The 288,358-nt window shown below is 44.0% G+C and overlaps 1 protein-coding gene and 1 pseudogene across 1 annotated transcript; one reads left to right on the top strand and one right to left on the bottom strand.

The window, feature by feature from the left end:
* Positions 1-3,251: 3,251 nt before the first annotated feature.
* On the bottom strand, positions 3,252-3,851 carry LOC147703756 (large ribosomal subunit protein eL15 pseudogene; annotated as a pseudogene).
* A 68,615-nt stretch (positions 3,852-72,466) lies between these two features.
* SEZ6L2 (seizure related 6 homolog like 2) lies at positions 72,467-274,411 on the top strand. The gene is made up of 18 exons (XM_086928968.1): positions 72,467-72,706; positions 159,160-159,321; positions 199,540-199,929; positions 200,969-201,102; positions 209,052-209,244; positions 209,562-209,747; positions 220,061-220,229; positions 221,500-221,663; positions 232,466-232,660; positions 240,641-240,779; positions 252,039-252,235; positions 253,518-253,712; positions 255,764-255,955; positions 256,098-256,289; positions 264,845-264,883; positions 271,673-271,790; positions 272,505-272,607; positions 274,304-274,411. The coding sequence occupies exons 1-18, from the start codon at positions 72,610-72,612 to the stop codon at positions 274,331-274,333; spliced, it is 2,895 nt and encodes a 964-aa protein (XP_086785094.1). The 5' UTR covers positions 72,467-72,609; the 3' UTR covers positions 274,334-274,411.
* The last annotated feature ends 13,947 nt before the right edge of the window (positions 274,412-288,358 follow it).

The following is a 288,358-nucleotide window of genomic DNA, read 5'->3' as shown; positions in this document are numbered from 1 at the left end:
GGACTCCAGCCCGTGGATCTGGGGACCGGAGCAGGAGAAAGCCTTCCAAGACATCAAGGCCTCCCTCTCCAGCGACGCCATGCTGGCGTTTTTTGACCCCCGTCATGTCACACTCATAGCAGTGGATGCTGGACCGGCAGGATTGGGCGCTGTGCTGATGCAGAGGCCGAAAGATGAAATAGACTGGGCCCCAGTCGCTTTCGCTAGTCGATCTCTCACGGATACCGAACAGAGATACTCACAAATTGAGAAGGAAGCAATTGCAATACATTGGGGGTGCCGACACTTTCACTTGTATGTCTACGGCAAGCCATTCACAGTGGTAACTGACCACAAACCGCTGGTGGCTCTATTTTCAGGAACTTCATCGAAGCCACCCCCGCGAATTGAGAAGTGGCTATTACAACTGCAGGAATATAACTGCAATATCGAGTATCAACCTGGAGCGAAAAACCCGGCAGACTATCTCTCGCGCCATCCCAGGCCTGCCACTCCAGAGGAAATGGAGGAAGCGGAAGAAACGGAAGCATATGTAAAGTGGGTAGTTGCGCGATCATGCCCGCGCCCCATATCTCTCGAGGATGTTGTGAGTGCCACAGTTCAAGATGCCTGCATACAGAGAGCTAAGGAAATCCTTCTAACGGCGAACTGGCACAAAGCCGAAGAGAGCTGGAAGGCGCTCACCCCAGAGGCTCAGAAGATCATGGAGAGCCTGTACCATGTCAGGGAAGAGCTCAATGAAGACGATGCGGGTTGTCTGCTGCGAGGGCATCGTCTAGTGATACCCTCGGCCCTCACGGGTCAGGTAATACAACTAGCACACGTGGGCCACCAGGGGATGGTCAAGACCAAAGCCCGGCTGCGAACCAAGGTATGGTTCCCCCTAATGGACGACATGGTGGAAAACATAGTAAGGTCGTGCGCTGCCTGCCAAGTTACGGGGGATGCTCCCCGGGAGGCGCCTATCATAGTGGAGCCCCGACCCCAGAGGCCATGGGAGCGGGCCAGCATGGACTTTGGCAGTCTCCCGGATGGAAGACACACACTGGTGATGATAGACGGCCACTCAAAGTACCCGGAAGTAGAGATCGTGGCAAGCACAAGTGCAGAGTGCGTAATACCAAAAATGGAGAAAATTGTTGCCACTCATGGAGCCATGAGGGAGCTCCGAACGGACAATGGACCCCCATTCCAAGGGCAGGATCTGGCTGCATATCTGTCCGCTCTCGGAACACGTCACCGACGCATAACACCCAGGTGGCCCCAAGCCAATGGAGAAGCTGAGAGGTTCATGAGGACATTAAACAAGGTCATCCGCATTGCCCATGATAAAGGACAGTCAGTGGAGATGGCCATCTTCACGTTCCTCCGAAGCTATCGCCAGACCCCGCACTCCACCACAGGGGTGGCCCCGGCCCATCTCCTCCTAGGGCGAGTGGTGACTGATTCTATTCCCCATCATCCTCAATGGTTACCCGAGGTGGTGAATGAGGAGGTCATTGCAAGGAAAAGAAAAGCCACCTTCGCCAAGATCAGCCAGAAACGAAGAGCGGCGACACCCCGATTTAACCAAGGAGATGTGGTGCTTCTTCGCAACCGAACAACCAGTGGCAAGTTCAGGCTCAACTACGAAAAAGGACCGTGGTGAGTGATTGGAGTGAAAGGCACCCGTCTCACTGTGATCCGAGGACGAGAGACAGTAACCCGCAATGTATCTCATTTCAAACATTTTCATTCGGCAACCATCGAATCTGGCCCTCTGCGGAGTGCTGGCAGAACTGAAACTGCAACTAACGCATCCGGAGTTGAATCAACACCCAGTCACGAGGTCACTCCAAGCAACGATCTGAGAGCAGTGAGTGAAGAGGTGGGAGGAGACGCTGAGGCCCTCGAGGAGACACCAGGTCCGGAGGGGGCCAACAGAGAGGCGCCAAGTCCTGCCTCAGGGGCAGGAGCGGAAATGCTGAGTCAGAGAGGGTTGCAGCACCGGCTGAGAAATAACCCGACCCCCTCCTGCCGTCTACGCGATCATTTCACGTAAGACTGTTCCTAATAAACATTTTGTGTTGAAACAGTGTTTGTAAGGTTGCCACCACATGGCAACGCTGAAGGCAGCTGCAGATAAATGTTATATGAGACTGTCTGAGGACGTTGGAGTTGGGTTTTTGCTATGTTTGGTTTTTCCTTGTTTTAGGAGGAATGTTATGTTCGTGGGGGCACGCCCCTGACGCCCAGAGCGTCCAGCGTTGAAGTCATGTGACTCCTGATAATAAAAAGAGGTCTCGCACGCACGCACGTATTGAGAAGCGCGCAGACCGAGCAACCAAGTTATTCCCAGTGTCCGACTCTGTTATTTATAAGGCCACGTGGTAGGCCTAGCCAATCCCAGATGCCCCGGAGTGTAGGTCCCAGAGCACAACCCCTAGGGCAGTCACCTCCTCACCACAGGACACAACAAAGGGTTCCAAAGGGCAGGCCATGAACAGTAGCTTATATCCCTGGCTGCCCACAAAATGTCTGTGCTGAAAATATGTAGTAAACGTTGAGATGGTAATGATTTGAATAAGTGCTGTGTGTGACAGCGGTAATCTTTGCTCTCATTCCTGTATGTAGTAATTAGCTTCAACCCTTATTAATGATTTGCGCAGTATATTTTCTATCTTGCACTCCACCAACCTTACTTATTTAAACCTGAAATGAAATGCTATTTTATATAGCAATAACCAGGGCACACACAAAAAAAACTGCCAACGAAAACGACAGAGAGTTGTTTAAAAATTACGAAACTAAAATAAAACCGATCGGCGAAGAAATGCGCGGAAAGGTAACCGGGAGGTCGCTCTTTGTTCCAGGAAATGCGAGCTAAGACAATGCAACCATACAAGACTGACTATGCCCAGGGCCACTGGAATTATGTGATTGTGCGGCTGCAATGATGTTCGCATAATTATAGATTTGCCGCAATTACCTTAATCTGCTGAATAATCTGCAGATTTTAACAAGAAAAATTGTTTCTAGCTCAAACGGTTCAAAAGTTACTAAAAACTCAGTGAGACATGTTGCAGCATAGTTGAAGGCACTTTGCAAACATTGACTGGTCACCTTTCTGTAGCTTATTGCTATATTTTTGGGAGTTAAACTGGTACTAAATGGGTGCAAATAATGCCCGGACAAGTGTTAAGAAGTTTAAAAAATGACAAAAAAATGAAGTACCAATTGTATTTGAAATATCTTTAGAAGCACAATAGGGTTTAACAGTAACGATGGAGCTGAAGTGTGTTATCTCCTCCAGGCAGCACGACACAAGCCTCCAATGGTAAGGTGGAACTTGTGTCCCTTGCCCAAGCCACGGCTCTTCTTGCCAGCTGAAGTGAGCCCACGCAGCTCCCTGTGCTTGTGGACTGCTTTGGTGATCCATTGGATCTCTGGGTTGCGTCTGATGGCATTGTGGAAGGTATCAATCAGAACTACTTGGAAGAACTTGTAGGTGGAGTCTTCTCCGACCCAGTATGAGCTCAGCACTCTGAGACCTCCACAATGGCGACCAGCACGCTCCTCAGCAACAGACTGAAGTCTGCGGGCAAACTTGATCTGGTTAACACCAGGGTGCACAGGTTTGCCATAGGTAGCTCCTTTGGGGACAAGACGTTTACGACCACCACGGCGACACGGACACAATAGATCACATAACCTTGTTTGGCCTTGTAGCCTGCCCTGCGAGCCTTGTCTGGGCTGGTGGAACGGGGTGCTCGGTGGAGAGCAGACAGCTGGCACCGAACATGCAGGAGGAACCGCATGACGTCCGGCTGCTTCTTCCTCCATAACTCCTGCATATATTTGTAAGCACCCATCCTGGATTATTCTGAGGCTCACCAGCCGGAAATGAAGTAATACTATCACAAAATGATTCTACTGCATAGTTTTTATTTTCTTGTTCCATAATGTACTAAATCCTGACGCAAAATATGGCCCTCTCCTGCCGCAAAATTCCAGTGTCCCTGATATGCCTCGGAACACCCACATCTCACCACTTGTGTGGGTTACGCCTGCCAGAAATCATATTTTTGAGTCCTTCCAGGCATAATTGGATGTATTTCCGGCAGAAAAAAATATTTGTGCATCAGGCCCCCAGTGTGTAACGTCTATAACTCTGCCTTCAAAAAGTTCCAAAACTGGCACCTTTGTGGGGTTCGGGAAAAGAGACCATCAAGCGAAAACGAACAGGAGAAAAAATTGCGGATAAAATATACAAAAAAATACAAGGCTGGAATAGCAGTGGATTTTTATCCATACCTAAGCCCATTATTAATAATAATTATGATTATGAATAACCTTTGATGTTACTTTTTTTTACATTTATGACACACTTGCAGAATGCTCACGGTGTAAAAAACATGTAAATGGAGTTGGCAGAGAAATGTAAATGCCCTCTTCCAATTTGTCAGCGCTCGATAAAAACAATTGAGTCTTATTTAAAAAGAGTTATGAGCCTCCCGGTGGGGGAGGGGTAATAGCCCTGCTGTTCTTAATTAAACCACTGCACTCTGCCATTTTCGCTGTCAGGCTGATTTATGTGTCTGTTCGGTGTGAAAATATGTATTTCCTCCAGGAGCGAATGCTCTGGACAACACCAGAATTGTCTACACTTCACACGACAGCAAATTAGGAAAATATTATGTATTGCTTCTTTCGCTTCGGTTATTGCTGAACAAGCGCTACAATACCTCCCAGACTCACTGAAAACCCTTAAACATTGAGCAAAGTAAATGAATGTATGAATAATTAAAGAGGGATATGCTTTATCCTCGCTCCCAGGAGGTTGGACCATTAGGGTGACCAACTGGCATGGGTGCAAATTCAGGACGGCGAGTGTAAAAATTCAGGACAAAGGGTGAAAATTCAGGACAGAAATTAAGGACCGTAGGTCAAAATTCAGGACAAATTTTTTTTGACAAAAAGTACGTGTTACAGACACACCAGAGGAAGTCGCGCAATAGTAAATAATTCAGATGAGGATGAACTCCAGAATGGCATTATCAGCCCATGGATTTCGCCTGAGGGAAAGAAAAGCTGTGTGAGCTAGTGTGAATTTCTGTCTGGACAAGCACTGACTATACCAGGGAAGGGATACAAAAGAGGACATACGAGGTAAAGGCCAGAGAGTGCTGCGAGACCATAGCAGCCTTTCAGGATGAGTGCCACCCTAAGTCAGCAGCAATGCACTGCAAGGGGCTAGGATGTGTGTGCGTCTTATGACCCTTCAACAAAAAGGACATATCGCCCCTCAACACAGAGGGGATATCATTAAATATGAGATTGTATTTCATTGTATGTAATATACATGAACTCTCTTTAAAGGTTCAGGGAAGACATGGCTTGGCAGTTCGGGCTGGACTGTTCCCATTAGGCACAGGGTCAGACTGATTTGCATATAGCCATGTCTGAACTGGGGTGGCAGAGTTGGCTAAAGAACGGTGATGGATTAAACCCAGATCTTTTGACTGGGTGTGAGTGTTTGATTGATTCAGATGCTCCGTCCATCACCACCCCCTTTTGTACCACACAATGTGGCAACCAGCCATTATTAAATTATAGCAATATGCATTCAACAATAAATGCTACCGGGAAACAATCTCGCTGTTGAATTTTCATCATCCCCACAATATCTTCATTGAGCATTTTGTATATGATAATCCAAAGTTATTTAATTTGGGATCCCCATCTGGTCCAGGGGTTCCATATAAATCTTTCAACTCCTACTACCTTCAGGTCAAAAGTGCCTCGACATAACATTAGCACATACCTCTGATACATGGTGTGAGGTCCGACACAAAACAAAAATAAATGGTCACAAAAGGCAAAATGGGTTAGGGATTCTTTGCTGTATTCGATCATCACGCCCACTTATTCCGCTTTTTGGTGACTTACATTCTAAACATTTTTGCAACTACTTCAAGAAAGACCCATTGGTCTATGTTTTAAGTACTGGAATCTTATTACAGGAGGCCAGGCAAGATGCAGATAAAATTAGTAGAAGAGTTGCTTAGGACAAGCAAACAGCTGATCAGAGCCCGCATGCCAACAGGTGAGGGGTGGGCTACATCTGGAAGTATCACCCACCCCGGTGTTATAGAGAGCAGAGGAGTAGCACGCAATATCAAAACAAATCCTGTCCCTGATGAAGTCTATTCTGTAGCCGAAATGCATTGGACAATGAAACCTCGGATATACGGCTGGAAGCCATTGATTGTTTTTTCCGAATTTATTTGAAGATGAGATAATGAAACAAAGATAAAGAATAAAGAAACTTGGAATATGAAACTTTGGATTTGTTTTTGAAAGATTTGCATTTCTAAACAGAAACTAACTCTACAACCCATTTAGTGGGACCTAGCTGTGACTAGGGGACGTCACCCAATTTAGGGTCACGCTCTTTTCCCATATATGTAAATGCCATGAAGTTGTTATCGTCTTCTTTTCTTGGGCGGAAAGAAACATTAGCATCAAGCCAAGTGTTTCTCTATCAACGGTGTGGATGAAGACAGAAGAACATATAACAAGAATAACTTCCTATTTACATGGTTTATTTAAGCCCCACTGAGTTGTAATCAGTTTATCAGCAACGGGAATTTGACTCACTGAGTGATCTTATTTATTTATTTGAAGGTTTTATATAGCGCAAACAAGACCCTTGCAGGTATCAGAGCGCTTTACATGGAAGATGTTGGAAACAGGTACAAGCATATTAAAATAAAAATATAGTTGATCAGATACAAGGTGATCACGAATACAGACTAGTCATTATATTTCAGTAATAAGTAAGTAATTCAAGTGAATTTAGCCATGAGAATCGCTTTCACTTTTTTGAAGAGTCAGGGAATCATCAATCCTTTTTAATATACCAACCTAGTGTACTGATTTTATTTTTTTTTGGCAGTAGCTCCCTCCATGTTAGGACCTAGCTTTCGCTTAGACATCCAGCAATGCTAGCAGGCAGAAAACAAGATAAGTTAGGGTGCTTTTAATAGACAATTACATCTGATTAAAGTTGCAGGTCACGCTCATTACAGGCTTGTAGTCCGAAATTACAATTCCCCTAGCTGCAAAACCAAGGGCGATGGCCCAGCCCAGCCTCTTTCAGGTGCAAACTGGCCCGCTTTTGGCCCGGGCTTTGCCCGGGAGTATCCTGCGCAGCGGGTGAAAGATCCTTTGTTTATGCGCCTGACTGGTGCAAATTTCAGGACCCTGCTTTCTAGCCTCAAGTGTGCTGGTGCCGGCTGAAGCTTGCAGCCCTGCTCCCACAAAATCTGGCATGTCAACCACTTCAGCAACAAAGAAAACACATGAGAACACAACTAAAACAAATGTGAGGTCTAAGTAATAGCGCAGAACAGGATGGACAAGGTGGCTCCTCAGGTTTGAGGGAAAAAAAGTCTAATACTTCTGCTTTCAGGTGGCACTATTACGAGATGACCAAAATTAAAAGGGAGTGTGGTACATAAATGAAAATGTACACCTTCATGTCAAAGGGTGGCAATGCCAGATATATGAATCAGATCAGATACAAAAAAGCAGGTAAAAAAAACTGCAGAAGAAAGTTTACGTTTCTAAAGAAATTGTTGAAAATCCTAATCAAACAAAGGTAAACATCAGAATATCCAAGAAATAATGTACGCTAAAGTGACACAAAACTGTCATCACTCAAACCTGTATGGTGCTATTGCACACTTCTGCATACCGTGCCATAATATACACTTCGAGGACTATGTGCTCTTTGCCAAACTTCTAAGTGGCTATCCAACGCTTGCCATACAGTAGTTGAAAATAAATTAAACATCACCTAATATTAAGGTGTTCGATCTCTGTGCCCTTTTCTTTCTCAAAGTTTACAGTATACGTCTCTGTGTGCCCTGAAACCCCCTTCCAGCTTGCTTTGCCCTAATCTCCTGATCGTTCAATAGTTTTCAAGTTCATGAACCCTGTAAATATCCTGTCATCAGGAAGCTCCAAGTATTCCAGCAATTAACGCCGCCAAGCCAAGCGGCCTTTACTTGCCACTTAACCATTTACTCCCATTTGCATTTCTTTGGGGAAGCAGACACCCTGGGCTTATTTCTTTTCACCGTCTGCCCCTCCCTCCGGAATGCAGCAGAGGAGACTCCCTTGCAGGTCAGCTGGGGAATCTGAATTGTGGGTATCAACTTGTGTTATTTATCTGAGAAGCTAAAATTATGGACAAATGCCGTCCGTTAAGACATTCATCACGGACAACGGACAGAAGCCCTAATTTACGGACTGTCCGTGAAATTTACGGACGGTTGGTCACCCTATGGACCATGGGAGGCAGCTGACATGGAGAGGGCTCTGAATGGAGGGTTGACTACTGTAGAAGAGCATACGATGGTCGACCACTCTAGTGCAATGTGCTTTTCCTAAAAAAAATGAAATGATAGAAAAATCCAAGACCCTTAATCATTTGATTAGTGAGCACTTGGATACCGAAACAAATGAACCAGGTTCCTATGTAAGTTCCAAGTAATCCAAGACCCTTAATCATTTGATTAGGGAGTACTTGGATACCGAAACAAATGAACCAGGTTCCTATGTAAGTTCCAAGTAACTCCCAAGCATAGCATAATAGAAATGTGTTGGTGGAGGTATACCCTGACATAAGCAGCAAATAATCTAAGCTGTTCCACTACTAGTACACAATTAGCAGGGCTGTGCAGTGTCTTCATTGTTAAAGTGATCTGGGCGTGGCCTTCACGTCAATCAAAATGGCAGCACTTTCTTGAGCGCCATTGCGTCGCAAAGCATTTTACTACTTAAAACCGAAATAATGCTATATAGTTGGCCAAAACACTATTGGGCTAGGGCAGGAGAAGCTGGTGATATTCCTGAGTCAATCTACCTCTTGTAGTTTGGAAACTGATCCCTGCCTTAATTTAAGGCACTGCGTGCATCTGCTTCAGGCCTGCAATACTTAATTCTGATAGATGAGCTGCTTGGGGGATTTGTCCTAATATCTAAGGCCACTAGGTCATCTACCATCCTAGCATCTTTTAGTGTAAGGCCTATCTCATCAAAAACATAGTTCTGACGAGCGATTCTTTCAGCGCAGCCAATGTTGTCTCTGATAACTGAGCGACACCCTTTATCCAATGAATAACTTTAATGATCAAGGAGTCTTCAGATTCATATTTAATATAAGACTGTAATTTTGGTACCTCGATCATAACAACTTGATTTTTTTTGCTAGTCGGCCTATTTCTGGGTCAAGGAGTGGGACTACAATTCCGCTCTCTACTAATTAAATCGTATTGAGAGTTAAAAATCTGTGTTAAGCTTGATCAATGCAGCTATCAAGAATTGGATTAGCTAGGGTTAGTCGGAGTATTATTATTCCATTGCTGGAAAGAATTAACTCTTGTATTTCGCCGGGGGTAAAGGGGACGCTGGAAAAGTGGTCGGGGGCATCGGGGGTCCACTGTTTCTGCTAGCTATCTCAAATGGGTAATGGGGCCCCTGTGGGTGGTAAACCTGCTGCGCTTCAGGGGCCTTATTTATGAAGGACATGCGCTGCCGGTGCGTCACTTTTAACATGGGAAAAAGTGACGCACCGGTGGCGCAAGCCCTTCATAAATAAGGCCCCTGGTAGTTTGGTCTGGATAGTCTGAATGGTCTGGGTGGACTGGCTATACTGGATAATTGATTTAGCACTATTGTTCGAGCATTTGAGTTTACTTAATGTAGAGGTCAGTCTAAGTATGGCACTTTTCAGTTCTCACACTTCGGTTCTCAATTTATTAATCAAGACGGTGCACTCCGTACTTGTATGTGCTAGTGATCCTGGCAACAGCGTTTTCTCAGGGAGACTAGGAGGGGGATTGGGGACACTAACATCATCATCACCTAAATTAGACAATGGTAAAAAACGATTGCTACAATGGACAATGTCAGTTATAGCACATGAAGGAGATAAGTCTGGCACAGCCAGACTAGGGGGCTCCCCCTGGGTATTAGTCGTGATCATAGCTTGTGCATCTGTCTTTCCAAACATGCTAGGTTTGTGCAGCTGAACAATTGATGTACCTACTGGAGTAGGGTGCGGAGTAATTACGGGCTCTCGCTGTACTGGTGCATCCGACAGTAACAGTTCTTTGCATTCAACGATTACGTTGTCAATTTGGTCAATCACACAGTTCCCTCCAGTAGATTTTACCATCCTTTTAGTTTTCTTAGTTTTTGTGGCAACAGAGGACCCCTTAACTGCCTTTCCCTTCCCCATGATGAAAATTTGGTTTTGGCTGAGGTGCAGTTATACAGCACACAAGTGCTGGACTTATTGAAGAACCAATATAAGTAGTACAAGTAGTGTTCCTAATCTTGCCCGTAGCTCCCCTGATCCGACTGTCCCAAACACTTTGGTACACAAGTAGCCGAACGAACAGTCCAAACAACTTAGAGTGAAGGCCCAGTCACAATATAAGGTAAAATAACAATAACAGATGAAAGCTCAGCAGCTCACCTCCTAGAGAACAGTTGTTAGGGGGCTGGCCCAGCCCAGCCTCCTCCGGACTCTGATGGGCAAGGATGGGCCCACCCCTGGCTAGGCTTTGCCCGGGCTTGTCCCGTGCACCGGGAGTACAGCGCTGTTTAAGGCGCCTCTGGCGCGTGAGAGTGACGTGGGCTGAACGTGGCCGTTGCCCTTTGGAGTCTGGGGGCTGTATTCCTGCCCGGTCCTGGCTTGTGCTGTCGGTGCTGGCAGAGTCCCGCGCTGCGGGAGTATAGCGCTGCTTATTGTGTCTCCTGGCGTGGGAGAGTGACGTGGGTCGAGCGCGGCCGGTTCCCGTTGGAACCTGGGGGCTGTAGTCCTGCCCTGTCCTGGCTCGTGCAGTCAGTGCTGGCGATGCTGGCAGAGTCCCGCGCAGCAGGAGTATAGCGCTTCTGAAGGTGCCTCCTGGCGTAGTAGAGTGACGTAGGCCGAGCGCGGCCAGTCCCTGTTGGAGCGTGGGGTCTGTAGTCCTGCCCTGCTCTGGCTCGTGCTGTCGGTGCTGGCGATGCTGGCAGAGACCCGGGGGACTTCTTCTCTCAGTTCTAAGATGGCCCTCAAGAGAAACTTCACACAGTTTAAATTGACTTCTCTTCTATCTTGGACTTCTCTGGGTTCCCTGACAGATATCTTCCACCTGAGGAAGGATTCATGTAAAGCATAGCAGAATCTCAATGAGATTCAACCAGCACCGGCTAGGTATCTATTTATATAATTTAGAATCTGGACTCAGCCACTGCACTCATTTACTGCCAGTATGGCCCACCCCACAAGAATAGCATAGCGGGCTTGCACATCCTGTGGAACGTTGCCTGAATCAATAGCACATATCCTTTCCATCTGTCCAGCGTACAAGGCCAGGACTAAATGATTCGTTTTTGTTTGTCACAATTTAAGAACCAGGCAGCATCTGGGAGCTTATAGGACCTGATATAAGCCAACATATAGTTTTTGCTGCCTCTAGGTACCTCTACTCTATGTAGTGAATTAGGCATAAATTTAGTTCAGCATCAACCAACTCCGGTGACACAGAGGCTGAGCCAGTATATTGTTAATTTTATTGTTCATAAGGCATTGGGCTGCAATTGATGCCCCCTTTTTTCTTGTTAATATTGCACTTTGTGAATGTGGGGTTAACTGGGCACTTTGTCTACATTAGCACAGCTTTTTGTTGATGTATAAAGTCTAGACTATAAAATATCTCCACTTGATCGGTGATATGTAAATATTGAACCATGAAATGCTATTATTCTCCTTTCTTTCCCCTTTTTAAGATATCTTAGCCCACTTTTTTATTGATCGTGCTTACTATGTATTTATCCAATGTTTTTTGCATTTGAACTGTTTTTTTACCTGTTCTTTATTGTTTGTTTGCCGAAAAAAAGATTTTTGACTGTCTAAATGAATGTTCAGAAATCTTTAAATATTGTTGGATTGCACATCTTCTTTTTCTCTCCTGAACTTTCTTGAATACGTGTCTTTCTTCTTCATATCTACATTTATCTTCTTTTTGCTGCTGTTCTTCATATGGGGTCGACATGTCTGGTGTTACTTTTACATTCGTTTTCTTTCAGATCTAAATTATTATCCTTGATCTGACTACTGTTCTACTTTCTATATCATCAAATGTACTTTTCCTCTATCTCCTTCTACTTTTTGAATGCTTACATGTCATTTAATATGGCTCTGCCAAAAGGTAGCTTCTCATTTGTCTGAGCTTGACTCCCAAATTGCCTTTTTGCAAGAAACTCACTGTAATGATGTGGGATCGGTTAAATTGCAACGACAATGGGTTGGCCAGATTTTTTTTCCCTCATGCTATTAATCGTAAGAGTAGTGTTGCTATTTTCTGTCATAAAGCATTGCAAATCCAAGTCTTGTCCTCTGAATGTGATAATAGTCGATGGGTTTTGAGTGATGCCATAATTCACAATAAACCTGTTTCCTTGTTCAATATTTATGGCCCCGTTAAACCTGATCCAGATTTCTGGTGCAATATTAAAGTAAAACTTGCCACTTTTGGTACTCCTAATATTATTGTGGCATGTGACTTTAAACAATTGTTAGATCCTTCTCAGATAGGAAGTTTAAATGCAAATTTAACCCAGATACATTTTATAAAGTATTCCAATCGGCCATTATGTCTACACCATTGCATGCTGTTTGGAAAACATGTAATCCTTCTAAGATTGAATTCAGTTTTTTTCTAATGTACACTGCACAATGCCAAGAAATAGATATTTTTTAGTTACTAAACCCTTAGCCCCCTTCTATAAAATCATCTGATATTGGTTCTATTTTCATCTCTGAACATGCACCAATAATGACGTCCTTGGATTTATATCATGCTGACTCCAAAACTGGCAGATGGGGATTTAATAATTCCCTATTATCTGATATACATTTTATAACTAAGGTGAATACTTTTATTCGAGAATGTTTTGATTCAACCAATCTAGCAATACCTCAATTTCTAATAATTGGAAGGTTTCCAAGCCTCATTACATGCTTTCACTATATCTTATTCTGCCAAAAAGAAGAAAATGTTACATTCTCTATATCTAACCTTACTTCGACTAATTAAAACACTTGAACATATTTACTTTATTTCCAAATCTTACCTTACTACATTGCTTGAGCAAAGGCAAATCTACTCTCAACAAACTTGCTACTTAAGATGCATGTAACATCTTGCTCAAGGTTACATCTAAATTCCATGGTGGTCAACATAAAGCTGGCAAAATGCTTGCTAACTGTTTAAAAATAAAGACAGATTGTAAGAATATAGGTCTCATTCTTGATTAATCAAATTCTGACTCTGACATTTCCAGCACCTTCCAATCCTATTATAAAACACTTTATACAGAAGATGCTATCCCAACTGACCCTAATATACAACAATTTTTAATGGTCTCCCTAAACCTCCCTCTGTTTCACATTTACTTGAGGAATCAAAAGCAATTACCGTTCCAGAGATTCTGAATGCAATAAAATTCCTTAAGAGAGTTAAGGCGCCTGGTCCGGTTGGAGTCTCCATTGAACTCATTTCCCCTTTTCTGCATTTTTTTGCCCCCAAATGATTAGAACTTTTTAACTAATTTCTTTTGAGTTCAAAAGCTAGTGGCTCTTTTAGGGACTCATTGATTGTTGTTATCCCCAAATCTGATAAAGACCCCACCCTTTGCAAGAATTCTCGACCTATTTCCTTGATCAAGTATGATTGCTAAATTTATGCCAAGATCCTTGCCACCAAGCTGTTCCACCACTTCTTTTCAAATCTTATCAATCAGGTTTTATGAAGGGCAGACTTGCTGCAGACAATGCCTGGATGTTCTCTAACATTCTTTGGTTAGAAAGAGCACTATACCTTTTGCAGGTCCGATCCCTAGATGCTGAAAAGGCTTTTGAATGCATTGGTTTGGTTTTACCCCAAAATGTATCTTTTTTTATAAAATTACTATATTTTTATCCCCTTGCTAGTATTTTTGTCAATGGTCGTTTTTCTCCTTACTTTACTTTACATAGAGGTACTATACCAGGTTGCCCCCTTTCCCCTTAATTGTTTGTACTTTGCCTAGAACCATTTCTTGAACAAATACATTGTAATACACTCATCTCAGGATTCAAACACAATTCCCTTGAAATTAAGTTATCTGTCTAAGCAGTTGATGTGCTAATATATGTGTCCGACCCCTTTTCCCCCCAGGAGATCCCATTATACTCTATTGTTTCTGAATAAAAAAATATTTTTTCCAAAACTGAAATGTTACCTTTGAACTCTTCTTGTTATTAATATTTGTTCACTAATACCAATTTTACAAGGTATCCCTAAAAAATGTAATATATTGCTGTCTGGTTCGCTTCTAACATATCTCATAAACTTTTTTTTTTTTAAACTTTATTTACCATTTTAGCACATTACTGCGATACAAACATGAGTGCTCGCTGCCATTGTTGTATTAACTGGATAACACAAGGATGCAAACCTTATTAAAGCCATATTGTCAAGAAACAAAAAGTAATAGAAGCAAAGGTTAGTGTTTGCAAACATAGCCCAGGAGTCTAGGTTGCAATATTCAGTGGTCGCCTCTATCAGCCCACAATACAGCCCTTCCGCCAAGAGAACAAATTAAAACATCCTCATACAATCAAGAAAACCAACTGCAGAAGTTTGCCTGTAGGCATTTGTAGACATGTAATTGTGATGCATAAGGCGGCTATCCCACCCCAGTCGGAACAATGCCCTGTTCAAGTTGGGATTCGACCAGCCTCTGTATAAGCCCTGAATGGTCCCCATATGTCTTTGGGACGGGAGGATCGAAGTAGCGTGGTGGAATATATTTCACTACTGATATTACAGAATGCTAGGCTGTTTAGCCAACCTTGTAATGTGGGAACTGTTTTGCGGCCCCAGTGTAATGCGATTTCCCTTTTGGACAGTAGCAAACTAAAAGCAGCAAATCCCTAAATGTTTTGGGGAAGTTTACCACAAGCCTAATAATGCGATCTCGGGAGTGGGAACGAGGGTCAGTTCAGTCATATCACCTAGTGTCTTGTGCACGGCCTCCAAATATGGCTGTAATTTTGAACATATCCACAAGAGTGGGCAAAGTCTGCGTATGGAGCATTGCATTTACAACAATTGTGTGGTCTGAAAGGATCAAGCCTATGGGATCTGGCCGGAGTGATGTATGTTCAACGCAGAAATTTAAAATGTAGCAGCGTATGCCAGCTATTTAGGGAGACTTCCTTCGCTACTGTGCATCATTTGACCCATTGGTCGTCTGTGATGGGGTGTCCTGAGTCGACTTTGCGAATCCTGTTGCCATTGACTGGGATGATATCCGAGCATGCCTTTTATAGCTTAGATATGAGATGTATCCCTCCCGGGCTCTCGATGACCGTGTACAGTGGTGCGAACAAATTTGGTTCAATGGGCAAACCGGGCAAAGAGGCCCGTAGCGCTGAACGGATTTGCCCCAGAATGAAGAAATCCATGAAGGTGGTGCCACGGCAGAGCACCTTGTCCACTACAAAGAAAATATGCCCACCAGGGAACAGGTCCCCTGTTTTAGTGATGGCAAATTTGCCCAAGGTGCGCTGCACCTGTCTCTCCCTCGTGATTGGTAGCCAAAGGGCATTGGGAAGGGGTAGTGCTGATGAGTAGAGCGCGGACGTGCCAGTGAACCATTTCAGTTTTTCCCACACCCAGCTGGTGGTAGAGACCATCTGTATGTCGTTGGGGTCTCTAGGTACACCCCTGGGTAATACCGTGGATAGCTTTCCAGGCAGTACAAAATCTGCCTCGGGATGGAGATATGGGATCCTAGCGTCTGGGTGGAACAAAGCAAAGGCATAGCTGCATTGGGCCACTAAGTAGTACAGCTGAAAGTCGGGCACCCCAAACCCTCTTCTTTCATACTTAAGGGTCAGTATTTGCCAGCGCACCCGGGGCTGCCTGCCTCCCCAGTCCAATCTGATAAGGTGTGAGCGCAGTGTTAGAAAGAAACTGTTGGGGAGGGGAATGGTAATGTTGTTAAAGAGGTAACATATCTCATACACTTAGCCACAATTTTATGACATTAATATCCATATTCCAAACAATATTTTCAAATTGGTCTCCTTTGCATTTATCATGGTGGGGAAGACTTGATACCATTAAAATGATGATTGTGGCACATTTTCTCTATACAATCTCTATGCTAACTTTCAGGATCCAAAAGTACTACTTTGCACAAATTGATTCCATTTGTACAAAATTCTTATGGAATAATACACATCCCAGTATTGCCCTTTTTAAACTTCAGCATCCAAAAATTAAAGGTGGTGTAGGCTTTCCTGATTTTAAGCTTTACCACTCTGCCTTTTCAATTCGGCAATTTTTTGCCCTAATTAATGACTTTCACGAATTGCCTGAACCATGATGGATCACATTCAAACTATCCTTAATGAATGGTTTATCATTCAAATATATCATTCATATGTCTATTTGTATTTTTATTTCCAAAAATCCCATTTACAACATTCACACCATCATTTCATATATTATTTTATACTACTCTTCATTTTTGCCATTGTTTTTATCCTCGTCAATGTGGTATAATAAATTTAATCATAACTCTTTTTACTACTACAAGCACTATGAAGAAAAGGGTATTAGGTCTGAAACTGTATTTGTAATTGAAGCAAAGGTATAAGAGAAATGTCATTTTCAAATTAGTGAACAAACATAACACATTTTCAAAGGAATTTGAATTATTTTACTCTGCTCTCCATTCTTTTTTCTCATTCACCAACTTCCTCCTTCCCCAGTTGCACCCATTCCTCTGACACCTCTTGATTTGATTCCTGATGTCTCTATTCCCAAGCTGCACATATATATATATATATATATATATATATATATATATATATATATATATATATATATATATATATATATATATATATATATATTACCTACTGGCGGTCGCCAGTAGGTAGTTATAGTTAGGATTTTTTTCAATGTTAAATCTCAAAATTCTATTTGGAATAACTTTGGCGCCGGTTGACGATTCTGCCTGAAAATTACCTCAAAATGGCCTCGCGGCGCCCCGGTCCTTCTCTGCAAGTTTGGGGGGGATTTGTCAAGCGGGGGCTGAGATAAAAGGGGGGTCCCAAAACGCGTTTTCCCCATGTTAATTTCTATAGGGTGGTCGATCTCACTTTTAGCCCGAACGGCTGAATGGATTTCCACCAAACTTGGCAAAATTGTAGGGACTGGTAGCCCGATGTGCCTTTACTATGTCTCAAGATATGTGCTCCAGTGGATTTTGAGTAATTTAGGTTCAAAAAAATATATATATATCTATGGCAGCGCCCCGGTACGCGCTCCGGGCGCGCCACGCGACTTGCGCACGGAAAGCTGATTGGCTCTCGGGTGTCTGTAAACATTAGAAACAGTCCGGAGCGGCCGCCATCGTGTGTCTCGGTAAAATCGAGACATAAGAGGTGGAAAAATCAAAGGGGGAAATGACCATAAGGGGGCAGGGATAGACCCCCCCTGACCCCCTAGGTTTGATGTGGGGGCCATAAAAGGGCCCAGCGGGGCAAAAAAAATAAATATTTTTTTTTTGATTTGCGCTGGGGGAGCGCCCAGTACGCGCACCGGGGAGCGGACCGGGGAGCGTCCCATGGGGAAAAATGAATAATAGAGTTTTTAAAAAATGTAGCCTTTTTTTAGAAATTGGAGGTAGTTCTAAAAAGAACTGTTTTTTTCTTCTTTTTGTTGTTTTATATTTTTTTTATTGTTTTTTTTAACATTTTGTACTTTTTTGGGGTTTTCTGAACAGTTTTATAATTTTTTTGTATTTTTCATGGGGAGAAACGAAAAAACAGGGAATTGAAAATGGCTCAACTGGAAAATTAGGGTTGATGGGGGCATTTATGGTTGTCCCCAGCAAGGACGATGAGCTTTACGGTCTGTTCTCCGTAGGAGATGGTCTTCCCACAATATTTACAGATAATTCTGAAATCGGCAAATCGTGGCTGAATGCAAGGCATTGTCTCACTTTCCTCTGGTGCCGACGGAGTGAGTTGCTTCCTTTTTGAGGTGATCCTTGTGGATTGGGGAGGGTTACTGGCCAGTTCCCTCATCTCTGCAGCAGAATAATTTATTGGATGCTTGCGCTGCATGTGGCGTATCATCGTGTTGTTCCCAAATGAATATTTTTTATTTGGATTTCCCCTGGAAAGTTCCATGCCACAGATTTTGCAACTCACCTTGGCTGCATTTACTTTTTTCTTCCCCTCTGGGATAGAAAAAAACTCCCAAATAATGTGCGGTCTTGGCTGGTATGGGATATTGTGTTCTTCCAGCCATCTTGAACTCCCCTCCTCCTCCTCCTCCTCTTCCTCTTCTTGTTGACCACCAATGATATCTTGAGGTGGTCCTCTTGGTGGTTGTGGTGGTGGTGGTGGTGCAGATGCACCAGCTGCTGCTACTACTGAAGCCATTATATTGAGCAAAAAGGTAGAGAGAGCTACAAACAGGTCTTCCTAAGTCAAAGGACAAAGTCAGAATAACGAAAAAAGGTGGGGTCTTTCATCCTTTTGCAAAAAAAAATGTATTGAACCAATGAAAAGTGTTATTTTTAGGTCACATGACCAGGGGCTTCATCATTATGAAACCAAAACTGTTATGAACCAATGAAAAGTGTTATTTTCAGGTCACATGACCCGACGTGCTTACGCTACGTGCCCCTGGGGGGGGGGGCGCGTCGCGTAATCGCGTCGGACGCCTACGTTGCGCGATCGTATTCGCTCGAGTGCTTCCGGGTGCGCTTACGCCGTGCTTATCACGCGGACGCGGCTACGCGATACGTCACGATCATGTTTTCGTTCGCGATATTGGCGCTTACGGGACGCTCCCCGGTGTGCGCCCCGGGGCGCTTTATAAAAGTACGCTTTTCGGGGCGCTCCCCGGGGCGCGCACCGGGAGCGCTCCAAAGCAAAAAAAAAAATTTAAAAAAAATAAATAAAAATGGCAAAATTGTAGGGACTGGTAGCCCGATGTGCCTTTGCTATTTCTCAAGATATATGCTCAAGTGGTTTTTAAGAAAATTAACTTTGAAGATATATATATTGGGCTACATTGGGCTACATTGGGAAGCCACCGCCGGCCCGGATGATGCAGATTCATCGCCGCGGCCACAGGAAACACCCACCGCCAGATTAGGATGGCGGTGGGATGGTCGTGGGAACAGCGGCGGACGGTAGGTCCATCCGCTGTTGATCCGTGGGTTGTGGTGTGCTATTTCGTGGCGGTGTCTGCAAGACACCGTCAGCCGAATTAGGATGTGTGTAGGAACATGCTTTTCCGCAACGGCTTTACCACAGTGGAAAAGCATGTGGAACTTTGCTTCTGGGGGCCCCTTGCGGGCCCCCAGGGTGAAGGGGGGTTGGGGGTGCAAATGGGGGGTACCTATGGTACCTCCCTGCATTTAAATGCACAAAGCCGCAGGTACAGCGCGGTGCCTGCCGCTTTGTGCATGTAAATGCAAATCATGCATTTTTAACTTTGCGGTGGATGCTGCTTCAAACAGCACCCGTCGCAAGGTTAAATATACGGGATGTGACCACCAGGGTGACGGTCACATCCTAATTGCAACGGAGGGACCGCCGCTGCCCCTGCGGACGGTCCCTCCACCTCGGGGGTGGCGGACGGACGCAGGTCCGTCCGCCATCCTAGTGAGGCCCTAAGTTAGGTACATAATTGCATGCATGCTTGTTTGTTGTCAAAAATAAGAGACGGCTGGGTTATCTATACTTACAGCGTGCATGGACTATCTATCCGTATTCCCACCAGAGTTGCCAGTATTAATGCCCGCAATCTGATAAAAGAAATCAAATATAAAATGCTTGTTGTAAATCTAAATGAAACGACCCTAAGTGAAAAAATCACTTGCAAGTATCGTATGGTTAAACCCCACGTTTAACAAACATACCTCTCGAACATGATTGACTGTCCGGGCCCCCTAAAATATATAGGGAGCACAATCTGTCAACTCCAAAAACGGATTCTGGAACACATCTGTGCTGCAATTCATTAAGATCTAGGAAACGTAGTAGCAAAACACATAGAATTACATCACGGTAGTGCTTAGAAAATGCTGCAGCTCTATACATTGGAGACAGTAGCGGAAGTGATTGTGGTGGAAAAGGGGAGAGAAATTTACATCAAAAGGGAATCACGACAAATTCTCAATTTGAGAACATATACTCTATATGGATTGAACCAAAGTGAAGAACTGTACATACATCTATAAACTTAGAAATTTGCTTCCCTTTACTTTTATATCATTTTAAGAAAAGAAATCATGAATTACTTTTTTTTCCACACAATAGACATTAAAACTGATCCTCCCAAATGGGTATGAAAATTAGAAAGAAAAACTATATGACACATCTACCAAAAAAAGCCCACTGGAGGGCTAAAGTGTTGTCAAAAGTCATATTGATGAATATTATAAATGAATGGGAATATAAAATAGTGTTAAGAATCAAGACAAACAAAGTAATCAGTGTCTATTTCACTTTTTGCACACCATCATATTATTTAATTTAATTTAGTTAATTTGGTTACTTTCAATATTATTTTGTTTTATTTGGCAATGACCAAAAGCGGAAGAAAATCAAGTGTTGTAAAGGATAACTACATCCCCCAAAATGCTTTGCGATGTTTGTGGTAAACAGGACATGATCGAATTTCAGCTACAATGTATTTAATTGGCTGTTTTATACATCATAGTTAGTATCGTGATCAAGGTCTATGTAGACCGAAACGCATCGATTTGCCTTTCACCCTGTTAAGAGAAATAAGAAAATAATATATATTAAAAAAAACATAGGTTTCAGGGATGTTATAGTTGGTTGAACATTTGACTCATATAAAACCAGAGAAATTCGCCTGTTATGAGCTAACTATAACTCGCGCGCCCGCAATGCACTGGTGATGGCGTCACATATTACATCACTCATGACATGGTCAGTGGCATCACTGATGACATCAGTGATACTCTGGTATCCGACGGGTACGCAGTACCAAGCCACGTGTTATGTCATGTACATATGGGGTCACGGCGCTGCGCGGTGCGTATGCAGCGAGTGCACACCACCAGGCCCTATATTACTTTACAGACGTATGGTGTCGCGCCGGGTACGCCATTCCCTCTATAAATAACTTTAAACAGTATATGACAGCAAGCGATAATCTAAAATATTTCAAACATTTATATATTTCTAACTGTAATAAACTTATATTATGATAAATATATTTTCTCAAAAACGCGTTGGGTGTGGCCTCCGTACACGCTCGGTACGCAATTGCCATGTGACCTTAAAAAAAAGGATTTGATTGCTTCTTTAAAATTTCCCATTGTAACAGTTGGACGACCCCACCCATTTTAGTCATTCTCTCTACAGCTTTTGATGAGAGACACCTCTTCACCTTAAACAGCTTTTTTGAAAAGTTTTTTGCCGTATGCACATATATTTTATACTACACACAAAATGCAACGATCATCTTGATCAATATTCATGGCCTGTACATTAGCCTTCCATGTGCGATGGCCGTGCATCTCAAACGTTACAGCAAAAAACAAATGTGTGTTACACAATGCCACTGGTGTGTGTGTGTGTGCACATTATTGTGCTGCCTTTCGGCCTGGGTATTGGTGGCTCTAAGAAGTATCTTCAGCCACAGGCAGAGTGCACAACCTAGATCACATGTGACAAACAGTAAACAGTAATGTGTTACCAATATAGTAGTGTGTTATATGTGAGACTTTCAGATTCACGTTTGACATACATTGCTTGACTGTAATGAGCGTTATTACACTGTATGACATAGCCTCACTGCTGATCCTCCCTCCATCCGAGCACATTCACATGTGTCCGCTTCGCGATAGCAACACTTTCAATAATACCGCACACCATTGACATGCATGTCTGCGCATATCCACAACCTTGACAACGACATGTGATGTTCGCCATTCAATCTTTTTGAACAGCATCTTATTAGCGTTAGTTGCCGCCCTCCCGATGCATGTTACATTAATGTAAATTGCACATTCTGCGGCATCAAAACTGCAAAAGAAACACACATAAGTACACTTCCCGGCCATGCAGGAACTAAACAACGCCCAGATCCCTGGAACAATTATTCACACCCCTATGCTGCCCTTCCGTATGCAAGCCCAGCCCACTTTGTGTACGTATAAGTAGGATAACGACGCCGCCACATGTCCCACTTCTTCCACACTGCCTCAGGTGATATGCCCGCATCCACCTCACATATTACAATGCACAGTAAAAAGAAGGGATCCGTGAGGTGTACACCATCCTGGCAATCAACACTGGTACTAAATTGTGAACGCTTCTGCCTGTCGTGTTTCCAAAGGGATCCATGAGGTGAACACCATCCTGCAATCAACACTGCAACTGAATTGTGAACATTGCTGCCCGTAGTGTTTGCACACACAACAGTGACAGCAGGTGAGCAGAGGGGCCTGGGTGCACAGGGGCTCCAATTCAGCACGGTGCTGCTGGAGGGGTGGGCTACATCAGCCTGAGTGTGTAGGTGCGAACAAGCGAAGTTGCCCTGCGTAATGATGTGGTCTCTGACCTCATTCAGTCACATCTCTGTCTCATTTTAAAAACCTGCTGGACCGTACTGTAGGTCTGAGCCAGCGGGCAGCGCTGCTCTACAGACACGTGTTAAGCACAGTGCTGCGGGAGGGGTGCGCTGCATCAGGCTGGGTGAGCAGGTGCGAAAAAGTGATATTGCTGTGCGTAATGATGTGATCTCTGACCTCATTCAGTCACATGTCTGTCTCATTTTAAAGACCTGCTGGACCGTACTGTAGGCCTGAGCCAGCGGGCAGCGCTGCTCTACGGACATGTGGCGTTGGCTTTTAGGGCACTGTAGTGAGCTCATTACTAAGTGTACATGCTCACAGGTTTGCAACACTGCATTACACGTGCACAGTATGCTTCTAGCATGCGCTCTGTTCCTTTGCATGTGAACATTGGTATAACATATTATTATTTAACCTTGTATATTATTGTGCACTCCAACTCCTCTTTGAACCACGATTACCACTAACACTTGGTAGATTGTACTTCAAAAACGAAGGATGCACTCAACTGGTGTTTTCTATTAAACTTGAAATAAACCTTCATTTACCTCCAGACGTTTCCACCATTTAATTATTTCTCCCTTTTTAGACACTGAATTATTTGACCGAAAATGGGCTGAGGGGGTGCTCATCCCGTAATGATGCCCTGGGCATTTTGACGCCTTCCATCGTGGTATCAAGACATCGTCCCCGACCAGAGACCTGCTCTCCCACCCTACAAAAGTACCCCGGACTCGGAGCTTGCACCGGCACGTCGTTGGACACACCGATGGTGGCAGGTGAGCAGTGAAGCCTCGGTCCACAGCACCTACAATTGAGAACAGTACAGAGGAAGGGTCTGTGGTGCTGCAGCCCTTGTGCACAGGTGCAGGCGAGCAATGTTCCCGTAGCTAATAATCTAATCTCTGGCCATACTGCGGGAGGGGTTAGGTGCTCTCTGACCTCATTCATTCAGTCACATGTCTGTCTCATTTTAAAGACCTGCTGGACAGTACTGTAGGCCTGAGCCAACAGGCAGCGCTGCCCTACAGACATGTGGCGTTGGCTTTTAGGGCACTGTAGTGAGCTCATTACTAAGTGTACATGCACACAGGCTTGCGCCACTGCATTACATACGCACATTATGCTTCTAGCATGCCCTTTGTACCTTTGTATGTGAACCTTGGTATATTCATTCATTCATTCAAAATAGCTTTATTCGATTTTCAAATCAAAAAATCATAAAATCATAAAAGCACAATGATAAAAACAATTAAAAAAAGACACAGAGAAATCAATTCATGTGAACAAGCAACAATACATTATTTAAAAAAAAACTATGTTTTTATAAAAAGACAAAAACACCAAATCTTTACAATAGTATCACATGGTGTTACGAAACCTTATAACGAGCTTTAAGAAGGCGGGCACAGCCAGGATAATATATTCATTTTCCAGCATTTGTAGTTTAAAAAAAGCTATTTTGCATTGCTTTAAATTCCAACTTTTTAGAATGGGCAACAGAAACTTTTTCCTAGGAATAACATAATATTTACAAAATAAAGTGCAGTGCATCGTGGTTAATCTGGAATTGTCATCACATGGGCATAACGGATGAAGTGTTGACCAGTCATTAATATCAGGAAATGTAACCATTCTGTAGAAAGAGCCGTTGCAAAAACGGGCCAAGAGCATGCGTGTAAAACTGCTCTCTACCAATATTAAATGGGGTTGTAAGCCTAGACAAGTAGACCTCAGCTGGTTTGCCATGACCGATTTTTTTTCTTTCTCGATGAGCCACCGCTTGTTTTCCAAATAGTTCATACAATGTGTCTTAAGGGATTTTCTATGGACATTTTCCAGACTACTAGGATGATATAAATATTCTGGGTGTCCAATCTCACATGACAGGCTTTTTATATAGTCAATCCAAGGCAGATTGGCCACCCCATCCAGTTTAAGGCCATCCCTGATTATGTCCCTGTTGAAGCCCGTCTCTAACGGCACCCATATCTTGTGCCATAAAAGCAAGTGAGTGATCTTTATGATGTCAGAAATATAAGCCATACCAAGTTCCCTATGGCAACAATAGGTTGAGGTCGAACAAGGGACTGCCAATAAGTAGCGCAGTCAGGTGTTTTTGTGACGTTGACTTTGGTCCGTGGATTTTATGCCCCATATACCAGCCCCATATGTCACTGTGGAAATACATTTAGCCTTATAGATTGCCATTAACTCCGGGACAGGTCTTCTGCCTAATTTATTTGAAAAATTAATTTCAGCACCTATGGCTCTCGAGAAGATCAGGCATCTGCTATTCATAGCCGCTTTCCACGAGCCCTTCCTCTCAAAGGTTATGCCCAGGTAGGAAAATGTATCCGTGCTAGCAACTTTCTTATTTTCAATACAAATATCACAAGTCTTTCTAGATTTTGTCCCTCAGCTTATAGTAAAGGTCTTAGTGATGTTCACCTTTAAATCTCGCTCTGACATAAAGGCAACGAAATTTGCAGCAGACCTTTGCAAACCCAACTGGGTCCGCAGCATTATGGATGCATCATCTGCTTACAATAGAATAGGGGCTGGGGAATCCTTAATAATTGGGTAGTCATGCTGTTTCCCAGCCAGAAAATGTCCTAGGTTGTTGATATGTTGTTTATAATTTCAATGCTACTACCTCTAGTCCTTCATGCCGGCTGTCACAAGCGCGGAGATACTCCTTCGGGAGTCTATTCCTAGCGCTATACAAACCTGCAAATAAATAAATAAATAAATAAATAAATATGGAGTGAGAAAAGCAGGGGGGCGAGGATGTACCCCTGCCTCACCCCCCTTTTTATGGGAAATCTGGCTGAGCAGTCTCCCTGTTTCCCATACCGTACTCTTGCTTCTGCCCCCTATATAATTCCATTATAAATGTTATCAGGGATGGATCCAGTTCTAGGTCTTTGGGGTATCCCACAGCATGAGATATTTACCACAATCAAAAGCAGAACTTAAATCTACAAAAGTAAGAAAAAGGTTGCCCTTCTTGGCTTTGGTGTATTTATCAATGATCAAAGACAGGTTAAGTCCCTGTTCAATAGTGCCTACACCGGATCGAAAGTCATATTGAAACGTTGATAATACACCAGTCTCCTCAGCCCATGACTCAAGCTTATTTAAAATAACCCTACCCGCTATTTTCATATAGGCATCTAACAATGATATCGGACAATAACAACTGGGTTAATTTCTATCCCCTTTCTTAAATAATGGTATCACGATCGCATTTGTCCAAGTGGGAATTAACCCCTAGCGAGTACAACACATAAGAACGTTGGTTAAAAGGGGAGCCCATAACCAGGGGTTGGCCATCTGGCCCAGGGGCTTTCCTTGAAGCACTATCATTAATTGCCCTTGTAACTTCCTCCATGGTGATAATAATCTCTAGAGGAAAAGAACCTGGGACAGCCTTTTTAGCTATACTAATTGCAACTGTCTCTGACGTGTTAACACCACTCAACTCATCCATATAAAGCCTGGCAAAAAAGTTCACCCATTTTTCGCCGCTAATGGCCATATAAATAGTATTTATCTCTCTATCATTCAGAAATGGGGCATTAACCACCCTCCAAAAGCCAGTATTATCTTTGCGTACACATGCCTCATGTAGGGCATCCCACGCTTCCCTTTTTAACGGAGTCCTACGTTTTCTTAATGCCAACCGATACAAGGATCTAGCCTGCCTGACTTCGTCCCTACATCTAGGTACATTATTCAATGCCTTCTTTAGGATAGTGTGAGCCTTTGTACAATCATTGCCAAACCATCCCTGAGAGGATCGGCAACCATTGCGTTTTTCCCTTGTTAATAATTTTCTAGCCTCATCTGAGATCCAAAGAAAAGCATTGAAAACATCTTTGTTCCTCCCTGTCCTGTGAAAGGCATATCTCTATTTCCTTTATAGAATTGGTAACCAAGCTTACCAGGAATGCTTCAGGGTCGACTTTTTCCCACTTTAACGTGTATCAATTAGTACTGTCAAGCCGAATATCAGAGGCATATTGTGTGCTCCTAGCAAGTTTTTTCTCTGAACCTGTTAGCAAAAGGACTAGACATATAGGATAGTGGTCACTCATTAAACTATCAAGTGTCTTACAGGAGAGAATGTTACGGGAATTTCTACTAGATATTAAGACAAAGTCGATGATAGAGTTACATCTCCTTCCATTACAAGTTGGTTGGAAACGGGTAGGAGGTGAACTCAGTTCATTCGCATAGCCAAGGTCGAATTGGAAGGCTACATCGTTCAACAATTCTCCTAAAGGTGTATGTGAGAAATGTGTGGGTGTATTTTCCTTTTCCTTCCCCAGACCACAAATACCTTGATTGCTAAATTGACACAAAGTGCAATTAAAATCACCCACCCAGGTGATAAACACGTCTCCCTTCGCTGTTCCTTGAAGGTTTTTCAAGGAAGAGGCTAGATTAGGTAAGAACTTCACTATCTGGAGTTTGGGGATGTTGTTATATAAATTTATCAGAACAGTGTCCTTCTGCCCACCTAGGTTCATGGTCAGGATCTGATAGCAATCACTGCCATATCTAATTCTCACATGTGAGAACCCTGCCACATTGGAAACATAGTTGCAGAGACCTCCTTTATTACGACCATATGTACTAACATGTGCTGCGGTGTTGAATGTTTGGAAGCCGATTATATGCTGTGCCTCAATGACCCATCTCTCCTGGAGGCAAATAATATTGCAGTCCTTTATGTACGTTATCCATTGAGGGTCTTTTACATTAGTGTGTAACCATGCGATATTCCATGTTAGTATTTTACCGTATTTACTCGATTTTGAGGTAATCTCTTCTCCCTCATTGGCCCTACAGATCTCAGTTAATGTAGAATCCAGTTGACCGTCTCCACTTGACAATTTTTCTATGTCTATACAACTAACAGCCCCCATCCTACTTATATCTTTGACCATAAATGAGTCTGGGGTCCACTTACTTTTGGTATAGTAATCTAGTCCCCCATTACTCCCCACAGTCACAGTTTGTCTCCTCCATCTTTGGTTCTCCTCCCGCCCTATGGGTCTAATGGGTCAATCTACTTTTTCCAATCCCCTTAATAGGTCAAAGCGATTGGAGAGTAAAACACCCTCACCTCCTGGGAATCCCCCAGTTGTGCCCCTCATAGTTTTTCTGGCACAGAGGCCCTGGGCAGAGTGTTTTTCGTTGGGCCTATATATACCCACATGTGGCGGATAGAAAGCTCCTAATGGCAGTACATTTATTGAGTTGTTGTTAAAGGCAACATTTCCCAGCCTGTTTAGAATTTCATGCAATAGTCTGGGCTCACTAAACGTTATTACTATGCAATCACCCTGCAACACTTTGCTTTCCCTTCCCACCCAAGAAACCCGCCTGGCCATTTTGAAGTGGTCAAATAACACACCCGTAGAGACGCCTTGCCTACCCAGACAGTGTAGTGACTTGTTACGAAGATTTATCCAAGTTTCAAATTAAGGAGACTCAAGTGCTGGAGCGTTTGCCAAGATCACCACATATGGTGTGGCTTCTGGTGGCAAGTCCAGGGATGTGAGCCTTTGAGCCTCCTGAGAGCACCTAGGGCCCAGGGTATTTGTCCTTAAGCTGCTTGGATGTCTGTTGTTCTCCCCCACCAACCTAGTTGTCTCGACATATGCGTGCTGTTCTCTCCTAGCTATATTTTGCCCTTGCATTTGAGATCCTAAAGTGAGGTCCCTAACTGGTAGGTTTGGGGTAGCTGGATGTGTGGTACAATTTGGGCCCCATAGCAGGTTTTTAGCCTGAAAAACTGTGGAACTCTCCTGGTTATTTCTACAAGTTTTTCCCATTAGGATCCCCTCCATATTTCCAACTCTCTCCATTAGTTTCCCCAGAGCAGGTTCAATAAACATATGCAATTATCTATACTTTTAGTTATTTTTTCCAGTGCCAAGGAGTGTGCCACTAGCTGTGCCTGCATGGTAGGTTTTCGTGTTGCCACTATGGTGTTACCGGAGGAGTGAGCTTGAACTGACACTTTACCCTGTATTATCCTTTTCTTCACCTGGGAACTCTTTTTACCCCTTACAAGACCTTGTTCTCTAGATTTCTCTACTGGTCTATCCCCCCACCTTTCAGGGTTTTTACTGCGCTTCAGAGGTGGTTGAATATCCTCCACTACGTTGCTGAGGTCACTTTGGGTTATGTGTTCAGAGATTTCTGTATCGAACCATTTTGTTGACCCTGGGTAGGATGATTCTGAACAAGGGGTAATAGGCTATTTGGGCTACAGCCTCCCTCCTCCCTTTCTGGATACCCTCTTTCCTTCACTAGCGACTCCTCCACTGTACTAATTTGCTCCTCGATGGCCCCCATAGCCCCGGTGAGGTATGACAGTAGTGAAGTTTGGCCCCCAACCTTTGCTTCAACATTTATAGTGCCCGTAACATGTTTCATCTTCTTTTTGGGCATGATCACGAATATTTAAACAGTAATTAGTCAATTTAAATACACAATTAATAAGGTCACTGCCATACGCTTACTTCTGTAAAGAGGTAGTCCAGTGTCCAAAAAGGTGCATCCAGGTGAAAGGGGTTAGGGGGGGCCCAGCCCAGCCCTTAACGGCCCTGACATGCACAGATGGGCCTGCCCTTGGCCCGGGCTTCGCCCGCGTGCGTGCCTCGAAGCGGGGCCCGCAAGGCGCTATATGGCGTCCCAGCAGGCTAACACAGGTGCGGGCGGTTGTACACAGGGTCCCTGGGACTTGCAGTCCCGTGAAGGTGTTGGTGTGCTTCTTTTCTCCGTTCGCGATGCGGCTCCCACAGAGCGGGGGCCAAGAGGTGCTATATGGCGCCAGCAGGCCAACACAGGTGCGGGCGGTTATACACGGGGTCCCTGGGACTTGCAGTCCTGTGAGGGTTCTGGCGTGCTTCTTTTCTCCGCTCGCAATGCGGCTCCCGTGAAACAGGAGCCGCGAGGTGCTATATGGCATCCCAGGAGGCAGACACAGGTGCAGGCGGTTGTATATAGGGTCTCTGGGACTTGCAGTCCCGTGAAGGTGCTGGCGTGCTTCTTTTCTCCGCTCGCGATGCAGCTCCCCGACCTTGGTATACCATATTATTATTTAACCTTGTGTATTATCGTGCACCCCAACTCCTCTTTGAACCACGATTACCAGGATGCACCCAACTGGTGTTTTCTATTAAGCTTGAAATAAACCTTCATTTACGTCCAGATGTTTTCACCATAAGACACTGAATGAATTGACCGAAAATGGGCGGAGTGGGTGCTCACCCCGTAATGATGCACTGGGCATTTTGACGCCTTCCATTGTGGTATCAAGACACCGTCCCCGGCCAGAGACCTGCTCTCCCACCCTACAAATGTACCCCGGGCTCGGAGCTTGCACAGGCACGTTGTTGGACACACCGATGGTGGCAGGTGAGCAGTGAAGCCTCGGTGCGCCAGACCTACAATTGAGCACAGTGCGGTGGAAGGTGCTGGGGTGCAGCCAAGCTATGTTTTCATACCTAATAATGTAATCTCTGGCTCATTCATATGTTTAATTTTAAGGACTTGCTGGACCACACTCCTTCTCGAGGACCCCAGCTTCTTAGACAAACGGGTGACGGGACGTAAACATGAAGGGCTGGGTGCAGTAGGCCGATGCTCTGTCTCCTCCTCCCTCTCTTCTTTTGACTCTCCCTCCCCTTCTCCCTTCCACCCACTCCCTCTCCCTCTCCCTCCCATTCTCACTATCTTCCTTTCATTCGGACTACCTTAGTTTTCCTCTTCCACATGGCAAACATACTTTTGATTCTTTTTTGTCTTTCAGGTTTTCTATGCTGCTTCCGGAGGAGTCCCACCCACATATTTCATGTTATACTGTTTATTTGTGTTGTTTTAATAAAGGTTATTTTTTTCCAATAAATAATTGAGTACATAGGTCTTCTTTTTCTGACTATACTTGTCAGTAGTTTATTGTAAAAATCGTCTGTTTATAGGAGGTTATGACGGAAAACATTTGTAATTTTGCGGTGCACCTACCAAATATAAACCAACAGACTATTACATAAATGAAGCTTGCGTAATTCTACAACTGCAAGGGTTCTATAGTGTATCACTTCATAACACCATGAGTACTGACCATGTGATTACAGAACCAATAAGGCACTGCTTAGGACCACCAAGGCTTCAGAGACTGCCGAGGCCCACCCTGCATATTTAAGTAAACCCCCGGAGGGCGGTGATGCCCGGACTTCAGTTGCCCTCAAAGCTCCCCGAACAATTAGTAAACAATACCCGGGAAGGTGGCGATCCCCTAGGCTGCGAAACGTCTCTGTGCCCTTCGGTGCCTAATATACATGTGACATTAAGATCCCCAATCCTACAGAGACCCCACAATATATTAATAGGATTGGCCACAGAACATTACCCACCAGGAGCCTCATTTAAATCAACGAGTGAACCCCCGCTTTTTTTTGTGTCCATTTTTACCATCCAGATCCGCTCTATTAAAGCGATACAAGATTTTCCTCCTCTCGTTTCAACTAGTCAAACAAGGATTTGCTATCACAGGGTGGAAACCATGCACCCGTCCTCTAATAGCAAACATAAATGTCCTGCGGATGCACACCCCGGGACATTGTATGAGCTGCACCTGGGAGGTCGCGCTCCCTAGGACCATGATGCATTGGTTAGTATAAACGCATACTAACACTACTTACACACGTGTAGTACAGCAACCAGAGTGTAGTGAAGAAGCAGGGGAAGCGCAAAATCTAAAAATATAAATCCTACCAGAGGTTGGATGACATACTTCAATGATCCGACAAACCCTGGGATGTGGAGAAACAGCTACATGAAGAAAACATTTCTTTAGCACAACGCAAGCAACTTTGAAATATTGGTGAGTGCTGCCTTCTTTTTACCTTCTCCAGCACGTCGCCAAATGTATGTAGTGAAGAGGCAGTCAGCAGTTGATCCGATAATTAGATTTATTGCAGGAAAACAAGACACCTTAAACATCCACCAACAGGAGCAGACAGCAAGGAAACCGTCTTCTCCAGCACCGTGTACAAACTCCCCAAGGTTCCCCTCATGACAGCCCTACATTCTAACGTTACATACTTACATTCTAGTACAATTACATACTAACATTGTACTATGACTTACATTGGAATACTACACAGAGCACATGACTTCACAGCAATGAGCTCATGGTTTCATCCAGGAGTCTTGAGACCAGTAGGGGTGAGTAGTTCACTTCCCACTCCCGGTATTATATAAATGCAAACTAACACTACTTCCACAGGTATACTACAGCGCCCAGAGCACATCACTTTACAGCAATGAGCTCCCGATTTAGGCTCACGGTTTATTCCCCGAGTCTTCAGAACAGTAGAAGAAAGTCGTTTGCTACCCACTCCCTACATACTATAAATGCATACTAACACTACTTACACTATTATACTACAGCGGCTAGTATCCTATAGCACCCAGAGCCCATCAATTTACAGCAATCAGCTCGGTTTGATCCCTTAGTCTTCACACCGGTAGGCGTGAGTACTTTGCTTCTGGTATTGTATAAACACACTGTAGCGGTCAGTAGTTCGCTTCCCACTCCCTGTATGGTATAAATGCATAGTAACACTACTTGCACATGTATACTAATGCGCCCAGAGCCCATCCCTTTACAGCAATCACCTCGGTTTGTTCCCCAAGTCTTCACACCGGTAGGCGTGAGTACTTCACTTCTCGCTTCCGATATAGTATAAACGCATTATAGCAGTCAGTAGTTTGCTTTCCACTCCCTGTATGGTATAAACGCCTACTAACGCTACTTGCACACGTATGATACAAAGACCAGAGCACATCACTTTACAGCAATGAGCACACGGTTTAGTCTCTCAGTTTCATACCCAAGTGTAGCAGCATATCATCTCAGCACCATGTCACTCTGAGCAACACCGCACTTTCAGACCGATAGGAGTGACTACTTTGCTTCGCACTCCCCCACAGAGCGTACAGTGCTCCTACCATCATTTCCTACTTTTTTCACCCTTTTATCCCCTTACTCGCTTCAACAGAATCACAAAATGGCAGCCAACACTTCCTAGTTGCAATCACTCGCAGCGCTTGCAACCAATAAGCAGCAAGCTCTTGCTCATAACGCATCAGCCAATCAGATGGCAGAATTCTCAAATATTGATATCTGTAAATTTCGATATTTCTCCACAACTACTGAACTGATTTACACCAAATAAACAAAAGCGTGCTTTCTAGACCAAGACCCTTCTCCCTGCCAAATTTGGGGTATTCCGTTCACCCGTTCTACCTGTAACCTTGTCTAAAGTTTCCTATGGAAATTAATATTAAGAAAACACGTTTTGGGACCCCCTTTTATCTTGGCCCCCCTGGACCAATCACCCCCAAACTTTAAGCATAGGAGCTGATATGAACAAAAAATTGGTTTGTAAAATTTCATGAAGATTCATCAAACGACGCCAAAGTTATAAGCAAAGCAATAAATGTTCTTCCTATGGAAACTAGGTCCTAACTATAACTACCTACTGGGAACCGCCAGTAGGTAATATATATATATATCGATAACGATCGCAATGCAAACCAACTCACTGTAGTAACACTTCGAGCACTACCGATACCGGCAGGCTGTTCGTCAGTCAACGCCCACATAGGCGGGTGTCAGGAGTTTAAAGGCAAGTGCCCGAACTGCTTTGCACTATTGATTAATAGCCTTTGATAAAGTGCGAGGACGCACGAAATGCGTCAGGCTTGAATATCTTTTGTGAGATGTCGTGACCACTTGCTTCAGCTTCCACAATAAAACGAGAAAGAAATTCACCTGTGTGCGGCTCTTCCGAGGGGGCAACTCTTTTGGTGTATGGTTATTTAACAGCAATGCTCAGCCGTGGAAGAAGCCTCACCGCATGGCAGCCGACCAATGTTGACGCCAACCGGCGGTCGGCAGTTTTCGGACAGGTGTTCGTGTGAGAAGTCATAATGTGCAGCTTGGTGAGAGTGGGACATTACACAGACCAACTGGGGTGTCTAATATATTTGGAACGATCGCAATGCAAACCAACTCACTGTAGTAACACTTCGAGCACTACTGATACCAGCAGGCTGTTCGTCAGTCAACGCCCACATATGCGGGTGTCAGGAGTTTAAAGACAAGTGCCCGAACTGCTTTGCACTGTTGATTAATAGCCTTTGATAAAGTGCGAGGATGCACAAAATGCGTCAGGCTTGAATATCTTTTGGGAGATGTTGTGACCACCTTGCTTCAGCTTCCACAATAAAACGAGAAAGAAACTCACCTGTGTGCGGCTCTTCCGAGGGGGCTACTCTTTTGGTGTATGGATATTTAATGGCAATACTCAGCCGTGGAAAAAGCCCCACCGCATGGCAGCTGACCGATGTTGATGCCAATCGGCGGTCTGCAGTTTTTCGGACAGGTGTTCATGTGAGAAGTCAAAACGTGCAGCTTGGTAAGATTGTAATCGAATCTAGGCCCCTAGTGTAATTTTCCCGATTCATGCCCTTATATAGGTATACTTTATCATATCCTTATATAGGCATAGAAATCACTACCCTATTTGGTCTAAGCCACACAGCCCAAATACGGCATGGCTACTTCCACTAGGTTCCGAGAATTAACAACGATTTCTTGGAAAAACCCGCCTTCAGCAGCTAGGAACTTCCCCCTGCTTGAATATTAAGTTCTCCAAGAACACCTGGCGTTTTCCAATAATTTAGCCTTTGAGTGATAATATTAAGTCCAAACATGCGTCGAACTCAGCACCTTCAAAGTATAAATATGCCCAGGTTTGCCCAGTCAAACACACAGTGGTTTGGAGCAGATCGACTATCTACCTGCCCGACACCCTGCAGCAGCAAATGCCGAAGGAAGCCGACCCTCCAGCTGACGCACTGAGAGAGACGCTGTCTTTTTTCTTGCCGAGAAATCCAGCTCCAGTGTTTCCGGCTTACCCTTGCGGGTATCTGGGAAATCGAGTTCTGAGAGAGCGATACAAGGTACGGAGCTGATTAGACCACTTAGAGAATTCTTGGAATAGATTCCTGGCAGAGAACTACTAAACTAAAACTACTCCCACTTACTACTTTCCCTCGTACTAGACTTAGGTTAGGTACACCGGGGTAGGCGTATTTTAAAAGCACCAGTTGAGTACTTTTAGTCATTATTTATTACTGTATGTATTTTATAAATTTTATGCACTTTTATGGCTTAGAAACCATAGCATGCTTTTACAGTACTACTTTATAATACTGTGTGTATTATATGCCTTGTACTTTATTACCAGTATTACGATTGTAGCAGTTCATTTCCAATGCTTGAGAAAGAAGACTGTTCAATAAATACTTTTATTGAAAACGCCGTCTCTCTATTTCTCTGCATCTCTGTTGAAACGAAGCATGCACAATTGACTGAGTAAAATAGTTATCTATTGTTTCCGCGACTCTAGAGATTTGTTTCTTATTCTTGGGAAACAAAGATGTCATGTTTATGCGGTTGTCAGAAACTAATCCCTTCTTGTGAATTCGAGAAAGTTTCTAGTGACCTCTGAGCTAGCTGGCACTCACTATTAAGTTTAATATATTTGGTAGAGACCTAGTAGACCTCAGTCCTACGTCTAAACTACAGTATATATTGTTCCAATGCGCAGAGCCTATTGGGAATATAGGAACTACACTACATGGCGCCCAACGTTTGGTAAGGCGATAATTTAACTCTAGATACTAGAGTAACTCAGTCGTGCTTTTCACACAGACCCCTTTTTTTCCGTAACAACTCCAAAAGACGTCTGGAGTGGGTAAAAGGATAATATCCGCCAAAACTGAGTAGGACGAAAATCCTATGTATTAGTTTTTGGTTTATTCAACGTTGAAGGATACAGTGTTCCAAAATGTTGTGCACCTAATCTTTGTTTCCTTGAAACTTGTTCTGCAAACTTTCATTAAACAATGTCGGTTAACGGCGACAACAACGCAACCGGTGGAGCTGCAGTAAATGCGAACCAACCGGGTTTAGACGTTACAGGGTTTAATGAAAACGACGATGATGCTGTAATCATCCCGGCAAATATAAGGAAAACCATAACTATAAAACTTATAGAAAATGGGGTATCATCGAGAGGTGGTAAAGTTATATTTGTAATAGAGGCACATGAATATCGGCAGACAGAGGTATTCTATTCATGGATTGCTTTTCCACAAGCAAATCCAGTAACACAGGAGTTCCACTACTACAAAGCAGAGGAACCTCCAGCGGAATACGTTCCTTTCGAGGACATTGAAATTCCACTAACTTACCAAGAGCATCAGCTCTGGTTTAATGGCGCCCTACAACATCAAAATCACATTACCAGGCTCGGTCCACTAGGTAGACCAGGAGCTGCATGGCCGGTACTAGCCAGCTATACACCACATCCTGACATTAACGGAATGACAGGTCCAGAACTGTTAGCTCAGCTGAAACAGTTAATTAAAATACACAGACAATTGGTTCAATATGTCATGAGGACTTTAACAGTCCAACCTGCTATAAGGAATCCACAGCACACCCCTCACCAGGTGAACACAAACAAAATTACACCACAGACTATTCAATCGGTCATTGGTAAATTGCCCGCAAAAAGGGAACAAATTCCGTTCTGGTTAGCTCAAAAAATTACTCAGATAGAGGCAGTATTCCCTGATAGTACACCTCATGAAAAACACAGAATTCTGACAATCTGTTTACCAATGGGGATAGCACCACATGTGGAGGACTGTGACACTTGGGGTACAGTCTTTTCTTCAATCTACACAAAAACACATGGTGTACCGTCCATGGCGGTGATACCAGACGTTCTGAGGCAGATTCAATACGGTCCAGAACCGGCCTTAAATCTAGGTATGAAATTAATGAAAGATTTCAAACAGGTCTCAGCTATATTATTAGCTAACATTAAAGGTGAAGCAGCATTTGTGGCAATCCGCCAAAAGTTAAAAGAAACAGATATAACAGATCAACCATATGAGCTTGCTAGAATTATTGAATATCTTATGAAGTATTAGGAAGAGATAGTTTGGGTGGGAAACCAGTAAAACCTGAATTAACAGAAAATCCTGAAAAGGTGTTTATTAAAAATAGTCTCACTACTCCTAAAAAGAAGTGGGAAAACACTAAACAGACTCTTTCTTGAGAGAAACGTTCTCAGTCCAGAGGAAGATCTACCCAAAGGGGAGGTAGGTCTCCCCAACGGGAGCCCTCTGAAAAAAGGTATAACCTTAGGAATAGGGATAGTTTGAAAAAACCTGACAGATATCAAGATAATGATACACGTCCCTCTCGACCTTTTCAGACTTCCTCGCAGAAATCGGAAAGAAGAGGACGGTCAGAACACAAGGAGGAACGCGTCAAGTCCAAAGACAAAGAACCCGTTCACCAAAGTAAAAAAGCTCAATTTCCTAAAAAGAAGGTAGCAAGCATAAAGATCAGACATGCAGAGGATCTTGAGGACACAACTCAAGAACGGAGAGTGGGCTCAAACAATGCTAGACAGCGCAGCAGAAGTCACCATAGTTCGCAGGATCCTGAAGGAACATCTGGAGACAGTGGACTTGAATGAATGCATTCAAGTTGAAACTGCTGACACCAGGGTTAGTGTACCCCACAAGTTATATGAAGTAACACTCCAGATGGAGGGGAACATAACTCGAAAAATAGGAGCACTCTTTTGGGAAAAGCTCTCTAAGGGCTATGACATTCTTCTAGCTGAACAAGACTAGCCACCTGAATTTGTCAGGGAGTGCCCACATGGTGAAGAGATAATTATGCCGGCCTTCTCAAATCATATTCCAATTCATAAAAAATGCACTTAGGCCAGAAAATGTGCAGTAGCTCAGGCTCCAGCATTTTATAAAAATCATGTGGGATGGGATGAGGATTCCACTCACCATAAAATCCAGTTAAAAAATCAACCTGCTGCACAAAGGCAGTACCCAGTTAAGCAAGAAGCTAAAAAACAAGTCAGGGAGATTTTAAATCAACTTGAATACCAAGGGGTGATTGAAACATGCACCTCGTCAATGAACAATCCTTTGTTTCCTGTCTCCAAACCAGACAATTCATATTGTCTAGTATTGGATTACAGACACTTAAACTCTTGTTGCCAAACTTTTGCAGTGCAAAATGCACACAGTGCAGCATTGATGAATAACATCGTGCGCAAACAATATAAAACCACATTAGATATTTCAAATGGGTTTTTCTGTCAAAACATTGCACCTGAAAGCAGGCATCTGACCGCTTTCTCAATAATGGGGATGCAACGACAATGTTGCCGTCTCCCCCAAGGATTCAAGAATAGTCCATGGTTATTTTCAGCCAGGGTAACAGAGTTACTACAAACGTACGATGATGAGGCATTATCTTATGTCGATGACATCTTTCTTAGAGATGACGACTTGGACAGGCACTTGGAAAGAGTGAACACCATAATACTTGGGTTCGCCGCTGAATGGTATAAATTCAATTTTAAGAAATCATGAATTGCCCACGTCAATGTCCTATTTCTAGGATAGGAATTATCAAGTGAAGGCAAGAGCCTGGCAGAAACCTTTCTAGAAAAATGTGCGCTGCTCCAAACTCCAAGAACGCTGAAAAACTTACAGTCCATTCTAGGTTTCCTGAATTTTGGAAGAACTTACGTTCTAAATTACACAGAAAGGGTTAAACCTCTCTACGAACTAATCAAACCTGATTTCAAACCAACTAATTGGACTCAAGAACACACAGGAATTCTGCGTTCAGTCCAAACAGACATGTTAGCTAAAAAACAATAACAGACACGCGAAAACCTTCGCAACCTTGTGATCCGAGTCATCCCAGGAAGATACAGATTCACATACCTGAACTTAGTCAGGTACGTGGTTGAGGAAGAAACTGTACCAATAGCATACAAATCACACTTGTATGCACAGGCTGAAATGAAGTTCACTTCTACTGAGAAAATTCTGACAGCGGTTCAAACTGCAGTAGCAAAAGAGAGAGCTCTCGCACAGGGTAAACGCATAATGATCGTTACACCTGTACCTGCCTTAGAGGCAGTGACAAAAGCAAGCATCCCAAATGCTAAAGCTTTACATCCGAGATGGATACAATGGGTTAACTCTCTTGCTGCAACAGATGTTGAACACAAGAATTTCTCCAATACGAACATGAATGTCCTCTGCCGACCGAAATTCTGCCTCTGGAACATTACGGATGTATAATATATACAGACGGATCAGCACAGCCCGCAATTGGGGGTAAACAAGCCTATAGTGCTGCGTGCGCAATTGTTAAAGGTCTCTGGCGCAAAGGTAAATTCAGACCTATGGTAAAAAAACTCAGTCACTCGGAGACTGTACAGCTCAGCAAGCTGAACTACAGGCTTTCAAGATGGCGCTTGAAAATATCGATCGCGAATTCCCCACACTCATAGTGTGCGATTCGTATTTCTGCGTTGAATCTTACAACGAAAATTTGCAAACCTGGGTTAAAAATTGGTTCAAAAATTCAAAAGGTGGCACAATCAAGCATAAAATGCTTTGGGAACAAGTAGTTCTTTTACAGAAAAAACTACAAAAGACTCACGTGATCCATACACTGAGTCATCAGCGTGATGGCGTTCACGTTGCAGGGAATTCATTGGCTGATGAAGCAGCGAAGGCAGCTGTGCAAAGGGCTTCCGTAGCTACAATCGCTCGCGCAAAAATAGTTATAGATGGTGAAACGCTATTAGCAGTAAAAGCCTCAATGGATGGCAATCATGCAGCGTTACCTCTAAACTATCCACTCAGGTATACATACATAATTGATGCAAACTCCGTACCTTTTGCTCGAATCCCTGGAGTGGGGGACAGAGTAATTCCAAACAGGAAGCGGAGAGCTTACTTGGTTCAAGAAGCACATATGGGAGAGGGTCTGACACATCAAGGGATCTTGAAATCTCTAATAGAATTAGAAGAGATGTACTGGTGGCCAGGAATGAGCATTCAAGTTTACGAATTTTGGAATAAACTGTGATACCCGTTACAGATATCATAGCTTTGAGGACCACCAGATACCTGACTACAATGTAGCCAGCCCAGTTCAGATACCACTGTTAGACAGCATTCGGCTATCTACCCGTAGGCGTCCCTACAGACAGATGCCTTCCCACAACTACTAGGACAAGATTTATTTGGTTATGGCCCCAGCGCTTGGCTGACGCCAGAACTGTTATAAAGGATTTGCGAGTCTTTATCGGCACATACGCAATCGGCACGCTACATTCTGACCAGGGTCCTGCATTTAGCTCTCGAGCTTACAAGGAGGCTATGGTTAGCTTGGGCGTTGCATTGCGGTATTCTAGTCCCTTCCATCCTGAGGGTAATGCGGTAGTGGAAGAAAAAACCGTGACATAAAGCAATCCATAACAGCTAAGGTATTAGGTTTGGGTGATGGGTGGGTCAAACACTTAATAAGTGTCCAACGTAGTCTTAACAATCTGCCAAGAAATTCTCTGGGGGGGGAATCACTCCTTATGAATTACTGTTTGGTACTAGAATGATAATCAAAGTCCTTGATTGTCAAACTTCAGTGGTGGAACAAAAACCCATTAATGTCAAAGATCGTTTGGCTGTTTTACAGGACTTAAATGAAACAAGAAGAAGTCTGAGTAACACAACAAAAAAGCCAACAGCCACTGAAGAAAAACCACCTGTCCCAGCGAGACCTGTCTGTATTCCAAAGATTGAGGATCTAGTCAGGGAAAGGATAGCGGTGAAGAAGGAATTTGGGCCTTCTTACAGAAAAGCAGTACCTGTCTTAGCAGTCCAAGGAACAAGATCAGTAGTACTACAGCCCCCTGCTGGTAAAAAGGAGAACCGAGTTGTGTCCATCGACCTGGTCAAACCACAACATGTGGCCGATAATAAGTAGTAGGCCCAGTGGACTCCCAAGAAGTAGCAGACGACCAAATCTTGCTACTATCCAAGAGGTTCAGACTGAAAGACTTATCACGTTTGATAAACCTGCAGTAAGAAAAGAAGGACTATGCAACGAAGCCATGGAACTCGTACCTCTTGAGACCCAAATAACAGTTCGTCAAGAAACACCTGTCTACAATGATGTAGCATCTGACTATACCAATATGACAAAGGAAGAAGCAACTCCAAAGATTAATAAAAATTTGGATGCAATTCCAACAATTGACAGAACTGCCTCTGGCTATTTTATCAACTTTGATACGTTCTCTGAGGATCCCAGTGAACCAGAAGAAAGGCCAGCAAAGAAAACTCTCAAAGAAAAAACAACAGAACTCTTTCATCAACTTGAGAAAATATATCTGGTTTCACCATGGATCGAATTTTGGATTGGTTTGGGTGTATTTTTTCTCCTGCTCTGGCTGATTTTAGTTTTAAGCTTGGGACAAATGATAGATGGAAAATACAGTACAATGGACACAGCAAGTCAGAAAATCAACTTGGTCCTAAAACCTCACAAATCATCCCCTCGTGAAAAGAGAGACCTGTCATCAGTGAACATCACAGCCGTTTCTATACCTGGTGGTATAGCATGGGATAGAACTGACTATGACATCTATGGCCCGGTGGAGCTGCTGAAGATTCTACACCAGTTCAAGGTTTCTTTAAGTGACTTTGTATCACCCAGCACATTCTCTGATGATTGGGACTTTGAGACTATTAATAATATGATGTCAGATTTAGAAATGTCTGCAAAATTTACTGAACATGACTATTTAGAAGGGTCATCAGACTATGAACAAATGTATTGTTCCAATCACTACGGTCACCACTATTTGCACAAATCTGCAAGTCCTAGGAATGTCTTTACATATAATCAATGGAAACATTGTCCCACACCACCAAAAGGTAGCTCAAAAACATTTCATGAAAAGTTTTCATACTTCTCAGGGTTTAATATTACAAATCCAGAAACGTTTTATTTTAAAAATGTAAATAAGACAGGAATGAAAACAATGTTGACCAACACTAAACAAATGTATTCTGCAAACTTTTTTTTTTTTTGAAAAGACCTTTATTGAAAGCAAAGCCATTGACATCACCAAGTCTCTACAGTTTCACATCGCACTGTTTCACACAACACAAGGAACTTGTGAGCAATAATCAAGAAGTACCGTACACAGCCTTATTGCCGGCATTCCGGAGGCCCGGCGGCGTGGTGAAGTGACGTTATTCCAGTATAACCAAGAGCGATGCTCTTTCGTGTGCAGCTATTAGAACAGTGTGTCAACTGGCAATCCCCAACTGCAATCGCGGCAAGAAGGTCTTGTATCGAAATAAGGTCAATGGAACTACCCCAACTACATCCCAACTCCCTCCCCCCTTGAGTGTGGCTGTAGAACTACTAACACCATTCAGTCATGAGTACCTCAAGGTGTGCCTGCCATGTGTCCCGCGCCATCCCACCGTAAGTGAATTGCCCCCCCCAGAGCCACCCCCAATCGTACCCAAGAGTCAAGAACCTCAGTGCAGCCCCCTCCCGCCCCGTCACTCGCCCCATCCCACTCCCCTCGGGGAAAGAGTCACATGCACTCAAACCACTATTCCAACACCCGATCTTGGAGATCAACTACTTCGGAGGTGTCAGAGTCGCCATCCTCCCCCTTTTGCAGGTGTTCCTTGTAAAGGTCCCAGAAATTCTTTGGCCTACTCCTGGGCGGTAACAATTCGCTGTACAGTTCTGTTTGAGTGCAGCAGTATTGTAGGTCCCTCAACCATCTCGTTTTGGCAGGTAGTGGGCCACGCATCCAACAGGCTGCAACCACCCTCCTGGCCAATAGCAGGGCCATATCGACCAGCCGGCGCAGAGAAGGGGCCAACGGCTTAGAGTAACCAAGGAGCGCAAGCGCCGGAGTGCGCGGCAGGGTCTCCCCCAAAATCTGGTCGGGTTCCGTAAACAACTCCCCCCAGAAAGCTTGTACACCGGGGCAAAGCCACGCCAAATGGAAGAAGTCAGCCACCAATGTTCGGCAGCGCTCACACTCCGCAGAGGGGCGAAGGCCATAGCGGTGCAGTCGTTCGGGGGTATAGTACACCCGCTGGAGGAATTTGAAATGCACCAGCCTGTGCCTGCCATTCAGGGAGATCTTGCGCGTGCTGGAGCAGCAGTATCGCCACATGACGTCGTCTATGGGGGTTTGCAAATCGTCCTGCCAGGCCGCTCTAGCTTTAGAGGGTTGTGGGCGCTGATGCGCCACTTCCAACCTGTTGACCTGTGAAATCAGTTTTGCAGGTGATTTGGATTTAATGATATGGGTCAGTTCAGGGATCTCCTCCGGCTCCTCCATGGAAGAGCCCAGGACCTCCCGGAATGCAGAGCGGAGTCTGTGAAATTGGAATTTCTGCAGCAAGGAGGGGCCCGATTCTGTGGGAGTAAGCTGATCCCAGGTTTTCAAAGTGCCTTCGGAGAACAAATCTTCCATTTTCACTATGCCGAGAGCACGCAAGGCCTCGAACAAACCCCTCTTGCCCAATTGGTCCAGCCAGAGGGCCCATTCTACAGGCATCAATGGGGAGTACAGAAGATCACAGCCGCGAGATCGCATCAGGGAGTGCCAGGCATGATTGGTCGCTTTAAGAGAGTCCATCCAGCCGATTGATCGATCTGTCGGGAGGCAGATCGTGGCAGGCAGGGGGAGCAGGTCTGCAAACAACCGTTCCAGAATGAGGTGCGGCGTGCGTGCGTCACCGTGAATCCACGAGTGCAGGTGAGAAGCCTGCGCAACTCGGTAGTAGCGCTCTAGATCCGGAGCCCCCAAGCCCCCCATCTCACAGGGGAGAGTCAGAGTCGCCCACCGTACTCTTGGTTGCTTGTCGCCCCAGGCCAGTCGGATCATGACTTGCGTAAGTTGTCTAAAAAACGATCTCGACAGAACCACTGGTAAGTTAAGGAAAAGGAACAGGAATCGGGGTAGCACTATCATTTTCATAATAGCGATCCTGCCCAAAAGGGAGAGCGGGAGTCTGACCCAGGCATCGACATCGTCAACCAATTTATTGTATGCAACTCCGTAGTTATCCCTAACCAGGACCTCGGGATCAGTATGCAGGCGGATACCCGAATACCGGACCGAGTCGGTGGACCACTGTAGTGGGTACTCCATATCAAAGGGTTGTGTCACCGGGGTGAGAGGGAAAGCGATGGACTTGTCCCAATTCACCCTCAAGCCCGAGAGTGATCCAAAACGGACCACCTCCCGAAGAACCGCAGACAGGTTAGACTCCGGGTTCCGGACGTACAGCAAGGTGTCATCAGCGTACGTCGAGATCCCTATTTTATAGGTGGGAAAGCTTATACCCTCCAAACTGTGGTACTCCCGTATAGCACAAGCAAGGGGTTCCGCGACCAGTGCATAGAGTAAGGGCGACAGAGGGCAGCCCTGCCGAGTGCCCCAGCCAATGTATATCGGCTCCGACACTCTGTCTCCCAACCGCAGTCTGGCAGATGGTCGATGGTACAGCGCCCCAATTCTCTGCAGAAACGGTTCGCCCAGGCCCAGCTTTCGTAGCACTCTAACCATGAAAGGCCACTCAACCAAGTCGAACGCCTTTTCCATGTCAAGGAATATTGCCAGCGCACTGTTCTCCTGCTTGACATGTTGCATCGTGCCCAGCACCGTGCGTATATTGTAGGTTAAATTTCTGCATGGGACAAATCCTGACTGCTCCGGGGCGACAAGCTCTGGCACCAACAAAGCCAGCCGGTTGGCGAGGACTTTGGCATAGATCTTTGCATCTACGTTCAGCAGACTTAGTGGCCTGTACGAGCCGCAAAGGTCCGGAGGTTTCCCTGGTTTTGGTATAGTGATCAGCAACGCCTCACGCATGGTGAGTGGCATCTCACCATCCTCGCAGATAGCATCAAAGAGGGCAACCAAGTGCGGGAGCAAAATATCTTTGAAGGCTTTATAAAAGCCAACCGTGAGTCTGTCGGAACCCGGCGCACTCCCCGATTTCATGCTCGCAAGAGCCTCCAGGATTTCGTCCTCATGGAAGGGGGCCATCAAAAACTCCCTATCCGAGTTCTTGAGGAATGGCATAGCAATGTGGTCCAAATAATCGTCCATTTCGCTCTCCACACCCTGCGTCTTGGACTAATACAGTTCAGAATAATAGCGTCTAAAGGTCCCTAGTATCTGCTCCTCTTCCATGACTGTATCACCCTCCGGGGTCCTTAGCTCCTCAACAACCAGAGGCTTCCGACAGCCCCGAACCATGCGAGCCAACAAGGCTCCTGGCCTATCCCCCTCACCATACACTTGGGCAGTGGCATATTTGCCCATATAGAGAATCTCTCTATCCGCCAGAGTCTGAAACTCCGACAGGAGCTGGGTGAGCGCCAGGCCAGCTGCAGTACTAAGAGTCAATAATTGTCGATTCTCCAGTTCCGCTATCCTAGTCTCTAAAGCGGTGAGTTCCCGTCTGATGGAGCGTAGCACACTGGAGTGTTTAGACATAGCCATTCCTCTGATGAACACTTTGAAAGCCTCCCAGACCGTAAAAAAGTCTTCAACCGAGCCTAGGTTAGCAGTGAAATATTGTTCTATATCTTCCGCAAGTTCCCCCCGGAAGGCATCATCTAGCAGAGCGAAAGGAGGGAACCTCCAGGTGAAGGCCGGTATCCCCTTCCTGGCAGTGGAGAGGTGTAATAGAATGGGGGAGTGGTCCGAGAGTGTGCGCGGGAGAACCTCGCACGCGCTGATACCACTAAGGACCGGAGGAGATGCTAACCAATAATCTATCCTAGTGTGCACGTTGTGAAAGGCCGAGTAGTGCGTGAAGCCGCCCTTCGTGGGGTGTTTGTCTCTCCAGACATCCACCAGGTCTAATTTGGTCAACTCGGCTTTCATATATGTGGCAGAAGCCACCGGACGCCGAGCAGGGCCCGCGGAGCGGTCCCTGGAGGGGTCAAACACGAAATTAAAATACCCTCCCCACAACATCCCAGGCTGAGCGTGTGACCTGCAATGGGCGGACAGAGTCGCATAGAATTCAGGGTGATCATAATTGGGGCCATAAACATTGACTACCAGTAGGTCAAGCCCCTTGCCCACACATCTAGCTAGGACGTATCTGCCCTCCGGGTCTGCGTGTACCGGGATCAATTTCAGTTGTGATGTAGGATTGGCCCAGGTTAACACCCCCCGGGCGTGCGTCGTGAAGCCTGCTGCCACTATATTCCCCGCCAACCCCCTAGATTGCAACATCCTGCTATTAAGTGGCAAGTGTGTTTCCTGCAAACAAGGCCAGATCGACATGATGTCTGTGTGGGTAGCCGAGGACCTTCCTCAACTTACGAAAGTCGTTCAGGCCCCGAACATTCCAGGTTATCAGTTTCAGCTTATGCGGGGCACATGTGGGAACATTCAGTGCAGCATTAGACATTGCATGCGCCTATGTACCATTTTAGCAACAGGGATGGGCAAAACAGAACACAGCAGAACACTTGCCCCCATATTCGCCAGCCGGCATTCCCAAACAGGTACAGTTCCGCAAAGCAGTCCACACTCATTACGCACAAACCCCTCAAACACCCCAAGGCAAAAAACCCCCCCAACGGCCCAGTCCCCAAACCCCACCCCCCATTCCCCCGCCCACCCACAGCCGACCACCCCCAACCAGGTCAGACAGGTCCCAAAAACTCCCCTCATCAACCCCAAAATAGCAGAGTGTTCGTCAGTTCGATACTCAACTCCCTGGAGAGTCGCACAACCAAAGGCACCGGGGCAAAGCGCGCCAGAATAGTACAACACCACAAACTGTCCCAATGAATTGTTCAGATCGGCACTCCGTCCCTGCCCCACTTGTGATCCAGTGCCCATCGGGAAGCAAGTATAACAGCCCCCCCAACCCTACCAACCCCCCAACAATGCAACAGTGTCCAGATCCCCCCCTATCTGTGCTTAACGATCCCCTCACCAGTAATCCATAAAGCACATGTCCGAACAGTGTGGCCGCCGCCCCTCCAAATAGTACTGGCAGCTCTCATGTAATCCCGACTTACCGCCCCTTGGGGGGTGGTGTAGCGTTACCAGATTGCAGTAACGTGTCCTACCCTCGGTAGGAAGAGCCAAATGTTCCGGCAGAGCCCCTCTAGTCTTGTTCTTCCAGGTTTGATGCTGAGCCAGCGTCATCTTCCTGACTCTGCCGAGCCTCCTTTCGCTCCCGTGTCCATACCTTCAGGGATTTTTGGAGTTCTTTGGGATCCGTGAAGAAATATGATCGCCCACCTGTGTTAATGCGAAGCTTGGCAGGGTACAGCATCGCGTAGTCAAGGCCCAGAGTAGCAGTTGTTTTTTATACGGCGCGAACTGCCGTCTCTCCTCCTGTACTTTGGCCATAAAGTCCGGGTAGAGGGAGATGTCCATACCCTCATGTTGGAGCTTACCCTTCTCCCTCGCCAAGCGCAAAGCAATGTCCGTGTCACGGTAATTAAGGAGCTTCGCGATGATGGGGCGAGGCGGCGCGCCTGGCTGCGGCTGTGGGCCCAACGTACGATGAGCCCGTTCCACGATGAATATGGGGGAAAAAGCCTCCTCCCCGAGTAGTAGTTTCCGCAATTTTTCGACGTAGAGCTCCATCTTCCCAGTTTGTGTCGTTTCCGCCACACCTGTTATACGGATGTTGGACCTGCGTGAGCGCGCCTCCAAATCCTCCGTTTTATCACGGATAACTTGCAGAAGTCTACCAAACTGCTTCCTATCTTTGTCCCACTCGGTCTGGGCTTCCTCAGCTTCGGTGAGTCGACGTTCCGCCATGTCCAGGCGCTCCGCATGTTTGTCCACTCGCTCCGCCATGCGGTCCATGCGGTACGACAGAGCGTCTATTTTAGAGCCCACAGACGCAATGCTGTCCTGGATGCCCTTTTCCATGGCGGCCAGCATGTCCCGGAGCTCTGTGGACGCTGGGGCAGTCACAGTGGCCCCCTTCGGGGATGTCTCCGGGGCCGTCGCATCAGGTCCCTTCGTTCGAAGCCGTTCAAAGGAGAGCTTCGCCTGAGTGGCGTCGTTTTCCCCATTTTCTGCTCCTGCCGCAGTGGGACCCAGAACCAAGAGGTGCCTCGCTGTCTGCAGGCCGCAAGGGTAGTACGGGAGACACACCAGCCAGCGATCCACTGCCACTAGATACTAGGTCTGTGCCAGAGGCACGATGCAGCCAAGATGGCGTCCGTTATGGCGGACGAACAGTCTCCAAGCACTCCGGCGATACCCACATTCACTAGACACTGGGTAATATTAGTTCAACAATGTCAGCACCGGGCATCGTCGTGCAGCTGTGGCGTGGGGACACGGGGACAGCAGGGCGCCGCAGGGTGAATCCGCTCCCGTGATCGCTCCGAAATGGCGACTGCTCCGCCTCGTGGTTCGGGTGCACAGTGTCCGCTCTGCTGGTGGCCCCCCGCTTGGGAAGACAAGTCGTTCTGATGTGGGGCGATAGCAGACAAGAGGGGGACACTCCGGTGAAGGAAAAATCCAAGTGTTAGTCCGGCCGGAGACCAGTCCGCCCACGCCCGACTCTGAGGCCGCACGTCAGGCGACGTCGCCCGGCCTTCTCTCCAGGATAGCACGCGGCGTCAGGCCCAGTCCTCCGCCGTCGAGTCGCCAAGGAGCCGTGCTTCAAACCACTCGGAGAGGCTCGCCAGCCAATGTCCAAAAGGCACCCAACAGAATCTAGGGGTGTCGGAGGGTGCAGGAGAGCCCGCTATGGTAGATTGGACACTTCTTAGGATGAATTAAGAGGATTATTCCGGGGCTAAGGCGAGGAGCCGAAAGCTCACGCGTCCGCCATCGACGCCGGCTAGCTCCGCCCCCCGTATTCTGCAAACTTTTATGCTCAGCTGTCTAGATTAGGTTTTGACTTTTGGAGAGACAACATTGAGACAAAAACTGTCTGGGGCACGAAAGAATGGCAAGTACAAGATTTAGAGGCCTTGTTCAGAGCCTGCATTATACCGGAACAAATAATGTTTTTAAACGATAATGTTCAACAGACTTCTTGTCTTGGCCTGGCTAAGACAAAAGATTTGAATAAACCGTCTTTACCTAACCCCACTTCTGAAAGTAATGACACTACAGAAAACGAGGTAGACGTACCATTTATTTTAACACAAAACAGAACTAATCCTGATTGGAAAAAATGGTTAATCTGGCCCACAGACACCAATAACTGTCATGATAGATTCCTGAACAAAACACAGGGGTTAAAACTGAACAGGCCAGATCTAAGATACTCCCAGAGACAACATTCAGGGATAGTAACAACATATAGTGTAGGACAGCTATGCCTTGAGTGGCTAAAGACATCCACACTTCCGGAAATCAAACAACACTTATCTTTACTTAAAGAAAGCAATGATTTGAGAGATTTATTAATTTGGCCTCGCAAACTACGGCAAAAACGTTTTATATAAGTCGGTATATATGCTGCGTACCACGAAGCTTGGAAAATAACGCAAATGGAAACTGAAGAAAGAATACGAGAAATTGATTGTATTAATTTAGAGAAAGCTCTCTCTGTAGTGGACAATGGGTTAAGGACGCTGTCCTCCAGAATGTATTCTTTGGACAGCATTGTACCCTCTGCAATTGACATAACGGAACAGGACTTGCTAATGTTACAACATGGCCAGTCTCAATTCCGTTCTATAATGCAGTTAGGCCTGACGTTGCAAAATCTTCGTTCAGGCTACGTGCCATGGCGTCTAATCAACACAACGTCATTGTTTGCTGTATTTAACCTTACAGATAAACAAATCTCTTTGGCACAAAGAGGAGCAGACTATACGGTGCTGAGTATTGAAAAACTGGAAAGATTACCATTGACAGTTTCTGAGAAGCCTGTCATTGAATGGATAATTCATGGCACCATCATGATACCAGTGACGATTTTCCAATGTTAGTATTGTCTACAGCATATGCCAGCAGGCCTGTATGAAAGGTTGGGTAAAGAATACATTAAGTCGACATGGACTTTACCTTACACACACAAATGTTGGAACAAGGGAAAAGAGGTATTCCTTAGTTGAAAAAATTGTAAAAACTCACTAAGTGGTACACTTTTGTGCAAAGGTATTAATTTACACGGAGCCTGCGACGGTTCTGCAAATAACCTCTCTTGCCACCTGCACGGTACTCCCTCCACTGTGATAGAACCCATTTTCAGGCAGCTATCCAAATGCAATTACATTATGTTGAATGATCACAGCTGCTGTGGCATGATGCCAGGAAAACTTTATCTCGTTAGTGTGTCGTCCATGGTCACTTGTTGTGTGCAAGTATTGTATCCAACTCAAAAGACAGACAGTGGGACTACATTATGGCCTTCACTTAATATTTCTTCTATACAAATTGATACTTTAAGCACAATAAAAGCCATTCTTTTGCAAAAGTCTGTGCCACTGACCTCGTCTAAAGAAACGTATGATCTGCAAGTTGCGAGGACATCTGCAGAGATACATGCATTATTATCAACAAACTGTCCAGTACATTTCGCAGAAATGTTAAGTCAAATCTTAAACATGTCTGGTACCAGTGGCATCGCACATGTATTATAGATGATTTTTTCGGGACTGTTAACACCATTTGAAGCAGTCCTCTGCATTTTTCCAACTTTCGTGCACTCTGTGTTCGGCGGCCTGCCTCTCATCTCGGGACTCGTAGCAGGAATTCTATTTCTATTCCTTCTGCTCTGATATGGCAAGTCCAGCAACCAATGATACCCAGACCAACGTGGAAGGGACCCTCCTTGCCATGAGGTAAGGATTTCACAGATTCTTGGCTTGGTTCGTTTAAGAGATCTGAACACAACCTGGTTTCTATCGTTCAGACCAATCTGGCAATATTGCATCTTACCTGTTCTACGATGCCTGCTTTGCGGAGAGGAATGCGTGTTGGACATCTGTCTTACACTTCCATCAGTCCTTCCATTGGATGTCGACGCCTTGCTAGGTCCTGTAACGGCTCATGTATCGTGTTGTCCCCAATGGCTACCAATCCTGATGACGGCATTCATTGAGGTCTCACCAGTAAGTCTAACTGAGGGTGAGATACAAGGATCAATAGGCACACAGGTACTATCTGATTTGAACACTGCTAATGCGGCACCTGGCGCTGACGGCAATGCTTCTCATCTGTGCACATTTGATCTGCTTGATCAAATGGTTCCACTTTCACCTACTGTGGTAGACGATTTCATTGCCAGCCTTGATGATCTAATGTTTTCTCCTAACACCGAGAATAACTTTTGATTCATGCACACAGCGTTCCCTGAACTCTGAAATTCCGCCTTCAATTTTTCAAAACAAAGAAATTTAACTTTGGGGACTCTGTTTTTCACAATCATTTACATTTTTTTTCTCTCCAAAATTTTTGAACTAATCTGCTTAAAGTAGAACTATTCTTAGAGAATAAGAAATTATTTTCTTTTTTGAAACACTGCCTAGAAAATATATTTGGCCTTGTACTCATATAACCATTGACATGATATGTTATGTTATGAAATGGTCTTGACCTTTCTTTCTGTATTTAAGAGCCATTTTCATAAATGTAAATTCATGATACATTCAGTTTGCATATTCAGATACAATACTATATGCTTAGAATGTCATCACTTCCTTAAAATGCGTACTGTAGAAATACTCAATATTTTTATCATGTACAAACCATTTCGAAGTGCATTTTTTGTATTTTGGGGTGGGATTGTAAATACTAGCTTTAGATATGTTCAGTGCTTATTAGGGTAGCTTAATTGAACTTAAGATCGTGGAGTGGGTGTTGTAATCGAATCTAGGCCCCTAGTGTAATTTTCCCGATTCATGCCCTTATATAGGTATACTTTGTCATATCCTTATATAGGCATAGAAATCACTACCCTATTTGGTCTAAGCCACACAGACCAAATAAGGCATGGCTACTTCCACTAGGTTCCGAGAATTAACAACGATTTCTTGGAAAAACCTGCCTTCAGCAGCTAGGAACTTTGTTTTTGTTTTTTTAATTTAGTTATGTTTTATATTATTCATGAAACAAAAAACAGAGAGAAATAAAATGACAAAAGTACAGATCATCAATTTCCATCAAATAAAGCAATCAAGATGTTATGAATCAACAGGCATACTACAGTATTACAGTACATATAAGTAGTCAGTGCATCAGAGATATATTATGCATCTCAGTCCAGGAACGTTGCATATAACAACAGCAGGGTGTCTTCACAAAATACATTTATACCATATCAAGTCACCAGGGCAGCGAGACATCAACATTATACAGTCATTGAACATTGCGTCCGTGATTTGCATTGGACTTGCCTCCCCCTAGGAAAGGTAAGAGCGCATTATGTACCTGCACATAGCACATCAGGAGTCACCAGTGCTAGTATCCACGTTCCAGAATCTCAACAGTTACCTCGGTACACTATCTGTCTCAGCCTGCAAATCCCTCTCAACCGACGACCCCCTCGAGGTCGAGTCTGCAGTATTCAGGAGATAGCTCTGTAAGGGCCCCCATATGTCTTTGGGTTTACACGCCAGGGGCTGCATTTCCGCGTACACCGCATTTTGTTCCTGACAATACAGGACATCATTCAGCCAGTCCTTAAACTTTGGGGCTCTCCCCCTGCCCCAACGGCATGCCAACCTTCTTTTCACCAACAATATTGCAATATCCAGAAATTTCCTGCACTCTTTGGCTATCGGCAGTGTATACCCCATTAACATAGTTAACGGATGTCTGTTCAGAGTCGTGCCTATCATATTCTGAAGTGCTTCATGTACCTGAGTCCAATACTCCCCTACCCCCGGACATTCCCATGCCAGATGTATAAACCCAGCGCCGCTTGTCTGACATCTGTCACATCTATCATTATCAGCCAACTGGAATCTAAGTTTCCTAGCAGGTGTGTAATATAATCTTTGCAATATCTTATAATGAATAATCTTAAGCCTGCAGCTAGCGGATATATCAGCTGTCATACCGCAGCAATAGTCCCATTGATCATCAGGTATCTCCGCACTGATGCCTACCCCCCAATGCATTCAGGCCGTCCCCTCAACTGTCCGTCGCTGCACCCTGATGCTTCCATAGATACCAGAGACCAAGTGTCTTCCGTCCATGGAGCCCAGCATAGCATGTAACGGTGCCAGATTCTCTGGTTCCAGGGCATACTCCGGCAGCACCTCCTTCAGTCCCTGCCACAGCCTTATATAGTAGAAGACCTCCAGTGGCGTAGGTGGAATAGTACCAAAGAAGAGGTCCTGGGAACGGAATCGCCCTGCCTGAAACAGGTCCCCCCAAGTTTTCACTCCAAGACGACTACACATAGCTTGGAACCCCTTTTCCTGGAATAAAACAATGCTGGGGTGACATGAGAGAGGCATTTTCTGCGAGTACAACAGGGTAACCTCTAGTACCTTCGCTACTCGCCTCCAAGCGTCCACAGTGCATGAGACCGTTGTGGGCGGCATGTCCAAAACAATAACCGGACCATGTATAAGCCCTTTCAGGGGGAGAGGGTGAGCTATCCAATCCTCAGCCGCTATCTGAGGCATGCAAGGCGTGGGCGACATCCAATGGTAAGCATAATGCGCCTGCGCACTCATGTAGTATATCTCAAAGTCTGGGATGTCAAAACCACCTTTCTCATATGGCTGCGCCATTATGGACCATGTGAGCCTTGGCTGTCTTCCACTCCACATCAATCAAATTAGTTTGGTTTTCAATGTTTTAAAGAAGAAAGCACCTGGATAATAGGGTGTGTTTATGAATAGGTATAAAAAACGCGGTAGTATCACCATCTTTATAAGTGATGCTCTACCTGCCATGGACAAAGGTAGAGATATCCAGCGTGTAACACTGGAAGTCAAATTGTTAATTGCTGTACCATAGTTGTACCAGAGTGTCACCCGGATCCCAAGGTAGCGCAGGTCTGTGTGACACCCTTCAAGGGGATAATCTAGTGAGAACTCCTGGACTGCAGGCGTGAGTGGGAAAAGTTGTGATTTTCCCCAGTTGATTTGCACCCCTGACAGTCTTCCAAAGACTATAAATTCTCATAGAATGGGGTTCAAATTGTGTTGCGGGTCGGTGACATAGATCGTTATATCGTCTGCGTATAATACATGTGAAAGCACTATCTTTATGCAGCTGTCTTATTCGGCACGCCAGTGACTCTATTGCTATGGCAAAAAGGAGGGGGGAGAGCGGACACCCCTGTCTGGTGCCTCGTGTTATGAGGAGCGGATTGGATAAGCGACCGTTGATAAGAACCCAGGCAGTGGGTTGGGTATAAAGCAGTTGAATCCAGGAGATAAATAATTGAGGAAACCCCATGCGTTGCAGAATTGCACGTAGGTAAGGCCATTTGACCGAATCGAAGGCCTTAGTGGCGTCAAGAAAGATCGCAGCTACCGGAAAATCTGGGGCAATAGTCTGCATGAGAGAGAACAGTGTGCGTAGATTGTGGCTAGTAGATCTGCCAGGGACGAATCTGGCCTGATCCGGGAGTATAATCTTCGTCATTAGCAAGGATAGTCTGGTCGCCAGTACCTTGGCCAATATTTTTGCGTCACAGTTAATGCGTGACAGGGGGCGATAAGAATCACAGGCCGCCGGGTTTTTCCCAGGTTTCAGTAATGATGTTATTACAACCTCACGCATCGATCGGGGCAGCATTCCTACCTCAAGCGATTCCTCAAATACCTCTCGCAGCACCAGGGCCATTATGTCTATGTAACATTTGTAAAATTCTGCAGGCAACCCGTCGAGCCCCGGCGCTTTCCCATTTTGAGTGACATTATTGCCTCCCTGATTTCCTCCAATTCCAGTGGGGAGCTGAGGAATGTTCTATGTACGTCGCTCAGCCAGCACAGCGCAATATCGTTTAAGAAGTTGTCCAGCCCCTCCACCCCCGTGTTCTGTGTGGCATATAAATGGGTACAGTGTTCTACAAACAGCTCTAGTATGCCCTCAGTGTCCCGACAGAGCCCCTCGCTTATGCAGTCGATTTCTAAGATGTTAGTGCCAAACCGTGGATTACTGGTAAGTTCTGCCAGCGCCTTTCCAGGCCGCTCTCCCTCGCAATATCGCCGCGCAGTCCAATGTCGCCCACAAAATTTAGTCTCTCTCGCAGCTTCTATTCAATTCAATTCAAAATTCTTTATTTCGGCTTTGTTGCCATAAAAGAACAATCCATATACATTACAGATAAAAAAAGACGAGATAAAACAATACAGCATGAAACTTAAAAACCATTAACTAAAAACAGGTCATTTCATGTTAGAGGCAGTCAATGCGCAAGCAGCAATAAAATTCTGTAATGGGCCCCCTGCTGGTAGTTAAAAAATTTGTCAATTCTATCTCTGGACTTGATCCTATTTACAGTTGATATCCCAGTTTTTTCCTTTGGAAAAAAATACAATGTAAAAATCTACTAACACTAAATATTATAGGTTGAGTTGTGTTAGTTGAGAGAATTCTCAAAGCCTGTGTACATGATCTCAAGCCTAACACTAGGCATATTGGTTTTATCCATCTTTTCCTGGCCTGTGCATATGCTGGGCAGAAAAAGAGGATATGTTGCTCATTCTCTATCTGGAAGCTTCCACACATGGGGCAAAGTTCATCTAACACTGGGGTTGAAGTATTTGAGCCAGTAGCCCAACGTGCCAAAGTTGACCTTCTGCTTCATACTCCGATAATTTAGCCCTAAAATCAGCACTAACTGTTCCGCCTTCCACTTGTACCATGCGTGCCTCCAAATCCCTCAAGTCTCGCTCCAGAGCCCGAATCGTACGTTGGATATCACGTAACACCCAAAAGCTTTTAGAGATGCTGTATCCTCGTACCGTGACTTTGAATGCCTCCCACACCACCTCAACACTATCTACGGACCCTTTATTAAGTGGGAAAAAAGCTGCAATCTCATCTCCTAGTTCTGTCTTGAACACTGCATCCAACAGTGCATTAGGTTGGAATCGCCACGTCGGCCTGGGCATATCACATCCGGGGACGCGCAGCCGTAGCAGGACAGGGCAGTGATCAGGATACATTCTAGCTAGGTGCGCAGTTTTTAGGATATTCGGGCTAATCCCTCTAGAAACAAGAAAGTAATCTAGGCGTGCCCAAGTGCCCGTGTAGGAAGCAAAATGTGTGCCCTCCTTCTGTATAGGGTGGAGAAAGCGCCAGGCATCAATCAGCCCTCCTTCTTGCGTAATGCCCTGTAGAGCCTCCCTTGAGCGTCTATTATACTGTGCATGACCATCAGCTCTATCCAAGCTAGGTACCATAGCCACATTAAAATCCCCCCCACACACAATATGCATAGAACCAATATTTACAACATGGCCCACAAGGACATAAAAAACTCTGGTGTATCAATGTTAGGGGCATAGCAGTTCACAATAGTAATAGTTTCAGTGCCTAGCCTACCCCACACTATAGCATATTTTCCTGCATTATCCGTCATATCACCCAAGACCTGGAACTGTACAGTTTTCTTAATAAGTATAGCAGTGCCCCTGGCATAAGTAGAGTACGATGAGAATAGTCGTATATTTGCCCATCTATTAGCGAAGGTGGCTTGAGCATATGGAGGCAAGTGCATCTCCGGCAGTAAAGCAATATGTACTTGGTGACGCTCCAGATATGCTAATATCTTCCGACCCTTTCTAGCATCTGTCAAACCTCTGATGTTCCAGGACAACATCGTAACAGATGAGTTATTCCCAGTCATTGCCATCTTACACCGCTCACAGTATTCACCCACCCTGTAGCATTATCAAGCCTGTCTTTGCCTTCCCTCAGTAACTTAAACATCTGGATCTCAATGTGTACCTTAGACATCAGACAATAGCAACCATCTCCAAACATCCCACCCCTCTCCCACTGAAGCATGCCAGTCATTCTCCGCCCCACCTCCCACCCACCCATCAACACACCCAAACCACGAAGTATTAGGGGAACGTCCAATGGGGTCCGTTCTCTAAATGGCGCACCTGAACCTTGCTATAAGTCAAGGGCCTGTCCACTCTCAACAGTCCCCAGGACAGCAAGGGTGTCCGGTATAAGATATCCGTTGCTGTACTTTCTACTTACTCTAAGCTTTGCAAATATTATAGTGGTAAAATACTGAACAAACCCAATGCAGTAATCAATGGTAAACATTACAGTGGTTCGCATGTCCCCTTCACATAGTTCCAGTGAATGCCCCCGCTCCATCAGCGACGCCTCTTTCCATTTGTCTCTACGAAACAGCACCAGATCATTCCACGTCCGATAGCGGCATCTGCTCAGTTTCATCTTGGTCTACCAGGGCAGCTTTCCGCTTTTTCATCTCTTTAAGGAACTTTTCCGACGATTGTGGTGTCATGTGAAAGCTTTGTTTACCCTGATGAGTAATCCTTAGTCGCGCTGGATATAGGAGGGCATAATCCACTTGCTCCTGGCCTAGTTTCTGCTTCACCCCATTGAATTTTTTGCGTTCCTCCTGCACCCGAGCTGTAAAATCCGGAAAGATGGTGAATGACACTCCAGAGTAGTTAAGTTCCCTCTTGTCCCTTGCCACCTTCAAGACAACGTCACGATCCCGGTAGTTTAGCAGTTGGGCTATGATGGGGCGGGGGTTTGCCCCAGGAGGTGGACGTGGTCCCAGCGATCTGTGTGCCCTTTCCACTATGAACTGGGCAGATAGAGGACCCTCCTCAGTGACCGCCATGAGCATTTTCTCCACATACTGCTCAAGCCGCCCCGTGTTTGTACTTTCGGGTATCCCTAAAATACGGATGTTGTTGCGGCGGCTTCTGGCTTCAATGTCCTCATTCTTTTTTTTAAAACAGATTTAATTTGATAGATTGCACATATATCGCAACCCCCCGCATGTCGGAGGCAGCCGCCAAGCAATACAAAGCATCATTGTCATAGCAATCTGTGCATCATTTTATACGGCTACAATATCAAACTGAACACAGTGAAATTCCCCCTTTTCCCACCCCTCACCCCAACCCCCCTTCCCTGGAACCCCCCTCCCCTCTGGTCACACAACCCCGTCCCCCTTGGTCAGCTCTTGGTGTCTCAGGCCAGTATCATCTATAAATCCGCAAATATGGCTCAGCACACATTCCCCACTGTAACCTCTCGCTCTACTGGAGGGTCCAGCCACAAGCCCCTGTAGTCGCCCACCTCTTCCAAATCCGATAGTGTTTACGCGGGCAGCCGCGGGACTCAAAAATAGGCTGCTCCAAACCCATGCAGAAGTCCAACCCCTTCTTCCACACTGGAACAGAAGGTGCTCGGGGATCCTTCCATGCTTTTGCAATATCCCACTTAGCGAGGGTCAAGCCTAAGACCAATAAATGCCTCTTGTACCTATTCCCCCCAATCCCCTCCATCACATGTAGCAAGCCCAGTCGTGCCGTACGCAGGAGTTCCCACCCCAGAACCTCTGCCAGACAACCCCACACTCCTCTCCAGAATCTGGCCAGTGAGGTGCAGTCCCGAACCGTGTGAAGCAGTGTCCCCACCTCCCCACCACATCTCAGACAGTTCTGGCTCGCAATAAGACCTGCCTTCCACAACCGCTCCCTAGTATAGTAAATTCTGTGGAGATATTTAAATTGAATAAGCCTCAATCTCATTGCTATTGCCGCACCTCCAGGGGCCTCCAGTGCCTCCCGCCAATCCTCCTCCTCTAGTGCCCCAACATCCCCTTCCAACGACTCCCTAAGCTTCTGTAGTGTTGAGCAGCAATGTGTGGTGAGAGTCTGATAGATGTGTGATATCCTTTTTTCACTTAAGTCTCCCATGAAGACCTTGGCCTCCACGGGACTAAACTCTGGGAGGGAATCCAAACCCACAAGACTCGGTGTAATAGCGTGACGGAATTGCAAATATTGGAAAAATTGGAACCGGGCATACCGTATTCCGTTTGGAGGTCCTGAAAGGATTTAAGCGTAGTACCCGACATGACATTCCCTAATCTCGAGATCCCGATGTCGTCCCAACCCCTGAACCCCCGAATGGACTCCAGAGCCGGAAAGTGTCCATTCTGCCACAACGGGGTTTCCGCAGTCAGTTTGCCCCACCATCCCATACGACGCAATGCCTGCCTCCAAATCTGGAATACCTGCTGAGTTGCGGCAGCCCCCTGCGAAGGTGTGCTGCATATAGTATATGATGTAAAGAGTTGTCCCCATCTGATGGTGTTCCAGGGCGTATGCTGGGTCACCCCTGTCCCCGTACCACCAGTCATTTAGAACAAGGAGATGAGAGGCCTGATAGTACGACAGGACATCCGTGGACGCTAGACCCCCACAGTACGTTGAAAGAAAACAGGTCCGCAACGCCACCCACACCACACCTCCCTCCCAAAGGAATTATCTTAGCGCTGAATTAACTCAATGTCCTCATTCTTGGCGTTTATTATTCGCATGAGTTTGTCCATTTGGGTCACCGCCACTTTGAGTTGCTCCGTGACATCTTCAGAGTCTGATATTCGTTGCTCTGCCGCCTTTATCCTTGTCTCATGACTGTCCAGCTTGTGGGTGATGCCTTCTATACGGGTCGTAAGGGTGTCCACTTTTGACACTATAGTCGCAAAGCCCTGCCTCATTTCTGTAAGAATGGCCTGCAAGTCGCTGCCAGCGCCCGGGCCCGCACCAGGCAATGTCTCCTCCTCAACAGGCCCCTCTTCTGCTGGTGTCTTCTTGGGAGTTCTTTCGGCCTCGAACGTGAGGCGTGATTGGCGGGAATCTAGGCGGCGTTCCCATAACGTCAGTCCACTGCAATATATCTCTACGTCGCAGGCCAAACGCCCTGTAGGATATCCCGGGATTAATTCTCCTCCGAATATGCAATGACCCGTTGCTGAGGCACCTCCAGTTATGGCAGCGCGGAATTCAGACAGAGATGTCACCCCAGGTATCTCTGCCGCCCGACAGTCTTGAGCTCTCGCCTAACCCTCCCGTATTACTGGCGAAGGGTGTAGCGCGTCCAAATTGGGAGCTCAAATAAGGAATATCTCTACACGGTATATCACCCCTCTCAGCCAGTCATTGGGACAACTGTAGTGGTCTGCTGGTTTGTCTCTCCACCTGACCCAGCTTTATCTCACCAGTTTCAGGACTTCAGGCAGGGCACAGCATTAGGAGCAGCTAGGCCTCCCACTCTCGCCCAGCTACAAAATCCACATCTATTCGGTTTATGCAACTGCCATATCCCTCATAGGGCCCTTTTTGCTGCTGTGTGGTGTGTCACAGAAGCAAGGTCCCAAAGTCTGTGCCCTTCCTAGATCCGCAGTCTGCGCTCAGCAGCCGTCCGTATGTTCAATATGCTGCGTCATGTGCACGGGCAGTATACTGCCTTCCATTCCATGCTTCACTCACTTTCCAGGGCAGCGTGCCAAATATGTGCTTTCCCCTTGTGCACAGCGCACCCAGGACAGCAAATGTCTCTCTCTCCCAGCGCTCCGCCCGTGTGTCGGTGGCGTGGGAGTATGCACAATGGCCGCCGCCAAATGATCTCGCTTCTGCATATGCGCAGGTCTAATAGTCTTTCCCGAACTACGAGCCTCTGAGGTGTCCGCCACGCAGTCAATGTGCCCGTACCTTTTGCAAGTTTCCGCCGCCGCCTGTTGCCGCCAAGATTTCCCCAACAGTGCCGGCGATGCGCAGCTCTCTCTGCGGCCTATTCACCACGTGGAGACCACGGTGCTCTCGTAGCAGCCGTCTCCCGCACAGGCACCAGGTCTGCTCCGAGCCGTCACCGTCGCATCAGCTTCCATCCTGCAAGCGATCGTCAGCAGTATCCTCCGCCAGCTAGACTTTCCCGACAGCAGCACCAGTCTTTCCGCCGTTGTTGCCCACTTTTTACAGCTAAAAACAGGAACGTAACTTCAGGATAAATGCCTTATAGGCGACAGGACTGCAGGAGCCTCACGAAGCTTCGGCCATTCCGCTACTGCGTCACCTAGCGCCCTCCAAGCAGCTAGGAACTTCCCCCTGCTTGAATATTAAGTTCTCGAAGAACTCCTGGCGTTTTTCAAGAATTTAGCCTTTGAGTGACGATATTAAGTCCAAACATGCGTCACACTTGGCACCTTCAAAGTATAAATATGCCCAGGTTTGCCCAGTCAAACACACTGTGGTTTGGAGCAGATCGACTATCTACTTGCCCGACGCCCTGCAGCAGCAAGTGCCGAAGGAAGCCGACCCTCCAGCTGACGCACTGAGAGAGACGCTGTCTTTTCTCTTGCCGAGAAATCCAGCTCCAGTGTTTCCGGCTTACCCTTGCGGGTATCTGGGAAATCGAGTTCTGAGAGAGAGATACAAGACCTCCTTCATTCTAAAACCAAGGTACGGAGCTGATTAGACCTCTTAGAGAATTCTTGAAATAGATTCCTGGCAGAGAACTACTAAACTTATACTACTCCTCACTTACTTCTTCCCTCGTGCTAGACTTAGGTTAGGTACACCGGGGTAGGCGTATTTTAGAAGCACCAGTTGAGTACTTTTAGTCATTATTTATTACTGTATGTATTTTATACATTTTATGCACTTTTATGGCTTAGAAACCATATCATGCTTTTACAGTACTACTTTATAATACTGTGTGTATTATATGCCTTGTACTTTAAAACCAGTATTACGATTGTAGCAGTTCATTTCCAATGCTTGAGAAAGAAGACTGTTCAATAAATACTTTTATTGAAAACGCCTGTCTCTCTATTTTTCTGCATCTCTGTTGAAACAAAGTATGCACGATTGACTGAGTAAAATAGTTATCTATTGTTTCCGCGACTCTAGAGATTTGATTTCTTATTCTTGGGAAACAAAGTTGTCAGAAACGAATCCCTTCTTGTGAATTCGAGAAAGTTTCTAGTGACCTCTGAGCTAGCTGGCACTCACTATTAAGTTTAATATATTCGGTAGAGACCTAGTAGACCTCAGTCCTACGTCTAAACTACAGTAGATATTATTCCAATGCGCAGAGCCTATTGGGAATATAGGAACTACACTACATGATTAATAGCCTTTGATAAAGTGCGAGGATGCACGAAACGCGTCAGGCTTGAATATCTTTTGTGAGATGTTGTGACCACCTTGCTTCAGCTTCCACAATAAAACGAGAAAGAAACTCACCTGTGTGCGGCTCTTCTGAGGGGGCAACTCTTTTGGTGTATGGATATTTAATGGCAATGGTCAGCCGTGGAAGAAGCCCCACCACATGGCAGCGGACCGATGTTGATGCCAACCGGCGGTCTGCAGTTTTTCTTACAGGTGTTCGTGTGAGAAGTGATAACGTGCAGCTTGGTGAGAGTGGGACATTATACAGACCCACTGCGGTGTCAAATATATTTGGAACGATCGCAATGCAAACCAACTCACTGTAGTAACACTTCGAGCACTACCGATACCAGCAGGCTGTTCATCAGTCAACGCCCACATAGGCGGGTGTCAGAAGTTTAAAGACAAGATCCTGCACTGCTTTGCACTGTTGATTAATAGCCATTGAAAAAGTGCAAGGATGCACAAAACGCGTCAGGCTTGAATATCTATTGTGAGATGTTGTGACCACCTTGCTTCAGCTTCCACAATAAAACGAGAAAGCAACTCACCTGTGTGCGGCTCTTCCGAGGGGGCAACTCTTTTGGTGTATGGATATTTAACTGCAATGCTCATTCGTGGAAGAAGCCCCACCGCATGGCAGCGGACCGATGTTGATACCAACTGGCGGTCTGCAGTTTTTCTGACAGGTGTTTGTGTGAGAAGTCATAACGTGCAGCTTGGTGAGAGTGGGACATTACACAGACCCACTGGGGTGTCTAATATATTTGGAACGATCGCAATGCAAACCAACTCACTGTAGTAACACTTCGAGCACTACCTATACCAGCAGGCTGTTCATCAGTCAACGCCCACATAGGCGGTGTCAGGAGTTTAAAGACAAGTGCCCGAACTGCTTTGCACTGTTGATTAATAGCCTTTGATAAAGTGCGAGAACGCACTAAACGCGTCCGGCTTGAATATCTTTTGTGAGATGTCGTGACCACCTTGCTTCAGTTTCCACAATAAAACGAGAAAGCAACTCACCTCTGTGCTGCTCTTCCGAGGGGGCAACTCTTTTGGTGTGTGGATATATATATATATATCGGGGATTTACGAACCGGTGACAGAGCGTTCCGATTTCCGGCATAAGGAACCGAGGTGGACGAATATATATATATATATATATCCCGAGCACTCGAACCACTTCCAACTGCCACACGCACGGGCGGCTTCGGCGAGGAAAGAGACGCAGACCTCGTAGTTTTCTGGGCAATGTTCTTTCTTTATTCAAAGAGACCCCACACACAACGCGTTTCGAGCTCTGAAGCCCTTGATCATGTGTATCCCAGTGAAAATGCCATCTACCATTTTAAAATGCACGTAACCACACCCATTGCAGGACATCACAGGTCACATGATGGTATCTATGGAAAACAGACTCAATTGTATAACATGCCACATAGCATTTGGGGGTAAAGAAATAGCACCGTTTGATAACATCTATGTATCATAAAACAAGTCACTGCTAGATATTATATATATTATAAATATGAAATCTATACAAAAATATATCATATTTTTTTTAAACACTTTTTTTGGCCATTTCATAGAAAAAAGGGATTTCTTTAAATATATCACATCTTTTGCATTAATTGGATTTTTAGTAAAAATCACATCTTATTGGGTAAATCCAATTGCCCCCTGCAATTTCTATATCATGCAGTCTGTAAAAAAATAACTGGATAAATCCATGTTGCCAACATGTGCTAAACGAGACATCCTATATACCTATTATTTTTGTGCAAAAACCAATTTTTACATATTTTTTTCTGTTTTTTATAGAAAGTGCAAACTAAGTGCGTACTTTGCAATATAGTGCATATAAATATAAAGTGTCAAAGATAGATGATATATAAAAAGATCGAGATCTGTCATTATTATTCTCCAAGTACTAGTGTCCCCTCCTCATTTCAAAGGTCCAAAACGGACTCTGATTATGCGGACTACCAGTGTCAAAAAGAGGAAATTCATGACTCTACTAAAAACCACAAAAAACAATTAAAATCAGATCAAAAGAGGGAAAAGAGAACTGCCTACATTTCTGCTAGGCGGAAATCGAATGTCTGACATAATATCGACAGACAAAATATCGACATGCAAAAATATCGGAGCAAAAATATCGACAGCAAAAATATCGGAATCCTATCTTCATTAAGGTAAGTACAAAAATATCGAAAAAATAATATCGTAATACAAAATATCGGAATCAAAAATATCGTTTTTTAAAATGTATTAATAATAATGTAAAAATAACTTTAAAATACATATAATTTCACAAATATTAAATAAAAATATTAAAACAAAATTAAAACTAATACATATAAATTTAAAATAAATAAAACACTTAATAATTGAATGTAATTTTAATTTTTTTCATGTAATTTATTTGATTTAATGTAATATTTTTTTGTTTTTACCCTGTACGCCTGTACCCCAAAAACCCAAAACTGACCCTGAACCCTAAAAATATCCCTGTACCCCAAAAAACCAAAACTGACCCTGAAACCTAAAAATACCCCTTTACCCAAAAACTGAAAACTGACCCTTATCCCTAAAAATACCCCTTTACCCAAAAAATGAAAACTGACCCTGAACCCTAAAAATACCCCTTTACCCAAAAACTGAAAACTGACCCTAAACCCTAAAAATACCCCTTTACCCAAAAACTGAAAACTGACCCTGAACCCTAAAAATACCCCTTTACCCATGAACTGAAAACTGACCCAGAACCCTAAAAATACCCCTTTACCCAAAAACTGAAAACTGACCCTAAACCCTAAAAATACCCCTTTACCCAAAAACTGAAAACTGACCCTGAACCCTAAAAATACCCCTTTACCCATGAACTGAAAACTGACCCAGAACCCTAAAAATACCCCTTTACCCAAAAACTGAAAACTGACCCTGAACCCTAAAAATACCCCTTTACCCATGAACTGAAAACTGACCCTGAACCCTAAAAATACCCCTTTACCCAAAAACTGAAAACTGACCCAGAACCCTAAAAATACCCCTTTACCCAAAAACTGAAAACTGACCCTGAACCCTAAAAATACTCCTTTACCCAAAATGAATTAATATTATTTAATTACCAATTAATTATTAATTAACAATAACAATAAAGTAAATATATTAGCACATTTGCTGTAATTAATTTAATTTAATAATTAATATTATTTTCCCCAATTAATTAATTAAGAATAACAATAAATTATATATAAAAAATTACTATAATTAATGTAATTAAATATTTAATATTAATTAATTACCAACTCATTAATAATTATAAATATGTACAAAATGATATTAATTAATTAACTAATTAATAGAAATTATTTACCAATTAATTATTAGTTAAAATATGTACAAACATATATCAATTAATTAATTATTATTAAATTACTTCCCACCCTATTCCCCTATAAACCAATAACCCGCTACAGAACATATTTATCAATTAATCAATTAATTAAAAATAATTAAAAATTATTTCTCAATTAATTAATTAATAATTCCTACTAATTAATAATTATTTAACATAATTAAATTACTTCCCACCCTATTCCCCTATAAACCCACAACCCGCTACAGTAGTAAAAGACAATATTTAATTAAATTACATTACAAATAAATAATAAAACATAATAAATACAATATAATATACACTAAATTTATTTAAAAATTGATATTAGTAACATCGAAGTTATTAATTTCGATATTATTGACATCGATATTTACAACTTCGATATTACTGATATCATACTAATATCGATATTAAGACTGTCGATATTACTTACCTTCGATATTTTGTCCCATCGATATTTAAACTTCGATATTTTTGTATATCGATATTTAAAAATCGATATTTTGTCTGTGTACCGCGGAAATCATACAAATAATTCAAGCCTATCCACATCACTGCATAAATATGTCATAATACAGAAAACATGAAAAGAATACATGAAAAATTATAGGAACCCTGCGCCAAATCATACTATATATATATATATATATATATATATATATATATATATATATATATATATATGAATATATCTTTGGGCCTGACTACGATTATGGTGGTGCTGCGCCGGCACAGTACTGCCAAAGCCGTGCATGGTCTGACCGTCAGATTAGGAGTGCAACTTGTTTCTGGCTGTCTTTTCTTTGCCGTTCCCACAGTAGTGCCCTAAAAATAGGCACTGCAATGGGAACGCAAAAGAAGTTCCAGGACGGCATGGACTGTCAAGTCCATGCAGTGCTGGAACTTGGGGTGCATGCAAACATGGGGGCACATTTTGTGTCCCCCTGAATGCATCTCCATGGCTGTGGGGGCATGGGGGCCCTGTAGGGGCCCCTTTGATTCCCCACCACCAGCCTTTTTATCAGGAGCTCACCGTCTTGAAAAGGCTGGTGATGAAGAAACTCGAAATATGCTCAACGGACTGCAGCAGTCCGGCCTTGCATATTGGATACCCCTGGTTTGCTACTCCAGGGAATGGTAGTTCCCTGATGCATCCATCTCAGCGGCGGCGATCCAAATCGCCTCTTTGGAATAGGGGGACTGCAGGACCCCACCACTGCGCCACTGTGAGTCTGGCAGTCAAAGATAGCCAGATTCGTAATCTGACCCTTTGTTGTCACCTATTTCTGTAAGAACTAAAAGCAAATCCATCCGTATTTCGTTCCCTGTCCAATTCCGGATACACTTTGGCTTAAGATATTCAGTACCTTCAGAGTTGCTCGCATTACTCAATCCTTCTTTTTTTAATTTATTTATAATCAAGCTGTTATTACCCCAGAACTTATTTCTAAATTTGAAACTTCAGTTTCTCCCTTGTGTTGGTCACATGCAATGGTTCTTTAAAGCAGTTGCTATATTATTGCTCTCATGTTCATTAATTTTGGAACTCTATTTGTTCTAAAAGATTGAACATTTTTAAAGATTTTCAAATGTACTATACCAATAACTTTCCAAAACTTTTTCTTAGATTTCTTCGCACCTAGTTTAAAACACCTATCTCCTAAACCTTTGTTATTTGATCTTTTTATTGCTCTTGCTTTTAAAGTTATACTTTCTTGTTGGAAAGACGTTTCTTAACTAGTCATGGGGAACTTTATCTGTGATGAGCATTGAATTCATACTGTCTCCTCGTTGATGTTACACCAGAAGATTTAATCTGATTTATACTGGCTACTTTTCACTACCTTTGCCTCCTTGAATTCATAAATACCTTAATTGAATCTTTCTCTCCACTTCTCCCTCCCTCGTCTCTTTTCTATTTCCCACTCCCTTTTCTCCCCTTTTTGTTCTTCTTTCCCTTTCATCTCCTCTTTCTTTTTAGGTTTCGCCACGTCGAAAGCTGCGCACTGCGCAGCTTTTCGGCGCAGGCGAAATCTAATGTTGGAGGAGTGTGGCCTTCGTTCCGCATCTCTCTTCCATTGGCTAGCTCCATAAATGGAGGATAGCCATTGGAAGAGAGAACTGTCCGTCATTTCCCGAGGTGATTGGTGGGCGTTCCTCCGATTCTTTCCCTCTCCGCAGCGTCATGAAGACGTGGCCACTGTGGGAGTGTACTTTTTTTTTTTTTTACACCGATATTTGTGTTCATTGATCGTCTTGTCCCTGTCCCGCTGGCTGTTTCCTGACCACCCTCCTGCTGTCCGTGTGCCTACCCGCACCCCCTCCCGCTGTCCGTGTGCCCGTTAACCCGCCCCCCCTCCTGCTGTCCGTGAGCCCGTTCACCCACCCCCCTCCCGCTGTCCGTGAGCCCGTTCACCCGCCCCCCTCCCGCTGTCCGTGTGCCTGCCCCCCCTCCCACTGTTCGTGTGATATTTTAGTAAACGGTTTCTAGGAGACGACATTCATGTCAGTTGATATTCTGACAATGTATTCTAGTGCTACCATGCCTGCGTGTCTAAGCACTAACTTTTAGGCGCATGCTTGGTTGTGCTCTGTTTATGCCGGAATATTGCTCCCGCTGTCCGTGTGCCCGCCCCCCTCCCGCTGTCCGTGTGCCCGTCCCCCCTCCCGCTGTCCGTGTGCCCATCCCCCCTCCCGCTGTCCGTGTGGGCCCATCTGTGCAATGTTGCGTTAATGTGCAATAGTTGTCTTCACCTTTAACTTTAGGATGTTCTGAAAGTGGCGAGTGTGGGAGATGCGAGTTTCTAGTAACACACAATAGCCATCCATGAGGACCATGTGGGATCTGTTGGCATGTTAAGGGTTCGGTCTAATGAATTCCCTTGTTTGTTTATGTGTGGTGATGGAGAACGCTATTGTCAGCACAGTGGTAACTATTGGAATATCTGTGCTTTGTTGAGAGCGCACAAAGTACTGTCTCAGTTGCACTGTTGGGAATTAAAAGGACAGCGAGAAAGATCTCTTGCCTGTTTTTTAGGCAACGGATATAAGGAACTCCACCATTCATTGAGTGCAAGGGCTTAATGTACAGCTTACTCTTTTTGCTATCAGCCTTATCAGTTGATTTTTTTTTTTTACTGTGGTCCAAGACTTCAGCCTCATGGGATTTCATCCAATAAAATCTTGCAGACGTTCGGAAGAGAAGCCCATGCATGCAGTTTCTCCTTAAAAAGAAGCAGCTTTTAGCACAAGCTCGGAACAGCTGCAGCATCCCTCCCCCACTGAGTTGAAAATACACTTGGAGCCAGCCCATGGAACAAGTTGAGCATGGCAGTCCTTTGTGGTACAGGCGTTTGCTCACCGCCCGACTGCATCAGACAGCGGGCCAAGAGTAAGCTTTCACGGGAACACTCACCAGAAGAATTGCATCTTGCTTCACATAGCCCGCATTCTTAATCACGATAATCATTATGCACAAATTAATTTTCTTTGAAATGGAGTGCAGGCTTTTGAGCAGGGAAACTGCACGTGAAGTGTCCCAATCACTGCATCAAACCACTGTTCGGTTGCACTAATTGATTACAGCGCTGCCCCAAAAAAAATTTAAATACACAAAACAACGGAAACATTTTCAACATAAGATGACAAGATGGCTGCCTTGCTGCCATCAAAGTTCCAGGTGTCCTCCGTGCATTCCTTTAAGTGCGTTGAATGACGCACACGACTCCCACTGTAGTGACACGCTATGACAGAACGCTGAGGCGGCGATTATTCACGCACGGGCCCTGCACTTAATGTCCGTCATCATTTTCCTACTGCCACTGCTCCTGTCCCTTTGTCGTCACTCCCAGAGCAAGGTGAGACTTTTCATTAAAAATTGGTCAAAAGGCCGGGGGGGTCTCTGAAAGCTGCCTACAATATAGCACTGCAGTAGTCTAACCTTAAAATAAACGTGCACAACTGAATTCCATGTAGTGAATTTATGTATCTCATGCAGTGTAGCAAGTTCCCAGTGCTAAGCGTTTCAGCTGTCAATGTCTGAAATGTCATTATATTTAGCTTCCTGTAATTTTGCCATTTAATATGAGGTTACAGGAGGGAGCACTAGCTTCTTGGAGTTTCTTGTTGCTCAAATGGCTGTAATATCTGATATTTTGAAGTTTCCCTCGTCCTCATTGCATGATTTTTGTTCGTGAGAAAGTGTCACTCATAGTCGCTGAAATGTCACTCATAAATTTGCTGAAATTATGAAAATGTCACACATGGCAATCTGAAACCTTGGCAGCTATGCGTCCCCCCCTCCCGCTGTCCGTGTCATTATTTTTAGCTTCCTGTAATTTTGCCATTTAATATGAGGTTACAGGAGGGAGCACTAGCTTCTTGGAGTTTCTTGTTGCTCAAATGGCTGTAATTTCTGATATTTTGAAGTTTCCCTCGTCTTCATTGCATGATTTTTGTTCGTGAGTAATTGCTGTCTGCTGAGCTCGTCCGTAGGGTACAATAGGTCTCACATTTGCGAGAGATTAAGCTAATGGCAATGTAAATGACAATGCCATTTATTTATCTGTTTTTAAAACCAACACATAAATACAAATGTTGTCATTTAAAATGCCAATAGCTCTAACTTTTCCAAAGGCGAAACCATTGCATTGTAAATGCTTGTTATATAAACTGGTCAAATAGTATTTTTTATTATAATTTTGTCTCTTAAGATTGCAATACTTGTTACTGTATACATTTCCTAACCATTTTTATTTATTGTTGGTATTGCTCTTTCAATCTTCACTAAAAATAATGTTACTAAACAACAATTGTAAGAGTGATTGCTACTGTAGACGCCCAAAGTGTGCAGCTTACAGAGGACAAGATCTGCATGAATCACATGTTGACCTCTGAGTGAGACCCTCCCATTCTCTTCTATTATTCCCACCATATATACAGCTCATCTACTGGATCAGATTAAATATTTGTTTGTTAGCTGAAGTTCAGTAGTTCAGTGTGCTACTCCCACAACCACTATCTAGATAACAAACTTTCTAAAGCTGGTAGAGCCAGAACTCCAAGATGCTCCAACTCACCGTTTCTCATACCTCCCCTACTGAAAAAGAAATCCTCCCAAACACACTCATTTTCTGATAATGCACCTACGATGTGGAACTCACTCCCTAGAGATCTCTGCTGCAACCCCTCCTTTTCCTGCTTGAAACAGGACCTTAAATACCTTCTCCTCAACAAATACTTCAACACACTTACACAAACTGAGCTGTGTTCCTATAGCTCACAGTGCTTAATTTGTAAAACATTAAGTGCAAGGGGGCCTCATAATGTCGGTGGAAACTTTCTGACCGACACCGTCTCGGATTCGGGAACCGACCGACTTGCGGTTGGTGGTTCCGCCTGACCAATTACAACGCGACCAAACACTGTTCCGTCGGAGTCCAATTGTTCCCTATGGGAGCCCATTTTCTGCCTGACAACACAGGCTCCTGTGGGGAAATGGTGTGTGTGTAAAACCATGCACCCTGTCCCAGGTACCCAACAGTGCCAGCCACACAGTGTATGGTTTTACAGGAGGCTCCCTTAGGTACCCCCTCGGCCCCCAACCGGAGGCCGCAGGATGAAGGGGGCCCTGCTAGGGGCTCCCAAAGTCACTTTCTGACAGCCTTTTCGTGTTGGACCGGTTGAACCGTAAAGGCTGTTGGAAATCGACATCATAATCGGTTGGTCGAAACGCTGGTTGTAGAGGTGCACAATGCAGTTCCAACCGACACGGATGCTCCAAGAGCCAGTCGGAACTGATTCGGAGTAAGTGAGCGGTTTACTTTCCGACAGCAAACATCATAATCGGTCGGGTGAATTGAAAACCGGCCGAGTCGGTCAGAAGGGTTCCGACAGGGTCTAGGAAATTCCGACTGTCGGGCGGAGGCTTTCTGCCTGACATTGTAATGAGGCCCTTAATGCGAGGCCATTTGAATTAATGCATATGCATACATACAGACAAAGAGGATCGTTAGGCAGTTAAGGTTGTGACATTATGTGCAGTAGAACAGCATGAGCTAATGGAGTAAATTACATATTAGATGGCTGAAAATATTCCATTGACTATCGCAAGGGGTCTAATCAGATTGGGTGTGAAGCACTGTGATAACTTCGGGTCTAGCTAGTGATATTTAAAACTTATAAATAATACATAAATAAACCTGAAGGACCACATCCCTTCCAAATGATCTAAGAGCCTTTAATGCTCCCAGACTTACGAGACCCATCCCACCACGTTATTCGACCTGGACACAGGCCCCTACCACATACAGAAGACCAGGGTCTGCATTCATCACATACACATCCTCCAGAGCTCACTAGCCTCTTCCAGCTCACCAGGATGTGCGCACTTTAAGTGCTCACTCAAAGGCAACGTCTAGGTGTTTTAGGTGCAAGCATGTGCAAACACGTGCACCGCCCTCTGTTCTATCTCAAAGGATGAAGGTCTTAATTCATCTATAGAGAAGATGGAGGATGTCCCATTCTTCAAAGTGCACAGCCTATGATCTGGCGCAGCGCCCTTGCCAACCGGGCGCGCATCCTCTACTCCTTCCGCCTCCAAATCCAGGTTCACTAAGGGCCTGCATCTACCTACAGGCAGCCCGCCCCCGACACCGGCGTCCTCCGCCACCAGCGTCCCCAGAATCTCTTCTTCCCCAGCGCGCGCACAGTACATATATATTGCTCCAGGAACTGACGTAGTGCAGCTCCGCATCTTCAACCCAAACAGGGGAAGGTGGGGGGCGGTCTGTGTGTTTTATTTTTCGGGGCTCAATGTCGCTGCCTGTAGCACCTAAGACGTCGACATAGCTTTGGTAGCTTTTTGGCGCTAATAAATTGCCGGCAATAGATGGGCTCGTTGAAGCTGGTGCCGAAGGGACATCGCGGAGCTGGTGACAGCGCCTCCCCAGTCTAGGTTACAGTGGAGACCCTCTCCCCGAGCCCGTTGTTTCTCTCTCTCTATGCATGATTTTTTTTTATATGAGAAAAGGCTTTTTCTCTATATTTTTATGACGGCCTCAGTTGTGGGTTTATTATAATTCCGTTATTTATGTCATTTTGCCTGGCGCGCACGAGGAAGAGGCGTCGCCCCAGCTGCCGTGAGAGAGAGGGGGAGGGCTGTAGGCACCGGTGAGTAATAGACCACGCCGCCGCTGCTGAGGAGAACGCTTTTGTTTCCACCCGCTCTCGGTTATTCGTCATTTTATATATTTTTTTTGTCGGCCATACGATTTTTCTACAGGGATCTTTTATTCCGCATCCTCCCGCTTCACCTGCTCCGGCTGCCATGGGACGGGCCCCCCTCTCCGAGGGGACGGGGGTGCTGAAAGCGATGGCGTGGCCGCGGCTGGCTGCTGTCCTCTGCGCCCTGGCATCTGTGCGAGGTAAGGAACCACAATTTGGGGGTCACCATAATTATGTATGTTGTCAGATTGCGTATATGTTATTGCATCGGCTGCATGAGCACGAAAAATGGGACAGTCCGTCGATAAACAACAGTAACGCAGCTCCCCGCCGGTGGCGTAGCAGGAATGCCATAGGGCTCAGGCAAGCCAGGGAAATGCCCCCCTCCCAGAACCTTGTTAGGTGGCATAGGACAGCGTGCCCCTCATAACCGTGAGACCTGGTGCCACTGCACCTGCTGGACTAATGATATCAGTGCCCCTAACCGCCAGCACACGTCGTGTGCTGGAGGTGATCCGGGCTGCGGTATTGGGCGATGCGCATGCTATATTATTGCACGTCAGCCGAAATGCGCAAGAAACCTTGGGATGTCTAATAGAATATATCGCGTTTATAGATGCCTTTATGGTAGGTCAGCTCGTTTCCTCCTTCTTTTCATTGGTTGGTAACGTTTTTTCCCCTCCGGCCATGTAAAGGAAAAATACAAGGTTGATGGTGCCTATAAAATCACTATAAATACTTGTCAGAGTTCTGACTGACTGGCGCGTTCCTCGCAGCGGGGGAGGGGTGTCAGGCATTCCTTTCCTTCATTATTCTATTATGTGGGCCAAAACGTTAACGTTTATATTTTTGGAAGCACTGTGTTTTATTGACAGCAGCAACACCCCCTTCCCCAGTTGTTTAATATGAAAGTATTTTTCAGAAGCAGGCAATGAGCGGAGAACGATACATTTCTGTAGGGCTGGCAAAATGGCTCAATTTGTTATTCTCTTGCTTCCAGACTCTGTTCACTTACCTGCGGGTTGCAAGGCCCAATTTTAACATAGCTTAATGGGTGGATGGGTCGGAGATATGTCAGCTATCTACAGACCTCATAATACAAACCTCAGTTGGTTAAGCCGCCTCCTGTGGCCCCCTAAGGGCTGCCTCTATGCCACATAAACCAATGCTAGTATCTAGGTAGATGCAAGACGTGCGTTCACGGTTTGATTGTGTCAAGTTGTGAAGACTGCAGCTTGAGTATTATTGTGTCAGATCTCAAGGCATCACCTGGAGTATCGTGTCATGTTGTGATACCTCACCTGGAGTATTGTATCCGGTTCTGAAGGCCTCGCCTGGAGTATGTGCCCAATTCTGAAGACCTTATCTGGAGTACCATGTCCAGTTCTGAAGGCCTCACCTGGAGTATCGTGTCATGATGTGATACCTCACCTGGAGTACCATGTTCAGGTCAGAAGGCCTCACCTGGAGTATTGTGTCATGTTGTTATACCTCACCTGGAGTATTTTAACCAGTTCTGAAGGCCTCATCTTGAGTACCATTTCCAGTTCTGAAGGCCTCATCTTGAGTACCATTTCCAAGCCTGAAGGCCTCATCTTGAGTACCATTTCCAGTTCTGAAGGCCTCACCTGGAGTATTGTATCCAGTTCTGAAGGCCTCGCCTGGAGTATGTGCCCAGTTCTGAAGACCTCACCTGGATTATCGTGTCATGATGTGATACCTCACCTGGAGTACCATGTCCAGGTCAGAAGGCCTCACCTGGAGTATTGTGTCATTTTATACCTCATCTGGAGTACTGTGTCCAGTTCTGAAGGCCTCACCTGGAGTACCATGTCCAGTTCTGAAGGCCTCACCTGGAGTACCATTTCCAGTTCTGAAGGCCTCACTTGGAGTATGTGCCCAGTTCTAAAGGCCTCATCTCGAGTACCATTTCCAGGCCTGAAGGCCTCACCTAGAGTACCATGTCCAGTTCTGAAGGCCTCACCTGGAGTACCATGTCCCGTTCTGAAGGCTTCAGCTGGAGTATGTGCCCAGTTCTAAAGGCCTCATCTCGAGTAGCATTTTCAGGCCTGAAGGCCTCACCTAGAGTACCATGTCCAGTTCTGAAGGCCTCACCTGGAGTATGTGTCCAGTTCTGAAGGCCTCACCTGGAGTATGTGTCCAGTTCTTAAGGCCTCACTTGGAGTATGTGTCCAGTTCTTAAGGCCTCATCTCGAGTACCATTTCCAGGCCTGAAGGCCTCACCTAGAGTACCATGTCCCGTTTCTGAAGGCCTCACCTGGAGTATCGTGTCAAGTTGTGATACCTCAACTGGAATATTGTATCCAGCTCTGTAGGTCTCACCTGCTCTCCTGCAGTATCACATCTGTTCTGAAGGCCTCACTGCAAGTATCGTGTCCAGTTCTGAAGACCTTACCAGGAATATTATGTCAAGCTGTGAATTCCTCACCTGGAGTACCATGTCCCGTTCTGAAGGCCTCACCTGGAGTACGGTGTCAAAATGTGATACCTCACCTGGAGTATTGTATCCAGTTCTGAAGGCCTCGCATGGAGTACCATGCCCAGGTCTGAAGGCCTCACCTGCTCTCCTGCAGTATCACATTTGTTCTGAAGGCCTCACCTGGAGTATGTGTCCAGTTCTTAAGGCCTCACTTGGAGTATGTGCCCAGTTCTGAAGGCCTCACCTAGAGTACCATGTCCCGTTTCTGAAGGCCTCAGCTGGAGTATCGTGTCAAGTTGTGATACCTCAACTGGAGTATTGTATCCGGTTCTGAAGGTCTCACCTGCTCTCCTGCAGTATCACATCTGTTCTGAAGGCCTCACTACAAGTATCGTGTCCAGTTCTGAAGACCTTACCAGGAATATTATGTCTAACTGTGAATTCCTCACCTGGAGTACCTGTCCCATTCAGAAGGCCTCACCTGGAGTATGGTGTCAAAATGTGATACCTCACCTGGAGTATTGTATCCAGTCCTGAAGGCCTCACTAGGAGTACCATGCCCAGGTCTGAAGGCCTCACCAGGAGTACCATGCCCAGGTCTGAAGGCCTCACCAGGAGTACCATGCCCAGGTCTGAAGGCCTCACCTGCTCTCCTGCAGTATCACATTTGTTCTGAAGGACTCACCTCAAGTATCGTGTCCAGTTCTTGGGGGTACTGTGCCCAGCAGTGTCGTTCCCATAAGGAGTTTAGTGTGAGGTACTAGAGCCCACACCTGGCATCTTGTGTCTGAGTCAAGAACCAACCTTTGTAGAAGGATTAAACTCTTCCAAGGGAGTCAGCTTCGGAAGTCTCGTGGTCAGAAATGGGAAAGAGTGAAAGGTGCATGTGAACGGTGGCAGCAGAGGGCCTGTAAATACGGTATGATTGAGAACTTGTTTTTGATAGCTATGGGCACCACTCTTATTCCAGCTCTCAGGTAGTCGATGTACCGACCTCGAGGGAAGGCTACCATGGCCCGGCTTTTCTGAACTTGTGTTACATATGCAGCAGCAGTAGGTGCATTACTCACTGAGATGTTTCCCAGTAGAAACGTTTAGTAAATGCACAGAGTCTAGCGTAATCATTTCTACATGTGTGTGTGTGATGGTGAGTTTTTCATATCTTGTGTGTGCGCAAAGGGGGTGGGGGGTTACTCCTGTCTATGACATCTAAGAAGTGAATATCGAAGAAGTTCTGCCTGTTAGCCTGTACGCAGCTCAGTAACAGACCCTGATTACAACAAACAGCTCCACCTTCAATGCACCTCCCCCACCCTTACTGGGGGCACTACCACTCTCTCAAAGCACTCTGACCTAAACGTCCCAGTGCATCCCACTAAAAGTCCCTCCGTGCACTAAAGAACACGCCCACGTGTCACCTTTATCAAAATTCCCATGGCTGCTCTGCCAAAGGACATTCAGTACAGCAGAGCGCCTTCGTTCATTCACTCCACCTCCCGAAAAGCACCATAATCCGTTTCGGGGTATCACAGCTCCCCAAACGCACCAGGGACGCACGAGGTTTAAAAGCCACTAGAAGCTCCTCAAACCCACCTAAGCCAGTAGGAATAAGGCGCCATCTTTGAAGCGCCTCTGCACAGTGCGCCTTACCCGGCTCCCTGATGCATTTCAGTCACCTGCTCCTTAAAGCAGATGTGCTAATGCGCCTCAATCCTAGGCACCCTGCGCAGGTCACTGCATGCAGCTTAATCCGGTAGAAAGGGTATGGCTCCTCACGTGCACGTCTGTCCCCTCGAACAAAGATCTTTTCATGCACCTCAGTTCACTAAGCATAGCACAGCTCTTCTAGAGCTACTCACTGCTGGGCTTCGCTGACTCAGCTCCTTCAGTGCACATCAAACCTCCAGGCCCAGCTAACCCTCTTAGTGCACTAGGCTCTTCCAATGCACCTCGACCTATATATCCCTGTTTGCGTTTTATATGTACACCTCACTCAGCTCCTCCCGTACGCATAAACCCTCCAGGCCTTGCTAACAATCGTCACTTTATTCCTCTCAGTGCACTAGGCCTTAAACAGCTCTTCCAATGCATCTCGACCTATCTATGCCTATTTGCCTTTTACCAGTAGACCTCAATCAGCTCCTTCAGTACAGAAAACCCTCCAGGCCTAGCTAACAAAGGTTGCTGAATTCCTCCTAGTGCACTAGACCTAAAGCAGCTCTTCCAAAGCACCTTGACCTATCTATCCCTGTTTGCCTTTTTACCAGTAGACCTCAATCAGCTCCTTCAGTACACAAAAACCCTCCAGGCCTAGCTAACAAAGGTTGCTGAATTCCTCCTAGTGTACTAGACCTAAAGCAGCTCTTCCAAAGCACCTTGACCTATCTATCCCTGTTTGCCTTTTACCAGTAGACCTCAATCAGCTCCTTCAGTACACACAAACCCTCCAGGTCTAGCTAACAAATGTCATTGAACTCCTCCTAGTGTACTAGACCTAAAGCAGCTCTTCCAATGCATCTCGACCTATCTATGCCTATTTGCCTTTTACCAGTAGACCTACATCAGCTCCTCAGTACACATCAACCGTCCAGGCCTAGCTAACAAAGGGCACTGAATTCCTCTCAGTGCACCAGGCCTAAAACAACTCTTCCAAAGCACCTCGACCTATCTATGCCTGTTAGACATTTATCAGTACACCTCAATCCTGTAAACTCAAAACGGTGCCTTCAAAGAACCTAAATCCCCTAGGCGAAGCAATGGTGCCATGAAGGAAAAGGGGCCCTCAAACTGCTCCCTCTTACGCCAGAGTACCTCACCACTGCATACAAGCAGTTTATCATACTACCCCGCCAACACCTGTGGCACAGCGTGTTTTGTGGCATGAACAATTGTGAGCGCTTTTCAAGATTATTTCAGTAATCTGCATCAACAGATATACAGCGGCGGGTCATATGATGTTTTCAAGATCGAGAGAGCGTTCTCTGATTTTATCATTAGATGGGAGGAGGTGTCACGTTATTACATCAGCAGTGAAGCAGCCTGGTTTATGATTGTATCCACTCTGATTTCGACAAGGAGACTATTTCACCAGAATTATAAGCGGTAAAGAAAGGACATCACAGCTCACTTGACCCCTGAACAAAGTGACATCACATGACACTTAAAGAGGATGACATCACAGTTCACATCCAACCCTACAACTTTCCTCGCCCAGATTGGAACCCAGTGTCTGCTCCTGCCTAGGACAGAAGTACTTTCGCCCTACAAGGAAAATGTAAGAAAGGGGGGCCGTTCTAGTCTCACAGAAAGCTCTATAAGTGGTGACCAGCGTGGAGACAAATCCGTGTCTTTCTGCTGGGAGCCGAATCTCTCTACTTGGAATGCATAGATGATGAGGTTGTAGTTTATCATATTAATGGTTGCCATAGATATGTGGCTAGCCAAAAGGAAAATGAACTTCGCTGTGATTCGCTCCCTCATAGTCTGGGGCAGGCGCGCAACGCTCATTGGGCTGGAACGGCTTTAGCCCCGCCCCCGTCTTGTCTCTTTGCCCGGGCTACTCAGCTTCTAGGAGACACGCGCAGTTCTTCACCCGCTGTGGGCTCGGCTGGGCAGGGGCTGAAATCTCAGCCTCGTCCACGTACATAGGTAGTCAAAAAGCGATTTACTGTTAAGGAGGCTTTGTTTGTGTTGTTCCCTATCTCATTGCACTCTGCGGTGCCGCTAGGCCTATTCCTTTCATTTTTACAGTTTATTGCAGGATCCGTGAATATGAGGGGGCTAAGAAAAAATTTCGAGGGGGGAGGGGCTGAACCTTTAATCAGTAGGCAGCAGAGTGGGGCTGCAGGGGCTCTTAGAAGGGGGTGAAACAACTACAAGGCCTAATTAACATTCAAATGGTCTTTTAAAGACCTGTGAATCGTTCGGGTGCGGCTCTGTGTGTGCCCGGGATCTGTCCCATCCCAGGCTGCCACACACGACGGGAGGGGGGGGGGGGGGGGGGTGTTGGTGGGGGGGGGCTGAAGCCCGGTGAGTCCAATGGGTGTTGAGCGCCTGATACTCACTCCTCTAACCCTGCACTCACATGAGCACACTGCTCACCATGCATTCACATGGGCACTACCTTCTTTTTCACTCACAGAGATCACCCTTCAAGCTCCCTGCTCACTCTGCACTGGCCCACGGCAATCTTCACACAAACGTACACCTTACCCTGCACTCGAAAGGGCACATGGCTTACACTATTCACCCGGCACTCATAAGGACAGTCCACTCACCTGTCACTCATACAGCTCACCTTTCACTCTCACTGATCACCCAGCACTCACATGGGCAACATTGTCTCCCATCACATGCACAGACACACTGCACTTGTGCTACCCATTCTGCACGCAAATGGGTGCAAATATAGGCCGGAACTAAACTAAGACATGTTGTTTACTCTGCACACTTTCTGCTCAACCTGCTCTTTTATTGCTCACCATGCACTCAATCTTATATGGGCACCTCACTAACCCTGCACTCACCGACTCAATCTGCACTCACGTAGGCACAAAGATCTGCTTGAACTAGCAGGCACACACCACTCACCCTGCACTCTTGCTGCTCACACAGCTCTCTTATCGCTCACCCTGCAATCAGTCTTTTTAGGGCACATCACTAACCCTGCACTCACACAACTCATTCTGCACTAATGTAGGCACAAAGATCGGTTGGAACTAACATAGGCACACTGTTCACCTAGCACGCTTTCTGCTCACCCTGCTGTTTTATTGCTCACCCGGCACTCAATCGTATATGCGCACTTCGCTAACTCTGCACTCACACTACTGATTCTGCACTCACATGGGCACACAGATCTGATGTAATTAACAGGGACACAGCGCTCACCCTGCACTCTTGCTGCTCACTCTGCTCTATTACTACTCGCCCTGCACTCAATTTTATATGGACACATCACTAACCCTGCACTCACACCACTCATCATGGTCTGTGGGATTTCACAAGGACATGTAGCTCTCCCTGCATTTATGCAGGGCACCCTGTAATTTTACCTCTCACCTTGCACTCAAATGGGGATTTCGCTCACCCTGTACTGACATCACTTACCTTGCACTCATTTGTCTCACCTACACTCACTGGTCACCAGGCACTCACATGGTCACACAGACCACCTTGCACTCACATGGGATTTTCTCTCACTCTGTAATGATGAAACGCAACCTGCACTGACATGGGACCATCTCTCACTCGTCCCTTGTGCAACTCAACCTCTACTCACATGGTCCCTCCTGTCACTCTGCACTCATGCAACTCAACCTGCAGTCTAAACTCACAAAAGGTAACCATCTGGTGTACCAAAACTACTCACCAGAAAATCAAAGGGAGGGAGGGACAGATGCACACAGGTGTTAAGACGAGAACCCTCACTCACCCTAAGGTGACATGCTTCATCATTGGGTTCCCTCTTGCACACTGGGACCGCACGGTACCAAGTGTGGGCTACAACTCCCCCATAGGAGAGGCGTGTGAGGTGTTTTATATCATCCAATGTAGGACAGAGTGTAAAAATGATAATTAAATATGAGTTAAAACTATCTCCTGGTGGACAAGATTAATCTTTTATTAGTGTTCCCAGTGGATTTATTAAAATAAGCTCAGTAAGAATAGGGATATGGATGTTCCCTATTAGGATCAGGTCAACATGTTACTGCCTTAATAGACTGAAAAGATTCTTGTCATTCCTCAGGACCGTTCACTATGTCACTCTGCTTAGTTAGTGTGAAAATGATAATATTAAAAAGTTGCCATACTTTTACTGGTATGGAAATAGTCAGTGGTACCAGCTTGTAGTCCGGTCCCCATTCAATTGGAGTATAGAAGTCAACATCCACCTTCATAAGTCCTTTTGTAGCAGGTCTCGGGACTCTTATGTCCTGCCTCCTGCAGCATACACATAAGGCTGAATGGGGCTCTTTCTGCTCACTCTGCTCTATTACTACTCACCCTGTGCTCAATTGTACATGGACACATCACTAACCCTGAACTCACACCACTCATCCCGCACTCACTCCGCATAATGCACTCACACAGGCACTCCATTTACTCATCACTCACGCAGCACATCTTTCACTCTCAAGGCTCACCCTGTACTCACACGGGCACAATGGTTTGTTGGGTTTCACAAGGTCATGTTATGTTATGTTATGTTACAGTCATTTGTATAGCGCAACAGCTTCCCCATCAAAGGGGCGTCCCGGTGCTGTCAGCAGAGCCACAAGCATAGAGAGAAGGCAGAAACTACACAGTGGTAAAAATATGTGTTTTTATGGCCTTCCTAAATGTCAGATAGTGAGTATGGCTTTGAATGTGACTGGGCAGTGAATTCCAAAGAAGGGATGCCCTACTGCGGAAGGAACAACCTCCTTCCTGCACTCTTTGAAACCTTGGGACCCTCATCAAGTGCTGGCCCAGCGAGCAAAGCTCGCAGGTGGGGAGGTAGGGGATGACTAGGTTAGCCAAAATCCCTGGAGTGTTAAACTTCAGGGCTTTAAAAGTGATGCAAAGTGCCTTAAATTTAATTCTCCTAGCCACCGGTAGCCAGTGTAGCCAATGGATGGTGGCTGACACCGAGCAAGACCTGCGCAAGCCAATCATCGATCTGGCTGCTGCGTTCTGTACCCGTTGGAGAGGAGCAATCCCGATCTTATTAGCCCCCAGATACAGAGAGCAGGCATAATCCAGTCTGGACATTATGGCTGCCTGAACAACAGTCTGGTGCAGTAGGGGTCTAAGTCCCCGTAGGAGCCCAAAGCAGGTCCCTGCTACCTTTTTTGTTTGGACTAGATAGCTGAGCGAAGAGTCCAGCCACACCCCCAAGTTTTTGATGGCTAGCATAGGAGGGGGGGTGCTACCCAGGCTTTTTGGCCACCAATGTTCACTCCATAGACCATGGTCCTTTCCCACCAACAACACTTCTGATTTACTGGCATTCAGCTGGAGGCAGTTGGCGGTCATCCATTCAGCGACCACCACCAAATCGCCCTGAAATTTCAGGGCGTCCCTCTTGGTGTTGCTAGAGAGTGCCACCACCAGCTGAGTGTCGTCGGCATAGGAGACCATGGCCAGTCCTCTGTTTCTAGCCACTGCAGCCAGCGGTTGGACATAGAGATTGAATAAGAGGGCACTGAGGGAGGAATCTTGTGGCACACCTTGTTTAATAGGGTGGATCCCTGAGACAAATGGGGAAACACTAACCATAATAGACCTCTCGCTGAGGAATGAAGTGAACCACTTCAAGGCTGAGCCGACAATCCCCGCCTCCGTCAGACGTTGAAGCAAAATGGCGTGGGACACTGTGTCAAACGCCGCACTGAGATCCAGAAGGATCAGCGCCTACGTTTGCCCAGCGTCCAGAGCAGACCAGAGGTGTTCTGTCACAGCCAGGAGAGCTCTCCCTGCATTGATGCAGGCACCCTGTAATCTTACCTCTCACCTTGCACTCAAACTCAAATGGGGACGTCGCTCACCCTGTACTGACATCACTCACCTTGCACTCAACCTGCACTGACATACGCCCACCTCTCCCTCTTCACTCGTGCACCTCATTCTGCACTGACAAGGGCCTACCTCTCACTTTGCACTTGTGCAACTCAACCTGAACTCACATGGGCCCTCCGTTCACTCTGCACTTGTGCAATTCAACCTATATTCACCTGAGCCCACCTCTCAGTCTTCACTCATACAACTCAAGCTGCACTGACATGGGCCCACCTCTCGCTCTGCCCTCAAGTAATTCAACCTGAACTCACATGGGCCCTTCTGTCACTCTGCACTCATGCAACTCAACCTGCACTCACATGGGCTTACCTCTCTAATTGCACTCATGCAACTCAACCTGTATGGGCCCACCTCTCACTTTGAGCTTGTGCAACTCAACAACAAAAGAGGGAATCAAAGCACAAATTCCCGCACTGATCTAACGTCCCCTACAGGTCCTGAGCAACAAAAAGAAGGTGCTGATAGCTTGAGACACAATCCCCTATGTCCCATAAAGAGTAAGATAATGAAATCCCCTTCTCTCTTCAAATTTAATATACACAAAGTAGCTCAACACCCTTCTAGTGAATCAAATACAAGTATGCTTCTCAATGTTAATCCTTATACATGGATTTATAAAGATGCAAATATGAACATTCATTTTCCCAAAGTGAAGTCAGTCACAGGCTCTTGAAGTTAAAACTTATTCATTATTCAATTTTCTTGTCAATGAAATAGCCACTTGTGCAACTGAACCTGCACTCACATGGGCCCACCTCTCACTCTGCATTTGTGCAACTCAACCTGCACTCACATGGGCCCTACTTTCACTCTGCCCTCATGCAACTCAACCTGCACTCACATGGGCCCTACTTTCACTCTGCCCTCATGCAACTCAAACTGGACTCACATGGGCACACCTTTGATTCTGCGCTCAGACCTCTCACTACTCACCATCACCCAGCACTTACATGAACATAGCGCTTACACTGAGCACACAAAATCACCAAATACCTGTAAACATCTGCTTATTTTTGCAAACCTACAAATAACTGCTCTTTCCTTTTTCTATGAAGTCGGTCAAAGAGTGGAAAGTAGATTGAGCTGTGGGGTGTTGTGAGAAGTTAGCTCAGGCTGAAGCTTTGAGATGTGGTTCGTAACTGGGGATAGGTCTGAGGCTGTGGGGATGAGCTTGGAGGCTGAAGAGAAAGCAGGCAGATGCTGCAGGGGGGAGAATCAAATGAAAACTCCTAAGGGTGAAGTGATGCAACTGAGGCTGTGGGCTGGAGTGGGGATCGACTGCGGAATGTAGGCTGAGGGTGCAGTGTGGGTGGGGGTAATGGGTACCATCTCCAGAGGTACTTTTAAATCCTGCACCTGGCCATATTGCCCTACACAAAGGCCTGCTGTTTTCACTGCTGTTGAAGCCAAGAAATACATCAGCGTGGGGGCCTTATAAGCCTACAAGGAGTTAGTGATGTGCAGAGGGTGGTACTATAGTGTGCAGCAGGTTGGGACTGTTGGCACAGATGCCAACTTCTGTAGGACACTGGGATTCAAGACCCAACAACATTTCAGCTTCAGGGCTGAGGCCTGAGAAAGCACACCTAAGCCTAGGCTTGGCATTGGAACACAGGTGCCTGCAGTGGGTATTTATGTTTTTCTTCACAGTTCAGACACACTGCATTGCTGCTGGTGCACAGGGACCAGAGTACGGGTGTGGTTTGCAGGCCTTGCTATGACATTGGTATAACAGCTCCTGGGGGGTGTTACTGTGGGGGGCAGTCACGTTTTTAGGAAGCTCCATTATTTTAGCTGGCCTTAGCATACTGGAGGTAATATTAGACATATCTGGGGAACCCATGGCAAAGTTTGAAAAAAGGGATTCTCCCCCTAGCTCATGATGAAAGTACTGGAATATTTCTTGAGAGTTATTTCATGGTCTATGGCTTTTTAGCAAATTTATGTGAAAAATGTGCTTTGAAATTCACAATTTGATCCCATACCTTTTCTTTAGTAAAACCATTTTATTGATTTTCATGTTGTAATGTATCTGTTCTTGTAAAGCGCACTGCTGCCCTGAGGCGTCGTGGTGCTGTAGACCGCTGGGGAAACCGTCCTGGCTATCCCTGTGAGATGGTCCCTACAGGGTATCTCCAAGGTGAAACCAGGCATCCCTGGCGAATGTGGGGGGCCGTTGTAGAGATGAGGCAAGCTAAAGGCCAGAGTTGCCGAGTGTGATCCCTGGTTAGAGTAGGCACCGAGGTGAGAATTATCGAGTCCGCTGACCCTGGTCCACGACCCTGCCGCGTTGGGAATTGAAACCTGGTCCCGGGCCGCTCTCTGATTCCGGGTCTGCTGCCTCTAACCAGTGAGCCACACCACTCCACATTGGAAAAACAAACAAGGAACAAACAGGTCTGACTCACCTTGGACAATATAACATAATTGTTATGACAGAATTTACTAGAATTACAGAAACCCCACACATTCATCATCAGGGACGCAAATACCATCACCATTTAATGTGCCCCTCTATCCTATGGCTGCATCATCTAGTGACCTATGCCCCTATTCCTGTGAAATCAGTAAAACCCCTCTGTATTGGGCCCAGTCTTTCCAGGTTTTATGTTTCTGTGGGCCCCTACCTGCCTGGAATATGTTTCTCCAAAAGTGTGCACCTATCTATACTTTTTGTTCCAACCCTCTAGAGAGGGAGGATTTGACTGGTCAAGTCATGGCCTTCTTCGCAACAAGTAGCCCGGACTATGAGTACTATTTTATATATGTTCAAGTTCAATTCTATGTTTATATGAAGGATGGTTGTCTTGGGGTCAGTGGGTAAATTCCATGAACTCTTAGTTAAAAAACAAATCAGGGGGAAATCTCAGGGGAGAGCCCCGACTCCTCCCAAATCTGCAAAGAAAAAGTCTATTTATTGCCTTTGCTTGCTGCAATTAAGGGAAAGTATCACAGTGAGCATGTCATGAGGCCTCTGCCGCTTATATAGCTGTTGACTCATGGAGCAATATTCTTGGGCAATTCTATTACAGAATGGCAGAAGGGTCATTCCCTTGCAAATTGATGAATCATTTTTAGGTCGAGCCTAGACAGCTTGCATGCGCTGCCTGGAAGACCTGGTGTAAATACTATACAGAGTGTAATCCTGCCTGCTGCTTGGGATTGGTTTACTACTGTGCCCCTCTTGCTTGCTGGCTCCTCTTTGGTAGATGCTCCGGAGACATCACTTCCATTTATCGGGTAGCAGCACCGCCCAACTACAGTTTCCCTACACTGTGAGTGTTTATATGTTATTTTGGGGACTACTTTTTTCTGTTTTTGTCACACTATGGGTGCTTATTTCTCGTACTGTATGCCGCCCTTCATTTCATCATTACAGCCACTTCACCGGCCAACCGCACATAACTTTTATCTGCACATGCGCAGTGCTTCATGTTACAGCACGGCACCCGTGTTTATATTTCTTTTTTTAATGCATCCACTTTTATTTACACAGAGACAGGCTGCGCATCATGTTTCAGCACGGGCCCATGATTATATTTCTTTTTTTTATGCATCCACTTCACTCCAACAAATCCCATCTCCCCACCCCCTTCCAAATAAATTACAAGTTTTCCTTCATTGCGGTGCCACAGGCCATTTACATCAGCCCGCTGCTGAAACTGAAAGTGCTTCGGCCGATCAGATCTGCCTGAGGCTCCACCCCTTAGTGGGAGGGGTTTTTCCTGCAGTGTGTGCCTCCTCCAGTAATGATGTAGTGACAGGCATCGAAGGAGAGACAGGCAAGGTGCTTTTGTGTTTACATGCACATGTATTTGTATGTATAAATATCTAGAGATATTCATTCGTTGCTGCCATGTACACATTGTTTTAAAACATGTTTTTACTGACGCTACATAAACTGTGGAGTTGAAGAAAGGCAGCAATCGCATGAGAGACTGTCTTGGGGGTAACCAAATTCTTCGACAGCTGCTGCTTCCTGTCCTAGGCACAATAGTAGTGATAGTGCCCTGCTTGTTTCTAGTTAGCCGGAGCTAACTGCAGTAGTACAAGCATGCCCCTTAACTCCACATGTGATAATATTCACCCGCAGCAGGGCTCTCTACAACTCACACAGACGGTTAACCCTCCCTGTTCATCCCCATCTATTTCCCCTTCTTTCACACGCCACTAGGCAGTCAAGGGCTCCACAAGCGTCTAGAGGAAGAGAACAGCCCATGAAAAGAAAGGCACGCAGTGCACCTAAAGGCAGCCATTAGAATTCGAAACAGGCTAGGAATAAAAATCCTGCTTAGGGGCTGGGGGCACAAATGGAAATAGCGGCGGACACGGAAAATAACAATTGGGTTAGGGGTGGAAATAATCCTTCTGTACCCACATCAGGTCACAGTTCCCCAAGCGACAATCTCGATTTGATAAAACTGCTGGAGGAAAGGCTTCAAGTATTAATTAATCCAGTCTTGGTGAAACTTGAAGCAATTGACCTTAGATTAAGTAAATTTGAAAAGCAACTACTTAAAGAATACCCCATCCCTACTGGGATTCAACCTGCTGTTGAACAAACTGTTAGTGAGCGGAGCACTGGTGTTTCTAGAATATCTACCTTGTTTCTACACACCCATTATTGATACCAACGGCAATCCAACCGGATCACCAAACATGTGCTGACTCTAGAGCCAGGTTAGGGCCACAGGGCCCTACGGGGAGATTACAGGGAGTGGGTAATTATATGCCCCCGGAGTGTCTCTTCATCTTCCTCCGGAGGCAAGTCCCTATACTATCATCCTAGCAAATGTCCCGAAACTCCCAGATCGTGAAGAGGAGGAGCATTGGTCTTCCCTCAAAAATAAGGCACTCCACTTCCTGAATGGGAAGACAGGGCTTGGAGATCACCTTTTCAAGGAGTTTAAAATGGTGAGAAGGGTCGCATGGGTTGGTCAATCCCGAAAGGGTATGGTGGGTGACTGTGTTGTGCTAAGTTTTAGGTCCCCTGATATGTTGGCTCGTATTCTGGAGCAGGCGGGTATGCTCAGGATTAGTAGTGAGGGCATTAATGTACTGATGGACTTTGTATTGTTTCAGGAGATGTGGTTGACTGATTCAGAGTATAGACTGGGCTATTTAAACTTTTTTAACCCAGCTGTTCCCAGCGTGCGGGGCAGACGGAAGGGGGCCTAACAATATGGGTTAGACAGGACAATAGATATATAGCCAAACAATTGGACTCCAAACGTAATGATATTTTATTAATACAAATCCAAAGTGCGGAATCCAAGGATCGTTACATTTTTAACATTTATTCAAGGGGCATGCCGGGGGGGTAAAGCCTCGGATACTATTGTTCAGCTAGAATCGCTCCATGCTCTTTATAATGGGAAGGGGAACATTCTAGTTGCAGGAGATTTTAATTGCTGCTTCGAACCCCTTGATAGTAATGATATAGAAGAAGACCATTCTTGGAATATCCCACAGCTGTCCCTACCGCCCATTAAAAAGTGGACTGAAGCTGCACTTCAGCTCAAAGTGTTATGCCTTGAACAAGATTTAAGGGCGGTGAATGGTAGAACGGTTTCAGACAAAAAGGGGGCCCCTATTTTTAATAACGGATTACGTAGGAGCCGCATAGATTATATCCTTATCAACAAAGGTAATTGGTCTTCTGTTAAGGACATGGCAGTGGTCAAAAGAGTAGAAAGTGATCATTATCCGCTAGTTTTATCGTTCCAGCTTTTTGCATTTAATCATCTAGAGGCTTGCCCAGATGGGGCTGATACTTTTCTCTCTAATAAATACAAGGCGAATTAAATGGGCAAACTGCCTTCTGAACGAGGATAACTTAGCGGCAATGAGGGAGTTGACAGCAGAAGCAACAATTGACCTCCAGAAATGTATTACACAGGAGGATGTGGTAGTCAACGTTATTCCTATCCACACAAAACTTTTTAATCAACTCAGGGTCTATTTTACTAAGAAAGTATCTAATTTGCAGAAAAGGCCTGTAAATAGGGAATAACAATGGTATGGTAAATCATGCAGGGATGCATATAAAGCCTTGTCAAAGGCAATAAAATTCAAAGATAGGGGCGTAATTAAGATTGCCCACACGTCTTATAAGAAAGCTCAATATGACGCTAAACGGGCTTGGGATGAAGAGTATTGGAGGGAGCTGTATTGTGCCAGTAGAGAAAGGACTATGGGTACATTCTGGGATCTGGTTAAATGGGGTCGGGGGAATTCAATGGGAGAACCCTGTAACTACGTCCCACCTGATCTCTGGGTCTCGCATTTTGCGACACAGTTTGCCCTCCCAGATTTCGATATCGAGACGGATGTAGTCCCCGTAATTATTCCAAATGATACTACTCCGCTACACTTTAGTAGAATCGAGGTCGATAGAATACTGAAAGTCATCCCTAAGGGTAGAGCGCCCGGGCTGGATCAAGTTCCAGCCAATCTATTTTTGAATGACAAGGATGTATGGGTGCCGTATATTCAGTCACTTGTTAATGGTATTGCCATTGGCTCACCCATACCTGACACCTGGAAAGGCGCTGAGATCATTCCGATCTTTAAGAAGGGTGAGCGTTCTGACCCAGGAAATTATAGGCCGATAAGCTTATTAGACTGTATACAGAAGGTGATAGCAAGGCTTCTTTTGCAGAGAATCCAAGGATGGATAGAGGAGGAAGGAATATTGTCACCTCTCCAGGCAGGGTTCCGTAGCCACACAAGCACAATAGATCAGCTTTTTAGATTTGTCTTAATATATTGGCGGGTAGTATTATTAGGTGGAGGCACTCTCTTTGCGGCATTTGTCGATCTCAAGTCAGCCTTTGACCTGGTGCCACAGGCCAAAATGTGGAATGTTTTTGCAGGTCAGGGCATGTCACTAGATATATTGGCTTTTTAAATTAAATTACATAACGATAATTTTGCCCAAGTTTGGTGGAATCAGCAAGTGAAGGTAACAGACAGGTTTTCGATCTCAAGGGGGGTACGACATGGATGCGTACTAGCACCGACTCTCTTCTCGCTTTACATTAACAGGCTGATTCAGTATTTTGAGAACCATCCTACTGATGCCCCAAAGTTGGATGGTAAACTGATCCCACTGCTAATGTTCGCAGATGATACCTTGTGAATCTCAAAAACACAGCAAGGCCTCCAGAAGGCCATTGAACGTTTCGAGGTATTCTGCAGGGACTATGGCCTCTCCATTAATGTGAGTAAGACCAAGTTCATGGTCCTTCACAAGAATAAGCATGTAAGAGGGAGGGTGGTTATGAATAGTGCCCAGTTAGAACAGACCCAAGTCTTCTCCTACCTGGGCATAACTTTGGGTTCGAAACTTGACTGGAAACCACACACTAACCAGCTGGTTATCAAACATGCTCAATTAGCAGGTGCCCTAAACAAGGAGCTCCACCTCTCCCAAACACATCCAATTACCCCAGGGCTAAAAATCTATGATGCCGAAGTCAGTGCGGCAGTCCTATATGGGGCAGAGTTATGGGGGTATAGTAATCTTGCCTTATTAACTAGTGCCCAACTTCAAGTTGGTGGTAATTTGCGATTTGTTTGAAAAATTCACTTTTTTGCATTTTGCAAAGTGCCATGTGGCGCACATGTATGTGTACACACAGGCACATTTCATGGGTGCAACAGGATGTCCTTTTGGCACCCTGGCACCCTTGAAATTTCATTCTCAATTTGAGATTCTCTAATTGAGAATCACAACTGGAGAATGTCTTCCTATTCATTCCTATGGGCCTCTAGGCCCATAGGAATGAATGGGGAGGTATTCCTTAATTGCAAATTTCAATTTGCGATTCACAATTAAGGAATATGTAGGATTCGCAAAATTATTTGCAAATCCTACATACATAGCGTTTGCGATTCTCAAATAGCGATTCTCTAAAAATCATACATATGGCTGTTACACCTGGCACCATTGGCATGGGTCTCCCTTCCATTTTTGCTGTTGCCTCAAGTATTTTTGCTGGTGTTAGATGCTTTGGGCACTGTGCCACTGCTGCAGTGTGAGTACTCCCTATTGTAAATTGATGTATTAAATCAGTGGTTACATGTTTGGCTATTTGGTTTACCTGTCAGACCCTAGTCTAGTGCACTGAGTGTTCGCAGGGTGTGTAAATCCAAATGCTGCTGATGGGCTTGCAGCACTGGTTGTGCTACCCACAGAAGCAGCCCTGTAAAATGTGTCTAAGGTCTGCCATTGCAGAGCCTGCGTGCACTCTGGTACTGTCATGCTGACTGGGTAAGTGCACCCACTTGTCAGTCCCTAAACCTTCCTTTTTCTTCATATCAGTCACCCCTATGGTAGGCCCAAGGGCAGGGTGCATTGTAAGTATAAGGTAGGACACGCCCTGGTGTGTGTGGCATGTCCTAATAGTGAATTACAGCCATCTTCGGTTTTCACTATTGCAAGGCTACCTGTTCTCCATAGGCCAGAATGGGATATTAGAGTTATTACATTTTATAATCCTAACTGTCTCAGAGAACATGGTAGAAATTCGAGTTTAGTATGCCTGGACTCAGAATAATAAAATACATCTTTTAGTGAAGTTGGTTTTAATATTCTGTGTTTGCAAATACCACTTTTAGAAAGTAGGTATTTGCTTGTCTAACCATTCAAACTTGCCTCTGCTAGGTTGTGTATTCCTATGTCTGGTTTTGGGAGTGACATTGCTGGGGAATTCCAGGAGACAGGCTGAGTCACCCAGTGGTGAATAGAGAGATCTGCATCTAGATGGGAGGGAGGAGTTGCACCTGAACCTTGAATAGGGCTGTGCCTGCCTTTCACAATGCTGGCTCCACCCTCTGGGGAGTGGCCGATGTCTCTGCCCTGCACACTGAAAGAAGAGAACGAGTCCTGTAAACAAAGTGTTACAGGACTGTACTTGCCTACCACAATGCTGTCTCCACCTCCTGTAGGCGTCTGATGTGCATGCCCTGCACTGTGAAAGGAAAGGAGAAGTCTGGTAAACAGAGTGCTTCAGAACTGGTTTGGACTGGGCAAAGGCCCCTCTCCCCTCATAGAGAAAAAGATTTTGGGGTATAAATATTGGGATCGTAACAACAAGGAGTGGGGTTGGGGTCCCAGGGAATCAAGTTTATAGACCAGCGAGGAGAAATTTCCCCTAAACAGAATGAAAAACAGACTATCTCCTCGGGTCTTATCAATGCACCATAGGCCTGAGCAGGATCAAAATGTGGCGTATCTTGAGGTCTGTTCATCCTTACATGTTTAGTCGAACCCTGTTTTTTTTTGTTTGAATTTGTTTATTGGGTTTTTACATTTGTATTACTTCTTGCCTTTGTACAATATAGTAATGCACGAAAAACACAGTTGCACGTGGGTGTGAAGTACTTATGATCAGCAACATACATTTAGTTATTTCACCATGGTAGACCTGTCGAGTCTGTGGTAAAGGACTGTTAGGAGTCTGCTCGCCGTTCTGAGCTCATCAGCGGCTCTGTCTCATGTTCGGATGGAACTCGTCGCCTATGGGCGAGTATGGGTGTTTCGCTGTGGCGAATACTTCCCAATGTTGTCATGCCTATGCTTGTCTAAATGTGTGCCCAACAATCCGTTGGCTAAATTATCCGCCAACGCAAACTTGCTAACTGTCAACAATTGTGGTAAACTGTGGGGGGGAAAAAGGGGTGGGGAGCTATAGGACCCAACATCTATGGAGTCAATAGTGGCACTGGCAATTTTCCTTTTGCAATGTGTGCAGACGAGGTAATGTGTGTGTGGAGGGGAGGGTTGGGATGGGAGTCTCATTCATGCGGTGTTCCGGTGAAAGCTGTGGGGGGACGCCATGTGTTTCATCTACCCAGGGCTGGTTCTGGGGTGGTGGGTTCTTTTGCGGTGTCGTTGTGTCGGAGCAAGCAGGAGGGGTCGGTGGGGCCTGGGGTTGGGAGTCTGCAGGTGTCCCCGGTGGGTTCGTTTCTTGAGTGAATGAATGTAATAATTGCGCCCATTCTAAGGAGATAGGATGCTTACGGGCCCCTTTTATCTCTTCCTCCCTGAGTGTCTCTTCCTCTGCCTTCCCTCATTTTTTAGCTGCTCCTATCTAGGCTGCTTCTGGAGGTCCCGTCGAGGATCACCAGTGCATAGCTATTCCCCGTTTCGCTAGTAGGATGGCCAGAGACATAAATCGGTATTTTACTTTTTCGGTCTTCCGCCTGCAGAAGATCCCGAGAGCACATGCTTCCCACATGAACATAGTCGCGATGCCAGTTGTGGTACTGAGTACCCGATGGATCCTGTCCCAATAATTGTGGATAATATGACAGTCCCAGAACATGTGTTTGAAGTCCTCATCGGGGGTTTGACATCGGGGGCATGCAAAGGGCGTTTCTGGGTAGAACTGATGGAGACGGTGTGGTGCGAGATACACTCTGTGGAGGATATTGAACTGTATATTCCGGAACCGTGCATTCCTGGAAACCTTTTTGGGGTATTCTAAGGCCGCATTCCATTCTTTGTCATTGACTACTCTTCCTATGTCCATTTCCCATTTTTGACCAGGGGCTGCAGGGAGTGTAGAATTATCTCCCGCACTGCTTTGTACAGCCATGTGACCAGATGTCGTCCCACTCCCATGTGTAGAATAGTGTGTATCACTGGGTGTGTAGGGGGTTCTCCTTCGTTCGGGTTCCAGTACCGGCGGCTACTGTCTATGAGTTGTCTGTGGGTTAAAAATTGTCCAAATTGTCCGGGCAGGAGACCGTATTGCTCGGTCATCTGGGCATATATTTTGAGTTGGCCTTCCTCAATCAGGGACTCTACCTCTGTGACTGCTAGGCCAGACCATACTTGGAGTGCGCTTGCTGTGTAGCATTTCTCTGCTCTGGGGAAACCCACCAGTGGGAGTAGGGGTGAGTATGAAGGTCTACCCTTAGACATGCGATGAATTCTTAGCATACAAGTGCGGGCTATAGACATCTGTAGCGGTCGAGTACGCATGGGCTTAGAGCCCGGTAGCAACAATCTATGAATTGCTGGCAATGGGGTATGGCCCCTCTATGGTGGTGGTTTCCCCAGTATGGTGCCCTGCCGTACAGTATGACAGCCACTGTAGCTGTGCCGCTAGGAAGTATGCCTTGAATGATGGTGCTCCCAATCCTCCTTCTGTCGTGGGCAAATATAATGTTGATAGTGCTACCCTGTGCCGGCTTCCTCCCCAGATCAGCTTAGTCAGAAGGGTATCTAGTTCCTTAAAGAAGGAACGTGGTGGTATAACCGGGAGGTTAGTGAACTGGTATAATAGTTGAGGGACCATTATCATTTTCGCCAGTGCCACTCATCCTATAGGGGCTAAGGGCAATGTTTTCCAGAATCCCACCGCCATCCTAATCCCTGCCATCGCCTTACGATGGTTCCCTTCATATAGGTCCTCGGGTATGGTACAACCTCACTCCCAGATATCTAGGCGCCTCCGCGCTCCACGCAAGCGACTGAGGCCCGATCTGCACTTGGAATGGGGCTAAGTGAGGGCTCAGCGGGTGTATTGTGGATTACACCCAGTTCACTTTGAGGCCTGAGGCATCTGCATAGTCTCCAAGCACCTTCCATATAGATGCCAGATCTTGGGTGGCATCATGAACATAGATTAATATGTCATCTGCGAATAGAGACACGCAGTGCATTGTGTCCGCTAGTGGAGTTCCCCAATCATCACCCTCCTGCCTCACGCGTATCGCCAGGGGCTTCTCCGCCAGGGCGAACAGAAGAGGAGACAGCAGGCAACCCTGTCTGGTTCCTCTTTCTACTGCAAACTTCGGACAAATGAATTTGCCTATTCTGACTTGGGAGGTGAGGCTTGTGTATAGGAGTTTTGTGTATGCTAGCAGGACCGGTCCGATGTTAATTTTCTGAGGACCTCGAATAAATACGGCCAAAGTAGTGTATCGAATGCCTTTTCAAGATCTAATATTAAACAAGCCGCGTTGGAGAACTGCATACCAGTCCTGTCTTGTATGTGAAAAAGCCTACGTAAGTTTTGCGATGTGTTGCGCAGCGGGATGATACCACATTGGTACGGGTGGATCAATGGTATCAGAATTTGGGTGAATCTTTCTGCCAATATTTTGCCTAGTATCTTACAGTCTGAGCTGAGAAGGGTAATCGGTCTGTAGGAAGAGGGGACCGTCGGATCTCTATGAGGTTTTAGGAATGTGGCTATGATCGATTTCCTAAGGGACCCTGGGAGTTCACCTCTGTCCAGTGCGTCATTGTACATAGTGACCATATGCTGGGTCAATTGGGCTGAGAACGTGCTATAATATTCAAGTGGAAAGCCATCCATTCCAGGGACTTTGTTCCGCGCCAGCGCTCGGATCGCTTGCGTTACATCCGCAGATTTAATCTTCTTTTCCAATTCTTTTTTGTCCACTTGTGGGACCTGAGGAAGAGGTAATTGGTGCAGAAATCCAGCAGCAGCTTGAGGATCGCTCTGTCTTGGAGCTTGGTAGACGTTAGAATAGTAAGTGTGGAAGATGTGCAGGATGTCGGGTTGTGAGTGCCGGAGTGTGCCTGTCTGGTCTCTTAACTCTGTGATTGGTTGTACCTCTGGGTCCTGTTTGGCTAACAAGGCCAGGAGTGTTCCTCCCCTATTGCCCTCCCGATGAACCCTGGTGGCATAATCCCTAAAATTGTACTTGCCGAGGTCTCACAACGGTTCTACGTAAGCTGTCTTGGCCATGGCCTCTTGTACGGAGGTAGCCCCGCCCCTGTCTGCTTTTTTCGAGAGGTCTGCCAAGGTGTGCTCCGCCCCATGTAGCGCCTTTTCTAGTATTCTGAGCACTCCTACTATTTGCTGTATACAATGCCCCACGCTACAACTTTGCATACATCCCATTCGACTAACCGAGATGTTTCTGTTCCCGTGTTCAATGTGAAGTGTTCCTGAATATGTTCTCCGTGTTTCTGCCTGAATACCGGATCTGTGAGGCATTCTGGCGGTAATTTACAGGTGGGTATGGGGGGGGTGAGGTGGTCTCCATTGGAGAGTCAGTGTGTGCGCGTCATGATCCGATAGCACCCTTCCTAGATTCCGAGTGTTGTTCTTTGGGGAGTAGGGCAGTAGAACATAAGAATCCGTCAAGGCGCATTCTTAGATTATGTGGAATGGAGTGAAAAGAGTAAAGTTTGGTGGTGGGGTTTCGTGCTCTCCATGCGTCTGTCAGTGCCCAGTGTTTCAACCATACATTAAAGAGTTCGGTTTGCTTGTATGCTGGTGAATGTGCTGGTGGGGGGTGGGATATGTCCAGGTTAGTCTCTAGGGTACAATTGTATTCGCCCCGAGTATCCACGGGATGAGCGTGTGATGGGATAACAGTCCTGTGAGGCGACTCCAAAAAGTGGCCTGCTCTACGTTAGGAGCATATATGCTCCCTATCTATATGGGTTGCCCTTCTAATAATCCCTCTATTAGTGCATATCGTCCTTCTTTATCTAGTGTTCGTGTCTGTTCTTTTAAGGGGGTTCCTGGTCGGAGCCAGATTAGAGTACCCCTGGCGAATGCCGAATACGTTGTGGCGCAAATGGTGCCCCTCCATTTTTTACGCAGTCGTTCTACCTCAGTCGCTGTTAAATGGGTCTCCTGCAGGAGAGCTATGTGTGCTTGCTGCCTCTTTATGTAGGCGTAAACTGCGTAGCGTTTGCTCGCTGTATGCATGCCCGAACATTAATGTAATAAGCTTATGCGCTGTGCCGGACCGCCCTCGAGGCCCCTCCTGGTAGTAAAGTCGCCCTACATGCAACTTGTATCGTCTCGTCCTTCCGCTCCTTTCGGGGTTTTAGGGAAATGAACTAAAAGGGGAACCTGAAACCAAACTTCGGGGAACATTCCCAACTAAAGGGACCTATTGCTCGAAGCAACAAGTCCAAACTGTACATCTCCTACTGTCTCTAGTTCGTTACATGAGGGGGGTGACTAGGTTTTGTCTTTGGGGGCAGTGCTGTAGCTGCCCACCCCATGGTGTAGAAATATGAATGCCTAATGATGTCTGTTCTTCTGTGCCACCCAGCTGGTCGCTCGGTGGCAGCTGCCGCTGTGGGGTGTCGTGATGTGTCCTCTCGCATCTTGCGTCTGATTGCGGACAGGATGGTGTGTACCGGGGGCCCCCCTCCCACTCCCCCATCCCCTTTGTATTGTCCTAGTTCATCATGATCGTCATATCAGTGTATCGGCTGTTTGTGGGGTCACAAGTGGTGGTTTGACCGAGCTGTCACTGGAGGTTTGCACATCGCTGATTTCCTCTTCTGATGTAAAGAGGTGTGGACCATGTTCTCCATCTGAACTTCCTCCTGTCCACCGTGTCGCTGATGCTGCTTGTAAGGCTCTCCTATGCTCCGCTATGATCTGCTCCAGGTTGGGGGAGCTCCTGGTTTTGGGGACCGATTTCTGACCCAGCTGCGTGAGCGTGATTCGTTTCTGCTGTCGCCGTCGCCCATTGTGGGGTCGTTGGTTTTGTGTGGTTCTGTACTCAGCCAGTTCTCCTATGTGCTGTTCTACCCAGTGTCTTGCCTCTGCCGATCCACGAAGAAATGTGTGGCCCTCGTGGATGATCTTGAGTCGAGTGCATATTGTATGATTTTTTGGCGTAAGGTGCGTTTCACCACGAGAAATGTGGCTCGTTGTCTCTGAACTGCTTGGGAGTAATCTTGGAACAGCATCACTTATTTGTCCTCAACTCTAAGTGTTCCGACCTGTCTGGCTGCTCGCAGAACTGTATCTCTATCTTGATAGTGAAGCAGTTTTAGCAGAAACTGTCTGGGTTGAGAACCTGGAGGTGGCTTTTGGGCCGGAACCCTGTGCGCTCTCTCTACTGAGAAAAATTGTGTTATTTAGTCGAACCCTGTTACTATGACACTGAGTGGATACTAAACTATTGTACATTTGTGTTTGAATTTATAATCATTGGACTAAATATATATTCTTCCCAATCACTGCCCATGTCTATACAGAGCATGCCTCCAGGAACAGCCACTGTTCACCCTTTAAATGGTGACCAATATGGATGTTTTATTTTATTTTCTTCTGAAGAAAACCCCAGAGAAGGTATCAAGGAATGTTGATTGGAGCCAGGAGACCTTATGCCTGCCATAGTCCAGAGAGACCTGCCCTATATTTTGAAGAACTTCTCTGCGTCTAAAGAACTGACCATGCGTCCTAGAGAACTGACCATTAGCCTGAAGAGTAGACAATGGTCAGGAAACAGGAGATTTGAATGTGGAGAGCTAACGAGGGTCTTCGAAATCACAAACAACAGAAGAGTTCACAGGATAAAGTCAGTGTCATCCAACCAAAGCACCTGAAGTGGTAATACCTCGGGGCATATTAATGCCTTGGCAGCCCAGCAGAAGGCCTCACCACTGGCCCTTGATGTGTGCATGGCACATTTGCGTAACATTTAACCCTCTAGACTGTTTCAGAAATCCTGCAGTGCAGTTCACTAGAAAAGAAAACATGAAAACATCCAGTTACTCAATTTAAACTTGTGACCACACAGGAATTCATCAAAGCTGTAAGAGCTTGTGGGCCAGCACGATCTCCGCGAGGCCCGTATCTTGCTCATATATTCAAGAACATCCTCATGAATAGCTCTGCAGCTATTTTGGTCAGAACTACCTACAACTCTTTGGATAAAGGTAACTTCCCAAAAGAATTCTAAATGCCTTACATAACCCTCCTTAAAACAAACAGGCCTTCAACCAAAGGCACCTTCTACGTTTTGGCCAGTAACCAACTGTTTCCATGCAAAAAGATTGGAAGATCTTCATTCATCAAAGAAAATAACCTTCTCTTAGATTACCATACAGATTCAGTTATGGCTGTGGTGCTGAACCAGCACTGGTTTCCACAGCAGATGATTTTAAAACTATAATGGGCTGTGGCTCTCCATTTGGCACAGGAATACAGTCCCCCTCACGCAAAATTGAATAACAACTATTTTAAAATCAGACAATTACAGCAGGATTAGGTGGCTAAAGTATGTGGAGTCGGAATTAACTGCAGTTGGTTAAGTCGCCTTTTTAAAGATCAATCTACCTGCAAGTCCCAAAGCGGAAATTGGCTGAGATATTCAATTTGAGAGCCCAATATTTAAGAAGGGAAAAAAACTTCCACATGCAGACAGCTCATCTGTATGAACTATCTCCAGTGCTGAAGGAGGGAAGGTATTTTTAGCTGGCTGAGTTCGCATTGCCACACCACAAATATATTTTATTAAGATTTCGTCTAAATCTGATTCCACTGATGGTAGGATATCCAGGGAAATAATACAAACATTCTGATCTTTCTGTGTGCCTGTGCGACAATCTATCCCTACAAAATGATCTTCATGTTTTATTATTTTGTGTTTTTTACCGTCAGGAAAGACATTATTTTATTGTACCGATTTGTAAGCATATCCATTGGTCTCCTGTCGGAACCTATACATCAGGTTTGAGCAAGAGAAGGGCCTGGATTCATGCCGGTCTTGTTTCTGAGCTTGTAAGGACCATCCCCTGCTGCTGAGAAGAAACTCTGCTGCTACAGTTGTCAAAGCCCCGAGGACATGTACATGTACATGTATTTATATAGCGCAAACCACCCACATCGCAGGCATCTAAGAGCTTGCTTAGGGAACCCGTCCTGGTATTCCCCTGTGAGATAACCCCGGCAGGGTATCCACAAGGTGAAAGCCAGGCATCCCGCTGCGAGGGGCCGTTGTGGAGATTAAGCAAGCTATTGCCCACAGTCGCAGAGTGTGAACCCGTGAGTCGAGTAGGCACCGGAGCGAGAATTATCGAGTCCGTGGAATTATTGAGCCCAAGCCCCGTCGAGGCAGGGAATTGAACCCTGGTCCAGGGCCGATCTCAGCTTCCGGGTCTGCCGCCTCTAACCCCTGAGCCACACTTCTCCATTGGCTGCCAGATGTGGAGAGGACCTGCCTCTGAGTGAGTGCCTACTCATGAGAGGTCAGAGATGGCGAGTCTATCAAGACTAGGAGAGGCAAACTGTTACTCGGCCTGAGTAATGCTCTTTCCTGTGTGTGGTCCCTCACCAATTTAAAATTTTGTCGTGTAGCATTGATTTTCCTCAAATCCTTGCAGAATTATTTTGTGTGTTTTTCGCTACCATAATTTTTATGGGCATGTTTGAAAAAGAGGATGCAGGTCGGTCCATAAGACGCATCAGGACTGTCTTTTACACATTTTATTGTATCCAGCTTATATATATATATAGATTAAATGGATTTTATGATAAATTGGCTGAGAGCACCTTTTTAATGATCAGGATTCATGCTAATTTTTATCCACGTCTCTTTTTAAATAGTGATTGTAAGTACTTTTATGATCTTATGTGTAAGATCGAATAAAGGATTTGAATTGAATTGATTCATATGGAGCAGCCACATGCCTATCCCTTGAAGTCTTCCTTGTATTTGGCTCTTATCAACATTGCAGACTTATACAGAGGCTTGGAATTGAAATACATCTTCCAAAAAACTTAGCATTTCTAGACCAGCTGGATCTCTACAACACTCTAGGCTGGCACATCTGCTGATAATATCCCATACAAAGATATGTCATGGCAACTATTCTTTTGCCCTCTCTTCAATAGCAGCCTGACACATTCATGTCTGGATGTGGCTCAATTATGCTAAATATGTGGGAACTGCATAATGTGCAGTGCTAGCAATAACTGTGTCATTTTAATTTAGTGTAGCACAGATGTGTGGCAGTGCAATTACAGGCAGCAACACGTAGTCTCAGGAGGTAGGAATGGTATTTCAGGAAATGTACTTGTGACTTGCTAGTCACACATCCCTAGATTACCGTGTGGTAACTCACTCAGCCTAATATTTTGACACTTGTAAATAAGGGCAGCCTCAAACAGGAATATTTGTCGGTGGCTCAATGGGTAAACTACAATTTTGCATTTAGTCAACAACTGGTCAGGAGAGTTCTCCTTGGCTTGCACTTATATTTTTTTCACAAGCAAATTGTCCAGTTATAGAAGTAGTCTGCTAAGTGACAAAAAGGGTTGATGTCTTAAAGTAACTTAGTGAAAACTCATCTACCATGCTTCGGATTACAATCTATAAAAGCTGTTTTAAATTTTTTTTTTTTATTGAACAGTCATATTTTGTTCCACTTATTCGGGCAGCCCCTACCCACATACACTACACTTTCCGCCAACATGCACCAGTCCATAACTTTCTTCCAGTCTCTTACGCTTGGACCCAATGCAGCCCTCCACATGCGAGCTATATTTCGTTTGGTGACCATTAGTCCCAAGGTGACCCAAAGCCAGCTCCTGCAGGTAAGGTCCGAGTGCCTACTCATGAGAGGTCAGAGATGGCGAGTCCGTCACGACTAGGATAGGCACACTGTTACTCGGCCCGAGGAATGCTCTCTCCTGTGTCTGGTCCCTCACCATCCCCGTAACTCACCCTGCCCCTGATAGTGGTCAAGGGCCCGGGAACCTGTACCCTGCTTCATCATGAGATGCCTGTGTGCCTGCACCCTGCTTCGGGTACTTCTCGTACTTTATCAACACCATAGAGAGTTGGACCACAGAAACTGTCAGCTGTAACACTGTTCATATCGATCACTAACAGCAGTTACTGCACATTTCGCAATTAACCGGGCCACTCATAATGAGAGCTTTGGTTTACTGTGTGCTATTTATAGATCATGCTGTATAGAGTACGCACTGTCGGCTTGTCTTTGCTATCCCTGGAGAGACCTATTATCCTAAAAGCAGTAACTTGATAATTATCCAAAAGCCAACTCATTTATTTGCAGTGGAGTCGTTTGGGAGTGGTTCACTAGTTAAGATTGATGTTATAAAATGTTTTAGTTCAAACGGATCTAAAGGTACTTAAAATCGTAGCACACATGGTGCCACGGCATCGCACACCTTTTGTAAAGGTTTGGTCCCCTTTTAGTTGCTGACTGCTACATTTAGGTGTTACTCTAGCACCAACAAGTTTAATGGGGGGGACACCAAGAGGGCCGCCACGCACCTCTACTCCGTGTTGCAGAGCCGGCCAATGGCGGAACATGCGTGGTTACAGGATTGGTGGAAATTGGTGCTTAGGAATGATATCACAGACAAACAGTGGGACAGATGCTTGTACTCGGTCAAACAGGGGACATGAAACGGGTGGTTTCAACTTATACAGTTTCCCTTCCTGCTCCGTGCCTATCTCACCCCACACAGAATTGGCAAAATGTTTCCTGGTACTTCTAACATAATTTCGAGGTGTATAGTCAATGATGCTGACTTCCTTCACATGGTGTGGTCTGTACCCTTATTCATCCCTTTTAGGAGCAGGTGTCATGGGTGGTATCAGCGAGGACGAATAATTTGTTTCCGCTGGACCCCCTTAGGTACATACTGGATACAGGGTGTTTTACCAAAAAAACAAAGGCCTGTTAAGATTTCAAAATTTAGAGCTCATCATAGCTAAACAATGTATTACTATGGCCTGGAAGTCTACCCCGGCACCCCCATTTGCAACGTTGGTGCGCAGACATGCTACGCTGGGTGCCTGCCAAGCTAATGGTACACAAGCGATTACGCGTAAGGGGCAAGGGATTAGACCCATTGGACTGCTGAGATACCTATCTTGAACTACTTGGATCTGATGCAGATGCTCTCCCCCCTTGAGCGCTTAACCCATTATTCTGGACAGTAATGGGAGGGCACACTTTCCCCTCTAGGCAGTCTCCGCTGGAACCCTCAGCTTGGTTGATATATTGGTTGCTATGGTGTTGAACCTGCCTCCACAGTTTATTTTGAGGGTATGATAAGGGAGACTTTGACATATGTTGCGAAACATTGTACTGAGTACTCATGTAGCCGCTGGTGTATCTTATGATCTCTATATCTCTCTCTCTCACACACACACACACACACAAACACACTGGAGTGGGGGTATTGTTTCCTTCATATGGTTGCTTGATGAAACACCCATTGAACTCACCGGGCTTCAGCCCCCCCCCCCCCCCCCCCCCCTTGTGTGTGTCAGCCCGGGCTGAGACAACTTTGTGGGCTGGTGACTCTCTAATTGCATCTGCACCCGAGTACTTCATAGGTCTTTAAAAGACCATTTACTTGGTAATGAGACTTTTGTCGTGTTTTTACCCCTTCTTGGAGCCACTCTGCCTATGGCTGGAAGAATTACCCCCCACCCTCCACCCCCCCCCACTCCGAAATTTTTTTCAACTCCCGCCCCAAATTAATTTTTTTGCTCTAGTTGCCCGCCTGAATGCATTTGCGGCCTTTGTTGCACTGTACATAAATAGTCACAAAACAAGGCCACTGTTAGCGAGAATTTTGTCCTTACTAGACCGAGCACGTTGGCCCATACGACCTTGTGATTTTGACGAATGTGGGGAAATCCTCACAGTGCATGTATCAGGTGGCTGATAGGTCGCATGTTATTGTGCTGTCTATTACTTCCTTCCTCTACAAAAAACGTGATAGTACTGTACACCATATATGTTCTCTTAGTAACAACGTATAAAATGGAAGAAAAATATTTACAAAAACTAACCTATCACCAATGAGTTGAAACGTTTGCCCAGAAAGCATTAATATTACATTCACTGGGAAGAGGTGTGTTCTAATAGCCAGTTGACAACTTTGGAACTGGTGACCAGGTTCGCGCCCTGGCTTTAGCTCAACAACCTGTGACTCTGGGCATAATGCTTAATTTCCCTGAGCCAAAAAAAAACGTCAAGTAATCTAGTGCTCATTTAAAGCAGACAAATGCACTGGGGTGTAGTTCACGCTATATAAGACTACAGAAAAAAACATATATAAATTAATGCGTCAATCTAAAACGCCAAAAAATAAAATAATACTGGCACAGAATGTGATACACTGTGGCCCATAATATGCCTTTCTTGACACATAATTTATAGAAACCCGAAGCTGAAGTTTGACTCCATTGCTGCATAGTTCCCGTAGCCCTGTTAAAGCCCAAGGTATCTTAACTTCAATTCTCTCGTGTGCTGGGAGCCAGTGGGGTTTTTTCAGCCTGTGGTCAGATTTCCTCATTGCTTCATTTTGGATCCTGTGAAGTGTCTGAAATTATTTCTTTGGGCTGCTGACATCTACTAAAGTGCAATAGTCTAGCTGGGCTTAGAACAGACGGTCTCATTAGTTCAAGCTGATGCTTTAAAGGACTGTGATGAACCTCCCTCAGATCATCAGCATGAAGTTGGGACTTTTGTGTTGGCTTTCATCTGTAGTGAAAAGGAGGAGTCCATGTCAAACCTGACTCTTAGGTTTTTAGATATCGAGATGTTTTCAGTTCCTGGGGCCTTTATAAAGAGATTTATGTTGGAAAACTCAGCCCTAGTAATCAGACTCCGTGAAAACACAGAAAATGATTCTTTTTGAAGCTTTTTGAAGTGGGTGATGTAGTTCATGCAGAAAGAAATTTATTTTTATTTTTATCCAATTTGATGTGGATCTGCGTGCGGTCCATGCACATTTGGAACTGGAATTGACGCAGTTGGATTGTCTCCATCGAGACTACATATAGATATTGAAGAGGGTAAGCCTGTTGATCCTCAGAACTTCACAGAACACAGGTTTAGCCATCACGAAGAAGAAATTAATAACTTACCTGTAACTGCAGTTATCCAACATTGGTATCTTTCATAGATTCACATGGATGAATCATTCCCCGTCGTCGAGCTGGGAGTCACTGGTGTATTTATAATGGTAATGTCACATTAGTCAAAGAAGAAAGCAGGCCTAAGGCCTTATATTTAGTAGCATATCTGAGTCCTTATTTAAAAAAGGACCAAACTTACGAGAGCAACCAATCAGTTGACACCACTCTCTAGAACCTTCCTGGAAGGAGCTCCAGTCCCTCAGATTTTCATAAGCACTCTGCGTAACCAAAGGTACAACTTAGAGTATTAAGTGAGCCCTTCCAAGGGAGGAGGGCGGGTCGCATGTGAATCTATGAAAGATATAGATACTGGATAACTTCAGTTACAGGTAAGTAACTAATTTCTTATCCAGTATTAGGGTATATTTCATGGATTCACATGCTTGAATCTGAATAAATAGCAGTAATGAGCACATTTCATCATATACATAAGCCATACATAACCGAATAGTCATAAACTATTTCTTGAGAATGAAATACAAAAACATGCATACAAATAATTGAATTATGCATATAATTATGAAATAGCCAAAACATAGTTTCTAATATTGGCATAACGAATAGAAAAAAGAGAGAAATGGGCATGAGAAAGGTTGGTGGAAAGGGATGTACGACGTTACAACGCGTACTTTTACAACGCGTGCCGTTACTACGCAACTTTTACAATGTAAGTCGTTACAACGACTTGCGTTGAGGGGTGCTGGATAGTAAATATTTTAATTTACTATTCCAACTCCAGTCCCCGTGGATAGTAGGGAAGGAGTTGGATAGTAAATTAAACTATTTACTATCCTGGAGCACCCCCAGCGCAAGTCGTTGTAACGACTTGAGTTGTAAAAGTTGCGTAGTAACAGTACCGCATTGTAAAACCTTCGTTGTAAAGGTTGTTCCCCGGTGGAAAGGAAGGAAGGCTTACCTTATTGGAATAGATGTCTGAGCACTGCCTGTCCCACCTCAGAATCCTTCATCAATTCAGAAACTAATCAATAATTATTAGTGAATGTATGCAGCATTTTCCAGGTTGCTGCCCTACAAATGTCTGAGAGGGGCATACCAGCAAACAGCGCCATAGATTTAGATATTGCCCTAGTGGAATGGGCACAAACGTTTGATTGTAGAGGTTGACTAGCTTGTTGGTAACACAAGAGAATAGCACTAGAGATCCATCTGGAATACTCTGTTTTGTTAAGGGAAAACCTTTTCTGGGTAAGCTGTAAGCTACAAAAAGCTGATTAAACTTGTGGAAGGATTTTGTTCCGTCTAGATAAAACTCAAGGCAACACTTAATTCCAAAGATTGTAAGGCTCGTTCAGCTGCCGTTTGTGGATTTGGAAAGAAGGATTTTAAGACAAGTGGCTCTTTAAGATGGAAGTACGAAGGGACTTTAGATATAAACTTCAGGTTGGTACGAAGGATCACTCTATCATTCTTAAATTGAATGAATGGTTCTTGTATTGTGAAAGCTTGGAGTTCACTAACCCTTCTAGCAGACGGAAGAGCTAAAAGAAGAGCAGTTTTCCAAGAAAGGAATTTTAAGCCCGCTCCATCAATTGGCTCAAACGGGTGCCTAATAAGTTGAGCAAGTACCACGTTGAGTTGCCACGTTGGAGGTGGAGATTATACAAGAGGAAAAGTTCTGAAAAGACCATTAAAAACTGTTTTATCAGTCTGTTTGACCACAAGGAAGACCCTTTATAAGATCTTCGAAAACATGAGATTGCAGCCAAGTGAACTTTGACTGAAGTATGAGCCAGACCTGAATTTGCTAGGTGTAGAAGATAAAACAAGACTTTCTCCGGAGATGATTTGAGGGGATACACCTTTGCAGATCCTCACCAGACACAGAACCTTTTCCATTTCAAAGAATAAGATCTGTTTGTACTGTCCGCTCTAGCACGAGACAAAATCTCTCTGCAGTCTAGAGGAATGTTCAGGTCTCGAAATTCCTGGAACTCAGGAGCCAAGCCGATAATCTGAAAGAGCCTGGATCCGGGTGATGAACTTGTCCCTGGTTCATCGTTAGAAGAGAGGGAAATGGCTTCAGAGGAATCGGCGGCTGTAAGGACAGGAGATGAAGTTCCGTGAACTAATGTTGGTGAGGCCAAGCTGGAGCTATTAGAATTAATTTGCAAGGTGCTGCTTTCATTTTCTTTAGAACCCTAGGAAGTAGAGGAATTGGCCGAAAAGCGTAGACAAATACGCCGGACCAAGCTATTGAACACTCATTCCCCAGAGATCCCTGTTGGGGATGCCAGCATATGAAGTGATGGTATTTGACGTTGCTTCTTGAAGCAAACAGGTCTATAGCTCGTTCACCCCACTGCAAGAAGATTTTGTTGAGGGTATTCTGGTTCAACTCCAACTCGTGGCAGGTTGTCCTTAATCTGCTTAGTGAATCCGCTATTATATTTTCTTTTCCTGGAACGTACTCTGCTCTCAACAAGATTCCGTGTTGAATTGTCCAGTTCCAAAATCATTGGGATTCTTGGGAGAGGGATAGAGATCGAGTTCCTCCCTGTTTGTTTAGATAGTGCAATGTCGTAGTATTGTCTCTACTGACAAGCACTAGCGAATTTTGTATCCCTGGTAAAAACGCCTGGAGAGCTCGAAAGACTGCTCTTAGCTTTAATAGATTTATGTGTAGATTCCCCTAAGAAAGTGGCCACTTGCCACTGATTTGAAGTTCTTGCACTAAGGCTCCCCAACCTTCCAGAGAAGCATCTGTTGTTATCACCAGAGGAGAGGCTTGTGGAAGGAAAGGTAAGCACCGCGACAGATGGTGAGGATCAGTCCACCAAGTTAGAGTGGTTACCATTTATGGAGTCCCTTGGATTACGTTGTCGAAGCTTCCATTTCACCTGAACCCACTGCTCACTCAAGGATTCCTCGAGGGGACACATGTGGGAAATCATGGCTATCAGAGATTTGTACAGGTGCACCGAAAGAGACTTTCTTCTTTGTAAGCGGCTTGCTAAAGTCAGAAGTTTTCGTTGTCTTTCCTCTGTTGGATAGGCCCTATTCAAAACTATATATAGGATAGCTCCCAGAAACGTCAGACATCGAGAAGGCTGTAGGTAGGACTGATTTCTCTGGGTTTAGTGTGAGACACAACTTGCTGAAAAGTCGCAGACAGGCTTTGGAAGACTTCTTCACAGCGTTGGGAGAAGGAGCTTTGAAGAGCCAGTCATCGAGATATGGGAAAACTTGATGATGATGCTGTCTGAGAAATGCGGCTACTGGAGCTAGGCACTTTGTAAAAATGCTTGGGGCCGATTTGAGCCCGAAAGATAAAACTCGGATTTTACAGTGCCTGCCAGCTACAGTGCACCTCAGAAATTGTTTCTGCTTCTTGTGAATAGGTATATGGAAATAGGCATCGAGGAGGTCTAATGATACAATGTAGTCATTTCCATTGAAAAGCTGCAAGACTTCCTGAATGGTGACCATGCGAAATGACTGTTTCTTGAGGAATTTGTTAAGATTTCGTAAATCTAAAATTGGCCTCCATTCGTTTTTCTTCATGCGCACTAAAAAGAAGTGGGAATAGAAGCCCTTTCCCCTTTGATGAGAAGGGACACAATCTATTGCTCCTTTTTGGATCATTGATGGTATTTCCAACTGTAACAGGCCCAAATGTCTGTGAACCAGAAGTTGAGGAGGTGTTGGTGGAGGGGGCTATATAAATTCTAGGGAATGGCCGAATGTAATTAGTTGTAGGGGGTAGGGTGTTTAAATATCGATTACAAAAATATAGTTGACAAAAATATAGTTGTATAAATATTGTTTACAAAAATATCGACTCCCTATACCTAAACAGGTAAGTAAATAAATATCGACTCAAAAATATCGATGTAATAAATATAGATGTTAAAAATATCGACTTTTTAAATTAATTAAAATTACATTAAATAATTAAAAAATATAAGTACTATTTACAAAATACATTACATTACTTTTATATTTTAACTAATTATAACAAATTAACTAAACCTTTTCTTTATAAACTTAATAAATGTGTACATATACATATATTTAACACAAAATTATATAACAACAATAATACATGCATTTAATAAAAATATAAAAAATATTATTAGTTAAAACATTTGATAGCGAAGGGGTAAACATTACTATTCCCACTCCACTGAGTGCAACAGTAGGGAAAGCGCTGGATAGCGTAGGGGTAAAAATTACTATTCCCACTCAAGAGGGTGCAACAGTAGGGAAAGCGTTGGATAGCGTAGGGGTAAAAGTTACTATTCCCACTCTAGAGGGTGCAACAGTAGGGAAAGCGTTGGATAGCGTAGGGGTAAAAATGACTATTCCCACTCCAAAGGGTGCAACAGTAGGGAAAGCGTTGGATAGCGTAGGGGTATAAATTACTATTCCCACTCCAGAGGGTGCAACAGTAGGGAAAGCGTTGGATAGCGTAGGGGTAAAAATTACTATTCCCACTCCAGAGGGTGCAACAGTAGGGAAAGCGTTGGATGGCGTAGGGGTAAAAATTACTATTCCCACTCCAAAGGGTGCAACAGTAGGGAAAGCGCTGGATAGCGTAGGGGTATACATTACTATTACCACTCCAGAGGGTGCAACAGTAGGGAAAGCGTTGGATAGCGTAGGGGCAAAAATTACTATTCCCACTCCAAAGGGTGCAACAGTAGAGAAAGCGTTGGATAGCGTAGGGGTAAAAATTACTATTCCCACTCCAAAGGGGGCAACAGTGGGGAAAACGTTGGATAGCGTATGGGTAAAAATTACTATTCCCACTCCAGAGGGTGCAACAGTAGGGAAAGCGTTGGATAGCGTAGGGGTATAAATGACTATTCCCACTCCAGAGGGTGCAACAGTAGGGAAAGCGTTGGATAGCGTAGGGGTAGAAATTACTATTCCCACTCCAAAGGGTGCAACAGTAGGGAAAGCGCTGGATAGCGTAGGGGTAAAAATTACTATTCCCACTCCAGTGGGTGCAACAGTAGGGAAAGCGTTGGATAGCGTAGGGGTAAACATTTCTATTCCCACTCCAAAGGGTGCAACAGTAGGGAAAGCATTGGATAGCGTAGGGGTAAAAATTACTATTCTCACTCCAAAGGGTGCAACAGTGGGGAAAACGTTGGATAGCGTAGGGGTAAAAATTACTATTCCCACTCCAGAGGGTGCAATAGTAGGGAAAGCGTTGGATAGCGTAGTGGTAAAAATTACTATTCCCACTCCAGTGAGTACAACAGTAGGGAAAGCGCTGGATAGCGTAGGGGTACAAATTACTATTCCCACTCCAGAGGGTGCAACAGTAGGGCAAGCGTTAGATAGTGTAGGGATAAAAATTCCTATTCCCACTCCAAAGGGTGCAGCAGTAGGGAAAGCGCTGGATAGCGTAGGGGTAAAAATTTCTATTCCCACTCCAAAGGGTGCAACAGTAGGGAAAGCGTTGGATAGCGTAGGGGTACCAATTACTATTCCCGCTCCAAAGGGTGCAACAATGGGGAAAGCGTTGGATAGCGTAGTGGTAAAAATTACTATTCCCACTCCAGTGAGTACAACAGTAGTGAAAGCGATGGATAGTGTAGGGGTAAAAATTACTATTCCCACTCCAGAGGGTGCAACAGTAGGGAAAGCGTTGTATAGCGTAGGGGTAAAAATTACTATTCCCACTCCAAAGGGTGCAACAGTAGGGAAAGCGTTGGATAGCGTAGGGGTAAAAATTACTAATCCCACTCCAGAGGGTGCGACAGTAGGGAAAGCGCTGGATAGCGTAGGCATAAAAATTACTATTCCCACTCCACAGGGTACAACAGTAGGGAAAGCGCAGGAACTCAAAAAAATAATAAACCATCTGTCAAATTTAGTATAAAATTTAATGTAGATTATAAACATATTTAATATATACATTTAAATATATTATTATTAACAAGCACCTACACACCTACAATTAATTACTCAATTACATTTAATATTTACTAATTAATTATTGATTAGTATTGTATTTTCAAAATATTTACATAATTAATTGACAGCTTTCACACCATATACACTTATAAACACCACAACACAAACTAAAATGTATTTACTCTTTTAAAAATAAAAATTATTTAATTATAATTAATCATTAATTAATTAATGATTCAATTAAAATGTAATTACTTCACTACATTTTCATTTAAAAATTCCAGTACACACACCTAAAATGAATTAAACAATTAACATAATTAATTAACATAATTAATTATCAATTAACTAATTGAAATTAATTAACTAATAATTATTAAACTATTTATATTAAATTAACACATTAATTAATCAATTATTTTAATATATTTAAATTACTTCCCACCCTATTCCCCTGTAAACCCACAACCCGCTACGGAACTATTAACACTAAATTCAACATAAAATACATTATTAACTAATAAAATGCTACAAAATATACTAAATTGACAACAATACTCATTAAAAACACAAAATTACTTATACATATAAAAAATTGATATTTTTGTAAACTATGTTTTTGTAAACGATATTTATTACAACTATATTATTGTTATCGATATTACTTACCTGTCTGTCGATATTCTGGTCAAACTATATTTTTGATATCGATATTTCTTCTTGTAGATATTTCTGCGGCGATATTAATGTAAATCGATATTTTCCCGTCGATATTCCCGCTCTACACCAGTTGTAGGACCCAGCGGTCCGTTGTAATCTGTTTCCAGTTTTCGAGATAGTGGGATATTTTGCCTCCTACTTTGGGGGAAGGTGAAGAAGTTGCAACCGGCAGAAGTAAGAGGCCATTGACGTCTTGCTGAATCTTTTTGACATCCAGCTTTCTCTCAAAAGGAAGATTTCTTATAGGCAGTAGCAGGCTGTTGTCTTTGGGCGAACTGCGTCCTGTATGGCTGGCTAGATGAAGTATAGGAAAGGTACCTATACTGCTGGTAACCTCCCCTGTATGATTACTGTCTTTTACCCCGTGCACCACGAAAAGGGGTTCTTTTATACTAGAGGGTGCCCAAAGCTTTGGCTGTATTTGTGTCTTTTTAAATCCCCTGAAGGACTTTGTCAATATGCTTCCCGAATAGCTCTTGTCTATTGTAAGGCATATCTAGAATCTTGGTCTGGACCTCAGGCCTGAATGTTGTAGCCTTTAGCCATCCTTGGCACCTTAGAACCGCAACCCCAGCTAGCTGACGGAAACCAGTGGAAGCAATATCCATCTTACAGTCAATAATTTCCAAAGCGGAGCGTTCACCCTCCAGTAAAACTTTCCTTGCCTCCTAGATGTCTTGTGGAAAATTGTTGAGGTAAGGAGCGATGTCTGATCACATCTGCCTGTTGTAGCATCCCAGTAGCGCTAAGGAATTGGACACTCTGACTGTAAACGCCGACATGGTGGAAAAACGTTTGCCAATATTATCCACCCTTCTACCCTCCTTATCTGGGGGTGCTGAAAAAGGAGCTGAAGGTTTCTTTGACTTGCGATGTGCCACCTGGGCAATCATGGAATCAGGTCTGGGGTGACTTGTGAGACAGGCTGGAGGGTCGTCAGGAGATTTGTACTTCTTGTCAAGCCCTGGTAAGACTGGAAGAACTGTGTTAGGGTATCTCATTATTTTAATGCCCTGATCCCAAATATAGTCAATAATGGGTATAGACCTGACCAATTTTTTAAAAGGTTCCTTAAAATCGTAAAGGAAACAGTCTTGTTGATGAGTAGGCACTGGAAGCTCGAAACATTTGGCTGCCCTTTCCAAGAGATTATGGAATCCCTGAATATATTCTGGCGGAGAGCCCACTTGAGGTGGAGATGGTGACGCTGGTGGAGGGAAAATGTAATTGTCCGAACATGTTGGTGTATCCTGGATTTCTCCTTCCTCTTGTTGGTCTTCATCTTTATAGGAAGATGGAAGGAGCTGTACTGGCCGTTGAGATATTGGAAGGGGTGGAGGCTGAACTTGCACCACAGAAGGTGGAGAAAGCCCTGGTGCAGGAGACAGTGCGGATGTAGGGAACTCTTGATGTAGTCCACAGCATAAATGATAGATCCGTTATCAAAGCGGAAGGAAGACAAACCATCTCTGCCCGTTGCTGTCGTTGGTCAGGGTAGTACATGTGTTCATCATAGAACTGATCATCATCATCAGAGTCTTCTTTGTACTTTACATTTAACTCTGAGGGGCTTTGCGCAGCCCTAAACATGCTGTCTACATCTGAGTCATCTTCATCATCTAAAAGATGAGTTGGTAATAAGGCTTGGACCCTACTGGGAGATAATAATGACGGTGTCAATCTTTCTTTCTAAAATTTTCGCTGTAAAATAAATTTTGTTTTAGATTTTGGTGTCATCGACAAGATCGTCGTCGGTACACATACCATCGTCGAGGAACTGTCGACGGGCATTGGTATTACATTTTGCAGTAACCGGCGTAGATGACAAATTTGTTGTCGATGATGGAACTTTCGTCATCGAGGCCGGCAACACCATTGACGAAGTACTCATTTTCATCTTCGTCGTCGGACTGGTCGTCGTTGCAATCTTCATCGACGGGCATTGGTATTAAATTTCCAGTAACCAGCGTAGATGACAAAACTGTTGTCTACGGTAGACTCGTTGACAAAGACTTCCTGATAATTTTTTATTGTCGACAACAAAGGTGCTTGACTCGTCGACAAAGACCTCGTCGACGACGAAATAGACGCCGTTGAGACTGAGACTGTGGCGACGGTTGTTGTTGACAAACTCCCTCTAGCGACAGTAAGTGGAGGTCTTGTCTTTGTCGTCGTTACCACCGTCGATGAGCTGTCCATCGATGGGGCTGAAGAAGGCTTTTTATGTTTCAAATCTGTTTATTGAATATGTATCAGACAACAAAAATCAAACAGGTTGAAGTCATATTTCCCTGTCACTGAACATCAGATTGAGACCACGATCCATTTTAAATAGCACAGTGCTTCTGTAAAAATGTTTGAGACAAAGTCCATCCCATTCAACACACCCCCAGGTCATCAACTCAAAGACAAACTGAAATGGAAGAAGAAGTAGTGTGTTACCACCCCTTCACAGGCTATCCTGATAGACTTCTCCACTCATAGAAAGTCCAAGCGAAGCACTCAGTAATCCAAGAGTTATATGGGGCTCTATCGCTGTCACAGGGATTGAATACCAAGTGTCAGGCTATGTTTGGTGCCCTTATGCATGCACACTGTCATCTAATTGTTGGAATATTCTGGTCCAGAGAGCAACTGGGGGTGTTTTCGATTTTAAAACAGATAGGGGGGAAACAAACACTCATCAAGGAGAGGGGGAAAAGGGAAGGATGCCCTGAAAATGCCTTGGCGTTGGGGGGAAACGGGTGCCTCTTAAGGGGGAAAGAGGTGAAGCCTCTTCTCTCAAGTTGACGGCACTGGGGTTTCTGGCTGCTGACCCCTAAAGTAAGGATATAGAGAGTTGTTGAATAATTGCAAAGCTCTTAATCGAGGGGGGACCAGACGGGAATGTTCAATCTTGGAGAAATAGTGTATAAGCGGCTGCCAGGTGTGGGTGATTTTAGCATCCGTGTGGTTGATACGGGCAGTAAGTTGTTAAAGGGCTAAGACCTTCCATAAGAAGAGAAACCATGTGGCTAGGGGGAGGGTGTGGTTTCTTTCAGAATAAGGCTATGGACTGCCTGCAGCTCCTAACATGTGTAAAATCAGGCGCCAGTCAGTGTACGTCATAGCAGTCAATGTCAAGGGCCTAATGCCCAACAAGGTAACTGTCGGAGAGGAAGGGATAGGAAACCTTACTACATCCTTGATATAGCTAAGAATCTCTTTCCAAAACATTGTGAAGCTCTGGCAATACCCCATATATGAATAAAGTCCCCTCTGTCACCCAGGCATCTCCAGCATGTCGGGGGGGAAGTTTGGAAACATTTGTTGTAGTCAGGTTGGGGTGAAGTACCATAGCATCATGAGTTTATATGCCAATTCGCATTGCAGGGTGCTATGAAATACCTTTGGGATGTCCTACCACAATTGGTCCCAGCTTTCTGGGGATATGTCGTCACCTAAGTCCAAAGCTCATTGCGTCTGATATGGGGAGTGGGTTGTTGCGAGTGCTATAAGACAGTGTAAGTGTGGGAGATCAGACTCTTCGACCCCTCGAATTTGCGAACTAAGGATTCAAAAGCAGTGAGTTGTCTAATTGCTCCTCGGGTGTAAGCCTGGGAGATTAGTCAGTGGCACATAAAATAATATTGCAGCCAAGCCCCCTTTGTAAGGTGGAAAGCTTGCTTACATTGTTCAAAGGTAAGGAGTTTGTCGCCTTGGAACAGATCCTGAATGACCCGACATTCACCGTCTGACCACAAACTAAATGTTTGAGGTTGCATTGCAGTGGGGAACATGGGATTGCAAACTATAGGTGTGTTAGAAGAGGGGAATGTAGTCAGACCCTGAGAGACTGCCAATTTATCCCATATCTCTAGTACTGTTTTTGTGGGGGGTGGCTATGTACGCACTACAGGGACGGGCCCCGTGAGGGAGTCAAGCCAGGTCCCACAAGGGTCTACAGGAAACCGCTTGGTCCATATGGAACCAATGTTTTTCACTCTCGCGAACTACCCACTCCGATATGGAGATGGCAGGCCCAGTAGTACTCCAAAAGGTTAGGATATGCCAGTCCGCCACAGTCTCACGGTAGCATCAGAATCTTATTAGAAAAGCGCGGCCAAGATTTTCCCCAGATAAAATTGGTAAAATCACATTGAAGAGATAGGATATCAGAGTGCTGAATTGGAGGGGGAAGGGATTGAAATAAATATAAGATCTTAGGGAGAAGCGACATTTTTATAGTGTTAATACATCATAAACATGCAAGAGGAAGGCATCTCCACCTACGCAATTCTTCCAGAATGGCACCTCTGTATTTAGGCCAATTAGCTGAGGTCCAGGATGAAAACGAGGGACTCAAGTCTAGTCCCAAATATCATATTGACTTGTCAGACCACAGCAACGGGATCAGGTCTTGCAAATCATGGACCTCTTAGGCCAGAAGAGTAAGATTAAGGGCACGAGATTTAGCAAGATTAATCCGAAATCCTGACGCATCCTCAAAAGACTGCAGGAGCATAGCTAACGCTGGAAGGGAAGTAGCCGGGGAGGAGAGGGAGAGAAGGAGGTCGTCTGCAAAGAGGGAGACTTTATGTTCATAACCCCCCATAGGAATACTTTGAATTGTCTGGTTGCGTCGGATGACAATGGCCAGGGGTTCCACTACCAAGGAAAACAATAAAGGAGATAGCAGGCAGCCCTGCCTAGTGCCGCAGTAGATCGGGGATCACTGAAATAATATCGAGGGACAAAATATCGACTTGCCAAAATATCGTGGACAAAATATCGACAGTCAAAATATCGAGTTTGTATCTACAAACAGGTAAGTACAAAAATATCGAGTACAAAATATCGTTAACAATAATATAGATGTAAAAAATATCGACTTTATTAAAAACAGTGTTAAATTAAATTAATATTAAATTTTAATTACTAAAATATACTTAAAAATACTTAAATTAAATTATAATAATTAAATAATAAATGAAAATAATAAAAATATTTTTTTACAATCTTATTTGTTGACCCTGAACCCTAAAAATACCCCTTTACCCAAAAACCCAAAACTGACCCTGAACCCTAAAAATACCCCTTTACCCAAAAACTGAAAACTGACCCTGAACCCTAAAAATGCCCCTTTACCCAAAAACTGAAAACTGACCCTGAACCCTAAAAATACCCCTTTACCCAAGAACTGAAAACTGACCCTGAACCCTAAAAATAGCCCTTTACCCATGAACTGAAAACTGACCCTGAACCCTAAAAATACCCCTTTACCCATGAACTGAAAACTGACCCTGAACCCTAAAAATACCCCTTTACCCTAAAACTGAAAACTGACCCTGAACCCTAAAAATGCCCCTTTACCCTAAAACTGAAAACTGACCCTGAACCCTAAAAATGCTCCTTTACCCAAAATGTATCAATATTATTTAATTACCAATTAATTATTAATTAACAAGAACAATAAAGTAAATATATTAGCACATTAGCTGTAATTATTTTAATAATTAATATTATTTTTTCCAAATTAATTACTTAAAAATAACACAAAATTATATATATTAAAAATTTACTCTAATTAATGTAATTAACTAATTACAATTAATGAATTACCAATTAATTACTAATACAAAATATGTTCAAAATTATATTAATTAATTAACTAATTAATATTAATTAATTATCAATTAATTATTCATTAAAAATATTAACAAACATATATTAATTAATTAATTATTATTAAATTACTTCCCACCCTATTCCCCTATAAACCCACAACCCGCTACAGAATTACATTACGCAATTATTATAAAAACAAAATTCATTTAATAAAATATTTTATAACATTAAGACACACTTTTCACACATATTATTACATAAAAATACACTATAAAATATTATATATTATTAAAAATTCGATATTTTTGCTATCTATATTTTATACAGTCGATATTACTTCACTTACCTGAAAAACGATATTTTTGTAGTCGATATTATGTCCAGTCGATATTTTGTCCAGTCTATATTTAAAACTCGATATTATGTCCAGTCGATATTTTGGAGTCGATATTTTGTCTGTACACCGTAGATCGGAATGGGAGCAGTGAGACGTCTGTTAAGGTGATTGCGAGTAGTGGGTCGCTTATAGGGCGCCATCAATCTAGAAACCATCACAGGGCCCAACCCCATCTTCCATAGAAATTCTTTAAGGAATCGCCAATCCACCCGATCAAAGGCTTTCTCAGCGTCAAGGGACACCAAGCAGGCAGGTATATTCCTATATTGTGCTTTTTCCACCAGATGGGCTATCCGGCGAATGTTGTCAGCCCGTTGGCGATGATGGATAAACCCTACCTGGTCAGGGTCGATGAGACCCGGAAGATGAAGCTCCAGATGATTCGCCGGGATTTTCGTTTAAACCTTGTCATCAGTGTTTAAAAGGGCGATAGGGCGGTATGAGGAAGGCAGGGAGTGGTCCTTTCCCGGTTTTGGGACAAGTACTATCTCTGCTTCAGACATTGTTGGGGTAAGGCCCGAGACGTCCATGAAACTATTGAAAAGATGCAGCAAGTGATCTCGAAGCTGCGGATAAAAAACCCAGTAGAAGGTTACTGGAAGACCATCAGGATGCAGAGTCATACCCATTGAAAGCTGTTTCAGGGCCTTCACAATTTCTTCATGTGTGATGGGGTCTTCCATCAGTCTCACATGATGAGAGCCAATAGAGTCTCAAGGACAAGAGTCTAAAAAATTGGTGACTGCCTCAAAAAGAAGGCTTTTTAAAAGCATATTTCACTTTCACTGGATGAGAAGGGGGTTCTAAAGCAGATTTCTGACAGGATTCTGTGGCAGAAGTCGAATCCTGACAAGAAGGAGATGCCCTGGAAGGCAGATTTTGCTTCTTAATAGCCTCTGAAGACTTTTTGTGCGTCTTCTTTGGAGCTTGCTGCGACGAGTGACCTGGCGAGATGTCCAGAGGTCTTTTTTGATGCGTCCTTGAGGAGGATCTTGAGGAACCATCACTCTCCTCAGCAGATAATAATATTCTTGACTTAAAGCACTTTCCTGCCACTTGGAAGAAATCCCTGGTTAGATCCATCCTCAAAAAGCCAACTCTTGACCCCACGGATGTGGGCAATTATCAACCCATTACCTGCCTACCATTTCCATCAAAAGTTCTGGAAAAAGCCTTAAATGAAGAACTGCTAATATTCATAGAGATTAACAATACACTGGACCCTGCACAACACGGTTTTCGACCGAGGCAAAGCACCGAATCCGCATGCATTGATTGCCGCCATAGAGGACATACTTGTCGAACTTGACCAGGGGGGGGAGCCATACTGATTTTACTGGACTTGTCAGCCGCTTTCGATACGGTTCACCCCCATATACTTATCCAGCAATTGGCCAAAATAGGGTTCGTAGACAAAGCCTCAGACATTCTTTGGTCATACTTAACCGATAGAGAACAACCCACAATGAAGGTAGATCACAAATCACACCTCTACGGGTTACCTTGTGGGGTCCCCCAAGGATCATCACTTTCCCCAACCCTGTTTAATGTGTACATCACACAATTGGCAAAACTCATATGATCTCATGGCTCCACGGCCATCTGTTACGCTGACAACACTCAAATAGTCATCACCTTATCCTCTAAACCAGATACTGTGGCAGTAAGCTTTAATGCCTGCATGAGCCATATCATCAGTTGGATGCAAGACAACTGCCTGAAGTTGAACACCGGTAAAACGGAAGTGCTTAAGTTTGGAAGAGACACCTCCTTCTGGAATCTTACTTGGTGGCCGGATTTAGCTGGGCCTTGGCCTCAGCCGGTAAAAAAGGTCAAAAACCTTGGAATTATTATAGATGACCATCTCTCACTATCAGATCAGGTCAACAGCTTTACTTCCTCCTGTTTTCACACCTTGAAAATCCTCCAAAAGATTTTACCTTTCATTTCCATTGCCCTCAGAAAAACTGTTGTAACAGCCTTGATACTATCCAAGATTGATTACTGCAACTTACTCTACTGTGGGAGCAAAAAAGTGTGTGATACGTAAATTACAGACTTTACAGAATGCGGCCGCCCATACATTACTTAAGATTCCAAAATTTAGCCCAATAAGTCAAGCCATTCAGGATCTGCATTGGCTACCTGTCAAAGAAAGGATCTAATTTAAATCTATGTGTATTGTGCATAAGTCTTTGTATGGAGTGGGACCAGCCCAACTTAGTCAACATATCAAGCTCTACACTCCACAGAGAAGCCTCAGATCATCATCTGCCTCATTACTTGTAGTTCCAAGGGTAATAACTTTGAAATGGGGCGGCAGAAGCTTTCGTCACTTGGCCCCTAAATTATGGAACTCACTGCCCATCCACCTCAGAACCCAAACCAATCTACTACTGTTCAGAAAGGATTTGAAAACATGGCTATTTGTCCTTAAACCATAGCCGCTCTTATTCCTCCACTACAAAAATCAATGGCAATAAGCGCTAAGACGCCACAGCAGACACGCGCTCTATAAAAACACTAATTTCATTTCATTTTTTCCCTGTCCTTAAGCCTCTGCAGCCGTATTAACAGCCTACCCTCATGCTCCTTCAAAGTCTTTGAACAGAAAGTGTGACATACCTTGCAATCCTTTGGCTTGTGATCAGGATAAAGGCAGTAAAGGCAGTTTTTATGAGCTTCATCAATGTGAAGTCTTTTCTTTCTGCAGGTACCACAGGGCCCAAAAAGGACTTTTTTAGGTGTGTCTGATATGAAGAAATTTGATAAATGTCACTCAGACAAAGGTAATTAAGATGAAAAATACCTTGAATCCAGGAAAAAATCTATAGACAAGGGAAATTTGAAGAAAGGATGAGAAAACTGAGCAGACCTCAGTGGAGACTCCCTTAGCACGACGTGCCGTAGAAAAATCTGAGGGACTGGAGCACCTTCCAGGAAGGTTCTAGAGGGTAGTCCAACAGATTGGTTGTTCTCTTAAGTTTAGTCCTTTTTTAAATAAGGACTCAGATATTTTACTAAATATAAGGCCTTAGGTCCTTTACCTTCTATGTCTAATGTGACATTACCATTATAAATGTACTGGGGACTCCCATTTCGACGACGGGGAATGATTCAAGCATGTGAATCTATAAAATATACCCTAATACTGGATAAAAGATCCATTCCAACCTTCGTAGTGATGAGCCTGTAATGCTAGGAGTTCAAGCAGAATCATGTGATACACTGTGTCATATCCGGCAGCATCAGAACTTTAGGTTGCATCTATCACTGACGTTGCCCAGTAACCACCGAGTGCGTAAGGATCAACAGAGAAAAGGCCTCTGGGTCATCATTGAAATTCCGCCATTACTGGAATGTGTCACTCCCTGGGTCTCCGCGGTGACAAAGGAATTATGCCTGTTCTATACGTCATGGAGTACTTAAGGGGTACTTGGCATCTTTTGTGTAACTACTATCAATTATCTGTGACATTTCAAAATGTTTCGGGTACTATAGCTGCACTCAAAAGTTTCAAGAATGGTTTTGGGTGTTGACTCTAAGGTCTAACTGGCAGATGCATCAAAGTTATGTTTTGCGAGTCCTTAATAGCGAATTTTAAGGAATCGCTATTAAAGACTCGCAAAATGGGATGCATGCAGGAATCGCAATGTTATTAGCGATTCCTACAGATTCCTTATTAGCGATTCGGTAATAGCTAATCGCTAATAAGGAATGGCTTTCCCATTCATTCCTATGGGCCTAAATGGCTTTCCCATTCATTCCTATGGGCCTAAAGGCCCATAGGAATGAATGGGAAAGCCATTCCTTAATAGCGATTAGCTATTACCGAATCGCTAATTTTCCACTATTTCAAGGGTGCCAGGGTGTCTAAAGGACACCCTGTTGCACCCCTGAAATGGACCTGTGCTCAAATGTTACACACACACATGCCCTAAGGGCATGTGTGTGCGCAACATGTAACTTTAAAAAATGCACAAAAGTGCATTTTTCAAAGTTTTAGCAAATTACCACGAAGTTCAACTTCATGGTAATTTGCTCCCCCTATTAGCGAAATCGCTATTTTTTTGGGTTTCATGCATTGCATTTAAGGAATCTCATTTTGGGATTCCTTAAATGCAAGAGCATGATGATGCATCCCAAATGCAAAAATACCGGGAGCCAACGGCCAGATTCTGAGAATCTGCCCGTTTGCTCCCGGTATTTTCTTTGATGCATCTGCCTGAAAGTGAGGTTAGGCTTGAGTGGCCAAGGCTTCCTAACATTAATGGCGTGGGTAGGAATTCATGTACAGTAATTCGCAAGCATATAAAGCATAATAAGCACAATGTCAAGCCTGTTATGGTTTTTATCCAACAATACAGTGTTTTTTTAATATATGTATAATAATAGAACAGTAAGCATGGTGAAGTAGAGAATTCACTTGTTGTGCTCCCTATACACTGGAGCTGATAAGGTCAATCCAACCAACAAGCGGAACACTCACTAATAGGGAGTCACAAGCCCAAAGACTTACCCCCAGATTGATCAAAGTTATGTTTTGCGAGTCCTTAATAGCGAATTTTAAGGATTCGCTATTAAAGACTCGCAAAACGGGATGCATGTAGGAATCGCAATATTATTTGCGATTCCTACTGATTCCTAATTTGCGATTAGCTAATTGCTAATCGCAAATAAGGAATGGCTTTCCCATTCATTCCTATGGGCCTAAAGACCCGTAGGAATGAATGGTGAGTCATTCCTTATTTGAGATTAGCAATTAGCTAATCGCAAATGTGCCACAATTTCAAGGGTGTCACTGTGTCCAAAGGACACCCTGTTGCACCCCTGAAATGGTAATCTTCACTGGTGTTGCGCACACACATGTCCCAAGGACATGTGTGTGTAACATACAACTTAGAAAAATGCACTAATGTGCATATTTCTAAGTTTTTGCTATTTACCACGTAGTTTGACTTTGCGGTAAATAGCGGCCCCAGATTGCGAATTCGCAATCTAGGAATGGTTCATGCATTGCATTTAAGGAATCGCAAATTGTGATTCCTTAAATGCTATCGCAATTTGAGAACTCGCAATTATTTGCGAATTCTTAAATTGCGAGTGCATGAACCCGTGATGCATCTCAAATGCCATTTTTGCGGGCGGAAACGGCCAAATTTTGCGATTCACACTGTTTGCACTCGCAAAAAGGCTTGATGCATCTACCTGTTAGTCACATATTGGTGCAGAACAATGTAGGGCCGCAATCGGCAGCTAAAATGGGCCCTAGCAAAGGAACCGTCAGGCCAACTTAAATGTGGGTATTCTTGCTAAACAGCAAATTGCTACTGAAAGTCTTGCAGAAGTTACCACCACCACCCACTGTCTCAGATGCGGGTCATAGTGTTAGGTGATTCTGACTTTCACAGAAGGTGGCTTTGCTCTTATGGTTGACCTAGACTCAGCATTCAGAATACCCACAATGAGAACTTCAGAATTTACCCTTACTTGAAAACACCACACAAACAAAACAGTGGCATCTTCTCATGAGTAGTTCAGGGGCAGACCATGGTTGAGTATATCGGTCAGTGTTTTGGCAGTCTCAACAACAGCTTAGTACCCCTTTGTTGACCACGTTGAAGTGACAGATCGTAGCTAGGTTAGTTGGCAGCAGCTGTAACTCTGCAGGCCCTGGTACCTTCTATGATGGGGGAAGAAGCGATGGATTGCTTTGATTGGACTCTCAGACCAATGAAAGCAGTGACAAACAAGTAGGAGAGGCAAAACTGCTGCTTACTGTCAAGAAAGAAGATGGCACCCTATGACCTCTGATCAGGTGTGACGACTCAAGTACAAGCAGAGGGCCAGTGCTTGCAGAGGTAGCGGCCCAAAACATTAGCTGCCATCACCTAACTAGCATATGCTCTCAACAGCAATTGAAAATAGCACGAAGTAGGGTGCAGCTGCCTTTCTGAAACCACCACTGCCTTTCGACAGAGCCAAGAAGCAGAGTATTGGCACCAGATGGACTGCATGGATCGAGGCATTACTTGATTTCATATATGCCCTAGAAGTGGTAGATGATAAGATCTTTAAGTACCTAAAGAACCTTGCCAGTGACAGGGAGTAAAAGAAATGCTGTAGAAAATATCACAAGCTGATGCAATATCATAAAGTCAAGTTAAGGAAGCATTAGAAGTCAAGTTCTATCCAATGTCGAAAGTTCACTATGAAAGGTACATTTTTAATCAAGCGTGACAGCAAGCTGGTGAAACGATGGATGAGTTTGTTGAAAGACTTGATGTGCTTATCATGCATTGCAAATTTGGTGAATTTAAATATGAAGAAGCCGTAAGTTTCTAAGTTATCGATGGCTGTCTTTTGGCTCCTTCATAAAAAACGCATGTTAAGAGAGATGCTCAGCTATGAGAAAGTGCTAACAGCTGCTAGGACCAAAGACAGAGTGGATCAACAAGCCACTGACATGGAGGCTTGAACAGTGAAAAATTAATCAGCGTTGGCCATGAAGAGTAAGGACAGACACCGCATGCATGCATGCATGCAAGTTGATGTCTAGAAAGAATAAAAAACAGTGTTTTTGATGTTAGTTTTCATATTCATATGAAGACAAATGCCCCGCCATAGGCCAGATGTGCAAAGGCTGCGGTAAGGAAAACCACTTCATAACCGCTTGCTGAGTGAAAGAGAAACTAACTGCATCACCGCAAGAAGAGAAAATGGATGCAAGAAAGCTCCAGAAGCCTTCTCGCCATGCCCCCAAAACAAAAAGGCGGCATCAGTTAGGACAAGTAAATACCAGATCAGGTCAATCATCATCAAGGTCGTCTTACAAGGCTAGTCAGCATCATCATGGAGCACCAGTGAGGGTAATGGAACTGTGCTGATGGCCTTGACTGACAAATGATTGGCACATGCAGGTCTGGATGCTTGTAAGTAAGTACCAATGACAAAAGCAAACCACCAAACGAAACAACAAAATTCATTTGGACATTGCCCCAAGATTACAATAAAGGTCAACGGTTACCCCACAACTTTAATTATAGACATAGGTGCGTCAATTAACATCATGCTATTTGAAAAGTTCAACAACTTATTACCTGTGCCACATCCCCACCCATCAAACATGAAAGCATACATGTGGGCAGCTTCTAAACCATTGACGAGTCAAGGGTCATTCACAGCGACTTTAAGACATAAAGCATTTTCTGTGCAAGTGCCAATTCTTGTTCTTCATAGAGCTTTGTCCAGTGCTTGCCTACACAGCTTTGCCACAGCTACTAACATTGGACTGATATTTATCAATTACAACCTCCACACTCAATCTGATGCTGTGAGTCTGTTCCCGTCACTATTTCACGGCCTGGGCAGACGCAAGAAATTGAAAGTGTTGTCACATCAATGAGGATGTTCGTTCTGTTGCCCAGCGGCACTGCAGAGTTGATTTCCACTTGTAAGAAGCCATTGAGAAAGAGCTAGAAATGCTGTCGAAGCATGATATCATTGAATGCTCAACTGGTCCTACGCCATGGGTGTTATCCAGAGTGGCAGTGCCAAAAAAGGACAGTGAGGGTGCAATGCACCACTGTGTTGATATACGTGAGGCCAACAAAACAATCAAGGAGGAAGATATCCTGGTCCACACACAGAGGACATGATCATGCAACTGAAAAGTGCCAACGTTTTCTGCAGTCTTGACCTGAACAAGGGATGTCACCAACTCAGTTTGGAAGAAAATTGCAGGTACATTCCTTCTTTTCTGGCTTATGTTCGTTTGTTCAGAAATAAGAGAGTCAATTTTAAAGGGTTGTCAGCTGCAGAACAATTTCAGGATGTTATACGTCGAGTAATTCAACCTGTCACAAATGCTTGTAATTACAGTAATGACATATTGGTATTTGTAGTGACACGAAAGGAGCACAACAAGGATCTTACACAAGTATGACAATTATTTACTGATGTAGGTCTTACTCTGAATACAGCTAAGTGTGAGTTTCACAAGACCAAACTCACATTTTTTGGACACATATTTTCTGATGGGTGAATGACTCTTGACCCTGACAAAGTAAAAGCACTGTTGGCTACTTGCCCTGCAAAATGTCACCATGCTGTGATTCTTTCTAGGAATTGCCAGCTATTGCTCGTACATTTGGGATTTTGTTACTGTAAATGCTCCATTAAGAGAGTTGACAAAACAAAATATCCTGTTCATGAGGTCTGTTGAATGTGATCAAAGTTTCAAAGGAATAAAACATGCAATTGTGAATGCAACTGAGATGGCCTACTTTGACCCCAAACTACACACTGAGATCGCAGTGGATATGAGCCCGGTGGGGCTGAGGGCAATCCTTGCTCAACATAATGGTTATTTGAATACTTAGCAACACATTGTGGCTTATGCCTTTCTGACACTGAACGTACCTATTCTCAGCTGGAGAAGGAGAGTCTGGTTGCAGTGTGGGACTGCGAACATTTCATGTGTTTTTGTATGGAAAACCTTTCACTATCATAACAGACAACCAAGCACTACTCACCATCTTTGGAAATCTGAAAGCCAAGATGCACCCTCACATTGAGAGGTGTCGTCTGATACTACAAGAGTACAATTATACAATTGTACACAACCCAGGTATTGGCCAGAATTCTGCTGATTATTTTTTACGAGTACCTCTAAATTGTCACAGTTCGACATACAAGACAGCCAAGGAGTGCATCAACTTCACTGTGAAGTCTAGTATGCCAGCGGCCATATCAATTAAACATTATGAAGACTATAAATGCTGACAAGAACATGCCTATTCTCAAAGACATCATTCTGGCTCAATCCTGGAAAAGGAGTGTTTGTCCTCTTGTTGGCGATGTTGAATTTAAAAAATGCACAGGACTAACTGTCTGTGACCAAAGAAGTTGTTGTATCGAGAGTCTCAAGATTGTTCATACCTTAGAGGCTGAGACAACAGGTCACTGAATCAGTTTATGAAGGACATTGTGGTATTGTTGCTACTAAAAGAGCCCTTAGAGACCAAACGTGGTTCCTGCGCTTAGACAAGAGGGTTGAGAGGGAACTTAAAGAGCGTCATCTTTGCAACTGCCTTTCCCCCAAAGTGACTCCACATCCACTGACAATGTCTGACCTCCCTACAAAGGCTTGGGAAAGGATTGCAGTTTATTCATTTGGGGTCCTAGTGAACGTTCATCGTCTCATGGTAGTCATTGATGAATATTCAAATTACCCTTTGGTAGAAGATTTATCATCAACAACCCATGCCAAAGTCATTGAGCTGCTAGGAAACATCTTTGTAGCATGGGGTATCCTCACCAATCTCAGATCTGACAATGGTCTACATTTCAACAGCAAAGAGTTCAGAGAGTTCTTAGTGAGAATGACTGTCAATCATCAAATAAGTGTACATCTGTTTCCCCAAGCAAATAGTGTCATGGAATGTTGTATGGGTACCCTCAAAAGGGTTATTCAGCGAGCATTCTGTGATGAGATTGAATTGCAGTGTGCCCTGGGTCAAGCCCTATGAGCTTATCGCTCAACTCCTCATTCCACAATGGGGGAAAGCCCCACAACCTTGCTGTTCAGGAGAGCCATCAAAACCAAACTGCCACAAATGACACCCGAGTGATCCTTGAGTGCTGACCAGGTTCATGTCATCAACACGTCTCGAAAGTGCAAGATATGCCGATAGGCATAGGAGAGCCCAAGAGACAGTCTTCAATGAAGATGGCTTAGTCCTGGTTAGGCAGAAGTGGAAGCAGAAAACAGACTCTCCCATTTGCTGTTTATTCTCTGAGGGTTGTAACATGCAAAGGACACATGGTGACTGCACATCGTCCCGGACAGTCCATCGCATGGGACTCGTCACATTTCTAACAGCTACCCCTGCGATTGTCAGCTCCTGCACCTACCAATAAGGCTGTCCTGCCTGACAGTGCAGAACAAGAATTAGAACCTGAACCATCGGTGCCTGAACAGAGTACATCTCAACAACTCCCTGTCAGTCGATCTGGTTGACTAGTGCGAGTGCTTCGATGACTCATTGAAGACATATAATTTAATCGTTGTTTGTACTTTTTATTTAACAATGGGCTAGTGTCTGGACAGATTCAGTAGTGGAAATATGTAACTGGTAGAAGGTTAAGGTGTGGTTATTAATGGTTATGACGTAATCAGCAAAGTGAAATTGTATGAGGAGGAATAAAGATATGCAAGCCAGAGCTCCATGTGTCTTGTATTGATTTGCATGCTGGAGAGGACGCTACACAAGTGACCATGGGAGAAAGAGACAAGCTGACACTGGTTCCCAATGCAGGACAATTTTACAGTTACATGTTGAGCAACCACTAACATAGGATCAGACTAGCAGTCTCTGGCATACTCAGTACTTTTAACAGGATAAAGTACCTCTACTGTACATTGTAATGCTATGACCGATCCAGAGAAGAAAGAGGTCAGGGCAAGAGTTTCTCTATAAGGACTCAGAATGCTGAGGTAATTTGCAGTATCCTTTAAATGTATTCCAGAGATTATTTTATTTCTTATGTTAAACAGACTGGTCATCACCCTCTCCTAAAGCATCTCATATTCTTGGATTCTTGCTCCTTCATATGAAATCAATTATACGGTTGCAAATATGCAGAATATATTTTTAATATGCACTATGATAATTAACACACGATATGCATATTGTTTTTAATCCAAAATTATATTTTAAGGGGTTTGATACAAATATTTTCAAAATCAACAGTAGTTCCGAATATGTGTCAGCAGGGATGCAGCATCCAGTGGTGCAACAGTTGCAGTGGCAACGGTGCCCAGAGGACTGGGGGGCCCACTCAATCCTGATGTCTGCCATATTTTATAACTCATACAGCAGTCAGAGGGTCCTTTTCCTTCCTTGCAGTAGGGTCCATGACACACTAGCTACGCTACTGAACATGGAGAGGAAAGAGAGTCCTGGTTTTCTGAAAAGGGCCCAAGGAGTACAAAAAATAAACTCAATGTCATAGATGTTTTCTTATCATTTCATTACATGACATTTGGGAGAAATAGTTTAGAGGAAGGGCAGCAGAAAAGCTAGCTCTGCCTTTCAGTGTTCATACAGCAGCTTTAATTCTGCTCAAAGGCTCAAATTTAACACAGTATGCTGGCTTTAGCTGCAGACATTCTGAAAACACAATTGTAGGGTAATAACTTAATAATTAGCCTGGTGTTGTTATTTTCTTATTACATGGGCTAGTGATGTCACAAGTAACTTGTAACAAGAAAACTAGAAAGAGGTTTTATATACTTCTTGTAGTGATCTACGTATTATATATGGGATTAATTCCCTCCCATTGCACATCATAAAGCTATTGGTAGTCACTGAGAGGTTCTGTGACCTGCAACATACTTATAATGCACAGTACGGGATATTTTATTCCTTATAATACATGGCCACTGTCAGAACCCCGATCAGAGGGTCACAGGGCAAACAGGAGCTACTGTGACCAACCATGGGGGTTGAGACCTTTTACTCCTGATGTTCCAGGGCCTGACCTACTATGAATCCTGAGCAACTGGGCCAAGTACCCCTTCAGCACTTGACTCTCAGGAATAGCGTGGTTTGAGCAGTCCAACGCTCCCTCTACGGAAGATGGATACAGGAGGGTGAACTCAGTATCACAATTAAAAATACATGCGGTAGCAGCAATAAATTATTATCAAGACAAATACTCACTTTTACTATGAAACAAGTATTTCATTTTACTGCTAACAACACAAAAAACTACCCCCCTTCCTGAGGTCAGGCTCTAGTGTTTCGTAGGCAGTTACCTGTGTCCCACTCACTCCTCACTCTTTGAATAGTAGTTATTCCACATTTACTATAGGCAGCATCAAAGGTAAGTCCCACTAGAAATCAAAGTTTCAAGAGTTCACTCCAACTCTGTATTAAAGTGACAAGTGTTCCAGGACCAAAGCACTATCTAACAAGCCAGTTCTCCTGGGGCTGACTGGTCAGAAATCAATCTTACCCACACTGGCAGAATTGGAGCGACTGGAGCTCCTGACCGTGCTGGAGCAATGCTGGTGGTTCAGGTTCACTGCACGTGGCCCTGGCAGGCTGGGCTTGGCAGTCCTCAAGTTGCTCACATGTGGTTGTGCAACTGCAGTGACTATGGGTTCTTTGTGACTCCTCCTGGGGGTAAGTCTCTGGTCCATCTCACAGTGGGGAGAAGTAGTGCACAGGTCCTGATGCTGATCCTTTGTCCCAATGTAGGTGCGCCAGGGTCCCCAGAGCGGCCTCACTCCTCCAGCGATGATCCTGATCAGGTCACACTTCATTTTGGTCCTGGTGACCCCTCGCTAGCATATTAGATCTACTTCACACAGCCTCTGGCCCAATCAGTACAGCATATCCCTTCACAGTGGCCCCTCCAGGCATACGGGGTCACCGAAGTACCACTGCACCACTGCAAAAGGGCTATGGCCCACTCCACACGGCAACCTGTCCACAACAACACCTTCTGGCATAGGGGTTGCTGGCCCTTCACTGCACACAGGCTCCGGCCCGATTGTCACATCCACAATCACAGTTCACTTCATTGTGGCCCCTCCTGCCATATGGTGTCATCGACTCTTCACTGCACAAGGGTGATGACCCGTTCGGCACTACAATGGCCATGGCCCCCTTCACGGTGGCACCCTCTGGCATACGAAGGTCAGTGACTTTTTCCTGCACATGGGCAACAACCAGATCAGTGCAGCAGCTATCAATGGGAGCCCACTCAACAAGAGTCCTCACAGGACCTTGCTCCCTCCAAAGCTCTTCTCTTCTGCAGAGCGCACACTGATCTTGGCAAGTAGGCACGCAGGTGCTGGTGCTCCAGGGCAGGTGATCTCGAATTCCCCTGGGCAATGTTCCCTCACCAAGCTGGGAGAGTAGCAGGCCTTGGCCCCAAGTCCTAGTCACAGGCAGAAGTATTGCAGTACTTATCCTCCTCACACAGCCCCCTGATTGCTTGATATTTGAAATTTGTTTAGGTTTTAGGCTCCCCTCCTTATAGTCAATTTCCGGACACCAAATGTGATTTAGAGTGTTTGTCTTTGAAATGTATGTTGTAGGTCTGCTTCCTTCTGAAGTGCCCACTCCTCTGCCCTCTCTTTCCCTAGAAAGCAGTCTGTCAGGGGCAGCTCCAAATCTGATAGTCCCGAAACATAGGCCATGCGACTGACTAGAGTTGTAATTGTAATTGTATTTATGCAACACTTACTACCCTGATGAGACATCAAAGCGTGTTTTGGAAAGTAGCACGCTACTCCAGTACCCAAAAGGATTAGTGGTGGATTATACAGGAAAATATGAGTTAAGTTTAGTGGTGGGCATGCGAGTCTGTTAGTTGGATAGAAGAGGATGATGGAGGAAAGAGTCTAGAAAGTAATATTTTGGAGATCATAGTAGTAAGATGAGGTTTGGGACAAGTAAAAGGAGAAATGGAGGAGGGAAAAGTCTCTAGAAAGGGATTAAAGAGATCATAGTAGTAAAAAGAGGTTTGGGATTAAACAAAGGAGGGATTCATGAGGGAAGAATTTAGAAAGGGTTGTTTGTAAATGGTATACACGTATAAGAAAGATGATATGTCGAGATTTAAAAATGTATTGTATAAACTCGGACTTTCAAGTGTCACTGTACTTGAAGATAATTTTATTGTGTCTTTTTATAACTCAATTTTTACTTTTTTATTGTAATTGTATCTTTTCCTCAATATTTAAATAGTGACGCACTTGTAGATACATAGTTATTATATGCTTAACATGTTTATAGGCCACAGCATAGTTTTTATATGTTATTTGTTTAGATGCTATGGGTCTCTGTTTTATTTATCTATTACAATATGTAAATATTATCGTGACTATAGTATCTAAAACTGCTTCACTAATATATATATATATATATATATATATATATATATATACATACATATATATATATATATATATATATATATATATATATATATATATATATATATATATATATAGATAGATAAGATAGTTATCCGTGGATCTTATGTTCGAGGGTAATGAATTCTATAGCTTGGCGGCTTGAACAGAGAAAGATGTACCACCTATGTTTTTTTCTTTTATGGGGGCAGTTTTGAGGCGATGTGCCATTCTTGATCGGAGGTTCTTTTGTTGAATTATTTGGTGACTTTATTCCTGATGAAAGTGGTCCTATTCCATCTATTGTTTTGTGAGTGATACAAAGCAGCTAAGGTGGATCTTCTTGCAACCGGTAATCAGTGGAGGGCCCTCAAGACAGGGGAGATGTGGGCTTGTGGTTTTACATGTAGGAGTAGTCTGGCAGCAGAGTTCTCAATCCGTTGTAGTCTTTTCATAGTCGATAAAGATGATCTGTGGTAGAGGCCATTGGTGTATTTAAGTTTAGACAGTACAAGAGAGATAGTAACATGGACCCTGTGTGGAAAACCCAGGTGGGGGAAGATGCATCGCAGAGTTTTCATAGTAATGAAGCTTGTTCTTGATAACGTGTCCACTTGGGCATTCATTGATAACTTGAAGTACATGGCCATTCCAAGGTTTCTTACTTCCTTAGATACTTCAGGAGGTGGTCCCAGATCGACAGGCCAGGCGGAAAGTTGGTCATAATTTTTCCAGTTGCCACATGTGAGAATTTCAGTTTTCGGAGCATTCAATTTGAGATGTCTCCATGTCATCCACTGATCAACAGCTTTAAGGCACTGAAGATTTCTGAGTTTTCAGTGTCTTTGGGGCTTTCCAGATTAAGGGGTTATTTGTGTGTCATCTGCATAGTTATAGCATGCAAGCTGATATTCACTGATCATTGCTGGTGGTGACTTCGTGTAGATTTTGAAAAGCATGGGTGAGATGATAGTGCCTTGAGGGACCCCTGATTTTGTGAAGTATGGTCTGGATGAGAAAGGGGGATATAAATTACATGTGTTCTGTGTTGAAGGTAGGATGGAGATCCATTTGAGAGCAGTCTCCTCTATGTCGGCTTGGACTAGGGTGTCATGGTCAACTGTGTCGAAGGCAGCTGAGATGTCCAAGAGATTCCTCAGTGACCCTCTTCTGGTCTACTTTGTTTTTAAGGTAATCCCAGATGGCGAAGAAGGCAGATTATGTGCTTTTTACTGGTCGGAATACTGTTTGGTAGACCGAAAGTATGGAATTATTGTCACTGAGTTATGACATCTGGGCGAACGCTGCACTTTCTATCAGTTTGACCAGGAAAGGTAATTGGCCTGTAGTTTTTGGGGTTATGGGTGTCAAGGTTTGTTGTCTTTAAAAGTGGGCATATGTATGCATATTTAGGTCTTCTGGAAAGGTTCCCGTAGTTAAAGAGTTATTGAGGATTCTTCTTAATGGTATGGAAACAGAGGTAGATAAAAGAATATTCTTGAAAGGTTGTGGTGGTCAAGGGTCAGAATGGCAGCCGGAAGGCCTGCTTGCTTTGACCAGATTAATAAATTCACTTTGTGACATTTGTTTGAAGGATTGCAGAGGTTGGAATAGCCTAATCTTGGAAGAGATTTTTGGAAATTGGTTGGTGCTGGTGGTTTTCCTTTGGTATATACACACAATTATAGCTACCCTAAAGTTGTAGTTACTTACATTAAGTGACCGTTTCTCTAATAGCACTACTCAATAGGAGTGCTGGACATGTCAAACATTGTGAAGGGTGTCATGCTTCTTCATAGGCAGACCTCGCTCTCTAAAAACTTGGTTTGATTGAGAGCGGGCCTACACCAGAAGACAGGGAGGCACTTCTAATCATGTAAGTGGGGGTCCACGGAAATAGTGAGTTCAAAACCAATGTAATGACCCATTTGCATTTAATCAAATGGTGTATTACTTGGTGTTAAAATCTGGGGTGTGGGGATTAGGGGAACTATTACCCCATCACCACAGTTACCTTTTTCAATGTGGCCCATCCAGCTGACAGGAATGCACCAATACATAGATCACTCTGGGGAGGGATTACTCTAGCTTCTCTCCTCATGTTTCACCATGCAACCCTGGATCTTGCAAAATGGAACCCAGAGTCCTCCATGTATTGTACCCTTCTCTGCACATCACTGTATCATTGATGTATTGCACCACTCACAGGCATATAAATACCCAGCTCATACATTCAACATGCACACACTGCACAGCCTTACATCCTTAATGTATTGTACCATTTCCAGGCACACATATGCCCAGCACATGCATTTAATATGCATGGACTGCACGGTACTGCATTATCCCTGCATTGTACCGCTCACAAGCACACATACACCTAGCCCAGGTACACCACTCATGTGCTATGCAGCAAAGCACCACAAATCAATGTAGGGCCAAGGGGTGAGTGAAGCGCACAGCAGCAGAACTTTAAATGTGTGAGCCAGTAGGCCTCACTTTAGTGACACAGGTTAAAAAGAACCTTTTCACTCCTACTGATCACTACAAGGTATGCTTTCACCACCGTGCTCATGCTGTTCAACTCTTGGCCAAGGCAGTAACCTTACACCACTATAGGGTAGCGCTTTGAGTGCCCCTCCCTGTCCAAGAGGAGCCCATTGCATGAGGCAGGCCTATGTCATGGTGCACACACATAATCCGTGTTTGCCTATGACAATAAAAATCAGCATTAGGGATCCAGACATCAGTATAGAAGGGGCACTCAGGGCAGGGGTGCAGGTCGCATACAATGCAAAGGACTTTTTCGCCCCAACAGTCATATTGTCACATCTAACTCAAATCGAATTTAAATAATTTCATCTTTTTTTAGAGTTTGATGTATGAGATACTCCATCACAAATTAGATGGATGTTGTCCTATTTGCCGTATCAGAAGTGCATTATAGCCTCTGATACTTGTAAAAGGGCGGATGGGATAGTTGCTACATTTGTGAGAGAGTATACCACCTACTAAACTCTAAATAAGGTCTTTTGCCTCTTGTTCCTTCATAAACAGAGAACTGCTTTGGTTAAAGATATGTAGAATAAATCTGAAAACAAAATTGCCAAAATGCAGCATGTAATTGCTTACAAAGTATATTTTAAGCAGTTTAGCTCACTTTCAAAAGTGACTGAAGTTCACAATGTGTTGAGTTGCCTGCAGCTTCCTGCTTTCTTGTTCACTTTGCCACTGGATTCAAGCAAGCCGGGCTGAAGACGGCTGGAATGCCAGACACCGGTCCTCGGAAGCTTGTTTCCGGTCCAGGAAAGACATGGCTTGGCAGTTCGGGCTGGACTGTTCCCATGAGGCACAGGGTCAGACTGATTTGCATATAGCCATGTCTTAACTGGGTTGGCAGAGTGGGCTAAAGAACGGTGATGGATTAAACCCAGATCTTTTGACTGGGTGTGAGTGTTTGATTGATTCGGATGCTCCGTCCATCACCACCCCCTTTTGTACCCCCTTCTTGTAATGACCAGCAGTGCAATAAATAAAGTCACTGCCATTAATGTTTCCTTGCCATCTAACAGCTACATTTCAGGAAATAATGGTACAGAAGGAGTTGAAAATGAAATGTTTAAATTGAAGTTGCAATTCTGCTCAGTGACATACCTGTCACACTGTCAGATAGTTTTGACTTCAAGTATTGCAATGTTACAAATCAACCATGCCATCTGCAGTGGGAAAACATTTTCTGTGATGTTAGCTGCAGTGATACATTCAATTGTATCTCCAACAGTCACCCTATGCGTTCTGGGATCTTACCATCTTTAAGGTGGAAGGACCTGTGATGTCTTCTGCATTGAGCTACCGTGTTCTGTGATATGTTACAGGTGGGAGAGCCTTCTAAGATGCATTTAGGAGTAAGGCCATCTGGTCTCTGATCCCTCATGCAGTGAGGCGGCTTCCTCTGATGTCATCCAGAGTGAGACAGTATATTGGGAGTGTCAGAAGTAGCGAGACAGTGTGGTCCGTGACATCAGCATTGAAACAGTTCCTTCTGTGATCCCTTGAGCAATGAAATAAAGTGTTTGGTCATCTTATAAACAGTGTCACAGTGGGTTCAGTAATATTAATCCTTTGTACGTCCTATAATACATCATGAAAATGTGTCTCTGCGATGCATTTATGATGTATATATACGTAAGTGGGCCAAAGAGACACTCCACGCCTGTACCGTTTAAAGAATTAATTTTTTCTTTTTTTTCCCTGATTAGGGACAAGCTCCTGCTGGTAGTGGAGGTGAGGAAAAGGAGTTTGCTGGTGCCCGGGCCCTTCTAGACACCATGAAACTCCCAAATAAGGCAGCCTAGTTTGCCTATTTAATATGCCTATGATGTCTTGAGTGATGTAACAAATCTATAGGAGGGACCCCGCAGGGATTCCCTAACATCTCCAGGGTCTACTCCAGGATTAAGTCGTAGGTGGGGCTACGGAAGGAACCGAAGGCAGCTAATCCTGTCCAGGGCAGCAGCGTAAAAATAGCCCCTGCAGCCCCAATGGTGAAAGTGACCTCAAACTCCAGGGGGGCCCTCCAGCACTGTGCACAGCGGCAGACCCTTGGCCTGAGAGCTCCTCACTGAGTCTGGAGCATTGGGGGGGGGGTACTTAATGTACTTTGCAGGGGTGGCCATCGAGTTTCATTATGCCACTGGCCCAGAGTTCCTGTCTCGTTATGCCCAGCAGCTCAATCCACTTTTTCCTCAGGTGGAAAGGGAGGTAGGAAGTTGGGAGAGAGGGCGAGAGGCGCATACCAGCTCCTCCCACTCTTCTTCTCACCACTCCTCCCCCAACGAAGAAATTGAAGTGGGGGCTGGTAAGGTAGGAACTAGGATTTTTGGTAGTCCCTTCCTTCAAATATCCAGTTCCTGCTTTGTTTCTCTCAGCTCATTTACTTCAGATTTCTTCTCTGTCGGAGAGAAGAATTGTGAGCAGAAGGACCCATGAGTCTGTGCACACCAGTCTTACGTCAGATCTACCAAGTCAAATGCGTGTCTCAAACTCGGTGTGGTAGCGAGATCCGGGGGAACGCAAAAACAGACACAGTTCAGGTAATAGAAAACCAATTTTTAAGGTGACCGCTCCAGGTTACACAATGCAACCTGGTTTTTTCAGTCAATCTATAGATGGGTGCCATCACATAGCTGACATACTCGCTTACTTTGCTGGATAAACATCTGGAATAGGGTGGATCTAAGCGTAATGGGCAGATTTTATTGGATTGCATGTCCCTTGATGCTGCGCACAGAATCCATTGGTTAGCCTATGTGAAGGCAGATTTGGCCTCTTTAGGAATAGTGGATGTATTTCTGAATCCCCATTTATTGACCTCTCAAGATTTAAAGGTAGTAAAAGGGTTGTTTCTTGAGCAAGCCTGGATTGTGAAGAGGCTGAACAAATGAAACCCCCGGTGAGAGACCATATGCTCCTAAACACGATCCAGGGCATAGAGCACTATTTAGTGTAGGTCTCCAACAGACGAGACAGATTTTTATTACCAAGATTTCTATTTGGTCAATTATCACATCTCTTGGCCTCACCCTGTGGTTGGGTTCAATCAGGATGTAGGTTGCCCTGCAGCTGTGACAACCGGTCTCCACAGGACAGCCTCCATTTTGTAATGTTTTGCGAACATTTTTAGCAGGCCCACAAAAACGAAAAAGTTGACATTTTACCCAAGTGCGCTCTGCTCTCGTTTATCTGCAGATGCTTCCTAACGTTCTCGTTTTATCTGCAATGGTCAGTTTTTATGGGCGGCCTGGATGGACTACTGCTTTACTGTATATAGTGTTCTTAATCTGATTCATTGGTCATTGGATCTTTTATCAGAATCGCATATGTGTGTTTTATTCAGCTGCTTGTATTATTGATTGTATCCTTTTATGGTTGCTTTGGTCAACTGAATAAAGATTTTATGATGACTCTGAGCACCAGATAAAAGCCAAATACATTGTATCCTTTTATGGTTGCTTTGATCAACTGAATAAAGATTTCATGATGAGTCTGAGTACCAGATAGAAGCCAAATACATTAGATTTTTTTAGGCTATAAAAATCCAAACAATGTCTAAATCCCTTATTCCAAAAACACTTAGAGCCTGATTCCCGAAGGTAGACTTACAGTTCTGTGTAAGCTTATGCTCTTTCCGGTATTCATATATAAAGATATAGGACAGGTCTTTTTTTGGGCTGATTTTATATAGCATGAACTCGACTGAAGGTATCAGAGAGGTTTAGATGAGCACCAGTTGCATTACAGACGGACACATTCCTTTTTAGGTAAGGTGAGATTAAGTGATTTGCTCAGAATCACAGGATGTTTGAGTCTCCAGCCAGACACGAACCTGGCTCTCCAGCTTCAAAGTCGGCCACTCTAACCGTCTAGCCACATCCTCTCTCCCAGTCTATCTTTTTGTGTGCTGAGTATCCACAGTAGTAAACTTACTATTAACTCGTAGTTTGTGAATATAATTTATTTTTTAACTTACACAAAAGTAAACGTGTATCTTTGTGAATCAGGCCCTGAGTTCTGTACCCAGGCAAGGACCCAAACACTGTTTGTCTATTTTGCTTAGCTTAAGAAACAAATTTAAACAGTGTCTGGCTTCTTTCTGGGGCACAGACGAACACTCTGTTCCCAAGCAAGGAGCCCGGCAATGTTCGTATTTGTCATAGCCTACGGAAAAATCCATATATTGTATGTTTTTTCTTCCTTATAAGTGTCTGTTTATGGCGCAAATGCTCAAACTCGTGACTATATGAAAGAATCTATTAGTGCAAGCCACGCCTCCCTTGCGAGTAAGAATGCACTGAACATTACAAGGAATACATGACCCAGAGGGTGGAGAAGCACTTGTACAAAACAGGGCCAGTCATTAAGGAGCTATGACCTTAAAATAGTTTATATGAGATGCAAATCTTCCAATCATTCAGGTAAGAAAGTCTTTGCTGAATTTAATGAGATCTTGTATAAAGTAGAACCAGTTGCAGAGAGTTGATTTTCCTAGGTTGTTTAGTTAGGAAAACCATCATATTGGTTTTTCAGTCAGTAAATAAGAGGTTATACCTTGAAACAGAGGTTTTTACCTTGATACAGGGAAATCTCTAGGATTAAATGGGTTAACAATGCAGTCTAGTCAATCTGTTTAGGAAAGTTTGGTCCTCTTATAGTAAATTTGTATAACAAGATATTTTTTAAACAGCCTGCCACATACCATGTAACAACTGTGTTACGTTTGTATGTTCCCACAACTGATAAAGACAGTTCTAAATTCTACGATTGCAGATCCATCACACTATTAAATATTGAGTTTAAACCTCTACATAAAGTCTTGCATTACGGTTGGAAAACGTTATAGAATAATTGGTGTATTTTTATCAAAGTGAGTTTTCGAGTGGGAAAAAAAGGTTATAATATAAGGAACTTGAATCATATCTTTAGCCTGTTTAATACAAAATAGGAAGTCCTAGCTGCAATAAATTTAGATGTTAAAAATGTGTTTGCCATTTGCTGAAACCTGCCCTAAACAAATGTGAGTTAAGGCATAATTGAGTAAGTCTTGATCTTGGTGTGTACTCTAAGGCAAGGGTCTTTGTTCTTGCAAAAGGTTCTACTGAGGAGGAATTTAAATGTGATTATGGCATAAAGCAGTGGTGCCCTCTTTCTTGTTTTTTTCCTATTTTACCTGTGCAACAATTGTTACCAGACACTAGGCAGAATCCTCGGAGATACGTAACTTGTTTGTTGTGTGCATTGCATTTACATGGAGTTATCTCATACCGTGAAATAAACTAGAGGCAAACAGAATTTTTCCAACTGAAAGGGGGGATTTTCACTGTAGGGAAGGCAGATATTAAAATTATAGTGAAGACTAGATAATTCATGCAATGAAATGAGGGATTGGCCTTCTGGATTCTTACAAATATCATAAAGCCTTTACTCTTATCCCTTAATATTACCATGGCAACCATGACGAGACAACATAAAGGGCTGGTGCAAGATATAATGTTTGCTAGGCATGTGGATCAGTACCGAAATCAATGAACCACACCGTGCCAAATTGTCACAGAGTCATTTTATATCGGTCATAACTCTTTGAGAGATTACATTTTAATGAGAGGCTGATCCCCCCAGACACCAAGAATAACTTACCTCAATGAGCGACCTTCACAGTGCTGCTTTTCATCAAATCAGCATGCAGGAAAATACAAGACAATTCTTGTCCTAAATCCAGGACATTCTGTACATTGCTGAAAAGATCCAGGAAGAAAAGAAAGGGAGTAATTTTATAACACTGTCTGGTTGCATTTTAACGAGTTTGCTGTCTAGTTGTGTCACTCAGTACATGTAATATGGGGATTTTTGTGTCTGCGTTGCTTGGCTGCTTTTTTGTTTTTGTTCATATGGTGGTCCTTCTGGGTCTGGTTTGAAGAAAAATTAAATTGATTTTTTTGCATTTTATGGTGAACAATTATAGGAACGTAGAAATGTTTGGGAAAGGATTCCTGTGTATATGTATTCCTATTTTGCCTAATAAAATTGCAAGCAGGAAAAGAGGAGCGGGGCTTTAATCAGGAAGAAAGTGAGGTGCATTAAGGGAAGATACTTCACTAAACACTAATGGCAGACCCAAGTGCTAATTCACAATAATAATACCAGCATTTCTTCTGGAAGTCCAGATCTTCTGGCTGTGCCTAAGAAATCTTGTGGGTTTGAAACTTCTTCAAGAGAGGAGTTTGCAGTCATACCTCCCTGCTTTGCAGTGCTTGGTACCCTGCTGAGGTGGAAGGCTCGCATGCTAGGAATCTGGGGGTGATGTGTCTGATTGCTTCTCCTGTTAGGTGTTTTGTTTAGAATACGCAGGGAGCTGCAGTGGGAAGACGAGTAGAAAGATCAGGACAGCAGTAAATTGATTAAAGCTCTGGACGCTGGATGCTGGACGCCTATGATCCTTCTGGCAGCCATGTGCTGCAGTGTTTGTAATGTTGCACTCGAATTTTTGAGAGCTCCTTTTCAGCAGTACAATTGCTTGTATATGCAACCAACGGGGTTGCTGGGGGATGAACTTGTGCTCCAAACAGTCACTGCTAAAATCGAGCTCCTTGTGTTATGCATTATGTAGGTTCAGAATATGTCAGCTTCTTGTTCAGACATTTGCCCAGAGGTTTTGTATTGGACAGTAGAATGTTTTGCACACCTGGAAAAGACTCTAGTCAACTAACTGTAAATGGTTAGGTAGGCGTATGTTGATGATGATGTAAAAATCTAGTTGTGAATCCACTTCCGCCAGTCTATGGGGGGAGTATGTCATCAGCAGATACTGGCGTGTCTCTGACGTCATCAGAAGAATGACAGTGCACTCCCTAATCTATAGTGATTTGGCATCTAAATGAAAGAGCCGAAACATTTGGCATCTAAATGACACAACAAATGTTAGAAAAACTTTTGATATTGACACAAACTGAAAAGGTTGTTTCTTGTGTTCAGCTTTAGTACGGTAGATTGTATCACTGCACCAAAATCTATTGAAAGCCAGGAAAGGAAAAATAAAACAAAACTTGTTTTATTTTTCCTTTCCTGCAGAGTCTCGGGGGCGGGGCCTAGTGGTGACAGACACTGAGGGGAGTGGTAGTGCACTACCGTCAAAGTGAGACTGCCGGACAGACCATCATGCTCAGTGAAAGTTCTCTCCAACTCAGCAAAGCAGCTGGGTTGGGCAGAGCAGGCTGAGACTCACAGTCTGTCCTAGAGTGCAAATCGAGGATGCTAAGGCTAATCCTGACGCTTCTCTCATGAGAGAGAGCAGCTTCAGGATTGGCCGCATGGCATTCTGGTAACCTGTGCCTTCCTGGAGAGGTGAAGAGGAGCAGAAGAGCGCCACAGGAACGTCTGCCAGTCCATTAAACATATATATATATATATATATATATATATATATATATATATATATATATATATATATATATATATATCCTCGTACGACCCCTATTGCCCCTTCCCCCCCCCACTAGCCCCCGCCCCGCCAGCATACCAGCCGCTTCTGTTGAAAGCAATAGTTTTTCTATGTGAAATTTCAAACATAAAAATTCCAAAATACATGCCCTGAAGATGCAACCATGAGTAAACCAAGAGATGTCAGTTTGTCATGTGCAATTTATATTTAGCCTACATTTTAATATGATCTAATAATATTTGCAGTTAAACAATATATTTGTAAGATTTCTAATTACCCCTTATTCTGAACTTAATTACTTCAAGATGCTCTCAGATTTCACAAGCAAAATGAGGCACACTAAATCAAAGTAATTTTCCTGGGATCACACAATTTAACCAAGTGGGAAAATTTGAAACGGGGGTTGGGTTTCGTGGTCACATACTATACAATTGTGCAATTTTGCAGTTTGGCTCCAAAATTAATATCTATAACTATAATCAAAGTGCCTTTGCTTCGTAAATCTGTTCAGTTGAGTTGTGAAAATTACTATTTCAAAAACATTACCAAATGGGCTTCTAAGGGTTGGGAAGGTAGAGATACCTGATACATTAGTCAGTGGAAGATCCACAAACTTGGGTTATTTGACCAGCAGCAGCCTACATTTGAAAAATATTAAAATCCTATCTGATGAGAGTGTTTTTCCCTTAATTTGTTTTGGGTCCATGGACCGTAAGTCTCTGATTTGCTGGCCACAACTCAGAACATGTTGTTGCTACTGGTATTACAGAACACTGGGTTCAGTCCCACATCCTGAAAAGAAATACATGAGGCAAAACGAGAAGGGAGCATGGGGAAGCATCCTTGCTCAGGTGGTCGGGGGAGGGAGATGCAAATGGACCCTCCTTAAGTAAAGATAAAAGTTAATTTTGACATGGGAAGTGGTTGCCTGGGCCCATTGAGGAGAAACCAGGTAGGAGAGATATATTTGAGAGTGCTGAGAGTGAGGAATGGGCATTACACTCCATGGTTTACCTGTAGTATTGGGGGGAGACGAAGGTTCTCGACTTGTCAAGATGATAGTATGAAAGCTCCGCTTTGGGTGAACTTCTTAAAGAAAGTTCACTTCCCACATGTAAAGGTTTCGTTTCCCCCTGCACTATGTAGGAGACGTTGGTGTTTATCAAGGTTCTCACTGCTAGCCGAACCGCATGTATTATTGTTTAATAGTTGTTAGATGAACTGTAGATGTCCTGGGAGTAATAACAAAATCCAGTCTAGGATCGGCCAAGGAATTACAAGATACTGGAGTTTGTGCAGCATGGGGATATGACGGGCTTTGTGAAGAGCAGATGCCAAGTCAATTATTTGGAAAACTGCCATTTCAATATGGTACACTGCTGACTTAAGGTCCTCCTTGAAAGAGATTAATGGTAACCCCGGTGGCACTGTCAGTGTGGAACCTGGTCTGAAAATCTGATAGGGGCAGGGCATCCTAGAAGTGGATGCCTTCAGATTGTTGCCTTTGCTGCTCTCTCTAAATCATTTTGGCAAAGAAATCTCTCTTGGTGATTGGTCTCCAGTAAGTCGGATAAGATGAAACTCTTCCTAGTTCTTCGTGCCTATTTTGACTTGCTCCTCAACTTAATGAGGATGGTGTATTCAACTGTGACAGAAAAGAAGATACAAAAGACACAATTGGCTGTCTAAACTGAGCAAGGGATTACCCCCAGGCCGAGGTTCTGGCGGTGATTTAGAGGGAGGCAACTGGGCCTGATGCTTTGATGATTGAATGCACCACAGAAGTTGGGACTGCCCGAAGTTGATAGAAGTGGTCTCAGGATACCACAATTTGAAGATAATCTTGTATAGCTTCTTTCTTGAGTATGCATTTTTCAGAGATACAACACGAATATGAAGATCATTGTGTTTTCCCGATGTTTGTCCTCCAAAACTTGGCATGTGGGGGTTCACATCGTTTTCTCTGACGCAATGAACAGTAAAAGAATATGGCCTGTGTTATCCTCAGCAGCAAAAAAGTATAACCTGTGATGTCAACATCAGACACAAAGTGTTCTTGTGATCTCTGCAGCAATGGAATAATGTGCTCTCTGATAATTTGTTTCATAAACCCATCACTGCCTGTGTCTGGCATATAGCTAACTAACAGGCAATCACCACTTCACCAACAACCAACACAGCCTAGATATGCAATATTGTTGGCTAGCTTTATACTCCCAGCAGCACTTCCCGCCATGAGCATTCAACAGAGGAAATTGGACAGTTGTACGATACAACCATGCATGCCTAAACCATGCATGCTGAAATAACGTGATGTCTTTATCAGGCATGCCTTTCCCACGCATGCATGTACAAAGAATTTTGTTGTAAAGGCATTATTGCTAGAGGGATATGCATCATGAAGTGCAACCCAGCCCTAAAACCCTATACCCCAGCCATGCAACCTACCCCGTCCCAGTCCTTACTACTAAGCATGGGCAAATTTTGCGAATCTGGCGTTCGCGAATTTTGCGAATTTGCGAACTCGCAATCCGCAAAATCCGCGAATTCTCGCTAATTTTTTATTTTTTTGTGTTCGCAAGGATTTCTGCCAGTTCGCAAGGATTTCTGACAGTTCGCGAACTTACATGTAGGCTCGCAACGGTCACGATTATGTTGTTTCTACGTCTGGTTCATCATCATAGGTTCCCAGCACCCTCTGTTTCACCCCTGCCACCCTCTGTTTTACCCATGCCACCCTCTGGTACATCAATGCCTTATGCCACCCTCTGGTTCATCATCACTGTAGATTATGGGGGGAAAAAGCAAGCATACCTGCCTGCTTCAACTGACATGAATTAATTTGGGGTTGATTTATTAATGTGTCACTGTTTTAAAATTCCAGTCTGGCACCTGTATCCTTATCTGTAATTTGCTTTCTGTTGCAGTGCAATTTTTTTTCCAGGACCTTTGTGGCCTACTTGTAGCTATTCTATGAGCCTGCTGTGAGGGTCAGAGCAGGGTCATACAATTGTTGCAACTAGCAACTGAACAATTGTTGCAACTAGCAACTGAACTTTGGAGGGGCCCTTGTCAGGAAGCACTACAGGGAACGGTTACTAATGATGAGTTTGAACTTTTGAACCTGCTTTCACTTTTGCAAAACTCGTTTTTCTGCAGAGCAGCATTACAGCAACTTTAATGCGCCACCAAGCTTATATGAGAAAGTTGATTTCTAATCCAAAAGTTATCCAAAGAAAATCAAAAGGCCTCAAATCTAAAAAAGTGCAGGCAAATGTCAACCTGAGGAGTTATTCTGATAAAAATAATCATTTTCAGAAGGTCTATGCTGCTTGCTAGTAGATTTCTTGTGCGGAATTGCAATTTTTGTAATTTCGCGAGTGCGAGATTGTTGCTGCCCGCTGCACCTACATGTTCGCAATTGCGAACTTACACCGCAAAGAAAAAAAAATCCGCTGCGTGCGAATTTGCGGATTTTGCGGGAAATTCGCGAATCTCGCGGATTGCGAATTTACTGAAAATATGCAAAATCCGCGAGTGTAACAGATTTTCCGCCCATGCTTACTTACTACTACCCTGACTCCCCACCCTGAGTCCAAAAATCCTGCACCTGCCCAAAAAACTCCCCCAGCCCGAGCCCGAAAACGGACTTCTAGTCCTGACAACTGCCCCTTCCCCCCTGCCCTGAGCCCTAAATCCGGCATGAGGCCTATAAATGACCCCCACTCAAAACCTGGCCCCAGCCCTACTTACCAGGCCCCGTCCCAGAGCTTCCTCTTCCGATCTTTTGTGTTCCTCTCCCCGCCCATCCTCACACCTAGACTGCTGACTTCCTTTACCACTCATATGCGTGGTTAAGACAAATGCGTGGTTCAGGCAAGCATTGTTCTACTTGCGTTGAAACGGCACGCATGGCTCATCCTGCGTTATAAAGGCCATTTTGCAAATTGGATGGAACTTTAAACATGCTTCCAGTACAGCCCATGTATGCCATGTAGTTGGCTATCAGGGTACCCAACATTACTCACCACAGAAAAGCTCTACATATACTTCTCAGTACAGACATGTTCATCAACCTAGAAGATGTATCCGGCCTTAACCCTCAAACACGAACTCATGAACTCATAACTCAAGGAATAAGGCATAGCCACCTTAACCTTTTCTTCCCAGTTTAATCACAAATGTTTGACCTACGGCCTGAATTGAAAAAATTGGTGGTTATTTACTTCCCATTTTCTAACACCATCAAGATCTGTTGAACATAGAAAAAACACCCTTCAGATTCTGAATCAGTAATTATCAGCAAGACTTCATCTGCCAAACACTGGCTCATGGCAACAAATGTCCTCAAACTTAATCTCCCTTAATCTGAAACTTTCCTGAATCCCCTCTTGAAGTACCTACGATAAAGATGGTTGTCCATGAGGCTGAGCGAGCTTCCTCGTCCTTTGTAATAAATCGTATCATCTTAATTAATGCAGGCCTCTTTTTAAGTTTCCAAATCTCTGCAGTATAAGAATATTGCTTCTTATGTTTTAGGTAATCTAGGGGTATTTTATATTTATTAATTTCCCTCAAAAAGTTGATATTGTCTTTATGTCCTCTATATCTGCAGTCGACATATGCCTTCCAACGAAAGGCCACAACAATTATAGAATATTCAGAAACGATCACCATAATGCTGTTTACCTTAAGCATGTTTGATCATGTCGCCTTGCCCACTGCTTATAGCATAGGTTGATGGTCCCTGAGAGATGTCAGGAGCAAAAGGCAATATACAAGTCTGTTTCCATAACGTGGAAACAAAATCTTATTTTAATTTAGTTTTATATTTGTAGGTTGCAAGCTATAAACGTAATCATCTCCAGGTGTGAAATAAATTATATGACATACCCTACATGTGTTGCTAGCCGAGAACCCCAAAGGCAGCAGAATTCAGTAAGGGGGCTGAATCTAATCAGTTACTGAAAAGGAATGCTTCAGATCTCTCCTACAGGAAAGCAGGGTGTTTACTCCCTAATGTCAGGAGAAAGTGAGTTCTAGATATGTGGGAAAAAGTACTGAGAATTTGTAGTCTACCTTTTACCAAGGGTTAGCTTTTGGAATGTGGAGAAGATCTCAGATGCTTGATCATATGTTTCGTGTAGGAGCATACCTGGAGATTTTGTCTGGCAGTAGACTGGTGCTATTTCCTTTATGCACAGGAGAGCGGCATACTACTTTGAAGATAATTACATTTGTACAGGTAGCCATGCAGTGAATTCAGGCCTGGCGATAAGTGACTGAGAGAAAGCTTAAGCTGTGCCTCTTCATTGCCCCTGAATGTTCTAGTCTTTTGACTTCTAAGACTAGGAAGCCTTTGTATACCTTGCTTCACAGCTCTGGAGCCCTCTTCCAGCCATTCTCAGATGTGAATTCAATAACCTGTGTCTCCACCTTCATTTGAAAACCTGAATCCCACTAACTAGAAGGTGAATCAATTATTTTACCAAAGCTCTGTCATGTCTCTGTGGGGCATATTATCAAGGGGGTTTATCTCTGCTCTTTTGGCTTTAAAAGCCAAGAAAGCGGAGATAAAATGATCTCCCTATTACCTAGCTGTTGCTAACACCAGTTAGCGACAGCTAGTAGGAGATAGCGACCATCTTGGGCCCCGCTTTGCATGTCAGTGATATTTATCACTAATGACATGCAAAGTGGGTGTGCCAAGATGTTAGCGACGGGAAACAGTCGCTAACATCGCTATCTCCTATTACCAACTTTTGGAGATATTTGCGCTAAGCGCGAATATCTCCAAAAGCTAACCCCTGCCCCTGAGCAGTTCTTAGCCATGTTATCCAATGGTAGGTGGATAACATGGCTAAGAGCATTAGCTCGGTAATGCATGAATATCGCTGACTTTTCAGCATTATTCATGCATTTCGGCCGAGTTTTATCGCTTAGGAGATAAACCTTGATAATAGCAAGGTTCCTAAGCGATAAAAATCGCTGCAACATTGCGATAAAAATATTGCCGCTAAACCAACATAGCGATAATTATCGCTAGTTGTTGGTAATATGCCCCACCAGTCATTTATGCTTTACCCAAAATCCACATGAGGCTAGAAAACCCTTGTGGTAGACTCATAGTATTGGGATGCAGGTCAGTCCTTGAGCCCCTTTGTCAATACATTGACTTTTTTCTTAAACCCTTAGGGCCTCATTTATGTTTTTTTGTCACAGGGCAGCGCAGCAGGCCTTGCTGCTGCGCTGCCCTGATGCAAAAGAAAAGGGCAGGAATGTGCTGTAACTATTAGATACAGCGCATTCCTGTCCTTTTCCCCAGCGCCGGTGCACAATGGGCTGCCGTGCACCAACGCAGGCACCTTTGCACCATGGTGTAAGGATGCCTGTGTTGCAGGGATGAAGGTAAACTTTCCTGCACAAAAACAATCACAATGAGGCTTTTTTCCTCTTTCTATGTGTGTTGCAGAATGCACACATAGAAATAGGAAAAACGAGAAAAATGAGAAAATCAGGCAGTGGGTCAGGTATATAGACAGTTTTTTTGTTTGGAGAAGGACAGAGAAGGGCTCAACACACTGTCCTGTGACTTTAAACTAGCTATGGACTCCAGTCACACGTCTATCCATTCTTAGATCTATGGATGGAGATTGTAGAGGGCCTCATATATGTTTCCTTTTACAGACAACCTACAGAGAGGAGCTCCAGAGAGGAGCTCCAGCAGTCATCCAAGGAGCCTTGGAGACAATCTGCCCTTTGGGCAGTTTCTACACATTTGACGTAACTGCACCAAAAAGTCTGATTATTTCAAGGAGTCAGATCTATTGATCACTAAACTGACTGAGAGAGGATACCCCAGACGCCTTGCCAGGCAGGCAAGAAGAGGAGCCTGGTATAACGCCGGAGAAGTGCTCCTTGAACCACAACAAAGGGAGGTCAGATGCAAGCATGTTATTTGCGTAATCACTTTTAGCCCAGTAAGCAATGGAAAAAAAAGTTGTCAGAAAGCATTCAAACATGGTTGAGGATCACCATACCACCAAAGAGGAGCCCATGTTCTCATTAAAAAGAGGCAACAATATCAGGGACGCCCTTGTTAGGACTGCCCTTCCACTTCCACCTGTGCCCATGTGACCCTGTATACATCGGATATCAAACAAAAGGGAGGGAAGAGGATAGAGAGTCCATTCGTTTCCCCTTAACAAGTGACTGATAATCAAAAAGAACGGACACTAGTATCTGCAAAAAACATTAGTTTTTATCGAAAACCCTCATAGACATCCTGGAGTTCTTATAGCGGTATATCTTTTCATCCGCCCCATCAGGAGTCTTGGCATCGTCATAGGGTCAACAATTGACGTGCAGTATGCCTGCCTCACCCGAGGCTACTTCTGGTGTATGCAGAAGTGTCCAGAAATGAAAAAAAGGTATCTAAAATATAATGACTTAGCCGGAAGGACTTTGTTTTTAATCTAAAAAAATTGACTAGTCACTAATATTAAAAGAAATTGGGATATTGAGGTAGTTGAGTTACTAAACTACCATATCGTTCTCAAAAAAAGTCGACATGTTTCAGCTCATGGAGCCCACAGAGGGTCAGGGGAGCTTTCGTCAGGACACGAACAAAAAAACACATAAACAAAAATATATGTATAGCTCATACACCCTTTGTGTGTATGGTGAAGATAACACAATGGAATTTCCAAGCTGTGAAAGAAACCAATAAAATATTGCATCTGATACCTACAAGAGACCTGATAGTACAGTTTTTGTCATAAACACTGAGAAACCCTGAAAATACACAGCTTAAAGGTATATACCATCCCCCTTTCAAACCCATGAATATTCTCCTATGTCCTCACCTCACGAGGGTTATGCCGCAAATTGGTCAACTCTTGTTTATGCATAAAATAATGCTATTATTTATATATATGTCTGCCCAAACCCAGTGAACATACCATTGATACAAATATTTTATTGGTTTCTTTCACAGCTTGGAAATTCCATTGTGTTATCTTCACCATACACACAAAGGGTGTATGAGCTATACATATATTTTTGTTTATGTGTTTTTTTGTTCGTGTCCTGACGAAAGCTCCCCTGACCCTCTGTGGGCTCCATGAGCTGAAACATGTCGACTTTTTTTGAGAACGATATGGTAGTTTAGTAACTCAACTACCTCAATATCCCAATTTCTTTTAATATTAGTGACTAGTTAATTTTTTTAGATTAAAAACAAAGTCCTTCCGGCTAAGTCATTATATTTTAGATACCTTTTTTTCATTTCTGGACACTTCTGCATACACCAGAAGTAGCCTCGGGTGAGGCAGGCATACTGCACGTCAATCATTGACCCTATGACGATGCCAAGACTCCTGATGGGGCGGATGAAAAGATATACCGCTATAAGAACTCCAGGATGTCTATGAGGGTTTTCGATAAAAACTAATGGTTTTTGCAGATACTAGTGTCCGTTCTTTTTGATTATCAGTCTCCTGTATACATCGGACCAACCATGCAGAAAATCAAATGCCGGATCCTACTGCACCACGGCAGGATAAAATGTGGAGTCGCAGGTGCACCCTTGGTGGAACGCTTTCAACTTTTGGAGCACACAGTGTATGATATATGCTTGCAAGTCATTGAGCACATGAAGCTATATCCCAGTGGAGGTGACATCTGAAACTCTCTGTCCCATAAGCAATTACACTGGATTGACAAAGTGAACTCTATTTCACTTGGTCTCAACATTTTCAGCCTGGACGCTAGCGGCTTTCTTCTGATCTCATTCTATGCATTGTTTTCATTATTGTTTACATCATTGTAAAAGTGTTTATTCAATAACCTTTCCCACAGTTTGTATAACACAGTAGTTCGTCTGTCTTCATTTATAAAAGGCATGTAACCGGGAAACAACCTTTACAACGCAGTCATTACACCGCACTACCTTTACAACGCAGTAATTACAACGGAACATCCTTTACATCGCATGTCTTTACAACGCAGCCATTACATCGCATGTCACTACAACGCATGTCATTACATTGCATGTCGCTACAACACAGCCATTTCATTGCAAGTCATTACAATGCACACCATTACAACGCATAGTACCCTTACACTATCCGACAGTTACCCTACAGTTGCACTCACTGGAGTTAGAATAGTAATTTTTACCCCTACACCATCCAACACTTACCTTACTGTTGCACTCACTGGAGTTAGAATAGTAATTTTTACCCCTACACTATCCAACACTTACCCTACTGTTGCACTCACTGGAGTTAGAATAGTAATTTTTACCCCTACACTATCCAACACTTACCCTACTGTTGCACTCACTGGAGTTAGAATAGTAATTATTACCCCTACACTATCCAACACTTATCTTAAATGCGATGTAATGGTATGCTTTGTAATGGTTTGCGTTGTAATGATATAATGCGATGTAATGGAATGCGTTGTAAAGGTAGTTTCTAAAAAATGCGATGTAATGGCATGCAATGTAAAACAATGCGTTGTCAAGAATGTTGCGATGTAAAAAATGCGTTGTAAAGGAAAGCGTTGTAAATGTATGCGTTGTAAGGTCATACATTCCCTGTAACCGCATGTATATTGATGAGACATGGTACACTGTTATTCTAGTCCCTTGCTTCATTTTTGGTACAGCGCTACTTTAGTACCTAGGTATATCTCAGACTAATTCATACCTGGCTGGCATTCAGTTCTTACTTTCTGCCGGTCCATCCCATCTTGAGGGATGCCAGCCTCCATTTATTGTAAACACTATATGACATTATTTCATGTATGTGCAAGTACTATAGACATAAATTGATTAATTTGATTGATTTGATTCAACAACTTATAAAGTGCGAACAAATGCCAGAGGGCGTCAAGGCGCTGTCCTAGTACTGCAAACATAGCCTTGGGTAGGGCAGCATTTCTTCTGTCTCTATTGTTGTTTCTTTACGTGCAAGAAATACTCTAGTCCAGTTTTTCATAATTCATTTCTGGCTTTTTTTTCCACACCTAAAGGACTCACGTGCTACGTTTATATACTTCCCTTTGTTTTCTACCTCCGGGAGCTTTTTAATGCAGCTCTCCAGCTCGTAACTGCCATATATATGGCAGTGTGAGCACACACACGACCTTGCAGCCCAGCTACGAAGACGCTTGCTTTGGCGCCCTGTAAATCCTATTTGTTACAACACAAACATTTACAACACAGTTTTTACATCGTAACATCCATTACAACGCATGATTTTACAACGCATGCCATCACAACTCATTTTTAGAAACTACACTTACAACGCATTCCATTACAATGCATACCATTACAACGCATAATACTTTTAGGGCAACAGTAGTGTAAGTGTCGGGTAGTGTAGGGGTAAAAATTACTATTCCCACTCCAGTGAGTGCAACAGTAGGGTTGTTGTTGGATAGTGTAGGGGTAAACATTACTATTCCCACTCCAGTAAGTGCAACAGTAGGGTAAGTGTTTGATAGTGTAGGGGTAAAAATTGCTATATCCCATTGCTTACCATGTAATGTGTTGTAATGGTATGCTTTGTAGTGACATGTGTTGTAATGGCTGCATTGTAATGGCATGTGATGTAAATGATATTGCGTTGTAATGTCTGCGTTCTAATGGTTGTTTCCCCATTGCTTGCCTGATCAGTGTGTGAATAATTTTTAGGGCACCTATTTTTAAGTCTAGATTAAAAGTGTAGCTCTTTGTAGGACCTATTGTTATCTTTTTTTTATTGTAATCTATTTATTAAAGGATTTCCAACAAAAGAAAAGAAAACCATACAAGGCACATGATGAAAATGACATCCATCCAAAGGACATAACTCATAGGCATTACCATGATCTAGAATGTAAAGATGTCACCTCGTATTGTGGGGCGATAATGGTGGAAGGCACACTGCTCGGAAGAGCCCCATGCTAGCAATATAAAACAAACTCAGAAAGAAGGAAACAAAAATGTCAAAATCTCTAAGGTCAAGATGCATGCCAAGTGACCCCAGGTCATATGCGATGTTACAGGGTGGTATATGAGGGAGTCCCAACAATGCCGGGGGTTGGGGTCAGAGGAGCAGGGTTGTCTGATGAGGAATGAGCATTGCCTTCATTGTCCAGATAGCTGGCTAGATGATTAGTCAAAAAACTGCAGCACTGTAAGTTTCGTCAGCATAAAGCATGGATGATCGGGTTGAGAAAAATAGTTAAGCAACCATCGCCAAATACGTGTTAATTGAGCATCAGTGTGGGTCAATTTGTGGGTTAATTGTTCAATTGCCATGCCCTGCCAGAGGTGAATGAATCACAGTGCAAAGGGAGGGGCCATACCTTTTCATTTTTGTTAATGAGTCTCCAGTCAGTATGTGTCATCGCCTCCAAATCAAGGGGTCGGATGCCCAGTATAACCATGGTGTGTGAGGCAGGGAGTGGAAATTCCACTGTGCCCTTGATGTGTCCCTGGATCTCCTTCCAGTACTAAGTGATAAGGGTGTTGGACCTTTAGATGTGACAGAAATCCCCAGGCTCCCTATTGCAATGCCAGCAGAGGGCAGGAGCTGTAGGGATGGTGTGGAGGAATGTTGGGGTGTAGTACAACTAAACCATGAGCTTACAGGCTATCTCTCGCTAGGGTATGCTTCTATATGTCTTGAGAATGTCCTACCAAGGAGTTACACACTGTTCTTGGGAGATGCCCTCAGAGGTACTTGTTTGCCAAAATGTTTGGTATTAGCGTATTCGGTGAGGCATGGAATGTTAAAGCGCATGGTAGGTTCGGGATACTGGTCCCTTGAAGCCATCATATGCCCTGACCAATTTTTTGAAAGAGGTGCAGGCCATGTGGCTCCCTGACTGTTGGGGGGTGGAGCGGAGTGGCCAGTGATGCAGCTGGCTATATTGCAGTTGCACCAATTCAAGGACTTTGAAGTAGGATTTGCATTGGTCAAAGGGCTTACTAGTGCCTATGAAGATGTGGCTTAGGGTTTTACACTCCCTGGCCACCCAGTTGGGAATGTGTGAGAGTCAAGGTCAGGGGTGAAGTCTGGATTGCGGGCAATTGGTGTGTTGGGAGACGGGAAGATGGTGAGGCCTCTCTTAAGGGCAAGTTTGTCCACGATTTCAAGAACTGTCAGTGGTGGTAGCTATGTAAACACTACCAAAAAGAGATGGAAAGTGGCTCAACTGCTAGGGTGGAAAGTAGAATTGACAGTGGGCACCCCTGATGGGTGCCACAAGAGATGTGAATGGAGCTCATAGTGTGTTAATTGATGGAAATGGTGGCACTTGGATCTGCATATAACACCTTGATCTTGGTGATCATCTCCTGTCCTAGGCCTATCTTACACAGGACTGCCATGGAGAAAGGCTCAACTTACTCTGTAAAAAGCCTTCTCCCTGTCTAGCAAGAGAAGACAAGTCGGGATGTAAGGCCGGTGGGATTTCTCGACCATATGGACAACCCTCTGTATATTATCCGTTTCCAGCCTGTCACTGATAAAACCAACCTGATCAGGATCCATGAGGCTGGGTAGGTATGAGTTGAGTCTGTTGGCCAAGATATTCATAAAGGTCTTTGGGTCAGTGTTCAAGAGAGATATGGGGGAAATAGTAGAAATATAGCGTGTGGTCGTTTCCTGGTTTGGGAATGAGGAAGATCTTAGCAGCAGCCATGGTGAGTGTGAGGCCTGTGTCCTGGGTAAAGGAGGGGAAACAGTGGTTTCAACGTGGGTAATTCCACATGGGTAGGTTGCAACGCGGACGTTACATCGTCCACGTTGTTACCACGCATTGCATTACATCGCAAGTCGTTTCACCGACTTGCGCTAGATGGCGTGTAACACCAGGGAATGTGTTGGATTTTAAATCCAACACATTCCCTGCTGTTGCTCTAACTGGAGTAGGAATAGTAATTTATACTGTTCCTAAGTCCAGCGCCCCATCTAATGCAAGTCGTAGAAGCGCCTTGCGATGTAAAGCCATGCGTGGTAACAACGCAGTCGTTGTAACAACCGCGTTGTTACCTACAGCGTGGTAACACCACTCGTTGTAAAGAGACATATTCGTAAAGGAGATGTACAAGGTCAATAGCTGACCCTGTAGATTAGGTAGGAATATCCTGTAAAGATAACTGGCCACCTGGGCCTTCGATCTTCCCTGTCAGCACCTCATGGAGGGCCCGGTGGAGGTCCGCGGCTGTAATAGGGGCATCAAGGAGCTCAGCCTGACTGGGATCAATTGGGTTCCAATCGCAGTCCCGCAAATAACCATCTCTCATCTCCTGAGGTTTTATATCTGGTGTGTACAATGCTTGGTAGCACTCGTAAAAGGTCTGCTGTTTGGCTTTTTCTGTAGTTGCCCAGGTCATATCACCCATCCGGATTTTAGCGATATGAGTCTTAACCTGCTGATGACATACTTTATGGGCCAGAAGGGAGCTAACCTTGTAACCCCCCTCATAGTTCTTCCATTTCAAGGCCAGAAGGGAACACTCCACTTTGTCGGTCTTTGCTCTCTCACCTGTCCTCAGTATTGCATGCTGTAGTTTATTGCGTCTGGAGGGGGTAGTTTAGTCGAGTCTCGCAAGAGCCTTAATCTCTGCTGCTGGATTCATCTCTATGACCTATTATTATCTTTAACATATATGTAGAGTGATATTTGGCTCCTCCCAGGGGAGTGTGTGTCTCTTTCACTGCATGCCTTTGTCTGTCCATCATCCTCTTATAAAGTGCTTGCATTTTAATGCATGAACAGCTGCTCTGCATTCTGAAACATAGACTGAATCATCAAACATTCAGTTCTCTATCTCATAGATGCTGTTAATACAGAAAAAATAGTTCTGGCTTTGTGGCATGTTAGGAATATGTCAGAGTATTATTTCATTCTATTTCCTTTTACTGATTTGTATAGTAGCAAATTGTGTGGTCCCCTAATATACCAAAATTCCCACCAAACTGGCTTAATGGACATTGCCTGCAGATGACTAACTTCGTTACATAAAATTACTTTGACACATGGTATTCATGGAATATATATTGAAGAATTATAAACATTGTTATCAACTCCTTGGACAGCAATGAAACATTTAGAACATCATGTACAATACGATTTAACTCTTACACTGTGGCATGATAAGGAATTTACCAAACAGACACCAAAAAACTGATGCTTGTGATTAAGCCCCCTCATTCACAGCTACCACCCTGAAACTAAAAGGAAAAGGCATATTTTAAGCTAACTATCGCCTCCTGCTTGTCTCATTTCATATCATTATCAAAGTCATTTTTAATAGGGTTTTAATCCTTAAAAGGCACCACTGTTTGTCCCTTATCTGTGGTTTTCATAATTTTTCTGCCTACACCTTCTAGAACCACTAAATTATGAGAATGGGCGAATCTGGAACTTGTGGAGCAATCCTGGTGAGGGACAAGAAGTGGAGACAAAGACAACATGCAAGGGTTGTGCAGGCTTTTAAGCCCCGCAAATGTCCTGCCGCAAGACCACCCTCATAGGGCCCGATTACAAGTGGCCAGTTAAATTGCAAACCCTGCACAAACACCTGTATACGCAGAAATCAACATTACAAGTCTATTTCACCCTCTAACTACCAGGTGCAATAAAGATCACACCTTTAATTACATTTTGAAAGGTCAAACCTTCCAGAATTTAAAAAGATGAAAATGCCTGGTGTTTAGGGTACATGCAGATTTTGGTACTATTATGCCCTAAAATCTGAACACCATGGTGCCAGATTTTTATAGAATGTGATACTTATCACATCCAACAGGTCCTACTCATAATCAGGCCCTTGGTGTGCCTTAGTAAGCCGCTACGGAAGTGAAGAACCCTTCCAATAGTGCCAAAAGGCACCCAAGGGTAGATTTACTAAAGTTTAACTTGGGCACTGTGCAACACAATTTTGTGCTGAGATTGCAGAGCTTCATAGAATATGATAAGTAGGTTCTACATTATATGTTACATGTCTGTGAATAGCTGGTGTAAATCTATCCTCTGTTCTGTTCTTCGCTAGGTGCATACCAAGCCCCAGCCCATGTTATTTGTCATGGTGCGGGTGACCGGAAACCTGTTGTTAGGGAACAGTGTAAGGAGAATGACCTCACCATTAAATCTTTCGTTAAATCTTTCCTTAATATTTTCACAGATTGGAGTTCTTACTACCTGTTTGGATAATGTACTTATCTCTAGCCATGAAGGCTGTCGTCATGTTTCTTGCAGTAATCTAAATTAATTGTTTGATTAAAAGCATTTATGTTGCACCTCCATGGAACGTGTCTCTAATTAATCACATTCATAAGGATAAACAGTGAACATATTGCCCCTTATGTACTAATTCCAGCTGTCAGTTTTAGTTCACCTGATGTTTTCATGAACAGATAGTTGTTGTACTTAGCGCTATGAAACAAACATGAATCTGGCTCCTTAACTGGAGACCTACAACCAAGAATTAAATGTGTACACTACAGTGCTCAAATAACTACATTTTAGACACTAATTTCTAGACTGTTCTTGGTGACAGAGAAAAATCAATATCAAGAAAAAAATTGCATCTAAATTGGAGTGCATTTTCTCAATCGAAATACATTATGCAATATTTTACAAGGCTGCGCACTCGAAATGTGTAGGACAGCACTTGTGGAAGTGGGGCTATGATTATTACACCTTTGTATTGTTTGTTGCTAAACAGTGAGCTCAGCATTTAGAAATATTAGCTGTGTTTGTCAGTAATTAATAGAGGGATCATTGTTGTAGGTGTTGCAGTTCAAATAATGTATGCTATTAGGTTATTGTCTAATGGTCCAGTCCAGATTACAATCATATCTTCATTGAATTAGCCAGTTTACAATATATTGCTTGTTATCAGGTGCAGCACTGGATCAGCATTGCTCCCTCTCTTACCGACTCACGAAAAGGTTGGCACAAATAGGAGTAAACGTGGTGCACATGATAGTCCTTTGTCATTGCTGACAAATTGCATTATTGAACGTAATGTGCTATAGTATAAACCTGATTACCCATTTTCCGTGAGTAAGCCCCTTATATTCAATGTGACTGGTGTGAAGAAAGGATTTTAAATAGGCACACGCATCACCAGAGCTGAAAATATCCCAAAGCAGACTTTTTCTCCCTGAATCAGTCTCTTTGTAATCACTTGATTGACTTTTGAATGAAAGGATTGCCCTCTCATTCATTTTCAGGCATGATAACACAACATTCTGTTTGACAAAAATGTGGCCTGATTACCATAGCTTAATTAAACAAATGTTATCATTGTTTACACAGGCTTAATTTGAAAGCATCCTCACACTGCTGATAGTGAAATCAGTTACAGAGGCTATTTAAACCCATGGTTACTAGAAATGCCTCATCAATCTACAGAATATCACATAGTTTCCATAGTTTCCTGAAAATACCCTTTGTGACCCCTTAATTGATGAGCAAGCAAATCAGAAACACTTTGCTATTTTGCATTCTAGAAAAGAGGTAGTGCAAGCATGTTACTATCGAGGGATTTAAACTCACCATAGTGGATCAAACCATTTGCTGGCCATTCCTCTAACATGGAATACTTAGTGCCCTTGAGATAACCCAATTGGTCATTAGTTGTTTAATGGATTTAACAGTGTAAGTGTTCTGTTCATTATTTAAACAACAGCACCATAGTCTGTCAATTGTATATTTTATTATGCAGTCTTGACCCAATGATTGGTGGGCACATTTTGGTATCCACCAAAAAGCTATATTATGTTTAATTTTCTGTATTTTCAAAATGAACTAGTTTGTGTGTGACTGCAATATGAACAAGTTAGTGGAGTCCTTTGTGGTAGACTGAGGGTAAGCCTGAATTTAAGTATGAGCCCATGTTCTCTACTCCGGCCATGGTGAAATCCTACTTTATGAGACATGTAAATGAGATTGAGAATTGTTGAAAGATGGATTATTAGTATGGGTAAATCTACCACTAGTAATAAGGCCATCCATTGCAATATAAGTGCGACACAAGGTCTCAGTAAATTATTCTCTTGCACAACCTTTGGTAACTGGTAACGATGAGGCAGGCTTAATTTAGGAGACAGGTGTGTGAACATTTTAAAACACCAATGCATTAAATAAGTAAGACACAATGCACAATAAAAATCCACAACCAATTTTTATACATAGGAATTATTGATGAAATGACAACAAAATGAAAAATAAACAATATAGGAAACCGGAGATATGGATTTTTAAGGAATAAACACTTTGTAGTGCTTAAAAACATATAGCGTTAACTCTGGACATCTGTTCAAGCTTGACTGGGACTGAGTCAAAATTTGAGGCCAACCACAATTGATCTCTGTTCGGATACACTAAGTTGGAAGGGGGAAACAGCGTCAGAACAACGCAGTGCCATTACAACGCAGGCACTACAACGAACGTGTCATTACCATGCGTTCCATCACAGCGCCGGTCATTATAATTACTTGCTTAGGGAACCTTCCCTACTGGTGCACAGACTGGAACTGGAATAGTAAAATATTCTATTCCAATCTCCAAGACTTCCCTAAAGGAAGTCATTAGGCAGGCAGAAGTTTCTGTGATTTCAGTACTGAGAAATTGTGTTTTGCCTTTTGTGACATCATCAGATGTCAGTTTGACGGTTCAGCAATGTGTTATTTGAGTCCATCATCCCAGTTACTTGTTCTGTGATGTCATCAGTAGCAATATGGCTAATTGTGTGATATCATCAGCAGTGTGACAGTCTGTCTTCTGATTTTATCAGCAGTGTTCTGTGTTGTCATTGGCAGTGAGATGGTGGGTTCTGTGGTGTCATTCAGTCATGAGACTGTGCATTCTTTGATGTCCTCGCCAGTGCTTCATTACATTAATTTTGTGTGTTCTCTTTAGCAGTGAGACAGAGTGTTCTCAGATCTAATTAGTCAACAAGCCCTGTCCTGTCATCTGCAGTGCGACAAATGTGTTTGGATGATCGCATCAGATTTTAAATGTGTTGGGTTAGGTGTTGCATTTGTACACAGATCTTTTCAGCTAGTACGTATAACGAGTACCTTTTTTTTTCAGAATACCTAGAATATCCTTAAACGTCTATATTTTGTGATTATCCAAAGAGTTACACTTAGGTGTTGTGAATCCAGGCCCCTTAAACATCTGTCTGCATTACATTATATTTTCCAACTGAATGTAGTCTGGAATTATTGTCGGGTGCCTGGCTCTTTCAATGAGTGGTAGGTAAGAATGAGTGTGTGATTTCCTTGGTAATTGAGTGAGAACATATGCATATCTAAATCTCTTTCAGGAGCTTAGCATGTGGAAACTATTCGCTTTGGCTGACTTTTCTGTGCTTTTTCATGGTGCCCTCAGGTTTGCCGCTGAAGGAAGAGGAGAGCAGGCTAGTGGTGGGCACTGCCTCCACTCCAGCGGCACCAGTGCCTGGTGGCAGCGCCCCGGCTGAGCCCCTGGTAGATCTGCTGACTGGGTCTCTGATGAAGAAAGACTACCTTGGGCACGATGACTTCTTCCCCGGTAAGGCCAGGTTAGAGATGCAAGCCATATTTGAAAAGGACGCCTTGCTTAATTTGTGTCATTAGTTGCAGGTGGTGGCTACTAGAACTCAGTTACAGGGACTTATTTTTCTTAATTAGACTTTGACCCAGAGGAAGAGTGAGAAATGTAGAAGGTAGTAAAGAAGTAAAAGGAAAATAGCGGCAGGCCAAATATAGGAATGAAAAAAGAGCCTGCAAATATGAACCAAAGAGATAGGTGTTGTAAGATGGTGGGCAAAAGAGGCCTGAGAAGCAATCAAGACCAGGCATTCTTGGGATTTAGCACCAATGACACTGAGCAACAACGGTGGTGGGTTCCTGAGTAAACCCTCGAGATCCTGCAGTTAATACTAATATTTATTTATTTTGCAACATACTAATCCACCACTAATCTGTTTTGGGTTCTGGAGTAGCGTGCTACTTGCCAAAAAGTGCTTCAATGCCTCGTCAGAGATCGTAAGCATTATATAAATACAATGACAATATAATACAATCCATAAGGACTGGAGTCAGACCTATAGGTATGGTATCCTGTAATGAATTGTCTTGTCAATGGAAGTTCTTCCTGGACCCTAAAAGAATCAGATTTCATAGAATGAGAGGCAGCAATGGGTGTAAAATGCAGGTGAGAGAGTGCCAGATAGGTTAGCGAGCAGTCCTACCTGGTTCCAAATTTTGGATCACACAAATCCAGGGAATATCTGCAATTAGGATGGAGACATATTACAAGACAAGAGATAACTTGAGGATGAAAATGAGTAGGAGGCTGAAGAACAAAGCCTTGGAGTGGAAGACTGATAGAGAACGGAGAACGCGGTTTAAGTTTAATATTATTAACAGTGGCCCCTGAAATAACACACTCTTAAACTGAGATGTCGCTTGGCTCTTAAATTATAGTTTTGATTCTACCTACAGCTTAATGACCCTCATTACATCACCCTCAGAATCACAGAGGTCTGAGCCATTCCCACCAGAATTAGCACCAGGGACCTGAAAGTTTGATGCAGACACAGGAAGGGGGTACCTGGCCGCCTATTCAAAGGGAGGGTTTATTGTTTCTCAGCACAGGGTACTGCAGAATGCCTGAATTTTTTTTCTCCCTAGTAAAGGGTGGAAGTCCAAACCTCTGCATTCATTTTATATCCTCTGGAGACCTCCATTGAAGGAGCTGATATCCTTAGCAGCATTGATCTGGTATCTAAATGTTAAAGCAATAGTTTTCTTAAATACATTTACATTCACTCTGCCTGGAGTTTAGGCACCGTTCATTATTTTTTATATTATCATTATTACTTCTAATAATATTTTCCATGATAGATTCAGATGATTTTTTGTCACTCATTTTTTTATTTATATTTGATCATGCTTCTAGTTTTTATTTGTATTTCAGTTTCTTACGTTACTTAATGCATTTAGACTGCCTGAATGTACCTTAATCTTTGTTATTTATGACTTATAAAACTGATCATATGAATATTTTTATATGTCACAAGTACTATAATGCTTATTTTATTGATTGCTTTTCACATGTTGTATTTAGTAGGAAACTCATGGCATTGCAGAAGCTTGGCAGACTGCCATTATTACTATTATTATTATCATTATTTTCATGGCCAGCCAACTGGTTGGACAGGACATTCTTTTTTACAGACAGGTATTTCCCGAAAATTTACCTTGCATTTGGAAGACAACCTAGTGTCAAACATGGTCATCACTTAAGGTATCTGTTTACTCGACGTAGCATATACATTGAAAAAAACAGAAATATTGTATGTTACCACCTACTGTTCATGTTGTGTCTATTCAACATGCATAGAGGGTGTTTATATACTTTCAACATCTTTTCCCTTGTTGCACATTTGACACAATTGACCATTTTTCAGCATTCAAATCCACACAAGGCCACCAGAAGATGCTTCTCAATAATCTTTTCATAGTTGGCTGTCTGAACTCCTTTCAGAGGGCCACTGGGCATGCAGGGACTGCTGAGCTCAACCGTGCTGGTTGAGCCTCCTTACTCCCGATGCCCCGGAGCCCGACCGACTATGGATTATGCTCAACTGGGCCAAGTACCCTTTCTGTATTTGAGTCTCAGTGCTAGCTGTGGCCGAACAGTCAAGGCTCTCTCGGGGTGGGGGGAATGTAGGAATAGGTCAATGAACACGACTCATAGCTCAAATTGCAGACAGTACGAACAATAAATTAATGTCCAGCCAAATGCCTGCTTACATAAGACAAAGTGGTATTTTATTTCTAACTCTGCACATGCAAAGGAATAGGACATTTAGATCCATCAACACAATCTCCCTTGAGGTCAGGGCTCTAGCAGTTATCAGGCAAATCCATGTCCCATCCTCACTTATGTAACATGTCCAGGGCTATTCCCCATTCACTGGTGGACACATCAGGGAATGCAACGTATTAGGCTGAACTCAAGAGTTCCCTCTTCTGACCTTTTAGGAACTTAGTCTTAAGTGTCTATGATGCCACAGCGCCATTAGCAGCAAGTCCCCCAGGGCCTCCAAAGGCCTGGTTTCAGTCCGGGCTGACGGCCAGAATTCTAGGCCAAAGTGGTACTGTTGCCCCTCCTGGCATACAGGTTGCCGCCGTGATCACAATCAGGGTGCAGACTCTCCTTAAGCAACTACCCTCACTACGGCGCCCCTCATGGCATACAGGGTCACTGATTTCAGCAGTTACATGTCCTGCCACCTGGCCCAAACTCAGTTCTCCGGTGACCCCCTTCTGGCATATAGGGTCATTGTGGTGCAGTGGTGGGGCTTGGTGCTTCCCTCCCAGCGCTTCCGATATGGCTCAGAACAACCTGGCCCTCTACTGGCATATGAGGATCTCAGAGCTGATACTCCACACGGACAATGGCCTGATCAGTGCACAGCCTCACCCCTTGATCAGGAAATCCTTGTGCAGGGCTCCTCAGTGGACTTGCTCCCTCCAATGCTCTCCTCTCCCTCACAGGGCAGACTGGTCTTGGCAAGCAGACAGGCAATGGTTTTCCAGAGCAGGTGAGCTTGGTGTACTGAGTGATGTCCCCTCACAATGCAGGGGGATTAGCAGGCCTTTGCCCAAGTCCTGGTCATAGATAGAAGCCTTGAAGAGCTTCCTCTTCTCACACAGACTTACTGACTGCTTGGAAGATGAGAAATATTTAGGGACTTGACCTCCCCTTCTTACAGTCTTTTTCATGACACCAAATGCAATCTAAGGTTTGGGTATTTGAAGTTTTATTTTGGAATTCTGCTTCTCTTGAATTGGGCACTTCTCATTTTCATCTTCCTTCATGATGGAGGTCTGCTACAGCAGACGCAACTCTGAAGCTAATTGTCCTCAACATAATTCATGGGAGTGACCTGAGTGTACACCTGGATATCCGCCACAATGAAATGTGCATCAAAGGGTTGATCCCAGAACCCTAGGCCTACTCTTTAGGATTCTCCTATTAGTCCCATTTTCCAGCCTAAAATGTGTCCAGGCCCCTTCTTTGTAACTGAATCAAAGAGCAGTCTCTCGAAATGTAAAGGGAGTGTCTTCTCTCCATTGTGTCCCCACTCTGTGCACAGGAATGCAGCAATCCACAAATCTGTCTGGGGGGATTCCTCTTCTCCTCATGTCTTTACCAGGCAGGTCTGGGTTTCCCAAAATGGAACCCAGGCTCCTCCAAATAATGTACCATTGCAAACACACTCGTTCAGTGTACATTCATAGCACACTTTCTGTTCAGCACTAATACCTCTATGCATTGTACCCTTACATGTACCCATGCATCCAACACACATACTCAGTCTGTCCCCACTTTTTAGCACTGAAGCTTTATTCTCTTTAGCCAGGGTGTGTTAGTTCGAAACACACGCACTGCCAGCACACACACTCACTATGTGCTTGCTGCACAACTCGTCACACTTCATGTATTGTATGTCATGCAAGCACACATACACCCAGCACATGCAGTCCCTGCGCACAGACTGCACAGCACTACGTATATCGTGTAATGTATTCCCTCTCAGGCATACATACACCCAGCACATGTACTAACCACAAATGTACTGTACAGTACTGCACCATTCTTGTACTGTACCCTTCCCAGACACACATACAACTAAAGTAGACTCCCTACTCCAGAGCTGCGGAGCACTTCACATCTACCTGATCTAGGCCGAGGGTGAGTTTAGCACACAGCAGCTGTACTTTTAAAAAAGTGAGTGAGCTTGCAGGCCTCACTCTAGTGATAGGGTAAATAGATCCTGTTCATTATCCCTGATCACTACACTGTATGCTGCAACCAGCGTGCTCATGCTCAATAACTGCTGGCGAAGGCGGTAGCCTTGAACCACTATGAGGGCAGCGCTTTTGGCGACCCTCCTGGTCCAACTAGACCACAATCCGCGAGACAGGTCTATGTCATCGAGCACATGCATGATCCATGTTCACCTAGGACAAAAACAATCATAATTAGGGATCCAGACAACAGTACAGTTAGGCACTCATGGCAGGGGTACACATATCTTACCATGCAGAAGGCTTTTCTGTCCTAACACTGACATATCACCTCGTCCAACATATGCACAAACCATCATTTATTTTCCTTATCTTCCAGAAGGAAGCCACTTGATTGCCATCACTAACAAGAGTCCACTGCGATCATCCACAAGTGGAAATCTGGTAATCCCCAGATTTAAGAAAGCCAACTGAGGTGGGAGAGGTTTCATTTATGCACATCAACATTATGGAATTCTCTTCCTGCAGAGCTAACATTTTAAACAATCTTACTAGACTTTAGGAAAGATCTAAAAATGCGATCTTCTGGATCTTCTCAGCCTGTCAGATTCAGCTTAGCTCCTAGATATCCATCAGAAAAACGAAATCAACAGAAGAGTTTTGTGATCAGTTGTCTTTTTCTTTAGAATTCAGTTTTTCCTTTTTCCTATCACTTGAGCACCACTTTTGCACTTTCTACTGCACCTGGCAGCATCCTTTAGATTTTCCTAAAATTCTTTGTTTTAATGAATACGTGTATATTATTGTATAATAAATTGAGGAATAATATATCTCTATGCAAAGTTGTTTCTCTGAATTAATTATGAGTACCATTTCTTTGTTTTAGATTTGAAATGCATTTGGTTTTTTACATGTGTTTTTCTTTATTTTAGGATTAAGTCCTATGAAGTATATATAAAAAAGATTATTTGATTGATTATATGTATAAACAATCAATTCAATTCAAAAGTGCTTTATTCGAGTATTACTCATAAAAGCAGACAAACAAACACATAATAAAATACAATTAAATTACAAAATCGAATATGACTTAAGCACATTACACATTAAAAAAACAATTAGAATTACATTTCATCCTACTTTATACAATCCAAGGTGCAAAGTTCATATGATAAAAAACAGATTAAAAAAAGAAACAATCCAATATCACTATTAAAAATCAATATGATTTTTAAAATTATTCATCAGATAAGACACCTCGCGTGGGAACAGAGAATAGATAATCTAGCAGTCTCTGTTCAACTAAGCAGAGAGTAGTTACCCTACTAGCAATCTCTGCCTAATTACCCACGCCCACCCCAAATACTTTGCAGTCGCTATTATAATTCAGATTAAGGAGGTAGATTTTACAATGCGTAGAGCTACCATACTACTTTTAGTACCCAGGTTTCTACACATAGGAGCCAACCAAACACGTCTGGGAGCGGAATATACATAACAGGAGAACAAAAAGTGACCCAACGTTTCCTTTCCTTCCCCACATACTGGGCAAGTAGCTGGACCTCCATCTCTCCATTTTGATGTTAAGTTACGTAGAGGTAGAGAGCCAGCCCTCATTTGGAAAAACAGTTTCCTATCCATGGGTTTCGTTATAAAATCCCAATACATTTCGTACGTAGGAAACAGCTTAGCTTCAAGGAAAGCAGTCGTCATAGACCCATTGTTATTGCTAAGCAGACTCCTGTTTTCAACCAGTTCCCAGAAAAGATTTTTTATAAATAACTTAGATGGGAAGGATGACCCAGTTGGATCGGACCACAGTTCGTTTAACCCTAGTTCACATAATGCTGATTTTAATGATCTAAACCATCTGATTTTGTGAAATCGGTCTGCTTTGATGACATCAGCAAACCCTGCTGCATAATGTGACAACTCAGGGGTGGTCCAGATTCTACGCCAATATAATATCGGACGAAGTTTACACATTGCCGAGATTTCCTTCCTACCAAGGTCATATCTGAGAGGCAAAAGGGGGCTGCTCTGTGGGGTGCCTGTTAGTTTCCGAAGGAAGTTATTCTCCGATGTCTGTAACTCCTGGAGGTTTTCTTGCCCCCACATCTCTGCCCCATACAATGCTGACCCTATTGCCTTTGCCTCATATATGATCAAGGGAGGTTTAATTGGTTTGGTCAATGATTTACTATGCTCCTTAATGATGGTACCAGCCAATTGTTTGTGTCTTAGTACTGCAATGTTTAAATGTTGGTTCCATCTATTATCATTAGAAATGTGAATCCCCAGGTAAGTAAACGAATTTACTACTTCGAGGTAACGCCCACTCATGGATATTTTAGATTTAAAATTTCTACAAGGATTAAAAACCATGAGTTTTGTTTTAGCTGCGTTTACCTCCAAGCCGTGGTCACTACAAAACTTGTCAAAAATTACCAGTGCCTTTTGCAGACCGCTAGGGGATTTCGATAAAATTAAGGTGTCGTCTGCGAACATTAAAATAGGAACTTTTACACCTGAACAGAAGTCTAGGACCATTTTATAACTGTACCGATTGCAGGGTGCAAACAAGCATCTAGCACTGAAAATCACAGCAAACTGCATTTTTAATGCACTCTGCCACTTGCGGAGCTCCATGTAGCACTGAGGAGTTTATTTTGCACTTCGCGGAGTGCCATCCAGGCGTACTTTGTACACCCTTAATCATGGAGCGAAGCCTTTAGCAGCATTTTCTATGAACTTGCTGTAGTACTCACACATCCCCTCAAAAGAACCAACTTATCCTTATAGTCTGGATATGGACAACAACAAATGGCATCTATCTTTGCCTATTTTGGAATGATACCTATGCCTGCAATTATGTGCCCAAATAATCCACTTGCTGTTGAAACAAAATGCATTTATAGACACTTAAGATTTATCCTTCTGTAGCCTTGTAGAAGCTCCACTCAATGCAATTCAATTGGAAACCTGACTTTTAGTGTATATTCAAATGTCATTCTAGTGAGTGTACATGCCCTTGGACAGATGGTACATTCCTCCTGAAAAACAGATGATGTAGATGTAAGTCAGAAGGTTATTTTTTTAAATAGTGTAGGCAGTGGGAAGTGATCAACACTGCCAGTGCCCTCAAGTACCAATTAATCAGATGGTACCCAGATCTGAAATCGAAGGGTAACAACATAGTTGTATCCTCTACCATGCTCACCAGTTCTCTGACCTTTGGTAATAGAGTTAAATCTACCACAGTGTTACTGCTTAAAGCTCTCACATCAATACATATGCATAATTTGCCATCAATTTGATTATCCAGAATACTTGGGAACTCCCACTCAGTAGAACCCACTGTTTCAATATTATCTTCTTGTACCATTTTTTCCAGCATAGTTTTAACAATTTTCCTTAAATTAATAGGAACACCCTTCAATTTTTGTTTGCTGAGTTGTACCACATTTTTCTACATACCCTGCGAACATATATTCCATCTTGCAAGAAAATCCAAAACAAATGTCAGGAACTTTATACACCACCTGTGCACTTAAATATTTACCAGACACAAATAACATTCACTCCCCAGAGCATGAATCTAATTTGCCATACAATTTTATTTGATAACATACATTGGAACATTCACACCATGCACCTACATCTCTTCTCCGTTTAAAACGTATTTATGTTTCAAAATATCTACTTAAATCAATGGAATGCCCTTTTAATACTTCACAACATCAAATATACTGTTTTATCTCCTCTTAGCTCACCTTTTGTTTTTATGTTTCTTATTGGGAATTGAATCTTTGTTGGAACCAGTTTAGACCTGCATTGATTTTTGCGGGGGCCGCCATTTTGGGGGTACTATGGTCGGCGGACTAGGCATTTCCCTCACTACTCCATAAGCAGAGAGGCTGGCAAGCCCATCTGCGCATGTCCGCGCTTGGCCCGTGCTCAGTGCAAGGACCCTTGTCAGTTTTATGTCAGGTAAGCCCTCCATCCTCAAATACTCTAGAACAACCCTGTTTGGATTGAATACGGCGGGCAAGGGTACGGATTGCCTTTGTCTCTCCTTCAATTCAACGCCTTCATCTCTTCCAGCGGCCTGTCCCAATTGCAAAATGACCCTGCCCAATATCCAATATCAGACCCTTAAGTCTATTGATGATAAAAGGACAGTGACATCAGGGTATCACTCTCAAGTGTTCAAATGCATATTGCTTAATGCAAGATTCTTGTTTAATCATAGCACTGAGTGTGCAACGCTGATCAAGGAAAGGGACATAAAGATGGCTTTTATTACAGAAGCATGGACTGACAAAGCTTCTCACCCTGATTTAGTGAAAGCCACCCCACCAGGGTTCCTATGCCATACTTTTAATAGGCCTATCAGGAAAGGGGGGATTGGCAGTTATCTACCATAGTTCGATCAAGGCAGTATTTTGTTCCGCCTCCAACTCAGCTTGTGAGGCTTTGTCTTTTAACCTTAGCTTATCTCATCATCACACCTTTAAAGGTATCTTATTGTATAGACCGCCGGAAGCTTGGACCCTCTTCATCGCAATAATTTGAAATTTACTGGAAGAAGGCCTTCGCACTGACGCCTATACTATTATGGGAGACTTTAACTACTATCTGGAGGCTCCTACCGAACCAGATACAGCGACCCTGATCGACATGATGAACAGCGCCTACCTTAGGCAGCACGTAATAGGCCCTAATCATGTGGCAGGACATACCCTGGATTGTATTTTTTCTAACCATCCTTGTCTGCTGTTCACTGGGTTATTACCTCTTACGTGGACAGACCATGTTGCCGTTCAGTTTGAGTTGACCCTTATGCACCAGCGCGCGATTGGGAAACGTCCGAAAGAACAGATTGAAATCAGGGCCTGAAATAAAGTTGAGAGGACTGTTCTACAGGAACTCCCTACCACCACGACAGGCCATATGCCTTCAGGAATGGAGGAGGCTACCACTGCATATACAAAATGGGTGGATCAAGCCTGTTGTAAATTAGCCCCAGTAAAAACTCTCTTTCCCAAAAGAACACAACCCACCACCCCATGGTTTACGGAAGAATTGGGAAATCGAAAACTCATATGCAAGCGCCTTGAGCGGAGCTGAAGGAAAGGCTACAAAGAAACAGAGAAAAAGCTATATTAAAACAGCCTCCAGAGTTATAAACAACTCCTTTTTACCGCAAAGCAAAAGTTCAACGCAAACCGAATTGATTTAGCGAACATTTTTGCAAATGAGCTGTTTGGAATGGTATCAATCCTGGCCTCCCTGTTCCCAGCTAAAGTTCAGTCGAGTCAGGAACTATATGAAGATATTACTAAGTTATTTTTTAATAAAGTGGAGACCATCTTCTCTGCGGTTAGCGGCTCAAGCGCAGCCAGGATGGATACGGTAAGGGAGGCACTTAAGTCCACCGAGGTTCCCCCCATACCTTTGACAAGTTTGTGCCATTGTCTTTGAGTGACATTCTTAGGCTCCTTATGGCAGTAAAATCGGGGTCGCCCTATGATTCCTGCCTGGTTGCTGTGGTCAAACTGGCCCCGGGTCCGGTTACAATATCACTTACATCTATTTACGATGCTATATTTGAAATAGGTTCAGAAAAGGGGGTGGTGATGAACAGAGTGTCTGAATTAAGCAGACCACTCTTACCCAGTCCAAAGATCAGGGCTTGATCCATCACCGTTATTTATCTCACTGCACCATCCCAGCTCAGAACCTGGCTATATGCAAATCAGTCTGTCCCTTGCCCAGTGCATCATGGGAACAGGGCAGACTAAACTACCAAGCCAGTTCTTCACCAGAAAGGAGACAAGCTACCGGGGGCCGGTTTCTGGCATTTCAGCCGTCTTCGGCCCGGCTTGCTTGAATCCTGATGGTGCAGTGAGAAAGGGACTCATGTCTCAGTATACCCTGCCACACCTATAGTGGCCAAAAACGATTCAGAAAAAGGGGTGGTGATGAACAGAGTGTCTGAATTAAGCAGACCACTCTTACCCAGTCCAAATATCAGGGCTTGATCCATCACTGTTATTTATCTCACTGCACCATCCCAGCTCAGAACCTGGCTATATGCATATCAGTCTGTCCCTGGCCGAGTGCATCATGGGAACAGGGCAGACTAAACTACCAAGCCAGTTCTTCACCAGAAAGGAGACAAGCTACCGGGGACCGGTTTCTGGCATTTCAGCCGTCTTCGGCCCGGCTTGCTTGAATCCTGATGGTACAGTGAGAAAGGGACTCATGTCTGAGTATACCCTGCCACACCTATAGTGGCCAAAAACGATTCAGAAAAGGGGGTGGTGATGAACAGAGTGTCTGAATTAAGCAGACCACTCTTACCCAGTCCAAAGATCAGGGCTTGATCCATCACCGTTATTTATCTCACTGCACCATCCCAGCTCAGAACCTGGCTATATGCAAATCAGTCTGTCCCTGGCCCAGTGCATCATGGGAACAGGGCAGACTAAACTACCAAGCCAGTTCTTCACCAGAAAGGAGACAAGCTACCGGGGAGTTTGGTCTGCCCTGTTCCCATGATGCACTGGGCCAGGGTCAGACTAATTTGCATATAGCCAAGTTCTGAGCTGGGATGGTGCAGTGAGCTAAAAAACGGTAATGGATCAAGCCCTGATCTTTGGACTGGGTAAGAGTGGTCTGCTTAATTCAGACACTCTGTTCATCACCACCCCCCTTTTCTGAATAATTTTTGTCCATCATAAGCGTGGAAGGGTATACTCAGATGTGAGTCCCTTGCTCATTGCACCATCAGGATTCAAGCAAGCCGGGCCGAAGACGGCTGAAATGCCAGAAACCGGTCCCCGGAAGCTTGTTTCCTTCCCAGTATAAGAATTGGCTTGGTAGTTTGGTCTGCCCTGTTCCCATGATGCACTGGGCCAGGGTCAGACTAATTTGCATATAGCCAAGTTCTGAGCTGGGATGGTGCAGTGAGCTAAAAAACGGTGATGGATCAAGCCCTGATCTTTGGACTGGGTAAGAGTGGTCTGCTTAATTCAGACACTCTGTTCATCACCACCCCCCTTTTCTGAATAATATTTGAAATGGGGCAGTTCCCTGAACTCTGGAAGGTTGCCTCAATACTGCCCCTTCTAAAGAAGCCTAGCCTGGACCCTAAGGATCCCAATAACTTTCGCCCAATTTCACGTTTTCTGCTTCCTGCAAAACTGATTGAAAAAATAATGAATCTACAACTTAGTGCCTTTTTAGGCGAAACGCAAGCCTTGGATTCCACCCAATATGACTTTAGAGAGGGACATAGTACTGAGTCAGCTCTCATCAAGGCCACAGAGGAGATCAGGGAAGCCGTGGATTGGGGTGGCAAGGCAGCCCTGATCCTACTGGATTTGTCCACGACCTTTGATACGGTCCATCATGACCTCTTGTTGGATCGTCTAAAGGCATGTGGGATCCAGGCTAAAGTATGGGATCTTGTAAAATCCTTTTTAACAGACAGAGTATGAATTGTATCCTTAGGCAAATACAACTCCAAACCTTTTGAGCTGGCTTTTGGTGTCCTGCAAGGGTCCTCACTGAGCCCTACACTTTTTAACATGTATGTCTCATCGCTGGCCCCTCTTATTAGCGCTTTTGGGTTTGATCTCACCTCATATGCAGATGACACCCAAATCATGGTGTCTCTGTTACTTGGACAGGAGGTGGGAATGGCCAAACACTTCCAAGAGTGTATGGAATCAGTCAGTAAATGGATGTCTGAAAATTGCCTAAAGCTTAATTCAGGCAAAACAGAAGTCATACTATTTGGGAATTATACCAACTTCTGGACCCCAAATTGGTGGCCGGACTCTATGAGCACTCTCCCTACGCCCACAAAAAAAGTAAAAAGCTTAGGAGTAATAGTGGATGATAGACTTACCTTTGGTGACCAAGTAAACGCAGTGGCATCGACAACAGTGCATGTTCTCAGAACAGTCAAGAAAATACTGCCATTTCTACCACCCGTTAGCCAGCAAACAGGTTTTACAGCACTGGTCTTGTCAAGGCTGGATTATTGTAATAGTCTCTATTTAAACAGTCAAGAACGATTCATGAACAAACTCCAACTGCTGCAAAGTGAAGCTGCTAGATTACTCACTGGTACACCCAAGTTTTCCTCAATCTTCAAAGAAATTAAAAACTTGCACTGGCTCCCGGTAAGAAATCAAGTGCGTTTCAAATCCCTCTGCACCGTTTTTAAAGCTCTTCAAGGTATAGGACCCAACCATATAAAACGCCAGTTCCAATGGTATACACTGAAAAGAACTCTCCGCTCAGTGGGAGCCAAGTTGGTCACAGTGCCATCCACAAACAAATTCATGTGAGGTGGTAGAAGTTTTGCTTTCTGTGTGGCAAAAGCCTGGAATCACCTTCCGTTCCATCTGAGAAATGTCACAGATTTTTTTGCATTCAGGAAGGGACTAAAAACCTGGCTTTTTGATAAGTAAAACTCTTTTCTTCCGTTTTATTTCTCAAAGGATAAGTAACTAGCGCCAGGACACCCTCGGGTATCCGCTGCGCTCAAAGAATATCTATAACATAACATAACATAACATCAGTCTTTCGAATTGTTATAAAACTTCCTTGAACAACTTTAAATTGTTCTTATAACAATGGTATTTCGTGAACTCAAATTCATTCATCATTTGTACATCACAAACTACATATCCTCACTGTTACTGAAATGACAGCACCCTTTACGACTAGTACCAAATGCCAAACCCAAACTTTTTCTTCTGTGGTTCTCTTCACATCTGCATCACGAACTTGAGTTATATGCCGCTTTACTCCCCTTATTTTTAATTCCAAAATACTTTTGCCAAATGTCCCTTCCTTCACATAATTTGCACTCTTTTTCAATGGCTAGAAAACCATATAATTAAGCCAACTAGAAACTGCTGCCACACTTGTAAAAAGTCACATTTCTTTCGTTTTTTCTTCTAAAGACTCGTGCTTCTCTACCATACCTCTAGAGGTACAAACATTTGTCTTCCTATCACACTCTTTCCTCATTCACTGATTTCACCCGTGCCACAGATTGCAGTTAAATCATTATACAAACATTACTTACATCATCAACCACAATCATGTTATAAATTCTACCTATTATTTTATGAAGGAATATGAGGCTCCCCCTTGTACTGAAAGAGCTTTGGTGGTGTATGTAGTTTTTTCATGTGGAGAACTAAAAAATATAATACTACCACCAACAAGAACAACAGCTAGCACACAAAAACAAATTATACACATAGGCCAATCAGGTTTAACAATAAGGTGCATAACATAACAGTGTTATACACATAGATTCATACACGTCTTCTCCACTTATTCCAATAAAAAGGTGGGTATACTTAGTTGTCTCCGGTGTACAAATGGTAGTATTACTCCTGAAAACACATCTTAGCAGAAACGTGCGTGATGAACCCACTTGAAACTACACAAAAAAATAGTCATTTCAGTGCAAAAACACTAAAACCGACGTGCACAACAAAGATGAAGTTGAAAGCATGCCTAAGGCGCATCGCTGTAGAAGCTTGTATTGAAGAGCAGAAACCATCGTTAAAATGTCACCTTTTGTGCAGATCACCGACAATGGTATGCATCTTCTGACCTGTGTATACCCACGCCTTATGTGGTGCACCATGCAGTGAGGCACAGAACACCCATGAACAATCCAAAACAGTCGCAAGTGGAACGATTCTTGCTACCTTTATGAAAATGCTTAAAAACTCATTAGAACATTGGAATGTGGAGCACTTCATTGAATACAATGGAGTGCTCTGGGGTTCTACGGGCTGGTAGAAGCCCACAGAGTAACATCCCAATGTTGTTTTTGTTCACAGCTGTTGCTGGGAATAAAGGCCTCTCGGAGCCCGAGGGGACTTAAACCCCCTCGGGCTCCGTAGCCCGAGAGGACTTAAACCCCCTCGGGCTCCGTGAGGCCTTTGTTTTTAGTAATTAGACCATTCTGCCCTCTAGGGGCGGAATGTTCTAATAGCCTTTGAGCCCTCCTAGCGTGCTCTACCAGCCCTCAAGAAGCCCACTCCCATGTTAAAGGCCTTCTCTGAAAACGCTGGAGAGGGCCTTTAATGGCCGTTAAAGACTGCTGGGTCAGGCTTTAAGGCTATATTACATCACATGATAAAGTATTGTATCAATTTCAGATAGCAGACAAAGACAAAATGGCTGCATCTGGAGGCATGGACACCACTCTGTGTGATTGCCATCAAAACACACACAACATTTAGGCATTAGCAGCTGAAATGTGAACCAAGGCCTTACTGGTCACAGACAGACAAAGATGATGCTCACAGCCAAACGCCAACTGAGTGATGCTCTCGACCTGTGATCTAACACTTAGGCATCAGTTCATAGACATTCACCAGGAAACGTTCCTCGTAGTGAAGCAACCAGAAGCTACTCAAGCCCTTCAGATCTCACAAACCACCAGTATGGGTCCAATGATGCCTCACAAATGCTGACTATTGATTCTCCACTACCAGATTTTACACCAAGAATATGTCAGTCTACCTCGCTATACATACTCCAGTGATCTGCAGGACACACCACGCCTTAAGCTGGTTCAGAAAAACATGGAGTGAAGACGAGCAGCAATCCCTGGCGCTGCCTCATCTTCTGCGTCTACATAACTGACAGATATGGAAGCACAATATCTCAGAGGTCTACAATGAAGACTGCAACATCACTGCTCTGTGGTATCTCATGAGAAGAACCCCTCAACCCAATACATAAACAAATGCATCTCACTCAACACACAACACTATCTTTACCGGCCGTGGCTTATAAGGTGACCAATTCTGCCAATGCAGGTATTTTAGTTGTAAAAACCATGTTTTTTATGAATTCTGGAGGATACTCCAAATAGGTAGTTGAATCCACCAAGTAAATTTCCCCCATAAATATGTTCCCAAAAGAAGGAAATTAACCCAGTGGATTATATTCCGTATTTACAGTTTGTTTGAGATATTGGAGGATTTTAGTTCCCTATAAACACTGTATAGGACCGCTAGCTCATCATTTCGACCCTCACGATATTCCGCTTGTTCACCTTGGGGCCAAATCTTTGGTCTTTTCCACTCTGGTGGTAGAAGCCTGCCCTGTTTAAAGATCCTGCCTACCTTGCAGCAGGGCACAAGTCGAGGGTACACATGGATAGATGTCACAATACCCCTTTTTTCACAGGGTGGATGCTGTTGACCCTGTCAAGTGGTTGGGCCTCGCAGAAATATTCTCAACTTGTACCCTTGTAATTTTCAGACACCGGGGCACATTCATCAGCGACTGCAGCAATGTGTAGGTGGGAAGAGGGCTTATCAGATTCCAGCTGGGCCCAAAACAATGGGCAATCAGGCATTCTTTTTTTAGGGTATCCGGGCTGGGAGCTTTAGGGAGCATCACACCTAAATGCAATGTAGGGGAAAAACAAAGGCACAGAGCTTATTGATAGAGCGCGCGGGTCACCCGGCTCACTTAGATTACCAAATTTTCCACGCACTGGGCCCTGGCGTGCATATGATGACAGTGTTTTGCAATGAACCGGGTGAAACCTCTGTCACGCTCTATGAGTAATCGAGTGGGTGACTCTTACACCACTTACTATTCATGTACCTGACTTACCACAGGCACATTTACTCCTGACGGATCAGGAGCTAGCAGTGGATAGGTGATAAGGGTTTTCCTAAAAGGGAGAAAATGCTTTACACATTTAGTACCTTTAATTCCACTTTAATGTATAATGACCACAGACACCTTGATGGTTTTAAGGGTTTTATATAGTATAAGTTTAGGACGAAAATGCCATTACAAGTAGGCAAATGCAAAGTAATACATCAATGATAAGTATCAGAACAAGGATATAGCTATGGATTAAAGTGAGTATCATAGAGTAAAAGGGGACACTATAGGGCATGAATCACAATAAACATATTAACTAATATGGTTTAAACTAGGGCAAGGACGTGAGAAAGACCTAATGTGTAGCCTAATACCTTTATACTAATTCCTAAACCTTATGCTATCTTTACTAACTTCACGGCAACCATACTAAGGGAAAGGGAATAAGTGGAACAATCTAGATAAACAGTCGGGTTCAACAATGTCCTAAAGGAAGGGTAAGAAGTGGAACATTTACTAATAATCAATTGCAAGAAATTACATTCAAAGGAGATATGGAGAATATCACAGGCAAGATTGCTTTAATCAGAGGAGGAAAAGTTTAGGGTATAGTATAGACAGACACCTATACCAATATTTACCTAAGTGAGAATGAGGACTAACCCTGGCCACGGGTCAGTTGGGGAAGAACGGGACAAGGACCCTCAAGGATTCAGGAAATACCAGAAGGTGAGCAGGTACAGCTCATGGACAGTCAGGACAGGATACCCCTCAGGTCTGGGTCAGGACTGGGTTCACCAAGGCACGACCAACCCCTCACAGGTTCGGATGCAACGCCAGCGTTACCCCCTCTTCTGCACGGAATCCGCCAATAACCCCGATTGGGTTTTCGAATCTCCCAGCAAAGTGCTTCGCTTAGCACTTAGGACTAATTTCCACCCCTTGGAGTTTGTGGAAAGTTTCAGGCAGAATGCTCCGCAGCACTCTGTATCAGGCACCTATAGAGTTCGTAGGGTCAGTGACAGGTCTGCTACTCGGACAAGTCGGACAATTTCTCTAAGCTAAGCTAGGCTATATATACTGTTTTGAGTCCCCAAGACCACCCATAAATGTTGCAAAATGACAAAGCCCCATCTTCTGATTGGTCAAGGGAGGTGGTTAGATCATAGGTACCACCTATACTTCACGTGACATTACCCTCCCCCTAACACCTGGGTTCCCAGGCCTACGTGTGGGAAAGTACAATAGTGAAGAAAAGGTTTGCAACATTGTTGCACATTCAGAATAAAAATAGCAGGTCTTCAAGGGCGAAGGTGCGTCAGGAAAGGACAGTCCCCTTTTCAATGGCCAACTGGCCAGGTTCCATTGCTGCACGTCCCAGATCTTAGGTCACGTGATGAGGGATACGTCAGCTTCAAAATGGATTCTGGTCACTAAGTCCAGGCCCTCATTTACGCGGTACATGAAAAGTAAGCGAAAACAAATTAATAACACAGAATAAAATGAATACACTGTACACCATGACCAACTACTCTTAATCCCTTATTTTATAATACTTATTGCATTAAGAGTTAGTGCAGAAAAGACGCATATACAAAAGCGGCTTAAGATAGCATGAAGCATGATTAGTGACAAGCGGCCATTTTAACACCACTGCGCATGAGCGAACTTTTCCCTCCAGATTGCGAGTGCGTCACATCACATGGGTATGACCGACGCATGCGCAGACTGGATTTCTGCAAAGCGGCCATTTTATTAATGTGCAAGCTTGATTATGATGAAAAACACATAGGCAAGCCTCCTAGGGACACCCGTGTGTTGGGGAAATACAAATAAAATGACAAACAATCGGAGTTAGTACAGTTATGATTCAGGCGAGGTTCATGAAGAGAGCAAGTCGCGTTACGTGCGAATCCTTGCTCCATCAATCCCCTCTTTGATGATATTTACTATCATCACTACACATGAAAACAGATGCCAACTTCATTCATCCAATTCATCCATCTCAATCTCGACGAACTTATTGTTGAGCTTTCTCTCCGCCTCTCTGTGGGTATGATTGTTCTTTATTTTCTTATATATCTGGTTTCTTAATTCTTCTAATTCTAATTCTTCAGCCTTTCGCTTTCCTCTTTTATTCACTATATATTTTCTGCACTTCTGGCATTTGCAACAGATGAATATGATCAGAACAATCAAACCTATTCCAGCTATTGGCATCAGTATTTTCCATATAAGACTTTTACCTAAGTTAGAGAACCAACTACCTACAGAGGAGAGACCATCAGTCAGTCTCTTCCAGGCACTGTCAACCTCTAATGGTTTGAGTTCTTTTTCCAAATTAGTAATGTTTCTTATATATTTCTTAATTTCGACACTTTTATCAGGAATGTAAGTGCAACAATGTTGTGCCCTCAGCATCCTGCAGACTCCGCCCTCTTTTGCCAATAAGGTATCAAGAGCAAGGCGATTCTGTAAAACCATTGATCTGATCGCAACCATTTCGGTATTGATCATCAGAAATCCAGCAGCAGTGTCAGTAGATAACCGATCCACTACTGTAGATAATTTGCAGATTCTGTGAGTATTCAGAACTACCCCCATTCCAGGTATCAGTGCACTAAAAATATCACCTACAATTTCTCCTACACTTTCACGTTTTCTACGCACTAAGCCATTAGTAATTTCATTGCTTCCAGCTGCATTGTTCACATGGTATATTTTCGGAAAGACAATGCCAAAGTAGCAGCTTCCATACCAGTGATCCGGCAATTTGAAATACGCCTTGTTTCCACATATATAATAAATTCCTGGAAACACAGGTTCTGACCCATTTTTGAAACCCCAACCTCCAATTACCTTGTAATTGTGTTCACACTCGCTGGAACCAATGAATACATTGTTATAATAACTAGTCTTTTCTCTATGAATACAGAGTTTCCCTTTCCGTTCAAAATCCAGCAACAGAGCAGGAGTAACTTCGCTTTGTGAGGTGTTATCCATGTTTTCTGCCCATCTAGGTGTTCGGTTCTTTTCGTCATTTGCCTTTTTCTGAAACTTTTCCCTTCTCTTCTCTGCCATCTTCAAGAACATTTTCTCTTGTGCATGTAAAGAACAAGTCAAGTTGTCTCTACGAGCTTCATTCAGATCTATGTCACCTATCGTCAGGAAGTATTCTCCCATGTAGCGAGTCACTCCACCAAGGGTATGTACAAGGTTCAGATTCCCTCTAATAGGAAGTTCTGAAAAGATAACGTCAGTGTTTGAGTAATAGTACTGTAAAGTGCTTCTATAGAACAAACTAGCTAGAATACTACAGGAGATTCCATAGGTCAAGGGTAAATGGTGGTATGTCACGCCTTCAGCTACTGAAGTAGGTAGCATCATGCAGACATAGCAATCTTCTATTTCCATAGCTTCTACATAGTGCACTAAAAGATTAGTGAAAACATTTAAGTGTGTCCTGTTCTTCATTTGGTGATAATGTAGTTCTCCTTCATCTGATGCTTCTAAGTCAGGTCGTGTATGTCTCAGCCTCATTGAATTGTCACGTCTTTCTACTCTTCGTGGTGTTTCTTCGGTATGTACAACTTCTGCGTCTTGTGTCGTCAAGTCTGTAGGATATATGTTAGGGTCTTTGCTTATCATAAAAGGTATAAACACTGTTAATCCTATCCATATCATTACTATCAGTACTATACTACAGAATCATATTTTACAGCATGTCTTGCAACAGCTAAATCTGGATCTTCCAGAGACACTTGAATCAGACATCTTATCTTACAGGTGGCTTTTCAACCCCTCTTCGTTTCTTTCTCAGCAGAGGTTTTATTTCGCTTCACCTCAAGGAGGGTCTTCGTCAGAACTCCGATTAGCAATGGACCCTTCATCGCTTTTGCCACAGGCTTCGGGCTCATCAATTTCTTCCAACACCAGATAAGTCCATTCAGGGCTCCGATACAGTTTGTTCTGTTTCTTTACTCTGCCGCCCTTTCGGATGGATTTTCCTCGGGCTTCTTTTCTTTCACTTTCAGCCCTTTTTCGGTCTTTCAGTTTTTCTTCGACTGTTTTTATTCTTATTCTTAGTCTTTTTACATATCGGGGTTCATCCTTCTTTTCGATCCTATTTGTAGTCGAGGAAACTTGCTCTTCCTCGTGAACTCTTTTGCTTTTTCTTCTTTGTCGCACTATTGCTTCAGCAGTGTCTTTTTCCCTTCCTGTCTGACTAGTTCCAGGTCTTTCATCTATTTCTTCTGCCTGGTCCTTACTCTGACCTAGTTCAGGTTTAGACTGTATGTGATCTTCGTTTGTGAGTGATTCACTAGACTCTTCTTCCTGAGCACGTTCATCTATTTCTAACTGGCCTAGTTCATGCTCTTCGATCTCTTGATTTTCTTCCGCATGAACTTCCGCTTTGACTACTATCTGTCCCTTTCCAGCCTCCTCTGTCTGAGAAGGAGTGTCGATGACTTGATCTGTCCCTACTTGGCCTATTCCCTGATCAGATTTGATGATGGCTTTGATGATCTGACCTTCTCCTTCTTGTTCTGACTCACCTGCACTGTCCCACTCACTACCTAGGTAAGAGTATTTTCTGGTTCTTATAGGATCAAGAACCTGGTCATCAGCAGGAAACCATTCAACTTCTTGACTTGTGCCTGGTAGTTCGATGTCAGCGGGATCCGGCCCCTCTTCTGGAGTCTCCTCAGCTGGACTACCTTCGGCTTCAGTCGCGTTTTCTCCAGTCACCTTCTTCGTGTGACTTGCATGGATCCACTTTGGTACACCAGCACACTTCACAGCAGTTGTGGTGACAAGGATCACTTGTCGAGGCTTGCCCCACTTCGGTTTAAGGCAACTCTTCCGGGTATGTTTCTTCAACACTACCCAATCACCAGGTCTCAGATTGTGTGCTGGAGTTGTAGGCCATTCGACAGCAGTCTCTCCAATCTGGTGAGAGATAGAACGCACTTGGTCACCCAACTGCCTGCAGTATTCTAGCACCATATCATCAGAAATACTTAGCAGTTTGTGTCCAGGTACCCATGCCTGTCGCATCATTCTTCCCATCAGTACTTCATGGGGGCTCAGGCCTGTCTTTCTGTTTGGAATACTTCTCAAGCTCATCAGCACCATGGGCAAAGCTTCTATCCAATTCATTTTGGTGGAGTCACACAGTTTTGCCAGCCTGGACTTGAGAGTGCCATTTATTTGCTCGACTATCCCAGAAGCCTCTGGATGATAGGCACAGTGCAGCCTTTGCTCCATTTTGAATGCTTTGCAGAGTTCTTTTAGGACTTCGTTTGAAAAATGTCCACCTTGGTCTGTTTCAATTGTCTCAGGAATTCCAAAGCGGGGTATCAGTTCCCTAAGTAATAATTTAGCTACAGTCAGGGCATCATTCTTCTTTGCTGGGTAAGCCTCCACCCACCGGGAAAACAAGCAAACTATGACTAGGACATATTGATATCCCTTGCACAGGGGCAGTTTTATGAAGTCTGCCTGCATCCTAATGAAGGGACCTTCTGCTCTCCCAATGGTACTTTGTTCCACTACTGTCTTCTTTCCTGCATTGAACTGTTGACACACTAAACACCTCTGACAAAGTTTGTCTGCTGTGCTCCTGAATTTTGGACTGTAGAACACCTTTTCAAACATTCGGCACATGGCATCCCTCCCAATATGTGTTGGTTCATGTATTATCCGTGCCATTGCGGTAACCAGTCGTTCAGGGAGTACAGGCATACCAGTCACGTGGACCACAACACCATCCCTTTCCCTGGGTCGACTTTTATCCTGCCTCCACATGTCCCTTTCTTTCTTGTCTGTTGTCTGTTGTAGTTCTCTCAATTCGTCCCATGTTCTCAACCTTTCAAACAACATCAGTTGGCAGCTGCTTTCACCTCCCCATAATTTAATTAGGAGAGACATTTTATGTCGGGCGCAGTACTGGGCAATTTGGTCAGCATATCTGTTTCCGGCTGTCACCTCGTCATTTCCAGATCGGTGAGCCGCACACTTGACCACAGCCAATTCCTTGGGCAATTGGATGGCTTCTAGTAAGTTTTGTACTGGTTTCCCATTCCGGATAGGAGAACCTGAGGAAGTCATGAATTCTCTTTGCAACCATAGCTGGCCGAAGTCATGAACAACCCCGTAACAGTACTGACTGTCAGTATAAACAGTTACTCTTTTGTTTTTCCCAATTTTACAAGCTCTTGTTAGAGCAATGAGCTCCGCTACTTGAGCAGATTTAACTTCGAAAAGATAGGAAGCTTCCAGGGTCTTTTCCAAAGTGACTACAGCATAGGCAGCACTCAAACCTCCATTCTCATGTTTCAAGCATGAACCATCCACAAACATTTTGAGGTCTTCATCAACCAAGGCCACTTCTCTGATATCAGGACGGGGTTTTGTGCTAAATTCAGTCAAGTCTATGCAGTTAGCGCCAGGAAACCTTTGGTGTCAGTGCGCTCTATAAATACAGCATAAGATAAGATAAGATAAGATAAGTTATGCTCAATTTCATCTCCTGCTTCTACATCAATGGGAAGGGGCAATAGAGTTGCAGGGTTTAAAATGTTACATCGGGAAATTACTACATTTTCTGCACCAATGAGAATCCTCTCATACTTAGTCAGCCGACTAGGGGTGAGATACTGTGTCTTGGTTCGGGTAAGCAAGATCACAACTGAATGTGGAACAAATACAATGACAGGATGTCCCATCACAATGTTCTCACTCTGCTCTAGACTTGTACAGGTAGCAGCTACTGCTTTCAGGCATCCCGGTAATCCAGCAGCCACTGGATCTAGCGTGGCCGAAAAGTAGGCCACAGGACGTCTAATCAGACCATGTTCCTGGGTTAAGACCGAGAGCGCACAATTGTCTCTCGTGTCACAGAACAGTTCAAAGTTCTTAGTGTAGTCAGGCATTCCTAAAGCTGGAGCTGTGCACAGACAATTTCGCAATTTTACCCAAGCAGTCATGCATTCATCATTCCAACAAACTGGGTCTTCTGCTCCTTTCTTTGTCATGTTAATCAAGGGTTTAGCTATAGCCGCGAAACCCACTATCCACTGTCTGCAGTACCCAACAACTCCTAGGAACATTCTTACTTCTTTCTGGGTTACTGGTAGTGACATTTCTCGAATGATCCTGATCCTTTCTGAAGTGACCTTTCGGATCCCTTTCTCTATCTGGTGCCCCAGATATTTTACTGAGGTTTTGCAGAACTGCAGCTTGTCTGGTGAAACCTTATGTCCTCCTTTTCCTAGGTGATTCAGCAAGGCAATGGTATCAGTGACACAGTCGTCTTGACTTCTGGACGCTACCAGTAGGTCATCTATGTACTGCACCAGGACAGACTCTTTAGGCAGTACCAAAGATTCAAGGCACTTCTTTAGAATCTGGTTGAAAATCGATGGACTTTCGGTGTACCCCTGGGGGACACGATTCCAGACATAGACCTGGCTGTTGAATTCAAAACTGAAAAGGAATTTGCTTTCTGGATGCAATGGGATGGAAAAGAATGCATGGCACAGGTCAATGACAGTGAACCATTCCGCATCCCATGGAATCTGATACAGTATCACTGCAGGGTTTGGTACTATGGGACAGCAAGGTACTACAATTTGGTTTACCTTGCGCAGGTCCTGCACTACCCTGTACTTTCCGCTAGGCTTCTTAATTCCAAGTATGGGTGAATTACAGGGACTGCTCATCACTTCCTGAATGATGTTTGCTTTGAGCAATCTGTTTAATTCCTTTGCAACTCCTTCTTTCACTTCTGCACTCATTTTATACTGTTTGGTATTTGGGTATACAGCATTTGCTTTTATAGCTATTTTTACTGGGTCTACATTTGCCATTAAGCCTACATCTTTTCCAGTAAAATCCCAAACTTCAGGTATTACGCTCGATTGCAGTTCTTCAGGTAGACTTTCAATGGACATGGGCTTAATATCTGTGTCGGGCCTCAGTAACATTAATTTATACAGGCCATCTTCATCTGGGGTCTGAATTTCAACACCATTTGGTGAGCAAAAGATGGTGCAACGCATTTTGCACAAAAAATCTCGTCCTAATAGGTTCACGGGACTAGAATCACAGACCACAAATCTGTGCATTTCCTTGAAATTCCCTATGGAAATTTCCATAGGCTCAGTTACCGGAGTACTGATTATCTGATTTGAAACTCCCACTACTTGGATAGCATCTCCCGAGAGGGGTAGGTTAGGAACGTCCACTGTTCTCACAGTGGAACGGGTAGCACCAGTGTCCAACAGAAAGGTGACATCTGTCCCTTCAACTTTTCCTTCAATGTATGGTCCAGTCTGGTCTACCGGTAAGGAAGCACCAAGCACGCACTCCTTGTCCTCCCCTCTCAGGCCCCGTCAGTATTGATCATCGCAGAGGAAAGTATCATTTAACAGGTACTGAGGAATGGGTGCATTTCTTTCATTCTCTCTTTCCCACACTTCGACCCTTTCATTCTCTTGACCCTGATTCCTATAATTCTGTCTAGGAGCGCGTGGCACTGGGGGTTGATTTACCTGCTGTTGGGTCTTTCGGATCCCCTCTTTCTGCACCTGTGGATTTAAACCATTTACGGGGGCATTACCAGCCTGCAAGTGCGGACATTTATCTCTCCAATGCCCCATCTGACCACATCCGTGACAGGGGAATTTTTCCATAGCATCTTCTCTACTCATTTTTACCCGGGGCCTGCCTCCACCCCCAGTATTCGGATTTGTAGCATTATTACTGTTAGTCATTTTACTTAACTGTTTTTCTTGTTGTTCAGCTAATTTTACCTGAGCCCACATTACTTTCTCTTTTAGGGCTTTCTTTTTGTTCTCGATCTCATCTTCGCAATATTTGGCATATTTGAGAACATCATCAATGGGTTTCCCTTGCCAACTGATTTTGTTATCTCTAATCCACTGGGATATTTCAGGTCTCAATCCTAACACGAATCGATAACTGAAATGGGTCATATCCTTCATGTCCACATTATCGATTCCACTGTAAGTTTTGAACACCTGTAGTAACCTTTCATAAAAGGAGTGGACTGATTCATCACGCTCTTGGGTAGTTCTATCTATACGGGTCCAATCAGTTTCTTTTGCAGGTACCTTTTTCTTTAGGTATTGTATGACTTGGTTATATTTTCTCATTACTTCAGTTGAAGGAGCTCCTGTTACAGAGTCTCTCTCGTACTCCTCATTGGGCCAATCGATTTCGATTTTGCACTCGGTCCATAGGTCCACAGGTACTACAATGTCGAAAAACCCATCCAGGTCTTTCAGGAGACATTTCTGAACCTTTATGAAGCGTTCAACCTGTCAGTACCACTCAACCGGCTTCTCCCTCAATTTAGGGAAGTCATTGGTAAATGACACTATATCTTGTCTGGACCAAGGGACATGGACATATTTTCCCCCTGGGACTTCTCTCATGGGACATAATTTTTCTGGTTTGTCAACTTCTTGTAGGACGTACTCAGCAGTCCGTGGTCGCTCCTTGCTATCCTCCTTTTTCTTGGCCCACCTGGCTTTCCACTTGTCTAGATCTCCCCATTTCTGTGCTAAGTTTATCAGTTCCTTAATCTGCGTCTTCTTCCCTGCGGTATTCAGGTTTTCTAGATCTTTGTCGGAAAATTCTACCCTGTAGGATTTCTGTAGTACCTTGGATCTGCTGATATCTATTCCCATACATATTGCCGTTTCCATTAATTTGTCATAGTATACTTTTGCGTTCCGAGTAAGGTGTTTGCACATGAACAACAACTCATCTTCCTCCCGGACATTCAATCGGTCTAAACTCACATTCCCTGCGCTCAGTTCCTCTAGCTCTATTCTTAGCTTATAAATATCTAGTGGTTTTGGATGAGGGGTTCCCTTTTCTAATTCTCGGGTCCACCTTTCTATTTCCTCGGGAGTTACCACTGTCGCACTTTGAGTTCCTGATGAAGACTCTATTAGTACGTCTTTGTTCCTAGTCTGAGGTCCAGTTCGAGACACACTAGGTCCCTGTTCCCTATTAGGTAGATCCATCAAGGAAACCATGGACTCACATTCACTTGCTTGGTCATCAATAATGAGTGGTTCTTTTCTGGGCTGGGGCATCATCGGGTTTATGACTGGAGTTTTTGGAGTATTCATTCTGTCCCCATATAGAGGAAAAACTGGACCAATGGTTACTGGAATCGTCAGGGCTTCAGGATTTGGATTAATCTGAGCTATGGCCTGTATGAGATCATTCCGCTGTCCTCTCAGGGCATCCCTTTCCTGCTCGTGTAATACTCGATTCATGGGGGGATCCTGTATCATTTGGGGTACTAGGGAAGGATAAATATTCGGAGCTGATGGAGTCGATAAAACTAGTCCCTCACCAAAGGGGTTGTAATTCGGGACCACGGGGTCGGGTCTACCAAATCCCTCTCCTCCCGCTCTTCTCTGTTCTATCCCTGTAGAATCGGCTTCACTAGTACTTCTTCTTCCTGAAGGTCTCAATGGAGTAGTTGAGCTCTGAGATCTGGCTTCTTCATTATAAGGCGGGGGATTTTTCATGAATAAGTCTTCTAAAAACTCATCTTCCGATTCACCCAGGGGCATCATGTGTCGGGTTTTCTCAGTACATTTCTTCCCTCCCACCATTTCATTAGCTCCGAACATAGGAAATAACCCTTCTACCATCATATTTTGTCTCCACTGTTTCAATTTCTGCTCCTTGGTTTCTTTTACCAATTTTGGATACCATCGGGTCACTCCCTTGTCCATCCGGGGTCTGTCTCGCTCTAGAGCCTCAATCTCCCATTCCTCTAAAGCTTCATACTGAGTTAATCTAGGTCTGGGATGTAATTCATTCATTCGGGTCCTCAGGTTAAATAGGATTCTCCCGTTAAAAGTACCATCAATGGGAAAGGCTAAAACTCCATCCTCCGCAGTGTACTTTACCCAGTTCTCTAACCATACACAGGTATGATACCCTTTTTCTAACATCATGAAAGAGGCTGGAGTATTTGGCGGAGGAATGATCACGCCTTCCCTAGTTCGTACGGGTTTGTCAGTTTTGAAGAAATTCTTTATTTTGCTGACAAATGACATTTTTCTCTTTCCTCCGTACATGTTGTGAGGTCTGCCTTTGCTCATCAACTCTTTATGACACCCTAGATTCCTTGGATCAGGCAGAAAATCAGGGTACCACATACACCGCTCGTAACAATCTATAAGCTCGGTGCGGAAAATGTTTACTTCGTTTGTGCTTCCAATGCTAGCGCGACTCCAATTTCTCAACAACCAATCAGTGCAGAGGTTTGCAAAAGTTCTTGACCAATGGGTGTGCGGCCTTTTCGCGAGATGCGTTCTCACGCTCAGGCACTCACCCCTCCCTTACAATTTCGGCTTCACTACACACCCGCTGGTTTAACCAATCCCAGCGCGGCACGGAGTGACGTCAGAGCAGCCCTTCGACTGACTCCCTCCTTTACAAGGTAACGGAAACTTTGTATTTTCTCTAAGATGCTAATATTAATTTTAGTCAACAACGTGTAACATTCGCCATTGTGTAGGAGTGTTCTAAAGAGATAGAAAGTTCTTCTTTTACTGCAAGTAAACCACTTCTGTCTACTTTTCATACACTTTGGATAGACTTCTCTTGCCTACCCTCACGCAAGCATTAGAAAACCTGCTATTACCCAGTCTCATCCACTTCTTTCCGGGATATATACTAAGCCTGGGGTTCGTCAGCGTTTCCCTTTGCTATCATACAAGCTCCGATGACTCTATTACTCCCTTAGTGTGACCCTTACTAGGTGATATCAGACCAAGGTTTCTATCAGCAGTCCCGTCACTATCATTCATACAGTTTTCCGAAAAAGACCTAATTAGCGCTTCCAGTTCCACTCGAACCATGCACTAACCTTTCCTCCCTACAAATGACCTCTGAACGCGATGGATTCTACTCACCATCCGTTATACAATTCCCCGGGGATTTCAGACAACACTCAACAATCACACACAATTGGTTAATAAAACATATAATATTTAGCAGCAATATATATAAATCATTTAAAACAGTTTTGAAATCGATTTCTTTTGCAATAAAATATTAAGTAACACAATCAATAAAAAAAACAATTTTAGCAGCACATTTAATTTTCACGGTTTTATTTCCTAACTATCTTATCTACCTATCTTGCTAGTCCTAACCATTCCTCTGCTTACCAGAAATTACTGATAGAGCGCGCGGGTCACCCGGCTCACTTAGATTACCAAATTTTCCACGCACTGGGCCCTGGCGTGCATATGATGACAGTGTTTTGCAATGAACCGGGTGAAACCTCTGTCACGCTCTATGAGTAATCGAGTGGGTGACTCTTACACCACTTACTATTCATGTACCTGACTTACCACAGGCACATTTACTCCTGACGGATCAGGAGCTAGCAGTGGATAGGTGATAAGGGTTTTCCTAAAAGGGAGAAAATGCTTTACACATTTAGTACCTTTAATTCCACTTTAATGTATAATGACCACAGACACCTTGATGGTTTTAAGGGTTTTATATAGTATAAGTTTAGGACGAAAATGCCATTACAAGTAGGCAAATGCAAAGTAATACATCAATGATAAGTATCAGAACAAGGATATAGCTATGGATTAAAGTGAGTATCATAGAGTAAAAGGGGACACTATAGGGCATGAATCACAATAAACATATTAACTAATATGGTTTAAACTAGGGCAAGGACGTGAGAAAGACCTAATGTGTAGCCTAATACCTTTATACTAATTCCTAAACCTTATGCTATCTTTACTAACTTCACGGCAACCATACTAAGGGAAAGGGAATAAGTGGAACAATCTAGATAAACAGTCGGGTTCAACAATGTCCTAAAGGAAGGGTAAGAAGTGGAACATTTACTAATAATCAATTGCAAGAAATTACATTCAAAGGAGATATGGAGAATATCACAGGCAAGATTGCTTTAATCAGAGGAGGAAAAGTTTAGGGTATAGTATAGACAGACACCTATACCAATATTTACCTAAGTGAGAATGAGGACTAACCCTGGCCACGGGTCAGTTGGGGAAGAACGGGACAAGGACCCTCAAGGATTCAGGAAATACCAGAAGGTGAGCAGGTACAGCTCATGGACAGTCAGGACAGGATACCCCTCAGGTCTGGGTCAGGACTGGGTTCACCAAGGCACGACCAACCCCTCACAGGTTCGGATGCAACGCCATCGTTACCCCCTCTTCTGCACGGAATCCGCCAATAACCCCGATTGGGTTTTCGAATCTCCCAGCAAAGTGCTTCGCTTAGCACTTAGGACTAATTTCCACCCCTTGGAGTTTGTGGAAAGTTTCAGGCAGAATGCTCCGCAGCACTCTGTATCAGGCACCTATAGAGTTCGTAGGGTCAGTGACAGGTCTGCTACTCGGACAAGTCGGACAATTTCTCTAAGCTAACCTAGGCTATATATACTGTTTTGAGTCCCCAAGACCACCCATAAATGTTGCAAAATGACAAAGCCCCATCTTCTGATTGGTCAAGGGAGGTGGTTAGATCATAGGTACCACCTATACTTCACGTGACATTACCCTCCCCCTAACACCTGGGTTCCCAGGCCTACGTGTGGGAAAGTACAATAGTGAAGAAAAGGTTTGCAACATTGTTGCACATTCAGAATAAAAATAGCAGGTCTTCAAGGGCGAAGGTGCGTCAGGAAAGGACAGTCCCCTTTTCAATGGCCAACTGGCCAGGTTCCATTGCTGCACGTCCCAGATCTTAGGTCACGTGATGAGGGATACGTCAGCTTCAAAATGGATTCTGGTCACTAAGTCCAGGCCCTCATTTACGCGGTACATGAAAAGTAAGCGAAAACAAATTATTAACACAGAATAAAATGAATACACTGTACACCATGACCAACTACTCTTAATCCCTTATTTTATAATACTTATTGCATTAAGAGTTAGTGCAGAAAAGATGCATATACAAAAGCGGCTTAAGATAGCATGAAGCATGATTAGTGACAAGCGGCCATTTTAACACCACTGCGCATGAGCGAACTTTTCCCTCCAGATTGCGAGTGCGTCACATCACATGGGTATGACCGACGCATGCGCAGACTGGATTTCTGCAAAGCGGCCATTTTATTAATGTGCAAGCTTGATTATGATGAAAAACACATAGGCAAGCCTCCTAGGGACACCCGTGTGTTGGGGAAATACAAATAAAATGACAAACAATCGGAGTTAGTACAGTTATGATTCAGGCGAGGTTCATGAAGAGAGCAAGTCGTGTTACGTGCGAATCCTTGCTCCATCATTATCACTTCACAGGTAGTTAAGAGAGACATGCGTTTGACTTTGTTCAGTCCACGTATAGAAAAGATATACTTGCACGGTAAGAATGTCAGATATGTTGGTCTGTCCCAGTATTTACACAAATAACAATTTAAGTGCCACCATTTTGTTGTATTTCTTTAATAGTGCTATTCATCCCAATGTAGGGTGTCAGAGTGTTTTACAACACATGTACACACTGACAATTAATCACATGTGTCTAAATCAATGCACAGAATGTGTTCCATAAGAACAGTGAGTGTTACATAGTGTAAGAGTCATAAATCCTTCATAGTTCACTACGCTATATTAGGAGGATTATAATTTATGATCTGCAAGTAACAAAAGGATCTCTATGTTAAAAGCAGGGCTATCAAGGTTCGAAGTTGGGTGAGTACCAAGGGCTACGGCCTACGCTTAGGAATTACACGAACGAAGGACCGATCTTCTGCCACAAGAATCACGTACACCATGATTCAGTTTCTGATTTAAGGACAGCTTAATCTTGAAATTCAACACGTCACATCTACACAGAGCAGTGTTGGGACAAATTCCTTTTTCCTGATGGACCTACAGGACCTTTTATTTACCATGCCTTGAGGCAATATCCCTTGTTACTCACCCAACTTCAAACCCTGATACCCCCCACACCTGTCCTAAAGAAGACCCGCTGCTGAGGATTGCACCCACCCATATGCAATAGGGTCGAAACATCGACGCATCTTTATAAGCCTACACCCTACTTCTGCCCCCCATTCCTGACCTACCAATGAAGTGACACTGTGAATTAAACAGTTGAAATATATTTTTTGTACGCAAATGTACTTATAGGGGTAGGCTGTGATATCACAAGGGAGACTGTCTAAACCAATACAGGTCCCCTTTCCTGTTGTTCCAAATATTTGAATTTCCATAATTAAATCCACTTTCTGCTTTTTCTTCCATATGAGCACTACCTTTTCACATACTTCTCTCTCGTTGATGATAACCGTGAAAATATTGTGTATTGAAATAACTAACTGTGTCCAATTTAAGTATTTCTTTGTGTGACTGAATAAACATGTTATCAGTCCAATCTATTTTTGAAGTAGCCTTCTTTTGTGTGCCTTTGATCTTTTTGTGCCTTAAAAAAGTTGTTTGTAATTACAATAGTCTGGGACCATTGCATTGGAGCTAGGCAGCCAGTTGTGCACCAGTGCAGGGAAAGCACAGGGATGTGTCATATTGCTGTAAATACGAGCATCCCTGCACTCTCCTAATGACGCAGCTCAGCCAGCAAGATGGCTTGCAGCGCCGCACTGCATCAGTTTCTAGTAAATATGCACATAAATGTATAAGTTGAGGTCCAAATTTAGCGATGGGGTTGCATTACTTTTTGGCACAACCCCAATGTAAAATCTAATTTGTTAAATATTTTAATGCACTCAAATGTACTCATGATAGACCTGCTAAACATATGCGAGGTCTTAAGATCTGGTATGACTTCATGTAAGGTCAAGGGTTGTGATGCCACATGCTATGTCATGTGCTGTGATGTCACATGACCAATTATGTCACTTGCATACTAATTCGATTAGACTTCCCACTTCTATTTTTTGGGACTTATGCCCTTGCCTGGCAGAGATCTTTGACCTGTGGAGGAAGCTGCCTCTATATCAGTTTCCTTCCCAACACCGCAGGTTCCTCACCTCTATATGGGGGGGAGGGCAGATTTGATAGGACACTGGCCCTTCCTGTCGTCCCCCCCCCCCCCCCCCCTCTCTGGCAAGCTCTAAACGAGGCCAGGAGTCTTTGGTAGAGACTCCCTTTCAGTCTCAGAATCTTAGCAAACTGTCTTACTTACATCAGTTGGAACATGTATCTGTCATGCTATCTAAAAGCTACATTCATGAATCATGATAATTTACACACCACAGCCAACTACCGACTTTTGGCGTCTTCGCTCCTTCATTCTTTGCTTGCCTCCCCATTCCTTTCCCCCCCTGCCTGCTTTGTTTTTCCTTGTGGCAATTCTCCGCTTAATGTCCCTCCCCGTCGCCCTTTTACATTATTCCCTTACCCTTTTACATGCCATGAACCAACGGATGTAACTTGTAATTGATGTGCCTTCTGTAAAAATATGTAACTTGTAACCTATGTAACTCTCCTCATGTAAAGCGCTCTGATACCTCCGGGTCTAGCCAACGCTATATAAAACTCGAGTAATAAAAAAAAAAAAATGGCTCTTTAGTAAAGGCAAAAATATTCTTACAGTTATACCGCCATCCAGTGGCTAACGACACAAACTCCATTACACTCAGTGATATTTATTTTAATGCCCAACAATGTACCTGACTGAAACAGTGTAAATGTAATTGTCTTATCAATTAAAAAATCTTTAACCTATTATGCTGTTATAGTTTAAACATTTTGCCCATTATCAAGTCAACAAGATAAGCACCTCGATTTGCACCAAAACTGTGGAAAACGCTGTGCAAATTCATGATTTCTTCATACCAAAGTTGATGCAAATTGATCTAAAGGCTTGCATGTTGTAAGGGTGGGGGCGGCATGTTTCGAATTTTTTATTTTTGTATTTAACATTGGTATCCTCACAGAAACATTAGCAATGCAAAACTAAAATAAACGGCTAATTGAAAGTACAACAAATACGCAAGACAAATAGCCATTGGCTAACTTTGGTGCCTTTTGTTCGTTTGTGGCACTTTCGGTCAGCCTTTTTTTTTTTAGAGCAAAAGAAAAGGTTTAATTCAAATGTGTGCAATTTGTTTGATTTCGTTAATGATCTCGAGCATCGTGAAAAATTGGAAAAGCAAAACGAATCATTCTGACAATTTTTATCAGTGTTTTCAAAATTACGTAATGTGATTTTTTGAAATCTCTCGGAAACCTTTTCAGTGAGATTTGAGCCAGTCACACACTGTGAGCAGTAGAGGTTGACAGGCCTTCGCTCTCTCCTCGGTCAGTAAGGAAGGCAGGGCAGAGTTCCAAAAAGAAAAGGTCCATCATTCCCACATAGCTTGGTCTGCGCAGGACTCCTGCAGGAGAAGGGAGTTACATGGAGAGTTTAAAACAACACTACATCCCTTCCACAGGACAACGGTCTGAAAAATAATGCTTTTCCAGCTTTGCCCGGTGGCTGGGAAGGATTTTCTTGGCAATGGCATCTATAGAAGTGATTTGCAGAGTTCTTATAACCTTCTACTGAAATCACAACTATTCACCAAGAAGAAAACTTATACCCGCTCCTTCTCGGGAATGGCCCCTCGGATAGGGAATGCCTTACCCCCAAAAACAAGACAGAACCCTCACGCGGAATCCTTTAAAAATGAAGGGAAATCTATTCTCCTGGCCGAATTCACTTGCTTTATTAGATGACGGCTTGTAGATATTTGTTATGTTGGAACAGTTACCATTGTTTGACATTTATAACTACAAATATTTGTATGTATATTTTGATTTCCTCTATCTCCTTTATTGGTTGTCTATGATACTGCAAGGGTCTTGTCCGCGCTATATAAAACCTTCAAAATAAAACTTTTTATCCTTTCCACAAGCACATTTTCACTTCAGTAGGCGATTGCTTCTTCAACTCTCCTCTAAGATTTTTTACTTCTCATATTAGTTGTTTTTAGGGCTCGCCCCTTTCCTATTCCGCAGGAATAGGAAAAAGAGCCCTAATGCAGCTAAACCACTTCAGGCCAAGGGCTCTCCTCCAGAGGATTTTGGACAGTTCACGGGAATCACAATCACGTGACCTGCTCTCATGCACGAGCCTTTCCCCTGGCAGCAGCATTTCTCCTTTCACGGCCGGCAGGCCACATCAAAGGGTTCCGCTGCCCCGCCCCCTGCTTCACTGCCATCTATTCCTCTCTCCCCGCACACAGCCTTACTCGGATTTTTCCTCCCCCCTCTCTTTCATCACTGGTCACCCAGGGGCCTCCCATGATTGTGCGACCTCGACCAGCCCTGCACTTCCCACCATCAGGTAAAGCAGCCATCGGCAGCAGGCTTCCCCCTCCTTCTCTTACATTGGGGCCGTCGCCAGCAGATTTCCCTGTGCTGCTTGTTGGTTTTGCTTATTTAGCATTAGCGATTTCTTTTTATCCTGAGCCGAGCTTCTTTCTTGTTATTCTTAACAGCTGCTCTTCGCTCCCTCTTGGGCTGCCTCCTCCTCCCTCCTGCTTATGGGGCTGTTTTCTCCCCTGTTGTTTTGAGAATCTGGTCACCCTAGATAAGGATACACTGACATTGAGAAACACCCTGGAATTGTGACAGAGAGTGTGAACCTGCTAGTTTATTTTTGTATTCCTCCCTGTTGTCCTTGCCTCCCTCCCACCTTCTCGTTGCCTAATTTGCTTTTTCCTTTCCTAATTTGCTTTTTCCCTTCCAGTCCCCATCCTCCAGCTGTCGTCTGACTTCTTCCCACTAATTCCCACACTCCCACTATCCGTGTTGGCGTAAATAAATCTAGGCACATTGGTCCCTGTTAATTAACAACTATTGTTTATAGCACGCATTCGTATCATAAGGAAAGCTCTTATTTCTGTGATCAGGAGTATTTGGCTGTGCTAATTGTTTGAAATGGGTGTTTTTTTCAAATGGCCTAACAAGCGCTGCCTTTAGCTGCACTAAACGTACTTTCATTACACGAGTGCAAGCGATGCATGGAAGCTGCAGTTGGATCAGCTCGTATTGTTACGTAGTACTACCGAAACTACTTTATTTATTCGTAAACATTCCCATCCCCCTCACGCAAGCCTTTTTTGAAATCTCTTAGATCCCTACTTGTTTCACTGGTCTGGGCGGGTGGACAGGCACAGGTCTCTTGGGACCTGTTGACCCTTCCCCTACGCCAGTGCAGACTGGGAGACCTGGATATGCAATTGTATGCATGGAGCGCTCAGGCTCAGTTCCTTCATCATTGGGTACAACTGACTCCTTTTCAACTGCACACAACTGTGGAGGCAGATGTGGCGGCTGCTGTCCCCCTGCAGGTAGGATTATATCAAACCTACAAATGTCCCAGAGACGGCATAGACACTGTCGAAACCCTGCGGTGGGTATGGGATGAGTTAAGAAAAAGAGCTTGAATTCCTCTCCTATATACCTGTCAATACCCCAAGCACACATCCCAATGTTACCCACCATGGGCGAGGGTACAAGTAGAGCCTTAGCGCAAAAAATGGGTCTTTGTACTTTAGCACACCTCTAACCTGAGGAGACATTTAGGTCCCCGCCGGTTTCCACAGAAGGGCAAGATGTACAGTTTTCCGAACTTTTCATATGTCGCAAACTCCAAACTACGTGTTGGGCTGTACATGACACCTTCCCGAGTTCCCCGCCAACCCTTCCTGCTTTGGAAAATGTGCTTAAGACAGACTGGCCGTGCAGACTAATTACATGCATCTACAATCACATGCAGAACTCGGCTCCCATGAAGCAGCCAAGGGCATTCCGTTCATGGAATGAGGAACTACAAACACCACTCACTGAGGAACAATGGGCCTATCGTTGCAGCCAACTTATGGCTCTGTCACCTAACTACAAACTTCCTTTAATACATTTTAAGTACCTCCACAGATTCTATAGGACGCCTCCCAGCTTACAAAGCATGGGATTGAAAGATGATGACAGTTGTTGGAGATGTGGCTTCGCTACAGCTACTTTTTTACATATGGCATGGGGCTGTCCATGGCTATCATTATTTTGGTCCAACATATTCAATACGATCCACCAGATAATAGGTACAACTAACGAAACCAACCCCCTACAGGGCCTTTTGGGATAAGTGAAGGCTACACCAGTTAAAGTTCGTAAATTACACACTTTACTACTCTTATTTGCTAAACGCCAAGTGGCCATGCATTGGGGAGAAAGGGGAACCTTCTATGAAAGAATGGATTCGATATGCCAATTCAATTCAATTCAAAAGACCTTTATTTGAATTTCATAAAATTCATAAAAGTACATACAATAAAAACAGTCCCATTCTCTATACAAATCTATTTACAGGAATCGTAATCCTAAAAATGTATTACAGCTCTCATAAATCTAATTTTTCTGGAGTTTTCCATCATTTTGCGTACACGAATTATCAGTCTCAAGAAAGTGCTAATTTGAAAAGTTAATTCATCTGTATCCAAAGAAAGCAACATTAAATTAGACTCCCCTAAAGAAAGGGTTCTTCGTTTTCTAAAATATGGAGTTAAAAACCAGTTAATATACTTTAAATAAAATTTACAGAAAAATAAAAAAGTGCAAATCATTCTGTGTGCTTATCCCATCACACGGGCATGGGCTATAATGTGCTGTATGATGATAACCCAAAGGAAAGCCCAATAAAAATTTCACAGAACCTGCTCTTAGGAGGAATAACAGTGATCTTTCCCAGTTGGTCATGGGGAGAGTAAGATAGGGTGGGAGCGCTTGCCTACACAGTTCATTCCCCATGTATGTCACAACGGTAGATTTAAGTGATTCCCTTCCCATTCTTTCTGAGTTATAAAGTGCGTATAGTGCTTGTTTGACATTTGAAAGAAAGGTAATTAGGAACTAGTATTAAGACAGAGGGCAAAGACGGACTAGTGACAGCAAAAACTATAAGTGAACAAAATGCATGGTACAAAATTATGGCTTTTATTTTATTCAATCTTCATTATTATAAAAAGCATTGTTACTTTATTACAAATAATTATTATGTGCATGCCTCCATTATACATGTGATTTTTTATCTACATATATATACATATTATTGTATCCTATACACATTTCAAGATAATTAGTTTTAACTTGAGAACTGTGCGGAAGCTTGTTTTAGCACATTTTTACATAAAAACATGGCTAGGTATGTCATCTACGCGCGTTTCGGCTGAGGGCCTTCATCAGGGAGCCATGTGAGTATCCAAATGGACCTATGCATATAGAAAGATATAAACAATAGCAGTGCTTGTCAATGTCCGTGAAATGTCCTAAATATATACATGTTAAAAAGCAGAGAGAATTATTGTGATACATTTATACAGTGGTACAAAACATGACAATAGTGTCCTAAAAGTACTTGAACCTGTCCTAATAATTACAGTTATATACAGTTTGTTACCCATTTTAGGCTGGTACATATGATGGATTGCAAAGAGATTTTACTATACATGTAACATTTGCTACGCAACATGGTAGAGGGTGGGGGCAGTGGGATGGGGAAGGGCATATAGGGTAATAGTCTATACAACATTCTGAGATATAAATGCTAACTGCATAAAGACACAAAATAATGATGGCGTGCAGGTCGAAATAAGAGGGGAAGGGAAAAACTAGTGAAGGTAAAAAGAAGTGTAAGAGATGATAAAGGATATAGGAGAAGAGTTAGAAATAAGATAAAAGGGAGTAGTAAAGTTACAAAGGAGTATAAGAGGTGATAAAGGATATACAAGAAGAGTTAGGAATAAGGTGAAGGGGGGAGTAAAGTTATAAAGGAGTGTAAGAGATGATAAAGGATATAAAAGAAGAGTTAGAAATAAGGTGCAGGGGGGGACAGATTCGTTCGGGGACATGTGAAAAACCATAATTGTACCTGGACGTATGGATGGTATTAATTCTCACAGGAAGGGAAAAGAAGGAGTAATCTGAGGTGGAGGGTTGTCTGTCTTGAAGACGTGGGCGCTGAATAATGACATAATATTAAGTACGTAAATATGAGTAGCCCAAGAAGTAAAGATTCAGAAAGTAAACAAGTATGTTACAGAGTGGATGGGTACCTTTAATGTATATTATTAGTTTGTTTCTATTTTTCTTTTTTTCTCTTTCCAGGTGTCCTGTTATTTAGGGGTGAGCTTCGAATATTAAGCTGTTGTAGTTGTTTGACCTCATTCTTATCTTTGGGCTCGATCTTCGGTGGGTCGGAGAAAAGATCTCCCCTACCCAAGGCACACAGTGTCTTTAAAACTCCCGCAAGCCAGGGGATAGCTAAGCCCTTTTCACATTTAAGACAATCGTTTATAATATCCTGTGTTAGGGCAGCTGAGTTATTCCTCCAGATCCTAAGCCAGAATAGAGCTGACCTTGTCCTAATAAAATCACATGTATAGGGGAGGTTTAATTCCTTGTGGCAAATAAACTCAGAGGATGAGATTGGGGCACCCAGTATTTTTCTGCAAAATCGGTTTTCTTCTCGTTAAATACTGGGACTAATCCCCAAACCCCAAACCTCTGCCCCATATGTGGCTACTGATATGCACTGTAACCTAAATTTTTTTTTAATAGCTCTAGTGGCACCTATTTTCTTTGGGGCGTGGCAAGCTCAAGACGGAATTGGTGGCTTTCGAGAACTTGCCCGTGGCGTGGGCCAAATGCCCACTCCACGAGCCGTTCGTAGCGAAAACCAACCCTAGATATGGAAATGTATTCACAGAGTCTAATTTATCTGTCCCTACATGTATGGTATTGAGCTTCCGTTTCCCTGGGCCACATGTCATAATAAAAGAATTTGTTTAATTCACACGCAGGTCTAGAGCCTCCATATATTGAATAAAAGTTTTAACAAGTTGGCGGAGAGCATTCGGTGTGCGGCCCATAAGGACCGCATCATCTGGGTATAAAAGAACCGGTAATGGTTGCCCCTGGATTATTGGCACATCTGGAGTCACCTGTTTTAAAGATTTAGCTAAACCATTGATGTAGATGATAAAGAGCAGGGGTGCTAAAACGCACCCCTGTCTGATCCCCCCCCCCTACCTACTTTAATTGGTCCTAGAACCTTCGCCACCCTTCCCAATCCTAACTTGTGCCTTGAGGTCAGTATGGAGGTAGGCCAGAAAGTTAACAAGAACCTCATCTAGTCCATAGTCCAAAAGAATGGACCAAAGTTTGGATCTGTTGACTAGGTCAAAGGCGGATGACAGATCCATAAATGCAAGATAAATAGGGGACGATCGAGCGATGTTATACTTGTCAATGACCAACTTCAAATTCAGACATTGCTCCACCGTGCCCACCTTGCTCCTAAATCCCATCTGACAGGGGTCCAATAATTCACTATCTTCTGTCCACTCTAACACCCTATTGTAAAGGACTCGCCCCAGAATTTTTAGGGTGTTATCCAAGAGTGAGATCGGTCGATAGTTGGCCGGATCTGACCTATCGCCCTTTTTAAAGATTGGGACTATCGTACTGGTGGACCAGGTATTGGCCCTAGGCACTGAGGGCAAACTGTTAAAAACGTTAAGAAGTATCGGTGCCCACAAATCTGGACTGAACTTAATAACATCTATAGGGAGACCATCAGGACCAGGAGCCTTGTTGCCAAGGCTCTGTCTGATGGCTACTTCTACCTCATGGATTCGATATGTCACATTTGGGCATTTGAAATTGACTACATTTTGGGAGCTGATTCTGTCAGCGTCCAGGCCGTGAGACATATGGGAGCCTTTTGTAGTTTGGGCCCGTGAGCATCAGGAGGCGGATGGACGCCCGCTGGAGGCACCCACGGCTCTGTAAACAAGCATAGATAACAATAAGAGTGGTTGGGGCGCTGGGGGAGAGGATTACTGCATGACGGGCATGGTTTTTAAGCTGAAGAGATTAAGTATTTGTACAATGCCTAGAGGGAAGAAAGTGGATTTTAAATTGTCATTCAAGATACTGGTTGTTGTTTCCTGTAGTGGGATGGGCCTTTATCCTAACATGTGTTATGCAGTGGAACGTGCACGCTTGTACCAAAATTTGTAATTATAGTGGTATATGGATGTATAGACAATGATGTATCGATCTGCAGCTGGATTGTAGGTTGTATTGTTTGTAGCATTGTTTAAAAAATGCCAATAAAAAAATGTACTTAAAAAAAACAACACACAAGCTAGTAAGAGAGAAGGGGAGGGGGATCCTTTGACTTAAAAGGACTGAGACAGTAAGACTGATGTCACTTTGCTGTGTTGCAGGCACTACCACAAATCCCACGCAGGCACTACCTGTGTACCGAAGGCCGGCGGTGGCAGGAACAGATATACCCAGTATCCTGACCACGGTAGTCATGGCCCCTGCGATACCGGATGGGCAGCCGCCTGACGATGTTGTCACCTCTCCGCCTGCTGACTTCCTGACCACACCACCAGTCACTGCAGTGACACCAACTGTGCCACGTCCGGCAGCAGAGGAGCCAGATGCAACCCACTGGAGGCCGGCAGGGTCCCTACCACCAGGCCCACCCCGGGAGGCGGAGGCACCAACCGATGGACGGGCGGGGCCAACGAGTTTCATCCCAGAGGCCGACGAGGAAACCACCACCACTCTGATCACCACCACCACCATCACCACAGTCCACACCCCTGGTAAGAGTGACAGCCACGTCTGCAGCAAATTCAGCCTGTGGCTCAATTGTAAACTAAGAAAGACAATTAAAGGAGTGGAATATTTAAGTGAGTTTTACTCCCCCCTCCATGTGGAGAGCAGTGGAAGTATCTGACTTTAATCTGGTCTCGTGAGCAAGGGACTAATCTGGTCTCACCCATCAGTTCATGACCACAGGACTAAGGGCTGAACAAGCCACAGTCTGAGGGTGGGGACATGCATGTAGTCTCAAACAGATTCTTTTGTTTGCAAATAACAGAATGAGTGTGACATAAGCTGTACGTAGGGAGACCAGAGAGTGAGTACGAAGATAGTTACGCGCCCCAACTGTTTTTCTATTGTTGCCTACCGAGACAATGAAGACATGCAGTGCCCATGCTGCAAAACTGTGCCAGCTGAGATATCAGTGCGCCAACATGACCAGTAGGTGACCAGGAAAGCTGCATGTGCCAAAGACTCCTTAAAAAGCTTTCTGAGACTGTCCAATGTCAAATGAGACAGTATGTGCCAAAAGGACAGAACTTTGCGAAATAAGAATATGCTATGGACTGCAAGTTAGTACTATGCCGTGGTGGTGGAAGGTACCCGACTATCTCAAGGATAAAGGGATGGCATCTGTCTTGGGGGAAGCGCTGTGTTACGGGGAACGGCACTGACTCCCGGGAGAGAGTCATGCACTAAGAGAGATGAGCAGGACCCAGGGTGAGAATAAGAAGACATTAGGGTGACTAAGGACAGAGTTCCGTGGCAGAGGAGGAAGTATTTTCTCAAAAGAGACAGTAATCCTTGTAGAGAGGCTGTACTGTGCCATTGTATTACTTCAAGGGAGCCAGTATTGTGTCTATGAAAATTGTATTGTGTCCTCGGGTGGAATGGGAGACAGTGCTTTATCCAGAGAGGATGGGCTGTGCCAAGTGACACAGCACTGTGCCTATAGGAGACAGTACTGTCTCCGAAGAGATGGGTCCACTGATCTGGAGGAAACATTAATTTACGGTTTTTAATCTGCCTTCTCTTTAGTTCTCTGTAATAACAACATCACGGACCCGGAGGGCTACATCGAGTCCCCGGATTATTCTGGCACTGCGTACTACGGAGGCCTGGACTGTACTTACAGCATCACCGTCTACCTGGGCTACGGCATAGAGGTGCAGGTAAGCGAGCAAAGAGGGCACAGGTATAATTAATATCACATTCAAGGCGGGTGGCCGTAGCTGCGTGAGGACGGCGCCGTTCTTGAAACACGTGACTGCTGGTCTGAGAGGGAGCGCGCCATGACGCAGCTAGAGTAGGTGCGCGAGAAACCGAAGGCGCAAGCGCACTGGAGGGACAGAGATGGGAGAGACGGGGTTGCAATGCACACTGTCATGGCAACGAGTCTGCAGGTGTGAGAGACTGTCGGAGTACAAGGAAAGCACATTTGAGAGAGGGGTAGAATATCCTCTGTACTGATACAGCACGAACTGCGACTTTTTAGGCATACTCCCAGTGCTTTAAATGGAAACATAGAAGTGCAGGTACTTACTATTTAGGGTACCTGTTTACGCCTGAGAAGGGCTGGCACTCTCCCATTAAATGCATTGCAGGAGTGATGAGATGTGTCGGTACTTTTGCTTTCAAATAAAAAAAAGTGCAGGTACTCAGTTCTGGACAGTACTTGCCCTCTTAAAGCACTGCATGCACCAAAGGTAGAACAGTTGTAACGCAAGGCAAGGTTGCATGTGCACTTGCTTCTTGTGCAAGCTTCCATCGTGCACGGGGCGCAGGCGCATCGCTGGCAGGAACAGGGCAAGTCCCTCTACACAGCAAATCACGGAATGTGTTGTAAAAATGTCCGGCGCACACTCAGGCATGTGTACAACATTCACTGCTGCAAAGTAAGCCCCGTCCTTCCATGGACCAGGTAGAGCAGTGCACTTAAACAGAAGCAAGCACACAGATACATTGTTGGTAGCAGTGATACAAACTGTCCTTACAAGAAAACCTGCACAGCAAAGTAGTCTAGGCTTTAATCAAACACCCTGAGTTGGACAGGAGACGGCATTAGTGCAAGCTCCGTTCACACACCAACGACCACAGCCTGAGCATTCTGCCATTGCCCTGGAGCAAGTTCCCATGCCAGACTACCTCAGAGTGGGTAAACAAATGAGACAAGTCAGCAGAGAGGGCAGGAGGCTTTCAAGGGGCAGAGGTGGAGATACTTACAAGAACAAACACGCTATAATGGCATTATACATTGTAAGGATCGTGTTCAGATCTGGATGACTTCCCTGGCGTAACATTTCATCAGGAGGACTGTGCCCACTTCTGCGTGCCAACCTCATCACAATGTCTCCATTTCTGGAGGGGTCATCTGGAATTTTGTGTTAAGCACCCGACGGCCTGTCTGGGGTGATGTGTCTAGTTTCTGATGCTTCACCTTGGTTAACGGGTGAGCGAGCGAAAGGAGGAAAAGTGGATGGAGGAGTGACGATAAGTGAGTCAGTGGATGAGGGAGTGAGAATGTACAACCCTGTACATAGGGGGGCGTGGATGAGTGCGTTGTATGTTCACCCACGAGTCAGGAGTGTGAGTGGGTGACCTTCACTGCTTTACGTTTACAGACGAGTTGATCGACATATACATTGGGTTTAGATATGATACATATATGATACATATATTGTATACATGAATATAAAAGCTTATACGTGGCAAATACTGTGTTTCAGCATTGGTTGTAAAATACACAGGTATCTTTTACATGAAGGCTTTGAGAAGGGTGTGACGTTCCTCCTTTGACATCAATTCACAATAATGTCACTGCACCTGACATCATTACTTGTGCTAAATAGTCCCCCGCTAATTTGTTTTAGGAAATTTGTCCTGGATAGGTTCGTAGAAGGAGGAGTGAGAGCAAATGAGTGAATGGATAGGTGGGTGAATGGATGTGGGTGGTCGACTGAGTAGATGAAGGAGTGAGACATTGTCTGGATGCATTGATGGGGGAGTGGATGAGGGGTTGGGCAGATGGATTGGGGAAAAGTTTGAGGTGGTGAGAGGATGGATGGAGAGTGTGTGTGAATGTCAGCAGTATCGGGGAGTTACAGGGGTCAGGTAGAATGTACCTTCTGCTATCTTCTAGTTTCCAAGAAAGATTGTGGCCTCTGTCCCATTTTGGATTTACACGTTTTAAATACCTGCTTTTGCAAGGAGAACTTCAAGATGCTCTCCACTGCACATGTCCCTTGGTCCTAAAGCTAGAAGACAGAATGGTGTCCCTCGACTTGCACGACACTTATTTTCATACATGTTTTTCTATTTGTCAGCCCTTTCACATGAGCGGCTTGTGCAGGTAAGAGCGGAGGGGCGGGGTGGGGGGGGGGGGGGGGCAGTCAACAGACGAGTACAAGGTAAAATAAAATGTAAAACAAGAAAGCCACTTACCTTGTGTTTGCCGTATCACCAACTCGGCGATGCGGTGAGTGCAAGGTAGATGTTTTTCTTTTTTGTAATAATATTTTCCTCAGTCATCGTCTGTGGACTCCATTCCACCCCGCCCCACTGTTACCTGCATCGCTGCTCCGCCCTTTCGGCTTTTCTTTATTTCAGCTGCTCTTGTTCACATCTATTTTACGTTATGTATTTGGAACTGGTTAACACATTTGCTTCCCCATTCGCCCCTTACCATTCTTTAGTGTGTCCTTAACGTGATGCTCACATTCTTGATGAGTTTATCTTTTAAAACCATGCAGAGTTGTCTCTGTAGCTGCTTTCCTTGATAACTGTATTGTTGGTTTTCATTACCTCAGCTTGGCATGTTAGCGAGCTGCAAGTTATGTCTGTTAGTTCTCCTTTTACCACATTTCTCCAAGACAAACTGGTCCTTGGGACTAAGGCTTCTTTCCTTCTTAGGGAGGTTACCCTGCTTCACATAGGTCAGTGCATCACTCTACCAGCATTCAACCCGTATTCTCATCCCACCAAAGAGAAGAGACTTCATCGCCTGAATCATCACAAGTTCCTGGGTCTTTACATTGATAGGACCCACGAGTACCGGTCTTGTGGTCAGCTTGCCTTATATAGGCTTGTCCACGGAAAGGTATGCGATGCAGAAGCGAACCATTTCATACTGGATCTGCATCAACTTTTGCTGCACTTTTGTCAAGAAAGAGCCTCCTGAGTGCATCAGGGTCCATGAATGTTCCTCTCCAGGCAGCCATGTGGGGTTTAGTCCATTCCTTTTGCAGGCAGTATTTCCTGGAGCCTAAATCCTGCAGGGATGGACATTTTGCCAGCTTTATGTTGCAAGACTTCCTGGTTGGACTTTCTCCTCAGACACACCACCTGGGAGGTAGTGTTGAGGTATTGATTCAAGAGATGAAGAATTAGCAGATAGAAGTATTCACAAGAATGAGTTACTTACTTACTTCTGTCGAACACTCTGTTCAGGAGCGGCTACTCCCTTTGAGTGGAGGATCATCGCCCCACAAGTCCCAGAGCTGAAAAATAAAAAGGTAATAATGTTTATTTATTGCCATTTTATTTTACAGCAAATTGTCCTGAACTAAGTGTCAGGGCAGGGCGGGGCCAGCGCTGCCGAGCGGTAGCAGCAGGAAGCTGTGCGCTTTAAAATTTGCATGTCTCTTTGGCCTGCCGTCTTGGTATGGCCAGCTAGACATGCACATTTGAAAGTTCTTTAACTTCCCTGTATTAGACAGCTGGGTTAGAGGAAATGAAGGCCTCCAGTGCTATTATGAGTGGTGAGAGAGGCTGCTCAATCCAATCCTGGCGCTGCTTTCATGCTGTGAAAGCAGCGCCTGGATTGGGTAGTGCAGTTTCCTGCACCGGGAGCTTCCTGGAAGGCACCAGAGGGAGGAGGATGTCGCGCTACGAAAGGATGTAAATTAATTTGATTATTATTTTTTTGTGCCCCACCCCCTTGCCACACCACCCTTGGTACAATCTAGCTGCCACCCACTCTGTCTAACTACAGTTTCCTCACCGATCCTGGCAGCCTTCCCATTCTAAGGACTGATCATGTGCTTTTTTAATGAGGTCCCAAGTTAGTCTTGGCACACTGCAATTTCTGTCTCTGTTCCTGAGGGCGTGGAAAAAAGGGTGGGACTGACATCGATATCCCAGAGTGGCACTGTAGGAAGGTGGAATCTGACTATATCGTTACCCCCACATTTTGACTGGTGTTTTGCTGGTTTTCGACTTAGATCGACTGGGATCCAGCTATTCAGGGACCCAGTCTATCTGCTTTCTCTAAAAAATGGATTCCATGTAATTTAGGTACATATCAGATTGGCTACTGGGTTAGCCTTGTGAGTCCCTGTATATGGTACCTTAGGTACCCAGGGTATAGGTACCCCAGAGGCCTACCAGGGGCTGAAGCATGTATTATGCCAACCCTTGTTAGCCTTCGAAAATGGCACCACAGGTCTGCACTTGCAGCCTGGGTAATGTGGTGTAAGCACCCCTTACTTAGATATAGTATACCTATATCTACCTTATATATAGACATATAGTAACCTATAAGTCACTCCTATGGCAGGCCTTGACAATCCTGAAGGCACAGTGCTTGCTTTTGTGTGAGAGGGTGCCCTAGCATGAGCTGAGCCCCTCTGCAGCTTTCGGATTCCCTTCCTTATAGCTGTTCTATGATATAGCCATACCATATACTCTTAAGTGCATTATAATCCTCGCGGTTAATGCTAACTTTGGTTTGGCTTTATCAAAACATGTCGTGTTTGGTGTCAAACACTTTGGAATACTACCCCCCAGCCTGTTCTGGCGGCGGGGGTAGCATTCCACCCTTCTAGAGGAAAAAGACATGTACACACTGGTACACCCGGTTAAAGTTAAACAGAGCCCCAGCATCACAAAATGGATGCTGCTGCCACATACATGAGTCTACCCTCCTGCTGCTGGACGAAACTCCGGCAGGGGAGGCCTGGACAATAGGTTTCCTGTCCAGGGAGGTGCCAGCACCTCCCAAGACAGGTTTTAGTGTATTGGGGCAGGGTAGGTTGCATTCAGTGAATACTTTTCAGACACTGCCTGGGGCACACAAGGCGCTCCATGCTTTTCCCAGTTCAAACCGGTTGCTGGGGCACTCAGCCCCAGCTCTGGCACGAAACTGGATAAAGGGGAAGGGGTGTAACCACCCCCCTCGACAGGTCCTCCCATAGGTGGGACCCTAGAGCTAGTCCAACCCCTAAACTTACTATAAGAATAGGAGCCCAGTCCCTAGGACTTTATATTACCCTGACGAATCTCTGCAACATATATCTTGGAACTTCAACATTCCATATTGACTGAAAGATGGAAGAAATCTCCCTTTTGGTCAATGAGTAACCACCCTGTTCAAACAGGCACCAACAGCATATTTGCCAGTCTGCATTTTCAAGGCTCCCACCGGATCCTGAAAAATCTGTGACACAGGACATAGACTTCCAGACATCTCTGAGGCTGACCCGCGATCCAAGCAAAGCTGAGATCCGTAGCTGACACGAGAGACGTGGGACCGGAACTCCTGTACATCCTGCATTTTTGCTACTGCACCTACTTCCCGAAGTTGTGCATTGGGGTATTTGAAGACCCTGCCCGAGCACCTTTTGTACCAAAGCTCAGAAGCCTACACTCCATGAGTGTTCCGTGGGCCCCCTTTGTGCATTTCAGCTTGACGCGCCTTTGCGGTTCCTAGTCCGTTGGCTAGTGAGCCCCTACGAAGACCAACCTTTGATTTCTTGAGCTTTCCTGTTACTCCAGACGTGCTTCCACTCCTCTCCAAAGGAGGAGTCCCCCAGACCTTGCTGGTCTGCACTGAAGCCAATCTTGTCATCTTGCGTGGGTTGCTGTTGCAAAGGCTTGTTGGGTCCAATCCGGATTCCGACACCACAGTCAGCTAGATCCTTTGTGGGACAGCTCGAATCCAGCTCCTGGTTGTTGTTGACACCTCCTGGTCCTCATAGATAAAGAGTCAAGCTTCACTTATTTCACCTGAAATCACCAGACATCTGCAGGCATCTTCTTCCTGCCTTCCTGGTCACTGGCTAGTGACCCAGACTCTGTCCCCTCTGATTTCAGGTTCTTCACATCTCTGATCCACCCTTGGATCCACCCGGACACTTTTCCTCTGGTCGCCTGTAGCATTTCTTCGCAGCTCTCCATTGGAATGGATGACGAAACAAGACACCAAAAGACACCTATGCACCCGGTTTCCCTGCCTGGGTGAGGTAACATGAGGACTCCAGTGCTCTTGTGGGTCATGACTCTCGAACTGTCCTAGTCTAAAAGGGTTCCATCGTAGTTCCCCTTCTAAATGCCCTTATTCTTTAAAATTGTAACTTGTTCGTTCGCCATAGAAAGTCAATGGTGATCCGCGGCTGTGTTTAGACACTGCATGCGTCCCCCGTGGGCCTCCTGCATCCTAACCTTGGGTGGTTCCAGATAGCCCCAGAGGTTCTACAGGCCCTAGGCCTGCTTTTTATTCCTCATGTGATTCTTATACCACTATTTTAGTCTATGGTTTGTGAGGCCCCTAGTACAAAACATATACTGTGCAAATTATTGTATGCTAATTAAGTTCCTTGTATTGTACTTTTACCTCTGACCTCATAAAGAGTCCAGAGGGGTTGTGTTTAGATTAATACATATATATTTGATATATACCTTGTGTGGTGTGCTTTCATTTGATCATTCAAGAGATTACAACTGGTAAAACAACTTGCTTAACTAGCCTCTAAGTCTTAGCATGAGGGCAGCTCTCCACAGCTACCACTAGGATAGCTTTCTATAAGGTTGACTTTATAACCTACCATCAATAAGGGTCGATTGGACTGGTTCAAGGTGCCCACTAGAATAGTGGACATCTTATATACCTGGCCAACTTCTCACAGGCACCTTATTGGGCTTTCTGAAATCATATCTTTAACTAGAAATACTGCTGTTCCACATTTTTGTCCTATTTTATACTTCCTAAATAACACTTCTTCCCTGACCTCCTTTGTTCTACCAAAGGGTCCCCTATATTTCTTATGTCCTCAACATCAGCCTTTAGGTTTACTTCCTTCCTAATAATGCCCCGTCCTTTTCATATAGGGCCAGAATTACTAACGTTTTGAGCAAGGGACACCTTCCTTCCTTTTAGAGGCTTTTTCCTCTTTCTATATATGCTGCAGAATGCAGCACACACGGAAAAAGAAAATTACAATAATAAAGCTATTTCTCCTTGTTACATCTCTCTGTGGTAAGCTCACCATTTTGGCATAATCCTAGGTTTATTGACTTTAGTAAATCTGGTGTTGCATCAAATTCAATGTGCGGAAGAACAGGAATGCTCCACCTATGGAATGCCTACCTCTGCGAAGTGTAGCACAACACAGTGCAATGAACTGCGTTGCGTTACATTTCTTTACAAAGTCATACCAGGTGGTACAAGCTGCCTCTTGCGTGGCTAAGTAAATATTACTTAAGGACTTCTGCTGCCTTGCGTCGACTTGAGTGACACAGGATAATGCAACTCCTTAGTGAATCTGGGGCTCAGTGTCCAACAATTTTCAAGTGACATTCAGGATGGCATAAGTGCTATACATAAACAACATAACATAGCAGAATATACCAATTTCCCATCTTCCTTATTACTTCCTTCCCATTCATGTCCTCCATGCCCCTCTTCAGTTGCCTGGCAGCTCTTTCAGGTAGCCTTAGTATGGGAATGGCATATATAGTCATCCGATTTTATTGTATTATATTGGTATTTATATAACGCTTGCCCTCAAAGCAGTTTTTGGGTTGTTCAGTGGTATTATTTATATACGACTTAGTACCCCAGGCAAATCTGATTTGCACCTGGTTTTATTTACATCCTTTGTAGTGTTTGGTTGAAAGGGTATTGGCTGCGGTTTGGTCTGAATGGGTCAGGTTGGGTGAGGTCCCTGAAAGTAGTCATTGTAGCGAAAGCGTGGCACGTGGAATGATGTAAAATTAAAATAAAGAGCCAGCAGACGTGAAGGAGGAAGACTTTTATAGCACTGTAGGAAACCTCCACACCCTCTGCTCCTGCATGGTAAACCACCTGCTGATTCCAAAGATGATGTTTTTGTTTTAAATGCTCTAGGTGCAAAGCTTGAACCTGACGAAGGAGGACTCCCTGACGGTGGAGGGGCTAGGTGGTGACAAACCAGTCGTCTTGGCCAATGAGTCTCTGCTGGTAGAAGGGCAAGTGATTCGGAGTCCAACCAACCAAATCCTCATTCACTTTCAGAGTTATCACTCCACGGCACCTGGCGTCTTCAAGTTCCACTATCAAGGTAACACTTCCATAAATGGTCTGGCGTGTCTGTTCAGATCATGGTCTCTCTGTGAAGGTAGACCTACAAAGTAGGTCATGTTCGTGCCCATCCTTTCCTTGATCTGCATGTGTGGAACGACCTCTGTGGTGAGATGGTTGTCCAGGCTCCATGCCCATCTGTCATTAGGCTCTCAGTAAAGGTGGAGAGTAGTGTTTAGTCTCCAAGCCCATCCACAGCTTCTCATTTCTGCCATCTTGGTACAATGGCTCCTGTTTTGTCTTGCCCTCCTTAAGCCCCTAATGCCTAACTCACCATGACTTCCCTGTATTCTGCAGCCTTCGTCCTCAGCTGTGGGTTCCCCAGGCGCCCGGATAATGGAGATGTAAGCGTCAGTGACCTGCACCCTGGGGGAGCCGCTACATTCAAGTGTGACCCTGGCTTCAAGATCAGAGGAGAGGAATCCCTTCTCTGCCTGAACACAAGCCGTCCACAGTGGAGCGGCAAGGCACCAATTTGTGCTGGTAAGTGACCTATGTTGTCTGTCTGTTTATCCTTCTCAGTCCTTGTCAGTTTCTGTTGGTATTCATATGATTGTACACCTGTTCATATGACTGCCTGTCTGTCACGTGGCCATATATAAGCTCACAGTTCCAGCTGGATCGTCTAAGTCACGAAATGGAGCATATCTGTGAATCTCAAGCAATGGCAGCAATAGTGTGTCCTGCCCCAGGTCCAATCCTGTGTGTTGCTGCACAAAGCTTCAGGGGATTCAATGGTGGGCTGATGTTGTGATCTCGGGTACCCACTAGTAGCTCAAAGTTGTGGCAGTTGGTAATAAACCAATGAGACGTTTAAGTGTTGAGTCATTCAAGTAAAATCATTGGTCTCTCAGAGGGTGACACAACACATTCCATAATAGTCACTTATGTATGAGGAAATTAATGTCTGTTTTTAAGCATTTATTTTGCTCCCACCTAATTATAAGCAGTTAGGTTTTTGCGCACTTGGTTGTACTGAAGGTGGTCTAACATAATCTGATTTTTCTGGGTGGTAATTTTGGCTAGAAAGATCACACAAGGCTTTGGATGCAGCAGCAGCCAAGCCTCCTTCCTTGTTTTCTTTCTTACAGGGTAGGATGTAATCTCCTCCCCTTCCCACTCTCCTCGCTTACCCCGCATCCCACCTCCTCCTCACACCCACAGGCCCACTTACCCCGCATCCCACCTCCTCATCACACCCACAGGCCCACTTACCCCGCATCCCACCTCTTCATCACATCCACAGGCCCACTTACCCCGCATCCCACCTCCTCATCACATCCACAGGCCCACTTACCCCGCTTCCCACCTCCTCATCACACCCACAGGCCCACTTACCCCGCATCCCACCTCTTCATCACATCCATAGGCCCACTTACCCCACATCCCACCTCCTCCTCATACCCACAGGCCCACTTACCCCGCATCCCACCTCCTCATCACACCCACAGTCCCACTTACCCTGCATCCCACCTCCTCATCACAGCCACAGGCCCACCTACCCCGCATCCCACCTCCTCCTCACACCCACAGGCCCACTTACCCCGCATCCCACCTCCTCATCACACCCACAGGCCCACTTACCCTGCATCCCACCTCTTCATCACATCCACAGGCCCACTTACCCCGCATCCCACCTCCTCTTCACACTCACAGGCCCACTTACCCTGCATCCCACCTCCTCATCACACCCACAGGCCCACTTACCCCCCATCCCACCTCCTCATCACACCCACAGGCCCACTTACCCCGCATCCCACCTCCTCATCACATCCACAGGCCCACTTACCCCGCATCCCACCTCTTCATCACATCCACAGGCCCACTTACCACGCATCCCACCTCCTCCTCACACTCACAGGCCCACTTACCCCGCATCCCACCTCCTCATCACACCCACACGCCCACTTACCCCGCATCCCACCTCCTCATCATACCCACAGGCCCACTTACCCCGCATCCCACCTCCTCCTCACACCCACAGGCCCACTTACCCCGCATCCCACCTCCTCATCACACCCACAGGCCCACTTACCCCTTGGTATAAGTCATAAAAGGACTGCCTGGGTACAAAGACCCTTTTTTTTTTGCAAAGTCTTACAGCGGTATGCTGTGATACTGCTTCATGAATATTCTTACATACGTGCCAGTGACAATAGGACCAACTGCCTTTTTCAGCAGTTGTACAAAAATCTGTTTCCAAACGTGAATTCATTTTTATAAAACAAAGTTTCAAGAACTGCAGAAGAAAACCAAGTTTCACAGGAATGTTTGTCCTGGTTAGTCCTTCTTGACTAGAAGTCAAGCCGTAAAAATATGATTTAGACATACAAGGACACAATACATTTTATCTTACAAATAAAAACAAGGCTGTATAAAAATAAATATTGATTTCGAATACAGTTGAAAGGTTGCATATCTGAACTTTTAAAACACCAATTGACATGCTTTCCTGCCTTCCGTTTTCTTAAGCTATCAATTTCTGGTTCTTTTGTTGCTCCTTTATTAGTGCTACTAACACTGACTCTGCACAGAACATTGTAAATATTCCATACCTTTGTTTATCGACCATTTAAAAGTGTTCGACCGATTACTGGAGAAATATTAATATTATATGGGACTCTTTTTTAACCGTGGCCAAAAACCACATCAACTTCACATCCAGCCTCATCCCAAGGAATTCTGGTACCTTCACTGAGATACATTTTGTACTGCTCCTACATTTTGTCACTTGGTAGAAACTATAATCAGTTGGTTTGAGATTAGAGCCCCCGATGAAGGTGCAATGGGCAACTTTTTTAGCAGCCGTTGAATAGGAGCTGCCCTATTCATACACATTTTTAGAATTTCTCTTCTTTGTATTGTAACACTGTTTTGTATTCACTTTTCTCTCCCTTTGTCATGTCACTCTACAATTTAGGATTCGGAAATATGATTTCTTATGAGTTATTTAAAAAACAATTCTTTGATAGTTCAATATTAACACATTTTGAACCAGTAATGAAATAAATTGAAAAACTTGTGCAGAAGATCAAAACAGCAAAAAACTAAATATACAAACACACGGGAATATCTTATAGTCAATATATAAATATATTTTCATATGTAAATCAAAATGAGCAAGGTACAGTCAAAACCGAAGTTAATTCAATGCATACACATGAAAAAGGTATAGTACATTTTAACCTATAATTCTTGGGTAAAAACATCCATTCCTAGTTTAATCAAACACTTACATATATCCTCATAAATAAAACAGTCACTTAAAATACATCAATTATTGGGGAAATGGACAGTGCAGTCAACGTTTCGGTCTTCTATGATGTAAATACCTCAGACCATCTTCAGGACAAAAGAAATTGCATATAGCAAAGACCCTAGGAGGACATAATGAATATCATTACATTTATGTAATTTGAATTCAAATTATTATTAAAAACAAAGATGACCCGTGTGATCAGAAAATTAAGCTATATATAACATTTAAACATGAAGGAAATTATTCTCCCCTCTAATATTTCGCTATACCTTTGTCAAGGTTGGAGATTCGAAAATGAGGGCTAGCTCAAGTATAGGAGTTGTTTCATCCTATCCATCTTTTCAAGCAGATAAATTAATATCAAATGCTTACTTTTGACAAAAAGGCCAATCTGTGTAAACTTCAGCAGGATTGGTTCAATTTCAAAGACACTCACTGGTGCTCTTCACCTAACTCTGAAATCAAAATATAGGTGTTATCCTACACTTCCTTTTTAATACTTATGTAGTCTGACCAATTTAAGTACAAAGTTTGTGATATACCTGATGTATTGATTGACAGAGCAGTGATGCCGATACCTTAAGGTGTATGAATTAGTCTCAACACGTTTAATTAGTCTTGTGATACAATCTTTACAACAGCCAATCCGGAAAAGGGACAACAAATCCATATCATCATGCTACATATGTGTTTAAAAAGACTGAATACCTGAACAGCATCAACAAAGCTCTATAGCTCACATAGATCCAATAGGCATAGTGGTTTTCTATTTGAACTATGTGGAATATTCCTAACTGGGTTGCGCATTCAGGTGTTAAAGCTTAACATAAACTAAAGCCTGAGTCTAATCTTTAATTGTCGGCATCAAGAAATCGCCGAGAAAAGTCTCCGTCTTAAAAGTCGACTTAGTGCATGGACGTGGGCATAGATATCAACTTCATTCATAGATATCACTGCAATGTTGCCATATTTTTATGTTTGTCACATCATTTTTAACAATAGCGACTGCTCTTGCCAGGAGGGTGTTATGTGTTGCAAGCCGCTGTAACCAAATGTCCTCTCTTTTTAAGGCTGTCTGGTTGACGTAGCGAACAAGTGCGGACAGACAAAACGGAAAAAACACCTCATCAGGAAATGTTAGACATAGCGTTCAAAATATAATGATGCAAAATGTTTTACCGCAATTAGGTTACTCAATGAAATAAATTACTCTGACGATCTCGCAGCCCATAGCGGGAGCTACCAGTAGAAATTGCTATATTATTAAATTGCGTTACTTGACAGAAAGCAAACGAACGGCCAGCAACGAAGTAAACTTACATTTCATTCCGGCAGACGATCAAACGGGCAACAGTCCCTAGCGATAAACGGTACAGTCAAGAGTATGCCCGTAGAGTGCACTTTTAAATTCATGTTTCCGGAAGTCAACGTTTGGACAACTGGAAGACATTAACTAGCCTTGTTCCCTTTATGTGGCGGCCATCTTAGAATGTCAGGTTGTTATGGCATACTAACTGTTTACAGCGGTAACTCATTATTTCATTGAAATATTTTGGTAGTTTCTGTTACATTTAAAACCACCTTGGGCTCATGGAGATCCAATATTGTTTGCATCGATGTATAGAGTCTGCAAAATGAGGCATATCTTACTGCTTGACATGATTTATGCATATCTATACGATGTTGAAGACACGCTCTCATAGAATTTCACACTGTTGCCACTTCATACCGTATAGGACAGACTAAATATCTTTTGTAAAGGCTTCCAAACAAACAGTTTGATTGTTGTTTATGTTGTACACATCAGATTGTAGTATTGTAAAGGCTTCCAAACAAACAGTTTGATCGTTGTTTATGTTTTACACATCGGATCTCAGTATTGTAAAGGCTTCCAAACAAACAGTTTGATCGTTGGTTATGTAGTAAACATCAGATCGTTGTATTGTAATGACACATTCTGAATATTGAATACATCAAAAAACTTTGTTTACTCACACATTATGGACATTTGATGGTCCAAGATTCCTAGTCTATTTAACACTATACAGCTTATGCCTTACAGTGATGTCATACTGTTGCTTCAAACCTCACGCTTATAACTCATCGAAGCGCTTACAATCTAAGATGAAATCACTCTTTTAGCAAATTGGCGTGTTCACAGTCTGCAATGAAGTAAGCAAGAGCATACTGTATGTTCATGTTACTCTTGACATTGTACATATGTCTTAAATAAATATAGCACGTGATTAAACTACATCTATTTCATTCTCTACATTGTGTCTGCAGTACTTTTGACACTGTGCACATCTCTTTTAACAGTGCAACAGGTACTTAGGTCAGGTCTATTACCCTGTCAAAATTATACATGCTAGTGTATGCCATTCAGTGGCGGAATTAAGGCCTTGTTTAATACTGTCGGCGTGACACATCCAGCAATTCTCCTTAATAGTCAGGATTTTGTCAACATTGGTCTGTCTTATCGTTGGTTTTACCACTTCGATAAACGAACAAGCCATATCCTTCTCTGTGTGCTTAGCCTGGCTAAAGTGCTCCACAAGTGGTGCATTCTCAACTCTGCATCGAATCCTTGATTGATGCTGTGGAATGCGCTTTTTGATCATTTGTTTCATTGTGCCTATATATATATATATATTTCAGGCCACGGGGACATTGAATGCAGTACACTACATTGGTGGTGTTCCGGTTGGAAAAGTGCTTAATGATGTTATTTCGGCCGTTAAGTTCGAAAGATTTCTTGTTTCTAGTCGTGGAACAGGCAGCACAGTTGTTGCATTTATAATGTCCTGCCACGGGCATCAGTTGTCTCATATTGTTCACTACATTTGTTTCCTGCATCTCATATGCATGGACAAGCCGATCTTTTAAGTTAGATCCTCTTTTAAATGAAAAGAGCGGTTTTTCAACCAGTTATGGCAGCGAGGCAAGTAGTGCCCAATGTTTATTAATTATTTTCTTAATCTGGTTGGTGGCTGTGCCGAATGTTGTTACACATACCAGATGAGGTTGAGTTTTCTTATCTTTAACTTCAAGTAGTGCCTCACGGTTGTTGTACCAAGCTCTCTTCAATGATCTCTTAAGAAGTCTGTTAGGACAACCTCATGCATGCAGCCTTTCCTTGAGTTTCTTAGCCTCCTCGATGTAATCATCTCTTCTGGAAAAATTCCTCCGTAGACGGAGAAATTGTCCGAAAGGCAGTCCATCCCTCAATGCCTGCGTGTGATGACTACTATATTTGAGCAGGGTGTTTCTGGCCGTTGGCCTGGTAAACAGGGTGGTGTATAGAGTGTTATCACTTCCTACTCTTATCGAAATGTCCAAAAAATTCATATTCTGGTTGTCACTTTCGCGAGTAAATTTCAAATTTGTATTCCTGGAGTTCAACCAATCATGGAATTCAGAAAGCAGCTCCTTGATTCCTTTCCAAATCAGAAAAAAATCGTTTAAATATCTCAGCCAACATGATATGTTGGCTGAAAATGGATTTAGAGGGCTATAGACGTGTCTTTGTTCAAAATCAGAGACATAGATATTCCCTACATCTGGGGCATATACAGCCCCCATTGCAACACCCTTCAATTGCTGGTAGAATGTCTTTTCACACAGGAAGAAGTTCTCACATAAAGAGATTCTGATACATTCAAGTATGAACTCAGTGGGGACAATTTGTGGTCTGGGTTGACTGTTCAGTAGTTGTTTTATAATCCCTAAAACTTCCTGTTGAGGGAGGTTGGTGTAAAGGCTCTCTATGTCCCTGGACACTAGGAGCTCACACTCTGGATCAAAACAATGATTTTCCTCCACCTTGATGATTGCTGTGGTGTCTCTGATGTAGGTCTTGGATTCAGTCGCAAAAGGTCGAATGAAGAAGTCCACATATTGAGCCAGGGGTTTTAGTATGGAATTACACCCTGACACAATCGGTCTACCCGGTTGAGCTGTTGTACTCTTGTGTATCTTGGGTAGAATATAAATAACTGGCACTGTGGGAGATTTATTTATTAAGAAAGCAGCCTCCTTTCACTCAAACATCCGCCTTCTAATTTTATCACAAGACTAATTTGTAAGCGTTGAGACCAATTCATACGCCTTAAGGTATCGGCATCACTGCTCCGTCAATCAATACATCAGGTATATCACAAACTTTGTATTCAAATTGGGCACACTACATCAGTACTAAAAAGGAAGTGTAGGATCACACCTATATTTTGATTTCAGAGTTAGGTGAAGAGCACCAGTGAATGTCTTCGAAATTGAACCAATCCTGCTAAAGTTTACACAGATTGGCCTTTTTGTCAAAAGTAAGCATTTTGATATTAATTTGTCCACTTAAAAAGATGGATAGGATGAAACAACTCCGATACTTGAGCTAGCCCTCACTTTCGAACCTGCAATCTTGACAAAGGTATAGCAAAATATTAGAGGGGAGAATATTTCCTTCATGTTTAAATGATATATATAGCTTAATTTTCTGGTCACACAAGCTATCTTTGTTTTTAATAATAATTTGAATTCAAATGACATAAATGTAATGATATTCATAATGTCCTCCTAGGGGCCTTTGCTATATGCAATTTCTTTTGTCCTGAAGTTGGTCTGAGGTATTTACATCATAGAACACCGAAACGTCGACTGCACTGTCCATTTCCCCAATAATTGATGTATTTTAAGTGACTGTTTTGATTAAACTAGGAATGGATGTTTTTACCCATGAATGTAGGTTAAAATGTACTATACCTTTTTCATGTGTATGCATTGAATTAACTTCAGTTGTAACTGTACCCTGCTAATTTTGCTTTACATATGAAAATATATTCATATATTAAGTATAAGATATTCCCGTGTGTGTATTTTATTTTTTGCTGTTTTGATCTTCTGCGCATTGATTGCACAAGTTTTTCAATTTATTTCATTACTGGTTCAAAATTTGTTAATATTGAACTATCAAAGAATTTTGTTTTAAATAACTCATAAGAAATCATATTTCCTGAACAAAATCCCTTGTTGGCACACTTTACTTGACATTACCAGATTTGTCCAAGCCTCCAAGGGTGTATTGGGTTGACTCTCCTTACCATTGCACTCCACAACTTAGGCAGGTACGGCCGATGCAGGTAAGAACAGTGGGGCAGGGTGGGGGGGGGGGTTCGACAGACGATTGATCTTATTTTCCCTCAGCGTCATCTGTTGAATGCTTCCACCACACCCCGCTCCACTGCTCTTACCTGCAAGGGTCACTCCTGAACTTAGGTAGCCATTTTTTGCTACTCTACTTTTTTGGTCTGTTCTGACCTTGAAGTTTTTATTTCCCGCTCCTCCACTCCTAATCTCTCACAGAAAGTCCCAAGTTTAACCCCATTAGTTGTTCAGGTATTGCTAATTCTCTCATTCCCACCCATGGAACTTGAATACATTTGGTTTTGGTTCTATAAGTTACCGTAGGACTTTTTTACAATGCGTTTGCACATTCTTATTGTCTTGCTGTTATTGAATTGCACTGAAGTTGGCAGCCATCTCCTTGTTGAAAGCCCAAACCTATAGATTCTCTTATCTTCTGAGTATATATCAGAACAGTCACTCTCAACCGTTTCGTCCACTGCGGGAGTCAGACAACTCAAGCACATATCCTAAGCAAAATAGGAATCTACTTTTCACTTGTTGACCACTATGACTTGACCCATCTTTACAAGATCATCCACATCTGCCACTTATATAGTTCAGAAGATATGAAACAAAAAGCTACAGGCAGTGGACCAACAAAATGCCGCACAGACAACTGATATGTCCCAAACTAAGTATCTGTTAGAGCAAAGATTTTAAGTGTGACCATGTGTGCACAGAATGCAGACACCCTCTGCCCAAAAAGTGTCAACCTAGATTAGGTAAAAGAAAAAACAAAGCAAGCCAAGGTGCACCACTTTTGCATATATAAATATGTATCTCAATATGTCCACAGTAGACCAATGATAGTTGAAAATCCTCTTTTTATTGGTGCATGTATCAAATGAAGGGGGGTCAGCCATGCGTTTCGTCCACATACATGTGGACTTCTTTAGCGCTGTAATATGATAAAAAGTGTATATGTATATAAATATTCATCCTACAAAGGATAACATGAGACTCACACCGTTATACATCAACACAAATATATACACACACATAATACTTTATGTCATCCAGAAAACAGCAACGACATATAACAGTAGGAATAGAGAACAAACACACAAACACCCAAAGTGAGGTGATGAAACAATTCCATTACGTTAGTCCAGAAAGTAAAAGAAATGTAAACATCTCACAGAATGTTTCAATGGGATTCAAGCAAATATTTGACACATTCCTACTCAGACTTCAATATTAACCTATAGATTTATGGCAAACAACATGTACGTGTGACATCGTTGAAAGCGATTTACATTAAAATGTGCAAGATTGAAACAGAGTAATAACTAATCATCAGTTAAAAAATCTCATAGTTCAGAAGATACTTAGGCATTAATACAAACATAATGTTGTCTTGAGTCAAAGAGTTTTGTTCCACCCAAAACCCAGTTAGACTGTCCTTAGCTGGCGGAGCTGTGTATCTAGCGCGTGGATCCACGGAGTGGTGAGAATGGACAGGCGTCACACCAGCAGTCCAGTGCCCAGGGTTTACGAGGATAAAGCAGCACTGAGACCACTGGCGACTTTCTGGAGGCTCTGCTGGGTACATCTGAAGATCCACCTTTACTCTTACAAATCAAAGTCAACCACAACTGTATTTCTAATCCACTCATACCTCTCCTTAGGGCAGCCATGGTCAGCGCTGCCTTCACTGAACGACTGTTCCAGGTTTGTGGACAGGGTGTTCAGCTGAGTGTACCACGGAAATCGAGAAATCTCTCCCCTAGCAGCAACTAAAGCCCAAAGTGTTTATACACGTTCACTGTAAACACCTGTGAAGCCTCATTGGCAGCTTGCTGGGTGGTCTGTGATTGTATGTATGTGATGTCCTAGGGATTTCAGCCCGTCTTAGGACCTACACACACATATATTATCTCTCTTTCTGATAGATATTCCCTTTTTTCTTTCCCTCTCTTTCCCATCTTCTCTCATACCTTTGCAAGCCAGTTCCTGTATACAACACAGTTTCTGTGTGCTTCTTTTTACCATCATGAACAATGTCAGCCTCTTGACAGAACCCTACCAACAAACCTTTAATTTGAGAAAGACTGTTTTGTTTTTGGTTTTTGTTGCATTTGGCATCCCTGTGCAACACAGGGTTTCCTAATTAAATTATTGAGAGGTTCTTTGTCATGTGAATATTTTTCTACTTTCAGAAGGAGGAAGATGACAGAATGCACCCTGTCCTCTCAATACACACTATTTTCCTAACAATACATACACAAGGCCAAACCTTGCTTTGTCCCCGTACTGCAACTCCAAGTCACTATCATAGATAGGGCAATATTACTCTGTACTACATTAGGTAAAAATTACAAACCTACTCAATTAATTTTCACCTTTTACCTCCTGACAGCATCCTGCGGAGGCACTATACGGAATGCCACACTAGGACGTCTCGTGTCCCCCGACCTTACCAGGAACCACGGCAACAACTTGACCTGCCACTGGCTGATTGAGGCGTCAGAAAACCAGAGGCTGCACCTGCATTTTGAAAGAGTCTCGCTGGATGAGGATAATGACAAGTAACAATCCCTTGTTTCTGTGTTCTGAACACTTGTGAACAGCCTATCTAGTGCTCAGAACCAGTAGAGTCAAGTTGTCTCACTATAGAACGTTTTTTATGTGATTTTCCAAAGTCTCATTAGCTGTATTGCAAGCTTCAGGGTCAACTAAGCCCTAGAACCCAGAGGCATATTTGCAAGCTCCTTGTGCCACTGGAGCATCACTTTTGAAGCTCCGATGGCACAGTGTACTGGCCTCTATTTATAAGGGCACACAGAGCCATCCTGTTTGGCTTTTCATGGCTTTGTAAATATGGCCCCCTTTCACGCATTACTCTGCTTGAAAGTTGGGGGGTTCATAGGTGTTGCTGTGGGTGTTCCCACTCAACACCCATAGATTCTGACGCATTCCCAGATTTACTAGTGTTCATAAAACTGGGAATGCGTCAAAATCTAATGTCTCCTCAGGGGAGGCGTAAAAGTGGTGCAACAAGGAAAAGTACCTTTATTTCTCCTAATTTTTCCTCTTTCTGTGTGCTGCATCCTGCAGCATACACAGAAGGAGGAAAATGCCTTTTTTTGCAGGAAGTTGCTCCTTCCTGCACAAAAGCAATTATCCCTGCAACGTAGGCACCCTTGCACCATGATGCAAGGGTGCCTATGTTTGTTCTAGGTAGCCTATTGTGTGCCAGCGCAGAAGAAAGCACAGGGATGTGTTTTATTGTTGTAAATATCACGCATTCCTGAGCTTTCCCTATTGACACGGTTTGGTGTAGCAAGATGGCTTGCAGCACCATGCTGCATCATTATCTTGTAAATGTGCCGCCCAGAGTGCTCCCAACCTTCTTAGTATACAATATGCCATCAGTCTCCATTATTCCAAGGGTATAGACTCATTTAGAATCCAACATGCCATAATGCCTGAATAGTCCATACGCCACCTCTCTGAGTGTCTAGCTTCCAGTCTTTCCTTTATTTCTAAACTCTATATCTCTCATACTCCGTCTATGTTCTTTCCTTTCGCTCCCTCTTGTTCCTAACCCACCCTTATATGCTGCACCTGACCCTTCATCTGCCCTGTTACCACTTTTCCCAACTTTTGCATGCCTTCATCGTTCAACCCACTCCCGTCCAATTCCCTTTCTTTCTCCTTTTCTTCCTCTCATTTCCTGCCCTCTTCCCCACTCGTTCACAATTTTCTATTGCCCTCTTCTTCCCACACCTCTGTCCTCCGTGATCATCACCTCCCTTACGTATTTTACCCCTTCTCTCTCTTCATTGTCCTGTCCAGGTTGGTGATCCGCAGTGGGAGTAGCCAACTCTCCTCTCTGATCTTTGACTCCGACATTGATGACGTCCCAGAGCGTGGCCTATTGAGTGATGCCCAGTCCCTGTATGTGGAGCTGATCTCTGAAAATCCTGCGGTACCTCTTCTCCTCAGCCTACGATACGAAGGTTAGTCTTGATAGAAACCTCTTCCTTCAAAAATCCTCAGAGAAGATATTTGTTACTAGATCCCTAGCCTCTCAAATAGAAAGTTCTAAGAGACTAAAAATCATTCGCTCATGTCCCTAGAGAAAGACATGCGTGTCTACTCAATTCTCCCTCCTTGAAATCTAAGTTTATGAAAGCTGTGTTTGGTGTTGTTGTCCTAGCCTCTTGTGTTTGATTTGCTGATCTGAAAAGTATGTTTTGGTGATGCTTTCACTGATCTTCCATTCATGGTTTCTCTCTGGAAAACATTTTTATTTCACATAGATTTGTATCGAGTAGACTATTTGTTACAGAAAGGAAGTGTATCATCTAAAATCAGTTTCACTAAAGAGAGAAAGGAATATTGAAGTTAGCAAAAGCACAATGGAAGGTCAATTAAAATTAGTAGTGTTTTACATGTTAAATATGTAACTGTGAAAAGAGACAAGGAGTGCCTGTGGAACATATGAAGACTTCGGGGAATATTCTCAAGGAGTTATTGCCGCATTAGTGGCACTTTTCTGCCACTAATGCGGCAATAATGTTTTCGCCCTATTACCAAGCTGTCGCTAACAGCCATTAGCGACAGTTTTTAGGCAAAAACATCAGTTGTAATAATTGCCACTTCTGTTAGCGATAATTATATGCAGGAGAGGCGTTCCTATGGAAAAACAGCCGCAAACACCACTACTCCATATTCATAAGGGGATCATTGGACTACTGAAGACCAAAAACTGTCTCTAACTGCAGTTAGAGCCAGCTACTTTAGGCCAGAAAATAGCTGGTCTGTCTTAAAAATGGGGATAACACTTGGGGCCACATCTCAGCAGGTTTTGGTGCTGGGCAACGCTACAAGCAAGGTTGCAGCGCTGCCGTGTGACAAAACTACAGTGTATGCGCACCATCAATAAGATAGTGCGCATTCCTGGGCCCCAGTCATGAAAAATTGTTGCAGCGCTGCAGTAAGACAGCGTTAAACACTTCTGACTATGCCCTTCTTGTGACAGCATGGATGCGCTGTATTCACTGGACAGAGCTCTATGACGCAAGTACTGACAGATACGTCAGGAATCCTGATGTATCTGTCTGTGCTAAAGTCACGCATTGCTGCATGTCACAACCATGACCCAACTCCAGCAATGCATGGGGCCAGCCTATCCCTGTGGCACTGCGTCACCCTTACGCCTGCCACCAGGCAGGCGGAAGGTACTGACGCAGTGACGTTCATGAGGGGTGCCCGAATGTAAACTTGTTGGAGATCCATCGGTGGTGGTTGCACACTGCAGTGTCATCGTTTGCAAGCATTGGTGGAGTGTTAGTGTGGAGGGAGTTGACGAGACGTTCTTTGGCCTTGATCCAGCTGCGAGGGGGTGCAATAATGGCGATGGCATCCAGTGGGCAAGGTGAAGACGGGATGTTACCAATGATGGTCGGTCCAAGAGAGTACGGTGTTGTGGCTGTAGTTGAAGTTCCCGCTGGCGGAGGTGACGTGCTCAACTGTGTGTCCTGCTATGTGGCTTTTTGCGGTGACTTGCTGCTTGCGTCTGATGTAGGGGACCTTCCCCAGGAGGGGGTGGTGTCCATTTCCCTGGGGTTGCCCAGGTGGAACTTAAGTCCACCGGTCCTTTTCACTGGGGTTGCCCAGGTGGAACTTGAGTACACCGAGTAGGATGTCGTCAGTGGAGGGGAGACCCTGGGGAGCAATGAGATCTACAACAGTATTGGAGAATGGGGGGCCAGGGCCGGGTGGGCTTGCACATGAGGGTGCCGCAGAGGATGTGCTTGGGCTTGGTCCCAATCTGGGAGTTGAGGTGGTCCATCATCACCCTTGGGTCAATAGAGTGTGTGGTCAGTCGGAGTGTGCCTCTGTAGGTGATGGCAATGCCTAGTCCTTGACGGTCGGGGTGCTCCTTGCGGGTGATACTGCAGCCGTCAATGATGGTGATGGCGATGTCCGGTCCAGAGCAGAGGATTGTCCTGGCAGGCAAGGTGGCATCCAGGGTTGACGGTGAGGATGGTGCTGGCGTTGTGTGGTGGAGTGTCCAAGAGGAATACTCCTTGATGCTGAGCGTGGACCAGGGGCAGACGGACACAAACGGTGTAGCCTTTAGGTTGCCTTGGCACAGGAGATGACTATTACAACGCAGGCAGTACATGGTTAACAACACAACTCCGACAAAGCAGGTGCCTTTACATTGCATTTGATTACAACGCATTGTGAGGTCAGTAATAGGGTAATTTAACGTTTTTCGGGTGGGTATGTGCTCAAGATGTAAAATATGAAAATTGGGGTGTGTTTTGGGGTAAATTATGAAAGTTCGGTGTGTTTTGGGGTAAAATATGAAAATTGGGGTGTGTTTCGGAGTAAATGATGAAAATTGGGGTGTGTTTTGGGGTAAAATATGATTTTTGGGTGTGTTTTGGGGGCTCAAAAAGGTATTCCTGGGTTCACGGTTGGGTGTGGGGTGTAAAGGTTAGTTTTAGGTTGCACTCACTGAAGTGGGAATAGTGATATTTATGTCCCCGCTATGCAACACCTACTCTACTGTTTCAATGTGCCTAGTATTAGTATGCATTGGAATTGAATGCAATGTTATGGCATGGGTCACTAATACGTATGTGCCTTTGGCACACAACCGGTATGCCTGCTGTGCATGGGTGCACAGCAGTCGCCATTGTGAAGTGCTGGGAGGTGGGCGGGCTGGACAGCTGTGAGGTGGTAAACACTGGAAAGAACACTGGAAGGGGCGTGGAAGCGGGGATGTGTGTTTGAGCGGGTGTTGCAAAAATTTTAATGAGGGAAGTCCAACCTCGAAGCCTGGTCTTTTGTCTTCGTATCTCCTGCGTCTGCTTTCATGAAAGGCTCCCTCCCCTGAGTCAATCACAATGCTGCGATACGGCGATGGGATTGGTAATTGGCAACAGGACAAGTCATTCAGCCAGGGGCCGGAGGGGTGGGCATGTTCTTCATGCAGGCTGTAATGCGGGCTGCATTGCGAACAGGGAAGTGCGCATGACTGCTTTGGGCGTCCTGAGTGGGCCGACCAAACAGTCATTCCGCACTTGAGTGGGCTTGCCAATACGCTCATGTCCTGCTCCATGTTTGGAATAGTCCTACCCACCCTCTCACCCCCTGAGGATACATGGCATGATTACAACAGTTAGTTATCATCATGTGATGATTGTTCCTCTTCTGCACTGCTTGAGGCTGTGGAGCAACGCTCTTCAACCATAGCTGAAGAGCCACCACTGGGTTGCATCATCTACGTGTGATAAGCCTGAGCAACTCGCCCCAAGCCCTCCTGTGCTACGCGCCCCACCTTCTCCTTACCTGGACATTGACAACGTGGCGCAATCCACTTCACTCTCTCCAAATATGTGACTCAGCCAGCAGGAGCATTAGCCAGGTGTGATTTCACTAGGCTGGGTACAGCAGTCATCACCTAGTCCGCTGGTGGACCTCCAGATGCAGTTGATGCAGCATGGCCCCCTCAGGCGTGACGTTGCAGCACTCAGGCCACACACGTTTGGCATAGCACAGGGGCCTCACCCTCCACAGTGTATGGCCAGCCCACCATCATCCAGCCTGTGATGCAGGGAGATGGCACACACCGTTGGTAATCCCCTCAGTGCACCCCGGTGTGGTGATGGATCGTAGTATACGTTAGTGCGCAGGAGCGCATCTACCACTAACAGCTCCAGGGATCGCAAGCCGGTCTTCTCAGACAGGTCAGCAATGTTTTTCTATGCGTCCTGCCAGACTTCACGGGCGTTCGTCGTGCCTCAATGTCTACTGCCACAAATCATCGACTCCACAGCTCCCCCACATCCCACTCCAGGCTCCAGACGCAGGTCCAGCGAGACATCCAGGCTCTAGTCGCAGGTCCAGCAAGGCATCCAGGCTCTAGACGCAGGTCCAGCGAGACATCAAGGCTCACATCCTGGCCATCCTGGATGTTGGCTGGCTTGCAGGGGTTGTTGATGTGTGCTGCACTTGGCCCTGGCTGCTCCATTCTGCATGTTATTGTTTTTTATGCTTATTTTCTTTAGGGGGTTGACTAATAGGCTATTTTTTGCATTAGAGGCAAGAAAGCTCACATTGGGCTGAATAATTTGAGTTTTTTTGCAGCTAATGGGCCTATCGCTGGTTTTCGCCCGCTAAGGCCAGAATTCCTACCACCATCGCGCTAATGTTAGCGGCTGTTTTCACCACTGTTCCCTGATACTATCGCCATGTACCGACGGCTTGGTAATACACCGCTAACATGGCAATAGTTTTCAGGGTTAGGCAGCGATAAAAAAACTGCCTCTAACTGGTGTTTGTGATAGGTATCGCTAGTCCTTGTGAATATGCCCTTAAATATGTTTTGCTTGACTTGAGTTGGTCATAACACCATATGTTCTTCTTCATAGGTGCTGTGGGCCAATATACACATCTGGTTATTAGTAGCACATAGACATAAGAAGTGAGTGAGTCAGCAAATTGACTGGGAAAGCCGAGCCAGGGTTGAGCTGAGGGTCTGGCTCAGATATTATAGCATGAGCCGAGCCCTGAAAATATGTGTTATGTACATCATACAATAAACCACGTAAAATATGATAAACTCTCTTCAAAGCTGAAAAATAAAATATCTTTAACATATGGAAGTTTTGACATTAATAGAGCACATTATAGCACTGTATTGAGAAGTACCTATTAAAAGTAATTTGTACAACTGATAGTCTGAACTCAGATATTCAAAAGGGCTTTCACATGTGATATTGAAGAAAAAAGAGTTTTGTTGATGTAAAATGTTTTCTTAAGCTCACACAATTTAAGCATTTATCCAGATGTTTTGGTTTGGCTCTGTTTACATTAGCCAGTAAATTTGTATCTATTTGTCTTTCCTTATGTTAAGGCTCTGTTTTGACCTCTTAAGGCATTCTTCTGCCGTTTTTAAAATACAGGGCGAATTCGACCCAAAGGTACTGGAGCACTTTACATGTGCACTAGTTACAATACACAAGATCACATGCATTTTTTATATGCACAGGCAGATTAAGTGATTTGCCCCTAATCACGTGATTTGGAGCCGATGCTGAGACCCAAACCTAGTTTCAAAGTTCCACAGTCTGCAGCTCTGGTCATAACACCACATCCCCAGGAGAAGGAGGCAGAGTCGGCATGAAGACTTGGCGCGTTATCGCTTCGAGATTCCAGTATGCTCCAGCTTTCAGTGGCTCACCCACACCTAATACACACACACACACACCATCATTAATACAAAACAACACTAACTGTTGAATTATTAAATTGTACATCTTATCATGAAAATCGTTAGAGCATTCATGCAAATTGTAACCAAATCTAACAAGGGAGCTACAGACACTTGTGTTTGTTTCCCTCAACCTATTCCTAATATTAATGACTAAGAGCTCTTTAGCATTGCTATGTACACTTCCCATGTCAGAACTTGCTAGCCTCTCTAGATCTTCAATTAATGTAATTCCAAAATATTTAATGCACTTATTTTGAAGTCATCACCATGCATTCCCAATGCATTGATGAAGTTGATGTATAGATCAAGGTATCTACATACAAGCTTAATTTAAACTGTACATTTTGAAATATAAGCTGTGTTAAAACTTTACCTGTTAGTGAATAGTTCCACTGTGAAGCCAAATAGCAAAGAAAACAGGCCCACTGCCACATGCTTCCCAACATCCTAATGGATGTGATATAAAAAGCAGTTAAAACTAGAAAGGCAGCTGTGTGCCAAAAGAGAACTGAATTTTGTCTTCTGAATTTCTTGCTGTGTCCAACATGTACTGAATGGATATTATACATGACTAATACATCTATTGCACGAACTAGTAGATGTTAGTGAAGCCATATGCCTGGTAGGCCTTTAGCTCTTTTAATCAACATGAGCTAAAGTATCAATACCTTTGCTTAATCTGTCAGGAAGACATTTTAAAAGTGGTTGCTTTCTGTATTTTATAATCGATATCAGATGGTAGAAAGAGTCCTTGCTGTTGATTTTCAACTAAGTCCTGCTGAAAAGAGTTTAGTGCCCTTAACCAATGGAATCCATTAAACAGAAATATGTTAGTTGCAGTATGGCACCTGCGCCTGTAGCAGATATATGTACTCCAAATAGAATTATGTCTGAAACACTTGCCCCCCTTCAACTGGTGGGTAATGATCATCACCGGGAATTGGCCTGTGCAGCAGCCGCGGCTGGTAGTGGGAGTACCGGCCGGGCGGTGACGTGGGGAGGGGAAGGGTCAGGGTGGGGGGAGTAATATATGGATTACGGAGTTTAACAGGTAAGTACACATATAATTAAATAAAACGGATTTCGTTGCGGGCACTGCATCACCAAATGCGATGCAGTGCGCGCAACAAATTTTTAAAATGTATTTATATGTTTACTTACCTGTTAAACTCCGTAATCCATACATTAAAACCCCCCACCCTGCCCTTCCCCCTCCCCACGTCACCGCCCGTCCGGTACTCCCACTACCGGCCGCGGCTGCTGTGCAGCTATTCACTCCACACATCCTCTGTTCTTAGTATTATAATTTGTTTACTACAGTAATTCCTAACATCTTCTATCTTTGGGCATGAAACTCTTCTAAATACAAATCTATATAATAATCTTAAAATGTACTAAAAAGTTCTACTGCTCTAGATACTATGTTCCTTCTTGAGTCAAGCATGCTGTCTGCTCCATTCTAACCTCATAGGTCTTTATTGGCCTGGCCAGATGGGTCCCACTCTTTTCTCCATGTTCAAACACTTGATTTGTCTCTGACTCTTAAGCCTAAATTAACAGTGTACTTCACTAAAGGAGACTTGAAAAATGTCTAAAGTCATAATCTCATTCTGTAAAAAGGAGGAGAAGCAGGATAAAGAAAAAAATGAAAAGAGAAAAAGAGGACCTGTTATGGATTGGATTACGGGAAGCCGCTGTTCATGGGAACTCTAGACAATTCTGGACCCTTATTGGGGAGGGATGTGGTTCTAGAGTGCGTCCACTTCCAATCCCTATCTCCGAACAAACCTGGGTCCATTACATCTTAAGTCTGTATGCTAAGAATGATCTGCAAGTGAAACTTAGGGGAATTGAGGAAGATACTATTTCTATAACTGAATACCCCTCAGAACTATCTATAGAATTGGCTATAAGGGACATGCGTCCATCAGGTGCCATGGGTCCTGATGGAATCCCGATATCAGTCTTGAAACAAAATCCAGTATCCTGGAGTAAAATCCTATTTCCCCTTTTTAGGATTTGCTACATTAAAAAATTTATTCCAGCATCCTGGAAGGGGAGTATTTTGGTTCCTATGTTCAAAAAGGGCGATAGAAACTTACCCATTAACTATCGCCAAATCGCTCTCCTAGACGCTATTGGGAAAGTGTTCTGTAAATGTTTATTATCCCTAATTAATGATTGGGTGGCGCAAAAACAAATCCTACCCCTAGAACAAGTAGGCTTTCGTAAGGGTCACGGAACACTGGATAACCTTTCCGCTCTTCAGACAATTATAGATAAATATATAAGGGTACGTGGCGGAAGAGTTTATGTGGCCTTTATAGACTTCTCCACAGCATTTGACAAGGTTGACCGTCCACTGCTGTGGAGAACGCTCTCTGCTATGGGAATGCCGCCTTATCTTCTAGATATGATCCAGTTGCTACATACAGACACCTGGTGCCAGGTCCTGCAAGGAGGAGATAGGGGGCTCTCCAAGATTATCCCCTCATGTAATGGCCTTAAGCAAGGTTGTCTTCTTGCCCCGTTACTTTTTTCGTTATATATTGCTGATTTACCTGCTTCTCTCTCCTCCTGCGATGGTATAGCTCCAATCTTGGGCGGAAAACACATTTCATGTATGTTATATGCGGATGACATCATAATAATGGATCTCATGCCCAAAGGTCTCGCCAAACGCCTCCTTGCTCTACATCAGTATGCAGCTGCTCATTTTTAAAAAATTAATGCATCCAAGAGCAAAATTATGTGCATCACAGGCCGGAAAAAACATAAATTTAGGAACTTTACCTGGTCTGTGGGAGATGACAAACTGGAGGTAGTAAAGAGTTATGTTTTCCTCGGAAAATTAATTTGTGATAATCTAAGCGCTAAACCCCATACCGATAGCAGTGCCCGGAAGGCCTTAGCTCAAGGGAGAAGCTTAAGTGCACTGTACTCGGCATTGGGAAGAAGGCATTTTTCACATTTATTGGAGGTCTTTAGGGCAAAAGTCCCTTCCACCCTTCTATATGGTTTAGAACTAATTGATATTAAGCACTGGGATTTCTTAAATAAGGTGGAGGGAAAATTGCTAAGAAGCATATCCACCGTCAGTTCTGCCTGCTCCGTGGCAGCTTGCAGACTTGAGTTTGGCTTGCGCAGCAGCTGGGTGCAGGGCCTGGCAGCCGTGGTACGTTGGGTCGCAAGCATAGCCAGGGGAGAAGAGGGGACTATGAGGTTCCTCCTAAAGACTGAACTACTGGGAAGTCTAGGGGAACACTCCCTAATTGTTAACAACTTTAGAAAAGCTATATCCCTCTTGCAGCTGGAAGAGAGTACTCTCTTTTCTCTTCCTGTATCCCAGCTAAAGTCTGTCCTGAAAGAAGCTACTTGGGATCTTAGCTATAGACTAGACTTTACTTCAATCTTTGCTAAGAAGGGTGTTAATTTTCTTACCGATTCATTCGCAAGAAAATCCATCCAACCCTACGTTACTTGGAATTTACCTCATGGTATTCGGAGATTTTGGTTTTTATTGAGACAAGACTTGTTACCCCTAAATAATCTTTTGTTTAAATGGTATGGAGTATCTGCAATTTGCAATTTCTGTCATCAATCTATTCAAGATCGAAAACATGTACTCTTTATATGCCCAGCGCTGCGTCCTTATCGCAGCAAATGGTTAAGACAAATATGTCTGCAAATGGGCATTGTAAATGTGAATTCTTTTATGAGTGCCTTACATAGTCCCCCTAATGAGAGATTTTGCTTCTATATTTATAATTTTTTAAAATGTTTTTTAGAAATTTTTTGAATATTGGCATGCCTATCAATGTGTCACTTTGTGTTCTAGTAATTGCTATGATTTGTCTACCCTCACTGTGAATGGTATTTTTGTATTGTACTCTTTTCTTATGTGGACCTCTAAGGAGTTCCAAAACATAATAAAGATTGAACTACAATCATTCTGTATCTTTTTATACTGACTTTCCAAGCTCCTCTTTTTTGTTTTTATATTAATAAACCAAGCTCCTTCAAAAACTGCAGACACATCACATTTCACTAGGGGATTCACCAGTCTTATATTAATCTGGAAGTCGTCAGATAAGCTGTTGTTAATGTCCACTCTTAAGAAATCTTCCACAAGTAATTGCCCCTATACCAATCCTGTCCATTATTCAGCTCAACTTTCCAACAGATCTCTTTAAGAAATTAGGAAATGTTTGGAGAGCTAATATGCTGGAACCTCACAGCCTGGGGTCCTACCTTGTAACCTGCTTCTTGATAAAAAGTTTCAGATTTGAGAAGTGTTTTTTCTTCCCTTAGAAAAAAAGAAATTCTGTTCTCAAGTGGTAGTCTGGAGATAACCATTAGCTATGAGTAATTTAAAAGTCTCCAGATGCACCCCTGGCTTTATTGTAATATTGCTGTTCTAACTGTACCTGAAGTTTGTTCACTAATGCCAAAGCAGAGGAAACCCTTTTCAACGTAATGTTCATCAACATTTTACTCTGAAACAGAGGATAAGGTATGATGTACATTTATATTCTGCATTTACCTTTGCAAGCAAGTTCTATACTTAATACTGCAAAGTTAACTTTTAACATTAACTTTAATAGGACTCATGTAATATCAATTATACAGCATTAAATGGAAGTCAAACTTGAAGTTGAGGTTCCCTCCCACTTGTGTTAATATATTAGCTTTAGGTTTTATGCCTAGGTAACACGTTTTGTCACTTGTTACCACTTGGTCCTTATTCTGTGCATTTTCCAGGGGAAGCCCTTCCTGCTGCCCTTCTCTGTTGTAATCCTTCCTCAATAGATCTCTTGATCCACTCTTGTGGGCTGTATCTCACTGACATACACAATCATGTTCCACCTTGCATGAATGTCTCTTCAAATTCTTATATAGTCTTGCGTCTCTCACCTTTGCTCTATTGCCCAAGATGTGCAGCGCCGCCCCTCAGTCCCAGCACACACAGAAGCTTCAGCCTCTCTCACAATACCAAGTTTTTTCCATCTCCAAGTAAAAATCTGTCATCAAAGCTAGCTATTCATCAATGTGATCTGGGACTGCACAGCAACTGTCCTCTACTCACAACCTCATTGTTCCTCATGATTGTTGAATCATCTAAATGTAGTAGTTCTTTGGCATATTGGGTGGTTTTCATTGGGTGAGTAGGTCAAGGTCCCTTTCATCATTCAAGGTGAAGGTATGGTTGAGGACTGTGAGTAGAGTGGAGCCTAGTGTTGGTGAGTCTGAATATATGAATAGTCTCCCAGGAATGAGTGAACATTGGAGTACAGACAGACAGCAGTCAGGTTAAGTGAGGAAGGTAGGTGGAAGGGAACAGTGAGATAGAAGACAGTAGCGACTGTGGTGATATCTTGCAACAAAGTACATAGTAACCACAGCTCATAGAGGCAGTTCAGTTTGTGGTCTGAGCTATAATAATGTTCAGTAGAAATATGAGCATGGTCACAACTAATTTTCTCTTACTGTCCCATCTTCCTTTGGTTTTACACTCTCTTTCCTTAGCCTTTGACGAGGACCGCTGCTATGGACCATTTCTAGCTCATGGAAACTTCACCACGTCAGACCTTCAGTACCACGTGGGCACGCTTGTGGAGTTTGCCTGCAGCCCCGGGTACATGCTTGAGCAGGGCCCGTCTGTCATTGAGTGCATTGATTCCTCCAATCCCCACTGGAACGACAGCGAGCCTATCTGCAAAGGTAAGGGTCTACAAGCATGGAGGATAGAAATAGAAGCATGTTAGAGTGCGTATATGCACAGCTTCCACAGGCGCAGTAGAGGAGGTATAGCATTGAGAGACAGGTAGCTTCAAACACAGGGCAACTCTGTAGAGCTAACCATCAAGGCACTGGAGGGGGAAGAGGACATCAACATGGACTTAGGGGCAGGAGAGTGAAACTAAATTTTGCCAAGGGCTAGGGATATTTTGTGTATTTGTTTAGCACAATTACTGCCACTGCATGTGTCCGGTTGACTTAACTTGTGTACACGGAAACAGAGAGTCAAGTGGCCCAGTGTGACATTGAATCAACTTAGAAAGAGATACGAATGCATTTTGCCAAATAAGCCCCCCTTTTCACAAATCCTCCCATTATCTCACTATCCTTCTTGCATTCTCTCATTCATTCCACCTGCTCTTTTTCACTCTCTTCTTTCCCTTTCTCTCTGCAAGTAACGCCATCTTCTGTTCCCTTGTTCTCTGTCTCTTTCACTCTAATGTTCTTCCTTTTCTCTCTACCATCTCTTTTTGTCTTTCTCTCTCCTCCTTTCCTTTTTGTTTTTCACTGAGTGAGATAGTGCAATTATAACATACAGCAAGTGTGAAAAAGACTTATTTAATGAGGCAGGAGTGTAATAAGATCATATGACTTCCTGACATAGCACTTAAGAGCCAAAACAAATAGCCTTTTTAATAAATAACCACCAACTAGCACCCGCCCATGGGTAATTTCCTCCTCCTCAGAGGCTAACAGACCAAAATTACTTTTTCACCTCCTTTCAGTATCCTAACCAAGTACTCGACAACCATGGGAGCCAGGTTCACAAAAGCAATTGATGGGGCGTGGGTTAAAAGACCTTTTGAATATAACTTGGGGCAGATAGCAGGTGGGAATGGAGCATGGTGTATGTTACCACTGGTAATGTGCATGCGATTTGATCAATTTTAGGATTGGGGCATAACACAAATTTGATTACTAAACCTCTGCTCCTGCCTGCTCTTCACATACCGCTCCTTCTACTCATATATTTCCCTATCTGTTCTCTAGCTTTTCTGCTCTCACACCGCCCTATCCTCTTCCTGTAGTGCCAGCCTTGCCAAGTACCACGCATCAGGGGTTATCCTAACTCATTTTTGTGTGGTGGTCCGTATCACCTGCACTGAAATACAAAGCTCCTTCGATGAATGTGCCATCAGGCACTACATAATGTATAATTAACTACAAAAGTGCTTTGGGAGATTGCTGTGTTGCTGCCTGCAGTGCGCCATGCAGTTTATTTAGCACCACTCTGCGTGCACCACTGTTGCTATGGTAACCAAGTCTTTACTGTAATACATTGTTTCTCCTAACTTGGACAGTCTGAAAGGGCTGAGAAAAGGACGGTCACTTGGCTGTATTTTCCTAAATCTAATCTCAAGCACCGCCGGATCCATGGGGTCTTGGCTCAGCACGCATGTGCCTTCTTTTACTTTCCAAGCAATTGGGTGCTTATGCCACACTTGATGGTTCGGGCAGCTGGTCAAGGTTTTGATAATCCATCACCCTGCCACTCCGCGCGAGCCAAGGTGGTTAAAGTAGTCCCAGCCTCTCAAAACACACACCGCCTTCTCTGTACAAAAACTTTCGATGAGTCTGGCAGGTGTTACTGACTATTATTCTTGCAGTGGCGGCCAGTACGGATCTGGGGTGCTAGGGCAGGGGAATGTGAGGGGGTAAGGAGGTATTGTTATAAAAAACTGAACAATTCACCTACCTCCTCGCTGCTCTGTTCCACGTTGTATCTCCTCCACTCCATCCTGCAATGCAGCGTTGGGATTGGCTCCCCTAAACCAATCATAACGCTGCAATGCACAGTTGTGATTGGTCTGAGAGCCGCGGTTCAGCACTCAGACAGGGACTGGGGGCCTGGGCATGTTCTCCATGTAGGCTGTAATGCAGCCTGCATGGCGAACATGCTAAAGTGCGCATGACTGTTTGGCCGGAAAGAGAAGGCCGGTCAAAGCTTTAAGTGCACTTTAGTGTGCCCACCACTCCTCCCTGCTGCCGTAGCAGGGAAGAATAAAATTATAATAACATTGTGTTATTATCATTTTATTTTTCCTTTCTATTACTGCTGCATACTGCTGCACAGCAGCAGGGGGGTGTCGCTCCTCTGCCTTAGGGGAGGAGCAGCCACAGGTATTCAGTTATCCCAATTGTTTCACAAAATGAGCTACACAACTATAGTCAGAATAACAGTTTCATGCAACACCATTACATTGATTGAGCTAAAAAAAAATCCAAGCTGGCATGATATGAAATCCATGGATTGCACTTTAATAATAAGATATATTGCACGGATTCCAGCTCTAAGCTGAGAAGCCGTCACAGTGTTTTATCCACGGGGACTCACTGTCAGACACCCATCCAGCTGCACCATAGAAAATTGCCTCAGCGTGAGAGGGCAAATGTTCACAAAACAGTGGAGGCCTGCGAAACGCATAATGCCCTTCACTGTGAGAGCCCCCTTGGAGTGCAGTTCCTATGTCCAGAGCCAGACTTTAGTGTGCTTTGAAGTTGTTCACTTGTAGCACGTGTGTCACTTGATGCATGTTGCTACAGGGGTGGCCCTGTGAGCCTTGTTATGCGCCTCCAGAGGTGGAGCCACTCATCTGAAGATATTGCGAAGGAAAATATTGCTGAGACCTTAGGCCCAGTGCTCCCCAAAAGCTGACACCCATGCAAAGCATCCCCACCCAGCACAAAAGACCAAGCCTCTGTCTTGCCCTTGCTCATCTCTCTCGCCTAGGTCAGTACATCTCCTTCATAGCAACGTAGCTCACCTCCCTCCCACTTCACCCCTTCTCTGACGTGACTGGTCCACCCGGGAGTCATGCCAATCCTCATGTACACCTCAAACTTCTTTAAAAACAAAAAGAAAGTTATTTAAAAACAATGGAGCCATTACAAATTTACAGACAAGCGTGAACACAAACTGAAGGAAGAGCAAGTGTGTTACAGAGTACCAAAGTAGTGGATTACTTACACAGTATCTACAGCATGGCATATAGTATGAGTCAAAAGATAAAGGGCAAGATGCATAGGGTACCGCTTGTTGGGGCGTCTGGGCGTGACCCAATCGTAGAGTTTCAGAGAGGCAATAGTAAGCTCCTAGAACCTCAATTAAATATTAATATTGATCTCCTCATGTTGGGTCACCTTTCGAATCACGTCACACGAGATGTGCCTGGAAGGAATCCCAGATATTTTTAGGCCTAGATTTTGGTGGCATTTGGTAGCCACAGTTGGCAGATGCAGTGTTACAATATGTGAGATCGTGTAACGAATCACTGAGAGCAGTGAGAGGTCCCCTGTCCAATCTCATTGCAATAAGCTTTTTGGCCAGTAACAAAATGGCTAGTAAATTGCCTGGCAGATAAGGGTATGTCTTTAAGGTAGTCCAGTTGAGTTATCAGGGGATTGCGTTCATTACCGATGTCAATGATTTCACTTAAGTTCTATAAATCTAGTGCCCTTGTAAACTTGTATTCCAAGACATTTCCAATAGATATGTCTAGAGTCATACTCCTCTTCACGACATCAATAGCACGCGATTCCTCTCTGAGGCCATAGTGATGCAACCTGGCCAGGGTATCATAGAACCTCTGGATATGCGTGAATTGTAGGAGTCTGTCTGCTAGCCGAGGTAATGATTTTTATGGCTGAGCAACAGAATAACCATTGTTCACCAGCCGTATCGCGCTGGATCTCTAGTAGCCATCTCAGGCGAGGTCTTGTCTCTGTCTCATCACTACCGGGCATCCACAATACCTGGCCACAACATGCAATTGGGAAGGAATATGATCAGGACTGGCATTATATATTAAATATGATGTTGGAGGGGGCAGGTTCATCAACTGCGCAGCCGGTGACATGCCTAAGGGTGCTACGCACTTGGTAGTACAGGATTTTATTGAGCGCTGTAAGATCCAGCTGTTAATCACGGTTCTGATCAAGTGGCTTTAATTTATTGTCACAAACAAGTCCCCCATAGTGACTCTTGGCAGCCTTTCCAATTGTTCACCAGCCCTTCTCTCAAGAAACACCATGAGCCTGGCACACAAACTCACTCGCATTGGGGGAGTGTATAACAGCACGCCTCGGTCGCTTTTATGCAACCATCTCCATGCATGTACTGCGAAGCCAATCATGTCTGTAGAGATGCATTTTCAAGAGGGAGAGCTAAAAAGTACAGCCGAGAGAGAGAGAGAGACAGAGAGAGAGAGAGAGAGAGAGAGAGAGAGAGAGAGAGAGAGAGGTGAGGCAGTATCTCTCCCCAACCGCAAATGCGGCAAGCAAGAAGGGCCGTATATGGGAAATATCCTTCACAACGCAACTTTTACCACGCAGTGCTTTTACATCGCAACTTTTACAACGCAAACCATTACAACGCATTGCGCTGGGGGGCGCTCTAGGATAGGGAATATATTTAATTTACTATCCAACACCTTCCCTGCTATCCACGGGGACTGGAGTTGGAATAGTAAATTAAGCTATTCTCTATCCAGCACCCCTCAACACTATGCTTTGTAAAGGCATGCGTTTCTAAAAGTTGCGATGTAAAAGCATGCGTGGTAAAAGCATGCGTTGTGATGTCATACATCCGCCGTATATCAATAGTGGGCGAAATGGCTCTGTGCTATGTAATAAGAAAGCTCAAAATCTGAGGCAGCAAGGCAGCCCTGATCATCAGGAGCTGTTAAAGTTGACCATTTGGGTCCTGCAAGCTTAATCATCACTTATAGCAGACAGTGAACGAAAAAAGTAGGCAAAGGGGATATTTAAAAACAAATAGCGGGGTCTAGACCCTGTCACATAGGAACAGCGGTACTCCAATCCATGTATCAATATTGTGGGAGAGTTAGCTTGCAATCTCTGTGTTGTTATTGGCAACAATCTCAGCCGGACACAGTGCACTGACTGCTCTGTAGATTTAGTGAGTGGAAAAATTAGGGATTTGCCCAGTTGATCCTCAAGCCAGAGAATCCCCCGAAACATATATTCTCATTAGGAGCTGATGAAAGATTTATTCGGGGTCTCGAATATAAAGCAAAAGATCATTTGCATAAGCAGATACTATGGGTTTATAGCCCGGAATTTCATCCTCTGCGCACATGGCGGTGTAACCCCTTAAACTTAGGGGCCCGATGTAGGTAAATCCCATTTACCGATTTTGAAATACCGAATCCTACCAATTCGGTATTTCAAAATCGGTAAATGGTATGTAGGTCCCAACATCTGGATTCGTTACCGAATCCTTAACAATTCTTTAATTACCGATTCGGTAAATACCGAATCGGTAATGCCCATTCATTCCTATGGGCTTTGAAGCCCATAGGAATGATTAGGCATTACCGATTCGGTATTTACCGAATCGGTAATTAAAGAATTCACAAGGGTGCAGGGGGTGTCACTTTGACACCCTCTGGCACCCCCAAAACAGGCACAGGTGCCATGTGGCAGGCATACCTGCCCTAAGGGCAGGTCTGCCTGTCACATGACATAGGTGTGCATGCACACATGTGCATGCACACCGGAATCGGTATTTTACCATGGATTTGTATTCCATGGTAAAATACCGATTCTGTAAGCCATGTGCAGAAGGTACATTGCCTACCTACATTGCATTTTCGGTAATTTTACCGAATCGGTAAATATTACCGAATCTGTAATTATTTTACCGATTCGGTACATATTACCGAATTGGTAAATTTACCGATTCGGTAATGATACCGATTCGGTAAAATTACCGAAAATGTGCACCTACATCTCAATAGCCCTTTACCGATCGGAAACGGCCGAAAATCGGTATTTTCGGCCGATTCCGATCGGTAAAGGGCTACCTACATCTGGCCCCTAATAACTCCACACACTATGCAATATGCATATCATTACACACAAAAAAGTGATTTTTTTTTAGTAACCTGCCACACCAGCGGAAATCAATTACATGTGTAAAACAAAAACCTTGCCCACATTGTTCTGTTTAAGAAGCCTAGGGCCAGATGTAGGTCGGTCGGTAACGGCCGAAAATCGGTATTTTCGGCCGTTACCGACCGGTACATCAGAAATGGTATGTAGGGGCATTATTTTACAGAATCGGTAAATTTACCGAATCGGTAAATTTACCGATTCTGTAAAATACCGAATCGGTATTTTTACCGATTCAGTAAATCTCAGATGTAGGTGGGACTCTTCTGAGTCCCAAAGGCCCTACAAATTCGGTATTTTAACACCCAATCCAATTGGGTGTTAAAATACCGAATTCAGGTGTGCATGCACTTGTGTGCATGCACACCTAGCCATGTGACAGACAGACATGCCCTTAGGGCATGTCTGTGTGCCACATGGCGCACATGCCTATTTTTGGGGGTGCCAGAGGGTGTCAAAGTGACACCCCCTGCACCCTTGCAAAAGTCAGTATTTACCGATTCGGTAATTACCGAATCGGTATTTCCCATTCATTCGGTAATTACCGATTCGGTAAATACCGAATTCAAACGATTCGGTATTTCCACATCTGGAAATACCGACATCTCCCCCCTTCATATTTACCGACTATGAAATACCGAATCGGTAAAATTCGGTATTTCAGAGTCGGTAAATATGATTTCCCTACATCTGGCCCCTAGTCTACTGTTTATCTTTTTCAAAACGAAGGCATCATAAACCGCTGCTCCCAAGGAGATTGGGTGGGCTTGACCAGCACCCCTCCGAGTGTGCAGAGGAAGGCACCATATAAAGCCTTCCCCGACACAGTCACAGTTACACCCTCCACCCTCCACCCTTCCTGCACACTGACATCCATGCCGAATGGCAGCTCAGTCCTGCTGGCCAGACCAGCACCGCTCTCCTGGAGAGCCCAGGCCATGCCCCTGCCACCCTCAGAGGGTCCAGGGTGCTTCAGGCTGGGCTGGCAGAATGAGAGATGAGCGGGGAGGGACATCAGCCCGCTGCTCACTCTGGCCTGCACATCAAGTGCCGAACCCGAAGGTCAAGCTGTAGAGCAGGGGCTGTTGGGGACTGAATATTGAATGACCAGCCGGAGGGGAAATCAAGACTCCCATCTGCTCACTTCATAATGAAAAGGCAGCCCCTGCTGTTGCTATTGCACCCTCCAGCAGCCCTTGGAGCAGCTGAAAACTGCCCGGATACTACATCCATGTTGACAATAGTTTCCCTCTCTTTCTTCCCCCACCTCCCTTCCGCCTTCTGTCTCCCTCTTTCTCTCTTTTGATGTCCCCCCAGCGCTATTTATTTCTGTTCATTCCCTTTCCCTCTCAATCTCTTTACAGTTTCTCTCACTTTTGTTCCCTTCCATCTAACGGTGCTATTTTCCCCATTCTTTGTTTCTCTTTCTGTTCTTCTATCTGTCACTGTGTTCTTTTCCATCTCTCCTATCGTTTTCCCTCTTGCTTTTTTCCCTTTGCCCTGTAATCTTCTTTCCATTTTCGCTCTGTTGTTTTCTCTTGCACTCCACCCTTCCCTCCTCTTCCTTTTCCTCTCTCTGTTTCTTACTCTTTTACCATTTTCCTTTCCGTCACCGTCTTTATTTCCTTCTACTGTTCTTCCTGTCTTGCTACTTCTTTTTTCCTATATGTATATCACTTTCACTGTTGTTTTCATTATTCTGATGTTCTGTCTCAGTCTTCTTCTATTCTCTGTTTCTTCACTTGCAGTTTTCCTCCTAGCATTCCTCTCACCTGTCTTGCACATCTTTGCACTTTGCTTTTCTAAAACCACCTACATTTCCCCCAAACCTCTCTCTTCTCCAACCATATTCTGTGTTTGCTACTTCATTTTTATACTTGAAGAAATCGCTGGTGAATTCCTGTGTTTATGTGACTCTTTAAACCGTCTCTCTGTTTCCTTCTTTCTCTTTAAATGCCACTACCAACCCTATTCTTCACCCATCTCTAGCACTGTGCGGGGGAGAGATCTCAGAGTCCAGTGGTGTGGTCCTGTCCCCAGACTGGCCTCAGAACTACGGAAAAGGCCAAGACTGTGTTTGGGGGATCCACGTACAGGAGGACAAGCGCATCCAGCTCGAGATTGAAATGTATGTATGGACACAAACAGTGCTTTCATTGAGATGACAAAGGTTTGGTAGAAGCTCCAAAAGGGCTGTGGCCTAAGAAATGTATCTAAGAAACCTCCACAAAAGGTGTTGCCTGTGTAACTAACTTCGGGGCCTAATACATGTGAAACAGAATTATGTGCCTGACAGATTCATACATTGAGTCTGACTAGATGATGAATAGCTACTATCAGCAGGCAAGAACATATTTATCAGAATTAAAGTATCATTTTCCTAGGCCATAAGTAACAAAGCACTTGGCAAGGTCAATCAATCAGGTGTTTGGTCAGTGCGACTACTCACCCGTGAGGGTCTCAAGGCGCTGGGGTTGCAGGTTCCAGTCCATCAAGGAGGGGGTCTGTCGAAGAGCCAGGTTTTGAGGTTTCTTACGAAGATGGGGAGGGATGTTGTATTTCTGAGGTGGAGCGGAAGGTCTTTCCAGGCTTTGGTCACGAGGAAGGAGAAGGAGCGGCCTCCGGGTCTGGTCTTTCTGGTGCAGGGGGCCAAGGCGTAGAAGTGCTGGGCTGATCGTAGGGTCCTTTGGGGTGGTGGAATTTGAGTTGGCATGATATTTTTTATATAGTGTAAGTCACACATTGATGTGTTTTTTCCTATGTGCTTTTATGATTGTCTTATGTGGCAATCGAATAAAGTTTTCTTGACTTGACTTGAGTAGGCTGTTCAGGTATGCTGGTCCGGTGTTGTGGAGGGCCTTGTGAGTGTGGGTGAGCATCTTGAAAGTGACTCTAGCTTCGATGGGGAGCCAGTGGAGTGTGTGCAAGTGCTGGGAGGTGTGGCAGTGTCTTGGCAGGTTGAGGACCCATGATGAGTACTTCCGTTTTATTGGTGTTTAGTTGTAGGCAGCTGTTTGTCATCTATGTGGCGACGGCTTCCATACCTTCTCGAAAGTTGTGTATGGTGGTGTTGTTTTATATGGATAGGGAGTGGATGAGCTGGGTGTCAACTGCGTATGACATAATTTGGAGTCCGTAGTTTATGACGATGGGGGCGAGCGGAGCCATGTAGACGTTGAAGAGGGTAGGGCTGAGGAAGGACCCCTGGGGGACTCCACAGGTGGTTGGTGTAGGGTCCTAGAGGAAAGGGAGGAGTCTGACCTGCTGTGTTCTGACGGAGAGGAAGGAGCGGATCCAGTCGAGGGCTTTGTCTTGGATCCCTGTTGTCGTGGAGTCTGCGTATTAGGGTGCGGTGAGAGACTGTGTCGAACGCCACTGAGAGGTCGAGGAGGATGAGGGCTGCTGTTACTCCTTTGTCCAGTAGGGTACGGATCTTGTCTGTTGTGGTGAGGAGGGTGGTTTCCGTACTGTGGTTTTTTCTGAAGAAGATTGGGAGGAGTCGAGAATGTTGAGCTCCTCGATGAATGTGGTGAGTTAGCTATTGATTGCTTTCTCGATTACTTTCACTGGGAATGGGAGTAGGGAGATGGGTCTGTAGTTTTTGAGGTTGGTGGGGTCCACTGAGGGTTTCTTCAGGAGGGGGTTGATCTCAGCGTGTTTCCAGTCGTCGAGGAACAAGGCGATTGCCAGGGAGCAGTTGATGTAATGGGGGAGCATGGGTGCGATGGTGTCGGCGGCTCTGTTGAAAATGTGGTGGGGGCAGGGGTCCGTGTGGGCCACGGAGTGGATTGACTTCATAGTCTTCAGTGTGTCTTCGGTGGTGAGGGCTGTCCAGTTTTCATTCGCTGGCTTCAGGGTGTCGGTGGTGGTTGGTGAGGGTTTAGTGTAATGGTTGTCTTCGTTGAAGTTGTTGTAGATGCTCTTGATTTTGTAGTGGAAAAAGGTACTGAGTTTGTCGCAGAGGTCTTGTGAGGGAGGGATGTCGTTGGACTTGCTGGTAGGGTGGGTGAACTCCTTGATGATGTTGAAGAGTTCTTTGCTGTTATGTGCATGAGTGAAGATTCTGTCTTCAATCGCTGTTTTCCTTGTTTTTCTGATTAGTTGGTGGTGTGCGTTGGTGGCTGCTCTGAAGTTGTTGTGGGCTTCTGTGGATTTGGTGTTCCTCCAGGCCTTCTTGAGGCAGCGGCAAGTGCATCTGGACTCTCACAGTTTATTTATTTATTTTATTTATTAAGCAATTTGTATTGCGCAGACTAAACCCGAAGGTATCAAGGCGCCTATCAAAATCAATAAACAGAAAAGATACTGAATAAAGAGTCACTAATGCAGAATGCCACTAGGGGTATGCAAGTATGAAAAGATGAGTCTTGAGTGCAGATCTAAAAGTTTGCAGAGAGGGACTGGATTTTACATCGAGAGGGAGGTCATTCCACCACTTAGGTGCCAGAAAGGAGAAGGCCTTACCTCCCCATCTTACTTTTCTGACACGAGGTACAGAGAGGAGGAGTTTGTGACCGGAGCGAAGGTTTCTACTGGGGTTGTGCCGAGAAAGAATGGAACCCATACTTGTGGGGTTGGGTTTAGCAAGAGCTTTGTACACCAGGCACAGAGATTTGAAACGGATCCGGTATTCAACGGGGAGCCAGTGCAGTTGTTTTCGGGCTTCAGTGGCAGAGGCACGCTTAGGTAGGTCAAGTGCAAATCTCGCTGCCGCGTTCTGGACCACCTGCAAGCGCTGTAGATGACTCTTGTTCAACCCTGCATACAGCGCATTGCAGTAGTCAAGACGCGAGCCCAGAAAAGCGACAGCAAGTTGCTTTCTTGCCTGGGGTGACAGGAAGTGCCTAATTTTCCTCAGTGTGTGGATAATCCCCCAGCAGGTCGAAACAGTCCTGTTGACCTGTAGGCACATACTGAGGTTGGGGTCAATCATAACTCCCAGGTTTTTAGCTGACTGAGTGGGCTCTGGACATGCACCCAGCGAATCCGGCCACCACTCCGCCGACCAGATCGATTCCTTACCACCAAAAACCATCACCTCTGTCTTCTCCCCATTCAGCTTTAGTGAATTGTGGATCATCCACTGGCCAACTGCCTCCATGCAGGATCTAAAATTGGTGGCAGTTGACGTGGCTGGCTGGGAGAGAGAGACAAGGATCTGGGTGTCGTCCGCATAGGACACTACCTCCATCCCAAAAGATCTAATAAGTCTGGCAAGGGGGGTCACGTAGATATTAAAAAGGGTAGGGCTAAGAGCTGACCCTTGGGGGACCCCACATTGCACAGACAGGGATGGAGATAGGAATGAGCCCAGCATTATCCTTTGTTCTCTGTGGTCGAGAAAAGAGGAAAGAAGTCCCAGAGCAGACCCGCAGACACCAATTTCCCTTAGGCGAGATGTTAATACCGCAGGAGAGAGGGTGTCGAAGGCCGCCGTAAGGTCTAACAGGATCAGGAGGGAGGTCTGGCCCTCATCAACTCTGGTGCGGATGGTATCCAGCACTATGGTGAGGGCAGACTCGGTGCTATGTTCCCTCCTGAACCCATGCTGGGAAAGATCCAGACAGCCCGAGCTCTCCACAAATGCCGCCAGATGTTTGTTTAAATAGGCTTCAAGCATCTTTGCGGGAGCCGGGAGCAGTGAGATGGGGCGAAAGTTCTTTAACACCCCGGGGTCCAGAGAAGGCTTTTTAAGCAAGGGTTTTACAACAGCATTTTTCCACTGTTGGGGAAAAATGCCTTCCTTCATCGCTCTGTTCATGATATCAACCAGAGGAGGAAGGAGAGATTCTCTGCACTGCTTGAGGATCTTTAACGGGCAGGCGTCCAGCGGAGAACCAGATTTGGTTTTATCAAGCAGGATTTCCAGATCCTGTCTGGAAAGAGGAGGAAAGGAATTCAATTCCTGAGGCGGAGAGGGTACCGCAACACTGGGTTCAGGGAGGGCAGGCAACAGAGGGACGGTGGTGAGAGATTTTTGGACTTCCAGAGCAGCGTAGATGTCAGCTATTTTAGACTGGAAAAAGGCCGCTATCTTGTTGCACAGGTCCTGGGAGGCAACCACAGGATCCGGTGTCTGGAGTGTCGTGAGGGAATCGACAATCCTGAAGAGATCTCTAGGAGATGACACTGAGGAGGTGAGTGCCGTGAAGTATTCCTGCTTGGTCTTAATGACTTCGAATTTATAATTTTTAAGCAAGACCCTATGGGCTTCTCTGTCTTTAGAGGCCCCGCTAGAGTGCCATGCGCGCTCCTGTCTTCTTACCTCCTGTCTCCGCAGCCGGAGTTGTTCGGAGAACCAGGGGGCGGAGGGTCTTTTCCTTGCAGAGTAGCAGGGCCTTGCAGGAGCAAGCTCCTCCATGGCTTCCGCAATGGTACTTTCAAATAGAGAGACCGCAGTGGAAGTATCTGCTTCCCGAGGAATGGACAGCCTGGTTGTCCATGGGAGGAAGGAGTCATCCCTGATCTTTTTAAGGTTCCTTCGCACTTCTGTGGTGCTAGAGGCCCTTCTAATATATCCCTGTGCGGGGAACAGCAGGTTGAAGGGAACGGCCAGATGGTCCGACCAGGAGAGGTGAAAAGGGCTGGCAACTGTCAACCTAGGATCGTTGGAAAAGATGCCATCAAGCGTGTGGCCCGCTCGGTGGGTGGGACCGTTCACCAGCTGGGTGAGTCCACAGGCTGACATAATTTCTACCAGGGAGATCGTGTCGTGAGCCTCCAGTAGCTCCAGGTGAAAATTAAAATCACCTAGGATGGTCAGATTTTGTAGACCAAAATAGGGTTCCAGAACCTGCATTAGTTTCAACCCAAAACCTGCTCTAGGACCAGGGGGGCGGTATATCAAGATTCCATTGAATGCTGGGTTAGCAGAATCCGAGAGGGAGAAATATAGCACCTGAAAAGTGTCCTTAGTATTAGAAAGGGGTATAGTGTGACAGTGAAATGTGTCCCGATAAAGGATGGCCAGTCCACCGCCCACACGGCCTGATCTGTCCAAGCGAGTAAGGCAGTAGCCCTCAGGAACCGCTTCAACTAGATCAGGACCGGAAGAGTCTTTAGCCCAGGTCTCGGTGATAAAGACCCAGGAAGGAGTCTTATCTAAGACCAATTCCTTAAATGCGACGTTGTTTTTAATAAGCGAGCGGGCGTTGAGGAGGATACCGGCCTCGCTAGGGTTTTTAGATGCAAGTAGCGGGCAGGGTTCTGAAGGGCCAGAGGCAGGAGTGAGTAAAGGCTCATCCGCCGGAATCGTGAAGCATGCACACCTAGTACAAGTCAAATAATCCTCAGGTCTATAGCGATGAGAGCACAGGGCAGGGGCGGGCTTCAGCCGCAACATCTCACCTACAGAGTATTTCAGGACAGGGGCACCTGTATTATGGCGGCCAGTGGTCCAGCCGTCCAGCCCGTCCTCAGCGCGGACGGGCGCAGACGGGCTGGACTCTGGCGTGACTCCGGCGGGCATCCGGCGCATCCGCTGCCGCGTCCGCTGCGCGGAGCCGCTGAGTACTCTTTTATAGAGACTAGAGCGCGAGGTCGCGCCTACCCTCAATATGGCCGCCAAACAGCCCTCGCCTCCCCGGGACCAGCTCTCAGCGTCAATACTCAGCTGAGAGCGGCCCAGGAGGTGGAGGGGGGAGAGAATAAGTGTGCTGGTAATATCCGCTTTGAAAAAAGCAGAAGCAGGTAAAATGCACGCGTTACACAAGACGCGCTAAAAATGTGCCAGGCGATCTAAAAGTAGGTCACAATTCAAGGGTAATAAAGGAAAGTAGAGAGATCCCTCCGGCTTCCGCCTCAGAGGGAGAAAAGCGATCGTTTGAACTACTCGATCTTAGCCCCCTTTATAGAGACTAGAGCGCGAGGTCGCGCCTACCCTCAATATGGCCGCCAAACAGCCCTCGCCTCCCCGGGACCAGCTCTCAGCGTCAATACTCAGCTGAGAGCGGCCCAGGAGGTGGAGGGGGGAGAGAATAAGTGTGCTGGTAATATCCGCTTTGAAAAAAGCAGAAGCAGGTAAAATGCACGCGTTACACAAGACGCGCTAAAAATGTGCCAGGCGATCTAAAAGTAGGTCACAATTCAAGGGTAATAAAGGAAAGTAGAGAGATCCCTCCGGCTTCCGCCTCAGAGGGAGAAAAGCGATCGTTTGAACTACTCGATCTTAGCCCCCTTTATAGAGACTAGAGCGCGAGGTCGCGCCTACCCTCAATATGGCCGCCAAACAGCCCTCGCCTCCCCGGGACCAGCTCTCAGCGTCAATACTCAGCTGAGAGCGGCCCAGGAGGTGGAGGGGGGAGAGAATAAGTGTGCTGGTAATATCCGCTTTGAAAAAAGCAGAAGCAGGTAAAATGCACGCGTTACACAAGACGCGCTAAAAATGTGCCAGGCGATCTAAAAGTAGGTCACAATTCAAGGGTAATAAAGGAAAGTAGAGAGATCCCTCCGGCTTCCGCCTCAGAGGGAGAAAAGCTCGGTGGTAAACCATCTAGCTTTCTTGGCGTGGGTGTTGTTGTTTTTCTTGAGGGAGGCTATGGTGTTGGCACTGTCGATCCATCTGTGCAGGGTTCAGGTTGCGGTGTTGAGGTTGTCGTTGTCTGCGATGGTTGGAGTGGAGTTGCTGATTGATGAGGTTAGCTGGTCGTTGGTTATTATGGTCCAGTTCCTTCTTGGGAGTAGGTCCTGGGGTCTGTGGATGGGGGTTTTTCTGAAGGTGAGGTGAACACATCAATGGTCAGTTCATGGGAGTTTGGTGGTGTGGCTGAAGTTAATGGAGTTTCCTGTTGTGAAGAGAGGGGTCAACGGTGTGTCTCGCTGAGTGGGTGGGTTCTGTCACTGTCTGGCAGAGTCCAATGTTGTGGAGGTTGTCCAGGAGGAATGTGTTGCTGGGGTCCAGTTGGCTCTCGAGGTGGAACTTCAGGTCTCCTAGTAGGGTGTAGTTGGTGGACACGATAGCATGCGGGGAGATGATGTCCATGATGGAATTGGCCAAAAGTCCACAGGGTCCAGGGGGTTGGTAGATGAGGGTTCCTCGGAGGTTGGCGGTAGGGCTGGCCAGTATCCTGAAGTAAAGGTGTTCTATCAGGTCTGTGGGCTCATCAGGGAGTGTAATCAGGCGGAGGGTGGATTTGAGGACGATGGTGATTCCTCCTCCTGGGCGGGTGGGGTGGTCCTTCCTGGAGATCTTGTATCCTTTGGGAATGGCAATGGCGATGTCCGGTCCCGAGGTGGTGTTGGTCCAGGTTTCGGTGAAGAAAGCTACGTGGGGTGGTGCTGTCGAGGAGTTCCCAGATTTCAGTGGCATGTTTGTGGAGGGATCGGACGTTGAGGTGGATGCATTGCAGGGTATTCGGTTCGGTTGTGTTCTTGTGTGCGGTTTGCACTGGGTCCGTGGCCTTGGTGGTGCTGCAGGTGTGCCGGCAGCTGTGGCCGCAGAAGGGTATGTGGGTGTCGGCTGGTGATGTTACTTTGCAGTTGTTGTTGCGGCCTGGGTTGAGAGCGTGTAGTGCTCCTGGGTCGTAGCATTGGCTGTGGGGCAGTCCAGGGTTCCTGGTGCTGGTCGCGGTTGGGTCGTGGGCGGGCGCAGACGGGCTTGCCTTTGGCGCGCCTTCGGCTGCACAGCGGCCACCATTAGGTAGGGGTCAGGGAGGGCTGGACAGCTGGGAGGCGGGAACAGGGAAGGGAGCTCGATTGGGCTGGTCTCGCGGGGGGAAGGGGCCACGGGGGCAGCAGCGGCGGGGAAAGGTAAAGGGAAGAAATAAGGAGTAAAAGAAAATGGGGAATAAGCAGAAATATAGCAGAAAAGAGCGGAGATGCCGAAAAGTGCAGAAAGGTGACAAATAAAAGAGGGTAGAAAAACGAGTGAAAACTAGTGAAAGAGTGGAGCAATAGGAAGGAGACAGAAGTCCACTGGACCACCAGAGATGAGGCGCAAGGAAACCTGTGGGTGGAGGAGGGCCTCGATCACCAACACTCGAGAGTGCAGGGGCAGGGGCAGGCCTCACTTAATGGTGGAGCTGCGAGGGTGGGGGAGCAATTTCACTGAAAATGAGTCAGCTCCTGTCTCCGCAGCGGCCGTCACTAAGTAGGGGTCGGGGAGGGCTGGACAGCTGGGAGGCGAGAGCGGGGTGGGAGCTGGATTGGGCCGGTTGCACTGGGGGGGAGGGCCACGAGGGCTGCAGCGGTGGTGAAAGGTAAAGGGAGGAAAGGAGTAGTAACGGAAAAGAGTCAATTAGCAGAAATATAGCAGAAAAGAGCGGAGATGGAGAAAAGTGCAGAAAGGTGAAAAATAAAAGATGGTAGAAAAACTAGTGAAAATGACTGAAAGAGTGGACCGAGAGGAAGGAGACAGAGCTGCACTGGAATGAGGTGCAGGGAAACCTGCGGGTGGAGGAGGGCCTCGATCACCAACACTCAAGAGTGCAAGGGCAGGGGCAGGCCTCACTTAATGGTGGAGCTGCGAGGGTGGGGGAGCAATGTCACTGAAAATTTCACTGACAATGAGTCAGTAAAAGTAAGCAACACTGTTTGTTATTGCTTGTTATCAATACCCTGGACAGTCTAGTATGCAAAATAGTATCTTATAGGCAGGGGCACCAGTTGTAAACATCACTATCTACTGTGTTACTGCCCTGGAAATTTGCAAACACTTACTAGTGTGTCAGTATTACCAACCCAATTTTCAATCCCTTCCCATCCTGGAAATGGTTGGAGCTTTACCCCTGTCAAGGGCAGGAGAAAATCCCTTTTCAGGGTGGAGAGGGAAGGTAACAGCCCTCAAACAGGTTTAGGGGAAGGGGGTTTTAAATTGGGAAAACGCTCGCAAATGTGCAAGTTACGGATTTAATGGGTGTTGTGTGAGTTATTGATTTTAGAGATAACCATAAATTGAGTATACCAGTGTTTTTCAGTTTTAATGTGCCACCATAACTATACTTTACCTGTTGTTTATAAAGTGAGGTTCTGGATTTTTAAACATACATTATGGTATTATAACCGATCATAACCATAACTTCAAATTAACCTTAGCTTTTTCAACAAATGTCTTTAAAAAAAAATAATCTGCCACCTCTAACTTCTAAGAAAGTATACCATAACCTGCTGTACATTGTGAAAGCCGTGCGCAGCAGAGGTTGACCAGAGGGCAGGTTCTATGCCAAACCTGCTGCAAGTGGCCAGTTTTCCAAGGCCAGTGCCTAATTTTTAAAACAAATAAGTGCCAGGACCACACTTGCTTGTTGAACGCCCTCACTGATGCAGCCCATTTCCACCACTAGTGCCTGCGGTGCTCTTTGAATTTTTTTAATTGTGTAGATTCATCAATGGGGATCTTTTCAGAGGGTGGGACCAAAACTGTGCCCATTTGCTAATAACTATGGCATTAATTGACAAATCCAAATGACATTTGGCAGATATTTAGTATGTTTCATCTTCTGTGGGTATGACAAATGTATCCAAATCCATCAAGGGGGTGGCACATATGAAAGTGGAGGACAACAAGGGGTTCTCAGGGTATTAAAGTGCTATCCAAATTATAAGATAACATAACATATCAATTAACTTTGGTGCTCTATAATAAGCCTGCATAAAATTTGGATGGTAAGCCCAGGTTTCATGCAGATCTGAAGAGGGAACAGAGTTAATTAAGGGTAGGTCCAAGATCATGGATTGGCTAATAACTTTACTGTCGTTTTACAGATATGCACAACTCTTGGCATACACTTACCAAAGTTTAAAGTGATGTTACAACTGGCATTGTTATAACACCCAAACATATGATTAAATGAATCTCAGAAATTCACCTCAAAGACAGAGTTACAGTCAAATTAAAGCCGAAAATCATACATAACACAACAGCCAAGCAGCCCATAGCAACTTGTTTTCGAAAAGCAAAGCTTTATGCCAATCAATAAAACATAAAAGCACAATGTAATGAAGTAGCAACACATATTCAAACCAATTAATAATTCTAAATTCATTGTCTCTTTCAAAGGGTTAAGGGAAGTGAGGTATTTAATCTCATCGGTAAGATTACTAATGGCATGTGTTATTACCAGCAAACAAAAGAATTGAAAAAGCAGCACTTAGTCAATGGAAAACTAAAATGGTGTCATACCGTGACCATGAGGATTTAAATACTGTTTGGATCCAATACAGATGTTTCTATAACTCAACCAGAAATTGAGCTCTAAATCACCCTTATTATTTAGGAAATGATACCATTCTAATCACCTTTAGCCCCTTGCGTGCTCGTGACGGAACCGTTCCGTCACGAGCCTCGGGTGGGCTGTGCTGGTGACGGAACGGTTCCGTCACGGCCCGCTCGCCGCGCCTGCATGGCGTGAATCCCGTGCCTGCGCTGAGCGTTCTATTAGGCGGGCAGGGCCGTGACGGAACCGTTCCGTCACAAGCGCAGCCCACCCGAGGCTCGTGACGGAGCGGTTCCGTCACGAGCACGGGAGCGCCGCGTGGCCCCCCCCTCCCCCTTAGCACTGCGGCGGAATCCGCCGCAGCTAAGGGGTTAAGCAGCATTTTTACCATGTGGTATTTTCAATGGGCTCCTTTTGTGGCATTATCTACTATCACAGGTGCTTTTGTCCACCATAGTAGTTCAGTGTGCCTGGTAGTGTGATGAAAAGTGTGTCTTTTCTATTTTGAATATGAAAACAAAAATAATCCAAATGTTTAATCACACTGCTAATACCCTGTTCTATATACTTATTCTTATTTGAGAGAGAAGATATATGCTATGGGTGAGATGTCGATATTTCTGGTATTTTAATACAAAAATAACTACATTAAGTGGTAGAGAGCATGTTGTGTATCATGGGCATGCTCTAAATACATTTTTAGTTGAGAAAAACACAAATTTCAGGTGAGTCTGTGTAATAGTACTCCTTTCTCTCAACTTAATTTTTCCACTGACTACCATAATTCATTTATCTGCTAGCCACTGTTACTTCCAGCTTTTTTTGCTTTTTCACCTTGTTTCTATTCTTCGTTGCCTATTCTCTGAAATCTTGTGCCCAGGCTGGAGAACACCCTTTTCCTGTGTTACTGTATATTCTCCTCATCTCCCACATCATCAATATTACCAGATTATTTTCATTGGACAGTTTTCTGGTATTAGGCTGGTTCTTATTTATAACTAAACATTACAATATTAAGGATATATCCATATCTATAGGTAAAAATATGTTTTTAAGGTTTTGCTACAGAACACCATCTGAAAAACAAATGTTTGAAATTGCAAGTTATTTTCCTAAGCCTTAAGTACATTTAAATGCACATCTCAGGCTACATAGCTATGGTTAAGGGTTACACCTGGTTGTTCTCTTTAAAGCATTTACTTCTATTTCTTTATTACTACCCTCCTTCTCTGTAGCCTGAATATCCGAAAGAGTGACATTCTGACAGTCTTTGATGGTGAGGACCTGACAGCACGCATCCTGGGCCAGTACATGGGGGTGCACCAGCGCTTCATGATCTTCTCCTCAGACAATGACGTCACCATACAGTTCCAATCTGACACCAACGACCCCCTATTTGGGCTAAGCCAGGGTTTCATCATACACTTTAAAGGTAAGAGGTAGGATGGACTTTAGGGGGTATGGTACAAGAATACAGTAACGAAAAAAAATGTTTCACAGAAATATTGTGTCTTAAATAATGTTCATACATATATTGTTCTATTGATGTTAATAATAGAAAAAGGTCACATATTGGAATGATAATATTGTAAACAAACATAGGACACAATATTTCTGTTAGACAATCTGACATATAGCCATTCGGGAATAGGACATCATGGGTGAATCTCTTTAATTCTTCTCTTTGTTCCACCTACCTTTATGTCTATTGTTCCATCTAACAATCTCTTTAAGATTGTTTTTATCTTTTTACATTTGTTATAGTTTTCAACCTTTCCATCTCTCTGTTTCTGTCCCTATTTTGAGACATTCTCACAAAGTCTTTCTGTGTGTATACAACTTCATCTGTTTTTAATCTTTCACTTCAGATATAATATTTCTCTTCTACTTATGCAGAATAATATTCTCTATTTATCTTGAGTACTGAATTTATAGATACATCACTTTCTCTCTCTAGATGTTTATTTTTTCTCTCATTATGTATTCCTATTTACTTATCTCTATCTTGCACACTTTTTTTATCTGTTGTAACTACTCTCGCTTCACCATTCACCTTCCTTTACGCATTAATTTCTCTCACTATCATTCTATCTCAATATTTATGCTCAATCCCATATTATCTTATTTGAAATGTTTCCTTTTAATTTCTCTTTTTACACACATTTTGCTTTCATATTGTTCTAGAATTATAATTTATTCCTTCCCTATCTGTTTCTCATTATCTTTTTTTCACCTCTAACTAGTTCTCTCTGTTTCACTCTCTCGTCTCTATTTCTTACCATCTGCATATTAATATATATTTGATATATTATTTTATCTTGTAATATGTTTTCATATGTTATCTCATATTATTAATTCTGATATAGCAAGTTACTGCATTTTCTATTGTGCTATTTTATGTTTCTGCTACATTTTTATCTATGGTCTTGTTATCTAGAGCCATGCTTTTTCCATCTTACTGTATTATATCTTGCTATATTTTCTTATGTTATCCCATATTATTTTGTATTATAGACAGTATATTAAAATTATGTTTGATTGTGATAATTTATCTAATGTTATGTTTTATATTATGCCATGTAGCCGTACAACTAGTGTGCCTTTTCTTACCTTATGATATGTGATGTTATATTACATCATGATAGCTGTTGTTTCTTTGATATAGCCTTTCTCACTGCTATTCACTGTCTTCCTTCTCCACTCCCACAATTTAGAAGTCGCCCGAAACGACACCTGCCCTGACTTGCCTGATGTGGAATTCGGCTGGAAGACATCTTCGCACCCTGATCTGATTCGGGGCACAGTTGTGACATATCAGTGTGAGCCAGGCTACGACATCATGGGCTCTGACATCCTCACCTGTCAGTGGGACCTCTCCTGGAGTAACACCCCACCCACGTGTGACAAAAGTATGTATGCAGGAGGGCGTTACCTTATAGGTTCTCAATGCATGGCACCGCTACCCCTACTTCTGCGCCTTGTAGGCATGATGTACGGAACATGCCTAAAGATGCAGGCTATTTATCAGTTCCCAAAATCCTCGAACAGGAATAGTTTTTCCAAGTGATACACGCTTTCCTTGTGGGGAAAAAAAGATGAACAAAAATAAATAAATAATAGCTTGCATTTAAAAATGTTATGACTGCTAATATTTATTTTGCACTCATAGGCTATAGATGCATGCAAGGAACACAATAAAAGACATCATTTCTGTGAATTGTTTATAAAATGATCAAATCTATGAAAATTGTCGGTACAGGTTCTCCCCTCAGCCAGCATGGATCTACTCGTTGTTTGAGAACCCTGCGCTGTGACCCTCTCACCCCTAATTGTATAATTGGCTCTTGTCCACAGAGCGGCCAAGCAGCAGTTGTAATTTAGCACATATGTACATTTGATAATTTCTTGTTCCTCTTCTTTTGGTACATGGAACACATTTCCAATTGGAAATATTTATTGTACACCAACACAAAAAGGTGTTGAGCACTCATTTTCTCAAATTAACAGCACCACTTACACTTACATTTTTAGGTGTAAATTCATAAGTGCAGTTAATGTCTGACACATATTCCGAATGTTGGTGAACACCAGTAATTCATTTGTAAAAGAAAATAAGTACAGGAGCCCAAGGTTTTACACTGGAGAAACGCTGGTGGCATGTCGAATATATAGGGGCTATCGAATACCAAGGCTACCCAGTTATTTCCACCTTATACCTCTGTCTTCCTCCACCCAACTCATTCTGTCTCTTTATATCACACCTGCAACTTCTTTCACAGGCTCAACACGTTCCCTACCTCCTCTTCTCTTTCACTCATTACATAATGACCAACCCCCAGAAGGTCTTCATCCTACATACTGCCCTGTACCTCAATCCTCTTCATGCCCACTCTCAGGCAACTCTCACACCTTTTGCCTCGTGTCATACAATATAAAGCCACTCTCCTCTTGTTCTATCTTTGTTCGTTATTCAGTATACAGCGTGTGCACCCTAACTTCCTCCAAAGGATCTGAAAATTTGTCAGGTCCCGCTCCTCCCTAACTAGACCTTGACCTAATCACCAGGCTGCACTCTTTTTACAATTACAGTGTGCAAATTGTCTCAAATCTCCCCTTTATTCCTGTGCCTATCACCACCTCCAACCAAAAGCGAACTAACTTGGTTCTTGGCTTCCTCCCCTCATCACCAGAAAAGGTGTTCTGCCTGTCATTCTACTTGATGTAGTATGATTCCCTGAAAGGATTTGCTACACGGTTTCCCTTCCATTCATTGCAATCTGAATTGTCCCTTCACCATTTTATTTGCCGACTTTACTAAGCCACTTCCTTTTGGATTGTATAGAGAGGGCTTCTTTACATGCTTCACTCCAAGAGTTCACACGAATTCTTGCAGGACGAGTGAAGTGGGCTGCATGCCATTATCCACGACCAGGAATGCTGGTCATCCTTCCCTTCTAAAAACTCAAGGAAATACCGTTACTTCTATCGCAATCCTCATACTCTTCACAAATTCCACCTCCGTCCACCTTGAAAACACATGTACTCGTACAACCACATACTTCTCTAATTGGTTCAGATGATCCATTGGTCCTATGAAATCTACGCAAACCTTCTACCAGGCTTCCTCCCAAAATCCTAACGGCCAACTCCTTGACCACCCCACTTCAACCTTCTTTCCCTTTTAAAAAAACACAAACTGCGATTCTCAACCCACTCTCTGACTTCATTATTGAAACCCGACCACCAAAACCTTTCAAAGTGACATGAATCAAAAATGCTAATTAACAGCAGCAACTTGGTATCTATTCAAGCTGGAACTTTACTGTATATCTATCTTAATAGATATCTTTGCTGACAATGTAAGTGTGTTCTATTGTGTGCTATACTAACTAAACAAAGATGCTGTTATGACACACTTAATGTCAATTTGTTGCCTTTCTCTTTTTCTTCCATCCTCCAGTCCTGAACTGTGCTGATCCAGGTGAGATTGGCAATGGCCTGCGCCGCGCCTCCGACCACCACTTTCCCATTGGCTCCCACGTGCAGTATTCATGCAATGAGGGTTACACTATCGAGGGCAGCAGCAGCCTGACCTGCTACAACCGGGACACGGGCACCCCGAAGTGGAGTGACAGAGTCCCCAAGTGTGTGTGTAAGTACCTTATGGTGGACTAGGACTGAGAAAGTGAGCGGGGTCAGTCACTGCACCTCCCACTTGTGAGGGCTCTTGCTATTGGTTGCTGGTGCTTTCCATAGTCTGAGGATTCTCCATGTGCTTTGGTTTCTCTCTATAGTAAAGTATGAACCCTGTCTGAATCCCGGGGTTCCGGAGAACGGCTACCAGACCCTCTACAAGCACCACTACCAGGCCGGTGAGAACCTGCGCTTCTTCTGCTATGAGGGCTTTGAGCTAATTGGAGAAGTCACCATCACTTGCGTACCCGGGCACCCGTCCCAGTGGACCAGTCAGCCACCACTGTGCAAAGGTAAGGCGTGGTCACTGTGCCACTAACACTTGTCAAGCTTTCTGCCTCTATGAGCTTTATCTCTGCACTCTCTCTTCTTCCTTTATCCTCTCTGTGTCTCTCTTTATGAACGTCGACCTTCTCCTCTTGTGAAAGTGGCAGATTGCTGCTTGCAAAATGACCAGAACGTTAGTGGCCTGGTAAAGGGTTTTCTGACAGCTCTTAAATGTACTATCCTAGTTTCTCAGTTCAACTGAGATGTGTAATCCTGAGCATATCAGGCCCCTGTATCTTACTGCACTAATCTGGCAAATTTATAAGATAAAGGGCTAAGAGGGTATACTATGAATGTCACACCAAAGATAAAAAAAAAATTCGAGGGTAATAATACCATCTTCAAGGGAACTCTGAGACCTTAAAAATATCCAATAATAATAATAATCTTTATTGCGTGATTTAAAAATAAACCATTGCAAGTACAAAACATTTAAAAGGTTCAAGATTGCATTTAGAATTCATTAAAAGTCAGTATGTATAGATGATAATAAATGAAACTTCCATTTAAAAAGTCATATTCATAAAAAGCCAGCAACAACAAGTAAAATTTGGCAGCATTATTCCAATGGGGGGTCTCAAACTCTGGGCAGCCCAGTAAGTATTTTTGCAGCGCGCTCCATGAATCTTACTGGGCACAATTTAATTTAGTGTTCCTAGGGTCGAAACAGGCCAAAACTGCTGCTCTACAGCTTCTAATCATGTTTCTATTCCAATGATGCTTGAGTAGGGCCCGTCTCTCTGTCAATAGTAGAGGGCACAGGCATATGATGTGTATGATATCTTCTTTGTGGGTCCCACAAAGTCGGCATTGAACTTTTCCATGTTCTCTTTTCCATTTTAGCCAATGAGTCAACAGGTTAATAACTCCCAGTCTCAGTTTTAAAAAACTTAGTTTCATCCGAGCACTAAACGATATAGTAAGGTACGGCTGTGGAATTAGCAAGGCATAGGATTGAAGGGTCATCCACCCATGACTTCTTAAAAATATCTCAAATTCAAGATCATCATGAGGACCTTCTTTATGGCGCAGGGGCACTATATTGCATGCCATATATAACATGACAAAAATATCACATCCTCTAAATCAACTCAACCACAACATTGCATGGTAAGACAAAGTAAGTAGATGTGCAGGTAAGAATAGTAAATATATACCTACCTGGCAATGTAGTACATACAATATGATTATAAGTTGGAAGTGTCAACCTAGTTTTAGCGACATTCAATCTCTCTATTTTGTAAACAAAAATAAGGTAAATCCAGGCTGTGTTAACCAATTATCCCTCAGATTTGTCATAATCCCATAGTTTCACCCCTTTCAAGCTTTGAATCGAAGACAATGGGAAAGATTTGCAAACCAGTAATTAAAGACTCAAATCAGTTGATGGATTCTTGTCCAACGTTGCATCACACAAGGATACTAAACGAACATTGGTATTAAAATAGGACCATTCTCAACTTTTGCTCACCAGCGACGCAGCTCCAGTGTGTATGAAACCAGCAGTAATTACCCTGCTCCTTAATGAAGCCAGGGCCAATGCCAGGATCCTAGCCTACAAGCTACTAACACCAGAGCAAAAGAGTTCTAAAACCATTAGATTACTTCAGAGCCATGCGCAGTATATATTTCTCGCAGGACCTTGAGGCGGTACCAAAATCACATGGTAACAGAGGGCAAGTAGGCCAACAACACCATGTGCCCGACTCGCATCTGCTACAATAACAAAACTGTGACAATTGTGCTCAGTGGTGCATACGACAAGACAACAAATTAATGTTGATGTGGTTTGGAACTTGCACAGCTTTTACAAATAAAGCCTGAAATATGTTCAGCATTTCCTACTACGAACTTACCTTCTCTGTCAAGGTCAATTAAGTTCTCTAATGGATCAATCGTCTGTGATCCTTTGTCTCTCACTCTTGAAAACCCACCGCTAGGTAAAGTTAACCAGATACTTAGTACTAGGTAGGCTGGGTTACCCTAACATGGTTGAACACAGTTTACGATGACTGACAGGATGCAAAGGGCTGATCACGCCTCAACTTAAAAACTTGTGATCATACTTGCCTTGAAATCTATGCAGTGACTCCCTGTGGTATGCAGGATCAAGTTTAGAGCACAGTGCCTCATGCAAAAGCCCTTTCAGAACACAGGCCACACTACCTTCAAAGTTAGCCTAACACTACACTTGGGCCAAGTCCCTCTGTTGGACAGGTCACACAGAATTCACCAATGAAAGCGTAGACCACTAAAACAAGGAAGCAAACACAGGGGTGTGCAGAGTCCAAAGTAATGGAAACTCTCAGCTGAGCCAAAATAGTGTACCTTCTGAAACATGCAAACCTGAAATCTAGTGGATGTATTTGAGAAAACTGGTGTTCAAGTACAATCTATGCACCCTGACTTAAACTTTGAAAAGTATCTGTTACCCACTTGACCAGCTCACCTCTTCCCAGTGCTTGGTTTCCTAATACACTTTCTGAATCGAACTATGCCAACCCTATATTCTACTGTGATTTGATATGGCAAAGACACTAATCTTACGCTTTCCATCTTGGTTCCCATTCACTGCCTGACACACACTGTTCTCTACTCTCGAGTGTCTGATTTTTAAGTGAATATACTTGTATGTGTATGTTCCTAGCTGTAGCAAGAGGGAGACATTCCTGGTGCTCTACCAACCTCCTGAAGCAAATAAATAGATTCAGATTCAAAATCTTTATTCGATTGTAGGTTTTACAATCATAAAAGTACAATTTATAAGCACACATTTAAAAACATTACAAACAATTCATTTCAGATGACAAATAATGACACAGTGTACAGTACAATATATCAGACAGTATGAGCATGGGCAATATATGGTTAAAAATATAAATAACTGTAATCTTAAAAAGCACCTAAAATTTTTGCAGCGTGGTTAGCCCTCCATGCTTTTCCTAAAGCAAATGGCTTTTTTAAAAAAGTTACATACAAATAAAGTGCAATCGCTATTCAGTAGTTGTAAGTAATAAAGTGCAGGTTTAATTTGTGTGAAACTCAATTTTTTAAGGCACGGTTTAAGGTATAATTTCCGTGGGGTGGAGTAATAGGGGCAGATAAAAAGGAAGTGTGCCAGATCTTGAGGAGACTTTCCGTCGCAGCCACAAGCTGGCAACACTTCGCCCCGTTGAGCCCCACTTGGGACTGCCAGTAGAAGATGATAGAGGTCAAAGCGGAACCTTGTTAACAGAAACCGTTCATAGCTAGACATAGGCCATGTCAGGTAAGGTTCCATTTGCAAGCATGTTTTTAATAATAGGTGTTTCCTAACGCTGACCTTCTGTATCTCAACCTCTTCTCTGTCGGTACATCTTAACAGTAGTATAGCATTCTTAACCGAGCTCACATCAGATTTTGTAATTGAGTTTGGGGCATGGAACAGATCCTGTCGATCAATTGCCGTTAGGCTATCCTTTATGTACTTCACCCACGGTACTTTAAACCTCCCATCTAGCTGTAAGGCTTCTTTCAGTAGGGCATGTGTTAATGGAATGTCGTTGTTCAGCCAGCAGTTCAACCAACATATGACAGGGCTTACTGCTATTCTGTCGCCTAAGTAGGGGATCCCCAGCTCCTCGTGTACCGAGTAGTTCCCAATGCCCCTGGGCAGTCTCAGAATCTTTTTTAGGAAGTTATTTTCTGTAACCTCTAGGTCTTTAATCTTACGATAGCCCCAGAGCTCACTCCCATAGCAGGCAACAGCAACGCTTTTTGCCTGGTACAGTTTAAGCAATGCGGCCATCGGGCAATTGCCGATTTTTTTTGCAAAGCCAAGAATGGCCGCATTAACCCTTGTTGTTTCTCCCTTCTTCTTGGAGACTGCTGGGCCCCATGATAACTTGTGATCTAGCAGGACCCCGAGGTAAGAGAAGGAGTTGGTTGATGGAATTTTCTCCCCATTTATACTGAAATAGTCAGTTTTCAGGACACCCTTACCTGCTTTCATGACGTAGGACTTGGAGTTATTTATGCTTAAGCCACGTGACTCCATGAATTTGTAGAAGGAGTTTAGTAGTTTCTGGAGACCGATTGCTGTTCCAGAAATAAGAACAGCATCGTCGGCGTAGAGTAATACAGGTACCCCTTTGCGCTCAACTAAGGGGTAATCTGCTTCTACGTTTAGAAGAAATTCCTCCAGTTCGTTGATATACAGGTTGAATAAAAATGGGGCCAAGATCCAGCCTTGTCGGACACCCCGGTTTATTTTAAATTCGTCCGTTACATTAAGGTCTTGGGAGTAACGGACGTTCGCTCTTGTATCTGTATGCAGATCAGCGAGGAAGTTGACAAGGTTCCTCTCTACACCCATTCTCAGCAAAGTAGCCCATAATAGGCTTCTGTCTACACAGTCAAAAGCGGACGACAGGTCCATAAATGCCATGTAGACAGTGCCTTGTCTCGCCAGTGTATACTTGCTTAGGATAAGGTATAGGTTCAGGCACTGCGTAATGGTCGACTGACCTGGTCTGAACCCGTATTGTATGGGTGAAAGGATGTTATTATCTTTAGCCCAAGTGGATAACCTGTTAAGAATTACACCCCCCACCACTTTAACTACTGAATTTATTAAAGAGATTGGCCTGTAACATAACGGGCTACTGCGATCGCCCTTCTTAAAAATGGGGACTATAGTCGAGAGACCCCAAATTCTTGGGCATCCAGTTGTCACCGCTGCGTTTATTACAGCCGTGAGAACCGGAGCCCAGAAAGGGATGCTGGACTTAAACAGGTCCGGCGGCAATCCGTCCGGACCCGGGGCCTTGTTGATGGTTAGACCCTGTATTCCCCTAACAGTCTCTTGTACTGTGAAACACAGTGGAGTCGCAGTTGAAGTTAAAAGATCATAGTCTTCCCGATGCTCATTACTCTTAAAAATTGTGCTGAAATGGGACACCCACTCCCCCTCTGGGATGTTTGTTCCAAGGGCTGTGTCGTTTGGATTATCAAACACAGGTTTGTTTATTATTTGCCAGAACTTGCTACTGTTCCCCAACATTGATGGGTCTAAAAGGGATTCAATAACGTTGGCCTTAATTTCCTTTTTTCTAATAGCTATTGCTTTCCTATAGGCCAAACGGAGATTTTTTATCAGGTCACAATCTCTGGGTTTAGTTTTTAATGCGTGTTTCAGATCCCTACTTGCCTTTGAGCAGTTATGATCAAACCATTTGGAATTATTCTCACTATGTCCCTTTGTTGGCTTTGTGAGCATGGAGCCAATTTTGGTGACCAACCCCTCAAACCTGGACAAAATGTTCGAGGGGTTGAATCAGACGATAGGCAAACAGACAGCTCCTCTTCACATGCGCTGGTTATTTTAGTATACAGGGTATCTTGGTTTATCATTGACCATCTAATGCGACGCCTGCCATTTACGCACCTTAGCGTGCCATGATCAATGCGTGACTGTCGTTTTGCAAATAATGGTCCACCCAAGTTTATGACAAGGGGATTATGATCACTGTATACACTAGTGAGGATAGTAAAGTGCGAGACCCATTGAACAACATCTGGAGATATTAATATATGATCAATAAAGGATCCCTGCCCGTGTCCTTTAAAAGTTGGGGTGTCAAAGATTTTTGTATCGGGGACCAACGACATAGCTACAGTCAAGTTGTATTCATTCACTAAGTCGTTTAAGTTCTTGCCGCCCCTACTGTGGGAGAAGTGAAAACCTTCCTCATTATTACACCCTAAGGACCCCATTGGCGTACTAGCTGGGTTACCACATGGTTGGACATTAAAATCACCTGCTATCAACAAATACCGTGATACAGTGTGAACATTTTTGCTCAATATATCAATTAGGGAGGCAATATTACAAGCTTCATTACTACTGTTAGCATTATAAAAGTTAACCAGTGTCAGCACATTCTTGCCATTTTTTATGTCAATCTTCTGTATATTCAAGTTAACATTGTGGCAGTTACTTAAATTGCAGCGCAGGCCTAGGTTGATGAAGATGGCCAAGCCACCCTTGGCTCTGCCCCTAGACGAGGCAACCGCTGGAATAGTAAAACTTAGAAAACCCTCGATATGGACGTTTTTATCCTCTATCCAAGTTTCTTGGAGGCACACAATGCTAAATTTTCTGATGAATGTTAGCCATACTGGGTCTCGTAACTTATTTGCCAAGCCTGCAATATTCCATGAGATTAGATTTACACAGTCTTCGGGTGCAGGGCAAATAACAGACCCTCTGGTAAATGGGGTAGATGTTGGAGTAGGCAACACTGCGCCTGCTACCGTCAGACCCGCGGTGCTCATTGCAACTGACTCCCGGTGCTCAGATATAGGGACAGATGCCCCGTGCTGGGTGTGAGTGTTCTCGATTTTAGATGGAGAATCCATAGTTAACAATAGTATACTGGGGTGGTTTTCGTGGTTACCTGCTGTGCTTTCTGTCTTATCGGCGCCACTATCGGTGTCACCATTTACTGGCCTTGTATCTGGTAGGAGTGTTGAAGGCACCTCAATTTCCCCAGAGGACACTGTAGGTGATACTTTAGGGGGACTACTGTTTTTAACAGCAATTGTTAGAGCAGTGTGTGTATCTTTTTCACTGCGACGACACCCCAGCTTCTCAGGTGACCTTATAGTGCATGAAGCACTTACCCCACCCCCCGTAGCTTCTGCACTCCTTAAATATCAGTCGCAATCCTCCAGGCCGCTAAAGGCCTCAAACCTGTTAGAGAGCTCTAAGGGCGTAAATGGTAACAAGTTTGACATATTCCCATTAAATCCTGTTTTATGGTTAAAAGGTATAGTGTTCCACCCATGTATAACTGGTGGTGGAGCCAGTTGGTGCATGTATACAGGGTTCAGAGTAGACTCAATATTGAGGAATTGGGAAGTGGTGAAGGTATTGTTATTATGGTATTGAGGGGGAAAGACAGTGGATCTGGGGTAAAAGTACGTCAGGGGGCGTGGTACTATGCAGTTCTTTTCATTGCCGTATGGCCAATTCAAGATATGATGTACAGCTTTTCTGTCTCTAAAGTTTATAACCACGACATCACCACCAATGTCCTTCGCTCTACCCCCCAACCAAGACAGGCGCCGGACATGGACTATCTCTCCATTTATCGCAATGGGTTTAGGTCTATAAAGAGAGAGCCAATGCGTTATTTTATTTTTTAATTGTGAGTATCCCTCTCTTTTACCATTAGGCAGTTCCGGGACCCCAGTGAGTATAACCACGTACGGTAATGCTTCTGGGGGGAGTTCTGTAGGTGGTATCCTAGACTGGCCCCCTCTACCCCAGTTATTCTCCTTCCCTTCGGGTCTAGGGAGTCTATCCGGGAGAGTACTAGGTTCCCTGGATGGAATATTGGCGGAAGTGGTTGTGTTACTGGGTGGTATTGAAGTGGTAGGTCTACCCTGAACAGCAATTGGGGCTGTTGATAAAGAATTATTACAGGTATTGCCGCCATGTGCTTTCGGAGCCACGTTTAAGGGGTTAGGGGCAGCTGGGGTTGCTACAGCTGCCTGGCTATTGCTTGTACTGGGTTTAGATGGTGTGGGACCCACAGTATTTTTTAGGAGGGATTGGGTTGTTGTGATGACTTGTTGGTGTTGTACTTTAGATTGTCCTTGTGAGCGTACAAAATTCCCTAACACAGTCAAGTCCCCCTCAATTTTACCTAGTCTTAACTCCATCCCCTTAAATCTTTCTGACAATGCAAGCATGTAGCTACGTATAATCAACTCAATATTGTCCAGAAGTGACTTGGGGGTGGCGGATTGCGAGTCCTCCTCCATCTGGATGTGAGTAGTGGGTCCTCCTCCATCTGGATGTGAGTAGCAAATAAATAGAGCATATCAATCAAATAAATAATTATTTGGAACAGACTCATTACCAATATCAAGCGCTATTTAAAAAAGAATTGGCAAAGCAGTGAGTCTGGCCTTTGAAAGGCTGCTGTTTGTTTTTTATGCAGTATACATTAAAAATGTAAAACTAATTTTAAAATAAGTAAACATTCTAAATGCGATGTGCATAGGTTGACACATTAAAGTATGTTAAAAATATTCCATCACTAAACAGACCATCATAAAAATCATTAAAAACTCTTAAGGTTGAAAGCAAGGATGGGATTATCAGCCCTAAGGGTACTCCTTTCCAGTCAAATGCGCATAAGTGCAAGTGCTAAATGTAATCACTCACAGTAAAAAGAGCCAATGGCTGAAGTGGGTTGACCCACTGCGTCTTGCTATAGGCTGTAGTGGGAAGAGAAAATGTGAATGACACTTGAACATGCCAATGGATGAAGAGGGCAGGCCTAAAGCCCCTCTATTTATATAAACATACATGCATTTTATTAAGTTATTTTATAGAAATATGAGGCAGACAAGACAGCTGAAACTATCTGTAGGCCAGATCTAAAAATGGAAATTCACTCCCGGAAGGAGGTGACTAGGTTAGAGTGTACTAGAAACTTCCTGCTTATCCCCTTTTTCTCTTTCTTCCAAGTTGCCTACGAGGAGCTGTTGGATGATCGGAAACTAGAAGGTGAGTCGTTGTTGGAGGAGATCTGTTTCATTACAAAGCTCCACTTGTAAGGCGCAATCTACAACTGAACACCACCTGCCAATTGGTATACAAACGAAGCGCTAAAATAAAAGATGCTGTCATGATGTGTAAGATGCTATCCAAAACCAGGGATTAGCTCTACTGCATCATTGATAACACTACTACCTTTCAAGTGCTACTTAGAACTAGCAACACCCTAAAGAGACTAATTCTTACTAAGCACTGTTTGTGTGGTGCTAAGCAAAACTAAGCACAACCAAAAGGAAGCTACCTGTGAGGTACTATCTAAAACTAAGCACCACCAGGAAGTGATATTTACTACAACAACAACAACAACAGACTGTATTTCTATAACTCATACTACAGGTCAGTTGGCGCTGTATAGACTGTATCTCAGAACACAAAACCTCTTGGGCTGTAGAATTTAGGAAAACATAAGTGTCATTTGCTATAAAGAGTATAACTTTTAATTCCCTGTCACCCGTGCCGGTTGATAGTGCAGTGCACCATTTGGTGTTAACCGTTTAGTTGCTGAATTCTTACTTCTAGTTCTCAAGGGGTTGAAGGAGGAAGGCCTACTGCCCGGGGGGCTTTGCACAGAGATACTTCTCAAGGACTTGTCTCTTTATTGCCACCTGTGGGTGGGTACAATCTGGGCCATGCACTCCCATTAGGGTTTAACTCATAACGTCTAAAGACTTTTACACTTGGAAACTGAAAAGCACTCCTCGCAAACTAACATACACGGATGTATAGCGTCATTCAGATGACCCCATACATCCATGTATTAAGTATCTCGGATTTATACTCTCGATTTACCATTTTAGGATCGATATAAATGGCCGTTCAAATATTCTGAGAGTTCAATCGCGATCTGGCGTTTCTGATACAACAACCAAAGGAAGTCAATTATATTTCATAACATTCCTTCTAAGGATCTGTGTTGTCTTTTAATAAGATCTGCCTCCTCACTTACTCACCTGTAAGGTATGTCAAGACGAAAAGAGGCCACAGACTTTTCACTCAAAGTCCAGTCAATTATGTTTGAATGTAACCATTGTTAATGGCAACATGTGTAACAGAAAAGCATAAATGCTACAATATATCACTGCAGTAAATTCTGCACTCATGGCAAACCCGTGTCTCATAACAGCCTTTTACTAACATCAGCTATATGCAGGGTGTAGAAATCGTTGTCGAGTTTTTTATGTCTGAATTGAGAGCCATTTTTTGTGCCTTCAGAAGTCACGTGAATTTTTTTCATTAATATTTGTCTGTTGACCTAAACGTTTTCAAAATAGTCTGATAAGGCAAGGGCAGTGCTTAATTTGAGCCATGGTTGCCAGTAGGGCAGACCAGCACTCATTTTTGGAGGCCAGTACTTTACTTTCCCCATCAAGCATTTATAGAGAGCAAGAAAGTAAAATACACAAATGCAGTGGCTGCTGCTGGAGCATTAAAGTGGTAGGGCAGTGTGGGGGAGGCAGCGCGGGGAATCATATTTTCAAATGCTTACCTACTATTTGCAGTTTCGGTGCTCTTCTGCCCTCTGCTCTTAGACTCCTGGCATGCCACAAGCCCCTGTACACCAATACAGATACTGGTCTAATGCTGGTATTAGCCAGCATAAGAGCAGTGCGCAGTGATTGGCTTGAGCGCTCTAGTTAGGCGCTCCCTAAGGGACTACGATCCTGTGCGTGCTCTCCAATCAGCTGTACTGCACAGCTCAGGTGCAAAGATCAAAGTGCGCATGACGGTTTGGCCGGTCTTAGATGTTCTGCCAAATTGTCATGCGCACTTGAAGCAGTGCCACCACTCCTCCTTCCTGAAGCTCTCTGTTGTCAGAATGGAAGGCCCCACCCCACCCTCAGCTCTGCCGCAGGAAGTGTGTGAGGAAAAATAAAATGATAATAACTTTTGCTATCATCATTTATTTTTCATTTTTCACTGCTGAGAAGCAGTGGGGCAACGTGAAAGAATGAGGAAGAGGAAGACACAAATCCGTAGGAAAGGGAGAAAGCAGAAACCTGACTGAGTGAGATAATGGGGCAGGGAGTGTCTGGCAGTGGATTAAAGAGGCCCAATGTGAATGCAAGACTGTGCAGCCTGGGTATTCGCCGTAGCGACATGTAATAGCACTAGCCAAGGACTTCTTGGGCACCGGTCTAGCACTCGTTCTTTTGTAAATTAAGCACTGGGAAGAGGAGGTGGAGGGTTGTTTAACTGCTAGAAAAAAATGTAGGACATTTAGACCCTGGAGGAAGACCGTCCGCCCTACACAGAAATCGATATCTGCCTGATGGGGATCTCTGTACTGTGGAAGGAGCTGGAGCTGCGATGAAGGTTTGTCAAGTGGTCGCCATGCGTAAAGCTCCCACTTAGCAAACTTTTTTGTATTGAGAAAAGAGGAGTTTGATTTCTCAATACAAAAATGAATGTCTCCAATGCAGAAAGGGCTAGTCTGCATAGTCCTTACCATTTCTGAAATCTTTCACATTCCAGACCTTGTCATGGAAAATGAGTGACAGTCACAGAGCCAACAATGGGGCGGGATGACTGTAACTGTCTCATGGTGGCCTTTGGTAGTTGGGCTTCCAGGTAGATACTGGCAGAGCCAGCTGATGCTTCGCTGATGCAACAGTGGCACTTTCTCTGATTGAAACTTGAGCTGAGAATCGCAAGTGAGAGAGGGCAGGGCCACAACCACTTTACAGTGGTCCTCGCACTCCTAGACCTCTAAAGAAGGCTGTTTATGTTGTCAAGCCTGTAAAAGCATCTACACGACCATTGTGCTAACGCTACCTGCCACATATGAGGTATTGCATTCATGTCTGACGATAACATCTGCACTACTGTGTACATTTCTAAAAGGTCCCCTTGGGATGCATTTGAGTTTGGAGACCATGGGTTCAATTAACTAAGAAAGTGGTGAAGCTACATCTGAAAATGTATACCTAAGAACAGGTGCGGGTTTACTACTTTTTGGAATTCAGAGTAGTAGCCGTGGAAAGCTGCACTGACACCGGTTACTGGGTGTGCCACTGAGAACGGCATGTATCATATTCCAGAACTCCTATTTCCTCAATGTATTCATCTACATAGTGTACACTTAGGGCACTGGGTAAATGTTTTCCTTTTCCTCCATTTCCCTTGAGAAAAGCATGGAGAAACACCTTTTTTAAATATTTTCTCCAAGTTTGGGGTGACCCATTCATCTTCTCCAGTGCTTTGCTGGAGTAAATCTCTGACCATTTCCAGAGCGGGAATGGGTGCGATAGGAGTTGTGAACGTCTATAGATGTACACGTTTGTGAGTTATTGCAAGCTCACATGGCTAACCATGCCTTGTCCTGCCTACTTTCCACCCCTTATTTGGGAATTACTACTGAGCATTTCTTTGCAGGCGTGGGGTAGAACTATGGGGCATATTATCAAGCCTGTGCGCTAAAATTATCGCCGCTTTATCGGCCGAAAACGGCCGATAAAGCGGCGATAATGGGCTTGATAATATGCTCTGTGGAATTCCAATCGAAGCCCATGTTAGATGTCTTCACATCTAACATGTGCTTCGATTGGAATTCCATAGAGCATATTATCAAGCCCATTATCGCCGCTTTATCGGCCGTTTTCGGCCGATAAAGCGGCGATAATTTTAGCGCACAGGCTTGATAATATGCCCCTATATCTTTTAGTAAAACCATTTACATCTAGCAGGACTCACTCTGTGAATAACTGGTAGGAGTAAATGCAGGCATTTTCTGTCAAATGCATACTTTAAGAGCTGAAAATCCCTTTGCGATTTGCCAGATTAATTTGCAGTATTGTCTCCATTTCTAAAATATTCTCTTAGCGTTGCTATATTCCACATATTTGGTTTCATGACATGTCAGTTCTGCGAATGCCAGCTGAAATAGACAGTGTTTTGAGAAGCACCTGGTGGTCCCACGTGTTAAAGGTGGCTGGGAGATCTTTCCTAATATTTAACATAGCTGTGTATGTTCCTGTGTGGGGTCTCAAGTTTGACCGAGGGTCTCTAAGAAGACTGTTAGACTCTAATTCAGAAGACAGTTGGCAGACAATGACAGTTTCAAATGCCTTTAAAACACTAGGAAGTCATGGGAAGGCTGATTCTTGGGGTCAGTCATGGCATTCTTTAGGGTGTGTGTGTTACCAACTTTTTGGCATTGTATTCAGGTCTCAGAAGCACATCTGCAATACTGTGTTGAATAATAGGGCCACATCAGTGGTACTGTATGGAGGCCATATCTGAGTTATTGTCTCCATTTTTATTTTATTTCAATGTCACATGGAGTATTTATTCCGATCTAAAGTTCAAATCTGCATTATTGTGCTCCATCCAAAAGGTTAAATCTAGATAATAGTGTAAGTTTGACTACCATATCTGTACAATTGTGCCCAATTATACAGGCCACATCAGGGGGTTTTGCAATCAAGTCAAGAGACCACATCTGCTGCATTGTCCCCAGTCCTGGGGAGCGCACTTTTGAGTTCTGTGTCCTGTTCTGTAGGTATCATCTACTGAGAGAACTAAGGATTGAGGAGGGTCATTCAAACCCTGGCAGGCAGCCAGTCAACTGGTTGGCTTGGCATAGGCCTAAGTCTCTGCCACTCTCTAAGATGAATGCTCGCCATACAGAGAGATGCCTGCCTGGCTTGCGGGGATCTCTGTGCCCACTGTGTGTCCAGTGGGGATGCAGATGCATTGTAGACATAGCTGAATGGTCATCTGCCGCCATGTTTTTGCCCCCTAGGCTTAATTTTTGTTTTTCCAAACAAACTCCCATGTTTAATCTAGATACAATGATACAATGAATTAAATTGCTTCTAGTTTTTCAATTAGGTTGTTGTATTATCCTTCTTTGAATGGTGCATTTATTTGCTAGAGCTTGACTGAGAGCTATGCTCCAAAATAGTATATGATCAATTAACTATGTACTGATTCATTCTGTTACATTGAATAATAGGTCAAGGACCATTGTCTTTAATACCTCAATTCACCCAGGTCCACGACTTTTGGGTTACCCCATTTTCTTAATGGCGTTCTTCAAGCAGAGCTGTACTTCTTTATATGTTGTAGAGTTTGATGACCCTTATTGGGCAGATAAAGAGTACACATATGCTATAGCACATATGTACATACGTGTAGTACAGATTAGCCAGGCTTCTTATTCGGCTGTAATGAAGATAGCTGCTCAAATGAACAAAATTATATCGAAAGGTATCCATCTCGATGTCTTACGGACCTTGGCTTGATAAGGGTTGTATGTTGGAATATCAAATACAGAAAAAACGTCTGACATAAATCTTGTGCCTAAAATATATTTTGCAAAAACATTGTTCCATAAGGTGTAGATGTTCTATTACTACCTCTAATGGTGCGATATTTTTGAAAACGATATAAGACATTATATATATATTGGACGCTATTCTGACTACGATACAATATTGTGGTGCTATATCTTGCTATGTAGTAAGTGTCTGTTTGAAGTGCTCTGGGGGAGCTGATTCTGCATTTTAATTGCATGTTACAAAAACTCAATTTGAAAATTGGTATCTCAATTTGTATGGTGAAGAAACCACAGATAATAATTGACAAATAATATAAACAATTCGATTTGCTGGCTAGCGAATCTGTTTTGCCCTTAAATAAAAAGTCATAGCTTGTCTTCAAGAATGCTGTGAGAGTCGTGCATCTTGCCTAAATTGCTGTTCTTAATTCAATTGATAGTCTTTGGAGTTGTGACAGTTCTCTAGTAGCTAAGGTGTGAAGTTGCCTTGAACCAGGCGCAGCCAGTTCAGGTAAGAACAGTGCGGTGGAAGTCGACAGGCAACGGAATAGGGGAAATAAAATAAATAAATAAAACCATGTACCTTGTGCTCACCTCATCGCTGACTCTGCGATGCTGCGAGCGCAAGGTAAGTAGTTTTTTGTTTTAAACATTTTTTATTTGCCCCATTCCGTCATGTGTCGGCTTCCCCCAGCAGCCCCCGCTCCACCGTCTCACCGCTCTTACCTGGCCCGGATGTGCCTGCCTAGAACATGAGGTGAGATGTGGGTCAGCAGTGAAGTTGACATGTGGTCTAGTGGTAAATTGGAGATGCAGTCTAGTGGCCAAGTTGGCATGTGGTCTTGTGGCTAAGTTGAAATTTATTTTTTAGTTCAGATGTGTCGGGCTCTAATCTTTATATTGCAATGTGGTCTAGTGACTAGTTCGAAATGTGGTACTGTAGTTGGATTGACTTGTTGTCCACTGATTACATGTAGATCTGATTTAGTGGCTTATGTGTCCGCTGTAGAATAGTGATATCCAGGTTTAAATCTCTGTTCCCTCACTACACCAAACTTCTGTGAGCATGAGCAAATCACGTCATCTCTCAGTTGTTCATTTCTCTTCTCTAACTAACATTTGTAGCACATACATACAGGCTACATACATTGTCTAAAATGACATAAAGAAAGGGGTTTGCATACATGAATTTAAATTCTTGTGGGTTGAATTGGCTAATTTGACATCCCATGAAATATCAGATATCTTATGCAGGAGGTGCATTAACCTCTGCACTATCTTACAGGCTATTGCCCTTAGTCTTCAATCCTAATGTCATGTTGTGAGACTGTAATTTGTAATAGATAACTCAGATTTGTGAAATTTCAAGTTGTAAATGTATATAGTAATATACATTAATTTCAGTCAGTGTACTGCGATAATAAAGATGTTTAATCTGTTTCTCTTTATCTGCCCTGCAGTCACTCAGACCACAGACCCCTCCCATCAGATGGAAGGAGGAAACATTGCCTTGGCGATCTTCCTTCCAATCGTGCTGGTGATCCTTCTGATTGGTGGGATTTATGTGTACTATACCAAGTGAGTGCTGCATTCGAGTGGGGTTTAAATGAGGTGTGTGTCTCAGTTAAGAGACCAATGTCCAGGCCACCGACAGGACTGATAACGATTGTTTTGAAAAGTAATTTCATTCCTAGAGTTAAAAATATGTTTCACATTGGTTTTAAGAAAGAATCGTGCATTACAAATTACTGATGATTTCTGTGGGATAGCTTTGGAAGAAATGTGTGTGAATACACAAAGTAATGTTTAATAAAATGTCTATGTTTCTCTTCTTTTCTGTTTCTTTCTACTCTTCTCTCCATTCCATCCAAAATTCCTTAATATATCAATTCCTTTTCTTTCCCCTATCCTTCTGCTTCCTTCCTTCTTCCCTCCTCTCACTGTCTTCCTTTCACTCTATTCACTCCTTTCCTTCTTCACATCCTCTCTTCACTTCCCCTTCATCCTCTCCTCGATTACCTCCTTCTTTCTGTCTTCCTTCCTCTTGTGCATATTTCCTCGCATTCATTTCGATTCACCTTACTTCATTTCTCCCCTCTCTACCTTATTTTATATTCAATTTCCCGTCTATCCTCTTTCTATATTTCCTATATTTGCTTCTCTGTTTTCTTTGCTCCATTTCTCTTTACTTCTTTAATACTCGTATCAATTACTGCCTTTCTTTTACCACCACCTTTTTTCTGTTTTTCTTTTCTCTTTCCCACATACTTCAAAACGTATCTCCTACCCCAGGTTCCAAGGAAAGTCAATCTTTGGGTTCTCCTTCTCGAACTCCCACTCCTACAGCCCCATCACAGTCGAGTCGGATTTCAACAACCCCCTCTACGAGGCTGGGGTAAGTGTGCTGCATACACCACTCCAGGGCACAAGTTGTAAAAAAAGAAGTGGGGGGATGCTGTCACCGGAAGTGATGTCACAACAGGAAGTGACGTCACGAAAGGTGCCGAGCTCCTCGTCCCAGAGAGGCCAAAGAGTGAAGTCCACCTGTTTGGCTGGGGGGATGGCGTCCCCCCGGTAAAATAAGTGGGGGGATGCCGTCCACCCCCGTGGTACCCCGACTCGAGCCCTGCACCACTCTCAAACAGAATTGAGTATTGTTTTATTTGCTAAAGTCCCATAATGCCACTGAAGACCCACACTATCAAACAGAGGCCATTTTGTTAATGTGACCAGCCCAAGTTTTGTCCTGGTGATGAACAGAAGGCCAGATAACCCTACAATAGACACGAAAGAGCCTTTGTTAAGCATTTAACCATAGTGTGCTATGGGGACCCTGGTTTTAGAAAGTTACTTGGGATTGAGCAAGGACATACTGTATAGTTACTTTCCTTTATGTACATGCATCACCTTTGATTCTACATCAGGCTCAGGGTTAACATATTGCTGAATAAGAAGTGGTGGTTAATAATCCTATGCCTGAGGATGCTTCTGGGTTTGCACCCTCTTTAGCTGATACCAAGCTGGTTATCAATAGTCAATGTTTATTTCACACCTAAAGGCCATATATTGAAAGCTTTGTGCCTGATGAGGTGACTTTAACTGGCGTGTACCTCCATCGGCTTGGATGCTGAAGAAGAGTTTGTGCTCCCTAACATGTAACCTCCAATGTGGAGAAGTGTGGCTCACTGGTTAGAGGAGGCCTAACCTGAAGCAGAGATCAGACCCGGGACCAGGGTTCAATTCCCGACGCGGCAGGGTCTTGAGCCCAATTGTCCATGGACTCGATAATTCTTGCTTCGGTGCCCACTCTAATCACGGGTTCACACTCTGCAACTCTGGGCATTAAACTTGCTTAATCTCCACAATGGCCCCCCGCGGCGGGATTCCTGGCTTTCACCTTGGGGATGCCCAGTATGGGTTATCTCACAGGGAAAAGCCAGGACGGGTTCCCAATGCAAGCGCCGAGATGCCCTAAGGTAAGTCGAGCGCTATATAAGTACATACATACCTCTGAGCAATTCACCATCCAATAAAAGTTGGCCTTGGTGGCCGCTAAAGCTCTGCAGGGTGCAGGTTCTCTGCCTGTGCAAACTGGTGTTTACACCTCAATATAGAATCAGATCTTCAGAGAAGCGACATAAAATATTAGAATAGAATCTATCCAGGCTTATTTAATAGTTAAGTGATCTAGAGTGCACGAGTAGTCTGGAAACATTATTAGTTTTGCAATTTTAAGCTAAGGAGCTCCTCTGATCTTTGCTCTTTCCTTATTTGTTTCACCTGTAGGATTTGTGGGAGTACAAAGTTTACATCTCTTCCGCTGCAACACCTATCTTTTCCTTTGGCCTCCCCACAACTTTTTTGTCACCACCTTTAAAAACAATATTTCATAGGGTTGTACAATATACCAAAATCCTTACCTAAAATTAAGGGTTTTAAATCAATAAATTAACTACTGGAATAAAATCTATCAAGAATTCTGTACTAATTACATGATGTAGGATGTAGGAGTTTGCAAGCATTATAGGCTTTACATTTTAAGCTATGGAGCGTCTCAGATTTCAGTCATCTCCTGTTTTCTTCTCCTGCAGGACACGAGGGAGTACGAAGTCTCTATCTGAAACAGCCATTACCGGAGGAATGAGCAGAGGAAATAAAAGAGAAAATACGATAAAAAAGACAAATCAAACAAAGGGGAGGGAGGGCGGGGTAGGGCGGGAGGAACCATTTTTAATCCCATCATGTTCCCCGGTGGCCATCTTTTACTGTTGCCCGTTGCCTTTGCCCCCCTTGCCATTGCTTCCTGCTGCTCTTAACTGCTGCCTCTGACGCAACACCATTGCCTTTTCGCCACAGTCATGTGACTCTTCACCACTTGTAAATAATGTCAGTTGTGCCAAATCCCCATTGCACTTTTATTTCTCGCTCTTCACTGCGAGTTTGTAACCAAGGAGAGCGTGGTCAGTAGCTGGGAAGTGGGGGGAGGTGGGGGGAGAGGGTTAAGGAAAAAAATGAGAGTAGGTGCCAAAAGTGTTGGATCAAAATGTGTTTAGTGGTAGGGGGGGGGGGGGGGGGGGGTATTCGAGGGGACGAAAACCTAGAGTTTTTCAGCTGCTAATTTAGAACTGTGTTGGATCAAGCTTTGGTTGGGCTTTGTACAGTCATCCATAATGGTTTGGGCTCAGATAAAAACAGTATGATATCAGTATTATACAGGTGCAGTTTAACTAACAGATGCATGATAATCCCTCCAAGCAGAGAGCGTTAGTCACGCCTAGCTTGAGCCACTGGGCATTGGTGCTACAGTCTTATGCCCACTGCCCATGGTGGGTCCTTACAAATCCAACTAACAACCATCATGCACTGCCACCACACTTACCATAATAGAGCTAAAAGGAATGGTAATCGCCCTATGGTAGTAACGCCCACATTCAAAGCACCAGCATCTCTGGCCTATAGTGCTTTGTTATTATCATAGAACCACACTTCCACTGCAGAAGGAGGCAGTGGGCTTTTGACCCTGCCAGCTGATAGTTAACAGTTAAGTTGTCGATGCCAAATCCTCTATGCCATCTACTAGTTAGGGGCAGCGAAGACCATGCCTCTTTTTTACAAACAGAAATGACGTGATCATATTTCCTTGGGCCACATTTTGAAGCTCATGTCAGTCACCCTTGGTGTCAATTTCCGCCGCTGTTGTGGATCCCGCAGATGCTCACTTCTCCCAGTTCTGACCTAAGTAATCCAGGGACATCTAACCTGGAAACCCTTTTCCTTAGCGAATCCTCACTTTTGTTGGCACCCCTCCCCCACTCTTGCTCACTGGCCCTCCCCTGCACAGTGCTTTTCTCCATCACAAGCTACTCACTGCAGTGCTGTTATTGAATATGCACATATTGTATGTTTACTATTCACCTATAATTCTTCAGAAGTTAAATATTTTTTCAGTGGAAATTATGGGAAGGTTCAAGTGATAGGCTAGGCTCAAACAAAGTTTAATCGCATCTACATTTTCTATGAAGACGGGTGTGTGGGTAAAATTGGTCCAGTCTTGGGTGCATTCAAGTGGCCTATCCAACCCCTCTGGATCTTTGAGGGTCTCATGTTTTGAGGGCAGGTGTGTTATAATTTCCAAAACTGAAAATACACATTGTGTCCTTCAGCGACTACACATAATGAGACGAGGACTGTTGTTTGGTCATGGGTGTGTGACGGGACACAATCTTTTCCTCCTTGCTCGCTTGGACAGCCCTCCTTCTGAGGCACGGGGAGGAGGAACAGGAAAAGAGAGGGGCATCTAGGCTTTCAAGGTATCTGAGGCTCTTTGGGTAGGGCAGAAGGCAATCTAAGTAGAAAGAGACCTGCTTTGGCAAAGTTAATAAATTCTTCAAGTAAACATGGGTCGTACGCCATTAGGACGGGCAAATTACCAAGTCATATATAATATATGTTCATGCAACATGTATTGTATGAGCTAACAGGCAACGCGCAGAGCCTTATTCTTGCTAGGTATTATGATATGTTGATTTATTACTATTTATTTATTTATTTTGTATTTAATTATTTAATATTTTTTCTTTAATTAAGAGACTAATTTGCGTTTGCAGAAATCTCATTAGAAAGGTTATGTCCTTCCACTTTAGACTGACTAGGGAGGTGTGCGTCCTGCTTCAGTTGTGCTGTTGGCATGAGAAGGCTGCATTGTTGGCAAGCAGACCTGGTCATCGCATTTACTGCTGCTGAGTGATAAAAGTAACTCATTATGCTTACATTACGCAATATTGTGCGCTTTACACGTTATTGCTGTCAGTGTTTTTGACAGTTTTAATGTTACATATAGGATTCTGAATCCAAAAATGAAGACTTTAAGCTACTCAACTGCTTTCCATATGGGCAGCAGTATCTGCCTCCGTCTGTCCCTCCTGTCGCGGGTTCATCGTCACCTTTGATAGGCCCATCATCACATGTGTTTACCCCGTGAATTCTGGGAAGGGCATCCCTTTGGCGTTGTCAGGGACGGCCTTTCGGAAACCTTGGCCTTGCCTTTCCTACCACTGGTCTTTAGTCATGAAGACCATGACAGGAAGGGAAAGTACCAGGGCTCCAAGTGCCATGTTGCTTTTTGTAGTTTCCACTGTGTCAAACCCTTAGTTCCTCAGCAGCGTACAGGAGGCTGGTGATTGGCAGCTAGAGAAAGGTAACAAGGTCTTATTTCTATGATGTCATCAGGATCAAAGGGTGCGAGATAATTTTGGCTTGAAAGCTTTTTTTTAATTCTTTGGTCATGGAACTGAGACTACGACTGTGCTCTCAGTCAAAGCTCTGTTGTCGCAGGGGATTCCCAGTAGCTGTGAGCAAATCCATGCCCAGGCCTCCAGGCACTGGACTCTCCAGAGCCTGAATCTATAGCTCACTCGCTACCAGAGGACGCGGAAACACATTTCATATCTACTCTCACTCTGAAGATACCTGCAAGTGAGACGTTCTAGCAATCTGAGGAAGGAAATGTGATATATCTGAACTGGGCAGGCAGCCCATATTTTCAGCACTTGTAAAGCGCTATGCATGCCATCAGTGGCTTTTTAGCACGGAGACTGGTGCAGCAAAATCAATTTTCATCAGTAAAGGATCCCCAAAGCTTTCACCAGAAAGTCTTGAAAGAGAAAAAAAAATGTTGAGAGCCTTTCTGGAAGGGAGATGATTTTCAATGGACATCACCTTCAAAGGAAGATTGTTCTGAAGTTGTCCTCCAATACATTGAAGACAATATCCTCTGCAACGCCTCTGTTCTGTTTGACACATAAGAGTGGATGATGTGTGCATTTGCTCTGTAGGGAGGCGGGAGAAATGCAACAGGGCTTTGTTTGTGGTAGTGGGCGCGAACGGTGGGCACCAGCACTCATTAATAGGGCCTGGGACTTATTTTTCATCAGACTTAGGCTCATAGCTCGAGAGAGAGAAAGGCAGGAGAGGTATAAAGAAGAAGGAAGAGAACAATAGGAAAACAGTGATGAAGGGTGAAGGCATGACTTACAAAGAACCTGCAAGAGTGATAAAGAGCTAGGAAGTGTAGGGTGGTGGAAGAAAGAGACATGGGGTGGAATCTAAACAAGACGCGTGGCAGACAGAAAACTCTGGGACCATGAATTAACACATTTTACGAATTACGCACTGATGGGCCACTGAGCTGCATCTCAATGGTGGAGGCTCTGGTTTTGCATTGTAATGCTCTTTTTCCAGCGGTTTCAGTGCAGTCTTGGCTTCCAGTGACAATGGAGAATAGCGAGGCAGTACATCTGTTTCCTGGTGCACTGTGTCTGCTTCCGGGCGCAAAGTGCCCTTTTCCTGGTGCAGCGCGCCTTTTTCAGGTACACTGCTCTATTGCCCATGTGCAGCTTTATAATACTCCCACCGGCCCTCAGCGCGAAGAGCGGAGGTGGCGCTTGCTTCCTGTTCTGCTGGCATACTTGCATATTCCTTTTCTTTGTTCTGGGCACAAAAGCAGCTGCTGCCCATAATATCCCCGTTATTGAAGAAAATCAATTTTAAAGCCTGCCAGCAGTGCTACCAAAACTGTAAGTAAGGAACCTATGAAAGTCTTGCTGTGAGACACACAGCTGCCGGGCAGTGGTTACTTTGTAACCCAATAAGTGCCAGGGTCCTCGTCAGGGGGGCACAGCAGCTTGCACCATCCATTGCCCCTGCCAGCGCTGCCAATTACAGTACCAACACAACTACTAACCATCACACTCCTACAAGTGTGACAATTCATACTATTCAAGGCCCCCAACGCTATAATAATGGCTTAGGTGGCATGTATTAGTGATTGTTAATGTATATTAAATAAACAACTGTTGATGTGCTCACATCCAAATTTGACAGACAGCCCCCATGTGGCAGACTGTCACAAGCACCGGTGCTAAGAATTAAGTGCCAATGCTGAGCACTGGAAAAAACCTGCTCAAATTAAGCACTGTTGCCCGGCCACATGGCTGATGTAAAGAACAACACAGTGCTACATGTGGGGGTCCTCAGTATATGTAAAGTACAGTAGGCATCAAAAATACTGTTGTACCTTTAAACGAATCCTTGCAACTGTTGTGCTGCTTTTCCCACTCAGGGAAGTAACCAGAATCAGGCCCCCAGGTGGAAGTAAGGGTTCAGGTATGGTAATACTAGCAGACTCATATCCATAAAAAAGGTGTGTGCAAAGCACAAAGACTTGGACTGATATCTTTGTTGAATATCAAGTCTCTGAGGGCGCCCAGTTCATTGTGGTCCTTTCATAATCGCTGGATCGTCTATATCCCCAAAGTTTTGGACTTGTTCCCATTTCGCCGCTGCACAGGCTGGTGGTCCCATGTAAACAGTGTAGCCGTAGTCCAAACAGGAGACCTCCATGGTAGCATGGGATTTCTTTCAGAGATTTGTTGCAACGTTTCTTAAAAGGTGCAGTAAATACAAGCAGGAACTTGCTACAGTATTAATTTGTGCATTGAGAGAGAGGCCAGAGTGACTCCCAAGTCATCTAACCAAGAGGCTCCCAAAGACAACTTTAGTTACAGGCACTGGAAAATAACTCCGGCTCACTGGCCAGAGTGCCTTATCCAATGGAATTGGTGATTGCCGACTATCAGACTCGGCCTTGCTAGCAAAAAGTCTCAGAAATGTACTTTCCACTCACTGTTGAAAGTCATCAGAGATTTCAGGACCTGTTGATCCAGCCGAATGATCAGATGCTTGTGATCATCATTACCTGGACCTTTCAACAAAACACAGTATTAGATGAGAGGTTCCATGTAAATAATGAATAACAGCACGCTGGAGGGAGATCTGTGGAACCCCTTTTACGCCGGAACACTCTTAGACCTGAAAGAGGAAGCAAGACCATTTGAGAGAAGCCACTTCGCAAAAGAGACCATTGTCCCATTGTTGCCACTCTCTGGATCAGAACGGAATGGTCCATACTTTTAAGCGCAGCAGGGAGATGAAACAGGATCCCTACAGTTACGTTGTACTTTATCCAACATAGTTCTTACATTGTCTGCTGATATTGTCAGAGCAGTTTCAGTGCCTCCATCAATGTAAAATCACAACTCTCGAAGTTCCCAAGTTGTGGTGTCCTCAAGGAAAGTTGAAAAGCCGATTGGCCAATAGTTTTCTCAGAATTGTATCTAGAACAGGGTAAATAGAAATTAGGTGGAATATGTTGAAATCACCAGAGTCAATATTTGCTGTCTTCAGTGGGGAAAACACCTAATTTACTCATATTTCATTATGGAGTAGCCCATAAATGTGGTCGGGTGGATTCGTAGCTCCGTGACCCTATCTATGATGGCTGAAATGTGACATTTAAAAATCGCCCTTGGACAGGAGATCATGATTTAATGCCTGCACAAAAGGACTCGAGTTCCTCCTAGAAGGAAGGTATGGGAGCGAATTTAAAAAAAAAAGGACTTGTATTGTGGGATGGTTACAGAGGATCTTTGAAAAGTTTGTGAAGGAATATCTTGTAAAAGCATAAACGTCATTTGTAAAAGAAAATGTTAGCAAATTCATCACAGAGGTTCTTTGATCAGTTGACAGTACTTGATGGACAGCTGGAATCAAGGAAGCTCTCTAGGCCTGAGGGGATCTGCCAGGGATAGTTCTGAAGCAAAATTAGGACGGATAAAAATGGGTTCAAAACGGACCTTAACAGGTAAATAAAAATTGATAGCACTTTAGAGTTATTTTTATCACCCAGCAGTACAATTTTGCCCTCTGTAACATTTATTTAGATGCAGAATAAGTGACCAGATGCATTCGACTGGCTTTGTTTTTACTGCTAGGTGGTAAGCACCTCTGGTGGTGACCCCATAATGAATTCATACCCAATGAGTCCTCATTTATAACATTAAGCGCAAAATATCAAATTCAAAGGCAAAAAGAAGATGCACAATTGAAATTATGAGGATATAATCTTGTGATTTAAGAGAGTTGCCTATTACCATTTAATACATGTCTTGTCTTAATATGTGTATTTGCCAAGACAGGCTGGTTTAGCAAAAAGAAAATGGTTCAGTTGCTTGCTCCCACCCCAGATGTTGACCTAGGCATCTGTTACTGTACCATCTCACCTGGACCAACCAAACGCAGGAAGGCAGCTTTACTCCATGTGCTGAGCGGACCTCCAGATAGCAGAATATCCTGATTGCTCACCATAATCTTCATTAATACTTCTCCTACTCTTCCTCGTCCCAGACATTACAGCTTTCCCACACACCACTGGCTTTTTGGCCTTCTGTGCTGGCTTGAATAATTCATGTGAATGGCAGGAGAGCCAGTCGTCTTCATGGCACGTGATCTGAATAGGTGGGACATGTATTAATGCCTTTTTCTTTGGCTCTCTTCTGTCTCGGTGGTGAGGCAAGCTCAAAAGTAATGACTTGGACGAAGAAGAGGAACGCGGTGGTAATCTACATTACTCCATCTATCCGCCACAAGCTTTCCTGACTCCTCTTCCTCACTGCTCCTCCTTCATCTTAAGATTCTGCCTTTTTTGCCAAACACAGTGCCAAAATGTATTACCTAGTGCCAGAAAGTTGCTGTGTCATTTGGAGAGTGGTGGTAAGGCCTAAATTCTCCTCCTTTTTGGATTGCTGAGGAGTACTGGCCTGAGGAGAGGAGGCCGGTCAACAGGAGAAAGGTGTAAATGCCTACAGCATTTGATGAGGGTTAGGAGCCAGAATAAGGGTAATAAAAATAAGCTAAAGGCTTTCACAGCGTTAAGACACTGAGTACCGACTAGAAGTTCCAGTGCTTATGGAGAGTTGTCAGAACACAGGGAATCTAATTGTGCATGCTTTGTATGTCTTCTATGGAAATAGTGAGATACAAGGGACATGAATTGATGGGGCTGACATGGCAATTTCTTGCTGCTTAAGCCTTAGAAGGTTGTGAGAAACTGTCCCCCTAGATGGAACTTCTGTTTCCTTATCTTGTCCCCTGGATCATTTCAAGAGCTGGTAGCCACATTTTTAAAAGGCCTAGACTACTAATTCTCCAAAGAAAGAGGGTGCCAGGTGGAGGGAAAACAGGAAATAGGTCTAAAAATCAGTCCATTGCTGCTGGGCTTTGGTAGACACTTTGTGGCAAGCCAATGATGCTACAGGCACCCCTGTGCATGTGCAGGTTTTCACTACCCGTACAAATGCCTCCTCAGAAGACCTGGGTCCCCACAAGGGAAGTATTTTGCAATGCACCTCAAGTTCCATGATTCCTTGAGCGAGACATGGCAGGGACAACAACAACAGGCAAGCCTTATATATCTGTGGCTTCCAAAGCCAATGTTGGAAGATCGCTACCCTAGTTTTAGTTTCTAAGTAAAGAGCGGGCTTTCTGTCATCTCCTGTGTTGACAGGCACTTTGTCTAGGGTGGACGAATGGGCTCTTATTTCACAGAAATATTTTTGAACATGACCCACCAAAACTCAAGTTCTCCCAGAACTCTCAATGTCCCATTGTGGATAACAAGAACTGGAAACATTTGTGGGGACGCCGTGAGGATTCCCAGCAGGCTGCGGGCTCTGAAAGGGCTGAGACTGAGTCATATAAGGCACTTCTTGATATGGCACCCTCAAGAAACCAAAGACAGGGATCACAGTGTCATTTTGATAATGTCATCATTACAGAGACCAGACACGGGAATGATGGTAATGGGGGTTCTAAACTTCAGCAGGGGCAGCTTTCAGTGGAACCCTTTAATTTTAGCTAAACAAAAGGGAAAACAATGGCTAGAAAAGTACATCAGCCCAAAGGACACGATGAATTAAAAAACAGGATCCAGAGGATTTGAGGGCTTAAAAACAGCTACAGAGTAATTTTATACACGTGCACTAATACACATTGCTTTATTCTGAGCGGCGACAGGTTTGTTTCTGTGACTTAATATGACTCCTCCTTCACCTGTTGTTTGCTCCAGCCCATGTGCGAATGTTGAGGGGCAGATGAAAACTCACTTATTGGAATGTTCCATTTTCTAAGGTGACAATTGAATGGAAAGTGCTGGGGTGGAGGATAGAGTGGCTCTGGTGTTTTGGGGGGTGGAGAGGGAGGATGGGAAAATGCAGCTAAGTTGGACCTCACAAATAAAAAAAAATATAAAATTGAAATGAAATGAGTCCTTGATTATTTCACAGTGTAGCTGTCTGCATCACATATTGGGAGGCTGGTACACAGGCTAGTTACTTCTTTGTGATGCGTGTAGTATGCTGACATTTTGTCTCACAACGCCTGTATCTTCAACGCTCCATGTCAAGCCTCAAATCATGCTGAATCATTGCTCTACAGCCTCCTTCCTCTGGGTGTTTTATGCTTGAGATGTATCTTGGATGATTATAAATGTTAAAATGTTAAATGTCGTATACTTGTAAAGCGCACAGCTGCCCCAGCAATGGGGCGTCCCGGCGCTGTATACCGCTGGGGAACCCGTCCTGGCTTTCCCTGTGGGATGGTCCCTACTGGGAATCCCCAAGGTGGAGCCAGGCATCCCCAGCGTTGATGGGGCCGTTGTGGAGATTAGGCAAGCTAATGCCCAGAGTTGACGAGTGGGACCCCAGGTTAGAGTAGGCACCGAGGCGAGAATTGTCAAGTCTGCTGACCCTGGTCCACGACCCTGCCGCGTCAGGAATTGAACCCTGGTCCCGGGCCGACTTCTGCCCCCGGGTCTGTCACCTCTAACCAGTGAGCCACACCACCACAGACACTTGAAGAGGTTGTCCCATGCCATTAACAACAATAACAAGGAAGGTGTCAACCACCATGTCGCAGTTCGGTGCCAAGTTAACAATAGCACTGGACCTAAATAGGTTCCTCCCTCTCAGTGGTGGTGGTGCGGGCTAATTTTTGCTTTGCTGGAGTCCTGGAGGTAAGTGAGTACTGATCCATGCCTTCACTAAGCACTTGACTAATGCCAAGGGCAGACAGTCAGGAGTCTGCGTCCACGATGTAAGGGTCGAAAGAGTCTAACTTTTATTGAGGTCACAGGGTCAACGAAATTCAGTTACTGAGTCATAAAGAAGACAAGTATTTTTTAATTTACCTTCAAAAGTGAAATCCATGCAAAAGGGCAGCACATGTTCCATGACACACGGGTCGCTTCATAAGGGCCAATCCTCAATTTCATATAGTACATTGTTTGTAATTCATGAAAAATTCAGATGTCATAATGAAGTGAAAGAAAAAAGAAAATGTTTTATGAACAGATACGTAAAAGAAGAAAGAAAGAAGATTAGAAACAGGAAAAACAAAAGCAACATCATAATACAATACATATCCAATTGAGAACACATTTTTATAATGTCAGCACATAAAAGACAGAACCAAGGGAGAAGAAAGGAAGCTCAAAATCCCTTCCTAAAATCATATTCACGGACTGCAGCACTGTGTGTAACTAAAAGTGTGTAATAAATAAGCTTTGTGGTCTAAAAACTTCTCTTTTTTTCTCCTGGTCTCAAATATTTCCCTTTTCTCATATTTCAAGCACATTTCGGTTGGTGACTAGCGTTTATTACAAACTTTTAGTTAAACATGGGGCTGCAGCTGGTGAATGTGATTTTGACCCTATGACATTTCACAAAAATTAATCTATTTTGTGTCTTTCTAAGCAGGACCTGAGGGATTGATCGATCCTGCAATACATTTTTTAAGGTCGTGGCGAACCAGTGGAGTGCCTCTGTTTCTGGGCCGGACTGGGAACCACAACCGGCCCTGGCAAAGTACTCGGCCAGCCCCCCTTCCCCACTCGGGGGAATGGAGGTGCTGTCGAGCTCTTTGCCGGGGCCGGTTTTCGGTCTATTTTGGTACAGGGCCGATTTTGCAGCTATGCTGCAAAAACGGCCCCCAGGGGCCCACAACTTTCCCCCACCCGTGCGGCGCAGCGGGGGATAGCCCGGTGACTGCTATGGCCAGTCCGACCTTGCTCTGTTTCCCTCTAGCATCTTAGTGGCAAAATCTGTGATGTAGTAGTGTTGGGACAGTATACAAAGTGACCACAAATGTAACCATTAGCCGTGGGCTTCCTCCTCTGTGGATGTTCTACAATGGATCCTATTAAGGTGCGGGAGTGCCTAGCTTCCTTAAGGATAAGCACATCAGGTTTTTCATTAGAAGCTTCTTGTGGCATCCACAAGGTCTATCACAGAGCTTACTCCAAGGGTTGTGGACAGAGGTGAACCGTGAAAACAGGGCTACTTAAAAAGTTGAAAGTAACATGCGCTACCATACCCACCCAATCCCAGTCTCCCCACTGTGGCTTTGACTACAGATCACTCTGAAGTCACAGTTTTAGGTGGAGTCATCCAAGGCAGTGCATTGCTTTCAGATTACGAACAGGCACAGTGATAATTTCTCCATTGCTCATTTAGTGTGAGATGTAAAGTAGAATAGAACGTTGGACAGGCCCACTGAGAAATGGGGAATAATGGTACACAGAGGCTTCTTGAGGTCACAGTGCACATTGTGCAGGGGTGGGAGCTTGTGAGTAGTGACTCTTCCTCAGACCTATCACTTAGGGACTTGCTGGCAAGAGGTACTCCTCAACCAAGAGTAAAGAAAAATAGGTTTATGAGTGGGTCTAGTCACCCCACTACTGAAAAAACCTGGCCTAGATACATCCGATTTGAACAACTTCAGACCTGTCTCCAACCTCCCTCTTCTATCCAAAATCCTAGAAAGATGTGTTCTACAACAACTAACACAACACATGGACAGTATCAACTTTCTTGACTCCCATCGATCTGGCTTCAGAAAAGGCAGCAGCACAAAATCCGCGATCCTCAACATCATCAACGACATCCACAAATCTCTGGACTCAGATCAATGCTGTCTCATTATTCTCCTTGACCTATCGGCTGCATTTGACACTGTAGATCACAAACTTCTCATCAAGATACTGCAAGAAAGGGCGGGGCTTGATGAGATAGTCATCAAATGGTTCTCCTCCTTTTTACACAACCGCTCCCAGAGAATCAAAATCAATAACTTCGAGTCTGACCTACACCCAGTCAACAGAGAAGTTCCTCAAGGGTCAGTGCTCTCCCCTCAACTATTCAACATCTACATGCAATCCCTCACCACACTACTCAAAAAAGCTAACACACCCATCCATCTGTATGCTGAAGATACGCAGATCTACCTGGAAATCTCCTCTGCGAAAGACATTCAAAGACTCAACAGTATACTGAAGGAAGTTAAACTCTGGTTGGCAAGCAATCACCTAAAATTGAATCCTGACAAAACTGAATTACTCCTCATATCAAACAAAACAGAGAACCCCCAAATGGTACATTGGCTAAAAACAATTGATGCGCTTAATGGAAACCTCACCCTGGCTGACTCTGTTAAATCACTATGCATCACGCTAGACTTGAATCTGGACATGACCAAACATTAAGAACTCAGCTAAGAGTGCCTTCCTCAACTTGAAGTTATTGAACAAAATAAAACTTTTCATCCCACCCAAAGATCTCAAGCAAGCCACCCAATCATTGGTGCTGTCAAGACTAGATTACGATAATGCAGTCCTCACAGGGATTCCAAAAGCACATCTTGCTCCCCTTAAAACTACACTCAACGCGGCTGCCAGAATGGTCACTGGACTGAAGAAATATAAGCACATCTCACCAGCACTCCGAGAACTCAAATGGCTCCCAGTAGAAATGCGGGCTAACTTCAGAACAGCCTGTCTCACTCACAAAGCCATACACACTGGCAAAACCCGAATACCTGGCGGCCAAACTCAAAAAAGCAGGACAGAACAGGAACCTCAGAAGCTCAAACACCCTTCTACTCATACCACTGAAAGTTTGTAAACAAATAACAGCGGCCAGATCATTTGCCGGAAACCCGCCCAAAATATGAAACTCTATTCCTCCCCACATCAGAACTAATCCCTCCTTTACTAAGTTCAAAAGCCAGCTCAAAATCTTGTTCCTCGATTGATCCCTAGTGAACTGTTAGGAGCTGTTGGAGCCAGGGCCGGAATGGGAATTAAAACCGGCCCTGGCAGAGTGCTCGGGCGGCCTCCCCACCCCCCGGGGTGCCGCCAAGCTCTTTGCCAGGGCCGGTTTTCGGCCGATTTTGTTACAGGGCCAATTTTGCAGCTATGCTGCAAAAACGGCCCTGTAACAAAATCGGCCCCCAGGGGCCCAAAACTGGCCCCCACCCATGCGGCACACCGGGGGATTGCCCGGTGCCCGCTATGGCCAGTCCGGCCCTGGTTGGAGCGCTGTAATCGACTCCTCACTCTGCCTTGACTCTACACCTGCTAGACCCTATCCTGTTCTCTCTGGCACTGTGACTTTTCAGTATTTGTATTTTGTGACTGTCCGCATCATTGTATTTATCTTTAACATGCCCTGTAATTGATGTAAAGCGCTCTGAAACCCAGGGGTCAGGTCAGCGCTATATAAAACACCTCAAATAAAAAAAATAAAAAGATGCCCGTTTAGAGTGCATGGCTGAAAGGGTGTGAGCTGAAGTTTGGTCTGTCTAGGAAACATTGCGTGTGGTCCCTCAGGTTTGTAGGCATGCTACAATCATGGTGTTCTGAACTGGTATAGTGTTGTAGAAGAGTGAGAGCATAAATGAAGTAATGCATTCCAAGACCTACCAGCTTCTTCAGCCGTGGTTTGTGTCATTCATGCATGAACTGAAAGGTTTTTTAGGCTTTCCGAACGGATTTAGATTTTAGCCATCCAGACTGAAAAAGAGTGCTCCAAGATTTTTTTGAGGAATGGATGTGTCATATTCTTAGAAAAGAAGAACGGTTATGGTATGCTAATGACACCCCCGGTATAGTTCCTAGAGAACAAATGCTCACTCCCGGGGCCAACCATATAGTGTGCCCCAAAAATAGGGAACTTTGAGAATAGAGGAAGGAACACTCAATTACAAATTAATTCACAAAGAAGATCAATTAAATTCAATCGCATTGGCTTCAGTACCCACAACAGGTCAGTATACTGACTGTTAATACATATTAAATAAACAAATCAAGAAGCATCATAAGCCATATGTGCTCTCAATATTCTTTTTTATTTTTTATTTCTACAAAAAAGACAAACATGGACACAACCAACGAGTTTCGTCCCTTAACATATTCACTTCTTAAGGGCTGTTAAAAACATATAAGACATGGACTTATAAGCAAATAGACAATATAACAGCAAGAAAACCATGTTTTATATATACTGGTACAAGACGTCTTTGACAATATTAAAAGCAACTTACAGACACATATTGTATTGTATTGTAATTGCATTTATATAGCGCTTACTACCCCTGACGAGGCGTCGAAGCGCTTTCTCGGCGGGTAGCACACTACTCCGGGACCCATAGAGGATTAGTGTTGAATTAGTATAGTGAAACATGCAAGTACATTTTAAGTGGTGGATAGGTTAGTCGGTTATTTGGATTTGGAATGATAGCAGAAGGATAGAGGAGGACAAAGGTTTGTATTTATTTATCGCTTGTTGAAGCACCCTATTCAAGAAGCCTATAAAGGATTAGTGGTGAATTAATATGGTGAAATATGAGGTAATTTCAGTGTTGGATATTAGTCTGTTACTTGTAGTGAGAAGGATAGCGGAGGGATAGAAGGGGAA

The sequence above is a fragment of the Lissotriton vulgaris genome, chromosome 7, assembly GCF_964263255.1.
Source record: "Lissotriton vulgaris chromosome 7, aLisVul1.2, whole genome shotgun sequence".
In the NCBI taxonomy this organism is placed as follows: domain Eukaryota; kingdom Metazoa; phylum Chordata; class Amphibia; order Caudata; family Salamandridae; genus Lissotriton; species Lissotriton vulgaris.
The sequence above is the reverse complement of the archived record's forward strand: the minus strand, read 5'-3'. Positions and strand labels throughout refer to the sequence as shown.

What these genes read in the sequence shown, in the direction of transcription:
- SEZ6L2 (XM_086928968.1), top strand. Translation starts at nt 72,610, where the DNA reads ATGGGACGGGCCCCCCTCTCCGAGGGGACGGGGGTGCTGAAAGCGATG. An exon ending in ATCCAGCTCGAGATTGAAAT is followed by an intron (nt 240,780 to 252,038) that starts GTATGTATGGAC and finishes CCTTCTCTGTAG; the next exon opens with CCTGAATATCCGAAAGAGTG. An exon ending in CAGAGTCCCCAAGTGTGTGT is followed by an intron (nt 255,956 to 256,097) that starts GTAAGTACCTTA and finishes TTCTCTCTATAG; the next exon opens with TAAAGTATGAACCCTGTCTG.